The sequence below is a fragment of the Scyliorhinus torazame genome, chromosome 1, assembly GCF_047496885.1.
Source record: "Scyliorhinus torazame isolate Kashiwa2021f chromosome 1, sScyTor2.1, whole genome shotgun sequence".
Taxonomy (NCBI): Eukaryota; Metazoa; Chordata; class Chondrichthyes; order Carcharhiniformes; family Scyliorhinidae; genus Scyliorhinus; species Scyliorhinus torazame.
This window is the reverse complement of record NC_092707.1, coordinates 355,960,294-356,248,651: the sequence shown is the minus strand read 5'-3', so window position 1 is coordinate 356,248,651 and position 288,358 is coordinate 355,960,294. Positions and strand designations below refer to the sequence as shown.

The window sequence follows — 288,358 nt, the reverse complement described above, 5'->3', positions numbered from 1 at the left end:
GTGGAGTCTGAAGAGATAGGCAAGATACTAAATGAATATTTTTCGTCAGTATTCACTCAGGAAAAAGATAATGTTGTGGAGGAGAATGCTGAGCCCCAGGCTAATAGAATAGATGGCATTGAGGTACGTAGGAAGAGGTGTTGGCAATTCTGTACAGGCTTAAAATAGATAAGTCCCCGGGACCTGATGGGATTTATCCTAGGATTCTCTGGGAGGCCAGGGAAGAGATTGCTGGACCTTTGGCTTTGATTTTTATGTCATCATTGGCTACAGGAATAGTGCCAGAGGACTGGAGGACAGCAAATGTGGTCCCTTTGTTCAAAAAGGGGAGCAGAGACAACCCCGGCAACTATAGACCGGTGAGCCTCACGTCTGTAGTGGGTAAAGTCTTGGAGGGGATTATAAGAGACAAGATTTATAATCATCTAGATAGGAATAATATGATCAGGGATAGTCAGCATGGCTTTGTGAAGGGTAGGTCATGCCTCACAAACCTTATTGAGTTCTTTGAGAAGGTGACTGAACAGGTAGGCGAGGGTAGAGCAGTTGATGTGGTGTATATGGATTTCAGCAAAGCGTTTGTTAAGGTTCCCCACGGTAGGCTATTGCAAAAAATACGGAGGCTGGGGATTGAGGGTGATTTAGAGATGTGGATCAGAAATTTGCTAGCTGAAAGAAGACAGAGGGTGGTGGTTGATGGGAAATGTTCAGAATGGAGTACAGTCACAAGTGGAGTACCACAAGGATCTGTTCTGGGCCGTTGCTGTTTGTCATTTTTATCAATGACCTAGAGGAAGGCGCAGAAGGGTGGGTGAGTAAATTTGCAGACGATACTAAAGTCGGTGGTGTTGTCGATAGTGTGGAAGGATGTAGCAGGTTACAGAGGGAAATAGATAAGCTGCAGAGCTGGGCTGAGAGGTGGCAAATGGAGTTTAATGTAGAGAAGTGTGAGGTGATTCACTTTGGAAGGAATAACAGGAATGCGGAATATTTGGCTAATGGTAAAGTTCTTGAAAGTGTGGATGAGCAGAGGGATCTAGGTGTCCATGTACATAGATCCCTGAAAGTTGCCACCCAGGTTGATAGGGTTGTGAAGAAGGCCTATGGAGTGTTGGCCTTTATTGGTAGAGGGATTGAGTTCCGGAGTCGGGAGGTCATGTTGCAGCTGTACAGAACTCTGGTACGGCCGCATTTGGAGTATTGCGTACAGTTCTGGTCACCGCATTATAGGAAGGACGTGGAGGCTTTGGAGCGGGTGCAGAGGAGATTTACCAGGATGTTGCCTGGTATGGAGGGAAAATCTTATGAGGAAAGGCTGATGGACTTGAGGTTGTTTTCGTTGGAGAGAAGAAGGTTAAGAGGAGACTTAATAGAGGCATACAAAATGATCAGGGGGTTGGATAGGGTGGACAGTGAGAGCCTTCTCCCGCGGATGGATATGGCTGGCACGAGGGGACATAACTTTAGACTGAGGGGTAATAGATATAGGACAGAGGTCAGAGGTAGGTTCTTTACGCAAAGAGTAGTGAGGCCGTGGAATGCCCTACCTGCTACAGTAGTGAACTCGCCAACATTGAGGGCATTTAAAAGTTTATTGGATAAACATATGGATGATAATGGCATAGTGTAGGTTAGATGGCTTTTGTTTCGGTGCAACATCGTGGGCCGAAGGGCCTGTACTGCGCTGTATTGTTAAAAAAAAAAAAAAAATGTCTCGGATCGTGTTTTCCGGGTCCTTGGGGGGGAGGGGGAGCAGCCCCAAGTCGTGGTCCACATTGGCACTAACGACATAGGTAGGAAAGGGGACAAGGATGTCAGGCACGCTTTCAGGGAGCTAGGATGGAAGCTCAGAACTAGAACAAACAGAGTTGTTATCTCTGGGTTGTTGCCCGTGCCACGTGATAGTGAGATGAGGAATAGGGAGAGAGAGCATTTAAACACGTGGCTACAGGGATGGTGCAGGCGGGAGGGATTCAGATTTCTGGATAACTGGGGCTCTTTCTGAGGAAGGTGGGACCTCTACAGACAGGATGGTCTACATCTGAACCTGAGGGGCACAAATATCCTGGGGGGGAGATTTGTTAGTGCTCTTTGGGGGGGTTTAAACTAATGCAGCAGGGGCATGGGAACCTGGATTGTAGTTTTAGGGGAAGGGAGAATGAGAGTATAGAGGTCAGGAGCACAGATTTGACGTCGCAGGAGGGGGCAAGTGTTCAGGTAGGTGGTTTGAAGTGTGTCTACTTCAATGCCAGGAGTATACGAAACAAGGTAGGGGAACTGGCAGCATGGGTTGGTACCTGGGACTTCGATGTTGTGGCCATTTCGGAGACATGGATAGAGCAGGGACAGGAATGGATGTTGCAGGTTCCGGGGTTTAGGTGTTTTAGTAAGCTCAGAGAAGGAGGCAAAAGAGGGGGAGGTGTGGCGCTGCTAGTCAAGAGCAGTATTACGGTGGCGGAGAGGATGCTAGATGGGGACTCTTCTTCCGAGGTAGTATGGGCTGAAGTTAGAAACAGGAAAGGAGAGGTCACCCTGTTGGGAGTTTTTTATAGGCCTCCTAATAGTTCTAGGGATGTAGAGGAAAGGATGGCGAAGATGATTCTGGATAAGAGCGAAAGTAACAGGGTAGTTATTATGGGAGACTTTAACTTTCCAAATATTGACTGGAAAAGATATAGTTCGAGTACAATAGATGGGTCGTTTTTTGTACAGTGTGTGCAGGAGGGTTTCCTGAAACAATATGTTGACAGGCCAACAAGAGGCGAGGCCACCTTGGATTTGGTTTTGGGTAATGAACCAGGCCAGGTGTTGGATTTGGTGGTCGGAGAGCACTTTGGGAACAGTGACCACAATTCGGTGACGTTTACGTTAATGATGGAAAGGGATAAGTATACACCGCAGGGCAAGAGTTATAGCTGGGGGAAGGGCAATTATGATGCCATTAGACGTGACTTGGGGGGGATAAGGTGGAGAAGTAGGCTGCAAGTGTTGGGCACACTGGATAAGTGGGGCTTGTTCAAGGATTAGCTACTGCGTGTTCTTGATAAGTATGTACCGGTCAGGCAGGGAGGAAGGCGTCGAGCGAGGGAACCGTGGTTTACCAAGGAAGTGGAATCTCTTGTTAAGAGGAAGAAGGAGGCCTATGTGAAGATGAGGTGTGAAGTTTCAGTTGGGGCGATGGATAGTTACAAGGTAGCGAGGAAGGATCTAAAGAGAGAGCTAAGACGAGCAAGGAGGGGACATGAGAAGTATTTGGCAGGAAGGATCAAGGAAAACCCAAAAGCTTTCTATAGGTATGTCAGGAATAAGCGAATGACTAGGGAAAGAGTAGGACCAGTCAAGGACAGGGATGGGAAATTGTGTGTGGAGTCTGAAGAGATAGGCGAGATACTAAATGAATATTTTTCGTCAGTATTCACTCAGGAAAAAGATAATGTTGTGGAGGAGAATGCTGAGCCCCAGGCTAATAGAATAGATGGCATTGAGGTACGTAGGGAAGAGGTGTTGGCAATTCTGGACAGGCTTAAAATAGATAAGTCCCCGGGACCTGATGGGATTTATCCTAGGATTCTCTGGGAGGCCAGGGAAGAGATTGCTGGAACTTTGGCTTTGATTTTTATGTCATCATTGGCTACAGGAATAGTGCCAGAGGACTGGAGGACAGCAAATGTGGTCCCTTTGTTCAAAAAGGGGAGCAGAGACAACCCCGGCAACTATAGACCGGTGAGCCTCACGTCTGTAGTGGGTAAAGTCTTGGAGGGGATTATAAGAGACAAGATTTATAATCATCTAGATAGGAATAATATGATCAGGGATAGTCAGCATGGCTTTGTGAAGGGTAGGTCATGCCTCACAAACCTTATTGAGTTCTTTGAGAAGGTGACTGAACAGGTAGACGAGGGTAGAGCAGTTGATGTGGTGTATATGGATTTCAGCAAAGTGTTTGATAAGGTTCCCCACGGTAGGCTATTGCAAAAAATACGGAGGCTGGGGATTGAGGGTGATTTAGAGACGTGGATCAGAAATTGGCTAGCTGAAAGAAGACAGAGGGTGGTGGTTGATGGGAAATGTTCAGAATGGAGTACAGTCACAAGTGGAGTACCACAAGGATCTGTTCTGGGGCCGTTGCTGTTTGTCATTTTTATCAATGACCTAGAGGAAGGCGCAGAAGGGTGGGTGAGTAAATTTGCAGACGATACTAAAGTCGGTGGTGTTGTCGATAGTGTGGAAGGATGTAGCAGGTTACAGAGGGAAATAGATAAGCTGCAGAGCTGGGCTGAGAGGTGGCAAATGGAGTTTAATGTAGAGAAGTGTGAGGTGATTCACTTTGGAAGGAATAACAGGAATGCGGAATATTTGGCTAATGGTAAAGTTCTTGAAAGTGTGGATGAGCAGAGGGATCTAGGTGTCCATTTACATAGATCCCTGAAAGTTGCCACCCAGGTTGATAGGGTTGTGAAGAAGGCCTATGGAGTGTTGGCCTTTATTGGTAGAGGGATTGAGTTCCGGAGTCGGGAGGTCATGTTGCAGCTGTACAGAACTCTGGTACGGCCGCATTTGGAGTATTGCGTACAGTTCTGGTCACCGCATTATAGGAAGGACGTGGAGGCTTTGGAGCGGGTGCAGAGGAGACTTACCAGGATGTTGCCTGGTATGGAGGGAAAATCTTATGAGGAAAGGCTGATGGACTTGAGGTTGTTTTCGTTGGAGAGAAGAAGGTTAAGAGGAGACTTAATAGAGGCATACAAAATGATCAGGGGGTTGGATAGGGTGGACAGTGAGAGCCTTCTCCCGCGGATGGAAATGGCTGGCACGAGGGGACATAACTTTAAACTGAGGGGTAATAGATATAGGTCAGAGGTAGGTTCTTTACGCAAAGAGTAGTGAGGCCGTGGAATGCCCTACCTGCGAACTCGCCAACATTAAGGGCATTTAAAAGTTTATTGGATAAACATATGGATGATAATGGCATAGTGTAGGTTAGATGGCTTTTGTTTCGGTGCAACATCGTGGGCCGAAGGGCCTGTACTGCGCTGTATTGTTCTATGTTCTATGTTCTATGACTATAATGAATGTGTCTACTAGGTTTCCAGAGGCCATTCCAGTACATAATATTACAGCTAAAAGGATTGTGGAGGAGTTAGTTAAATTCTTTACTAGATATGGACAACCCACAGAAATACAATCGGATCAAGGATCAAATTTTACCTCAAAGTTATTCAAAGAAATTATGGATAGCTTAGGAATAAAACAATTTAAATCAACTGCGTACCATCCAGAATCGCTGGGAGCATTAGAAAGGTGGCATCAGACATTAAAGACAATGTTGAGGGCTTGTTGTCACGATTATCCAGATGATTGGGATAAAGGAATTCCATTCGTACTGTTTGCAATTAGGGATGCACCTAATGAGTCAACCAAATTCAGTCCTTTTGAACTAATTTCTGGTCATGAGTTAAGAGGACACTTAAATTGATTAAGGAAAAATTGGTGAGTGAGAAATCGGAAATTACTTTATTGGATTACGTGTCACATTTTAGGGACCAATTAAATAGAGCAGGTGACTTGTCTAGACAACATTTAAAGGTTGCACAAAATGTGATGAAACGGGTCGCGGACAAGAAATCCAAAGTTTGTAGTTTTGCCAGTGGAGATAAAGTTTTAGTCTTGTTGCCAGTGGTAGGTGAACCTTTAAAAGCAAGATTTTGTGGACCTTATCAGATTGAAAGGAAATTAAGTAAGGTGAATTATGTGGTAAAAACACCAGATAGAAGGAAGACTCACCGAATGTGTCATGTGAATATGCTTAAAAGGTACTTTGAAAGAGAAGGAGAGAAAAAGGAGGAGGTTTTAATGATTCTAACTCAAAGTGACGAACCAAATCCAGATGACTGTGAATTTGACATACCTCAAATTAAACTGGAAAACGAGGGCGTTCTTAAAAATTGGGATAAATTGTCGAGTTACCTTCCACAGGAAAAACAGACTGACCTGAAAGAGTTATTGATACCACATGGGCATATTTGTGGAGATAAATTGGGAAGTACTAAAATGGCTATACATGATGTAGATGTGGGAAATGCTGTTCCAATCAAATAACATCCATACAGACTTAACCCTTTAAAATTGGCACAGGTTAACAAAAGATTGAGAGTATGCTTAAAAATGGCAGAATTGAAGTGGGTTGCAGCCAATGGAGCTCACCCATAGTGATGGTACCAAAACCAGACTGTACCCAACAGTTGTGTGTGGACTATACAAAGGTGAATGCAGCTAGAAGAACGGACTCTTATCCTATCCCACGTTTGGAGAATTGCATTGAGAAAGTGGGACAATCAGCTTTTATTTCCAAACTGGGTTTACTTAAAGGTTACGGGCAGGTACCTTTATCCGAATGGGCGAAGGGAATTTCAGCTTTCGTGACTCCAGATGGTATATACCAATTCAAAGTTATGGCATTTGGCATGAAAAACGCCCCAGCCACATTTCAACGGTAAACTAACAAAGTCATTTCAGGATTACCCAATTGTGCGTATACATCGACGATCTGGTAATTTTCAGCCAGACATGGACAGAACATTTGCAACATCTGATGGAGTTATTCGATCGACTTCAGGAGGCGTGTTTGGTGATAAACCTAGCCAAAAGCGAATTTGGAAAAGCCCAAGTCACTTTCCTTGGCCATACAATCGGACAGGGTCGAATGGTCACACGGGATGCGAAACCAACAGTTATTGAGGAGTTTCCAATACCCTCAAGACGAAGGGAAATAATGCGATTTCTTGGCATAAGTGGATTTGATCGAACATTTGTGCAAAAGTTTTGTAGCGTGTTTGCTCCACTGATGGACTTGCTGAAGAAACGTCAAAAATTTCAGTTGACAGCGGACATTCAACAGGCATTTGACTGCCTGAAAGCTGTGACAACCAATGCTCTTGTGTTGGAGAATTACAAGGGACTCTGTGATCAGATTGAATTAAAGTATCTGACTTTAAAGAGCAATGCCGAAGCCTAGAAAAACGGACGCATCGTGCAGAGACCTTCTTGTTCAAAGAGACTGTCAATCAGGAAGGATTTCAGTTGGAGGAAGAAGACCAAAAATGGACTATATTATTGTACCTGTTTGCGTGTAGTTTTTTTTGGAACAAAAAAGTATATTTACTGTGTGCATTTCTTAAAGGATAGTGAAAAGGTGAAAAAAGAAACCATCTTGAAGTTGATGGTTTATTTTTTTTCCTTGTAGGGAGGTGTCATGTGAGAGTATCTTTAAGAAATGGGTGTTTATAAATGGGTGTGTATATAAATATCTGTAGTGAGAGTACCTTTAAGAAATGGGTGTTTACTACTGCAGTAATGTCAGAGAGTGGGTGGAGCTGGGCTGTCTGTCAGCTTTTTACTTTTGTTTTAGGCTGTTTGCTGCAGGGTGTGTTTTAGTTTCGTTTTCAGAGCTGGATAGCAGCAGTCACAGCCAGAAGTATGAATCGCTCTCTGTAATCTAAAGACTGTAAATCAATCCTGGTGGTTTAAAACTAATAGCAGTAATGACTTTAACCTGATGTGCTTCTGGTAAAAGGTGTTTTAAGTCATATGGATGTTAAAAGGAAAGCTTAAAGGATTACTTAGTATTGTAGTCTTTGGGAGTTGTATTTGAATTAATGGTTGTTAAGATGTTCACTGTATGTTTTAAAAAGGTTTACTTGAGTTCATAGAATAAACATTGTTTTGCTTTAAAAAAGACTTTTCCATTTCTGCTGTACCACACCTGTAGAGTGGGCCGTGTGCTTCCCATACCACGATTAAAAGTTGTGGGTCAGGTGAACTCCATGATACACTTTGGGGTTCTCTAAACCCTGGCCCAAAACATCTGAGATAACAGCAAAGTCCTCCACATGAGATTTCAAAAAGGTTTTTAAACAACGATCCTGCCTGCAGCTGGCCCTGGACTTGATTTTCTTAGCAGCTCAAACTAACTTTGCAGAGAGAAAGGTCTTTACTCTAGGCCTTCAGAAAGAATCCAGAGTCAGAGCTGTGGCCCTCCAGCTTCTGTTCGAAACAAAACTAAAACCTGAAAAAACCGTCCCCCAGAGGAACGAATAATCCAGAATGGTCCGCACCAATCAGCATAGATTACCTGGTAATCTGAAATAGCTCAATGACCGCCAGCAAAGCCCATCAAGAGGTGTCATTACTGATGTCAAACCAAACAGCACATCCTGCTGGAGTGCCCGATTCTTTTTAAATGAAAGGTGAAGTCCATCCTAAAGATAGAGGTCCCATTAATTGTCCAGGTACAGAAATTATAAAAGTCATAACAAAGCAGAATAAAGGGAATAAACAAGGGACAAGCAAGGATTACAGGAGCATCCTTACAAGAGCAAATCCAAGAAAAGTACAGCACTGGCAGCTGAGCATGACTTCTTCTGACCTCACAAAAGCCTTTGAATCTGTCAATCATGAAGGTTTATGGAGTATCCTCCTCAAATTTGGCTGTCCTCAGAAGTTTGTCACTATACTCCGCTTACTCCATGGTGACGTATAAGCTGTGATCCTCGCCAATGGAACTACCACAGAACTTCTCTCTGTGAAGACTGGATCAAAAGTGATTGCGTCATTGCACCAAACCTCTTCTCCATCTTCCTTGCTGTAACACTGCATTTCATCTCCAGCAAATTACCCACAGGAGTGGAGATCATCTACAGAAGAGATGGGAAACTGTTCAACCTACAGCACCTTTTTTTTAATGAACATTTTATTGAGGAATGTATGGTTTTATAACAACAACAGAAGAAACAATGTACACACAAATATAATTTTCTCCGAAGACGTCGATGAACGGCTGCCACCTCCGGGTGAACCCTAACAGTGAACCTCTCAAGGCGAACTTGATTTTCTCCAAACAGAGAAAGCTAGCCGTGTCAGTTAGCCAGGTCTCCGACTTCAGGGGCTTTGAGTCCCTCCAAGCTAATAGTATCCGTCTCCGGGCTACCAGGGAAGCAAAGGCCAGAATGTCTGCCTTTCTCCTCCTGGATTCCCGGGTCTTCCGACACGCCGAAAATCGCCACCTCTGGACTTGGTGCTACCCTTGTTTCTAACACCGTGGATAAGACGTCCACAAACCCCTGCCAGAATCCCGTCAGCTTCGGGCATGCCCAGAACATATGGACATGGTTCGCTGGTCCCCCCATACACCTTGAGCGCTTATCTTCTACCGCAAAGAACCTGCTCATCCGGGTCACTGTCATGTGGGCCTGGTGAATGACCTTAACCTGTATCAGGCTGAGCCAGGCACATGTTGTGGATGCATTGACTCCACTCAACGCGTCTGCCCAGAGACCATCCTCTACCTCTCCTCCTAACTCCTCTTCCCATTTGCATTTCAGCTCCTCCGTCTGTGTCCCCTCTGACCCCATGAGTGCCTTCTAAATGGCAGAAACCCTCCCTTCTCCCACCAACATTCTGTAAACTACCCTGTCCTGTATCCCCTTTGGTGGTAGGAGCAGGAAGATTGAGACCTGCCTGTGTAGGAAGTCCCGCACCTGTAGGTACCTAAACTCATTCCCTCCCGTCAATTCAAATTTCTCCTCCAGTTCCCTCAGGATAGGAAAGCTCCCCTCTGTAAACATATTGCCCATCCTCTCAATCCCTGCTCTCTGCCATCTCCCGAACCCCCCATCGAGTCTCCCTGGGACAAACCGGTGATATTGCAGATTGGAGACCAGACCGATGCTCCCTCTGCTCCCACATGCCTCCTCCACTGCCCCCAGACTCTCAGGGCCGCTACCACCACGGGGCTGGTGGAGTACCGTGCCGGCAGGAATGGCAGAGGCGCCGTTACCAATGCCCCCCAAACTAGTGCCCTTGCATGATGCCGCTTCCACACACTCCCACACCAACCCCCCCCCTCCCCCCCTCCCACCACCCATTTCCTAATCATGGCTATATTCGCCGCCCAATAATAATTACTAAAGTTCGGCAGCGCCAGCCCGCCCTTCCTCCAGCTCCGCTCAAGCATCCCCTTTTTTACTCGCGGTGTCTTACCCCGCCATACAAAGCCAGTGATTACCTTAGAGACCCGTTTAAAAAAGGACCGCGGAATAAAGATGGGGAGACACTGAAACACAAACAGGAATCTCGGGAGGACCGTCATTTTCACTGTCTGCACCCTCCCAGCTAGTGACAACGGGAGCGCGTCCCACCTTCGGAAATCTTCCTTAATTTGGTCTACTAGTCGGACCAGATTTAACTTGTGCAGACGTTCCCATTCCTGCGCCACCTGGATGCCAAGGTACCAAAATTTTCCCCCTACCACTCGAAATGGCAGCTCCCCCAATCGCCTCTCCTGTCCCCTTGCCTGGATCGTGAACATCTCACTTTTCCACCACTTTTTTTTGTCCTCATTAACAGCAACCCCAGTATCCCAGAGAACTTTTTATAAAACTCCACTGGGTACCCGTCCGGCCCCGGGGCTTTACCCGACTGCATGGCCTTCAGTCCCTCTGCGATTTCCTCCAACCCGATCGGGCCCCCAGCCCTTCGACCAACCCCTCATCCACCTTCGGGAACCTCAACCCCCCTAAGAATTGCCTCATCCCCTCCGGCCCAGCTGGGGGTTCCGACTCATACAACCTGCTGTAAAACCCCTTAAACGCCTTATTAACCCCTGCTGAATCTCCGACCAGGTTCCCATCCCCGTCCCTCACTTTCCCAATCTCCCAGGCTGCCTCCCACTTTCTGAGCTGCTGCGCAAGCATTCTGCTGGCCTTCTCTCCATATTCATAAATCGCCCCCCTCGTCTTCCTCAGCTGCTCCCCCGACTTCCCTGTAGTTAACAAGCCAAACTCCGCCTGTAGCCTCCGTCGTTCCTTTAAAAGCCCTGCCTCTGGGACCTCCGCATAACTCTTGTCGACCTGGAGTATTTTCCTTATCAATCAGTCCGTTTCTGCTCTGTCTGCCTTTTCCCGGTGGGCCCGTATCGAGATCAGCTCCCCTCTAACCACCGCCTTCAGCGCCTCCCAGACCATTGCAGCCGAGACTACCCCTGTGTCATTAACTTCCAAGTAGTTCTGGATACATTTCCTCAGCCGTCCACACACCTCCTCATCCGCTAAAAGTCCAACATCCAACATAAAAGTCTCCAGTGCGGACGTTGGCCACACTCCTTGCTCACCTGTAGGTCAACCCAGTGCGGGGAATGGTCCGAGATCGTGATCGCTGAATACCCAGTGTCCACTGCCCCCGTCAGTAAAGCCCTGTTCAGGATGCAAAAGTCAATCCAGGAGTACACTTTATGCACATATGAGTAGAAGGAGAATTCCTTCACTCTCGGCTGCCCAAATCTCCATGGGTCCACCCCCCGAATTTGCTCCATCAACCCCTTTAGCTCCTTTGCCATTGCTGGCACCCTGCCTGTCCTTGAACTCGACTGGTCCAGCCCTGGGTCAATGACTGTGTTAAAGTTCCCCCCATGACCAACTTGTGCGAATCCAGGTCTGGGATCTTCCCCAACATCCTCCTTATGAACTCCACATCATCCCAATTTGGCGCGTACACATTCACGAGTACCACCGGCAGCCCCTCCAGCTTCCCATTAAGAACGTACAGCACCTTCATTCCAAAACCACAACCACTGCAACCTCAAACACAGGGCTTCTGTATACAGATGTCATTTGTGTGTGCACTCACTCAGAAACTCAGCTCTGGGCCATGGTAAACTCCTTCTCTGGAGTATATGAGAAAATGGACCTTTCACCAAACAGTGGTCTTATGGTCTTAATCAAAGGCACTCAGTGCCTGATCAGGAGACGAGCATTGGAAAGGGGATCCCTCTGAGAACCACCACCCTGCCCCTGTAGCTAACTCCCCCAAGCACCTCTCTCCCCATGACCATCACCCTATGAACCCTACCCTTCCACACTACTTACTGAGGCCAGGGTCACTCAGTGATCCTGAGACTCTGGTCGCTGTTCTTCCTGCAGCATCCATGCCCTCCCCTGAAGCACTGCAGTGCATAAGATCAGATTGACCAGTATCTCTCAACAGGCAACATTTCTGCCCCAGCCTCTGCCACTGGCTTCAGCACTGTCCTATTGACTTGTGCCCCAGCCAGCCTTCTAGGAAAGAGGCATTCTGGGTCTCTCGCCGAGCTCCCCTGCCAGCAGGCAAGACCCCTGACACCTCAGCAAGATACCGCCCTAAACACCTGCTGCTGACCACCTGCTCTATCTCCAGCCACAACATCTTGGTTTCATTGCAGGATTCTTCCTCCAATCAGTAGGAAAAATGTACGTTCCAAGGGGTCTTTAAATCACATCCAGGGAAGTATCACTAAAATGCGACTCAGACTTTGAATGTGTTAACTCCATTTGTCAGTCCATGTTTGACTCCCAATTCCAGAATCCCATCACAACACCTGTTTGAAATCAATTCCTGCAGGTTGTCAACACGCCCGCTCATGTTAATTGGTCTTAAAACCTATGGAAACAGCATGTGACAGTGAATAATGGGAGCATCAAATCAAAAGGATTTCCTTGTGTCAATTTCATTTAGAGCAAAGCTATGTGAAGAGATATCTACAGGTAACTGAGAGCATCATACCCTCTAAGCTGCGGTGCAGGGCCATGCGAAACAGTACGGAATTTTCCACTCAGGGAACAAACAGACTGCAAAAGCTGTGATCCCTGTAAGGTGTGCACACTTGAGACCACACAGCAATCTTAAAGGGGCTGACAAGTGGAGAAAATGGGCCGCACAAGGTAAAGGAAATTATAACGGACATTGACTGAGAGCTCAACTTCAAAAGCATCGCCAGGATTCTCTGGTATCCGGCAGGGCGGGCTGTACCAGCGCCAAAGAGTGGCGTGAACCACTCCGGCGTTGGGCCGCCCGGAAGGTGCGGAATCCTCCGCACCTTCGGGTGCTAGGCCGGCGCTGGAGTGATTGGCGCCGCGCTAACTGGTGCTGAAGGGCCTCCGCCGGCCGGCGCAAGTTGGCGCATGCACAGGAGCGCCAGCGTGTTCCCAGAACCGCTGCCGTGATTCCTGCGCATGCGCAGGCGGTTTCTTCTCCGCGCCGGCCATGGCGGAGCTTTACACAGGCCGGCACGGAGGGAAAGAATCGGTGGGCCCCGATCGCGGGCCAGGCCACCGTGGGCGCCCCCCCCGGGGCCGGATCCCCCTGCGTTCCCCGAGGACTCCGCAGGCCGTCCTCAGAGCCAGGTCCCGCCAGTATAGACCTTGTGTAATTCACGCCGGTGGGACTGGCCAAAAACGGGCGGCCGCTCGGCCCATCGGGGACCAGAGAATCGCGGGGGGGGGGGGGCCACTGCGATCGGCCCCCGACCGGCGTGGCGCGATCTCCGCCCCCGCCAAAAAAAACGGCGCCAGAGAATTCGGCAGCCGGCGGCGGGGCGGCGGAGCGGGATTCACGCTGCCCCCCGGGGATTCTCCGACCCGGCGGGGGATCGGAGAATCCCGCCCGATGTCTTTGCAATTTGCTTGAACAAATTGACTGATTTGGCAGACAGGGGGGCACAGTGGTTAGCACTGCTGCCTCACAGTGCCAGGGACCTGGATTCAATTCTGACTTCGGGTGACTGTGTGGAGTTTGCATGTATTCCCCTTGTCTGCGAGGGTTTCCTCCGGGTGCTCCAGTTTACTCCCACAATCCAAAGATGTGCAGGTCAGGTGGATTGGCCATGCTAAATTGCCCCTTAGCGTCCAAAGATGTGTGGGTTGGGTAGGGTTATGGGGATAGTGTGGGGCAAGTGGGCCCGTGGGTTCTCTTTCAGTGCAGATTCTTTTTTTTTATAAAGTAATTTCTATTCAAATTTTCACAAATTATCAACAACAAAATACAGAAAGAAAAGAACACCCCCCCCCCCCCCCCCCCGTATTTCAGTGCAGATTCAATGGGCCAAATGGCCTCCGTCTGCGCTGTAGGACTTCTATGACTGTTTCCAGCTTCTGAGGTTTTGCTATGCACGTTGAACAACACAATTTATGAGGATTTGTTGATTTGAGGTAACAGATGTCAGAAGAGGAAGCCTTTGTAGTGATGGATAGCTTCTTTTACTCAGAAAACCTAGGCTGGGAAAATGTGTGGTTATGCACAAATGAGTCATCAGCCATTTCAGAGACAAAGGCAGGCTACTGCTGTCTGCATTAACGCTCCAAAGCTGCCTGGCTGCAGTGTGTCATATGAGGAAGCCCGGGGAGCAGAAAAATAGAGAAAACTTTGCAGGTTATTCTTTAATGATAAAATGATCAATGTCATTAAAGCCAAGTCCTTCCAGTCACTGTGGTGATATACATCACTGTAAGTACACAAAGGGTTAATGTACATACACTACACCTAGCTAGACACTAGAGGGAACACTAGAGACATGACACACAGACAGTCAACCAATAGGTCAGTAAGATAGGACACGGCCAATGGGCAGTCACGATACACACAGAGGTGACACTACCACAGGAGAGCATTATACCAACCCATATAAAAGGACACATCACACATGCTCAGTCTCTTTCCAGCGAGTACAGACATAGGGTTGATTGAGCATTGCTCCCACCACGTGGATTGTAGCAGACTGGTTAGCCAGTCTGAGTAGCTATAGAAGGATTAACAGTAGCGTTGAATCCAAGTAGGAGAATTGTTAATAGTTCAATAAATGTGTTAAAGCTATCTCCAAGTCTGAACCTTCAGAGTGCACATCAAGGAAGCAGCTTATGCTATGACAAGAACATAACAAAACAGTCACATTGTTTTTAAAGCTTGTGAGATGTAGAAGCTACAGTGACAGGGTTCCTCTGTGGGCTGTCATCACGATGCAATGCACCGGGCCTCGTGTTCAATGTGGTGCAACCTGCACACATACTTTGTGAAAGCGGAGGAAATTGTGTCAGCCATAGTTCAGTAATCGGACTCCTGGCCCTGTGTCGTAAAGCTGTGGGTTCAAATCCCATTTCAGCATTAGAGTATAAGATCAAGGATGACAGCGCAGTATAGAGGCAGTGCTGCCTTTTGGATGAGGTATTAAACCCTCTCGGCAGATGTAAAAGATCACATGGCACTATTTTGAAGACCAGTGGGGAAGTTATTCCAGGTGCCCTGGCCAATATTTATCTCTCAATCAACATCACAAAAACAGATTATCTGGTCATGTTCACATTGTGGGAGATTTCTATGCACAAATTAGCTGTTGTGTTTCCTACATTGCAACAGTGACTACACTGCAAAAGTACTTAATTGACTGTAAAATGCCTTGGATGTGCTGAGATTGTGAAAGGTGCTCTATAAATGCCAATCTTTCTTTAAGTACAGCTTTTGCAATCAAGCTCTCAGAGCAAATTTCACTGGCCAAAATATCCAGGTGGTGAACATTTGTGAGCACAACATTTTGCCTCATTAATGAAATGGAATGCTTCAGAAACAGTCGTCCGCATGCTTCTGTTGATTGCTTACCAACAGACAATATAAGATCATTACCAAACAATCCCCAAAAGAACCATTGTCCCAATTTCCAGTGAAGGCAATTCACAGTACATACAGAAACATTGAGAATTAAGTCAAAACCTCACACCCCGCTTTCAACGTTGAGAATAAATTCTGTTCAACTTCGTCAAAAGCAGATCAAACACATTTTTCTCACGGAGAACTCTAGATATTTTGTGCTTCTCATTGCAATCAAAATGCTTCAATTGCCAATCATAGAAAGATCCAGTACAGGAGGCCAATCAGCCTGTTTGCAGCTGTATCAACTCTTTGGAGAGCGAGCTAAATAAAAGGGGTCATGTGACCTGATCTGCAGTCTGCCTGACAGCAAGCCTGTGTGCTTTAATTGCTAAGAGATAAAAGGAAGGGTCAGATGTTTCAGTGCAAAGAGGATGCAAGGTACTTACATTTGGAGACAATGGCAGCAGTCCCTATGCGTTTAGCATGAGTTTAGGTGGCCAAAACTCCCGCCTCCCTCACTGAAAACGGCCGGAGAATGGCCAGCTCCCGGGCCATGCAAGCTCACAGCTGATGACCTGCAGAGGTCGCGCAGCACAACATGGCACCGGCCGTGCGTGGACCAGACCCGCCATCCGTGACCACAGTCTACCCCCGGCCACCCCCCACCAGTCCCCCCAGCCCTCGCAGAAGCCCCCCCGGCCAGCGACACGGATCCCGGTCAAGTGTGGTGGCACTGGGCACAGTCCGCAGCCGCCACGCCAGGTTCATGATTTGTGGGAACAGGGCCCATCGGAGGCGGAGCATCACGAGTGGGCTGGCCGATGAGACGCCAACTGCACTGCGACGGCGCGCGGCATGATGACGCCATTTCTGAAGGGGTGGAGAATCGCAAACCAGTGTCAAACCAGCACCATCCCGATTCCGACGTTGGAATCGATTCTCCGCCCGATCGCCGATTACGATATCGGTATCGGGCAACGAAGAACCCTGCCCCCCACTTCCACTGCCTTTTGAGGAAGGGAGTTCCAAAGACTCACAACCCTCTATGAGAAAAAAAAAATCTTCTCATCTCTGTCTTAAATGGGCAATCCCTTATTTTTAAACAGTGACCCCTAGTTCTAGATTTCCCACAAGCGGAAACATCCTCTCCACATCCAGCCTATCAAGACCCTTCAGGATCTTATATGCTTCAATAAAGTCACCTGTTACTCTTCTAAGCTCCAGTGGATACAAACCGAGCCTGTCCAATCTTTCCTCATAAGCCAATCAATCCATCCCTGGTATTTATTTTGTAATCCTTCTCTGAACTGCTTCTAATGCATTTACATTTTCCTTAAATAAGGAGACCAATATTGTACACAATACTTCAGATGTGATCTCACTGGTGTCCTGTACAACTGAAGCATAACCTCCCTACTTTTGTATTTAATTCCCCTCACAATAAACAATAACATTTTATTAGCTTTCCTAATCACTTGCTGTACCTGTATACCAGCCTTTTGTAATTCATGCTCAAGGACACCCAGAGAACGCAATCACCGAGCTCTGCAATCTCTCACCATTTAGATAATATGCTTCCTTTTTATTCATCTTGCTAAACTTGACAATTTCACATTTGCCCACATTATACACCATTTGCCAGTTCTGGGAGTAATTTAAACTAATTCGACAGAGAGAGGGGACACAGAATGTTAGCAGAATAGGGACATAGCATAATACAGAAAAGCAATCAATTCGGAGAGAATACAGCTGTAGTAAGTTTCAAGGGAGTAAGACCAGGCTGGATGGCCTCTATTTTAATGCCAAGAATATTATAGGTAAGGACAGCACAATGATGCAGTGGTTAGCACTGCTGCCTGCAGCGCTGAGGACCCGGGTTCAATCCCGGCCCCGGGATCACTGTCTGTGTGGAGTTTGCACATTCTCCCCGTGTCTGCGTGGGTTTCACCCCCACAACCCAAAGATGTGCAGGTTAGGTGGATTGACCATGCTAAATTGCCCCTTAATTGGAAAAATATAATTAGTTACTCTAAATTTATTTAAAAGTATTACAGGTAAAACGGATGAGTTAAGGGCGACGATTGACATGTGGAATTATGATACAGTAGCCATCACGGGGATGTGATTGAGGGAGGAGCAGGATTGGCAGCTCAATATCCAGGATATAGAATCTTCAAGTGAGACAGAGGAGGGGGTAAAAGTGGAGGAGGCTTTGCAGTATTAGTTAAGGAGTTAGCTGCTGCAGTAAGGAGGGATGATATGTACCTGGATGAGTACTTGGCATATCATAACATTCAAGGCTCTGGGCCAAGTGCTGGCAAATGAAATGAGGTTGGCAGGTCAGGTGGTTTTCATGAGTCAGTGCAGACTCAATGGGCCTAAGAACCTCTTCTGCACTATTATTCTGTGTTCCTGTGATTCTATGATCATTTCCCATCTCTGCCTCTTGTATCCTCCATATGGCCTCGTCACAATTTAAATTCCTATTTATCTTTGTGTCATCAACAAATTGAACAACCTATAAATCGTAAAAAGTGAAGGCCCCAGCACTGATCCCTGTGGCACACTACTCATTACAGCTCACCAACCAGAGAAAGACCCAGTTATGGTCGCCTTCTGTTTCCTGTTAGCTAGCCAACCTTCTATCCATGCCACTATGTTAACCCCTATACCTTGAGCTTTTGTTTTCTGCAGTAACTTTTGATGTGGCACCTTATCAAATGCCTTCTCGGAAATCTAAGTACAATACATCCACCAGTTCTCTTTTATCCACAACACCTGTTCCTTCTTCAAAGATCTCCAATAAAGTGGTGAAACGTGATTTCCCTTTCATAAAACCACATTGACTCTGCCTTAGTACCTCACCTTGAATTTTTCTAGGTGCCTTGCTTTAAAGGCCCTGAACATCCTGGCACTGTGACGTCGCATTTGGTGTCCAGAGATAAGACCTCTTAAAACTGAATAGCTAGGACAACACTAGAATAGTTCTACATAAGTTAGTTTATTAAGGATTGAGATTAATCATAGAAAGTATACCCAGTAATCATTATTAACCATTAAACCTGTATTTTTAGGATATAGCAGTAATAAGCATTCTAAACTCTTGCTACAAACAGTGACCACAATGCATGATGGGATTTAAGAACATAACAACATAAGAACATAAGAACTAGGAGCAGGAGTAGGCCATCTGGCCCCTCGAGCCTGCTCCGCCATTCAAAGAGATCATGGCTGATCATCCATTGGCTCCCCATTATCTACCGCACTGATAATGTCCTCAAAAAATTCCACTAAATTAGTTAGGCACGACCTGCCCTTTATGAACCCATGCTGCGTCTGCCCAATGGGACAATTTCCATCCAGATGCCTCGCTATTTCTTCCTTGATAGATTCAAGCATCTTCCCTACTACCGAAGTTAAGCTTACTGGCCTATAATTACCCGCTTTCTGCCTACCTCCTTTTTTAAACAATGGTGTCATGTTTGCTAATTTCCAATCCGCCGGGACCACCCTAGAGTCTAGTGAATTTTGGTAAATTATTAAGCTAGCTAATTTGCCCATGTTTTTGAGACAAACGGGATTGAGGTCAGCAAATTACACAGTCAACTCAGTAAACAGTTGTTATCGGTGCCCCCAATATCCCGTCTCAAACAATCCATGGAGTAAAGAGGAAACCAGCTTTGGCATCCTGTCCCTGGATGAACAATGAGGTGGACAGGAACTGACTGCGATACGTAGGATGGGAATGTCAGAAAATCAACTTTAGCATGGACACAAGATCCTGGTAAACCACAGGTGACAGGATGGGGTTAAATCATGAGCTGATGGGTAACGATAACCAATAAGTGGTAACAAATGCAATGTCAATCCCCTTATCAACAGCTACGATCACATCCGTACACCAACCCCCAAACAACGGCCCGCATGTCAACATAAACATCAAATTAAAAAAAGGAATCAGGAATTGCCCATAGTCACCATTAATATATATAGTCCACCCTCCCCCCCCAACCGTCCACCCCCCATCGCTAATATTCAAGGCCATCCAATCCCCGAAAGTGTACAATGAATTACACCCATGAATTGCAGAACCTCCCCACCCCCCTCCCAGAATCCTCCCCCCCACTTCCTCTTGAATGTAACTCACCCAGTATCGGCCCCCTCCTCCAGCTTTTCACCCCTCCTAGGCTCATCGATACCTGATCTACCAGGCTCTGATGGCCACAGCCCCTCCCCCCCACCACACTCCCGTTCACTGGCCAGATTAAACTAGCCAGTGTGGGGGTCCCTGCCCAAGGCTCACTCCCCTCCAATCCCCCCCCCCCTGCCCGGTCCCAGGAAAACAAAGAAACCCCCTTTAACGCACAACCCCAGTGTAAACACACAAACCCCAAATAACCATTATTGCAAAATATAATCCCCACTCTTACCTTGTCCAAATAAACAATGCCGACTCATTTAGCACATAAACAACATGCAGTGAAGAATAGAGCTACATACACTCCTCCACACCCCCTACCCTCAGTTCAAAACCAATCCTCAGTCCCATTTCTCACTTCTGCCCCAGTTCTTCTGCCTTCACAAACGCCTCCGCCACTTCCACTGCCTTGAAATAAATGTCTTTGGATTTGTAGGTCACCCTCAATTTAGCTGGGTTCACAACGCCGAACCATACCATGCTGTTATACAGTGCTGTGTTCACTCGACCAAAGGAAGCCCTCCTCCTTGCCAACTCCACAGTAAAGTTCTGGTATATATGTATACCAGTTCCAGCCACTGCACCTCCCGCTTATGCTTTGCCCAACACAGGACCTTCTCCTTCACGTGGTACCTACGGAAAGAAATAGTCACTGCTCTTGGCGGCTCATTCGCCTTTGGTATAGGCCTCCATGCCCTATGAGCCCAATCCAGTTCGTACCGAGAGGGGTCTTCCCTCTCTCCCAACAGCTCCGCCAACATCTTGGCAAAATACTCCGTCAGCCTCGAGCCCTCCATCCCTTCGGGCAAACCCACGATCCTCAGATTTTGCCGCGTAGATCTGTTTTCCAAGTCCTCCACTTTGGTTTGCAAACACTTGTTGGCCTCCACCACCCTCTGCAACTCCTCACCCATCAATGTGAGTTGATCTTATGGACTGACCTCATTAACACTACACCCCTGTATGCTTCACCCGATGCCGATGTTATCTAGTTACATTATGTACCTTGTGTTGCCCTATTATGTATTTTCTTTTATTTCCTATTTTTTTCCATGTTCTTAATGATCTGTTGAGCTGCTCGCAGAATAATACTTTTCACTGTACCGTGGGTCATGTGACGATAAACAAATCCAATCCAATCCAATCATTGTGTTGCGACAAGGCCTCTTCTACTCCGTTCAGTCTCTCACCCTGCTCCCACAACTCGGTAGTTATGATGTTTTTACTTATTTGTTACACTAAACATTTTAAAACAAGAAATCTTGTGGTCATTCTTTCAGCTATCAATTGGAAGTTTGAATCTCTTTTTAAAGTTATAGGTCACCACAGGGGTCGTAACACACTTAATACTTTTCTGTACTAAATTACATCTGTCATGTGGCTGCTCATTTCACCATTCTGCCTGACCCTCTGAAGTCTATTACTCTTGTTAACCACAGTGTTTTGTGTCATCTGAAAACTTTGACATAATCCCCTATATACCCAGGTCCATTTACATTGGGCATCAGAAAAAGTAATGGTCCTAAAGCAACCCCTAGCAAACATTATTGTATACTTCCCTCCAGTCTGATAAAACTGTTCACCGCTACTCTCTGCTTTGTGTCCCTTCGCCAATTTTGTGTGCACACTATCACTGTCCCTTTAATCCAATGGGATTTAATTTTGCCAACAAGTCTATTATCTGGTACTTCAATCGTCTTTTGAAAATTCATGCATGCACCATTACCTACCCTATTCTCATCGATTCCCTCCATTACTTCATAAAAAAATTCGATCAAGTTAGTCAAACACAGGGGGCGGCACAGTGGTGCAGTGGTTCGCACTGCTGCCTACGGCACTGAGGACCCGAGTTTGATCCCAGCCCCGGGTCACTGACTGTGTGTAGTTTGCACATTCTCACCGTGTCTGTGTGGGTTTCACCCCCACAACACATAAATGTGCAGGTTAGGCGGATTGGCCGGACAGTGCACCAAAACAGACGGTGACAAATTGTAAGTAGGCACCAAAAAAAAAATCTTACGTACTTTACAATGACAAATGCGAAATGCAATGTATATAAAACTGAAAATGCCAACAAAAATATTTTTTAAAAAATAAATAAATTGTCCCTTAATTGAAAAAAAAATAATTGGGTATTCTAAATTTTTTTTAAAGTTAGTCAAACGCGATTTGCATTTAACAAATCCATGTTGACTTTCATTTGTGACTCATATTTTTACAAGTACCAATAAATGTTGTCCCAGATTATTGGCCGGGATTCTCCAATGCTGCGGCCAAGTTCTGAAGCCAGCGTGAAAAGCAGCGCAAGCCACTCCGGCACCAACGGGCCTCAAGTGGCAGGTATCCACCCCTTCCCAGGGGGCTAGAATGGTGCCGGAGTGGTGTCCGCAGCTCTGGCGCCCGAAAGCCGGTGCGCCATGGCCGGCGCGAGTCCGTGCATACGCATCACGGCTGTACGGGTTCGCGCATGCTCGCCATGGCCGACGCGTGTTCACGCATGTGCATGGGTTCCCGTCTCCGCGCTGGCCCCCGGGCAATATCGCGGAGCCCTACAGCGGCCCGGAGCGGAGGAACATAGGCCCCCACGGAGCGAGCCCGCCTGCCGATCGGTAGGCCTCAATCGCGGGCCAGGCCACCGTGGAGGCCCTCCCCGGGGTCGGATCCTCCCGACCCCCCCAACAGGACGGCCCCCGCAGACAGAACTTCAAGGTCCTGCCGGGTGGGACCATATGTAACCCACGCTGGCAGGACTCGGCCGAACTCGGCGGGCAATCGGCCCGTTGAGGCCCAGAGAATCGCCGGGGGTGCCGCTTTCAACTGCCCCCGACCGGCGTGGTGGCGATCCCGTGGGCGCCCGAAAATCGGCGGCGAGCCGGCGTCGGGGTGGCGTGGCACGATTCTCACGCCCCCCTGGCGATTCTCCGACCCGGCGCGGGGTCGGAGAATCCCGGTCATTGTCTCTAAATGTTTCCCCATTACCAACCTTAGGCTGTCTGACCACTAATTCTGGATGGAACCCTCTCCAGTTGGGGTATGGCATTTGTAATCTTTAAGTCCTCTGGCACTACATCCATAGCCAAGGAGGATTGGAAAATTGTGACCAGGACATTGAAATTTCCACCTTACTTCCCTCAGTTACCTAGGATAGTTCCTATCTGGATCAGGTGGTTTTTCAACTTTACTTACTGCCGAACTTTTAAGTACGTCCACTTTATTTTTGTTCTGTACAATATCGCTGTTACCTTTCCCTTTACTGCTACATTTGTAGCATCCACTTCTCTAATGCAAAGTACTTACTTGTACCTTTTGTCATGATATGCAGACGCACACATAATGATATACAGACAAGCAGCTAATGGACACAGAGAACAGGACATGACCAGTAAGCAGGCAGGACACTCAGGGGTGGGATATGACTATAAAAGACACAAGCACTCACACTCTGCTTCTTTCCACTGATGAACATCTAGAGAGTCAGTCAAGGGTGTTGTTACAATCTCACACCTCCACCACGTGGCTAAGAACTAGTCTGGTTCAGTCAGACAGAGTAACCACACTTAAGTTAGCAGAGTCGATCTCACAGAGAACTGTGCTAACTGTGCTATTAGTTCAATAAACCTGATTGAACTAACTTCAAGGTCTGGAGGATCTTTCTGATCTAAGCTGCATCCAGTTGCAGCCAGTGTTAGACCAGTGTACCTGACACAACACCTTTTCCATGACAAGACATCTCCTTTTTGATCTTTAATCAGCTCCACCTTTCCTTTGATTACCTTTTTACTAATTACATGTTTAGAAACTACTCTGGCTTCCCTTTTATATTTGCCACTAATCTATTGTCATACATGCTTTCTTTGCCCCTCTTATTCCCTTTTTGGGTCTCAGTCTAAATAAAAAATCGTTTCTATATTTGGATGAAACATTGGGATATATTTGTGTTTTCTGGTTCCTAGGTGTTTGGATTGCCAGGGTACAGCAGATCATTTGGCTGTCAACTTGCACACCAAAAAGGGGCATGTGCAATTTCCCATCCATTTAAATTGTGGCCCAGAAAATAGAGTGGGCTCCCTCGCAATGTCCAATCAGCCCTGCCCGATTTTCCTTTACTGGTTGCATCCAGACATTCCAATCCACTCAGCTGCAGGAAAACCCTGCCCAGTGTTCTTTGACAACCTTTTATCTGTTGAATGCTATAATATTAAAGGTTATGTAAGGACTGCCCCTGCCATGTGCTTCCCAGAAGATCCCTCCAGCATGAACAGCCAGAAAATCCCAGCCATTGTGTGTGTCAGCTGTGAGTCAGTCGATAGCACACTTACCTCTGAGTGATCTGGGTTCAAGTCCCCCTCTTGCTCATGCATTTGCTTTGTTTGGCCCTTGTTCCGCACTGTAACCAATCACTATTTGTCGATGTACTATTTGTCAATGTACTTTGTCTTTTTTTTTTAATTTTTATTCTCCTCCTTTTTCACATTCTCCCACATTTACATCCATCAACAATAAACAATAATCAGCAAGATATGTCAGTCCCCATAATAACAACGATCCCATCTACCCACCAACCCCCAAACCTCAACCCGCATGTTTACATAAACAGATGACAAAAAGGAATCAGGGATTACCCGTAGTCACCCTTAATCTTACACAGCTCCCCCCCACTCACCCCAGGTCTCCAGCTCCTCCCGTCCACTGCCTCTTGTAAAACTCCTCCTCCCAACCTCGGTTCCTTCCCCCTAACTTTCCACCCCGGCTAGACCACTCGGACCCTGTTCTACCAGGCTCCGATGGCCGCAGCCCCTCCCCCCACCTCACTCCCGTTCACTGGCCGGCTTAAACCGGCCAGCGTGGAGGCCCCCGCCCGGGTCCCTTTCCCACTTGCCCGGCCCTAGGAAAGCCCAAAGATCCCCTTTTAGCACACAAACCCCGCATATCCACCTACACCCCAAAGAACCCTCATTTCGAGTGAAAATCCCGTCCCTTCCCTTGTCCAAATATATACCACATTGGCTCCTTTAGTCTCTACACCCGCACACAGTGATACAGAAAAGAAGAAAATACAGTCATGAGGTTACATCGGCACATGTAGAATTTGTCAGTTCTGCCACAGTCCTTCTGCTTTCGCAAACTCCTCCGCTGCTTCCGCCGTTCCAAAATAAAAGTCCCTGAGCTTGTAAGTCATCCTCAGCTTCGCTGGATATACAATGCCGCACCGTACCTTGCTAATGTACAGTGCCCTCTTCACCCGGTTGAAGGCAGCCCGCCTCCTTGCCAGCTCCACCGTAAAGTCCTGGTATACACGTATACCAGCTCCAGCCCACTGCACCACCCGCTTCTGCTTGGCCCAGCTCAGGACCTTCTCCTTCACACTGTACCTACGGAAGCACAGAGTCACTGCCCTTGGCGGCTCACTCGCCTTTGGTACAGGCCTCCACAACCGATGAGCCCAATCCAGTTCATATCGGGAGGGACCCCCCCCCCTCCCCCAATAGTTTTGCCAACATCGCGGCAAAATACTCAGTCGGCTTCGGTCCTTCAACTCCTTTGGGCAGCCCCACAATCCTCAAATTCTGTCGCCTGGATCTGTTTTCCAGGTCTTCCATTTGTCCTCGCAGATCCTTGTTAGTATCCATCACCTTCCGCATCTCTTTCCCCATCGAGGCAAGTTGATCGCCATGCTGCACTAACGTCTCCTCCACTTCCGTCAGCGCCTCCCCTTGCTCTCGCACCTCCGCCACTGCGCTCGCCACCTCCGTCCTCACCGGGGAAACCGCCTCCTCCACCAGCACACTCAAAACCTCCCTCCTCACTGTCTCCATGCATTTCGCAATCTGCGCCAACTGCTTTTCAAATTCCGCAGCCATCACCTTAGTTATTTCTTCAGCTGTAAGCAGTGCGGCCTTCCCTGGTGCTCCAGCCTCCATTTTCCTTAGTGACCCCGCGGTGACCTTTCCACTCCCCGACGGACCTTCAGCTGTTTTTTTTCCGGCCGTTTTCTTGCTCGCCCTCGACATTTTTCTTTGTTCTTTTTTTCCTCCTGTGTCTTCACTGTGCCTCTTCCGTGCCTTCTCCCTGCTTCTGCCGCCTCCGTGGACCCTGGGACCGGTCTTAAAGCCCCGAAAATGCCGTTGCCGAACGGGAGCTCTCCATTGTGCGGCCGCCTCCCGCCCACCGTCACCGGAAGTCTAATGTTCTGTTTTAAAGATGTTATTTGAATTTCAGGAGCAGCTCAAGCTTAAGATCATGTCCAGAAATACAAGCAGCAATGCTTCACAAAATTTACTTTTAAAGATACAACTTCCTACAACAAGCACTTCACAATAAGCTACGCAACAAAACTATGTTTCTGTCTCCACTGTTTATCTCAATGTACTTTGTCGATTATTCTTTTTGTCCACTATGCATGTACTGTGTACGTTCCCTTGGCTGCAGAAAAATACTTTTCACTGCACTTCGGTACATGTGACAATAAATCAATCAATCGATAAAAATCAATCAATCAACCCAGAGCTTGAGTACAAAAATCCAGGCTGATACTCCAGTGCGGTACTGAGGGAACGTGGTAGTGTAGGAATTGCTATCTTTTGGATGAAACGTTAAAAGAATCTGCATACTTGGGTGGATATGAAATATCCAGTAGCACTATTTTGAAGAAGAGTGGTGGAGCTATCGCCACTACCCTGGCCAATATTTATCTTTCAATCATCATCGCAAGAGACAGGTTATCCAGTCATTGTCGCGTTAGTGTTTGTGGGAGTTTGCAGTGTGCAAATTACATTAAAACAGTGACCCTTCTTCAAAAAGTGAAAAGAGTGATATAAATGCAAGTGTTTCATTTCTCTCCAAGATGATGCAGTGGCCTCTGGTGGTGGGGCATCTAAGTACATCCAATGTGTCATGCAGCATGAACTGAGTGTCAGCTTCAGCATATGTTCCAAGATGCTGAAGTCACTGGAAAGGAAAGTTGGCCAATGGGATAATAATAATCTTTATTATTGTTACAAGTAGGCTTACATTAAACTGCAATGGAGTTACTGTGAAAAGCCCCGAGTCGCCACATTCCGTCGCCTGTTCGGGTTCACAGAGGGAGAATTCAGAATGTCCAATTCACCTAACAAGTACGTCTTTCAGGACTTGTATAATGGGAAATGAAAATTTCCCCCCATTCAGTTTGAGAAGACAGAGCCAGATGAAGTACCCATCACAACCAAGGAGTTGATAACTGAGAAACAGAGATCTGTTACCGAATGACACAATCCCGAGTGTTTTGCCACGGATTGGTACATGTTGTAGATCAATGCCTGGACTGTCCCCAGTGGCAGAACCTTGCTGCTAATCAAACTACCCTCAGAAGGCAGATGATTGATGAGCAAAAGGCCTTCAAGACACATTTCAGCCTCCACCGAACATCCTGTAAGAGAATGTGTTTGTGTGGAAATGTAGCGCAGCATGTGTCTATTAGTAGGAAATCCCTGGAGAGCAGAGGATCCAAAATTAGTTTCACCCATGGTGAGGCCTATTAAGACCCTGGGCTCCAACTTAGAGGGATATTTTGTTACCAGATTTGATTAACAGGGGGAGTAGCCCAACAGTGGGCAGCACGGTAGCATAGTGGTTAGTACGATTGCTTCACAGCCTCAGGCTCCCAGGTTTGATTCCCGGCTTGGGTCACTGTCTGTGCGGAGTCTGCAGGTTCTCCCCGTGTGTGCGTGGGTTTCCTCCGGGTGCTCTGGTTTCCTCCCACAGTGCAAAGATGTGCAGGTTAGGTGGATTGGCCATGATAAATTGCCCCTTAATGTCCAAAATTTCCCTTAGTGTTGGGTGGGGTTACTGGGTTATGGGGATAGGGTGGAGGTGTGGGCTTGGGTCGGGTGCTCTTTCCAAGAGCTGGTGCAGACTCCATGGGACGAATGGCCTCCTTCTGCACTGTAAATTCTATGTTCTATGTTCTATGTCCATGAAAGACATCTTCACGCTGCCCGGAGATAACCATTTCCTCTCATGTAGATCATTGGTCAGTTTGCAGGGGCATTCAATATGTCACAACAGGAGAAAGGACAACTGAGACAATTTAATTTCAGAATGATGGTATGTGTTTAATTCAATCTGCCTTCTTAAAGGATTTTAAGGAATGTCAGTTAGCAGGTGGGTGGTAATTATCTTCTCAGATGTAATTCAAACTGTAGAAAGGCCTTTGTGTTCCCAAATGTATAATATCCATTCTTTGATGTGACAAATAAACCTGCCACACTTCTTCCCAACTGGAACATTTACATGGAAAAGCTGTGTCACAGAAGGTGGTTATTCAGCCTGTTGAGTTTTGCCAGGCAAAATAGAGCTATCCAGCCAATCCCCACTAACCAGCTCTTGGTCCACAGCCTTGTAGATTATAAGTATTTTCAGATTTAATGAGGGTTTCTGACTGTTCTGCTCTTTCATGCTGTGAGATCCAAATCCCCAGCATGTTTTGGATGAAAATATTTTTCCTCAAGTCCCCTCTTACTTCCTCTATCAATGATTTTAAATCTATGTGCCTTGGTCACTTACCTATCTGATAACAGGAATAGGTCCTTCTTATCAACTATAACTAGGCCTCTCATAACTTTATACAGCTCCATTTAATTTCCTCTCAGTCTCCTCCATTCTAAAGAAAACAACTCCAGTCTATCCAATTGTTCCTCATAGCTCAAATTCTCAATTCCAGGCATAAATCTCCCCCATTCCCTTTCTAAAGTGAGCACATCCTTCCTGTAATGCAGATATCATAACTGTACACTACACTTGAGCTGTAGTCTAATTAGTGTTTCAAACAGTTTTAGTGTGTAGAGATGTAGCATGAGTTTAGAAAGTAAAAGAAGCACACCATAAATGGTGAGCGGGGGAGGGGGGGTTAAGCTCTTTGGTAAACATCAGAGGATCTCTATTAATAAAAAATGGCATCGTACAATTTGTTTGCTTTATTTCTCTTTCCTGTGCACCATTTTGGTTTGGAAAGATCACCATGTTAAATAATAGGCTGTCGTGCAATGAGTTCTCCCTCAATAGCATGCCTTCACTGGTTTCTGTGGTCAAACACCACTTGAACACAGGGTTACCAATCCTCCCCGATCATCCTGGAGTCTCCAGGAATTGAAGATTTATCTCTTGTTTGAGTCTGTTTCCTGTCCAATTGGCTGAGAAGAGTGTGCTCTTGGAGGATGGGCCAATGCAAGTGGAAGAAACAATCCTGTGATAGAGGTTGTCTTCAGATCAGCCTGGAACAAATGGAGTAGTTCAGTGATAGTCTGCCTTGAGAAGTGAAGACATAATTCCTGGTTGTAATGTCAGTATCGCTAAATAAAGATCCTGGGGTATTGACTGCTATGGACATAAAGAGAAAAATGTTAATTGCCAAGTTGAGGCAGATATGTGAGGTACATCAAATCCCCTAAAGGTGCCATTGGGTTGGGATACTGATGTCTTCCCTCCCACTTCCAAATTTCAACCTGGGCTGGTTTGCAGGCAAATCCCCTTGGAGCTGTCCAGTAAGTAATTGTCATATGCAAATAAATAATTAACTACTGTTTTAACCAACAATTCTGTCTTTAATAGTCCAGTGGAACTATTCCTGAGCTGCCAGTAACTAGTCAGGTTCAACCAGGTGAGTGCACAGACGTATTAGTGTAAGATGACACAAAGATAAGGGTGAGTGTGAATGTTGGCTGTTCAAATGGGAAAGTGAGGCATTAATCTTTTATTGTCACAAGTATGAAGTTACTGTGAAAAGCCCCTAATCGCCACATTCCGGCGCCTATTCAGGTAAGCTGATACGGGAATTGAACCCACGCTGCTGGCCTTGTTCTGCATCACAAACCAGCTGCCTAGCCCACTGAACTAAACCAGCCCTTGGTGCTAGAAGAGAAAGGAATGAGTGCAGCTGCAAGGTGTGCGGTTCTGAGGAGTGCTGTGCAAGAGAATGCTGGGGAAGTTGGAATGTTGGTCTTGGCATCTGAAAGTGTTTTCCTGCATTCCTGAGGTCCTCCATTCTCTTGGTGCACTATCTCCATGTTGATGGGGTACTTTTCGTGGCCACTTCCATCCATGGTTTCAAAGGCTGGCTTCTCACTCCACTTCTTGAGAAAGATCACCCCACTGTGTCCCTCAAATCTTGCAACAGGACCTCCAGATAAGGGGGCGAGACCAGGGGAGCAGCCCTCCCAGGTCTCCTCTCCATTTCTGAGGTTGCAGTAGCCAGAGGAATCTATGTTCAGTTCATGATTTCTGACCCATACCAGGAGGCCTTTAATTAGAAATCTGTTCTTTGACAGATACAGTGAGTCCTGATTGGTCAGGAAACCGAGAAGTGGGATACAATGCTGTGGCTCAGTTAAAGGGCTATGGAAAAGCCTATTGCACATCCCAATGGGTTCCTGACCGGCCACAGGTCCTGTTACTTGGCGAAGGACTGTCACTTTAAGATTCTGCCCAATAATTCAGTTTTCAGTGCATCTGCCTTTGGTGTCCTCTAGGAACATTTTCTTCGTCATTTGAAATTATGTATTGCTAGGCAAAAGCCCATAGGATTCCCATCTTCAGTATTTTATTTGCTGCAATCAATCAATCTGAACTATATTGTTCATCACCTTCATATTTTTCATAAAAATAATTTCCCTCTCTTCCTTAGCAACGGAAAAATCAAAAAGGAAAATGCAAATAACCATCAATGCTTGTTGGAGAAAAACCTAAAGCTTCAAGATCAATTCCTGCCATAGACACCTAACTTTACGGAGCTTCCTTTTGAAAGGGGGAGCAGCTATAATATTACTTTATGACATGAATGATGTAAATGCTCAGTAAAATTTGACACAAGACTTCATGCATAAATTTGCATATTACGAAAGGATGGTAGTGGTCATCAGCAGATACTCTCCTCTTGGCTGCCACTTTTATTTACTGGGAAATGGGACTAACTGTGCACCTGGTGTGCAGTCAAAGTACCGCCATTCCAAACCTGGCCTCTCCCTCCCACTGAAGCTGCATTGACAGCAGAGAGTCTCGCAAAATTGTGGTCATCATTTTTCTAATAAATTAACAATGAGAAGTGATCAAAACTAGAACGTGTGGGAAAATCCCCCTCCTTGATTATGCCTGAGGTCAGACAGGGCTGTGGCGAGAGAATGAGGCTAATTGATGGCTGGCACAGGGTTCAAGCACCTGAAGAAATTCCCTCAGGGCTGTTTCCATTGGAGTTTAGAAGAGTGAGGGGTGACTTGATTGAAGTATATCAGATCCTGAATGGTCCTGGGCGTGGAAAGGATATTTCCTCTTGTGGGTGAGTTCAGAACTAGGGGGTATTGTTTTAAAATTGTGAGTCGCCCTTTCAAGACAGAGATGAGGAGAATTTATTTCTCTCAAAGGTTAATGTGGCTTTGGAACTCTGTCTCAGAAGGCGATGGGGGCAGAGTCATTGGATATGTTTAAGGCGGAGGTAGATTCTTGTTCGACAAGGGAATCAAAGGTTATCGGGGGTAGGTGGGAATGTGGAATTCGAAACATAAACAAATCAGCCAAGATCATATTGAATGGCAGAGCAGGTTTGAGAGCCTAATGGCCTACTTCAGCTCCTATTTCAGATGTTCGTATGTACGTATGTTTGTACTGCCTCTTTTACTACTGCTTGCTGGGGTTATCTTGGAAAAGGCAGGAAGGAGTGGAAAATGGAACTTGGAGTCCTTGTAGAGTAACACTTGCCTTCGGCAGGTCAGCACTTACCTATAAACTGAAGACTCCAGACTCAGCAAAGGCACTCAGTGAGATCCTTGATGCCAGCTTCTGCTCATGATGGCTCCTTGTTGTCTATTCAGGTGTTGCAGTGGTATCCCATCAGAAGCTCACTCTGTATATGGGAGAAACCCCAATGGAGGCTGGGCCAGACAGAACTGAAACACCTGGGAATTGGCCCTCAGCTTGTGCAGAGTTACATGATTTCAGTTTGACCTGTAGTAGCATGCTATGTTTGGTTTTAGCAGTCCTGTATCTATGGAGCTCTACTCCAGGAAGGAGTCACTATTTTATGAGAGGAAGAAGGGAGGGATTGAATTAATTGAAAAAAGAAACCAAAATGTACATTGAAGTAGAATTCCTGGAAATATCCCTCCATCTTCTAGCACAACTTCAGCAAAGGATCAGTGAAAATTCAGCAGAAACTGTTTGCGTAATTTCTACTACTGAATTTATCACAGGGGTTCGGCAAGAACCATTGGGGAAATTACTCGTATTTTATCTTCTCGTCTCCCCAAAAGAAGAAGTGAGACATGGGAACTTCCTTGACAAAACCCAGAATAGACAAAGACAAAACAGCCATGCATTAGTTTTCAACAAGATGATAATCTATAGTGAGATCTGAAGTGAAGAAAGTGGCAAAATGCATATATTCCCACCAAGTCATTAAACTAACTTTGTAAATCAGTAAAACACACCGTAGAAATATAAATATTACAAGGGCTTCCTGTCTACCAGTGTTCTTGAAGTTTGAATTCTCAGAAGTTTTATTTTATTATTTTTAGTAATTCAACACTTTATATCTTATAAACTGATGACATCACCTTACATTTACCGTGGATGCTACATGTTATGGTCTGATATCAATATGTCTTCAATTTCTAATGTTTATTGAAGGTTCAGAAATTCTATGCTATATTATTTTAGGCAAAGTACAATGGTGCTACTGCAGTCCTCAAAGAGGGCAGGATATTGCTGAAAGTGCAGTTTGGCATAATAGACTGCTGCTGCTGATTCCAGGATTTTATTTCTACAACCCACGTAGAAATTACTGCATATGTTAGTTCCTCGTTTTGGTGATTTGTGAATCCTTGAAATTCTGTTTGATTGTTGTATTGCATGGTGGTCAATTATCATTCTTAAGAGGGATACTTAAGATGCTAACACCTCAACCAATCAGAGTTGATTTATCAACCAATCAGCACGCCATTTCTCTTGTGGTATAAGTTGATGTGATCAAATGAAATTTGGCATTCCTGCATTTGTTCTGATGGGTGCAAGATGAAAAGTTTCATAGAACATAGAACATAGAACAATACAGCGCAGTACAGACCCTTCGGCCCACGATGTTGCACCGAAACAAAAGCCATCTAACCTACACTATGCCATTATCATCCATATGTTTATCCAATAAATTTTTTAATGCCCTCATTTTCGGCAACATGTCTCTCTTCAACAATAAATTAAAGATGATTACACTGTCTGTTATCCTTATTAATGAAGTTTATGAGTATTAGGATCGTCAGATCATTATAGCACAGAAGGAGGCCACTGGCCCATTGAGTTTGTGTTGGATTTCTGAAAGTGCAGTTCATTCCCCTACCCCTTAGCCCTGAAAATGTTTTCTCTTCAGGTGCTTATCCAATTCCATTTTGAAAGCCATGATTGAATCTGCCTCTATCATGCTCTCAGATACTGCATTCAAGATCTGAACCACTCACTGTATTGAAATGGATTTCCTCATGTTGTCTTTGGTTCTTTTGCCAATCCACCTTAAATCAGTGTCCTTTGATTCTTGAACTTTCCACTAATAGGAACATAGGAATTAGGAGCAAAAGTAGGCAATTCACCCTTCAACCCTGCTTTGCCATTCAATCAGATTGATACATGCTGAACCTGCATACTGACTTTCTATGATTCATGAACAAATACACCCAGATTCCTCTACCCAGGCATATCTTGAATCTGATTTTTATTTATATAATAATTTGCCTTTCTATTTTTTCGGCCAAAATGGAAAACCCCACATTATCTGCCAAATTTTGGCCCAATCTTTTAGCCTATCTATATCTGTCTGTAAAATTATTCTCTCCTCTTCACTGCCTGCCTTCCCACCAATTTTAGTATCATCTGCAAATTTTGCGATGTTACACGCTGTTCCTGCTTGCAGATCATTCATATAAATTGTAAACAGTTGAAGTCAGGGGACTGACCACTGCGACACCCCGCTAGTTACAGTTCACCAGGGAGAGAAGGACCCATCTATCCCAACCCTCTGTTTTCTGTCAGTCAACCAATCCTCAATCCAATCTAGTATTCTACCCCCAATCCCCTACGATCTCACCTTCTGGATCAGTCTTTTATGCGGCACCTTATCAAACACCTTCTGGAAGTCTAGATATACCACATCCACAGGTTCCCCATTATCCATCTTGCTGGCTACATCCTCAAAGAACTCAAGCAAGTTTGTCCAGCATGACTTACTCTTCATAAACCCATGCTGACAATGGTGGATTGAGCTTTGTCTTTCCAAATGTTCAGTCATCTCTCATCTCCTCCTTAATGACTGATTCCAGCAACTTCCCTGTTGTGTTCCGTGATCTTGTCTCTGCAATGATTCTGAAGAACTGCTGGTGACTTAACTAGAATGATGATTTATTGATGTACACGTGGTAAGGTAACAATCAGAATGCTGTAAAGACCAAGTTATCCTTGAGTTACATTAGACTCTCCTGGAACTACCCTTACGTGTGACTGTCCTGGTTTAGGCCTTATAACCTTCTGCCGATAGGCGGATGTCATATGACTAATGTCTGCCGCCACCAGCTGGTGGGAAGTCGCACTGCTGAGTGCATGTAATATTATTCACAGGCATATCACCACATTCCCCAACACAGAGGTTAAGCTAATTAGTTTATAGTTTCCTACTTTTTGCCTCTCTCAATTTTTGAATTGGAGCGTCACATTAGCGTGTTTCCAATCCACCAGGACCCTTCCAGAATCCAGGGAATTTTGAAATATCATAATCAATGCATTCACTATGTCCACTGCCATCTCCCTCAATGCCCTAGGGTGCAAGCCATCAGATCCCGGAGAGTTATCTGTCCTTAATCCCATCAGTTTATTTAATAATATGCCTAGTGATGGTTATTGCACCAAGTTCCTCTGCATTTGGTAGTTTTTGGAAAGTTTTTATTATCTTCTACCATGAAGACAGAGGCAAAATATTGGTTCAGTGCCTCTGCCATCTCTGTGTTCGCCATTATTACCTCACCAGTATTGTCCTCTAAAGGGCCAAAATTTACTTTAGCTATCTGCTTCCTCTTTATATACTTATAGAAGCTTTTGGTATCAGTGTTCATGTTTTCTGCTCATTCACCTTAGCTCTTTTTATTTTATATTTAGTAGCCTTTTGATGAACCTTAAAGTTCTCCCAATCTTCCAGCTTACCACTAGTTTTTGTAGTATGGTATGCCCCGGCCCTTGCCTTTATGCCTTCCTTGACTTACTTATTTAGCCATGGAACATTTTTCTCCCTTTTACAATTCTGTTTCCTCTCAGGAATATACTTTAATTGAGCGGTATTTATTATCTCCCTCAACATCTGCCATTGTTCCTCAACTGTCCTACTTTCAATTTTCTGTGCCCAGCCTACTTGAGCCAACTCTTTCCTCAAGCCTTTATAATTACATCTTCCCAACGCTGGAACTCTAGAATTGCACTCTGTCTTCTCTCGCTCAATCTGAATTTGAAATTCTAGCTTGCTGTGATCACTACTTCCAAGAGGATCCTTAACAACAAGACTACTTATCAAACCTTCTTCGTTATATAATGCTAAATCTAAATAAGCCTATTCCCTGGTTGGCTCCATTACATATTGCTCTTAAGAAACAATCCCTCATAAACTTGATGAAATCTCCCTCGAGGCTACCCTTGGCAATTTGATTAATTCAGTCAATATGCATATTAAAATCACCCATGGATACCATTGTGCCCTTCTCACAAGCCCTCATTATTTCTTGGTTTATACTATGCTCCACTTCGGAAGTATTGCTCTGGGCCTGTAAATTACGTGCTCGTTACGTGAATTGAACATTCTGAATTCTCCATCTGTGTACCCGAACAGGTGCCTGACTGTGGCGACTCAGGGCTTTTCACAGTAACTTCATTGCAGTGTTAATGTATGCCTCCTTGTGACAATGATAAAGGTTATAATTACTCCTACCAAGGAGTTTTTTTCCCTTGTTTATTTTTTCACCTTGATTATTTCAACATTTTGGCCCTTAGTGCCAATATAATGGGTCCGCCAGGGTCACTCAGCTCCTGACCTCATTACAGCCTTGGTTCAAACATGGACAAAAGTGCTGAATGCCAGAGGTTAGGTGAGAGTGACTGCCCTTGACATTAAGGCAGCATTTGACCGAGTATGGCATCAAGGAGCCCTAACTAAACTGGATTCAATGGAAATCAGAGGGGAAACTCTCTGCTGGTTGGAATCATACCTGGCACAAAGGAAGATGGTTGTGGTGGTTGGAGGTCAATCATCTCAGCTCCAGGACAGCACTGCAGGAGTTCCTCAGGGTCGTGTCCTAGGCTCAACCATCTTCAGCTGCTTCATCAATGACCTGCCTTCCATTATAAGGTTAGAAATGGGGATGTTTGCAGATGACTGAACAATGTTCAGCACCATTCACGACTCCTCAGATAATGAAGCAGTCCATGTCCAAATGCAGTAAGACTTGGATAATCTCCAGGCTTGGGCTGACAAGTGGCAAGTTATATTCACGCCACACAAATGTCAGGCAATGACCATCTACTACAAGAGAAGTTCTAACCACCACCCCTTGACATTCAATGTCATTACCATCGCTGAATCCCCCCCAATCAACATCCTGGGGGTTACCATTGATCAGAAACTGAATTGGACTAGCCACATTAATACTGTTGCTACCAGGACAGGTCAAAGACTAGGAATCCTAAGGTGAGTAACTCACCTACTGACCTCCCAAAACCTGTCAACCATCTACAAGGCACAAGTCAGGGTAACTAGGGATGGGCAATAAATGCTGACTGAACCAGCGATGCCCACATCCCATAAATAAATAAAACAAAATAAAAATTAAATATAAATAAATAGATAAATAAAATAAAATAATTTCTTAATACAGCCTTGATACCATTTTTAATCAATAAAGCAACTCCACCTCCTGTTCCAACATGACTACCCTTTTCGAATACTGAGTACAGTTTCTCCTATCTCTGCTGTCTAAATTCCCCATGATTTTGACCTCAATCAAACCTCCTCTAAGGAGAAAACCCCACCTTCTTCAGACTATCTGCAGAGTTGAAGTCCGACATCCCACAAACCACTCTTGTAAACCTTTACTCTACACCTTTGAAAGCCTTGACATCAGTTTCTCAGTTTACCGTGCTATCTTCAATGATTTGTGCACGTACACCCTCAGGTCTCTTTGTTTTTCCTCCCCGCCACCCCACCACCCCAATCTCCCCCCCCCCCACCCCCCACCCCTCCCGCTACAATTGTTCTCTTTATTTCATATTGCCTCCCCTTGGCATTCCTACCAAATGGGTCTCATTTCATACTTCCTAGCATCAAATTTCATCTACCACCTGCTCACCTATTCCACCAGCCTGTCCATATCCTCTTGAAGTCCCCCCCACAGCGCACAATCCTCCCTCAAATTTTCAATGTTAGCACCATCGAGGAAGACGCAGAGAACTGTTCACTGAATCATAAAAGTATGTTTTGTTTTTTAACAATTGTCGCTTGCCTCATTGCTATGCAATCTGAGGGTGTTATTTCATAGTATTTAACAATCTATTATCTTCCATATTTTGGAAGAATTTAGCACATGCTAGTTCATGTATTCAGAAGAAAATTCTACACTCTCTTAATCTCACCATTTAATTATAAATGATTCCAAGGCCTCTTGTTTATTCTCTTATGTGGAGATGCTGGCTTTGGACTGGGGTGAGCACAGTAAGAAGTCTTACAACACCAGGTTAAAGTCCAACAAGTTTGTTTCGAATCACTAGCTTTCGGATCGCAGCTCCTTCAGGTGAATGAAGAGGTGAGTTCCACAACCACATATATAGACAAATTCAATGATGCAAGATGATACTTTGAATGCGAGTCTTTGCAGGTAATTAAGGCTTTACAGGTCCAGAAGAAGCGACTGGAGAGAGGGATAATCACAGGTTAAGGAGGTGTGAATTGTCTCAAGCCAGAACAGTTGCACGGTAGCATAGTGATTAGTACTGCTGCATCAGTGCCAGGTATCTGGGCTCAATTCTTACCTTAGGTGACTGTCTGTGTGGAGTTTGTAGGTTCTCCCCATTCTGCATGAGTTTCCTCCGAGTGTGCCGGTTTCCTCCCACAGTCCAAAGATGTGCAGGTTAGGTGCATTGGACATGATCAAATGCCCCTTACTGTCCAAGGATGTGTAGGTTAGGTTCTGGGGTTGTTGGGATAGGGTGGAGTGCTCTTTCAGAGAGACGGTACAGACCTGATGGGTCGAATAGCCTCTTTCTGCACTATAGGGATTCTATGGTTCAATGGTAAGTGCACTGGGAAAATATTTCTCTCCCAATGAACATCAGTAAAAACAAAGATCTTGATTAATAAGGGGATTAGGGGTTATGGGGAGAAGGCAGGAGAATGGAGATGATAAAATATCAGCCACGATTGAATGGCGGAGCAGACTCGATGGGCCAAGTGGCCTAATTCTGCTCCTATGTCTTATGATCTTATGGTCTTATTAGTGGGATTCTGCTGTTCACAGCGCCAGGGTCCCAGGTTCGATGCCCGGTTTGGGTCACTATCTGTGCAGGGTCTGCACACTCTCCCCGTGTCTGCGTGGGTTTCCTTCGGGTACTCCGGTTTCCTCCCACAAGTCCCGAAAGACAGGCTATTAGGTAATTTGGACATTCTGAATTCTCTGAATTGGTAGGATTTCGCAATCCCAGACCAGATTTTGGGGGGTGAACGTAATGCGACATGAATCCAAGGTCCCGGTTGAGGCCGTACTCATGCGTGAAGAACTTGGCGATCAGTTTATGCTCGGTGATTCTGTGTTGTCGTACGTCCTGAAGGCCGCCTTGGAGAACGCTTATCGGAAGATCAGAGGCTGAATGCCCTTGACCGCTGAAGTGTTCCCCGACTGGAAGGGAACATTCCTGCCTGGTAATTGTCACGCAATGTCCATTCACCCATTGTCGCAGCGTCTGCATGGTCTCGCCAATGTACCACGCTTCGGGACATCCTTTCCTGCAGCGTATGAGGTAGACAATGTTGGCTGAGTCGCACGAGTATGTACCTCGTACCCGGTGGGTGGTGTTCTCATGTGTAATGGTGGTGCCCATGTCGATGATGTGGCATGTCTTGCAGAGGTTGCTATGGCAGGGTTGTCTGGTGCCGTGGTCGCTGTTCTCCTGAAGGCTGGGTAGTTTGCTAGAAAAATGGTCTGTTTGCGGTTGCGCAGTTGTTTGAAGGCACATAGTGGGGGTGTGGAGATGGCCTTGGCAAGATGTTCATCTTCATCAATGATGTGTTGAAGGCTGCGAAGCAGATGTTGTAGTTTCTCCACTCCGGAAAAGTACTGGACAACGAAGGTTGTGTCCTGTGTTGTCGCTGAGGAGATTGGTGCATTTTATTTGCTGTTGCGCGTTGGAACTGTCAATCGATGAGTCGAGCACCATATCTCGATCTTACGAGGGCATCTTTCAGCGACTATATATGTCTGTTACGTTCCTCTTTGTCTGAACAGATCCTTGTATACGGAGGGCTTGTCCATAGGAGATGGCTTCTTTAATGTGTTTAGGGTGGAAGCTGAAGAATGGAGCATCGTGAGGTTATCCGTGGGCTTGCGGTAAAGCGAAGTGCTGAGGTGACCATCCTTAATGGAGATGAGTGTGTTCAAGAATGCAACCGATTCTGGAGAGTAGTCCATGGTGAGTCTGATGGTGGATGGAACTTATTGATGTCATCATGTAGTCGTTTCAGTGATTCTTCGCTGTGGGTCCAAAGGAAAGAAATGTCATCGATGTATCTGGTGTATCGGTTGATGATCTTGTGCGGTGAGGAGGTCTTGTTCAAATTTGTGCATGAAGATGTTGGCGTATTGAGATGTGAATTTGGTCCCCATGGCTGTTCTGTGTGTCTGGATGAAGAACTTGTTGTTGAAGGTGAAGACGTTGTGATCCAGGATGAAGCGGATGAGTTGTAGAATTGCGTCTGGAGATTGGCAGTTGTCGGTGTTGAGTAATGAGGCTGTTGCAGCAATACCATCGTCATGGGGGATGCGGCTGCAGAGCACCAAGACATCTATTGTGATGAGGAATGTTCCTGGTTCAACTGGTCCATGGGTGCTGAGTTTCTGTAAGAAGTCGGTTGTATCGCGACAGAAGCTGGGGGTTCTTTGTACAATGGCTTTCAAGATGCCCTCCCGGAGATGGATTTTGCTGGGATGGAGGGACTCGGAGCCTCCAAAGTCGGGGGTTTGGGTCAGTGGCATAGCAGGGTTTCTTAGGCTAGAGAAAATTAAGTTTGCCTTAAGGGGTTCGCTCGGAGGTGGCAGCCACTCATCGACTTCTTCAAGGACAATTGATCGTCAGCAGGACAGAGGGCGGGAAAGAAGGGGAGGCATGGAAGTAACGAATAAGAGTAGGGAAGTTAATGTATGAGTAGTTAGGGTCTCGGGCTGGGGGAGTTGGGTATGTTATTGTGGGATTTTTGTGTGTGTTGGATCTCTTTGTTTAAAGTGATAAAATTGTGAGTGCCTCGATAAAATAATTTCAAGATGCCCTCGATGTAGCCAGAGAGGTTCTCACACAGGTCACATTGCTTGATACGATTGGACGGCCTGGTGTGTTGGCCTGTGTATTTTCAGGAGGCAGTAGAGATCTCCAACAGGTTTTGATCAGTCTGTTGAGTTGGCAGGTGCGTTTATTCTAATGAGAGCACGCCTGCTTTTGGATCCCTTTGAGAATTTGACTACCCTCTGGAAGAGAAAGGCTGCCGGAAGCTGGGTCTTTTGGAACAGCCACTACCCAAATGTTCCTGAAGTATCATCCAAGCCATTCACTACCTCATCTCACTCAGGAAACTCCTCATAGAAGGAGCAGATTAAGCGTTTTTGCAGCAAAGCAGTTGGCACAAAAGGCGTTAAGAAGCAAGCTTAGGAAGGATGAGTGAATATTTGGACATCTTTTAGTTAGCCTGCTTCTGTATACACAGCATGAACAGAGTTTTGTGTTCAATTCTGTGAATACTTGGAATTTTTCTGACTGGGATGATAGCAGAGGAAATTGTGAAGGCAATAGTGTTCATTCTTTGAAAGGGAAAGGAGGTAAACAGGCAGATGTTATAAAATTTTATTTGGAATGTCAGCTTGCATTCATTCAGAGTACTGAACTATACATTGAGTTGCACAGTCTTTGATCATTCTGGTCCACATCTTCTCCTCCCTGTGCATCCACATCATGCCTTTCAGAAGGAAATAATTCCACCACCATCATCGTCATCACCTTCATTTTCCAGAAGCAGTGAGCATTTCTTCTGTGATGCAGATAATACATAGAACACAGAAAACTACAATGATACTGGAAACTTTTGCCGTGTAATCGGATGTACACCAGGGTTCCATCAAATTTATCTTACATTCAGAATGCTTGCAGGTTACTTTATGACATTTCTTGTACTAACATGGGTATCATTTTATATATATGGAGAATTCTTTCTGATGTCATAAATCATGGTCATAAATATAGACCTGAGGAACAATCAGCCATCCTATTACATGACTTGGAGTCATAACTGAGCTGATATAATACATTGTTGCACAAACTCATGACCTCTGCCACTGAGAAGGTCAAGGGCAGCAGATGCACCTGAGCACCACCAAGCCACACAGTATCCTGAGTTGGAAATATATCGCCGTTCCTTCGCCATAACTGGGTGACAATCCTGGAATTCCCTTCCTAACAGCACTGTGGATGAACCTCCACAACATGGACTGCAGTGGTTCAAGAAGGCAGCTCAGCACCACCTTCTCAAGGACAATTATGGATGGGCAATAAATGCTGGCCTAGCCAGCGACAGCCACATCAAGTAAACAAATAAATAAAAATGTTGTATGAGAGAATGCATTCTGGCAGTTTCTTGATTACTGTGGGAAGAGCTTTCTGTTCCGGAGACTAATCGTGATGACATGCAGGATAACGGCACATTTCACGTTGGGTGCTGGGGCAGATTATCATTAATTATGTACCGGCGAGCAGATCTCTGAATCACATGGCGAGGTGGGCACTGATTCGTTCGCTCCCGTCACCTAGTGAGGTCAAGGTCCTGGTGCCATATTTAAATGCCACCCGAACACACACATTCAAGAGCTCCAGCCCAACTGTGTTCTCGAGCAACCCGAGATCCCCCCCCCACCTCCCCGCAACCAGAGCAAAGAAGAGTGTAGCCCTAAGGTTCAGCCAGGACTCCCTTGTGACTCAAATCTGGCGTATCTCCCAACACTGGGATGTCCTTTTCCCAAGGGATTGATCTAGACTCACCTCGGCAACCTGGGAAGTGGTGCCAAAAGAGGTCTGTGCTTTGGTCACCAGCCAGTGAAATTCCTTGCAGTGCAGGAAGAGAATGGATGATCTCATCTGTTCCACCAGGGTAAGTCAATGTTCTGCTTACTCTCATTTCACACTCTCAAAGCCACCATGCACTCAAAGGGTAACGCTCCTCAGGGAATCTGATACACTATTAGCAGGGGAGGCAGCAGCATGGATTGTCTCACGGACAATTCTCATGGACACTTACACATCACTCAAATTCCATCTATCATCCTGCAGAAACAGCATCCTCAGTAGTTACTGGGGAGGGCTCAGCACACATCGCTGGCATGCCTGCTTTCAAACCTCTGCTCCATTCCATCCATTTGTCTTCATGCAGCTCAAGTTTGCTCACAACAGGAGGTGAAGATCCCAGACTGCAGGAGATACGGCCAATATCCAGGAGCGCTCCAAGTTTGAGGAGAATGCTGCTGTGTTGGCGGGGGAGGATAGAGATTGCTCTTGTGGCACTGGCGAGATTGGCCTCTCGCAGCAAGGCAATATGGCTGAGCCCTCCATGAGGTTCACATACTGACATTTTCAGTGAATGGCATTAAATGTTGTATTCTGGCTGCTCATGAACTTTTCTCTCTTACAGGTATCAGCAGGCCAGGTCAGACGTCCACCCAGACCATTGGCCCCAGGCCACTCAGAGGAGGATGCTGAAGATGATTCTGAAGAAGACCCACCATTGCGTTCACTTGCATCTTCCACCAGCATGAGACACACCCCCCAGTGGGTCATCGATCTAGATTAGGCTTGGGGTCACAGTCTGCAGACACCTCACAGACACATCTCCACAGAAGTCAGAGGCAGTAATGGCCCAGGGGTCTGGAACATGGAGGGCTGCTGAAGAACAATCATCCACTGAGTTCGAGTCAGATTATGCCCTTCTGAAAACGGCAGTCTCTTACAAGCTGGAGGTGCAAAAACAGACAACAGAACACGAGGCAGAGTTGCGAGAGGCAACAGACTAGAGGGAAGGATGGAAGAGTCCATCTGCCACCACAGTTCATGAGCAGCATAGACATTGCCATGACAACTGATCATTGCCCTGAATTAAATACGGATATTTTGAACCTTTAAATCAGACATGTGTTTTGAAAAAAAGGACAGACAAACAAAATCAGCTGAGACTGTAAAGTAACCACTTGCTGGAATTCCAATGTGAATTATTCCCAGTGCCAAGAGAGACAATGGAATGTCACACCCTTTTTCAGACAGACATTTCAAAGGAAGAGATGCAATGCAAAAAAGAAAGAACAAAGAAAATTACAGCACAGGAACAGGTCCTTCGGCCCTCCAAGCCTGCACTAACCATGCTGTCCATCTGAACTAAAAAACCCTAAACTTCCTGGGACCATACCCCTCTTTCCTATCCTATTCATGTATTTGTCAAGATGCCCCTTAGAAGTTGTGGTGAATGTATTATATCAATAATCCACTATTGTATCTGTGCTACGCTGTTGCCCTTGTATTTGTATCTGCGCTATGCTGTTGCCCTTGTGGGCTCCACCTACGGGCCATTGCATGGCATTCTCCATAAGGGAACATGTTGGGGCATGTATGGGCTCCGCCCATGGCTCCTCCCCTTGAAGGGAGGTGTAAAGAGCAGTCAAACTGTAGGCTGTTCTCGGTGTTAGATTAGTCGCAGCAGGCACTGTTCCAGTTGATTAAAGCCACAGTTTATTTCCTCTCTTGTCTCGAGTGAATTGATGGTCGCATCAGAAGTCACTATCGTATCTGCTCCCAATACCGCCCCCAGCAACAGGTTCCAGGCTCCCACCACCCTCTGTAAAAACACTTGCCTCGTACATCTCCTTTAAACCTTGCCCCTCGCACCAAACTGAACTGTAATCTCCTGTGGAGATAATGAAAGCTGTTTACCATCTCCAAAGAACCTCTATAATGCATGAGGCCATTCAGCACATCGTGTCTGCACTGACCCTCTGAAAGAGCACGCTACCTAGGCCCCCGCCCTATCCTCGCAACCCTGTAATCTCCCCTAACCTATACATCTTTGGACTGTCAGAGTAAACCAGAGCACCAGGAGGAAACCCACACAGACACAGGGAGAATGTGGAAATTCCACACAGACAGTTACCCAAGGCTGGAATTGAACCTGGGTTCCTGGCACTGTGAGGCAGTAGTGCTAACCACTGTGTCAGCTCAGCTGAAAATATCTCCTGGGAGTTACATCCCAGACATATTTGTGTATTTCCTCTTCCAGGAATACTCAAGAAAAAGGGTTAAACACCAACTGCAACTCTGGTATCTGTGCATTAGTCAGGTATTCTAGGTCTATTGCGCTTGTGTGTGCTTGGAGGTTATCAGCTGAAGAACATCTAGGCACCCCTGCTCTTGCAGGTAAAAAGTTTTGCTCTCTTTCTGATTGCTGGAAGCAGTGGAAAAGGAAACAGTAGCAGCAAGCGTTACTGGAAAGAAATAATATATTTTATTATATTACTCCTTCAGCTAAACTGCAGAACCAAGAATCTCCAAACAAATTGCTCAACTGTCGAAGTCAGTTCTACTGGAATCACCCAATTTAACTTCCACAACATTTCACCATCTACTTCTCAAGGGCATATCAAAGACGGATTTGTAATCTTTTCAACTTTTATTTTTGAACTCATTTCTAATCTGTGTGTTTGTGTGTTACAATTTATTATTCTCGTCTCACATTTCAGTAACTAATAAACTCTTTAACTCAAGAAAACCTGATTAAATTAGATGCTTTTTAAGCATGAATGCATTTGAACTGGGAAAAGGTATCCACAAGGAAAGGATCCTTTACCCTTTTTTAAATTAACTTTGTTGTGATATAAGTAGTTGAATAGTTTCTACCTCTGCACCCAGGGGCATAACAATGCAGGGTTATCCCATCTGGAATCATAACAAATTGTGGGAGCATGCCCAGGTCCAGTCATAACAACATGTGCAGCACTGTCTCTCACTCGTGTCCAAATAGGAGAGGTGGCTTTGTAACACCCTTGGCTGCGTCAATGATCTGTTTGGGATGAGTCTGTCCTTCTCAACCTCTGGTTCTTCATGGGGCTCTCCTGGACCATGCACCTAGGCTGGGGCTCCTCTCTAGGCAGTGCTGGATGGCACAGGGCCTGCTTGTCCTCAATCTGAATACTGTCATCAAGAAGGAAGCATTAATATAGCCTCCATTCTGAAATCCTCCTCTGCCTGTGGACAGATAAATACAAGAGATGAATATAGCTTGATCAACTACTACAGACCCTCCCACTCCCAGCCAGGATGCTACTGGCATGCCCGAGTGCTGCACCTATGTTACCACCTTTCCCTGTTCTAGTCAGGTAGCTGAGATCATAGATGCCCTAAGAAGCTTAACAACTTCGCCATCACCTTCACAAGGTCATCATCACCAACAGCCTGTCCTGGTCCACTCACGTTGATGCAACAGTCAAGAAGGCCCAACAACGCCTCTACTTCCTACGGAAGCTGAACAAATTTGGCATGTCTGCATCGACTCGCACAAACTTCTACAGATGTGTGTTACAGAGCATCCTATCCGGCTGCATCACAGCCTGGTATGGCAACTGCTCGGTCCAACTGCAGAATGTGGTGAACTCAGCCCAACGCATCGCACAAGCTTGCCACCCCCACATTAATTCTGTGTACACCTCCCGCTGCCTCAGGAAGGCAGACAGCATTATCAGAGACCCCTCCCACCCAGGCATTGCCTTCTTCCAGACCCTTCCATCAGGCAGAAGGTACAGAAGTCTGAAGATCCGCACATCCATACATAGGAACAGCTTCTTCCCCACAGCTACAAGACTCCTCAACGACTCCCCCTCGGACTGATCTGTTCCCTGTAAGAACACTATTCATGATGCCCTATGCTTCTCTTGCTCAAGTATTTGCTTTGTTTGGCCCCTTGTTCTGCACTGTAACCAATCACTGTTTGTCGATGCACCATTTGTCAATGTTCTCTGTTGATTATTCTTTTGTCTACTATGTACGTACTGTGTACTTTCCCTCGGCTGCAGAAAAATACTTTTCACTGTACTTCGGTACATGTGACAATAAATAAAATCAAATTAACTTGACATATCAATCCCACAGAGGATGGAAGAGACTTCGGCAGAGACAGGCAAAGCTGACCCTCAGTAAAGGCATGCATTTTTCTGTGAACAGCCCTACCCGAGACCCACAGCACCCACTGTGAAGACCCCTGCCTGAGACCCACAGCATCCACTGTGAAGGGTCCTGCCTGAGACCCGCAGCACCCACTGTGAAGAGTCCTGCCTGAGACCCACAGCATCCACTGTGAACATCCCTGCCCGAGATCCACAGCACCCACTGTGAACGGCCCTGCCTGCCACCACAGCACCTACTATGAATGTCCCTGCACGAGACCCACAGCACCCATTGTGAAGGGACCTGCCTGAGACCCACAGCACCCACTGTGAAGGGACCTGCCTGAGACCCACAGCATCCACTGTGAATGACCCTGCCTGAGCCCACAGCAGCCACAGTGAATGACCCTGTCTGACACCCACAGCATCCACTGTGAATGTCCCTGCCTGCCATCCACTCCACCCACTGTGAACGTCCCTGCCTGGCACCCACAGCACCCACTATAAATGGCCCTGCCTGATCCCCACAGCACGCACTATGAAATTCCCTGCCTGAGATCCCCCAGTCTCCCTTACACAGTTACTTTGGTGTCAGTGACCACTCGGAGCAGCTGTCCCAGGTACAGAGTTTGAAAATTGCTCTCACCTCATAGTGACGAGTGAAGTGAGGGTTGGCAGATGCACACCTCTTAAATCCGGCCATGATCCAGACAATTTCCTATTGGCCTGGCACGTCATTATGGGCAAGAACGTGTTCCGCTGGCTTGGGATTTTTATGAGTATTCATTCTATGCTAATTCATGCACATCAAGTTCCCGACGTGGATCAAGGGAAAGGTCCTCTCGCCATTGGGCTGCCAGCAAGTCCCGAGAGGAAAATTCTGACTTGATTGTGCGTCGGTGGAAATCCGGCTTTTGGCCTCACTCCGGATTTTCCACTCCCATCCAGCACGATTCCTCCAAAGAACAAAATAACAAAGAAAAGTACAGCACAGGAACAGGCCCTTCGGCCCTCCAAGCCTGCACCGACCAAGCTGCCCGTCTAAACTAAAATCATCTACACTTCCTGGGTCCATATCCCTCTATTCCCATCCTATTCATGTATTTGTCAAGATGCCCCTTAAACATCACTATCATCCCTGATTCCACCACCTCCTCCAGTAGCGAGTTCCAGGCACCCACTACCCACTGCGTAAAAAACCTGCCTTGTACATCTCCTCTAAACCTTGCCCCTCGCACCTTAAACCTATGTCCCCTAGTAATTGACCCCTCTACCCTAGGAAAAAGTCTCTGATATCCACTCTGTCTATGCCCCTCATAATTTTGTAGACCTCTATCAGGTCGCCCCTCAACCTCCTTCGTTCCAGTGAGAACAAACCAAGTTTATTCAACCTCTCCTCATAGCTAATGTCCTCCATACCAGGCAACATCCTGGTAAATCTCTTCTTCAACCTCTCTAAAGCTTCCATATCCTTCTGGTAGTGTGGCAACAAGAATTGAACACTATACTCCAAGTGTGGCCTAACTAAGGTTCTATACAGCTGCAACATGACTTGCCAATTTTTATACTCAATGCCCCGGCCAATGAAGGCAAGCATGCCATATGCCTTCTTGACTACCTTTCGGTGACTTGTGGACCTGTACACCTAGATCTCTCTGACTGTCAATACTCTTGAGGGTTCTACCATTCACTGTATATTCCCTACCTGTATTAGACCTTCCAAAATGCATTACCTCACATTTGTCCAGATTAAACTCCATCTGCTATCTCTCTGCCCAAGTCTCCAAACAATCTAAATCCTGCTGTATACTCTGACAGTCCTCATCACTATCTGCAATTCCACCAACCTTTGTGTCGTCCGCAAGCTTACTAATCAGACCGGTTACATTTTCCTCCAAATCATTTATATATACTACGAACAGCAAAGGTCCCAGCACTGGACCCTGCGGAACACCACTAGTCACAGCCCTCCAATCGGGAAAGCACCCTTCCATTGCTGCTCTCTACCTTCTATGACCTAGCCAGTTCTGTATCCATTTTGCCAGCTCACCTCTGATCCGTGTGACTTCACCTTTTGTACCAGTCTGCCATGAGGGACCTTGTCAAAGGCCTTACTGAAGTCCATATAAACAACATCCACTGCCCAACCTGCATCAATCATCTTTGTGACCTCCTCGAAAAACTCAGGTCAATATTTATATAATGTCAGTCATAATTTGGGGGCAGAGTCCAGGGAAAATGAGATTGGGGGATAAATATGACACTTTTAGTCAGCCCCAAAGTGAGAGGTAAACCGAAGGAAAATCCAGACCTTTTGTGTTGCGACAGGGTGAGATTCAGCTTTTGTCACTGAGTGAGTGGCCTGTATTCAAAACCCATAGTCTAGGCTCAAGTGTGAAGAATGTAACTTAGTGGCACCTGTCTAATTCAGCCTGACACGGTGCCTTCAGAACGAAGGCAGAATTATTGACCAGGAAAGGGCATCATTCAGAAAAATAAAAAGTAATTGGTTTCCCCCAGAGTGACCTTGTCCTTTAGCTTCTCACTTGGAAAAACTTGCCACTGTCTTCTTCCCTTCCATTTTAGGAATCCTATTTCAATAAAAACATACATTGTAATCCTGCAGGGTTTTCTGACAAGGCCTGTGTTTAAACCACAGGTATAATCTGTGAAGTCACATTGATAGCGGTATTAATAAAGACAGGAAGACAATTTGCGATAAAGAGCAGTTTTACTTGACTGGATAGAATAGCATATTTTTATTGAGTTAGGATTCATAAAATCATTGTCGATGTCATTTCACAAGTATGTACAACCTACACGGTAATTTTATAGAAATATAAAGACACTTTGCACTCACACCTGTTGTGCTACATTGATGGCAGCTGCTTTCTGTTAAAGCTTTCACTCTCCAAATCATAGTTGCTTTCCAGTCAAAGGTCAACACAGTAAGCTTGAAGTGAGGCCGAGATCACCAGTGAACAGAGAAAGAATGCAGCAGACTAAGGTGCTGGCCAACTCCAAATAATACATTTGAGTATACTGCACCCCAGATGCTCCACATATTCCATTCTTCGCTGGGGAGATAGCTGTGGGAAAGACAGTGGCCAGTAGGATACACAATATAATAATAATCTTTATTGTCACAAGTAGGCTTACATTAACACTGCAATGAAGTTACTGTGAAAAGCCCCTAGTCGCCACATTTGGGTGCCTGTTCGGGTACACAGAGGGAGAATTCAGAATGTCCAAATTACCTAACAGCACGTCTTTTGGGACTTGTGGAAGCCGGAGCACCCGGAGGAAACCCACACAGACACGGGGAGGACGTGCAGACTCCGCACAGACAGTGCCCCAAGCCGTTACTGCACATTTTCTAATCACAATCTCATATTCAATCGTTCTGAAAGACAATCTATGAAAGCACTGAAAGCATAAATTTCCAGGTCTGCTGGACCTTCCTACTGGAGGGTCAGCCCGTTTCTTGCTCCTTAATACAACTACCAAGGAGAAGCTGTGTCTCTCTGGTTTGGCAAAACACAATCATTCCCCCAACAAACATGTTGGTAAAACATCTGTGGGACATACGCCAATAGGGGTGGATAATGCATGAACTCTGGTCTGGAACTTGGTGTCCCAGGCAGTCTGGAGACCTTCCCTTTGTAGCCCACATGACTCAGACCACATCCCGAGATCCCACTGGGACCGCAAATAAACAATTCCTTATTCCCGGTTATATAAAAAAAAACACAGGATCCGTGCTGGATAAACCCGGCCAGCCTGGCAGCATCTATGAAGAGAGAAAGTCAACATTTACTCCTCATTGATGCTACCAGACCAAGCTGCGTTTTCCCAGCACTTTTTGTTCTTAATTCAGATCGCCGGCATCCGCGATTTTTTTTTCATCCCTTCTCAGCGCTCAATATCTGTGGACAAAACCATTGAAGGGCCCAGTGAATCAAATCTTAGCCAAACCCAGGGATATGTGAAACCAGCCCACCTGTCCACACCGGCAGCCTGCCTACCCATGCGACGGTTACAAACATGCACCAACAACGGAATGTTGCGCCCCCAGGATGTGACAAACTGTATTCTGATTTCATAAAACACACGGACGCATTTGTTTTATTCTTAAATTCAAGAAGTAAGCAAACGGAAAGTGCTGGTGTGATGGCGCCCTTTGAGTTTTGGAGGAACTCACATTTCTCACTCGGTGCATGGGATTTGTTCCTCCGGTCTCACCTTCAAGATTGTTACTAATGCGGGTCCCGCATCCCGGGGTCAGGCGTCGTTTTAACTATATCCATGTTGCTTTAATTTCCTCTATTAAACTGGAGCCAGCAAACTATGAATGCGCATCCAGGGGAGGGTTAATTGGAAACAACAGAGATGCCTGATGCCACCAATTTAAAGCTGGATTTTATGCTAATTCTGATGTAAGCGCAGCGTTAAGATTGGTGTTACATTGTTAGCATGCAACAATTTCCACAATTCTACTCAGTTCTGTCGATAAAACTGGAGCGCACAATAAAATATCCTTGATAATTTACTTCTCAATTAAATCCCTTTCACCACCAACCCCATTTATGTGTTGTTCCTGCCGAGGTTTTAATGGCGGGAATAGTGAAACACTGAGGAATTCTCATAATATTGTAGGTTTTGTTGCGATGCAGTTAGTTGAGCTGTATTTGTTTCAGTTGGAGTGGGTTATGAATCTTTTGTGTTGATCAAAATAAATCGAACATTGTGTCCTCTACCAATGCGAGATCTCCAATGCATCGTAATAGTGTATTTGCTGGTCGATGTACAAAATGAACTTGTTTGTGTAAATTTGGCGATCTTAAAAAACAATCCTCTTTCGACTTTCTGTGTACATTTTAACTTTCATCACATTAATTTGGTCTAGACAGGAAGCAGTTAACCCGAGTTCGCAGTAAAAACAAGTATCTCTGACTTGGAAGGTCCCTAGTGAAATGTTGCAGACTTTATTAAATTCGGTATGACACTGTCTTCTGCTTCCCAGTCCTCGGGGAAGGTGGAGAAAATCTTTGATTTTTTTAGAAAAAGCAAGGTCTGAATTGAATCGTTTTGCTAGTGAAGCAAGGAAAAACATGAAAATTGAGTGCTGGAAAAGTTGGAGTGCAAAGACGAGCAAAGGAATAAAGCAATCCTGCAGTAATTTAAGGATGGAACAACCTGCTCACCTGTGGATCTGCAGACTATGGGAACAATCCATCTGGATTTGCCCATTATGGTTATGATAAAGCTCCTTAAGATTAGTGCATTTGTGTTCCTTAAGATTACAGAATTGATCAAAATGGTAAATTATAAAAGCCGTTGTCAGTTCAGTAGCTTAAAAACAGACTCCAGAGGCTTGGAAGCCAGAAACTTGAGGATAAGCCATTTTTCATTGACCAATCTACGGAAATCAGAGGGGAGCTGGTGTACTTCCTGCTGGGAATTACTTGCTGTGCATCTTCTTGAAATTGTATCAACTTCAAATGGGTGTGAGGGGTGTGGGCGGGGGCCAGCGAATCACATACACATGTTTTGAGGTTGCGAAAAATTTGGAAGATACTGGGCGGGAGTGTTCGTGTTCTTAGCCAGAATGGGACAGGAGGAGGTGGACCCAGACCCTTTGGTGGTGTTTCTGCATCCGCAGACATGACTCCAGGATGGTGTGTTGCCTCCCTGCTGCCATGGTCAAGAATGTCACAGAACAGCTGCGGAGTATTCTGAAGAGGGAAGGTCAGAGATCGTTGTTCATATTGGCACCATAGTAGAAAGAGGGATGAAGCCCTGCAACAACAATTTAGGGAGCTAGGTAGCAGATTGAAAAGTGGGACCTCAAAGGTTGTAATCTCTGGATTACTACCAGTGTCATGTGCTAGTGAGTATAGGAACAGGAGGATAGAGCAAATGACGTGTGGCTGAAGAGATGGTACAGGAGGGAGGGCTTCAGTTTCCTGGATCACTGGGTCTGTTTCTGGGGATGGTGGCACCTGGAAAAGCCAGACGGATTGTACCCGAACCAGAACCTTGCAGGGAGGTTTGCTGGTGCTGTTGGGGGGAGGGGTTAAAATAATTTAGCAGGGGTGTGGGTTATGGAGTGGAGGTACAATAAGTGTTGATGGACAGCTAAATATAAAAGAAAAACAAAATCAGTCTGGAATGCAGAGCGAAGGTCGACATGTTGAGACACAAAGGAATATGGCAAGGCTGGATGGCATTTATTTTAATGCAAGGAGTCATATGGGTAAGGCAGATGAATTGAGGGTGTTGATTAACCCATGGGAGTATAATAAAGTTGCTATCACAGAGACACGGCTGAGGGAGGGGCAGGTTTGGAAGATCAAAATTCCAGGCTGTAGAATCTTTAGGTGAAATGGAGGGAGGGGAGATGGTGTTGTAATATTGATCAAGGAGTCAATTACTGGAGTGAGGCCATATGTGTGGAACTTAAAAACAAAAAGGGGGCAATCACATTGCTGGGAGTGTACTACAGGCCCCCAAATAGTCAGGGAGAGATAGAGGAGCATATATGTAGGCAAATCTCACAGAAGTGTAAAATAAATAGGGTTATAATAGTATTCAACTTCCCCAATATTCATTGGAATAGGCAAAGTGTGAAAAGCTCAGAGGGGACGGAATTCTTGCAGTGCATTCAGGAGAGCATTTTGAATCAGCATGTAGAAAGTCTTACAAGAGAGGGAATGAAGCCAGGCATGTGGTAGAAGTGTCAGTGGGGGAGCATTTCAGTGATAGTGACCATAATACGTTAAGATTTAAGGTAGCTCTGGGACAGGACAAGGATGACTGGAAATAAAGCTTCTGAATTGGGGAAAGGATGATTTTAATTTTATAAGATAGAATCTGGCTAAACTGGACTGGATTGGATTGAATTGGATTTCTTTATTCTCACGTGTACCGAAATGCAGTGAAAAGTATTTTTCTGCATGCAGCTCAAACAGATCATTTAGTGAAAAGAAAATACGTAAAAGGGTGACACAAGGTACACAATGTAAATACATAGACACAGGCATTGGTTGAAGCATACGGGAGTGCAGTATTAATCAGATTAGTCCATTAGAGGGTCATTTAGGAGTCTGGTAACAATGAGGAAGAAGCTGTTTTTGAATTTGTTTGTGTGTTCTCAGACTTTTGTATTTCCTGCCCGATGGAAGAAGTTGGAAGAGTGAGTAAGCTGGGTGGGAGGGGTCCTTGATTATGCTGCCCGCTTTCCCCAGGCAGCGGGAGGTGTAGACAGAGTCAATGGATGGGAGGCGGGTTCGTGTGACTGGGCGGTGTTCACAACTCTCTGATGTTTCCTGCAGTCTTCGGCTGAGCAATTGCCATACCAGGCTGTAATGCAGCCAGATAAGATGCTTTCTATGGTGCACCTGTAAACATTGGTAAGAATCAATGTGGACATGCTGAATTTCCTTAGTTTCCTGAGAAAGTATAGGTGCAGTTGTGCTTTCTTTGCGGTAGCTTCAACGTGGGTGGACCAGGACAGATTTATGATGATCTGCACACCTAGGAATTTGAAGCTGTCAACCATCTCCACCAAGGCCCCTTTGATGTAGACAGGGGTGTGCACAATACTTTGCATCTTGAAGGATGTGGACGCTTTAGAGAGGGTGCAAAAGAGATTTACCAAGATGTTACCTGGTATGGAGGGCATTAGCTATGAGGAGCAGTTGAATAAACTCGGTTTGTTCTCACTGGAACGACGGAGGAAGAATAGTGACCTGATAGAGGTCTACAAAATTATGAGGGGCATAGACAGAGTGCATAGTCAGAGGCTTTTCCCCAGGGTAGAGGGGTCAATTACTAGGGGGCATAGGTTTGAGGTGCGAGGGGCAAGGTTTAGAGGAGATGTACGAGGCAAGCTTTTTACACAGAGGGTAGTGGGTGCCTGGAACTCGCTGCCGGAGGAGGTGGTGGAAGCAGGGATGATAGTGACATTTAAGGGGCATCTTGACAAATACATGAATAGGATGTGAATAGAGGAATATGGACCCAGGAAGTGTAGAAGATTTTAGTTTAGACGGGCAGCATGGTCGGCACAGGCTTGGAGGGCCGAAGGGCCTGGTCCTGTGCTCTACTTTTCTCTGTTCTTTGTTCTTTGAAGTCAATAACCGTTATTTGTAGGAAAATCCACATCGCAGCAGTGAGTCATTCAATAAGGAAATAGAGAGCGTACAGGGCCAACATGTTTCTGTAAAGGTAAAGGGTGGGACCAAAACGTCAAGAGAACACTGGATGTCAAGGGATATACAGGATTAGATAAGGAAAAATAGGGAGGCATATGGCAGATACAGGGGGCTCAAAACAATGGATGCCCTAGAGGAGTATAGAAAGTGCAGGGGGATACTTTTTTAAAAATTAGGAGAGTAAAGAGGGAGCATGAAAAATACTGGCAGGCAAAATGAAGGAAAATCCCAAAGTGCTTTATAAGTATATTAAGGGCAAGAGGGTAACCAGAGCAAGAGTAAAGCCCATTAAGGACCAAAGTGCCAATCTGTGTGTGGAGCCGAAAGATGGAGGTCAGGAATTAAATTAGCATTTTGCAAATGTGTTCATTGTTGAGAAGGATGATGTAGGTATAGAAAGCAGGGAGGGGGACTGTGATATAATTGTACATATCACTATTGAGAGGGAAGAGGTGTTAGCAATTTTAGCAGGCTTAAGAGTGGATAAGTACCCAGGCCCAGATGAGATGTATTTTAGGCTGCTGTGGGACGCAAGGGAGGAGATTGCCAGGACTGTGACGCTAATTTTCAAGTCCTCCAAGTCCATAGGAGAGATGCCATTATTCATAAAAACAGGCAATTACAGACCAGTGAATCTAACATCAGTGGCAGGAAAATCATTGGGAAACATTCTGCTCAACAGAATTAATCTCCACTTGGAAAGGTAAGGATTAATCAATGCTATCAGCGTGGCTTTGTCAGCGGACGATCATGTCTAGCAAATTTGATTGAATTTTCAGTGGTAATTAGATGTGTAGATGAGGGTAGTGCAGTTGATGTAATCTACATGGACTTCAGTAAGGCTTTTGAGAAGGTCCCTCATGGGAGACTGATCAAGAAGTTAAGAGCTCCTGGGATCCAGGGCAATTTGGCAAATTGGATATAAAACTGGCTTAGTTGCATGAGCCAGAGGGTAATAGTTGCTAGTTGTTTTTGTGACTGGAAGGCTGTGTCCAGTGGTGTATTACAGGGATTGGTTCTGGGTTCCTTGCTGTTTGTAGTGTACATTAATGATGTAGACATGAATATGGGAGGCATGATCAGTAAATTCGCAGATGACAAAAAAATTGGTGGTATGGTAAGTAGCGGGGAAGAAAACCTTAGATTACAGAGTGATATAGACAGGCTGACCAGATGGAGAGAACAGTGGCAAATGGAATTTAACCTTGAAAAGTGTGAGGTGATGCATTTTGGGAGGGCTAACAAGGCAAGGGAATACACAGTGAACCCAAGGAATAGAATATGAGAGCAGGGAGGTTATAATGAAGCTGTATAAAATGCTCTGAGTTGGCATGGCCCCTTTAGGGGCAGGGCATTTGACCATGTGACCGGCTCGGAGTCAATCACGCAGGATCGCGCGGACCCCAGGAATATAAGGAGTTTGCGTGGGGCCCTGGGAGCAGGATCCTGGACAATGTGGACCCTGGAGCCGAAGTGACCAGACATGTTATATTGAGTTCTGTGCATGTTACCTATCTGCGTTTGCCTTTCATCAAAAAATCCTTTGTTAACTCCTGGAAGCCTCCACTATATATCTCGAGTTATCACATGCTTGTTGGGCCACAGCTGGAGTACAGTGTGCAGTTCTGGTCACCACACTATGGGAAGGATGTGATTGAACTAGAGAAGCTGTAGAGACGATTCACCAGGATGTTACCTGGGCTGGAGAGAGGCTGACTAGGCTCGGGTTGTTCTCCTTAGAGCGGAGAAGGGTCACGATCGTGGTGCAGAAAATTGTGAGGGACATAGATAGGGTAGATAGGAAGGAACCTTTCCTCTTAATAGAGGGGTCAATAATCAAGGGGGAGGGGTGAGATGTTTAAGGCAAGAGGCAGGAGATTTAAAGGGGATTTGAGGAAAAACATTTTCTCTCAGAAGGTGGTGGGAATCTGGACCTCACTGCCTGAATGGGGGGATGAGGCGGGAATCCTAACAACATTTAAGAAGCATTTAGATGGGCACTTGAAACACCATAATACACAAGGCTACGGACCAAGTGGTGGAAAATAGGATTAGAATAGATAGGTGCTAGATTGCACAATGGATCAAAGGGCCTTTTAGTGTGCTGTAGAACTCCATTGGCCAGGACAACCTTTGCTGTCTCTTCATTGAAATAGTGCCATGGGATCTTTTACATCCACCAAAGCAGACAGGTGGAGCCTCAGATTACTGCATCATCTGAAGGACTGCACCATGCTGCCTCACTGGGTACTAGCCTTGATATTTGTGCTCAAGTCTTTGAGTGGGATTTTAACTCAGAACCTTAGTGATTCAGAGTCAAATGCTCTACTAAATAAGCCACAGCTGACAACTTCAATGTCAAAGTCGTCATTGTGGTGAGCAGTTTTATATTCTAACCATTCTCCAGGTAAAGACGTTTCTCCTGAATTCCTGATTGGATCTATTAATGACTGTCGTATGTTTATGGTGTGGACCAGCCTTTAATTATTTGCTCATCGATCAGGAAACATTTACATTTGGTGGCTATAGTAAATTGACATTGCTTAAGATATGTTCTAGTTTTTGTCCATATCAGCATGCTGATCTCTCAACAGAAATTCTGCGTAGCAATGCACTCCCATAAAAAATGACAGCGATTGACAAAAACCTGTTGTTCCTCCAGGTCTTAGAAAGACATATTTCTATCTTTAAAATCACCTTGGAAGTGTTCATCCATAATTGCAATATTGTGCCGATGAGCAGAGATTCTTTTTTTAAAAAACTTTTTATTAAGGCATTTATAAATTTTTTACAACAATTTCAAGAGAAAAAGCAACAGAGTAAGTAACACCCACCCAATCAACAACCACACCCAGCCAACATGGCTTACATACACAGTTCCCCAGTACCCCTCTCCCACTTACTCATCCCGCCTCAACCCCCTCCCCCCCACCCCCCTCCCTTCCCAACCCCCCCTTTGTTTTGTATCTGCTGACAGCTTAATTTTCCCCAAAGAAGTCGATAAACGGCTGCCACCTCCGGGCAAACTCTCACGTCGATCCTCCCAGGGCGAACTTGATCTTCTCAAGCCTGCGAAACCCGGCCATGTCACTAACCTATACTCCCGATTTTGGGGGCTCCGAGTCCCTTAACACCAATAAGATCCGTGTCCGGGCTACCAGGGAGGCAAAGGCCAAAACATCAGCCTCTCTCGCCCTCTGGACTCCCGGGTCTTCCGATATGCCAAAAATCGGCACCTCTGGATTCGGAACCACCCGATCCTTCAGTACCTTGAACGTGACATCGGCAAATCCTTGCCAGAATCCCCTAAGCTTCGGACATGCCCGAAACATGTGGACATGATTCGTGGGCCCTCCCGCACACCGCCCACACCTATCCTCCACCCCTTCAAAGAACCTGCTCATACGGGCCACAGTCATATGCGCCCTGTGGACCACCTTGAATTGTATCATGCTGAGCCTGGCACACGACGAGGTCGCGTTAACCCTACTCAAGGCATCCTCCCACAATCCCACCTCTAACTCCTTGTCCAATTCTTCCTCCCGTTTTCACTTTACCTCCTCTGTAGAGGTACCCTCCCATTCCATGAGCTCTCTATAGGTTTCTGAGACCTTCCCCTCCCCCACTCCCTTGACACTACCTTGTCCTGTATCCCCTGGGGCGGTAGGAGAGGAAAGGTCAAAACCTGCCTCCGTTGGAAGTCCCTCACCTGCAGATAGTGGAATCCATTCCCACCTGTCAGCTCAAACTCCTCCTCCAAGTCTTCCAAGCATGGAAAGCTACCATCAATAAACAGGTACACTATCCGCTCAGTCCCAGCTTGCTGCCACCTCTGAAACCATCTAGCTCCCCCAGCACAAACCGGAGATTTCCACAAATTGGAGCCCATACCGATACACCCTCCACTCCCATGTGCTTATGCCACTGTCCCCACACCCTCAAAGCTGCCACCACACCGGGCTTGTGGAGTACCGAGCCGGTGAGAATGGCAGAGGTGCCGTTACCAGTGCCCTTAAACTTGTGCCCCTACACGATGCTGCCTCCACCCGCTCCCACATCCACCCCTCCCCACTACCCACTTCCTGATCATTGCTATGTTCGCCACCCAATAGGAGTTCCTAAAATTCGGTCGGGCCAGCACCCCCCCACTCCCAATCTCCTCTCCTGCCCCCTTGACTGAATCGCAGAGACATCGCTTTTGCCCATATTTAATTTGTAGCCCGAAAACCGGCCAAGGATCTTGGCCAGCAGCTAGACGTCTACATTTAGAAGGGAGATTGGCTTGTATAACCCGTTTTGTTCCGGGTCCTTATCAAGCTTCAGGATAAGAGACTCCCACTGGGTCCAAGATCGTGTTCCCACCTCTATCCTTCACTTTCCCTATCTCCCTAGCCGCTCCCGTTTCCTCAGCTGGTGTGCTAACATCCTACTAGCCTTCTCCCCATATCCATACACTGCCCCTCTCGCCTTTCTCAACTGCCCCACCGCCTTCCATATAGATAACAACCCAAACTCCATCTGCAGCTTCTGCCGCTCCTTCAACAACCCGGCCTCCGGGGCCTCCGAGTACCTCCTGTCTACCTGGACAATGTCCTTAAGAGTCTATCCATCTCCGCCCGCTCAACCTTCTCCCTGTGTGCCCGTATCGAGATAAACTCCCCTCTCACCACTGCCTTCAGTGCCTCCCATACTGTAGCTGCCGAAACCTCCCCGTATTGTTTATCTCCACATATCTGCAAATGGCCTCCCTCACCCGCACACACACCTCCTCCTCCATTAATAGTCCTACATCTAATCTCCAGTGCGGGCGCTGGCCCCCCTCCTTGCTCACCCGTAAAACCACCCAGCGCGGGGCATGATCCAACCATACTATCGCTGAGTGCTCAACATCAACCACCCCCGCCAGCAAAGTCCTATCCATGACGAAAAAGTCAATCTGGGAGTACACTTTGTGTACAAGAGAAAAAAAAGAAAACCCCTTCGTTCTCGGCTGCCCAAACCTCCATGGATCCGCCCCTCCCATCTGTTCCATAAACCCATTTAGTTCCTTCGCAGCCGCTGACACTCTCCCTGTCCTCAAACTCAACCGATCCAGCCTTGGATCCATAACCGTATTTCAGTGGGCTACTCCGCCTAACTAGCCTGGTAGCCCCCGCCCATGGCACCAAGCATCCTACCTCCATTGATTCCCCTCCCCACCGCTCGACCATCCTCTCTGTGCAAACTTCACAATCCCCAACAAACACAAAGAAGAAAAAGCAACCCACCATCCCCCATCAAGATCGAAACAAACCCCAAACGAACAGAGCAATGGCCCCAAACATATTGCAAAAGTGGTTCATACAAACCAAAAGAAAACCAAAATACAAAATATAAACACTCCCTCCAGAGTTCAATGTCCTCATTCTCCTGCCAGTCCATTGTCTCTGATAAATTCCATTGCCTCCTCTGGCGATCCAAAGTTGAGTTCCTGGCCCTCGTATGTTACCCACAGACATGTTGGGTACAACATGCCGAACTTCACTCCCTTCTTCAAGAGGGCCGACTTAACCTGTTGAAGCCTGCCCGACTTTTGACCAGCTCCGCACCCCGGTCCTGGTAGACACGCAGCTCGCTGCGTTCCCATGTATAGTCTGCCTGGCCCACCTCATAATTTGTTCCTTATCCAGGAACCGATGCATTTGCACCACAATCGCCCTCGGCGGCTCGTTTCTCTGCGGCTTCCTCATAAGCGCCCTGTGCACCCCGTCCACCTCCAAGGGTCAAGCAAATGCTCCTTCACCCAGCAGCTTCTCGAACATTCATGCCACATATGCACCGGCGTCCGCTCCCTCACTATCGTCCGGCAGGCCCACAGTCCTCAAATTCTTCCAGTGCGACCTATTCTCCAGATCCTCCATTTTATCCTGCAGCCTCATCAGCCCCATCTTTGCAGCCATCGTAGTGAGCTGCTCCTCATGCTCTCCCACCACCTCCTCCACCTTCCGAATTGCCTGGCCCTGGGCCTCCAACCTCATTTCCACTTTTTCTTGCATTTCGACACCCGCTTTTATAGGATCCACCACCCTGGCCAGATCCTCCAAGTTCTCCTTTCTCTGATGTGCAAACCTCTTGCGTGGAAAGGTCACCAACTGTTCTGTCGACCACTGGGCCAGCAGGTTCGGACCCTGATCCTCCACCATCTTCCCCTGAGTCGCAGGCTCCACACCAGCTTTTGACAATTGTTCCTCCTTTTTCTGGTCCACAAATCCATAAACCGGAGGGATACTCTCTTCTTCCACCTCTCCTGCACCTCATACCATCACTCAGCTCCGCCGTTGGCCAGGGAAAAGGTCCAAAAGATCCACCACGAGCGGGAGCCACCAAATGTGTGACCGCGCACTCCATGGTCATCACCAGAAGTAGATGGGCAGAGAGTCTTGACACATAGGGTCCACATTGCAGCCCATACAAAATGAAAGAGGGAGAGAGGCAAAAGAAGAACAAAATGCAAGGAAAAATTGAATGTTGGAAGAAGCCACAAAATCAACGCAAATGTGAACCAGTGCATATTTCTCAATACTTTATGAGCAAAACTGAAAGAGAGAAGTGGAATAAACAAAAGGGAGAAATACATGTCAAATGTGGAGATAAGCTCAATAAGACTACGCGGAAAAATAATTGAAGTTGAGTTTCAACGAGAGAAATTTATAAACTGGGTCCCAAGACAGTGAAATTTGTATGGCCAGCTAGATTCAGGGAAGGTTCGGCCAATAGTTTATCTTGGGTGGCTGCATTATAAATACCGCAAACTAAACAACCTCGCAGCATTTCTTGCAGGGAGTGCCGTATTCGCAGAATTCGGCAATCCTCCGCAATCTTGACAAATACTCAGTGATGGCCTCGCCCGGATGAATGGAGCAGGGTTAAAGTGCTGCCCCACTAGATCTACTGGTTGGTCGAAGGCTTGTATATCGGGTACCGTTGGGCAAGTAAGGCTTTGCATCACTCTGAACGTATGTGCGCCACAAGCAGTCAGCAAGATGACTGTCTGGCAATCATTCTCCGTTAGATTATTTGCCCTGACAAAGTAGTGCATTTGCTCCGCATACTGTTTCCAGTTTTTCAAGCTGGCGTCAAAGAAATTCTAACCGTCTGAACAGAGGCATAATGAAGAGGAAATTCCAACCTTTATCCAACAGGGTCTGGGAAGTGGCTTACCCAATGGTGTAGCAGCATCAATAACTATCCAGTTTAACCCTTGTCACCAGTTTTATAAGGCCACAAAGGAGCCCACATCAAGTAGTTGAAAGAAACTTACTTCATTTACAATAACTATGCTCACAATGTAGATCCCTACTAGTCTGCCTTGTCAGTGCCAAACTGGCCGGCTTTATATACCATACAACTATACATTGTTTAGTGGTCCCCTGCCGCGTAAAGGGGGAGCTCGTATTCTGGAAGGTTCACGTAGAATATAATTGTTCCCACCCTGTAAGATCCTTGCGGGTTATGACAAAAACTTTGAACGCATTTAATACTTTAACTTTATTTCCTTGCTCTTTGTTTATTTTGAGCTTATCGAGGTGAAGGATATAGTGCTGAGATGAATCACATTAATTATCTTAATTGTACGTTAACTTCACCCTGACAAACAATCAACAAAGGCGTGAAAAACGCGGTGGACAAAATAAATGCCCAGATGATAGAAAAGAGAATTCCCTGGAAGGAAAAAGCGTAAGTCGACCTCTGGCAAACGCTGTTCATCTGTGCCAGTTGTGGAAGGACTACCCCTCACAAATCTGTCTCCACAGCCACAACTGCCAATGTGACATCCAGAAGTGACATACACCCTGGATGCAGTCCATCACCTCCCAAGATAAACAAATACAACATGTGCATATTGAGCTTTATCTCCACTACACCAAAATAAAATTTTTATATTTCCCACAGTGATCAGTCTGTAATTAAGGTTCTTTGATCAGGTGTTGTAATACCTTGACTTTCATCCAAATTGACCAAGCTAGATTCAGACTCAGATTTGAGAGGTATTACATTAGAATCAAATTCAATGTACCATTCATCTAACCTTCCCATATTTGGCTTTTTTTTACAAACAGAAAAACTATTCTGCTTGGGCGAAGGATTTTATCGAGGAAACACATTTATTTTGTGAATTGAGAAAACTTTATCACACCTTTTTAAATTTAAAGACGGATTTTTTTTTTTATTAAAAAATAAAATAAATTTAGAGTACCCAATTGTTTTTTTCCAATTGAGGGGCAATTTAGCGTGGCCAATTCACCTGTAGTGCACATCTTTTTCCATTGTGGGGGTGAAACCCACGCAGACACAGGGAGAATGTGCAAACTCCACACGGACAGTGACCCGAGGCTGGGATTGAACCTGGGTCCTCAGCGCCGTCAGGCAGCAGTGCTAACCGTGTCGCCATTAAAGACGGAAGCAATTAATCCCTGCCTGTTTGTCCCAATCTGTACAGCTGGAATCCCACCTAAACACATCTCAGTAAATCTTTTAAACCACTTCACATCAGTACCTGTCTCTCGTCCACTAAATATAAAAATAGCATTGTGATTTGATAGTGCTATGTGTTGAATTTCGAGCACACTGAGCAATGGAATAGTATGGCACAAGCCTATGATCTTCCAAATACTTAGTTGTTGTTCTTGGCTATGCCACAAGGAGGCAAGGGTATTGCTACCTTTTGTTCAATACAAAATATGGGGGGACCTTTTTTCGGTGGCAGACTTTAGACCTATAGCTAAGTTTTGATTGTTTCTTTTCAGTTATCTCGCTCTGTAGTATTCTTTTCTACTTAGCAATCTGCTTACAAATCTGGATGACGTCCAGCCTGGGGCTCACCCTTCTCATAAGTACCTTCTTCAACAAGAAAAAAATAATTAATATCGAACTTTTCATGACCTCAGAATATAACAAAACACTTTATAGTCAATTAAGTACTTTTGAAGTCTATTCATTTTTTTAATGTACAAAATGCTGCAGCCAATAAACACACAGTAAACTCTCACATACATCAATAAAATTAATGACCCGCTTTAGATGGCAGGACACAGGGTCAACTCCCTTGTTCTTCTTAGAATGATGTTGTGGGATCCTTTATGTAGGCCTACGTTTATGATCATTTGAAAGACAGCACTCCCTCAGGACTTCGTTAAGATATCAGAAATGACTATGTGCTATGTGGGTGAGGGTATGAACCCACTAACGTTCTGAGCAAGAAGTGATAATGCTACCACTGAACTACAACTGACAAAACCACTTCCCCTGACCTTCAACAAACCATTGTTGCCAAGTCCTCCCAAATCAAATCTGCAACAATCAAAGGTTCAGCTGTGCCAGCCATATCAACACAGCAGCTACCGGAATGGGGCAAAAATTGGATAGTCTGCAAAGAGCCATCTAAGTCCTCAAAATCTATCCACATCAGGAATGCCATGCAATATTCACCACTCTTCTGAAAGGTGCTGCTGCGCAACACCCAAGACGCCTGACACAGTACATGATAAAAGAAGTTCACTTGATCAATGCCCTGCCACTGAACTTAATTTCTAACCCTATCACTATTAGCTGTTGAAAGCCCTATCTATAGAATGCACTCCAGCCCTGTAAACTCTGCTGCTGAAAAGGATAAAGACCTCATGAGAACACCACCAGCTATAGTTTTCCTGCAAGTCAGATAGCTCTCTGACTTTGCAATTTACTAGTGTTCCTTAATTATCATTGCATCAGAATCCTAGAATTTTCTAGCTAACATTATTGTCTGAGCACCATTACTTGAAGAATTATAGCAATTTGAGGAGAAGACACACAATCACCATCGCAGGGATGGATAGCAAAATATCTATTTGCTAGCATTGTTCACATCCTAACAACAAAACAACTAATAAAATATTTTTTATAAAGCTCAGATATTTTATTTTTATGGTTCGATTTAACTTCTTCTTTCTTGGCATTGCCTTGCTATTTATGATTCTGCCTCCATTTCCTTTCCCCTAGCTACAGCAATTGCTTGTATGCCACAGAGCAACCAGTTCCTGATATACATCGCAAAGATATTTGTGTTTCATCGTTAAAACATAGTCCTAATTTTTTCCAATGGGTTTATAATTCAAGTGGTGATGCACGATCAATTGCACAAAGACGAGAGTTGAATACAACTGAGGCTCTATTGCTCTAAGATGTGTGGCCTCCCACAGCAGCTGGCGAAATGGCTGCTGCACGGAGGACACACATATTTATACTCCGCCTACTGGGCAGAGCCAGCAGGCAGGGACTACCGTTGTACCTGTAGTACAGGTTCTACCATACATCACCTAATATAGGTGCCACAGTGGTTTACCACAAGTGGTGACTTTCAAAATGTTACGTGTTGAGGTATCCGATTTTCAACTTTCTATTTGTGACCTCCCTTCCCCCTGTGCAGTGTAATGACTTATATAAATAGTAAGACTCACTGACAATGGCCACTGATTTGAAGATTTCTGATGACAGAAAGCCTGAGTACAGCCCCAGTCCTCAGCCCCAATTCCTGGGTCCTTAATGTTTGCTGAAACCCTATAATAATAATATAATAATTATCTTTATTGTCACAAGCAGGCTTACTGCAATGAAGTTACTGTGAAAAGCCCCTAGTTGTCACATTCTGGCGCCTGTTCGGGTATACGGGTGGAGAATTCAGAATGTCCAATTCTCCTAACAGAACGCCATTCGGGACTTGTGGGAGGAAACCGGAGCACCCGGAGGAAATTCACGCATTCACGGGGAGAACGTGCAGACTCCGCACAGACAGTGACCCAAGCCGGGAATCGAACCTGAGACCCTGGAGCTGTGAAGCAACAGTGCTACCCACCGTGCTACTGTGCTGCCCACTAGAATCAACGAGTTCAAACAGTTGTGTTCTCTGCATGTGAACTAGTCCACAGAATGCTGTTATTAGACAACCCATTAGAAAGCAGACATTTCTGGCAAGTTTTGCAAAGATGGGTGTAACTTCAACTTTTGTACAACAATTTCAGTCTTTATATCACTCACTAAAGTTGATTCTCTGGGAGATTGGAAGCTGCTGGTGTGTGGGAAGAACATATGTGATAAAGATATGAACCTGACCACAGTTGTGGCTCAGCCTGTAGTTTATAGATAGTGAAGAGAGTGGTTAGAATGTGGAATTTGCTACATGAAGTAGTTGAGGCGAATAACTTAGATGCTTTTAAGGGAGGCCTGATAAGTTATTGAGTGAGAAAGGAATAGGAAGATATGCAGATAGGGTAAGATAAAGTCAAGTGGGAGGAGGCTCATGTAGAGCAAACATACCATTTGGACTGAATATCCTGTTCTTGTGCTGTACCTTCTATGCAATTCTATAGGAATAGTAGGGTTGGCAAGGAACACACTGGAGAATTCCAGCTGCAATGTACAAAGACTGGGGAAGGTAGGGGCAGAGACAGACAATGAGGTAGTGGTGAAAATAAGCAGGGTTCAGGATAGATCAGGTTTGGGAAAGATAACTTGTTTGGTCATCAAACATTGTGCAAGACCTCCAATCTTAACATGAATTGACAGATAGAAAGTCAGATGGATTTGAGGTGAAAGTTCATATTTGTGTGAGCGGAAGACAAATATTTTGGCTTTTATTGACATTAAGCTGGAGGACATTTTGCACAATGGCACAGTGGTTTGCATTGCTGCCTCACAGCGCCAGGGACCGGTGTTCGATTCCAGCCTTGGATGACTGTGGGGATTCTGCACATTCTCCCCATTTCTGTGTGGGTTTCCTCCGGGTTCTCCGGTTTTGTCTCAGTCCAAAGATATGCAGGTTTAGGTGGATTGGCCATGCTAAATTGCCCTCTCGGGTAGAAATGTTTAGGCGGGGTTACGGACATAGGGTGGGGCCTGAGCCTGGGTGGGGTGCTCTTTCGGAGGGTTGGTGGGGACTCGATGGGCCGAATGGCCTCCTTCTGCCCTGTAGGGATTCTATAACACAAGTAAGGTAGCGCACATTCAAACTGCTGAATGGAAATTCTAGTGGTGCCAGGAGGTTCCTCATTCAAACGATGACCCACAAATGGATTCAAGTTGCCTCTGAATTCATTGAAGGAATATCGGTAGATGGTGGGCTATCTCCCGCTGGCCAAGGGCAAGCTGATGATAGTTTCCTGGTCTTTGATCTTGTGAGTTAAGCTGGGAGGCAAGAGTGAGCGCCAAAATCAGACGACGTGCTTCAACCGGGCGGAACGATGACAAAGCGGAGGCCCGAATGGGAAAATTGGAAGTAGGGTGGTTCCCCCAGACTGCTCTCATGTCTTCACGTGACTTCCAAATTGGGGGAGACACTAAGGTGGCAAAGGTTTCCCAGCTGAATGACGAGTAATGCACGCTGTACTACACACACAAAAAAAAAACCCACTGGAAAATAGCTTTTTTTTAAAACGCTGGCATCTCCCTCCGAAAAAGAATTTGTGATCAGTTAGTTTGCAACAATCGAGCAGGCAATGATGGTGAAAGCAGTTATATCTCTGACTGGCTTTTTTAATTTAAAAAAAAGGAAGGTTATGCTTGCAAATTGTATTCTGGCTTTTTACCAGTGTCGCTGTTACTCTGTTTTAAATCTCAGCGCTGCTCGGAATAGATGAGGTCACTTTATTGTCACATGATATCTGCAGCAGTGATACAATGATGCTCTGGATTTGTGCTATGGGAAGCACTCGCCCTAGCGCTCTCCACATTGGTTCGGGGCAGCCGACTCTCGCTGGCGAGTGGCGGAGTGCGCTGTACATCAGCCGGCGTCCCCACCCACCTCCTTGCCCAGGCGAAGTTCGGCTGCTTGTACAATGCAGCTGGAGTGTGGCCAGTGGACGGCAAAGCAGGGGCAGAGAAAACAACACAGAGAGGAATCAGGGGCACAGAAGGGGGGTGGGAAAAAAAAGTAACCGGGCCATGGAGTTTTAAATACTGACATTCAGATCGGTTGCTGCATTGTGGAAGGAAATCCAGATGTGTCAAACTCAGCAGAACTGAGCGCGGGCAGCAAATAAGCTCCCTATTTGTGCATGTTGTCAGAGAGCTTGTCCTCTTGGCACATCCAGATTAGTCGGAGGGGAAAGTCGCTGCCAGTTTTCTTGTTTTTTAAAATTTGTTTTTAAAGCCGCATCTTTTTTTTTTGGTTTGCTGGTTGGGGGGGTGGAATGCAGTTGTTTGAGAAGCACAGGGCGGGTTGAACATGTGGAAAATGGCACCTTTGGCACATCCTGGCAGAAAGGTGATTCTGAGGCAATGAAGCTGTCCGCACCATGGCCAATGGAACGGGTCCGAGGAGTATGTTAAAGTGTGTGGTAATCGGAGACGGAGCGGTAGGCAAAACTTGTTTGCTGATGAGCTACGCGAACGATGCTTTTCCAGAGGAATATGTGCCAACTGTGTTCGACCATTATGCGGGTAATTAAAAAAAAAAACATATTATTTGTATATAGTTTTTAATTTGGAGAAGTTTTATTTTTGTTGTTTTCAAATTCATCCCAGCTCATAAAGCTGAACGCGAACTCTTGGGAAAGTTTCCGTGAAGTTTCACTGTCTGGCTCGAGTCTTTTTCAATTAGACGTCTGCCTTTTGGCTGCATGTCCCATCCGCTATTAATTAAAACCATTTGCTATATTATTCTGCCAGTTACTGTAGCGTTTCCATGTGACTAGTAAAATATATATTTATTTTCTTGTTTGGACAGTTACTGTCACCGTGGGAGGTAAACAGTATCTCCTTGGACTTTATGATACTGCAGGACAGGTGAGTTGACTTTGTATTTTTTCTGGTAAATATCTTTCAAGTAAAGGGAACATGTTTAAAGTTTTTTTTAATGCATGCAGTGGGGGGAGGGCATGTTTTCAGTTTTTTTATGCATGCTGGGGGGGGGGGGGGTATGTGTTTTAGTATGGAGACGTTTAGCAGTCTCTGTAATATCTGTCTCATCACAGAATGTGAGGCATGATTTGTGGGTTTTATGTAAGCTGTGATGTTATGGTCAGTGACCCAAAGGTTGCTGGGAAAATAATGGCAAGTCCATGGTGCTTGCTGTTTCCAGTGACTTTTAATCTCCATTCCCCTATCCCCCAGCAATTTGTGGGGAGGAAGAGATAGGCCGTGAGTTGAGAGTCGCAGTTTGCCAAGCAAAACTGGAAGTCATCATTACCCTCCCCAACAGTCTCAAGAAACTGATGGATTTGTGGCATTAATATAAATTGAATTCAGCACAGAAAGTTATGGCTGGTCTTTTACATTATAAGAACACTTATGAACAAGATGGATGTTTCTGCAATTCCATTCACATTTAAAGGCCTAGAAAGGAAATAGTTGAAACTGTGGAGTCTCACCCCTGCAGCTAGCAAATTGTTTGTAGATTTTTTTTTTAGTTGTTTAATTTCTTTCTTTCCCTTTTCCTTTGTCTTTTTTTTTATCACTCCTAATCTAATCCAGCTCTCCCTTTTTCTCTTTCTAATTCAAATTTAATTTACCCTGTTATCCATCCTTTGCTTGGTTCCTTTCTCTATCCTTAAATTTCATTGGTTAAGAAGATAGACTATGGATTCCATTCATGCACCAATGCCCCATGAATGATTTGCACTTTCAGCAATTTGCAGCTCAAGTACTTTTTCGGCTGTAAGGTGAGGGGAAAAGACCCTTCAACAATCACAGTAACTATCTTTTTAAATGGAGCAGCATAAGCTGGTTTGTCAAAGATGGGCTAAGAAAGTTGGATAGTGGTGAAAACAGTACATTACAGTACATTCTACATCAGAAAACTATTGGGGTTTGATAAATATAGGTTTTAAGGTTTGTATGCATCTTGTTTATATGAGCAAAGAAACCTTGATTTATTTTATTTTGTGTGAGCCACATTGTGTTCAGGATAGGTATTGTTAAACTTGTCCTCTATTGAATTTATATTAATGGATTGGGTAGAAAAGTACAGTTTATGTGAAAACATTTAAACTGTTGTGTTTGAGAATTTATGCAAAATTGCATACTTGGGTTAAAAGTGAGTAAAGCTACACTGATAGATTGCTGGGAATGTAAATACTCAGTCAAATGTTGACCACGTGAACATTTATATAATTAAACAATACATATTTTTAAACCAAATGTGTGATATATTCCCTAGTTTTGTTCAATTTCAGCTGACAAACAGGCACATTTTGGCTGTACTGTTAATTTTTCCCATTTTGTTTGCATATAGATAATTCTGCCATTTTTTGCACTTCATTTTCAAATCACCCAATGACTAACGTAATTTTGTGCTTTTAAAAATGTACTCAAAAACGAAAATTTAGCCACCTTGAATCCAGAGAAGTCTGCATAAACGTTACCTTATAAAAGGTCTTATGGGAAAAAATGGCTATCTGGTAATCAGCTATCGTAACATTCCAATCAGACAGATATGGAATTAAATTCTCAGAGAGCGATGCTAAGTTCAGTTGTTAAACTGCTCAAGAATTCAGCTGTAGCTTTTAAACTTCTGATTATATCCATTGTTAATGGGCACAACTCTAGATAATTCGAATAAACATGGCTGTTTCAAATTAAAATGTTGCATTTTACTTAGATGGAAAGGTTAACATTGAAGTTATGCTTAGTTAAGAACTTACTTGAGTGATCAGCAGTACCTGATTAATGAAGAACCATTTTTTAGAAAAAAGTTACAAACTAAATTTGAGGGTGCATTACTTAAATTTGTGAGGTGAACTTTACTAATGCTACTCTGTGGTTTTCATTTGTGATGTGTGGACGAATGTTAGTTCTGATAGCTAGTTGCTGTGTACTGCTCAGAAGCTAAAGGCTGTTTGTGAGAGTTCTGTTTATTACTTTCTTTTCCCTCAACATCATTACAGAAGAAATTATTGGGTCTACCTTTAATCTAATTGATTTACATTGCTGAATTTTTAACTGTTTTTAATTTGCTGGCTAGGGAAGATATTTCAAATTGGGCTTCCATTCTTAGGCAAATAGGCATGTTTTATATTTAACTCATTTACATAAATGAAACAACCTGCATTTTAAAATAATACATTTTTAAGGGACGGGGGCAAAACATCAGAACAATCTAATCTTTTGGATCAGCCAAGCCAGAAATGTGACTGTAATAGGGTGACCAGATGCCCTGATTTTGGCAGGGCAGTCCCAGATTTTCATTCAGCTCCCAGTGTCCCGACAATTTCCTCAAAATGGTTTCAACCTTTCCATTTACTCTCCAGGAGCAGAACATGTTCAAATTGAATAGCTCTACTTAGGTTTGGATAGGCTCCTTAATCTACTGCTTTGCCCTGTAGTCAGCACAATTTGTCACTTTGCCCCGCAGTGTGACATTACGCTTCTGGAGAATGTGTAGAAAGCACCGCTGGGCGAGTTGGGCAGAAAGTGGGTGACAGGAAGGCGGGAGGTGCTCGTTCAAGTTGCTTACATCCGCGGGACCGTGATTTCCCCAGGGGAATCGACTTTGAAAATAAGTAAACTGAGAAGTTGCTGCACCTGAGGAGCTGGAAAGGGAAATTTGTTTGTGTTGTGAGGGAGCTCCAGTTTTGACTTTTGAAAATCTGGTCACCCGAGATTGTGGGAACCAAGGTGACAGCTGAAAATGGGCTTATTATTAAAAAATGAACATTTTTAATAAGAGTGTCCAGTCCTCCAATTGTCAAAAAGCTGATTTCAAAAAGAATTGTCAGTGAATTTTTTAAAACAAAAACTATCTGGGATCAACTAATGTTTTTATGTATATAAGTGAGTTTTTAAGTAAACTAATATTGTTGTTTTCAGAAAACTTATAAAACGTGTCTATTTGCTTAAGAATGGGAGCCCAATTTGAAGTGCCTTCCCTAAGCAACAAATTTGGTGAGCTGAATCTTGAATGAGCATAAAACTTGGGACTGGGGCCAGGGCGGGTGCGTTGGGGGGGGGGGGGGGGGGGGAAGCACACACAAACCTAAGTGTTTTGAAAGTGAATCGTGTTTAAAACTCTCTGATCTTTTGCACTGCTCTGGTTGAATCCATCCAACTAGTGGAACCATTGTGATTTCAAGTAAACCAGTGGAAATTCTACCCAGGATGTTTTGTTAAAAAACTTTCTAAGTTCTAATAGAGAAAATTGGAAATGTTGCAGCAGGAATTCATTCAAAAGAACATTTCCTGCTGAAACTGGATTCTGACCTATTAACATCTGCAGAAAGCGTGGTCTCAGATAGTATAGGTCTGGCTAATATAGTTGTGTGTGGGGTGGGGGGAGCTGTCACAATGCTTTATAATTTTATATATTAATAGCCATACCCTGGTGTTACCATCTCAACAAATGAGATGACTGGGTGCCTTCCTGTTTCTATTCCCAAAGAAGCTGTAATTGAATATTCTACTCTATCGAGAATACTTTCTATTCCTATTCACTTCAAAAATAAGATTATTGATCTCAAACCCAAGAAGTAAAATGTTTAAGTAAAGACCTCCCTGTTCACCCTTGTTTTCTTCCGTAAAATACTTTTAAAACACTGCATCACTTAAGTCTTTCCCTAGCTATCAATGTATTGACATTTTGATATTTGTTGGAATGCAACCACATACTCCCCATCTATTTTTGTGTCAGGCAGATGGTTTTGATTGACTCACCCTGCCGTGATTAAGAGTACGAGCATGAAAGCAACAGATGGTCAATGACTTTACAATTGGTAACCTAACAATTTTAAATTCATAGATTCTGCCGTAGTTTTCCCCCCCATAAAGCTAATAAAAGATTATTAAACTGATAATCACTACATTAGACAATGTTTGTATATGCCTTAATGTTTCTGTATTATGTTTCAGAGCAGCCTTATCCCAATAAATATAAGGTTTTATTTCTCAGCACTTTCCCAAGTTAAGTCTTTGAGGGAGGTTTTAAATATCTTTCTTTGAATTGTACAGCTTGTACTCAGAAAGCTTTTATTCTTGAATGTTGCCTTCATGCTAATTAACCTTTTTTACTTTTCCTAACTTTGTATGAAACCTTTATAGCAATTGCATGCAAATACCCAACATTAACTGCAGTTCTGGATGTTTTGAATTACATGACATCTATGTTACATATTTAAATATGTTTTAGTGCATTCCAGTTGTAATGGTTTCAATTGCTTGTCAAAACTTTGAAGTTATGAGTTGGGCTTCACTTTGCTCGAGCAGCTTCCGCTCTTGGATACCATTGTGTAGTGTAAATGCATTGAACAGATGCCCTTTAAGGAAAACTTATACATGATATGTCCTTCTCCCCCTCCTCCCTTTTCCCTTCACCCCTTCAGCACTAGTTAGATGCAAGAACAGAAACTGTCACGTCACATCCATGGTTTTTCCCTTGACATAAACCATTCCTCAGCCCAATCATTTCTCCAGTCCAAATAATTGATATTAAGCTAACTCTTGATTGGCTGGAACAAAGCTTGATTAAGTGGTAGTTTTGACAATATCAGTTTGTGGAAGAACTTGAGTAATCGTAAAATGAAAATGGCAAATTATACAAGTGAATTACTGCAGTTTTATATCTAAGGCTGTCAAGGGGAATAGACCATGTACAAAGTATTTTAAAGAGCATTAGTGCAGTGTTTTGACAGTGAAACAGAATTGTAGATAGTTAAGGTGTATTTATTGTACATATTTTTAATATCACTTAATATATATCTAAACAGTTGTGTTTGGGCAGACTGAGAAAACACCTTTAAGGTCTGTAGAAAATATTGCAATGATCTTTGGTTTTGTCCAGCCAAATTAATTTTTAAAAACTAATTACATAATATTTTTACTGTCTTCAGTGATCTATATTATGCAGCACAAGGGCAGTTTGATTTTTTTTTTAATAAATATTTTATTGAAAATTTTTGGTCAACCAACACAGTACATTGTGCATCCTTTACACAACATTATAACAATACAGATATTAATGACCTTTTTTATATAAACAAAAAACAACAAATAAATAAATATTAAATAACAAAAATGAAAACTAGCCCTATTTGGCAACATACCCCCCCCCCACCCCCCCCCCCCCCCCCATCCCTCCCCCCCCCCCCCCCCCCCCCCAAGTCCTGGGCTGCTGCTGCTGCCTTCTTTTTCCCCCCATCTATCTTTCCGCAAGATATTCGACGAATGGTTGCCACCGCCTGGTGAACCCTTGAGCCGATCCCCTTAGGACGAACTTAATCCGCTCTAGCTTTATAAACCCCGCCATGTCATTTATCCAGGTCTCCACCCCCGGGGGCTTGGCTTCTTTCCACATTAGCAATATCCTGCGCCGGGCTACTAGGGACGCAAAGGCCAAAACATCGGCCTCTCTCGCCTCCTGCACTCCCGGCTCTTGTGCAACCCCAAATATAGCCAACCCCCAGCTTGGTTCGACCCGGACTCCTACTACTTTTGAAAGCGCCTTTGTCACCCCCACCCAAAACCCCTGTAGTACCGGGCATGACCAAAACATATGGGTATGATTCGCTGGGCTTCTCGAGCACCTCGCACACCTATCCTCCACCCCAAAAAATTTACTGAGCCGTGTTCCAGTCATATGTGCCCTGTGTAATACCTTAAACTGAATCAGGCTTAGCCTGGCGCACGAGGACGACGAGTTTACCCTGTTTAGGGCATCTGCCCACAGCCCCTCCTCGATCTCCTCCCCTAGCTCTTCTTCCCATTTCCCTTTTAGTTTGTCCATCATAGTCTCCCCTTCGTCCCTCATTTCCCTATATATATCCGACACCTTACCTTCCCCCACCCATTTCTTTGAGATGACTCTGTCCTGCACCTCTTGTGGCGGGAGCTGCGGGAATTCCCTCACCTGTTGCCTCGCAAAAGCCCTCAATTGCATGTACCTGAATGCATTCCCTTGGGGCAACCCATATTTCTCGGTCAGCGCTCCCAGACTTGCGAACTTCCCATCCACAAATAGATCTTTCAGTTGCGTAATTCCTGCTCTTTGCCACATTCCATATCCCCCATCCATTCCCCCCGGGGCAAACCTATGGTTGTTTCTTATCGGGGACCCCCCCAATGCTCCGGTCTTTCCCCTATGTCGTCTCCACTGTCCCCAAATCTTCAGTGTAGCTACCACCACTGGGCTCGTGGTGTAGTTCCTCGGTGAGAACGGTAATGGGGCTGTCACCATAGCCTGCAGGCTGGTCCCCCTACAGGACGCCCTCTCTAATCTCTTCCACGCCGCTCCCTCCTCCTCTCCTATCCACTTACTCACCATTGAAATATTAGCGGCCCAATAATACTCACTTAGGCTCGGTAGTGCCAGCCCCCCCCTATCCCTACTACGCTGTAAGAATCCCTTCCTCACTCTCGGAGTCTTCCCGGCCCAAACAAAACCCATGATGCTCTTTTCTATCCTTTTAAAAAAAGCCTTCGTGATCACCACCGGGAGGCACTGAAACACAAAGAGGAATCTCGGGAGGACCACCATCTTAACCGCCTGCACCCTCCCTGCCATTGACAGTGCTACCATATCCCATCTCTTGAAATCTTCCTCCATCTGTTCCACCAACCGCGTTAAATTTAGCCTGTGCAATGTGCCCCAATTCTTAGCTATCTGGATCCCCAGGTAATGAAAGTCTCTTGTTACCTTCCTCAACGGTAGGTCTTCTATTTCTCTACTCTGCTCCCCTGGATGCACCACAAACAGCTCACTCTTCCCCATGTTCAATTTATACCCTGAAAAATCCCCAAACTCCCCAAGTATCCGCATTATTTCTGGCATCCCCTCCGCCGGATCCGCCACATATAGTAGCAGATCATCCGCATATGAAGATACCCGGTGTTCTTCTCCTCCCCTAAGTATTCCCCTCCATCTCTTGGAACCTCTCAGCGCTATCGCCAGGGGCTCAATCGCCAGTGCAAACAGTAATGGGGACAGAGGACATCCCTGCCTTGTCCCTCTATGGAGCCGAAAATATGCCGATCCCCGTCCATTCGTGACCACACTCGCCACTGGGGCCCTATACAACAGCTGCACCCATCTAACATACCCCTCTCCAAAACCAAATCTCCTCAACACCTCCCACAGATAATCCCATTCCACTCTATCAAATGCTTTCTCGGCATCCATCGCCACTACTATCTCCGTTTCACCCTCTGGTGGGGCCATCATCATTACCCCTAACAGCCTCCGTATATTCGTGTTCAGCTGTCTCCCCTTCACAAACCCAGTTTGGTCCTCGTGAACCACCCCCGGGACACATTCCTCTATTCTCATTGCCATTACCTTGGCCAGGACCTTGGCATCCACATTTAGGAGGGAAATTGGTCTGTAGGACCCGCATTGTAGCGGATCCTTTTCCTTCTTTAAGAGAAGCGATATCGTTGCTTCAGACATAGTCGGGGGCAGCTGTCCCCTTTCCTTTGCCTCGTTAAAGGGCCTCGTCAGTACCGGGGCGAGCAAGTCCAAATATTTTCTGTAAAATTCAACTGGGAATCCGTCCGGTCCCGGGGCCTTTCCCGTCTGCATGTTCCTAATTCCTTTCACCACTTCTTCTACCGTGATCTGTGCTCCCAGTCCCACCCTTTCCTGCTCTTCCACCTTGGGAATTTCCAGCCGATCCAAAAAATCCATTATTCTCTCCCTCCCATCTGGGGGTTGAGCTTCATACAATTTTTTATAAAATGTCTTGAACACTTCATTCACTCTCTCCGCTCCCCGCTCCATCTCTCCTTCCTCATCCCTCACTCCCCCTATTTCCCTCGCTGCTCCCCTTTTCCTCAATTGGTGTGCCAGCAATCTGCTCGCCTTCTCCCCATATTCATACTGTACACCCTGCGCCTTCCTCCATTGTGCCTCTGCAGTGCCTGTAGTCAGCAAGTCAAATTCCACATGCAGTCTTTGCCTTTCCCTGTACAGTCCCTCCTCCGGTGCTTCCGCGTATTGTCTGTCCACCCTCAAAAGTTCTTGCAGCAACTGCTCCCGTTCCTTACTCTCCTGCTTCCCTTTATATCCCCTTATTGATATCAGGGGCAGTTTGATTTTGTTATAATTCAGTAACCACCATGTGAAAAGTGGTTTAGTGAACTTAAATTGTAGCAGCCTCAATCCCATACGAAAAAGGCATAATAATGCTAAAAATGAGGTTTTGAAGTCAGCACACACAAACCGCCAGCAATTTTCAGTGGGGGAAGAGGGGCTGTTTTGTACACCTCCAAAAAATTCTATTCTTGGCTCCAGAAAATGAAACTAGCGAAAGATAGTTCGCTGGCTTACCTGATGGCACAGGCTGTGCCTCTGTATTGGCTTTGTATCTGCTCTTGGTTTTTTCCCCCTCTCTTCTTTGAGTTATGTAACTCCATTCAGCAGAGCATGCTGGATTCTCCGAATATTGTCAATACATGAAATGATTTTTTTGTAAGGGTCTTCTTGCCTTTGGATTTTTCTTCCAGTGATGGAACTCAACTCAAAGTCCCAGCTAAAAACAGCAATCCAGTATTGTGTGGGTCTGTCAGAGCGCAGAAACAAACTCCAGTGCCATGACTACTAAAACCTTTGTTCAGTCAAAATATGTAGTTTGTGCCTGCTCACCTGTGTAAGAAACAACTAATATATTGTAAGGCCTAAAAGATAGCTTTTGAAACAGAAGTGAGTCTGTACTAGTGCAATTTCCATTCTTTTATGTATTTGACTACTATCTTACTCACATATTTCATACCAGTTTCTCCGTGTATGTATCTGCATTTCTCACTCTGAAAAATGGATCTGACTAAAATGATCTGATCAGAAGAATGAATGCACAATGTTTGTAATTGTCTTACTTATCCTGCAAGATGTCCCAAATCCCTTATTTTCAGACAAGATAGAATATAATGAGAGTGGAAAGTGTTTAAAACACTTAGCACACAGGTCAGTGCATATCATAAAGGGGAAAAGTGGGCTATGGAATGTTGACCCTTCTTAGGAAGGAGCAGTACCTGAAACATTAACACAACTTTTTGTTTTAGAGGTATATGTAAATGCTCTATATTTCCAGCACTCCCTGTTTATATTTCAGATGTTCTTTAACGTTTACAATTACTTGGCTTCTTTAGGAAGATTATGACCGTCTGAGACCTTTGTCTTATCCGATGACTGATGTCTTCCTGATCTGCTTCTCGGTTGTGAATCCAGCCTCATTTCAGAACGTAAGGGAAGAGTGGGTGCCTGAACTTAAAGAATATGCACCAAATGTTCCATTCCTATTAGTTGGAACACAGGTACATCTATTTTGCAACTTAAATGAATTGTCCTGCCAATGTGTCTGCAGTTTAAAAATAGTAAATAATAGAAAACATTGCTATACTCAGATCAGTGGTTGTTTTCTATTTTTACAACCTAGACCCTGAGTTTATTACTCCAATATTGTATTGCCTTTTCTTAACAGCTCTGACTTCCCAAACAGATGTTTCTGGTTTGCTGACTGGGATAACTTGAAATCACTTGGCACAAGAGGGGATAAGGTTTGTTAAGATGTAGTGGGAAGGGCGGTTACTTTAGCCTGTGTTTCCCACATTACTAACTTACCTTGCTGAGTTGCCCTGCTGCAACTTTGCATTAATTAAACACGAAACAGCATTTGTTACAGTTGGCCTACAGCCTGGAAAATAAAATTCAACTTTGTCAGATCAAAGAGATTTTGGGGGAGAGGATGGAAGAGTAGAAATAAGTAAAGTTCAGCTCGTACACTGGGACTCTTGAGCATTATTACTGCAGGTAAAAAAAAGACCTAAACTTGATGTGATCTTCATATTATCGTTATTTTCCCCAAAACAAGAGTTTGGTGAAGAATTGAGTGCTGCAAAATACTATTAATTCACTTAATAAATGCTCCAGATTATCTTTAAATTAAGGGACTAAGACCCAATGTTGATTAATATAACAAATCTGTAAACTAATAGATGGACAATGAATCTTGCACAGTGCCGCTATCTTAGGTGTAGATATTTATTTGCTGGAGTTAACTCAAGGGAGTCTGTAACCACATCCTTAAGGGGTACCCTTCACCCCGGAAGCCAACCATGGTCCTATGGTGTGTGCTGGAGCAGCTGAGGCAGCTGTGAATGCCTCAAGATGAAGGAATCACAGCAGCTGCCTTGAAAACATGAACATATGTGCAGGAAGGCCTTGTTGTGGTCACACCACCTGGATGTTGATTAAGTGGAAACATTTCCTGTTCACAAAGATTTTTTGCTGCTAAATTAGTCACCTTATAGCTGCATACGTGCAGTCCACCACTCTCTGAACTTGTGGGAAGTCAGTTATGTCAGCAAAAACCCTCTCCATTTGCAAAGCCACGTTTGTTGCGAAGTTGATAAGATCCTCTAACCAAGCAATCTGTGATGGGGGAGATGTACCAATGGGTAGCTGATTGGTAAGTGCCATGTAGGTCTGCAGCAGATCCCTGGAAAGAACTAGCTATGTAGAAATTGAGGGCCACAGTAACCTTCAGAGTAACTAGCAGGATTTGGGGATCGGTTAAGTGTGACACCAGATCTTGTTCCACCATGGCACATATTTTCAATAATTTCTCTTGAGACTCATGACCTTCGACTGTACTGGGTCTTGGTCATGTCGAGATAGGATTTCCTGAGACAGTAGACCCTGAGCCCAAGATAGTATCTCGTCCTCCTCTTTTGCTTTGCGTTGGCTGTTTAATTCCTGGCTCAGGCGGCACGTTGTTGCTGGTGCCCCGCCTCCATGATCCATATATAGAATGGGACCATGTCCATTTGTTCCACTAATTTTTTCACTGCACACTCTTCCCCTAGCAAGCTTGGCAGTCTATCTTGCCTTGCACCTGGATGCCCGAGGAAAAGGATTACCCTCATGGGCTACGCAGATATGCCTTTCCACTTGCACAAGCCCCATTCCTTGGGGTCAGCCACAAACGCGTATCTGTGATGGAAAATTGTGGTTAAACTTTAAATCCTCTGTGTGTTGCACAAGGAGAAGACACCTTCCTGGAGGCCTTCCCAAACTTTTACAACTTGTCAATAATGTTGTGAATCACATAATGCTAAAATAAACGAGACTTTCAAGTGCCAGAGAGGAGTGCATTTTTATTCAGAAATTATGGGCTGAATTTTATGAGTCACCTGCTGGGGGAAAACAGTTGGGTAGACCTGTAAATTAGTGGGCCATGCCCACGTGACGGTTGGGAATTTAGTCCCTTAAATGGGCAATTACGTCCAATTAAGGGCCTCACCCACAGCTGATCTGATTTAATGGGTGGTGGGTGAGGCCTGTGCCCAGTGTGTAGCCTGGCGGGTGTAACTCTGCCGGCCTCTGTTGAATGGAAGGGAGTAGTGCATCATTTGTGGTTGCCTGTGCTAATCGGAGGCTCACTCTCTCTTTTCACCCCCTCACGGTTTCGCCTCCTTTGTCTATCCATTTTTGACCTGCACTACATGCTCCCACAACCGCCCCCCTCCCTCCCTTCCCCAAACGTCGGGGCCTGCCAAACCAATTCTGGCAAGATCGCAGACTTCCCAGGGTTTGGGGAGCATCCATGCTTCCTCATCCTCCCAGGTCTCTGGCATTGGGCACCCATCCTGTGTGACGCAGGGCTATTGATCTCTGCTGTGTGCTTACTTACAAAATTTGTGTGGGGTGCAGCTAGCATATAATCCAGCCCAACACTTCTACCTGCAGTACTTGATGGTGACAATTATTCACAGGAATGTGAAGTGTTTGTGTTGAGTCAGAAAATATCAGATTCAATCCACAAGTTGAGAAACACAGATGTCTATTTATCACGGTGAATCTTTTTCACATAGAAGGTGCTAGTGAATATTTTCATGTCAAAATATTGTCTCTAATTTGGCCAAATCAAAAATAAACATTAACACATCTTAGTAATGAAGGCCTGTGGGAGTTTCATTGATACATATTCTGCTTGGGTAATTTCTGTGTTAAATTACTAATGACAATTAAAATTCAATCCATCACATGTTCATAGAAGGGCCTAAGATTTTTTTTTGTAGAAATACAATCCTGTTTCATTTTTCCTCACAAGTTTTATCATTCCAATTCTCCTACCTCCACTTTATAATTCTCTGATTCATTTACTTTTGGGATTTTTCCCTTGTTTGGGGATGTGTGAGAAATTATGGAATGGGGGTGGAAGAGTTGAATACATTAATTAATTAAACTTTCTATAAAGTAGTGTTTTGATGTTTAAACTGATTCTCTTTTTAAATGTATTTTATTACAAACATGTATCAAAGCAGGTTACAGCAAATAAACACCCGGGAAACATATTTCCCAACAATCAACTTTACAATCTGTACAGATTTTTCCCCTTTTTCACCCTCCACACCCCCCCGCGACGAACAACTCCTCAAACACGGTCACAAACATCCCCCACCTTTTCTCAAACTCCCCTGCTGATCCCCTTAACTCATACTTTATCTTCTCTAACCGCAGGAAGTCGTACAGGTCACCCAACCATGCCGCTACCCCTGGTGGTGATGCCAACGGCCACTCCAGCAAATTCCGCTGCTGTGCAATCAGAGAGGCGAAGGCCACGACATCAGCCTTCCTCCTCTCCATGAGTGCTGGCTTCTCTGAAACCCCAAATATCACCACCAAAGAGTCCGGGTCCACCTCCTCCTCCAGAAACTTGGCTAGGTCCGCAAACACTCCCGCCCAGAATCTTTCCAAATTTTCGCAACTCCAAAACATGTGCGCATGATTCGCTGGTCCCCACCCACACCTCTCACTCATCTGCTACCCCCTGAAAGAGCCCACTCATTCTCGCCCAAGTCATATGCACCCTGTGCACCACCTTAAACTGTATCAGGCTCATCCTTCCACAAGAGGAGGTCCCGTTTACCCTTCGCAGTGCCTCACTCCATACTACCCAATTGATCTTCACTTCCCATTTTGTTTGATCTTCACCACCCGCTCACCTCCCTGCTCCCCCAGCCACTTGTAAATATCCCCAATTCTTCCCTCCCCTTCCACATCTGGAAGCAGCAGTCCCTCCAGCAGGGTGTATCCTGGCCACCAAGGAAACCCCCTCCAGACCTTTCGCGCAAAGTCCCTAACCTGCAGATACCTGAACTCACTCCCCCTCAGCAGCTCTACCCTCTCCCTTAGCTCCTCCAGACTGGCGAACCTTTCCTCCAAATACAAATCCCTCACCTTGACCAGCCCTACTTCTCTTCACCTCCTGTATACACTATCCATCCCCCCTGGCTCAAACCCATGATTGTTTAAACTGATTCTAAGAGTACAATACCGTTGCCTAGTCAATTAGACCAATGCATCATAATTAACTTCCTCTTAATACAGTTTGTGCATACACATTTGAGATTTTGACTAATTGGACTTTGGACACTCAAAGGCAACACATTTTTAAAAAAAAATGTCTCTTCAAATTTTCCAACAACATTTTTAACAAACCCCCCCCCCATTACAAAAAGAAAGAAACACAAACACAAGTCAAGAATTATACAAAACTTTTACATTGGGTTTCCCCATATTCAGTAACCCCCCCATATGGCATTCAAAGGTACCCGTAGGGAAGCCCCCCCCCACCCACCCGAATTCCCCCCCCCCCCCCGAAAGAAACCCCCCCCCCCCACCCTTGGGTTGCTGCTGCTGCTGACCTCCTCCTAACGCTCCGTGAGATAGTCTAGGAACGGTTGCCACCGCCTGAAGAACCCCTGCACAGACCCTCGTAAGGCAAACTTTATCCTCTCCAGCTTAATGAACCCTGCCATGTCATTTATCCAGCTTCCACACAGGGGGGCTTCGCGTCCTTCCATAATAGCAAGATCCTCCGCCGGACTACCAGGGAGGCAAAGGCCAGGATACCGGCCTCTTTCGCCTCCTGCACTCCCGGCTCGTCCGTTACCCCAAATAGTGCCAACCCCCAACTCGGCTTGACCTGGACTTTCACCACCTTGGACATAGTCCTCGCGAAGCCCCTCCAAATCCCATCCAGTGCCGGGCACGACCTGAACATGTGGACGTGATTCGCCGGGCTTCCCGAGAACCTCCCACATCTATCCTCCACCCCAAAGAACCTACTCAACCTCACCCCTGTCATATGCGCTCTGTGAATAACTTTGAATTGTATTAGGCTGAGCCTGGCGCAAGAGGAGGACGAATTAATCCTACTCAGGGCATCAGCCCACAGACCCTCATCTATCTCCTCCCCAAGCTCCTCCTCCCACTTGCCCTTTAACTCCTCTACCGAGGCCTCCTCCTCTTCTTCGAGCTCCTGGTAGATCGCCAAAACCCTGCCTTCTCCAACCTGTCCTGAGTCCCCTGTGCCGGGAGCAGCGGGAATTCCCTCACCTGCCGCCTCACAAACGCTCTCACTTGCATATACCTGAAAGCATTTCCCGGGGATAACCCAAACTTCTCCTCCAGTGCCCCCAGGTTCGCAAACGTCCCATCTATAAACAGGTCCCCTATTCTTCTAACCCCTGCCCGATGCCAGCTCCGAAATCCCCCATCCATCCTTCCCGGGACGAACCGATGGTTCTCCCGAATCGGGGACCAAACCGAGGCTCCCACCTCGCCCCTGTGTCGTCTCCACTGCCCCCAGATCTTCAACGTCGCCGCCACCACCGGACCCGTGGTGTACCTTGTCGGCGAGAGTGGCAGCGGTGCCGTCGCCAGCGCCCTCAGGCTCTTGCCCACACAGGATGCCATCTCCAACCTCTTCCACGCCGCCCTCTCCCTCCATTACCCACTTACGAATCATCGCCACATTGGCAGCCCAATAATAGTCGCACAAATTCTGCAGAGCCAGCCCTCCCCGTCCCTACTACGCTCCAGAAACACCCTCTTTACCCTCGGGGTCTTATTTGCCCACACGAAACCCGTGATACTCCTACCTACCCGTTTGAAAAAGGCCTTGGGAATCATAATGGGAAGGCACTGGAACACAAAGAGAAACCTCGGGAGGACCATCATTTTAACCGACTGCACCCTGCCCGCTAGCGAGAGTGGCAGCACATCCCATCTTTTGAAATCCTCCTCCATCTGCTCCACCAACCGCGTCAAATTGAGTTTGTGCAGGGTCCCCCAACTCCCAGCCACCTGGATCCCTAAGTACCGAAAGCTCCTTTCCGCCCTCTTCAACGGCAGGTCGTTTATCCCCTTTCCCTGGTCCCATGGATGCACCACAAAGAGCTCACTTTTCCCTACATTGAGCTTATACCCCGAGAAGTCCCCAAACTCCCTTAGGATCCGCATGACCTCCGCCATCCCCTCCACTGGATCTGCCACATACAGCAACAGGTCGTCCGCATACAGCGACACCCGATGTTCCTCTCCCCCTCGGACCAGTCCCCTCCATTTCCTGGACTCCCTTAGTGCCATGGCCAGAGGCTCAATTTCCAATGCAAACAGCAAGGGGGACAGGGGGCACCCCTGCCTCGTCCCTCGGTACAGCCGAAAGTACTCCGACCTCCGCCGATTCGTAGCCACACTCGCCACCGGGGCTCTATATAGCAATCTGACCCAGCTGATGAATCCCTCCCCGAACCCAAACCTCCGCAATACTTCCCAAAGATACTCCCACTCCACCCGGTCGAAGGCCTTCTCCGCGTCCATAGCTGCCACTACCTCTGCTTCTCCCTCCACCGAGGGCATCATAATCACATTGAGGAGCCTCCGCACATTAGTGTTTAGCTGCCTGCCCTTTACAAATCCCGTCTGGTCCTCATGAATCACGCCCGGGACACAGTCCTCAATTCTCGTGGCCAGCACTTTTGCCAGCAACTTAGCATCCACATTGAGGAGCGAGATCGGTCTATACGACCCACACTGCAGTGGGTCCTTGTCCCGCTTCAGGATCAGAGTGATCAGCGCCCCGGAATTGTCACGGGCAAGGTCCCCCCCTCCCTTGCCTTATTGAAAGTCCTCACTAGCAACGGGCCTAGCAGTTCCACATATTTCCTGTAAAACCCCTGGTCCAATCCATATAATGTCGGGGGGACCTTGCTGTCACCTTCCCACACTGGAAGCTGTCGAACAATTGCCATTGGGGCTCCTCTAGAGAGCCCAAAAGTCCGTTCCCGGCGGGAGCTGCCGAACGTGCGACCTACCTAGGCATAGCCGCAACCAGAAATGAGGCAACGCATTTTGCCTATACATCCACAGGAATTCACTTTTCAAAGAGCATTGCTGTGCCCCCAAGTACAAATTAATGATTGTTTCTTGTTTATCGCTTGTTCTCATCATTTTCCAAAAGAATAAGATACATGCTCTTATGGGAAAACTGACTTAAAATGTTTAATTCCAAAGGATGCTTAAGAGTTAAGGCAATTTTCAATGTTAAGCACCCCAATATATACTTTAAAAATTCTTCCTAGCCTTCTGAGTGAGTTGCAGCCTCCTCCATTCTAAAGAAAATTGTCACCTTATGTTTCCAACATGTTGTAGCACTGGTTGGTTGTTATCTATGACAGCCGCATCAGTTCTGTGGCCTCATAAGGTGAGTGAAGAATGTGGAATTTTAGATATATTGAATTATAAACATTTGGAAATTTAAGGGTGAAAAGCATGGGCTGGAGTGAGTCTGACTGCAGTAGTCATGTTTTTAGAATAATCTTGTTTTGCAACACCAGAAAGCTTTTAGGAGCCAGAGGTGAAATTGACCATCGTAAAAGCCTGGGCTAATGTACGATTGTTTGACTAGGGGGAGTTGATGTGTTTTGGAGCTAATTTGTTTTCAGCTTGAGGAGCTGGGTGGAGCGAAGGTATTCAGACATTTTGAGAAAGTTTTTGAGTTTTGATCTGGCTAAGATTTTAGGCTACAAGTAAAGTCTTTTGCTCTCAGTGTTGGATAGTAAACAAATAAGATCAATTGTATTTAAAGCCATGCAGACTTATATAAGGACAAGGAAGAAGCTAAAACAAGCCAGTTGAAACAGCCTTTTTATAGATATTCAGCAGAGTCTGCAGAGGTTCTAACAGGAGCGAAATATGTTCTGGAAAGCATGTAATTTGTAGGATAGATTGGGAGCTGTATGTTTTTCCTTTCTTGTTTAATTGGGAATAGAGAAAGTAATTAAGGGTATTATATTTACTGTATTGCATAGTATTGTTTAAGGGGTAATTACTTTTTAAAATAAATTTGAGTATCCAATTCTTTTTTTTTTCCCAATTAAGGGGCAATTTAGCGTGGCCAATCGATCTACCCTGCACATTTTTGGGGTAATTGTTTTTTAAAATAAATTTGAGTACCCAATTCTTTTTTTTTCCAATTAAGGGGCAATTTAACGTGGCCAATCCACCTACCCTGCACATCTTTGGGTTGTGGGGGTGAGACCCACGCAAACACGGGGAGAATGTGCAAACTCCACACGGACAGTGACCCAGGGCCGGGATCGAACCTGGGTCCTCAGAGCTATGAAGCAGCAGTGCTGCTCCATTTAATGGGTAATTGTAAACTATTTTCGAGTATGATGTTAACAATATTGCGTTAATATAAAGTTTTAGTGTTAAAAATACCAAATCCCCATTTTCTTGGTGCAATCACTCCTGAGTGAAGTGTTCTTTCTGCACGTCTTACAAGATAAACTAAAATATTAGGGTTTTAGTCCAGTATCCTAGTCACTGTTGGGTCTGGGTCTGATCTGGGATCGTAATAGGTGCGACACGAATGGGTGTTCTGTTACAATCTGTGCACTATGATCTTACTGGGAGAAATACTTGTTCACTGTATTTTAATATTCAAAACCGCACTATGACATTTACATGATTAAGGGGTAAGTATAAAGGAAATATGTGTGTGGATTTATGCACACAGTATATTTTAAAATCTAAAAATTCTGATAGCAGTTCATGTTAAATTCTATTATCCTGCCGTTGAAAATTTTACACTTCTGTCAGGATCAAAATAACACCAGCTCCTCCGTCCTGCCATGTGGATTGAACCCCAAGAAATATCTGGGAACCAGTAACATGACCCGATCAATAATGTGATGAAACATAAAGTATGGTGACAGGAGAGCAAGATGGTGAACCTTGATCATGGTAATGGAATAAAATTGCTTAGCTGGCATCGCCTGACTGTGGGAGCTGTCAGTCAATACTTCAAAAATTCAAATATCAACAAATTAGAGAACATCCTGCTATTTAAAAGACTGGTATATATTTAAGGATGTAATAAAATGTAACCAGTTTCAGATTGGATTGTAATTGAGTATTGTACGTGTTCATGCATAAAGAGGTTGATTTCCTGTTGCTGGTACACAACTTTAAAATTCAAATGAGCTCTAATTTTTCTTTACTGATGCAAATTTGTTGCACGCTTCAGTAGCGTCCATTCACTATGATCTGCTTTGCTGATTAATGTACTCTGATTTGAGTCGCTGAATGTCTCTTCTGAAAACGCAACTGAGAAATTACCATACAGTCAATGAGAGGTCATTAATATTCCATGTCACTAAATGTTTGGGCATTACCTATTGCCTTGTTTTAATGTTTCCATTTGGTTTTTGGGGGAAAAAAAACAAGAACCTTTATGTCAGTTCCAAACTCTGACATGAACTTTTCGTATCAGCAACTTAAATTTTTTACGATCAGCTTTCCACAGATGGGCATTCTGCAACCATGTGTGCTTTGCTTATATCTGCAAACCAACCTCCTCTACATATAGAAAAGTCCTCAACATTTTAATCCAGTTTCATAAATGCCTTCCTTTCATCAGATGTGGGCTGTAGACTTTCTGGGTATTGTTCACGTGTCCGGTTTCCAAAAATATGAGGACTTTAAAAATACTTAGGAGTTTAAAAACGATTCCCTTGATTTTTCGGATTATGTTGAATAGCTCACTTGAGCCTCTTAAAAATGATCTTAATCTCTATTAGAATGTAGAGTAATGGATAGTTGGAAGTGATCACAAGGCAGACATCTGACCGAAGGGTTCATGTCATTTGCATGCTTGGCTTAGAATGCTGCTGAAACATGAGATTAGATTATAACCTTGAAATCACTTGTTAGCATCTTCAGAGCGTCTAGCACTCATGTTTTTATCTTCAGTCTGATGTGTTTTTTTTCCAATGAAGTCTGTCTGTACATGGAGAACCAGATGTCTACGTGCCCTCTGTCCTTGACCATTTTCACATGACAATAAATGATTGTGACATTATTACTGAGGTTTGGAGGGAAATACCAAGCAATTTTTCCAAGTTCATATTGTGAATTTTAATTTTGCTATGCTTCATGCTGATTGTGTTTTGGCAAATACTGCATTAATAGATTACTTGTGGCATTTCATTTGTTTCCTCTTCCGCATAACTCAGGGGAGTTTCATCTATTCTAAGTGGAGGCATGTTTGGTTGTGAGTCAAAAGATTGCGAGTACAGCATGCACTTTAGAAATTGGGAACCAGATTTCATACTCTGGTCCCTACAGCCACGTCACTATCTCCACAAGAATTAGATTTTTTATTTCAATCAGCTAATTTGTATCTTCAATAGGGAACATGCTTGTGTCATTTTGGAAAGCAGGTTGCAGAGGTTCCCTCAAATTTGCATTTATTGTTTCATTCAAAACGATTTTGGACCTATTTCAATGAGCTATTGTTTCTCAAACAGGGGAGGCAGTGGTGTAGTGTTAGTGTCACTGGACTAGTAACCCAGAGACTCCAAGCAAGATCTGGGAACCTGGGTTCAAATCCCACCCACCATGGCAGATGGTGAAATTTGAATTCAATTTTAAAAAAATGGAATTAAAAGTAATTTCTCAATTGTCGTATAAAAACCCACCTGGTTCATTAATAATAATCGATTGTTGTCACAAGTAGGCTTCAATGAAGTTACTGTGAAAAGCCCGTAGGCGCCTGTTCGGGGAGGCCGGTACGGGAATTGAACCCGCGTTGCTGGTCTTGTTCTGCATCACAAGCCAGCTGTTTAGCCCACTGTGCTAAACCAGCGATAGTGACGTGGTTGTAGGGACCAGAGTATGAAATCTGGTTCCCAATTTCTAAAGTGCATGCTGTACTCGCAATCATTGACTCACAAACAAACATGCCTCCACTTAGAATAGATGAAACTCCCCTGAGTTATGCTGAAGGGGAAACAAATTAAATGTCCTTCATTAATGTCCTTCAGGAAAGGAAATCTGCCATCCTTTCCTGGTCTGGCCCGCACAACAATGCGGTTGATTCTCAAATGCCCTTTGAAATGGAGGGCGGTTAGGGAAGGGCAATGAATACAGGCCCAGCCAGCGATGCATGCCTACATCCCATAATTGTAGGGCGAGTCTACAGAATCCCAGTAATGTGATTGTAGAACCAAACCATAAAATTCCTACAGTGCAAAAGGAGGCCATTCAGCCCATCGAGTCTGCCCCGACCCTCTGAAAGAAGGTCCACTACCTCAGTCCACTGCCCCGCCCAGTTCCCATAACCCCACCTAACCTGCACATCTTTGGTCTGTGGGAGGAAACCAGAGAACCCACGTGGTCACAGGGAGAGAGTACAAACTCCATACAGTCATCCAAGGCCGGAATTGAACCCGGGACCCTGGCACTGTGAGGCAGCAGTGCTAACCCGTGCTACCATCTTCCATTTGTGTGAATGAAACCAACATGATGCAACTGCGTTATCAGAAATTGTTTTTGTCCTTTTTCTGCTCATAATTATGATTAACAGATGTCACTCAATTGACTCTTAATTGTTGGATTGTCTAATGCAACACTTCAACCATGATGCTTGAAATGCAGAATAGACATTTACAGAATCTCATGGAACACCTACAGTGCAGAAGGAGGCCATTCGGCCCATCGAGTCTGCACCGACTCTTCAAAAGACCACCCTACCTAGACCCACTTTCTCCCCCCCTCTATCATTCCTGCAACCCCACCCCCATCCTAAGGGGCAATTTAGCATGTCCAATCCACTCAACCTGCTCATCGTTGGACGGTGGGGGGAAACTGGAGCACCCGGAGGACACTCCACATAGTCACCGGATGTCGGAATTGAACCGGGGTCCCTAACCAGTGAGGCAAAAAAGTGTCTGGATTATCTTGTGCGATGCTTATAACACCCACTCTCAGGCAGAGACCAGAAAGCAGCACTACCATGATCCAGAGTTCTATTCATAGAAAAGTTCAAAGGTGAATTGAAAGAACAAATAAAAGCGAAGAAAGTGTCTGAGCAGTGACTGGCAATTAACATAAAAATGGATCCAAAGGTCTTCTATCAGCATACAAATAGTAAAACGGTGGCAAGAGGAGGAATGGGGCTAATGAGGGAGCAATAAAGGGATTTAAGCAGGAGACTGAGGTATTAAAAGACTCTAAGGAGGATGCTGCTACCCTGGCCATGGTGAAAGAGGAGGTAGTTCAGTCACTGGAAGGGTTTGAAATTGACATGGAAGTGATATTGGATAGACTGTCTGTATTTGATAAGGCACCAGAACTTGATGAGATACACCAAGGATACTGAAAGAAGTAAGAAGGGATATTGCTAGGAGTTTTCAGTCTACCTTAAACTCAGGGTGGAGCCAAAGGACTGGAGAATTTCAAATGTTACACCCTTGTTACTAAAAGGGTGCAAAGATAGGCTGAACAATTACAGGGCAATAAGTTTAATCGCGATGGTGGGAACCTTTTAGAAGTGATTATTTAGGGCGAAATTAATAGCCACTTGGCAAATGCCGGTTAATTAAGGAAAGTTTGTGAGCAAAGTTAGAGCTCATGGAATAAAAGGACAGCAGCAACTTGGAGACAAACTGACTGAGTGACAGGAAACACAGAGCAGTGTTTAATGGTTCTTTCTTGGATTGGAGAAGGTTTATCGTGATGTTCCCCATGCCCTCCTGATATATACTTATGACCTAGACCTTGGTGTACAGGGCACAATTTAAAAATTTGCGGATGATGCAAAATTGTATTGTGGACCATGAGGAGGAAAATGTATAACTTCAATAGGCCATAGAAAGGTTCATGCAATGCGTGGATAACTGACAAATGAAACTGAATGCAGAGTAGTGTGAAGTAATTTATTTTGGTAGGAAGAACGGAGAAAGACAATGTAAAGGGTACAATTCAAATGGGAATGCAGGATCAGAGGGTATATATGTGCATAAATTATTGAAGGTGGCAGGGTATGTTGAGAAGTTGTTTAATAAAACATCTGGTTTTTATCAATAACAGCATAAGTAAAAAGAAAGTTAAACCTATATGAAACACTGGTTTGACCTCAACTGTAGTAATCTGTCCAGTTCTAGGCAGTACACTTTAAGAAGGGTGTAAATGCATGAGAGAGGGTGCAGAAAAGTTTGACGAGAATGGTCACAGGGACGAGAAACTTCAGTTTTGTAGAAAGATTGGAGAAGTTAGGACTGTTGTCCTCAGAGGAGGTTGAGAGGCGATTTAATAGAGGTATTGAAAAACCGTTCCCATCAGTGGAAGGATCGAGAACTAGAGGGCACACAATTAGGGTAATTGCTCAAAGAAACAACAGTGACACGAGGAAAAACATTCGTGCAACGATTGGTTAGGATCTGAAGTGCACTGCGCTAGAGTGTGGTGGGAGCAGGGTCAATTGAGACTTTCAAAAGGTAACTGGATCAGTATGTGAAAGGAAAGATTTGAAGGGCTGTGGGGAAAAGGAAGGGGTCAGCACAGACATGATCGGCCAAACGGCCTGCTACTGTGCTGCATCCATTCTATGGTCAGTATTTTCCATCCCCACCTGCAACAGGCAATGGAAAATTTGGAGAGGCAAGTCCGTTGACTGGAGGCGAGACTGGAAAATTTAGCCTTGAATCTAAACGTGTCTTAATAGGCTGTAGAGAAATGCATTTTGGGATAATGTACCATAATGGAATATACTGGATTATAGTATTTTTGTACAAATGCCTTCCATTAGTTTTGTTGCACACGGGGCAATATTTGTGTCCAGGAACTGAATGTTTTCCTCTGATAGATTAAAATAACTTTCATCATGCTGCATACCAATAATTGTAATACTACAAAGCTAAAATTCAATATAATTTTCTTTTTTTCAACCCATCGCAATAGTGATATGGGGAAAGAGAAGAATTCAGGAAGATAGGTACTCTGGTCTACATGGTAGCACAGTGATTAGCACAGTTGCTTCATAACTCTAGGGTTCCAGGTTTGATTCCCAGCTTGGGTCACTGTCTGTGCGGAGTCTGCACGTTCTCACCGTGTCTGCGTGGGTTTCCTCCGGGTGGTCCGGTTCCTCCCACAATCCAAATATGTGCAGGTTAGGTGGATTGGCAATGCTAAATTGCCCTTTGTGTCCAGAAAGGTTGGCTGGGGTTTCTGGATGTCGGGGATAGGGTAGAGGTGTGGACTTGGGTGGGGTGTTCTTTCCAGGAGCTGGTGCAGACTCGATGGGCCGAATGGCCTCCTTTTGCACTGTAAATTCTATAAAATCTATGAACTCTTGTTAAGCCAAAATGCCAGTTCCACCTAACTGGGCTGCTCCCATTAAGATTTGGTGCCAAATTATCCTGTACTTCTAATTCTGTGTTCTGGCTACTAAAATTGATTTTAATGCAACTCGGGTAATGTTGGATTCACATCCAAGGGCCATGAATGAAGCGGAGCATTAGAAACCATTGCACCAATCACACTTCAGAGAGAGCTTCAAAATATTGTTTCTCGAAAAAAGCTGTTGTTTGAAATATCTGGTGCGGGAAGGGGGGGGGGGGGGGAGCAAAGCTTTCATATTTGTCCGAAATTCATATTCTGTGTGGATTGTTTTTCAGATTGACCTTCGTGATGACCCAAGAACTTTAACTAGATTAAATACCTTGAAGGAAAAGCCTGTGACTACAGAGCAAGGGGAGAAGTTGGCAAAGGGGGTACAGTGTTTCACTTATCTGGTATTAAACAGCGCGTTTCTTTCTGGACTGTAAAAGCTTATCAGTGGAGCACATTTAAACTTGCTCAGTTCTGAAAGATCAAACTGTTATCTGGTCTAGAGCCCTGGCTTTTCCCTCCATACAGAGCAGTTTTACCTCTTGATGTTGGACGAGCCTTTACCATAATTGTATCTCTGTGTAATATTTGAATTTTATTTGATTAAAATAAACCCTCCAATTTTCATCTAACCACACGAAGGTTCAAAGCCTGGTGGATGGCTTATTAATGAGGGTGTGGGGGCTGAGAAAAAAGCTCTCCTCATTACTTATTTATCATTACAGTGGCTATTTATACTACCATGTCTGCCTCACAAACGTAAAACTGCTGTTTATTAACGCAAATAAGTCATCCAGACCACTGAGCAACAGGTGCCCAAGTAACTGAAGGAGCAAGTACAATTGCAACAGAACCAAATGGACCAAGTTTATGAGAAAATTCAAGGTTTGGCCTTGGTTACAGAGTGAAGCAAGAATCCTTTCCAGTTTAAATCTTCATTATGTACTCATTTGACCCAATAGCTATGGGCTTAAGTCACGGGGGAACGGTTGACACATGCTTTTCCTCATCTTCTCCCACTTTCCTAGGCTCAGTTTGCTTTCCTCTTGGGGTTTTCTTACCAATATAGGCTCTAACTCAACTGAAGGAGGGCATGACTGCATTGGCCTTTTACTGAATGGCTTATCGACTGGCACAATCAGCCCAAGGAAGAAAAAGCATCGGCTATAGCCAGGATTAGCTGTTGGGGTATTTGCCACAAAAACAAAATAACTGGTTTGCGAATTCTCTGTGGAGTTCGGTTTTTGGCTGCTCGCTTTGCCCATCTAGCCAAACTTCATACCCCACAGTTCGACAATTAATGTTCTACGTTCACAGAGAATAGCCTCTTGGGGAAAGTTACTGGAGAATAAATCAGTGCCTTTCGAAAATGCAGAAAGAAGGCAAGAATGATAGGGAAAATGCAGTGGTTTTGATTAAATTATACAGAACCAGGTTTTACATTTAGGTATTTTCTTTTCTAATTTGACAAATGAAGTAACTTTACACTTTATTACTGCACATTTTGTTTTGCGATTGCAACAGATTTTACAAAACATAACTCTGCCCCTTTTGTCCCTCTTGACAGATTGGAGCATATTGCTACGTGGAGTGCTCAGCTTTAACACAGAAAGGACTGAAGACTGTTTTTGATGAAGCCATAATAGCTATTCTAACTCCAAAGAAAAATGTTTTGAAAAAAAGACTTGGATCAAGATGTATAAACTGCTGTATGATCACATGAGAGTGAGGATACAGGAAAAAAAGCGGATCCAGCCCACTGTGAAAAAAACCCTCCAGCAACTATAAAATAGAGCTTGTATTACATATAATGAGTGTGCATTGCAGCTAAAGATGAAAGCAATCTAGATTCATCATCAACCACACAAGTTTTGTACTGGAAAAAAAATAGTAAATTGATGTCATATGGAGGAATTTATTTCCCTGGAAAGTACAATGTTAAGATTCTCAGGGGTTGTTTCACTTGCAAAAGCTACAATTTTTTTCCTTGTTTTTATTTAGGAAGCAAATCATTTGAGGCATGCAGCAAAAAAACCTCTATTCTGTTCTGGAACACAAGTGTTCGCGAAAAGTAAACATTTTTATTCTGCAAAATATAGCCTTGGAGAAATGCCAAATACCCACATGTGGTTCTGCACAGTTCAGAATGGAGTTGGTTTAACCAAACATATGACAGCATTCCCAACAACTGCTGAAATCATCTGCATTTGTACGTGAGATGTTTCTTGTGCCAGTATATCCATAATGGTCCGATGACAAGGCTGATAGTGAATCCAAGCGTTGCTCCAAGTGTACAGGAAATTGGCCACACCTGTGAAAAGTAACAACTATAATGATGGGTTGCACATGAAGAACCTCTTAAGCACAGATTTTAAAGCAACCAAAACTTGTTTTTTTGTTTGGTCTAACGTGGCTCTAATCAAAAGCTTAAAAGTCAAATCTGTACAGCATAGCGTCAGATTTGTTCCTTATTACTGTACTTTTGTGCAGATGGGGAACAGTTAAAATAACCTTTTGTAGTTTCATTGTCACCATTACAGCCATTTATACATGCACTGTTTCTGAAACATGACAGTTTTCTGTAGGTTTCACCTACTTTAGCAAGTGTTATTTAAAGAATGTTAAACACTAACTTATATACCACACTTGTATTAATCAAGGTCTTTCTTGAAGTTAAAATAAATATATAGGAAACATCCTCTTGTACAGAAATGTGAAACACGGCGAAATTCCTCAAGCTATATCTAAAATAAAGTTTGATTCCTTCCCCCACAGCCTCCCCTTTGAGTGCCCAGAAGCTGAATACCGAGGGTTCAACTTTGTAATGTTGTTTGATACCAAAATAAATTTTATTATTTCAGTGTATAGTGGCGTAGAGTCTTTTACCCTGCTCAGGCCTTGAAGGAACGTCTGTGGTATTTTGCCAGTGTTGCAGGGAGCAAAGTACAGAATTTAACAACATTATCAGCTGCAGTAAAACAGGTGTCATATGCATCAGCAAGCTTGTGTAAAATCCAGCGGGTTACAGTTAGTTTGTACCGTTCCAACTGACTGGTCTTTATCACAAACATAATTTTTTAAAAATACACAACAAGTGTTTGGTTTCAGGATGATGTATACAGTTCTTACTTTGAAAGACTGATTTATTTTAGTCAAAAGTTGCTGAAATTTTGGCTCAGTTGGCGGGATTTAGCTGGCTCATTAGCTGTGAGCGCAAATCCAGTCATGGCCGCTAAATATTGGGAGAGGCCCCCCAAAAAAATCAGGATTTGCGCTGGTGAGAGTTTGGAATACAACCTTCCCGGGTCCTCCCCGACGACATGATCAGGTTCATGCCCAGGAAAGGCGCGAACCCGATTAGCAAGAATTTGAATTCATTATCATCTACTTAGCTGACTTAATGTTGCATTTTCAGTCCTCATCGAATCTTCTCACCCACGAGGTGTGGTGTCACACCGGTGTGAATTACTATTGCTCTTTAAAAATGGGAATAAGGCACCACAGCCTCCGAAAGGGAGGAATGAGTTGGGCACCACTGTCTCCACACACATCGGGGGAAGCACTGTGGAAAGGTGGGGGAAGAGAGAAAGAGGAGGGCAGCTGTTGGGGGCATAAGGCTCTATCCACTCGTGGGGCGGGATGGGGGGTCGCGGCTGGTGTCGGTGGTCCTGGAGCCTGTTTTCAGTGCTGTGTTATTATGCTTTCAATGTGCGAGTATGAATTTTGTGTTGGGCGAGTCAGCAGTCTGTGGCATGGGAGTCTGGGGCCGGGTGGCTGGAGGGCACATAGGGTGGGATGTGATGAAAGGCATGGAACCAGGCCTAAGGGGCTGGGTGGATGAGACCGCAAAAGCAACATGGTACCTACTGGGCAGGGTGGGGGCTTTGCATTATGGATTGGCTGTCCAGGAGGATGAAGGGTTTAACTGTCGAGGCATGGCAGCAATGAGCACTCTGAATTATGCTGCCTGACTAAGAAGGGTGCCTATTAGCTCTGCCTCTCCCTGAAGGAGAAAGCAATTGAACCCTCTAACATTCCTGAGACTCATGCTCGTGATAATAATTGGCCATTAAGAGTTAGCTCTTAGTTATGTCAACTCCCCAAAATACATCAAAGCCCAGGAATGGGATGAATCCTCAGGGTTCAGGGCTCAAAGCTTGATGACGTAGGATCAAGGGGCAATGGGGTCGCTTTTCTGCCAGGACCCAAAGTCTGCCAGTCAGGATCCATCAGCACCCCCAAGCCGGACTTAACTGTCCAGTTGACCTTGGCGAGTCGGGATGAGGAAGCACATATCCCTCCTGTAAGAAACCCAAACGTAGTGAGCTTCAGAGAGAGGAAATCCAGATGGAAGGCTATAGGCATGTCTAAGTGGGCGAGAGCATAGACCAGAGCCAGTCATGGTTTGGAGATGGGAGGGCACCTGAACTGTGAGTGTGCGATTACTGCTGGAGAAGCTCTGGGACTGGAAGGCCAACGGGCCAGGGGAGATAATGATGGTCAGCTTGACTCGATCTGTCATCCATTGCAGGATTCCGAGCGATATTGGGATGGAGCCTGTGGAGCTGGTATCTTACTAACCACTGCATTAGAGGAGCACAGACAACAATGTGCGATGGTTCCAAGGGAAGGTCCTGCAGAACATGACCTAGGGGCCTCAGAGCAGGATCAGGGGCCGGAGGCTGCACTCAAGGTGCAGGGAGCCAAAGACCATTGTGGGTCTACAGAACAGGTGTCCTTCCTCGAGCTGTCCGACAACGTGCCGTCAAAGACTCTGCCTTACGAAGGAGACGGTGAGGCACCTGTGCCTTGTCCTTGCGGACTTGGCACCAAGTGAAGGCGGACGACACCCGCAACCCGTGGCTGTCAAATTCATGGCAGCCCTCATCGTCTTTGCCACGGGGTCCTTCCAGGGCTCAACGGGGACCTGTATGGATTTCACAAGCATCTGCCCATAAGTGCAACTGTGAGGTGACGGATGCACTGTATTCACGGGCTCTGGACTACATCCACTTTGACCTGGAGCAGGCCTGGCTGGATGAGAGGGTTACGGGGTTTGGGCACATAGCTGGTCTGCTATAGGTGCAGGGGCAATAGACTGCACCGACGTCACTCTCCATGCCCAGTGACATCAACCGTCCAGCTGTTGTGCGATCATCAGATGTCTTTCAAGCAAGTGTGTGCCCGTTTTCCAGGAAGCGTCTATGACAGCTACATTCTCAGTCAGTCACAGATCCCTGGAAACTTTGAAGGACACCTAAGTTACAGGAATGGCTCCTTGGGGACAAGGGACATCCCCTCAGGTAGTGGCTGATGATGCCAGGGCGGAGGCCACAGGCGCTGAGGAGACCACGTACACTGAGGCGCACAACACTACCCGAGCTATCATTGAGCAGTGCATCAGACTGTTGAAGATGCTGTTCCGCTGTCTTGACAGGTCCAGTGGGGCCCTACAATACAGCCTCCAGAGGGTCTCCTGCATTGTCTTGGTCTGCTGGGCCCTCCAAAACCTGGCTTTGCAGCCCAGTTAGGAGCTTCCTGCGGATGAACCAGAGGAGCAGCTTGTGTCCTCGGGCGAGGAGGGCGTACAAGAGGGTTTTGACAAAGAACCTGCTGAGGATGGAGGCCAGGTAGGGGCGAGGGTGCGCATGGCCGGGGGGAGGGGCGATGATGCCCTCATTCCCTCCCACTTCAAGGAGGAAGACTAATTCACTGTCTGACAGCGTGACCTCCCGCCCCAAGACGTCGTGATCCCTCTGCGACCAAGAGATGAAGTTGGCCAAGATATGGATTATCAGGGTGCTGGGGTTGGGGAGTTCTTGTGTGCCTTTTGCCGGGTCAATGCAAGAGGGTGATGACGACTTGCAGTGAGGAATTATCTGTGATGTCCTCTGCTATTGCTTATATCTGAGTATTGTCTGTCCCCTGCCAGCACATGGACTGGCCGGTTCAGGTCTGAGTGAGGTTCTGCACTAAATTCCTTTGTCAATTTGCTCTAGAGAGGGATTAAGTGCAAGGGTCTAGAGTTCACTGAAGCCATGCCCGAGTCCTATCATTGCAAAAGACGCATTCGTTCTGAGAGGGCTGAACTGAGAGGCTCACTGAGATCAGCTGTATCCCAATGGAGAAACGCTGTGGCAGTGGAAGGTGGGTTAAAGCTTCGGAGGTGTTAAAGTGGTGATCACAATAATATTTAATTTACACCATACGCCTTCTTAACAACCCTATCTTCCTGGGTGGCAACTTTGAGGGATCTATGTACGTGGACCCCAAGATCCCTCTGCTCATCCACACTTCCAAGAATCCTGGGCGGGATTCTCTCAGCCTGGGGCCGGGCCGGAGAATCCCCGCGACCGGCGCGAATCACGCCACGCCGCCGGCACACCATTCTCCGCAGAGCGTGGTTGGCGCGGCGGCGGTCAGGGGCCGCTCTACGCAGCTGGCCCGCCGATTCTCAACCCGGGATGGGCCGAGCAGCCGCCATGAATACGCCGAGTCCTGCCGGCGCCGTCCACACGTGCTCTCAGCCAGCGGGAACTCGGTGTGGAAGGGTTGGGGGGGGCGGCCTATGGGGGGGTGAGGGGGGTCCGACCCCGGGGGGGCCTCCGTTGTGGCCTGGCCCGCGATCGGAACCCACCGATCGGCAGGCCGGCCTCTCTGGCTGGGGGCCTCCTTTACTCCGCCCCGGTTCCTGTAGTCCTACTCCATGTTGCATCGGCGCCGGCGCGTTGAAGGAAGCCACTGTGCATGCGCGTGTTGGCACCGGTGCCACTGCGCATGCACGGATCCCGCGCGCCCTGTTCACGTCAGGATCAGCAGCTGGAGCGGCGTGAACCGCTCCACTGCCGTGCTGGCCCCCTGTAGGGACCGGAATTGCTGTTCCTGAGGCCGTGTTGATGCCGTCGAGAAACGCGACGGCGTTTCCGACAGCGTCAACGCTTAGTCTCAGGATCAGAGAATCCCGCCCCCTGCCTTTAACTCTGTATTCAGCATTCAAATTCGATCTTTCAAAATGAATCACTTCGCATTTATCTAAGTTGAACGCCATCTGCCACTTCTCAGCCCAGCTCTGCATTCTGTCAATGTCTTGTTGTAACCTGCAACAGCCCTCGACACTATCTACAACTCCACCAACCTTCGTGTCATCGGCAAACTTACTAACTCACCCTTCCACTTACTCATCCAAGTCATTTATAAAAACCATGGTCCAAGCTCTCCGGTTGATATTCCGACAAGGCAAGGGACATGGTTTTAGTACTTGGCCTAGTCAAGAGTTTAGACTACACAGAACACACTTGGGACTGATCATCTGGATGAAGGTGCAGGGGCACTTCATTTTTCTCTCGCAGGTCCACCTTGCTCTCAGCACAGGCTTGCTCCTTCTCTGCATGCACCATGGTTCTCTCCTCGTACAGAGTCAGGATCCTTAGGGGCTGGTTTAGCACAGTGGGCTAAATAGCTGGCTTGCAATGCAGAACAATGCCAGCAGGGCGGGTTCAATTCCCGTACCGGCATCCCCAAACAGGCGCCGGAATGTGGTGACTAGGGGCTTTTCACAGTAACTTAATTGAAGCCTATTTGTGACACTAAGCGATTATTATTATTATCTTGGGCATCCCACTGCCCGTTTTCTCTCGCTCACGGTGGTTGTTGGCAAACCTCTCTTGCAGAAACACAAATGGGGATGATGTGAGTTGGATACCTGGCAGGTCAAAGGACGATGGCATCTGGCATGTGTGGGCACTGCACCTAAGCAGGGATGGGTTCTGATGAGGTGGGGGGCGATTTGAGGATACTGATGTGAGGTCAGGTTCTGAGGTCCTGCGTGACGGCGGCATGTGTGATGGAGTTGACATTTCAGAGACGTGATGGAAGGGTGGAGTGCAGAGAGGAGACAGGGAGAACTTACCCTGACTGATCGGAGTAGGCCGTTCATCTTTATTCTGCATTGCACTCCCGTCCTGTTGGTCAGGCTGCTGGCATTGACCAGTGCTGCCACCTTCTCCCAGGCAGCATTTGTCACCTTGCTGGAGGGCCTCTTGCCAATCCGAGGGCATTTTGTAGCCTGCCTCTCCAGCATGAGTGAGGGCCTCCTCCGTAAATCGAGGTGCTGGTTTCCCAGCTGCCATCCACCTGGCTTGAATCAGAACAAGTGCTGTGGAGCCGTTTAAATGCAGCTCCCCCTTCATTGAAGTGCTCAGATAACCCGGGGGGGTACAAATTAGATGCTTTGTGTCTCAAATACGTGGAGATCATGTGGGGAACAATTTAGTGCCTGAAAATTGTGTTCCGGATCGCGCCTCCGGATGCTTGCCTTGTTTTTCTTGCTGAAAACGCAACTCATTTTTTGGAAAATTCCATCCATAGTGTCTACTTTAATGGTCTTTAACTTCACAAGTTTGAATTAAAAAATGTCCTTATCCCAACTTCTAATTTTTAAAGCTTGTTAACGCGCGGGTATTTGAACAATTCGGTTAATTTTCATCAATTCCCACCCAATTCTCCCAAATATTGGAGGCTGACATTTCACTGCCAAAACCCTTTTCCGTGCATGTTATACTTTATAAATATTGACCAGCCATATAACTCGCTAACATTTTAATTCAGAGAGTGAAAAGTTAAAAAGAAATTCTTCCTGAATGGGCGAGTGACAAGGGCACATTTGTGCCGCATTCTAGATGCCCAAGGTGGTGTGGTGATGATGGGCATTCTCCTCGAGGAGAGTATTGGGTAGGCCACTGAGGGTGCGGGGAGGGGGGGGGGGGGGGGGGGGGGAGAATGATCTGGTTTCTGGCACATTGCCACTTTCACATTCAAGATGCTCAAACCTAGCTGTTATGTAGACCCTATTGTAACTTTCTATTTTGAAAAGTATTCTATTGGAGGTATTTTCAAACATATACAGAACAGAAACGAGCAAACAACAACAGTAGCTGTAAAGCATGCACCATTAACCTATTCCCCCTACCGTGATGTGTTAATGTCCCGGAAAGAAGCCGATGAACAGACTCCCACCTTGTGGAGAACATCTCCTCCGCCCCTCTTTTGGCAAACTTAATTTTTCCTAGTTGAAGGAACTCTGCCAAGTCGCTCACCCATGACTCACTTACAGTTGCACCGAGTCCCACCAGCATAGCAAGGTCCGTCTCCGGGCTATCAGGGAGACAAAGGCTGCCACATCAGCCTCTCTCCTCACCTGCACTCCCGGATCCTCTGACACCCCAAATATCGCCACACACTGGCTCGGCGCCACTTCCACTCCCAAAATCTTCGACATTATATTTACAAACTCTTTCCAAATTCCCTCCAACTTCGGAAATGCCCAAAACATATGGACATGGTTCGCCGTACTCCCTGCACACCGCCCACACCTATCTTCCACCTCTGGAAAAAACGGTTAATCCGAGACCCCGTCATATGAGCCCTATGCACCACCTTAAACTGGATGAGACTCAGTCTTGCAGACGATGAGGATGAGTTTATCCTCTGTAGCACCTCAATCCACCCCCCAGCTTGCATCGCTCCTCCCACCTCCTGCTCCCACTTGTGCCGGACCTCCTCCACCAGGGCGCCCTCCCACTTCATCAGCTCCCCGTATATATATATATATATATATATCTATATATATCTATCTGATACCTTGCCCTCACCCATCTCCTCCTCGGACAGCAGCTTGTCCGGTTGCACTGGAGGTAGCAGCTGTGGGAATAATCCCAGCTCCTTTCTCAGGCCCTCACCTGCAGTTACAGGAACCCATTCCCCTTGGGCAATTAGTTCACCTCCCCAAGCTCCTCTGAACTTACCATCCACAAATGGGTCCTGAAAATAGTCTATCCCCAACTGCCCCCACACCCGAAACCCCGCATCCAGTACCATCGGAATAAACCTGTAGTTGCCACAAATCGGCACCCACAGGGACGTGCCTTCCATTCTACAGTGATGGCGACATTGATTCCACACCCTCAACGCTGATACCACCATCCGGCTCGTGGAGTACTTGGCCGGCTAGAACGGAAGAAGTGCCAACAATAGTGCCATTAGACTGGTCTCTTTACACAAAGCCTTCTCCATCCATCCCCAAACCGACCCCTCCTCCATTGCCCATGTCCAAACTATAGCTATGTATGCCACCCAAAAATAATTCCAATCCTCACCCCACTCCCTTTCCAGAAACACCCTCTTGGCCCGGGGAACCTTACCTGCCTACACAAACCCCAGTTATCATCTTATTCACCCTACTAAAAAGAGACTTGGACACGAAAATTGGGAGATTCTGAAACCCGAACAAAAACTTTGGGAGCACCGTCATCTTTACCATCTCGTCCCTTCCAGCCAACGACAAATGCAACACATCCCGTCTCCTATCGTCCTCCTTCATTCCCCCCACCAGCTTTGCCAGATTGAACTTGTGCAGCAGGGCCCAGCTCTGTGCCACTTGTATCCCAAGATAACGAAAGCTTACCTTTACCAACCGAAGCGGCAACCTCCTTAAACTGCCTCCCTGACCCCGGGCGTTGATCAACTATGATTTCCCCATATTGAGCTTATACCCCAAAAAGAGACTGAACTCCCCAAGACACCCATAATCCATTTGAAACTTTCAACCAGATTCGCAACATATGACAAGAGGTCATCAGCCTGTAGAGACTTGATGCTCCACCATCCCCTGAATGCCCAGCCACCCCCTCAAAGCCCTAAGTGCCATTGCCAATGGTTCAATCACTTGGGCAAAGAGCAAAGGGGAGAGAGGGCACCCCTGCTTCGTCCCCTGGTGCAACCCAAAATACTCCAAATTGACACTAATGGTCCGCATACTTGCCTTAGGAGCTCTATACAATAATCTCACCCAGTCGATAAACCCCTGCCCAAACCTGAACCATCCCAGCACCTTGAATACATACGGCCACTCCACAAGGTCAAGTGCTTTCTCCGTGTCCATAGACACAACCACCTCTACCTCCCAGCTGTTGAGGGCATCCCTGTCACATTCAATAGCCTCCGAACATTGGCTGAAAACCACTCCCCTTTACGAATCCTGTCAGGCCCTTCCCCTTCACCCCTATCTATCCACACCACCAGCACCTGCGCCAATACCTTCCTATCCACATTTAACAGGCGGTACGACTCACACTGCTCCAGGTCGTTGCCTTTTTAAAATGAGCGAGATAGATGCCTGACACAGCATGGGAGGAAGCTGTTATGGGCCAGGGTTTAGAGAATCCCAAAGTGTATCATGGAGTTCACCTGACCCACAACATTTAATAGATTGTGGTATGGGGAGCACACTGCCCACTCTACAGGTGTAGTGCAGCAGAAATGGAAAAGTATTTTTTAAAACAAAACAATGTTTATTCTATGAACTCAAGTTAACCTTTTTAAAACAAACAGTGAACATATTAGCAACCATTAATTCAAATACAACCCCCAAAGAGTACAACACGAAGTAATGCTTACGCTGTCCTTTTAACATCCAGAAGACTTACAAACAACATAACCTTTAACAGAAGCACATCAGGTTAAAGTCACTACTGAAAACATTTATAATTCTGAATTCACCAAATGATCAAGAGATAGTCTTTTCATGGCAGAGAGATCAACAGTACACCTGCTCTGTCTGGCTTCAACTCCAACACTGAAAACAAAACTAAAACACACCCTGCAGCCTGCTCAACCCACACTCTGACATCACTGATAAACACCCATTTCTTAAAGGTACTCTCACATGACACCTCCCCCCAAGATATAAAACAAACCCATCAACTTCAAGATGGTTTCATTTTTCACCATTCTTTAAGAAATGCACACAGTAAATATACTTTTTTGTTTCAAAAAAACAACACATGCAAACAAATATAATAATATAGTCCATTTTTGTTCCTCTTCCTCCAACTGAAATCCTTCTCGATTGACAGTCTCTTTGAACAAGAAGGTCGCTGCACGATCCATCCATTTCTCTACGCCTTGGCATTTCTCTTTAAAGTCAGATACTTTAGTTCAATCTGATCACAGAGTCCCTTGTAATTCTCCAACACATGAGCATTGGTTATCACAGCTTTCAGGCAGTCAAATGCCTGTTGAAAGTCCGCTGTCCATTGAAATCTTCGACGTTTCTTCAGCAAGTCCAACAGTGGAGCAATCACGCTACAAAACATTTGCACAAATGTTCGATTAAATCCACTCATGCCAAGAAATTGCATTATTTCCCTTCGTCTTGAGGGTATCGGAAACTCATCAATAACTGTTGGTTTCGCATCCCGTGTGACCATTCGACCCTGTCTGATTGTATGGCCAAGGAAAGTGACTTGGGCTTTTCCAAATTCACTTTCGGCTAGGTTTATCACCAAACCCGCCTCCTGAAGTCGGTTGAATAACTCCATCAGATGTTTTAAATGTTCTTTACATGTCTGGCTGAAAATTACCAGATCGTCGATGTATACCGCACAATTGGGTAATCCTGAAACAAATTTGTTAGTTAACTGTTGAAATGTGGCTGGGGCGTTTTTCATGCCAAATGGCAGAACTTTGAATTGGTATATACCGTCTGGAGTCACAAAAGCTGAAATTACCTTCGCCCATTCGGATAAAGGTACCTGCCAGTAACCTTTAAGTAAATCCAATTTGGAAATAAAAGCTGATTGTCCCACTTTCTCAATGCAATCCTCCAAATGTGGAATAGGATAAGAGTCCGTTCTTGTAACTGCATTAACCTTTCTATCGTCCACACACAACCGTTAGGTACCGTCTGGTTTAGGTACCATCACTATGGGTGAGCTCCATTGGCTGCAACCCACTTCAATTATGCCATTTTTAAGCATACTTTCAATTTCTTTTTGAACCTGTGCCAATTTTAAAGGGTTAAGTCTGTATGGATGTTGTTTGATTTCCCACATCTACATCATGTATAGTCATTTTAGTATTTCCCAATTCATCTCTACAAACTTGCCCACGTGATATCAATAACTCTTTCAGGTCAGTCCGTTTTTCCTCTGGAAGGTAACTCGCCAATTTATCCCAATTTTTAAGAACATCCTCATTTTCCAGTTTAATTTGAGGTATGTGAAACTCCAAGTCATCTGGATTTGGTTTGTCACTTTGAGCTAGAATCATTTTTTCTCTCCTTCCCTTTCAAAGTACCTTTTCAGCATATTCACATGACACACTCGGTGAGTTTTCCTTCTATCCAGCGTTTTTAACCACATAATTCACCTCACTTAATTTCTTTTCAATCTGATAAGGTCCACAAAATCTTGCTTTTAAAGGTTCACCTACAACTGGTAACAAGACTAAAACTTTATCTCCACTGGCAAAACTACGAACTTTGGATTTCTTGTCCGCTACCCGTTTCATCACATTTTGTGAACTTTTAAATGTTGTCTAGTCAATTCACCTGCTCTATTTAATCGTTCCCTAAAATTTGACATGTAATCCAATAATGTAATTTCCAATTTCTCACTCACCAATTTTTCCATAATCAATTTAAGTGTCCTCTTACCTCATGACCAGAAATTAGTTCAAAAGGACTAAATTAGGTTGACTCATTAGGAGCATCCCTAATTGCAAACAGTACGAATGGAATTCCTTTATCCCAATCCTCTGGATAATGGTGACAATAAGCCCTCTACATTGTCTTTGATGTCTGATGCCACCTTTCTAACCCTCCCTGCGATTCTGGATTGTATACAGTTGATTTAAATTGTTTTATTCCTAAGCTTTCCATAACTTCTTTGAATAACCTAGAGGTAAATTTTGATCCTTGATCAGATTGTATTTCTGCGGGTAGTCCATATCTAGTAATGAATTTAAGTAACTCCTCCAGAGTCTTTTTAGCTGTAATATTACGTACTGGAATGGCCTCTGGACCCTAGTAGACACATCCATTATAGTCAAAAGATATTGATTCCCACTTTCCGTTTTAGGAAGCAGTTCTACGCAATCAATTAGGACCCTTGGAAAAGGTTCTTCAAATGCTGGAATGGGTATTAAGGCGCTGGTTTTATCACCGCTTGAGGTTTCCCTATCACTTGACATGTGTGGCATGATTGACAAAATTCAACTACATCTTTATGTAGTCCAGGCCAATAAAAATGTTTTGGGATTTTAGCTTGAGTTTTCCTTATTCCCAAATGACCTCCCACTGGTACCTCATGTGCAACTCGCAACATCTCCTTTCTATACCCTACCGGCAATACAACTTGATAAAGTTCTGCCCACTTTTCATCCGCCTGCATATGTAAAGGTCTCCATTTCCTCATCAAGTCATTACATTTACGGTAATAACACTCTGGTATACACTCAGATTCCTCTTCCTGCTTTCTGATACATCCGTTTTATTTCTATATCCTTTTGTTGTAACTCTGCCAATTTTCCTGAACTAAAAATATCCACCTCATCCTCCACCTGTTCTTGTTCTTTTTCAACCATCTGATCAAAAATTGTTTCTAATAATTACACTTCAACTTCATCTTCACTCTTTGATTTCTCTTGTCTTAACCTGTGACTTTGCAACCTTATTACTACACAATCCGGAAAAATCCCAGTCGATTTCGGCGGGAGAACAGCTGGTGAGTCAGTTTCAGCGGGAGCAGTGCGGAAGTGGCTGCTGGGAGGTAAGTCTGTCCTTTAAAAGCACTTGTCTTTGCAGGGGCAGGCCAGTCGATTTCGGCGGGAGTGGAGCTGGCAGGTTAGTCAATTTCAGCAGGAGCTGAGAATTTGTCTTTTTTTTTTAATTAGTGTTTTAGGCGGGAACAGGAAGTCGACCCGCGGACGTCTGGGAAGACCCTCACCAATAAATTCTGGTGGAGAGGAAACCCGAGACACTACACGTGTAGTGTCTCCCACCCACCCTCCTCCTCTAACCTAATAATAAAACCCATTGGTCTGAGGTAAGTACCATATTTTATTATATTATTATTATTTTTTATAAAAAATTTAATTTAGTTGTTAGCCAGATCTTGGTAGAAAGTTAGAGGAATGGCAGGGAAGGGAGTGCAATGTTCCTCCTGCAGGATGTTTGAGGTGAGGGATGCAGTTAGTGTCCCTGCTGATTTTACCTGCAGGAAGTGCTGCCATCTCCAGCTCCTCCAAGACCGAGTTAGGGAACTGGAGCTGGAGTTGGAAGAACTTCGGATCATTCGGGAGGCAGAAGGGGTCATAGTTAGCAGCTTCAGGGAATTAGTTACACCAAAGATTGGAGATAGGTGGGTAACTGTAAGAGGGACTGGGAAAAAGCAGTCAGTGCAGGGATCCCCTGCGGTCGTTCCCCTGAGAAACAAGTATACCGCTTTGGATACTTGTGGGGGGGGGGACTTACCAGGGGTAAGCCATGGGGTACGGGCCTCTGGCACGGAGTCTGTCCCTGTTGCTCAGAAGGGAAGGGGGGAGAGGAGCAGAGCATTAGTAATTGGGGACTCTATAGTCAGGGGCACAGATAGGAGATTTTGTGGGAGCGTGAGAGACTCACGTTTGGTATGTTGCCTCCCAGGTGCAAGGGTACGTGATGTCTCGGATCGTGTTTTCCGGGTCCTTAGGGGGGAGGGGGAGCAGCCCCAAGTCGTGGTCCACATTGGCACTAACGACATAGGTAGGAAAGGGGACAAGGATGTCAGGCAGGCTTTCAGGGAGCTAGGATGGAAGCTCAGAACTAGAACAAACAGAGTTGTTATCTCTGGGTTGTTGCCCGTGCCACGTGATAGTGAGATGAGGAATAGGGAGAGAGAGCATTTAAACACGTGGCTACAGGGATGGTGCAGGCGGGAGCGATTCAGATTTCTGGATAACTGGGGCTCTTTCTGGGGAAGGTGGGACCTCTACAGACAGGATGGTCTACATCTGAACCTGAGGGGCACAAATATCCTGGGGGGGAGATTTGTTAATGCTCTTTGGGGGGGTTTAAACTAATGCAGCAGGGGCATGGGAACCTGGATTGTAGTTTTAGGGTAAGGGAGAATGAGAGTAGAGAGGTCAGGAGCACAGATTTGACGTCGCAGGAGGGGGCCAGTGTTCAGGTAGGTGGTTTGAAGTGTGTCTACTTCAATGCCAGGAGTATACGAAACAAGGTAGGGGAACTGGCAGCATGGGTTGGTACCTGGGACTTCGATGTTGTGGCCATTTCGGAGACATGGATAGAGCAGGGACAGGAATGGATGTTGCAGGTTCCGGGGTTTAGGTGTTTTAGTAAGCTCAGAGAAGGAGGCAAAAGAGGGGGAGGTGTGGCGCTGCTAGTCAAGAGCAGTATTACGGTGGCGGAGAGGATGCTAGATGGGCCTCTTCTTCAGAGGTAGTATGGGCTGAAGTTAGAAACAGGAAAGGAGAGGTCACCCTGTTGGGAGTTTTTTATAGGCCTCCTAATAGTTCTAGGGATGTAGAGGAAAGGATGGCGAGGATGATCCTGGATATGAGCGAAAGTAACAGGGTAGTTATTATGGGAGACTTTAACTTTCCAAATATTGACTGGAAAAGATATAGTTTGAGTACAATAGATGGGTCGTTTTTTGTACAGTGTGTGCAGGAGGGTTTCCTGAAACAATATGTTGACAGGCCAACAAGAGGCGAGGCCACGTTGGATTTGGTTTTGAGTAATGAACCAGGCCAGGTGTTGGATTTGGAGGTAGGAGAGCACTTTGGGGACAGTGACCACAATTCGGTGACGTTCACGTTAATGATGGAAAGGGATAAGTATACACCGCAGGGCAAGAGTTATAGCTGGGGGAAGGGCAATTATGATGCCATTAGATGTGACTTGGGGGGGGATAAGGTGGAGAAGTAGGCTGCAAGTGTTGGGCACACTGGACAAGTGGGGCTTGTTCAAGGATCAGCTACTGCGTGTTCTTGATAAGTATGTACCGGTCAGGCAGGGAGGAAGGCGTCGAGCGAGGGAACCGTGGTTTACCAAAGAAGTGGAATCTCTTGTTAAGAGGAAGAAGGAGGCCTATGTGAAGATGAGGTGTGAAGTTTCGGTTGGGGCGATGGAGAGTTACAAGGTAGCGAGGAAGGATCTAAAGAGAGAGCTAAGACGAGCAAGGAGGGGACATGAGAAGTATTTGGCAGGATCTAGGAAAACCCAAAAGCTTTCTATAGGTATGTCAGGAATAAGCGAATGACTAGGGAAAGAGTAGGACCAGTCAAGGACAGGGATGGGAAATTGTGTGTGGAGTCTGAAGAGATAGGCGAGATACTAAATGAATATTTTTCGTCAGTATTCACTCAGGAAAAAGATAATGTTGTGGAGGAGAATGCTGAGCCCCAGGCTAATAGAATAGATGGCATTGAGGTACGTAGGGAAGAGGTGTTGGCAATTCTGGACAGGCTGAAAATAGATAAGTCCCCGGGACCTGATGGGATTTATCTTAGGATTCTCTGGGAGGCCAGGGAAGAGATTGCTGGACCTTTGGCTTTGATTTTTATGTCATCATTGGCTACAGGAATAGTGCCAGAGGACTGGAGGACAGCAAATGTGGTCCCTTTGTTCAAAAAGGGGAGCAGAGACAACCCCGGCAACTATAGACCGGTGAGCCTCACGTCTGTAGTGGGTAAAGTCTTGGAGGGGATTATAAGAGACAAGATTTATAATCATCTAGATAGGAATAATATGATCAGGGATAGTCAGCATGGCTTTGTGAAGGGTAGGTCATGCCTCACAAACCTTATTGAGTTCTTTGAGAAGGTGACTGAACAGATAGATGAGGGTAGAGCAGTTGATGTGGTGTATATGGATTTCAGCAAAGCGTTTGATAAGGTTCCCCACGGTAGGCTATTGCAGAAAATACGGAGGCTGGGGATTGAGGGTGATTTAGAGATGTGGATCAGAAATTGGCTAGCTGAAAGAAGACAGAGGGTGGTGGTTGATGGGAAATGTTCAGAATGGAGTACAGTCACAAGTGGAGTACCACAAGGATCTGTTCTGGGGCCGTTGCTGTTTGTCATTTTTATTAATGACTTAGAGGAAGGCGCAGAAGGGTGGGTGAGTAAATTTGCAGACGATACTAAAGTCGGTGGTGTTGTCGATAGTGTGGAAGGATGTAGCAGGTTACAGAGGGATATAGATAAGCTGCAGAGCTGGGCTGAGAGGTGGCAAATGGAGTTTAATGTAGAGAAGTGTGAGGTGATTCACTTTGGAAGGAATAACAGGAATGCGGAATATTTGGCTAATGGTAAAGTTCTTGAAAGTGTGGATGAGCAGAGGGATCTAGGTGTCCATGTACATAGATCCCTGAAAGTTGCCACCCAGGTTGATAGGGTTGTGAAGAAGGCCTATGGAGTGTTGGCCTTTATTGGTAGAGGGATTGAGTTCCGGAGTCGGGAGGTCATGTTGCAGCTGTACAGAACTCTGGTACGGCCGCATTTGGAGTATTGCGTACAGTTCTGGTCACCGCATTACAGGAAGGATATGGAGGCTTTGGAGCGGGTGCAGAGGAGATTTACCAGGATGTTGCCTGGTATGGAGGGAAAATCTCATGAGGAAAGGCTGATGGACTTGAGGTTGTTTTCGTTGGAGAGAAGAAGGTTAAGAGGAGACTTAATAGAGGCATACAAAATGATCAGGGGGTTGGATAGGGTGGACAGTAAGAGCCTTCTCCCGCGGATGGAAATGGCTGGCACGAGGGGACATAACTTTAAACTGAGGGGTAATAGATATAGGACAGAGGTCAGAGGTAGGTTCTTTACGCAAAGAGTAGTGAGGCCGTGGAATGCCCTACCTGCTACAGTAGTGGACTCACCAACATTGAGGGCATTTAAAAGTTTATTGGATAAACATATGGATGATAATGGCATAGTGTAAGTTAGATGGCTTTTGTTTCGGTGCAACATCGTGGGCCGAACGGCCTGTACTGCGCTGTATTGTTCTATGTTCTATGTTCTATTCATCCTTCAACACTTCAGTTGACTGATTTTCCACTGGCTTATCAACCACAGTAGGCATCACTTCCACCTGCAATCCAGCTATGTCATTACCCAAGATAAACTGTATTCTTGGACAAGATAGTTTATCTATTACTCCTACTACCACTTCACCACTCTTCACTGGACTTTCCAACCTTGCCTTATATAATGGAACGCTGCTCCTTTCACCCTGAATTCCACATATTACCACCTTTTCTGGCAACATTCTTTCCAAACTACATAACTCCTCATCTCTTACCATCAAAGATTGACTAGCTCCTGTATCTCTTAAAATTCTGACTTCTTGGGCGGCACAGTGGATAGCACTGCTCCCTCACGATGCTGAGGTTCCAGATTCGATCCCGGCTCTGGGTCACTGTCCGTGTGGAGTTTGCACATTCTCCCCGTGTTTGCATGGGTTTCGCCCCCACAACCCAAAGATGTGCATGGTAGGTGGATTGGCCATGCTAAATTGCCCTTTAATTGGAAAAAATGAATTGAGTGCTCTGAATCAAAAAAAAACATTTTTTTAAAATTAAAAACTTCTGGCTTCTTTACCTACTTCTCCTGATACACTTGAGTAAACTTTAACCACACGAGTAAATTCTTTAAAGAGATCTGGCAGCTTATCAATCACCTCTTCATCAGGCCGTACAATCTGTTGCACCTCCTTCGCTTCACTTGCGCGTTCCTTTACCACTTTAACAAACCCCACTGTCTTATCCTGTTTTACCATATCAGCCTGCCCAGTGCTTTTCTTCAACCACCAACACTGTGACTTTACATGGCCTCGTTTATTACAGTGAAAACATTTGAAACTTTTCATGTCTCTTCCACCTTCTTGGATTTTTTTTTTTAGTCTGAGGTACACTCATTATCTCCCATCAGATCACCTTTACCTTTACCACTTGAGTATTCCTCATGTCCCCAGTTTCTATCCCTCACAGGCTGAAACTGATGTTGGAAACCAAGCTTTGATTTATTAACTAATTCATAATCATCTGCCATTTCTGCTGCTAACCTCGCAGTTTTAACCCTCTGCTCTTCCACATGAATCTTCACTACATCAGAAATTGAATTTTTAAACTCCTCCAAAAGTATACTTTCTCTGAGAACGTCATACGTTTAGTCTATTTTCAAAGCCCTTATCCACCTATCAAAATTACTCTGTTTGATCCTTTCAAACTCCACGTATGTTTGACTAAATTCTTTCCTTAAATTTCTAAATCTTTGTCTGTAGGCTTCAGGAACTAGTTCATATGCAGCTAAGATGGATTTTTTCACCTCCTCATACGTCCCAGATACTTCCTCCGTTAGTGATGCAAACACTTCGCTAGCCCTACCTACCAGCTTTGTTTGAATCAGTAATACCCACATGTCCTGTGGCCATTTCATTTGTTTAGCCACCTTCTCAAATGAAATGAAAAAGGCTTCAACCTCCTTTTCATCAAACCCTGGCAATGCTTGGAAATATTGAAATAGATCCCCACCAAGCCTTCGACAATGACGCTCTTTCTCACTATCCTCATCACTATCATCCAACTGTATGTTTCTCTTTACGTCTGCCAATTTTAACTGACTGTCATGTTTCATGGCCATTTTCTTAAGTTCAAACTCTCTCTCTCTTTATCTTTTTCCCTGATCTGTTTCTCCCTCTCTTTCTTTTTGTTCTGCTAGGGCTATTCTTTCTTTTCTTCTTCTCTCTCTTTTTCCTCTCTATCTCTTTCATATTCAAGCTGCTTTAATTCTTTCTCATGTTCCATTTGTTTAAGTTGTAACTGAATTTTTGCCATTTCCAACGAATCAAACTGTATCTCAAGCAACTTAAATGCTTAGCCACCGCCATAATTACCTCATCTTTTCGCATTTTGTCAAGTAATGTTAGCTGCAATGTTTTTGCCAAATCTAGCAGTCTGCTTTTAGTCTCTGTCCATAAGGTAGTGCGTGTGACCGTCTCTACCCCCAAAAACTTCAGAGACTCTGAAAGACCCATTGTCCACAACACACTCCCCACTTAAACTAGAATACTACACCTGAAAAGCAACCACAATATGCTCACCCGTCACTGTCTTTAAGTTCACTAAGCCAATCCAATAGATAGACTTTTATCCCCCTCGAGCCCCCAATTTGTTATGGGCCAGGGTTTAGAGAACCCTAAAGTGTATCATGGAGTTCACCTGACCCACAACGTTTAATAGATTGTGGTATGGGGAGCACACGGCCCACTCTACAGGTGTGGTACAGCAGAAATAGAAAAATATTTTTTAAAGCAAAACAATGTTTATTCTATAAACTCAAGTTAACCTTTTTAAAACAAACAATGAACATCTTAGCAACCATTAATTCAAATAAAACCCCCAAAGAGTACAACACTAAGTAATGCTACGCTGTCCTTTTAACATCCAGAAGACTTACAAAAAACATAATCTTTACAGAAGCACATCAGGTTAAAGTCACTACTGAAAACATTTATAATTCTGAATTCACCAAATGATCAAGAGATAGTCTTTTCATGGCAGAGAGATCAACAGAACACCTGCTTTGTCTGGCTTCAACTCCAACACTGAAATCGAAACTATAAAACACCCTGCTCAAAAATGAAAGTAAAAAGCTGACAGACAGCCCAGCTCCATCAACACTCTGACATCACTGATAAACACCCATTTCTTAAAGGTACATTTCTTAAACACCCATTTCTTAAAGGTACTCTCACATGACAAAGCTCACCCCTCCCCACTGACTCATTGTACATCTCCATTAACAGGGGCCTCAGGTCCAACCCAAATCTCTTATAAAACTCCGCTGGGAACCCGTTCTGGCCCGGGGCCTTCCCAGACTGCATCGCCCCCACACAATGCATTACCTCCCCCAAACCAATTGGGACACCCAGTCCATGTATCTTCGTCTCATCCACCCTTGGGAATTCCAGCCCATTCAGAAATTGCCTCATACCCCCATCCCCCGCCAGAGTCTCTGAATGGTACACTTTCCGATAAAAAGCCTCAAACACCCCATTTACCTCCTCAGGCTCCGTCCTTATCCTCGTCCCTTATCCGCCCAATCTTCCTCACCACCGCCTGCCTCCTCAGCTGATGCGCGGGCATCCTGCTCGCCTCCTCCCCATATTCACACACTGCCTCACTGGCTCTATGTAGTTGTCCCACCGCCTTCCCCATCAACACTAGCTAAATCTCCATTTGGGGCTTCTGCATCTCCTTCAGCAGTGCTCAGGCTCCGCCGAATATCTCTGGTCCACCAACAGAATGGCTTCCGCCAGCTTCAGCCTCCCTGCCCGCTCCACTCTCACCCTGTGTACCCTAATCAAAATACACTCCCCTCTCACCACTGCCTTCAACGCCTCACACAACGTAACCGCTGAGACCTCCCCTGTCTTATGCTCCACATAGTTCCGGATAGCTACCCCTATCTTTTCACAGACCTCCTTATCGGCCAATAACCCCACATAACTTCCACTGCGGCCTCTGGGAGCCTGCCCCCTCCACCCGCAAATGCACCCAGTGTGGTGCATGGTCAGACCATCCATCCCCGCCAACAGTGCCTTGTCCAGGACAAATAAATCAATCCGCGAGTACCCCCTGTGGACATGCAAAAAGAACAAAAATTCCTTTGCCCTCGGTCTCACAAACCACCACAGTCTGCCGCCCCCATTCGCTCCATAAATTCCAACTACTCCTTCACCATTTCCAACACCTTATAGATCTGGGGCACGACCAATCCAGCCTCAAATCCAACACCATCTTAAACCACCACCCCCAATGATCAGCAGGTGCGCGTCCAGGTCCGGGATCTTTGCCAGGACCTGCCTCATAAAATCCACATCATCTTAATTTTGTGCATAAATGTTCACCAGCACCATGGGCCCCCTCCAACCTCCCACTCATCATCACAAATCTACTCCCAGGGTCTGCCACTGTGCTCTCCACCACAAAGGACACCTTCTTATTAACCAGCATTGCCACCCCCCTCGTCTTCATATCCAGCTCCGAATGAAACACCATGTCCCCCCCCCGGCTATCTCTTCCCCGTCTGATCCAATGAGTCACTTGCAAAAACACAACGTCTGCCTTCAAAATCCTCGAATGCGTGAAGAAGCATAACCTCTTAACCGGCCTGCTCAATCCCCGAACATTCCATGAAATCACCCGGGTTGGGGACGGGGGGTCCCTGCACCCCCTTCCCCTCTGGTCAGCCATATCTCTCCTTTAACCAGCTCCTCCAGGTCCACATCCCGCAGCCCCCCAGGGCCTCCCGACATGTCCTCTGCCGTCACCCCTTAAGCAGATGCGCCACACCAACTCCGTCCATGTCAGCAATGCCCCCTCCCCCACATCTGTAACAGAGAAAAAGAGAAAGAAAACCATCCCCCACAACACTACTCCCCCCCCCCCCCCCCAAACAGGTCTATCCCCCACTTAACTCTCTTTAACTATCCGCTAGCATGGTGGCCTCCACTTGAGGCAACTGCCTTTCCCCAAAATCCCTCATACCTACTCCTCCCCTCTCCCATTTATGCTCACAACCCCAATAACCCACAAAATACAGAACATGATACAACATTCAACCCTGCCAGAAAGTGCGGAGCTGTGCACTTGATCCACCTTAGGGGGTCGGTCGAAGACTCTCCCTTCCCAAGCATGTTCGCTACATACTTCGTGGTTAGTGCTCAAAGCTTTCGGGCAACCCCTAATCTGGAGATTCTGCCACCTCGACTGATTCTCCAAAATGTCCAATTTCTCCCTCCGCTTCCTTTGGCCCTCTTCCACCAGCATAATCTCTGCCTCCAACGAGGTCAGCCGGCCCTCATGGTCCATCGACTCTTCCACTTTTTGGAGCGAAGCACTATGTACCTCCAACCTCTGTTCCAATCTCAATGACTGCCAGAATCAGGTCTGCTTCCTTAGTCTTAGCCAGATCTTCTGAGGCCTCCTGCCTCCACCAACTGTTACGTGGACCACAGAGTGGACAAGGACGCCACAGAGCTCTCCGCCATCTTTCCTTCTGTTGCACCTCGCGAAAGCTCCTGGTTTCACTGCCGCCCTTTTACAGTTACACTCCTTGTTTGATAGCGCATCCGAAGGAGCATCCTTAGCTCTGTCAGTTCCTGTACTTTGTACCAGCAAATACCCCCGTGGTCAGGTACCAAGGATCAATTCCACCTCAAGCAGGAGCCACGAAATGTGCGACCACTCACTCCATGCTGGCCATCGGAAGTCGGCCTTGTTGTAACTTACCCTGGGCTTGTTCATTACCAGAGGAGAAAGGAGACACAGTCAAATTGCTAGATCATATATTTTTTTTTTAAATCGAGCCAAAGCCTTAGACTACCCACAGCTGCAGGGAATCCTGTGGTTCTTGGGTTGCAGAAAATGACTAAATTCAAAGCAACCCTGTAAAATCCCCTATTGCAGTAATACTACTTACATAGCAGAAGTTTTACTGCAAATGATACTTTGAAATAGGCACTGCAAATTCCAAAACTGAAAAGTTATAGAAAACATTCCTGGTCACTTTGCCATTCCCCACCTTTTCAAAAGTTACTAAATAAGTTTCTAACTTAAATAAAATCAGAATACAGAATCTTGGCTACTTTTCTTTATCCTTCTGTTTTCCTTTTAGCTGTTTAACCTAGTTAGGCCTTCCAGCAATACAACTTAGGCAGTGGCTAGAAAGTCAGTGTGAAGGACTGGACCAGAAGGTTAATCAGAAGGATGTGATTGTGTCACTAAGCTACTGGGCCAAACTAATCCCTTCCTAGCCTAGCCGACTTTCAATGATTCAAAAGAACAAAATTAGCAACTATGCTCAAAGGGTTAAATTTACTTACTATTTCGGCACCTGTTGTGAACAGGATGATTTAAAGTTTAGAAATTATGGTTACAGCAGGATGGAGGCCAGTCAGTCAATCATGCCTGTGTCAGTTCTCCGCTAGAGCAAACTCAGCTAGTCACGCTCTCATAGAATCCCTACATGAAGAAGGAGGCCATTCAGTCCATCAAGTCTCCCCCCACCCTCTGAAAGACCAATCTAACTGGGCCCATTCCCCCACCCGATCCCTGCAACCCCATAACCCCACCTCACCTTTGGACACTAAGGGCAATTTAGCATGGCCAATCCACCTAACCCGCACATTTTTGGACTGTGGGAGGAAACCGGAGCACCCGGAGGAAACCCACGCAGACACAGGGAGAAAGTGCAAACTCCACACAGTTATCCGACGGTGGTTATTGAACCTGGCGCTGTGAGGCAGCAATGCTGACTACTGTGCCATCGTGCCACCCTTATAATGTTCTTTCCTCATAAGCCCTGGATTTTTTTCTCTCTTCAGGTGCTTATCCAAAACCCCTTTGCATGCCACACTCCTAAGGCAGTGCATTCCAGATCCTAACCACTCACTGTGTAAAAAATGTTTCCCCTCAGGTCACTGTCATAATATACACACAAGTATATGATGGTGCACAGACAGACAGTGAGTGACACAAAGGATGACCAGTGAACACACAGAACACAGCAGCTAATCACCAGACAGGACACTATATTACCAGGGGGCACTAGTTTTCCTGCTCTCTTGGGATGCAGCCTCTGCTCTCTTGGGATGCAGCCTCTGAGACAGTCAGAGACCGTGAGCAACAACTAGAACATCCACCATCTGGTAGTAAGATAGTCTGGTCAGGTTAGCCTCAGGTCTCCAGTCAACTCAGCATAGTGTCAACCCACAGTTCAAGCATGTTTAATAGTTAAGAGTTTAATAAAATAGAGTTGCATTTCTTCAAGTGTTGGAAGTCTGTCTCTCTCTCTCTGCTACAGTAAACGCAGTCCTCGCAGACCCAGCTTACCCAACACATCAGTCACCACTGTCACCGGCTTCGTGACAGTATGTCCAATTTCTATCTTCAGCTGCCTTGCTTGCCTAGTGGCTAAAACAGCTCATGCAGTCCCGAGTCAAAGGTGCGATAACTGGTCTCAGTCACAAGATCAGTAGGAGAGAGAGAGACGGTTCCTGTTCCTGATCACTATCCTGTCGCCCTGCTGGAAAGTAAAGGCATAAAAGGGTGAAGATCAGACAAGGCTAGGTTATGGTAGACGTCATGCTTGAATAGCTGGTCATTTAGGACCAATATGGATACAGTACAGGAAGGCAGCATTTCCTGGACCCAAACTAAACAGCAAGACAGCACCTGGAGGGGGAGGAGAAAAATCAGCATGCTAGAAAAAGCACTGGTTAGATTGAATACAGCTGCCACTGAACTAGGAAGATCCCAAGTGAAATTTATTTGAACCGTCGCAACTCAGCCCCTGATAGGTGCATGGCCATGAAGACAGTTAGTTTAGGAAATGGGAAAATCCATACCCGTTTAAGAGAGGTGTTAGGGAAATTGATGCACATTTGTGGGTAGCTGTAACCTGCATCTGTATCTATTGTTCTGCTCATAAAAGTTGCAGGTTATGTTTGTATTTCTTCACTTTCAAAACAAAATAAGCCCCCCAGTTGATTTTTGTGGCCTCGGTTCCATCTTGTCCAAGTGTTGCCTTAAAACAAAAACGCTTCAAAAATCGAAAATATTTGCCTAATCTGCTCTTAATTCAACACAGGACTTAACCAAAATAGTTTCTTCTCTTCAGGAATATACCCGTATGCACTCCAAACTTTGTGTGACATTTTGTTGAGTAACAAGAACTTTGAAAATTGTTTTAACCCCACAAGTGTTATATTTAATCTATTTCATTTTGACAAATATCCACTTATTTCCTTTCTGGTGATGGCAGTGGTGTGGTGGGTGAGAGAGAAAAAAGATGGGGAAAAGTTCAATTATTTAACTTCTTTATTTATTTTTTTGAATTTTAAATTTAGAGTACCCAATTCTTATTTTTTTCCAATCAAGGGGCAATTTAGCATGGCCAATTCACCAACTCTGCACATAGATTATCATAGAATTTACAGTGCAGAAGGAGGCCATTCGGCCCATCAAGTCTGCACCGGCTCTTGGAAAGAGCATTCTACCCAAGGTCAACACCTCCACCCTATCCCCATAACCCAGTAACCCTACCCAACACTAAGGGCAATTTATCATGGCCAATCCACCTAACCTGCACATCTTTGGACTGTGGGAGGAAACCGGAGCACCCGGAGGAAACCCACGCACACACGATGAGGATGTGCAGACTCTGCACAGACAGTGATCCAAGCCGGAATCGAACCTGGGACCCTGGAGCTGTGAAGCAATTGTGCTATCCACAATGCTACCGTGCTGCATCTTTTTGGGTTGTGGAGGTGAGACCCATCCACATATGGGGAGAATGTGCAAACTCCACACGGACAGTGACCCGGGGCCGGGATTGAACCTGGGTCATCGATGCCGTGAGGCAGCCTTGTGAACTTACTTAACTTTATTCATGTAGTTTTGCAGGCTTTGTGTACGCCACCCAGTTTTTGGTCAATATCGAATAGCTTTGTTTTATTTGAATTGTTTGTATATCATTTCAAAGATCAGGATCACACTCCTTTCTAATTTTTCTCTGCCAAATTCCCATGAAGTGAGGCGTGAACTGTAAACTCCAAAATTTCTCCAAAACATTAATTAATATTTATTTTTGATAATACAGTATCCAACACTACATATACTATTCGAGTGAGGTTATACCAATGAAAAACATGGCTAGAACAGTTTGTGATCCCCTAAATTGCCCTCATGCGCATACATGATTTATCTTGTTGACGACTGCATCTTGACGACTGGATGCTTTGTGAAAGAGGTTAATCACACCCAAATGTCTCTTCTTTCATTGCCCACCCACCATGTATTGTGCACAGTCTTACATTCATTTACATAATGTTCCCATTGCTAATTAGCTGGGAACGCAACTCAGCAGCAGTGACATTTATCACTGGAAATATCCCCCACAATATGTGATTATTGACTTCACAGGCCATCAATCATGAAGACTCTTTCACACATAGTCACAGAGCTAGCAAGAAAAGGGAAACTGGGGAGAAAATTTGGATTTAATTTGACAACAGCTCTGGTTTTTTTCACTGTAGTGTACAGAGTATGAGTGAATTTACCGTGTAATTGTTGTACATAATAGATCATAATCTTTATGGGGACCCACTTCAACTTGCTGGATTTTATCATCTTTTAGAGGGCAGAGTAATGTGTCAATTTTATTCAGATTTTTCTTTAGAACCTTAACTGGCAACACATAGGGATGGATATCTTCTCACGATAAGAATTAACTAGCTTTATACACACATAACAATGGTATCTTGGTCTTGGGGCCTTTATGCCTTTAGGTTTCAGGTGTCCAAATACGCTCAGTAGGAGATATGTCAGAAAGGCAACTATACTACACTGATCGATCAAGAAAACCTATATTCTTCCAAACAAACAAAAACTGAAGTTGCAAGAGTTTAGAAAAGCAATTTTTAAAGCACCATTTAACTAAACCTAAAGGTACTTTAAAAATTGATGCTTGGTTGACTTGCTTGCAATGAGGAAGTGTGACAGTACCATGCAGTCAGTTTAACTGAAACTGGGGCCAAGATAAAATTAGCATCTGCTTTCCTCCAAAATAACCGTGCTGGTATAATGCTATTCTTCACTGGATATGCTGTGCTTCTAATAGATGCCCAATAACTCTCCCAACTAGGCAGCATGGTGGCGCAGTGGGTAGCACTGCAAGCCTTATGGCACTGAGGTCCCAGGTTCGATCCCGGCCCCGGCTCACTGTTTGCACATTCTCCCCATGTTTGCGTGGGTTTCGCCCCCACAACCCAAAGATGTGCAGGGTAGCTGGATTGGCCACGCTAAATTGCCCCTTAATTGGAAAAATGAATTGGGTACTCCAAATTTATTTTTAAAAATAACTCTCCCAACATCCCAAAGCTCGCCTGAAATCCAGGTGCTAGCATCCTGATCGATTTTGATGCATTCAGATATTCTACAACCACCTTGCAAACGATACAAACAAGATCAGGTTAGCAGGAGATCATTTTTGGATCAAAATTCAATACCAGAACCACAACTAAAACCCATACGAGCCAGTTTCTTGTAGGAAGTTTACTCCTTCTGTTAGTTTAGAAAATGCGATCTTTCACACTGGGATGAGAAAGTTGTCCTATGCGGCGAGGCAGAGTAAATTGGGCCTTTACTTTCTGGAGTTGAGAGAGTCTTTGAAAGGGCATGACAGGGTAGATACCAAGAGGCTTGTAACGCCCAGCTCATAAATCTAGAACACAGGGGCACAGTCTCAGGATATGGGGTTGATGATTTAGGACTGAGATGGACAGGAATTTTCTCACCCAATAGTCTGTTGAATCTTTGGAATTATCTATGTTGAAGGGTTGTGGATACTCAATCTTGAATATATTTAAGGATTGTTGGACAGATTTTTGGTGTCTCGGGAAATCCAGGGATATGGCGCGCAGGCGGAAAAGTGGAATTAAGGCTGCTGATCAGCCATGATTTAATTGAATGGTGGAGCAGGCTCGAAGGGCCATATGGTTTACTCCTGTACTTGTTTCTTTTGTTCAATAGAATGGGTCACTTTAAAAAAAAAATCAATCTAATGTATTGCTAATGCAGGACAAGATAACACAAGGAGCAAATGAACAAAGTGGTTTTAACATTGATCAGTTTATGGAAACTTTTCACCCATATCCATTGTCCCATGGGTAATATCTGGTGCAGCATATTTAAAGAGTGTTACCCACTTGACAAAAATATACACCAAAGATGGATAGCTGCTCAGTTCCTCTCTGGTATAATGTGCATATTTAAGCAATACTTAATACTCAAATTGGTCAGATTTAAACTTCCTGCTTCTCTGCGAGCAGCTTTCGGCCCCAGAAGTTAGACTTCTGCATTTTTGCAAATTATTTCATGAGAAAAGGTTTGCTAATGCATAAACTACAATCTTTTTCTTTCCATTCTCCCCCTCACGTTAATGCCACAATATAGGTTTCCACACCTCTCTTTGAAACCATCCAGCTGCTACATCATTTAATTTCAGACAAATCCACAGTGTTTCGCTGTTCTTCTCACTTTTCACTGCAGCTTTGAAAATATGCCACATCACATTTTTGGGAGGGGGAAGGAAAACACTGAAAGCATTCACTAAAAAAATGTTAAACCATAATTGCAGATGTCTACAGTGGAGTTACTTAATCTAAAATTCCCCATTAAGACGTTTTGTACCCTGCCACTTAAATCAGACACTGTATGTGTAGAAAATGGAAACGCCATTGTACACTAACCCACTCTTTCTTTCCATCCAATAAACTAAAAGCGTGGTTTTGGTTTGGCAGACAATTGCAGTACTATGTATTACTATCAAGGAGCACAATCTGTCATATGGTTCAATTATGGCTTCTAAACTGCTTCCTTTTAAAAATTGTGCTACTATTAAATGAAACAATAGCAATGTTTACCAAGCCTGGTTATAAGAAAATAGCTGACCGGACGGCACGGGCAGAGTATTGTTGATGCAAAGGACAGCAGTTGGGGGGTCTCAGTTGACTGAACCTTTCAGCTCACATCCGAAACAAGTTTAAGGTGGAGTTTTGAATTCAGAGCTCCCTATTATAGAAGGCTATTCAGGTTCACAGTACAATATGGAGTGATGCCGGGACTCACTGTTTACTAGAAGAATGCTGGAAAGCTCAGCATCAACAGATGAAATGGAATACACAAAATGACCAGTAATTTACAGGATTCCGAAAAACACATTGGCCAAAAAGTGTTTGCATTATCAAGGATCTCTTGTAATTTAACAGCATTGTCGTGTCGGCTTTGACTGCATCAGAAAGTTACAGTTAGGAAGTTGTGGATTCAAGCTCCACTCTAGACACTTGAGCATATGTTGTAGGTGGACAGTGAAAGAGCACAGCGCTATCAGCGGTGCTGTCCTTTAGTTGAGACATTAAAGCTAAGCCCCTTCTGCCTTTTCAGATGGATCAAACAAATTCTACAGTCCTATTTGAAGGAAGAACAAGGGAGTATTATTTTCCCCCAAGTATCCTTGCCAACATTTATCCTTCAACCACCATAATTAAAACAATTATTTGGTTATTTATTTAATTGCTGTGTGTGGGAGCCTGCTGCCACAGTGGCCTTCATTACAGCAGCGTCTCCGTTTCATAACATCTTCATTCACTGTGTCCTCCTTTTGGGATGTCCCAAAGGCACTAGATAAATGCAAGTTCTTTCCTTTGATAATGCAAATCGAAAGACGTTTCATTTAGGATCTAACCTAAGGAGGTCTTGTGACAAGGGTTCTATCACAAGAAGATGCCATTAACAGAACCATGCAAAGCTAAAAGCCAAAATGTACAAGATGAGACAAAGAATCTGGTTCCACAAATAAAAATCTATTTTGGTCTCTTCTTTGCAATCAACTTTTACAGTGGCCAGCAGCAACGGGCAGCTTTAACGCTAAGGGGCCAAACAGTAAAAGTGCACGTACACAGGGAAGGTGATCTAAAAAGGACAAAACAGCACTACAATCAAATCTTCATCTGCATCATAAGAACGTAAACATTAGTTTAAAATATAAAAAAACACTAAAAGACTGGAATTGTTACAGCTGCGAAAGTCACTGGAGGTTAGTAACAAAAACATGCCCAATTCAAGTTCATGAAGAAAGGAATTCAGAGCCATCAAGACACTTGAGGTTTTCCTGAAACAGGATTAAAGATCATGTGACACAGTGGCACAGTTAGCAGCCTGAAGCAACAGGTTCTCAGACAAGATTATTTTTGAAGTAACTCATCCACAGTGTCAGGAGAGCGAGCATGATGCCAGGTACATTTTAAATTCATCCTGCTGACCAGGCGATGACAAAAAAAGGACTGCACTTCCTCACCTCTAAAATTAAGAAAAAAAAGCATTCCCTTCCCCCCTTGCTCGCTAATGTGATGAATGTAGGAAATTGTCATGTTTTATATTTTTTTTTTGCAGTAATGTTATTAAAGCTTACGTTAGAATGCATACAGACAGTCTGATTGCTAGAGCCATGATTAAAAGTGAGGTAATCCGTGATTTTTGCAGGGGAAGTGTTTTGCTAATAGATACTAAAGGCATTTTACCTGTTTTCAGATAGCTAGTTAATGTACTTTTGTAACAGTTTGACCCTGGCTAAGCAAATCAAGACACATCTTGTAACAAGTGACAAAAGAATGCTGTGTGCTTTAGAGTGTAGCTGGTGTAGCTAATGGGAGGGGCCAGATCTTCCTGGAAAAGGCAGTTGCTTCCAGGACTCTAAGCTGAGCAGAAGGGTTTCAGTTTGGTCCTAAATAGGGTTCTCGCTCCAAAGACTCTCCACCAAGATAAGCAAGTAAAAACCCAGGTTTGTTAACTTTATTCAGGAGGGGGATTCAATATATATGTGATTTGCTTAATTGGAATATATAGAGGAGTATTTAGGTTTGGGAAGCAAGATAGTATGTTGTAACTATTAACTGTGAAGCTACTTCTTTGTTTCTTATGTGGTTAATTCTGTGTTTAAAATAAAGTTTGTTTTAACATGGTCCGTGTTATCACTCCTGTGGTGCAGTAGCTTTTCCTCAACAGTTTTACAAAATAAAAATATTTGGCTTCCCATCCGGGATTCTAACATTAGACATGCCACCTCCAACAATCACATGGGTCGCCTGCACCAGCTCACTGCCCCAGTTCCGTTAGGCAGAAGGCGATATTTACCCCACTGGCAATTTAACACTGCTGTCAGTAAGGATTGTGCCAGTGGACAACCTGCAGTCCTCCAGCAGCCCCCTGCCCCAACTTGCCATAAACTGATTAAATGCTGTGTCCTTGTTTAATAACTTAAAAACTGTTTAAAATGCTGCTGGAAGAGGCAGCGAGATTACACGTGGCAAGCCCAAAGCCAGCCAACTTATTCTACAACGGGAAAATTAGAGGAATTGTGGTGCCCATTCTTAGACCTACTTTTCTTTTAAGGTCAAGCTCTGAAAATTTTAGCATTTTGACTAACTCCCTTCTTCTAAAAATAATCACCAGTTTTGTAATTCCTCCAATACAGGGAAGAATCTTCAGCAAGATTCAGTCCTGTTTGATCACTTACTATAAAACTGTTCATTGTTCCTTGCTGCCCTGCTTATATTACCTACTCTCTGTAAGCTGGACACGTGGACTTGCCATCATTAAATGGTCAGGCTTTCTGCTCCCATATAACAATCAGTGTGCAACAGAAAAGACAAATATCCTCCAAAAGGAAGGACACATGACCATCAAAATTAAAAACACAAGAGAAATGCCCTCATACAGGGGGGGGGGGGGGGGGGGGGGGGAGGGGGGGGAGGATACTCGGACCCCACGTCGGGTTGGAGAATCGTGCGGGGTGGGGTGAATCACGCTCCGCCAATTCTCCGGCCGCAGAATCGGCGCCGCCTCTCAACACGGCCCCTCCGGCGATTCTCCCCGCGCGATGGGCCAAATGCCCGCTGAGTTAGGCCGAGTCCCGCCGGTGTCGTTCTCGTGTGGTCCTACCCGGCGGGACCTCAGCGTTCATGCTGTGGGGGGCAGCCTGGTTTGGGGGGGGGGGATCCGACCCGGGGGGAACCTCCACAGTGGCCTGGCCTGCGATTGGGGCCTACCGATCAGCAGGCGGACTTATCCTGGAGGGGGCCTATGTTCCTCCGCACCAGGCCCCTGTAGCTCTCCAGCATGTTGCGTCGGAGGCCGGCGGCGGAGAAGGCAACTTGCGCGCATGCGAACTCGCGCCGGCCGTGGCGCCCATGCCGACGCCCTAATCGGCAGCTGGAGCAGCGTGAGGCTCTCCAGTGTCGTGCTGGCCCCCTGTGCGGCGCAGGATCGCTGATACTAGGGGCCAGATGACGCAGTCGTAAAATGCTCCGGCGTTTATGACAGCGTCAACACTTAGCCTCAGGATCAGAGAATCCCGCCCATGGTTAGCAGGAATCACAACACTGAATGGTGAGATTCAGAATCCTTATGTACAGAGGAAGTATACACAAACATTCCAAATGTGCACTTGATCCTCACAGACATTAGATGCTAGGAACAGACCAGACTCTAAGCAGAGAACAAGCTCAAATAACTGAAACCTACTCATGAAATCTCAAAAGCTCAATAAGAATTTTACAACCACAGCTCAGAAACTGCAAACACCTGCAGGGAACACTACGTAAATGAGATCGAGATCCACATCCACAAGAATAAAACAGCAACGACAAATCTAAATTATCAGAGAACCAATCCACAAAAGATTCACCAAATGGAATGACTTTGATATGGCAACACATCAGTTGTTCTAAAAGCCTTGAAATGACAGATCAATTTGCTTTATTCAGAGCACCCTCAGGATTTTAAGATGGATCCAACACTGAGCATGAATGATTGAACCTTTGGTCTTTATATAAAGGAACAGGAGTAATCCATTTGCTGCCTCAGACCTGCTTTGACATTCTAATAGATCATGGCTAATCTGCATCTTAATTCCATCTACCTGCCTTGGTTGCATAAGTCGCAATATCCTTAGCTTTAAAAAAAACATTTATTACAAAGTTCTGATATGTTCAACTGATCGAGTCTCTAACAGATATTCTTTGCTGGGGTGAAAACAGAAAACAAAAAGGTTCCAGATGTGCACTATCTTTTTTCTCAAGAGGTGGTTCCCGACATCACCCCCGAACAGCTGAGCTTCCATTTTTTGAGTTATGCCTTTTTCTGAACTTTCACACCAGAGGGAATAGCTCCTCTCCATCTGCCCCTATCAATTCCCTTAATTATTTTAAATGTCTCAATTCAATCACCTCTTAAATCTTCTGTATTCAAGTGAATACAAACAGAAACCTTGACCTGTAGTTATAATTTAACCCTATTAGCTCAAATATAATGGTGGTGAATTTCTGCTGCACCTCTCCAAGGGCAATATAGCCTTCCCAAGGAGCAGAACAAAGCCCTCAAAACTAGGTCATCCATCCTTTTGTATTCTAGCACCTCTAGAGTTAAAGGTCAATATTCCAATAGTCTCTTAACATTCTTCTAGTATTCGCCCAGAAGCAAATTCTGTCTGAGGAGAGATTGGGCCATTTACTGCCTTCAAAAGAACAAAGGTGAAGTGGAAGGGCTTTGGGGAGTCAAGAGGTGAGCCACTTTCCATAGCATCCCCACCCTGGTCTTCCTCTAGGCAGACATATGATTTTTCCAGTTCACTTTCTGGTCACTGGTGATCCCGAAGCTTTTGGCGGTGGGACATTTGGTGCCAGCGACATAATGGAATGTCAGAGGAGATGGTTAGGCTTTTTATTGCTGGGGATGGTCACTGCATGGCCACTTGTGAGGCATCAATGTTTTTGACATATCGCAGCCCAAGTCTGGAGGCTGTTGCAGTCTTGCCGCACATGGACAAGTAATGGTTCCATCTCCCTCTGAGGTAAGGGGAAAGGGCAAAATGTTTGGACTCCTTTTGCTCTGTGAGGAAAGCTGCAGTGCTGGGAGAGATCAATTGTAATCAGTCACCATGGGGGAAGAATCCAACTCCACTTGGATCCTGTTAAAGAGTTTAATGCTCAGCGGAGGGGGTGCGAAGGAGAGGGATGGCTCTATCATCTTTGACAAAGGGTCACCTGGACTCGAAACATTAGCTCCTTTCTCTCCCTACAGATGCTGCCAGACCTGCTGAGGTTTTCCAGCATTTTCTCTTTGGGCTCCGTCATCTTCCTTTGGTGGAGTTTTGGCTCAGTGAGTGTTGCATTTAGGTTCTTAGTATTTGATGAGTTGGGGAAGAGGTGAATGCAAGTGCAGGTTGAATTATGAAGAAGGAAGATCTCGAAGATGAAATGTAACTCTGGGTGGGATTTTCAAGCCCCTCCCACAAGGTGGGATCTTCCAGTCTTGCCGAAGTTAAGAGAGATTTGAATGGCTCATTGCAGAAGGACCGGAAAACCCTGTCCTCTATTTCTGTCTCTACAGACGCTGCCAGGCCTGCTGAGTACTTCCAGTATCTCTTGGTTTTATTGCAGAGTGGGTTATATTTGCTATGCAAATGACATGTGTTTTAAATTATCACATTAAGGACTTTATTGTTCTTCCTCTATTTTGTTCGTTAAGAGGATTGTGCTGGGGGTGGGGCTGTTGTTTAATTATTCATTACAGATGCATTCTTTGAATCTGGTCCGTTGCGGGTCAAGACTGCTTGACAGCAATTTTTTGTCTGGATTTATTGCCCAAGTACTTCTGTCAGCTAGTACACTGTGGCATTTCTTGTGGTTTTAAACTGTTAACTCTTGGCCCCCTTGAAGTTCGGTTACCATCTGCTCAGCTTTTTGTGCTGACATTTTACCACTTCTCCTTCCCAGCCAGTTTCTTTAATTTTCAGTCGCGATTTTAAGTGACTCCTGGAATCCCTCCTCCAGATTGCTAACCAGTAACGCATGCTGCAAAGTGTAACCGTAGCATTCAAAGACAGGATCAGACTCAGTTGTGTAAAGCCCATGATCAAGTAGCCTTTCTCAGTGTTAACATGAAGACTAGCTACTCGAGTAAGGCAGATGGCTGCCAGTACTTGTGTGCCCAAACACAAGTCACTGCCTTTCCGAAGAGTATAAAATTGGAGACAAGAATTCTTTAAGGCAGTAAAAAACAAATGCCAAATTTTATGTGCTCCACAGCATATACTGCAAATCATCTGTCACGCTCAGCTGCAAACCAAGCAACTCTGTACACAAATTTAACTGACTTTTCATTGGAACTGCTTCACTACCCAGTGTATTTTACAGAACAACAATCTGGTTATTCTTGGAAAACAAATATTAACATTTAATAAACATGAACAAAAATATTTGCATGTACACAGCACTTTAAGACCACGCGGCATCTCAAAGTGTTCTACAGACTGAAGAGTAGTCATTGTCGCAACGTAGGAAATGCAGCAGTCAATTTGCGCACTGATAGCGACCACGAAACAGCAATGTGATAATGCCAAGATCATCAGAGAGAACAGCGTGGCATGAAATCTGCACACAGCCTTTTTGATCAGCTATTGCACCCAAAATGGTCAACACTCGCACCACCTTATTGTTGCTAATTATGGGGGAATGGCAGACATGTTGCAGAATTACTTTGCCTCAGTATTTACAGTTGAAAAGGAGGATAACTCGGAAGTCTCAGAAAAATAATAGTCGCTAGAAGACGGTAAAATAATTTAGAGTACCCAATTATTTTTTTTCCAATTAACAGGCAATTTAGTGTGGCCAATCCACCCTACCTGGGTTGTGGGGTGAAACCCACGCAGACACAGGAAGAACGTGCAAACTCCACGCAGACAGTGACCCAAAGCCGGGATCGATCCCAGGTGCTCAGCACCGTAGGCAGCAGTGCTGTCCATTGTGCCACCCAGAAGACAGGGACTTAATATTGTTATGGGCCAGGATTTAAAATCTCCAAAGTCTTTTATGGAGTTCACCTGACCTAGAACTATTTGTTGAATTTGGCTAAGATGAGCACCACAGCCTTCAATTGAGATGTGATTCAACAGTCTTCCTAGACACTTTAATCAAAATAAGCTTTATTCCAAGAACTTAGTTAACATTCAATAATAATAATAATCATCATTATTGGTGTCACAAGTAGGCTTACATTAACACAACAATGAAGTTACTGTGAAAATCCCCTAGTTGCCACATTCCGGCGCCCGTTCGGGTACACTGACGGGGAATTCAGAATGTCCAATTCACCCAACAGCACGTCTTTGGGGACATGTGGGAGGAAACCGGAGCACCCAGAGGAAACCCACGACGACAGGGGGAGAACGTGCAGACTCCGTACAGACAGTGACCCAAGCCAGGAATCGAATCAGGGACCCTGGCGCTGTGAAGCAACAGTGCTAACCACTGTGCTACCATGCCGCACATGGCAGCAATTATTATTATATATAAACACACAGCAAGAATTTATCAATTACAAACATAAAGACCCACCACAGCTACAGTAATCTAGGTATAAGACTGAATGAATTCCCCCTTAACTGTTCCAATTCAAAATCAAAATCCCAGAAACCAAAATACCTTTTCAAGGGCATGGCCAGCACTCTGCATTCTCATTTGAATAGACTGGCTTTCCCTGAGATTCTGACCCCGTCTCACCAGCAGGTTTAAACCCTTCTGGAAAGCAATCTATATCATAAAAGCCACCACCAACGTGATTTTTACTGGATCAGATATTTAAAATGAAACTAGAGAGAGAGAGGCCAGAACACTTCTTTCTCCTATCTGAGTCCACAGCAGTCAGATGTGAAAGCGAACGTAAAACTCTCACACAGCCACAGCCCAACTCCACCCACTCAATGACAACACTGAAGCCATACAAGACAAAAACCTTTCTTCAATGGACACTCACATGACACCTCCCCCCAAGAAAAAAACAAAAAACTTCAAAGATGGTTTCATTTTTCACTTGCCCATTCTTAACACTTGCCAATAAACATACATAAATTTTAAAACACCAAAACAGGCAAACATTTATAATAATAGTCGATTTTAGTTTTTCGTCTTCCACCATTGAACCTGCTTCTCTTCATTACATTCATGACAAAGCATCGACTATCGCATTTTCTCGTCCTGCCACATGTATAAGTTTTAAATTAAATGGCTGTAATAATAAACTCCATTGAAACAGTCTGGCATTTTTATTCTTGAATTTCTCCCAAAACAAAGAATTATGATCGGATGAATTGCTGCGAACATAAAATGTTAAAATGTTGCGAAGCCAGCACCAAGCTCAAAGCCTCCTTTTCAATTGTTGAATACTTTCTCTGGTGATCATTTAATATTTTTGAAAAATATCCAACAGGCCACTCTATTCCTTTGTCGTCTTCTTGCAAGAGCACAGCACCTACACCCACATCACTTACATCGATAGCCACCTTGAATGGTTTTGTGTACTTTGGGGTGGCCAACACAGGAGCAGTGGTTCACACAGCCTTCAGGCCGTCAGATGCCTGTTGACACTCCGCCGTCCACTGAAATTTGCTACACTTCTTCAACACGTCCGTTCGTGGAGCAACCACACTGCTAAACTTCGGCACAAATTTACGTTAAAAACCACTCATACCAAGAAATCTCATTATTTCCCTTCGTGTTGAGGGTATTGGAAACTCCCAATAACTTTTGTTTTCACATCCCGTGGGATAATTTGTCCATGTCCAATTGTATGGCCAAGGAACATGACTTGGGCTTTTCCAAACTCGCTTTTGGCTAGGTTTACCACCAAACCCGCCTCCTGAAGTAGATCTAATAACTCCATTGGATGCTTCAAATGTTCTTTCCATGTCTGACTAAAAATCACCGGATCGTCTATGTACACCGCACAATTGGGTAATCCTGAAATGACTTTGTTAGTTAATCGTTGAAATGTGGCTGGGGTGTTTTTCATGCCAAATTGCATAACTTTGAATTGGTATATACCATTTGGAGTTACAAAATCTGAAATCTCCTTCAGATTATGGATAAAAATACCTCCAGTAACATTTAAGTAAATCCAGTTTAGAGATAAAAGCGGATTGTTCCACCTTCTCAATGTAGTCCTCCAACCAATAGGATAAGAGTCTGTTCTTGTAACTGAATTAACCTTTCAACAGTCCACACACAATCGTTGGATACCGTCACCAGTTTGGTACCGTCACTATGGATGAACTCCATTGGCTGCAACCCACTTCAATTATGCCATTTTTAAGCATACTTTCAATTTATTTTTGAACCTGTGCCAATTTTACTGGGTTAAGTCTATATGGATGTTGTTTAATTGGAACAGCATATCCCACATCTACATCATGTATAGCCATTTTAGTACTTTACAACTTATTTCCACAAACTTGCCCATGTGATATTAATAGCTCTTTCTGGTCAGTTCATTTTCTGTCTGGAAGGTAACTCAATAATTTATCCCAATTTTTAAGAACATCCTCGTCATCCAAATTAATTTGAGGAATGTCAAATTCAGAGTCATCTGGATTCGGTTCTTCGCTTTGAGTTAGAATCACTAAAACCTCCTCCTTTTGCTCTCCTTCCCTTTCAAAATACCTTTTAAGCATATTCACATGACACAGTCGGTGAGTTTTCCTTCTATCTGGCCTTCTTACCAAATATTTCACCTAACTCAATTTCCTTTCAATCTGATAAGGTCCACAAAACCTTGCTTTTAAATGTTCACCTACCATTGGTAACAATACTAAAACTTTATCTCCATTGGCAAAACTACAAACATTTGCTTTCTTGTCCGCTACCTGTTTCGTCACATGCTGTGCAACTTTTAAATGTTGTCCAGCCAATTCACCTGCTCTATTTAATCGTTCCCTAAAATTTGCATGCAATCCAATAATGTAGTTTCAGAGTGTTCTCTCACCAATTTCTCCTTAATCAATTTAAGTGGTCCTCTTTCCTCATGATCAAATATTAATTCAAAAGGACTGAATTTGATTGACTCATTATGTGCATCCCTAATTGCAAACAGTACGAATGGAATTCCTTTATCCCAATCCTCTGGATAATCTTTTTTTTTTAAATCAAGGGAGAGCGCGAACGCAGTCCTCCACTACCACAAATTTTGCAGTCGAGTATCCCGCATTTGGGGACATCGCAGGCGTCAGCACACCTGAAGTGCAATGGACTAGCCCTCCTCCTGGGCGAACCACCTTCCTGATCATGGTTTCACCCCTGCCAGGTAAGTGTCCTCTAGATAATCTTGACAATAAGCCTTCAACATTGTCTTTAACGTCTGATGACACCGTTCTAATGCTCCCTGCGATTCTGGATGGCACGCAGTTGATTTACATTGTTTTACTCCTGAGCTATCTATAACCTCCTTGAATAACTCCTGAGCTATCTATAACCTCCTTGAATAACTTTGAGGTAAAATTTTATCCTTGATCCGATTGTGTTTCTGTGGTATGTCCATATATAATAAAAAATTTAAGTAACAATATTTTTAGCTGTAATATTACATACTGAAATGGCTTCTGGAAACCTAGTAGACATATCCATTAAAGTCAAAAGTTCATAGAATTTACAGTGTAGAAGGAGGCCATTGGCACATCAAGTCTGCACTGGCCCTTGGAAAGAGCATCTCACTTAAGCCCACACTTCCACCCCATTCGCATAACCCAGTAACCCCACCTATCCTTTTTGGACACAAAGGGCAATTTGTCATGGCCAATCCATCTAACCTGCACATCTTTGGACTGTGGGAGGAAACCAGAGTACCCGGAAGAAACCCACGCAGATACGGGGAGAACGTACAGACTCCGCACAGACAGTGACCCCAGCTGGAATCAAACCTGGGGCCCTGGAGCTGTGAAGCAACTGTGCTACCGTGATATTGATTGCCACTTTTCGTTTTAGGAAGCGGTCCTACGCAATCAATTAAAATCCTTGTAAAAGTTTCCTCAAATGCTGGAATGGGTATTAAGGGCGCTGGTTTTATTATCGCTGGAGGTTCCCCTATCATTTGACATGTGTGACATGATTGATAAAATTTAACTGCATCTTTATATAGTCCAGGCCAATAAAAATGTTTTTGTGTTTTAGCTTGAGTTTTCCTTACTCTCAAATGACCTCCTACTGGTACCTCATGTGCTACTCGCAACACGTCTTTTCTATACCCTACTGGCAATACCACTTGATGAACTTCTTCCCACTTTTCATTCGCCTTCAGATATAAAGGTCTCCATTTTCTCATTAAGACATCATTTTTAAGGTAATAACATTCTGGTATACACTCAGATTCCTCTTCCGTGTATGCTTTCTGATACACCGGTTTTATTTCTATATCTTTTTGTTGTTACTCTGCCAACTTTCCTGAACTAAAAATATCCGCCTCATCCTCCACATGTTCTTTTCCAACCATCTGATCAAAAATCGTTTCTGATAATTGCACTTCAACTTTATCTTCATTTTTTGATTTCTCCTCGTCTTAACCTGTGACTTTGCGACATTGTTACTACACAATCAGGAAAAATCCCAGGATTTTCATCATTCAACAATTCAGTTGTTTGATTTTCCACTGGCTTATCAACCACGGTAGGTATCACTCCCACCTGCTATCCAGCTGTATTATTACCCAAAATAAACTGTATTCTTGGACAAGTTAGTTTCTCTATTACTCCTACTACCACTTCACCACTCTTCACTGGACTCTCCAACCTCACCTTATATAATGGAACAGTACTCTTCTCGTCCTGAATTCCACATATTGCCATCTTTTCTGGCAATATTCCTCCCAAACAACATAACACCTCATCTCTTACCATCAAAGATTGATTAGCTCCCGTATCTCTTAAAATTCTGACTTCTTGGGCGGCACAGTGGCGCAGTGGATAGCACTGCTCCCTCACGATGCTGAGGTCCCAGGTTCGATCCCGGCTCTGGGTCACTGTTCATGTGGAGTTTGCACATCCTCCCCGTGTTTGCGTGGGTTTCACCCCCACAACCCAAAGATGTGCAGGGTAGGTGGATTGGTCACGCTAAATTGCCCCTTAATTGGAAAATTAAAAAATTCTGACTTCTTTCCCTACTACTCCTGATAAACTTTAACCACACAAATAAATTCTTTAAAGAGATCTGGCAGCTTCTTAGCAATCATCTGTTGATCAGGCTGCACATTCTTTTGCACCTCCTTCGCTTCAATTGGGCTTTCTTTTACCACTTTAACAAACCCCACTGGCTTATCCTGTTTCCATAGAATTTACAGTGCAGAAGGAAGCCATTCGGCCCATCGAGTCTGCACCGGCTCTTGGAAAGAGCACCCCACCCAAGGTCAACACCTCCACCCTATCCCCATAACCCAACACTAAGGGCAATTTTGGACACTAAGGGCAATTTATCATGGCCAATCCACCTAACCTGCACATCTTTGGACTGTGGGAGGAAACCGGAGCACCCGGAGGAAACCCACGCACACACGGTGAGGATGTGCAGACTCCGCACAGACAGTGACCCAAGCCGGGATCGAACCTGGGACCCAGGAGCTGTGAAGCAATTGTGTTTTACCACATCCGCCTTCCCAGTGCTTTTCTTCAACCACCAACACGGACTTTATATGGCCTAGTTTCTTACAGTAAAGACTTCTGAAACTTTTCATTTCTCTTCCACCCTCCTGGATTTCTTTTCTAATCTGAGGTACACTCGCCTTATTATCTCCCATCAGATCCCCTGTACTTTACGACTTGAGTATTTCTCACGTCCCCAGTTTCACTCTCTCACAGGCTGAAACTGATGTCGGAACCAATTCATAATCATCCGCCATTTCTGCTGCTAATCTCACAGTTTTTTTTCTCCAATTATGGGGCAATTTAGCGTGGCCAATCCACCTACCCTGCACATCTTTTTGGGTTGTGGGGGTGAAACCCACGCAAACACGGGGAGAATGTGCAAACTCCACACGGACAGTGACCCAGAGCCGGGATCAAACCTGGGACCTCAGCACCGTGAGGCAGCAATGCTAACCACTGTGCCACCGTGCTGCCCTCTAATCTCGCAGTTTTAACCCTCTGGTTTTCCACACGAGTTGTCACTACATCAGGAATTGAATTTTTGACTCCTCCAAAATGATAATTTCTCTAAGAGCTTCATACATTTGGCCTATTTTCAAAGCCTTTATCCACCTATTAAAATTACTCTGATCCTTTCAAACTCTATGTATGTTTGACCAGGTTCTTTCCTTAAATTTCTAAACCTGTCTGTAGGATTCAGGCACTAGTTCATATGCACCTAAGATGGATTTTTTCACCTCCTCATACATCCAGATACCTCCTCTGATAGTGATACCAACATTGAGCCAGTAATACCCACATGCCCTGTGGCCATTTCATTTGTTTAGCCACCTTCCCAAATGAAATGAAAAAGGCTTCAACATCCTTCTCATCAAACCTTGGCAATGCTTGGACATATTTAAATAGAACCCCACCAAGCCTTCGACTATGACGCTCTTGCTCTTTCTCACTATCCTCAGACTGTACGTTTCTCTTCACCTCCGACTATTTTAATTGATATTCCCATCTCATGGCCAGTTTCTGAAGTTTAAAGTCTCTCTCTTTTTCCTCTCTCTCTTTTTCTTTTTGCCTGATCTGTACCTACCTTTCTCTCGCATTTTGTTCTGCTGGAGCAATTTGTTCATTTTCCCTTTCCTCTCTCTCCTTTTCTTTTTCCCTGATCTGTACCTCCCTTTCTCTCACTTTTTGTTCTGCTGGTGCTAATCTTTCTTTTGCCCTCATTTTGAATTCAAGCTGCTTTAATTCGTTTTCGTTCAAGCTGCTTTAACTTTTATTCATGTTCAAGCTGTTTGATCTGTAATTGAATTCTTGCCATTTCCAATGATTCAGACTGTGTCTCAGGCAATTGTAAGTGCTCAGCTACCACCACAATTACCTCTTCTTTTCATATGTTGTTAGGCAATGTCAACTGCAAATGTTTTTTGCCAAACCTAAAAGCCTTTTTTAGTACTGCTCGTGACCTTCTACACCCCAAAAATCTTCTGAGCCTCTGAAATAGCCATTGTCCACAACACACTCCCTATTTAAACTTGAATACAACAGCTGAAATGCAAACACAAATAAGTTCACCTCTCACTGTCTAAGTTTACTAAGCCAACCCAATCATGTAAGATGGACTTTTATCCCGGACGAGCACCCAATTTTGTTACGGGCCAGGGTTTAAAATCTCCAAAGTGTGTTATGGAGTTCACCTGACCTATAATTTTATATTGAATTTGTCTAGGATGAGCACAAGAGCCTTCACTGGAGATGTGATTCAACAGTCTTCCAAGATACTTTAATCAAAATATGCTTTATTCTAAGAACACACAGCAAGAATTTTTTTATTAATTACAAACATAAAGACCCCAACAGCTACAGTAATCTATGTATAATACTTAATGAATCCCCCCTTAACTGTTCTAATTCAAAAACAGAATCCCATAAACCAAAACCCCTTTTTAAGGGCGTGGCCCAGCACTCTGCATTCTCACTTGAATAAGACTGGCTTTTCCTGAGATTTTGACCCTGTCTCACCAGCAGGTTTAAACCCTTCCGGAAAGCAAACTATATCTTAAAAGCCACCACCAAGGTGATTTTTACTGGATCAGATATTTAAAATGAAACTAGAAAGAGAGAGAGGCCAAAACACATCTTTCTCATGTCTGAGTGCACATCAGTCAAATGTGAAAGTGAAAGTAAAACTCACACAGCCACAGCCCAGCTCCACCCACACAATGACATCACTGAAGCTATGTGATAAGGCAAAAACTTTCTTAAAGGGACACTCACATGACAATATAATAAACGCAAGTACAGCATCAGTAACTTGGAAATTAATGTGACAGGACCGGACAGTGTTAAAGGAAGTAGGGGAGCACATTGTAGATTCCCCCACAATAATCTTTCCAAGTTCCCTAGATTCAGGTTTCGTCCCTCTGGATTGGAAAATAGTACGTCATTCCACTTCTTACGAAGGGTGAAAGGGGTAAACCAGGGAAATACAGACTGGTTAGCCCAATGCCTGTAGTAGGGAAATTGCTGGAGTCTATAATCAGATATAAGGTAACTGAACACCTCAAAAAAAATTTGGTTGATCAGGGAGAGCCAGCGTGGATTCGTGGAGGGAAGATCAAGCCTGACAAATCTCATTGAATTTTTTGAAGAGGTAGTGGGATCAGGGGAATGTTTATGGATATTATTTATATGGACTTCCAAAAGGCATCTGATAAAGTCCCACATAAGAGACTGTTAACGAAGGTGGAAGCCCATGGAGTTGAGGGTAAATTATTGACATGGTTAGGAAATTGGTTGAGTGCCAGGCAACAGAGAATGGCGATAATGGGTAAGTACTCTAATTGGCAGGATGTGACTCGTGATGTACCACAGGTTTCTGTGTTGAGGCTCAATTATTCACATTATTCATCACAGAATAATACAGCACAGAAGAGGCCGTTCAGCCCATCAAGTTTGCACCGACGCATGGAAAACACCTGACCTGCCAGCAATTGGCCCATAACCTTGAATGTTATGACGTGCCAAGTGCACATCCTGGTACTTTTTAAAGGATGTGAGGCATCTCGCCTCTGCCATCCTCCCAGGCAGTGCATTCCAGACCGTCACCACCCTCTGGGTAAAATATTTGTTCCTCAAATCCTTCCTAAACCTCCTGCCCCTGACCTTGAACTTGTGTACCCACGTAACTGACCCTTCAACTAAGGGGAACAGCTGTTGCCTATCTACCCTGCCATTGCCCCTCATAATCTTGTGCACCTCGATCAGGTTGCTTCCTCAATCTCCTCTGCTCCAGCGAAAACAACCCAAGGCCATCCAATCTCTCTAACTTAAATGTTCCATCCCAGGCAACATCCTGGTGAATCGCCTCTGCGTCCCCATCATTATAGATTTGGATGATGGCATATTATATTCAAATTTGCTGATGATACAAAGTTAGGCGACATTGTATCAGTCTAGATGACAGCATAAAATTGAAAGGAGATAATGACAGACTAGGTGAATGGGCAAAATGTAATGTAAGCAAGTGTAAGGTTATCCATTTTGGACCAAAAAAGGATAGAGCAGCGTACTTTCTACATGGGAAGAGGTTAAGAACAGTGGATGTACAAAGAGTCTTGGGGGTTCAAGTGCATCGATCTTTAAAATGTCAGGAACAAGTGCGGAGAATAATCAAAGGGTCTAATGGAATGCTAGCCTTTATATCTAGAGGATTGGACTATAAAGTCACCGAAGTTATGCTGCAGCTTTACAAAACCCTGGTTAGACTCCACTTACAGTGAGCTGTTCTGGGCCACAACTTAGGAAGGATATATTGGCCTTGGAGGGAGTGCAACTGGACTACAGGGGTCAAGTTATGAGGAGAGACTGCACAAATTGGGCCTGTTTCGCTAGAATTTAGATGGTAGCGGGGTGATCTGATTGAAATCATCAAGATATTAATAGGAAAAGAAAGGGGGTGGGATTCTCCATCCCCACCACTTGCCAAAGGGATTTCCCATTTAAACAACCCCACACTGCATGAGACCTGCTGGCAGGAGTGCGCTGCCAGCGGGAAAATTGAATCCCAATGACTGGAGAATTCCGACCAGGGTGGATGAAGATAAAGGGCGCGATTCTCTCAAAAAAATTTGAAGTTAATTTGTGGCGGGGTTTTCAGGGAGTTTCCCGCCAGTTCTGCCGGCGAGTTCCCCACCGCTATTCAATGACACTTCGTCACTTTTTTGGGGCTTGTGGAGTTTCTCACCGGTTTAGCCCACACTTAGAATTTCTTTTCGCCCTGGGGAGCTGAATCAAGAGATCGGGCCGGCATTTTGAAAAGGTGCCCTGATCTCTAAGTGAGCTTGTGAGTCCCCCATGCCCCCTACCCATGGGCAATGTCACCCCCACACACATGGGCACTACCCCACCTCAAGTGAACTCCCCCATTTGGGGTCCCAGGGGGTTTCCCCTTCTTCAGACCCCCCCTCCCCCCGCAAGTCCCCTTACAGCACCCATCATGTGAATGAATAGGTGGGTTCCACAAACACATTTGTGGACAAATTCAATGATGCAAGATGATACTTTGAATACGAATAATACTCGCATTCTAAGTATCATCTTGCATCATTGAATTTGCCTTTGTATGTGTTTGTGGAACCCATCACTTCATTCACATGATGACGGTGTTGCGCTCCGAAAGCTAGTGATTCGAAACAAACCTGTTGGAATTTAACCTGGTGTTAAAAAACTTCTCACTGTATCAAGCTAGGGTCAGAGGTTAATGCTGATACTGAGATAGCACAGAACCATTCACACATGGGTGAAGAGCGCAGGTGGATGCAGAAGGGAAGCGGTCTGGTTGAAGGACTGTAGATCCCGAAATGACGAAGGAGGTAAAGAGACAACGGAGACAGGAAGCTTGTGCCAGGTAACGTTTTTGGTAGCATTCATAGCTGGAATGGGCAGGCTTTCTCATATTTTTTATGAAAAAAAATAATTCAACTTTTCATGCATTATTTTAAAAAAACTTGAGGGGAATAGAACAAGATGAGTGTGAAAACAAGTTCAATTACTTTTTTATTCTTTTCACGGGATTATGGAGATCGCTGGCAAGGATTTGGCAAGGACAGCATTTGTTGCCTGCGGTAACTTGATCACAAAAAAGTAGTCAAAACGCATTGTTAATAAATAAAGTTAATCTTCTTTAACATATAACAATAATGAAGTTTTAAATACCCATGGACTCAAAAAAGCTAAACATTGAAATAGCATTAACAGAATAGAATTGGAACTAACGACCATTAAAAACGAATATACACAGGTAACAACAGCAACTAATGATATCACAGCACTTACTGACATCGCAATGGATTTAAATAAGATACATAATAATAACACACCTCCTCCCCTTAAATCTGAGAACCCTGGGAGGAGAAGTGTTATTGAGTGTCCATATTAGGTCACCTGACATACAACGTGGCTAGACTCTTCAGTCGAGAGGCGCCTGGATGAACCTCATGAATCTTCCCCATTACTTGAGAACAACCAAGGGGTCTTAAATGACGACGCCCATGCCCTTTTGCTCACAGGAGCCGTGCTCTTGTGCCTTGGCTGTTATATGCAATGTCTACCTCTAACACTCCAAGAAATGGTATAGTCCCGCCGGTGTACATCCGAAGATTGATTCCTGGTCATGAGTGCTGTGTGCTGGGCCACACCTTTGAAAAGAGTTTTCTGGTTTATGGGATCTTGTTATTAAATTGGAACAGCGAGAGGGGGACATTTATTAAGGGTCATACATAGAGTATTGTAGCTGTGTGGAGTATTTATGTTGGTAGCTGATAAAAATGCTTACTGTGTGTGTTTATAAAAATGTTAACTAAATTCGTAGAATAAACTTTGTTTTTGATTAAAAGTGCTGAAGGCCTCTGTTGAATAACACCCGAGAGGCAGGCCCTTGTGCTCATCGTAACCAAAATAAATAAACAGTTGTAGGTCAGGTGAACTCCACGATATACTTTGGAGTTCTCTAAACCCTGGCCCATAATACCTGGAATCACAACACAATTGAATTAAGCAATAACTCTTAGAAAAATGCCCAAAGTCTTTGGCCCATTATTATGAGGTGCTTCGAGAGGTTCGGAATGAGACGCATCAACTCCATACTCCCAGAATGCCTAGATCCACTGCAATTCGCATTCGCCACAACCAGACCACAGCTGTCACCATCTCCCTGGCCCTACACTCATCCCTGGAGCATCTCGATAACAATGAAAATGAAATGAAATGAAAATCGCTTATTGTCACAAGTAGGCTTCACATGAAGTTACTGTGAAAAGCCCCTAGTTGCCACATTCTGGCGCCTGTTCGGGGAGGCTGGTACGGGAATTGAACCCGGGCTGCTGGCCTGCCATGGTCTGCTTTAAAAGCCAGCTATTTAGCCCTGTGCAAAACCAGCAAGCACCCCTACATCAGACTCCTATTCATTGACTATAGTTCTGCCTTTAATACCATTATCCCAGTCTAGCTCAAACCAAAACTCCAAAACCTAAGACTTGGCCCCTCCCTCTGCAACTGGATCCTCAACTTCTGACCCATAGACCACAATCAGTAAGGATAAACAACAACACCTCCTCCACGATAGTTCTCAACACCGGGGTCCCGCAAGGCTGTGTATTTAGCCTCCTGCTATGCTCTCTATACACACACGACTGGCAAAATTTGGCTCCAACTCCATCTACAACTTCGCTGATGTCACGACTGCAGTGGGTCAGATCTTGAACAACGATGAGTCAGAGGGAGGGAGGATGGAGATAGAGAACCTAGTGGAGTGGTGTAAGGACAACAATCCCTCCCGCAATGTCAGCAAAATTAAAGAGCTGGTCGTTGACTTCAGGAAGCAAAGTATCATACACACCCCTGTCTGCATCAATGGTGCGGAGGTGAAGATGGTTGACAGCTTCAAATTCCTAGGTGTTCACATCACTAATAATCTGTCCTGTCCACCTATGTCGACGCTATGACCAAGAAAGCATAACAGCGCCTACACTTTCTCAGAAAACTAAGGAAATTCGGAGATCCACATTGACTCTTACCAGCTTTTACAGATGAACCATATATAACATCCTATCTGGCTGCATCATAGCCTGGTCTGACAATTGCTTGGCCCAAGACCATAAGAAACTACAGAGAGCCATGAACAAGCGAACCCACCTCCCAGGGGCTGGTTTAGCACAGGGCTAAATCGCTGGCTTTGAAAGCAGACCGAGGCAGGCCAGCAGCATGGTTCAATTCCCGAACCAGCCTCCCCGAACAGACGCCGTAATGTGGCGACTAGGGGCTTTTCACAGTAACTTCATTTGAAGCCTACTCGTGACAATAAGCGATTTTCATTTCATTTCATTTCATCCATTAACTCTGTCGACACCTCCCGCTATATTGGAAAAGCGGGCAGCATAATTAAAGACCTCTTCCACCCGGCTTATTTACTCTTCCAACTTCTTCCATCGGGCAGGAGATACAAAAGTCTGAGAACACGCACTAACAAATTCAAAAATAGCTTCTTCCCCGCTGTTACCAGACTCCTAAGTGATCCTCTTATGGACTGATCTGATCTCTTCACACATCTTCTCTACTGAGTGGTACTACATACCATATGCTTCACCCGATGGCTTGTCTATGAATTTACAATGTGTATTTATGTATGCCTGATGTATTTTTTTCCATGTATTATGATCTGTCTGGACTGTACGTAGAAAAATACTTTTCACTGTACCTCTGTACATGTAACAATGAACAAATTCAATGAAATCCAATCCCTTAGCTGCCCAATTGGATTGGATTGGATTGGATTTGTTTATTGTCAAGTGTACCGAGGTACAGTGAAAAGTATTTTTCTGCGAGCAGCTCAACAGATCATTAAGTACATGAGAAGAAAAGGGAATAAAAGAAAATACATAATAGGGCAACACAACATATACAATGTAACTACAAAAGCACTGGCATCGGATGAGAACGAGTACAGGTTAAGTAAAAAGTGGATCTGTTTGGGAGAGCTCGCAGAGAGTCGCCTCGCTCCGGCGCCATCTTGGAACAGTTGGAACATCTTGGAATAATTACAGTCACCGGAGGCGAGATTCTCCGACCCCCCGCTGGGTCGGAGAATCGCCGAGTGCTGGCGTGAATCCCGCCTCCGCCGATTGCCGAATTCTCCGGCACCGGAGATTCGGCGGGGGCGGGAATCGCGCCGCGCAGGTTGGCGGGCACCCCCCCCCGCGATTCTCCGGCCCAGATGGGCCGAAGACCCGCTGCTAGAATGCCTGTCCCGCCGGCGTGGATTAAACCACCTCTCTTACCGGCGGGACAAGGCAGCGCGGGCGGGCTCCAGGGTCCTGGGGGGGGGGCGCGGTGTGATCTGGCCCCGGGGGGTGCCCCCACGGTGGCCTGGCCCGTGATCGGGGCCCACCGATCCGCGGGCGGGCCTGTGCTGTGGGGGCACTCTTTTCCTTCCGCCTTAGCCACGGTCTCCACCATGGCGGAGGCGGAAGAGACTCCCTCCACAGCACATGCGCGGGGATGCCGTGAGCGGCCGCTAACGCTCCTGCGCATGCGCCGCCCGGAGATGTCATTTCCGCGCCAGCTGGCGGGGCACCAAAGGCCTTTTCCGCCAGCTGGCGGGGCGGAAATCAGTCCGGCGCGGGCCTAGCCCCTCAAGGTTAGGGCTCGGCCCCCCAAGATGCGGAGGATTCCGCCCCTTTGGGGCGGTGCGATGTCGGACTGATTAGCGCCATTTTTGGCGCCGGTCGGCGGACATCGCGCCGATACTGGAGAATTTCGCCCCAGGTTTCTAAATTTAAACAATTACTTTTTATTTATACCAAGAATTAGAATGAAATATGCAGAAAATACAATTGAATGAAAAGAAATGAAATGAAAATTGCTTATTGTCACAAGTAGGCTTCAAACGAAGTTACTTTGAAAAGCCCCTAGTCACCCCATTCCGGCGCCTGCCTTGGTCTGCTTTCAAAGCCAGCGATTTAGCCCAGTGTGCTAAACCAGCCCCAGTTGGTTAACTATCATCTAATTTTTAATCCCTCACTTTAACTTACACACACCCTCTGCACACACACAAGAATGACAAACACAGAGGGAGTAAAACAAATGATAAGTAAAAGTAAAAGATAAGAGTTGTTTCAGATGGTTGTTTCGAGCACACTGCCCTTCAAATCAGGCTTTCAGGTCGGGATTTCTACTTTACAGTCTGTAATGGTTTTCACTGAAGGTTCATTCAGGTCTCTGCAGTTTCAGAACTACAGCAACTCACAATCTTTATGGAGAGAAAAAGGGAAGGAGAGAGAGAGAGAAAGTCCTTCCCCCTGAGTGCCAAATTCAAACTTGGCTTTCCTTAGATCTCTGAAAATCATCCCACTCAGACAGGATCCAATCACCACCTGTTACCGGGCAGAATGTGACTTTCTGGCCAGCCAATCAATTGAACTGATTCCCACCCCATCTCTCAGGTGCCAAAAAATCTGGGCCTTGCTGATCAAAGCTTGGCAGCACCATATACAATGTTGCAATTTCTGTAATTCTTCCTTCTCTCTGCTGCTTGACTTAAAGGTACATGTCCATTGAGCATCCATGGATCAAAGGCAAAAATAAAGAAAGGGGGAAAAAAGGGAACCAAGAGGAAGGACCCTTACGTAATAAAAATGACCAGAGGGTAAGAGGATCAGTGTATGCGGTGGGAAAGTGTGAGTTGCGTGTGTGTATGTGTTGGTTTGAAGTGGCGAGAATGAGTGAGAAACCAGAGATTGGGTGTAAGGCAGATTCACACTCACTCCGACATACTCACCATGGCACTGTCCTCTCCCTGGGCCCGACATGACCTCGCCCTCAATCAATATGATCATGGCTGATTTGGGGTTCAACTGCATTTCCCCATTCATTCCCCATATCCCTTAATTCCCTGAGACACAAAACGCTGGCTATCTAAGCCTTTACAGTATTCAACGATGGAGCATCCACAACACTCCTGACATAAAGAATTCCAAAGATCCCTTTGAATGAAGTAATTTCTCCTCATCCAAGTCCTAAACAGCCAGCTCCTTTATCCGAGACTTGAGGTGCGATCGACCCAAATGGGATCTATGCCCCATAGCAAGCGCGTTTAGCCACGGGTTACCCCGTGCTTGCAGCGCCGAGAAACACAATGCTATCTAATGCGACTCAAGTTAGGTATGGGGCCTCAGTGAGGAACAGGCGGCCAAGGTTGCACTTAGTCCAGTTTCCTCCACTGAGGAGCCCTGCTCGGTAAAACTCCTCAGTGCAGGGAGAGAATGGGACTCCATTTTTAAATGGCGACCCGATCTCTCGACCCTCGGACCTGACCCCAGAACACCCCCTCCCCCAAAAGTCCAACTCACCTGTAAGGGGTTCCTGTGCCCCTCCCTTGCACCCCACCTTATGCGCATAGGAGACCCTAGGGCCTGATCACCGCCGTGCAGAAAATGCCAGTTTGGCAACTTGGCACTGCCAGCCTGGCACCCTGCCAGTGCCCCCACCAGCAGCCACCCTGCCCAGGTGGCAAGCAGCTAGGGGCCTCTGATCCCCTGGGAAACCCCCACAAGTGCAGTTCCATCTGATTTCATTTCTGGGGACCAGTACTGAATGACACTCGCCCGAGGTCTCCAAGGCAAAGGAGATAGATCCCAACACACTGGTTACCTCAGGGAACTGCATATTAGAGACAGGCTAGCTGTCTCACTCTAATATGTAGATGTGTCTAAAGGTGATCCCATTCACAATGGGCGGGCTTCACATCATGAAGTCTAGCGAGATTGTGTTAGTTCTTAAAAGGCATGGCGGGGTCTCTCGGCATTTACTGACCATGTTGCACCGCAGCGCATTGCTTTCAGGGTGCAGTGTGGCTGTTGGATCGCACCCCATGCTCTTGTGGTTTCAATGTCCTGACTAGTGGAAACAATCTTTCAGGGTCTACCCCAACAAGCTCCTTCAGAGATCTGAGGGTTTCATTGAGAACGCCTCTCATTTTTTTAAACTCCAGAGAATAAATGGGCAATGTATTTAGCCTCTTACATAGGATAACTCCGTCACCCCAGCGGCCACAGCGACAAGAAGTTGCCTTCTTTTGTCAAATCTTCAGTGATCTGCAATAAGGTACGTTGACACTTCATTTCTGTGAGGAGGAGGAGCAAAAAGGAGTACTGATAATTGTAATAACCCAATCACTGGTTGACGTCTCAACGCAATTCTATCAGTGCAATTAATTAATGGATCGCTTGGCAAAATACCTTACTTTGTTGCATTGTCTGGAATTAACTATATTTAAATATACCAAGTGGGGTGGAGGGGGTGATGTGGGGGAAGTACAATAGTAGATAACTTAGCTAAAAGAAAAATTTAGCATATGGGCTCGTACTCAAGTCAGACGCAACTGTTTTTCTCTCTTGGATCCTTACACCTTCAGCAAAATGAGCTTGGGAGTGACAAGTACATGAAGTTAAGAAAAGTTGTGGGATGATAAAAGGAGTTTTAACCAGCTTTACCCAATATTGAACTGCAGTGAACACCAACACTGGGGTTCTGATAGTTACATTCCTCACCTGAAGCAAAATACTCACTTTCTGACAAAACTAATGGAAAAATCAAATCAAACCCAATCCATTCTAAATTCTCACCGATCTACATAAAACACTAGTTTGGTTTCAAATGGGAGTACTGCACCCAGTTCTAGCCACCGCACTTTAGCAAGGATGTGAAGGTATTAGAGAAAGTGCAGATCAGTTGAATGAAAATAGTTCCAAGAATGAGTACATCAGTTACGTAGCTAGATCGGAGAAGCTGGAGCTGTTCTCCTTGAAGAAAAGGTCGAGAGGAGATTCAATGAGATTATTTAAAATCATAAGGGTTCTGGACAGCGTAGATATGGAGAAATGTTTCCCGTTGATGGAAGGATTGAGAACCGCAGGACAGATTTAAGGTAAATGGCAAAAAACAATGGTAATATGAGGAAACACTTTTTAAAAAGACACATCAAGTATTTAGGATTTGGGATGCATTGCCTGAGAACAAGGTAGAGGCAAATTCAACTGTGGCTTTCAGAACAGTATTGGATCATTATCTGAAGAGGAAGGATTTGCAGGGCTATGAGGAAAAGGCCTGGGAGTGGCACGAGGTGACCTGCTCTTCGAGAGAGCAGGCACAGACAGGGCATCCTAAATGACTTCCTCCTGCAGCAATCCTATGATGCTTCTTTCCCTTTTTCCAAGTGTGGATCCCTATAATCAAATTTCTGCCCCTTCCACAGGGCTGATAGATGTAGCCAAAGCCACAAGCACAACATCGGTGAATCTGGCCAGAGTAAACTATCCCTCCTTATTCTGTCTGTAGCTTTTTACAATGATTGACCGGACCATCCTTCCCCCAACTCCTCTCCTCTGCTAGACAGCTGCAAGGGACAGTCACCATTGTAACAATGTCCATCTCTACCGCTGCCTCAGTTGTCGGAATCTTCATCTATGCCTTTGTTAACTCGTGGCTCAGCTATTCCAATGCATTTCTGGCCAGCCTCCCACATGTTGCTCTCTGTAAACTTGCAGTCATGTAAACCTCCGACACCCATGCTCTAACTTGCACTAGGTCTCATTCATTCATCACCCCCGCTCTCACCGACCTACATTGGCTCTTCGTTAAGTAATTCCTCAAATTTAACATATTCATCCTGGTTTTCAAATTGCTCCACTGCCTCACCCCTTCTATCTCTGTACTCTCCTCCAGTCCCACAACCCTTGGAGCTATCTGTACTTCTCAAACTCTGACCTCTTGAGAATCCCCAATTTTAATGGTTACGCCATTAGTGGCCATATCTTCAGCTGCCAAGACCCCAAACTCTGGAATTCCTTTTCCTAAACCTCTATTTCCTCCTTTGAGATGGTCCTGATAATCTACCTTTTTGAACCAGCTTCCGATTATCTATCCTAGTATCTCCTAATGTGGTTCAGTATCAAATTTGTTTTGTAATAATCTTGCAAAGTGCTTTGGATATTTTATTAAATACAAGTTGATGTTGCCATAGCCAGAGACTCTCCTGCAATGCTTTCGCTTCCTGTTCCACACTATTACCTCTGGAGTTCTCTAAACATCTAAACTTGGTCTTCTCAGCTATAAGTCGTCATCACTGACATTACTTGAAAGCACTTCAGGTCCCAATATATGCTGACGAACCCCAGCTTTAACCTCACCACCAGCTCTCTCGGTCCCTCCAATGCCTTTGGTTTATCACGCTGCTTGTCAGACATTTCAACACTGAGTGAATAGAGATTTACTACAATTAAATATTAGGTAGTCCCAAGTGATTGTCTGCCATCCCAGTCATCAATTCTGTTCCCTAACCATTGGCTCTATTCCTCTGCCTAGCACCGTCTGAGGCTCAGCCAGACAATTTGCACCCTTGGTGGTCCATTTGACCCTAAACGGAGCCACTGACCTCATATCCACTTCATCACCAAGCCTGTCTACTTCCACCTCTGTAAACATCGCCCATCTCTACTCCAGCCTCAGCTCGTCTGCTGCTGAAACCCTCTTCCAAGCCATTGCCACCTCCGGGCTCAACTATTCAAGTGCTCTCCAGGCAGGCCCCCCATCTTGCACATTCCACTGACAATAGATAGGACTAGAAAAGAGGTTCTGCTTTGGGATTATGAGCAGCTGGGGCTAAACTAAAAAGCAGAATCACAAAGGTAGGTTGCTACCTGAGACATGAGCAAAAAGATTAACAAAATTAGAGCGATGAATGTGTGGCTCATAAATTGGCATGGGAAAAATGGGCTTTGATTAATGGGGCATTGGTACCACTGGGGAAAATGTCACCTGTACCATTGGGACGGTCTTCACCAGAACCGTGCTGGGAGAAGTGTTCAGGCTAGTGATATAACTAAGGCAGTAGAGTGCTTTAAGCTAAATAGAGAGGGCAAGGAGTCACGTGAGGGGAGATGTGGTACAATGAAGAGAAAGGACAAGGTAACAGAGCAGGATAGTGATATGGGTAATGTGAGCCAGAATGTGACAGAAAGGGACAGAATCTACAAACTTAAGAGTGTACGAGCGGGAAAGGTCAGCGTTTTCAAGGATGGTAAAAAGACAGGATTAAAGGCTCTGTATCTGAATGCGCGCAATATTCCTAATAAAACAAATTAATTGAAAGCAAAAATAGAAACAAATATGCAAGATATTATAGCATTTCAGTCATGGTTGTAAGGTGACCAAGGGTGGAACTGATGTATTCAAATTTGACATTTCAGAAAGATGGGAAGATAGGGAACGGGTATCTTTGTTAATTGAGGATGACACAAGTACAGTAGTAAAATATGACATTAGTTCAGATGATATACAATCAATTTCTGGAAAAAAAGAAATATCAAAGGTAAGAAGGCTCCCTACTAGGAGCTATGCTGTGGGACAGAGTATACAGGAAAAAATAATCCAAGAAAGGTGCCGCAATAATCATGGGCGATTACAATCTTCATATTGATTGGGCAATGCCCCAAGTATGGTTGGTCCATTCACATGGTCCAGAGTAGAAAATGTAGAGGTACTGATGCCTGAACAACTATAGTGCATTTCAGGCACACAGAGCCTGTGGCAGAAAGCATGCAGGAAAATTGGTCCCATTTTTCCAGTGTAAATATCGATGATAAACAGATTTATTGTTCACCCCAAACACACCACATTCATTTTTCTGTTTATAGGAGGCAGGACCCTGGCTGGATGGAAATGCTGAGAAAAACAATTGTGTCAAGCACCTGCATCATAAACATGTCAAAATGAAAACCATTTGATTTCTATTAGGTTTTAATAGTAGAACATTTTTAATTTATTATCCTGTGAGAAGCTATCGTTTTCAACCAGAACGCAATGTGCTTCTTTTCCACGTTATCAATCAATCAATCAAGGGATAACGATTAGTACTGGTTCAAGAAAATTAAAGAAATTGTGACTCTTCTCTTTGGAAAAGAGAAGACGGAGAGGAGATTTGATCGTGGTGTTCAAAATCATGAGGGGTCTGGACAGAAACCATCCCCATTGTTGAGATTGAGAATGAGGAGACACAGATTTAAAATAATTGATTAAGCAACAAAACATGAGGAAAAACATGAGCAAGTGGTTAAGATCTGGAATTTGCTGCCTGAGGGTTTGCTGCAGGCTAGTTCAATCGAGTCATTTAAAAGAGAATTGGACTGCCTTCTGACAAGGAATAATTTATAGGGTTACGAGGAGAAGGTGTAGGAATGGTACCAGGTGACTTGCTCACGTGTACAGCTGGTACAGGCAACGGGCCAAATGGCCTCCTTCTGTGCAGTAACAATTCTGTGAAATCAGATTGCCCAAGGTAACCTGGAAAAGGAATTCATAGAGTGCATTCGGGACAATTTGTGAGAGCAGTATATTCTAGTGCCATCCAGACAGCAGGCTATTCCAGAGCCGGCAGTGTGCAGTGAGATAGGATTAATTAATGGCCTCAGAGTAACGGAGCCTTCAGGCAACAACAACATGATAGAATTTCACATTCAGTTTGATGCTGAGAAGCGTGGATCGAAGACGAATGACTTAAAATTTAAAAAAAGGCAATTATAAAGGTACGAGGACAGTGTTGGCTAAAGTGAACTGAAAAATAGGCTAATAGTAGCGAAAGTGTCAGACATTTAAGGAAACAATCTATAATTCTCTACCGGCCTCCCCAAACAGGCGCCGGAATGTGGCGACTAGGGGCTTTTCACAGTAACTTAATTGAAGCCTACTTGTGACAATAAGTGATTATTATTATTATTTTACTTGTCCACTTTGTCAGGAAAAATAACAAAGCATATTGTTTGATTGGACAGACTGGGTAACTCTGTGGTACAGAGGGATCGGGGTATCCTGGTACTTGAATCACAAAAGGTTGGTATGCAGATGCAGCAAGTGATTAAGAAAGCAAATGGAATGTTGAATTTATTGCAAGGGGAATTGAGTCTAAAAGTAGCAAGTGTTTCTGCAGCTGCAGAGGGCCTTAGATGAGGCACAACTGAAGTACTGAGTGCAGAAATGGACTAGTTCATAAGAAAGGATATAATTACAGTAGCAGTTCTGAGAAAGCTCACTTGACTTATTCCTCAGGTTATCCTCGGGTTATCTTATGAGGAAAAGTTGGACAGGTTGGGCCTATCTTTAGAAGAATGAGAGGTGATCTTATTGCAATATTAAAAATCCTGATGGGACATGGCAGTGTGGATAACGAGAAGAGGTTTCCCCATGTTGGGCAGCAACACACCCCCCCCCCCCCACCCACCTCCGTCGGCGGATGCAGTTCGCCATTGGCCACCAGGATACGCCAAAGTCAATCGCCATGCCGCTGAGGGTCACGACTGGAAGATGCTGCAGGCAGGGTGGGCCTCAGGAACACAGTTACAAATTAGGGGGGGGGGGGGCTTCTACTTAAAACTGAGACAAGGAGATTTGTTTTCCCTCTCAACAGATCTTTGGAATTTTCTTATCCAGAAAGCAATGGAGATGGATCATTTGGTATATTCAAGGCTGAGTTGGATAGATTTTTAATTGACAAGGGAGTGAAGGGTTATGGAGGGCTAACAGGAAAGTGGAGTTAAAGCCACAAACAGATCAGCCGTGATCTTATCGAATGGCGGATCAGGCTCTAGGGGCTGAATGGTTTATTCCTGCATCTAATTCATCTGCTCTTGTAGACCTTGTCAAAACCTCTGCTGTCCGTATCTTAACTCGCTGTAAGTACTGTTGACCTATCACCCCTGTGGGCTTGCAGGCCTACACTGGTTCCCTTTCTGACAATGCTTCGATTTGAGAATGCTCATTCTTACTTACTGTGACAACCTGCCTGATTACTATTGGCTGGGGATTATTGCCAATCCAACAATTCTTAGTGAGTATGAGCTCCCCCAATGAGGGGGATGGAGAAATCATTAGCAGAGTCACCTGCATAAATAGAGCTGGCCAGTGTGCTAGAGAGGAGAGAGCAGTGGTGGAGTACTGCTGCTGGTGTATATATGTAGTTTTGTCCCTACAAACACATGCTGGATTCTTCATGGCCCTCACAAAAATTACAAAACCCTCCGTGCCTCTCCCTATCTCGCCGTCCTCCTCGAGCCCTGCATTCCTTAAACCTCTGCAGGAGTTCCTCAGGGTGGTGTACTAAATCCAACCATCTTCAGCTGCTTCATCAATGACCTTCCCTCCATCACAAGGCCAGAAGTGGGGATGCTGATGATATGAACACTACTGTGCACCTGTGGAACTCCTCAGATACGGAAACAATTTGTGACCGCATGCTGGACAACATTCAAGTTTGGACGGCTAAATGATGCTAGGAAATGATCATAACCAACATGAGAGAATCTAACCATTTTCCTTTGATGGCATTAACATCACTGAATCTCCTATATTAAACATTCTTGGAGTATTCGCTGACTAGAATCTCAACTGGAGAAGGCAGTTGAGTTTAATGGAATGCTCTCCAGTTGCCTGGATGAGTGCAGCTCCTACAACACTCAAGACGCTCAACATCATCCAGGATAACCCAGCCCAATTGGCACCCCACCCACCACCTTAAAACATTCAGTACCTGCATCATCGACACACAGTGACACCAGTGTGTACCACATGCCAGATGCACTGCAACAACTCATCCAAGCTCCTTCGACAGCACCTTCCAAACCTGCTATCTCTTCCCACCTAGGAGAAAGGCAGCAGATACGTGGGAGCACCAACACCTCCAAGCCACACATCACCCAGACTTGGAATTCTATCACCATTCCTTCACTGCCGCTGGATCAAAATTCTGGAACTCTCTCCCTAACAGCACTGAGTACCTTTACCAGATGGTTTACAGCATTTCAGGAATGGGGCTCAATCACCATCTTCTCAAAGGCAATTAGGGTTGGGGTGACACTCACATTCCACAATCAAATACAATAAATATCACTCCACCATCGGCACCCATGTTTTTAGTTGCCCTAGCCCAAAAATTACCTCCTTACACATCCCCACCTCACTTTCCTCCTTTAAGAAACTCTTTAAAACCTACATCTTTAAAAAACATTTTAAAGTACCCAATTCTTTTTTTCCCAATTAAGGGGCAATTTAGCATGGCCAATTCACCTACCCTGCACATCTTTGGGTTGTGGGGGGTGAGACCCACGCAAACACAGAGAGAATGTGCAAACTCCACACGGACAGTGACCCGGGACTGGGATAGAACCCGGGTCCTCAGTGCTGTGAGGCAGCAGTGCTAACCACTGCGCCACCGTGCTGCCCAAAACCTACCACTTTGACCAAGCTGGCACCTGTTCTGATATCTCCTTACGTGGCTCAATGTCAAAATATGTTCAATATTGCTGCTGTGAAGTGTCTTTGGGCATCCTATTTCAAAATGCACTAAACAGATACAATTTGGTGCTGTTATAAATAGCTCAAAGAACTGTACAAATGTTCATCCAGTTACTAAGGGGTTAAGTGTCAGGCCATCTGCCACTCATCCATGTGGTCGATCAAATACAGAAATATGATGACTCCATGGAAATCTTGGGAGTCAAGGACCCCAATTTGAAAACCTGTGTATCAGCGATCTGAGGGCTTTGCATCTTGTTTGTTACCTAGTCCAGTGTAATTTATCCATGTATTAAACATGCTAGAACATTCATCATCCTTATAGATGAATACTTCTACTTTCAAATATGATTCTCAAAAGGTCCTTACATCATAATGCAATACACTGGCTCCAAGCATGTGGAATTTTAACGTTACCTACCTTTACTTTAAGAATTGGAAACATACGTACAGTTAATGGCATTCTTCCTTCCATTTCTGATACAGATGCTTGTGAATTCCTGATTCTTTTCAAATTCGTTCCCCTTCCCATTATGACACATTGATAAAAGAATACATCACATGGAACAGTAGATCTTTCAGGACAACATACATTTTTCAGGATTCATATGAACAACTGCATACCTGCCAAGGCCTGTCCCAGTCCAACGGAATAGGAATTGCACCAAGCCAAGCTCCAAATAAGCTGCACATTGTGGTGATCTGAAGACTGGTATCCCAGATAGACATAGCCCTGTATAATGGAATGGGTAGATTAGTTACAAGGTCAATTCCGACTGTAATGCTGTTGAAAGTTTGGGCTGCAGAAATGTGGTGTTGAGCATGCAAGGCAAAACTAGTTTGGGGAGAAAGCAAGAGAGGGACGGAGAGAGAGAGAAAGAAATAAAAGCAGCATGTGAAAGGGAGTGACAGTAGGATAGAGTTATGCTGCTGTTTCACCCTGTCTGTGACAGTTTTGTGTCAGCTCCCTTTCTAAGGGAAACTCTGATAGCCATTGGCCTTTTTCCAGTCAGCAGCATCCCAAGCTATCTTTAGTTCTTGCCCTTGGGGAAGAGTTGTTCCTGAGCAACTGTACTGCAATGTGGGCAAGTTTGGGTTATGACATTATGTAGAATACATGGTTGTTCCTTGCCAGATACTGACAGATATACTGCCGTACCAGCCTCCCCGAACAGGCGCCGGAATGTGGCGACTAGGGGCTTTTCACAGTAACTTCATTGAAGCCTACTCGTGGCAATAAGCGATTTTCATTTCAGAATGCCCCCATACCTGGCATCGCAATGCAACTCGGATAGCTATATTTATTGTCCAACACTGATTGTCCCGGTGATGGACTTTCTTTTGACAGAGGGACTTGCTAAGTGACTTCCAAGTTAATCACGTACGTATGATTGGAATCACATGTATAATGGGTTGGAGTGGTTAGTTCCCTTTATTGAATTTACTTTCACAACTTGCCACGGGGAGTCTGAACTCATGACCACTCGGTTGTTAGCCTAGTCGCAAAAACACAGCAATGCTGCACTGATTAGTGTACTGCAGCAGAATTTTGAAAGAGCTGGAGAACCGTTAGACAGCACTGTGCATAGGTCTGCCTGTGATTCAACATGAATTTCACACAAGGCGCTTTTGCTTACTGGCCTACATTAGCTCCTGGTTATGCCTCAATTTTAAAATTCTCATCCTCGTTTTCAAAAACCTCTCTGGCGACGACTTCCGGGTGCGGCTATGCAGAGCTAGGTCGCATATTCGGTAGCTCCCGCTTGGAACGGACTTTTGGGCTCTTTTACAGGGCCCCCACGGCATTTGTTTGACATTTCCCGGTGTGGCAGGAAGACTGCAACATTCCCCTGACAGTGTCCCCCAGGAATGTTATGTCTTTTGGCTACCAGACCCGGCAGAAACAGTAAAAGATTTGGCTGTAACTGCAGGATAAACAGAGTCTCTTCCAGCATGCAGGCGGGGGAAGGGCAAGCTTAAAGCTGCAAACTGACCTGAGGGCCTTTATCAAAGTTGAATTCTAACAGCAGAGGGAACAACTGTGAAAAGATCTCACCAAGGCCACCGAAGAAGCGGGGACGAGGCTTCCGGTGGCGGCCATGGAGGAGTAGGTCGCGCATTCGGCAGCTCCCGTCTGGAACGGACACTTAGACCTTTTTCAGGAGTTTCCACAGACATTTTGGGGCAGATTGGTGAAGCGAACACTGCCAAAAGGATTCCCTCTCGAGAATTCCGGTTGCGGCTATGCGGAGCTAAGCCGCACATTCGGCGGCTCCCGCAAAAACGGACTTTTGGGCTCTTTTCTGGCCCCCGAGGTCACTTTTTCGACGTTTCCCGGTGTGGGAAGGAGTTAATAATAGCTTCCCGTCAGTATATGGCTTTAACTAGGAGCGGGGTGACAAAAAAGGTGGTGGTGGACCAGAAGAAGGGAGGGAAAAAGGACAAAATGGCGGCAGGCGGAGACCAGGCAGCGTGGAGGCAGTGGGCGGAGGAGCAACAGGAGGGTATCCAGCGCTGCCTCAGAGAGATTAAAACGGACCTGCTAGAGCCGATGAAGTCTTCTATTGATAAGCTGCTGGAGACACAGACGGCCCAGGGGGTGGTGATCCGAGAGGCACAACAAAAGATCTCTGACAATGAGGACGAGATCTTAGGCCTGGCGGTAAAGGTGGAAGCGCACGAGGCGCTCCACAAGAAATGGCAGGAGCGGTTCAAGGAGATGGAGAATCGGTCGAGGCGGAAGAATCTGCGGATTCTGGGCCTCCCGGAGGGGCTGGAGGGGCCGGACGTGGGGGCCTATGTGGTCACCATGTTAAACTCGCTGATGGGAGCGGGGTCCTTCCAGGGGCCCCTGGAGCTGGAAGGGGCCCATAGAGTGTTGGCGAGGAGGCCCAAGGCTAACGAGCCTCCGCGGACGGTGCTGGTGCGGTTCCATCGGTTCGTCGATCGGGAGTGTGTGCTCAGGTGGGCCAAGAAGGAGAGGAGCAGCAGGTGGGAGAACGCGGAGGTTCGAATATACCAGGACTGGAGTGCGGAGGTGGCGAAGAGGAGGGCCGGGTACAATCGAGCGAAGGCGGTGCTGCACAGGATGGGGGTGAAGTTTGGCATGTTGCAGCCGGCGCGACTGTGGGTTACCTACAAGGACCGGCACCATTATTTTGAGTCTCTCTGGAGGAGGCGTGGGCCTTTGTTCAGGCCGAGAAGCTGGACACAGACTGAGGGTCGGGATGGGCGATTGGGGACTGTGGTGGATATGTTATGCCTATTTTTGGTTCGGGGGGGGGGCCTTTGCATTGTTTTGGGTTTCTTTTTCTCTGTGTTTTTCTCTTTCGGGTTGGGGAGGGTGGATGGGGCGGGTTGGGCACTGTTTTGGTTGGTGGCGGGGCCTGGTAGGTGGAGAGCGCGGGATTTTCTTCCCCCGCCGAAGACTGGGGGGGTGGGACCGTGGCGGGGAAGCGAGGATTGTTTCCCGTGCTTAGAACGGAGGGGGAGAGCCTGTGAATGGGGAGCGGGAGAGGAGGGTGTGCCACACAATGTGAGGAGTCGAAGGGGAGGCGGGAGTGGCCGGGGTCAGCAGGAGTCAGCTGACTTGCGGAAGTGCAATGAGGGGAGTAAACCAGCTAGGATGGGTCCTAGCCGGGGGGGGGGATCGAGTTGCTGCTGCTAAGATCAAGGAGGAGCTGGAGCGAGTGGGGTGGGTCGAGACGGGGGTATGCCGCTGTGGGGAACGGGCCGGGTGTGGGGTGCGGGCGCGTGGCTGGCCGAGGAGGGGGTCATGGCTAGTCGGCGGGGGAGGGGGACGGGTAGCCCCCTGATCCGGCTGATAACCTGGAATGTAATGGGACTGAATGGGCCGGTTAAGCGGGCCCGCGTGTTCGCGCACCTGAAGGGGCTCAAGGCGGATGTGGTTATGCTGCAGGAGACACACCTGAAGGTGGCAGACCAGGTAAGACTGAGGAAAGGGTGGGTAGGTCAGGTGTTTCACTCGGGGCTAGATGCCAAAAGTCGAGGGGTGGCGATCTTGGTGGGAAAGAAGGTGTTATTCGAGGCGTCGAGCATTGTGGCAGATAATGGCGGTAGGTACATAATGGTAAGTGGTAAGTTGCAGGGAGAGAGGGTGGTACTGGTCAATGTGTATGCTCCGAACTGGGACGATGCGGGTTTTATGCGGCGTATGTTGGGTCAGATCCCAGACTTGGAAGTGGGGGGCCTGATAATGGGGGGAGACTTTAACACGGTGTTGGATCCTGCACTGGATCGCTCCAGGTCTAGGACGGGTAGGAAGCCGGCGGCGGCTAGAGTGTTGAGGGGATTTATGGACCAAATGGGAGGGGTGGACCCTTGCAGATTTGCAAGGCTGGGGGCTAGGGAATTTTCATTCTTCTCACATATCCATAAGGCTTATTCTCGAATCGACTTTTTCATTTTGAGTAGGGCGCTGATAGCGAGAGTAGAGGATACCGAGTATTCGGCAAGAGCCATTTCGGCAATAGCCATTTTGGCAATAGCCATTTCGGACCACGCCCCGCATTGGGTGGACTTGGAGATGGGGAGGAGAGGGACCAGCGCACGCTGTGGCGCTTGGAGGTGGGGCTGTTGGTGGACGAGGAGGTGAGCGAGCGGGTCCGAGGAAGTATAAACAGGTACTTGGAGACCAACGACAACGGGGAGGTCCAAGTGGGGATGGTATGGGAGGCACTGAAGGCGGTGGTGAGGGGAGAGCTGATCTCCATCAGGGCCCACAAGGAGCGGAGGGAGAGGGAGAGGCTGGTGGGGGAGATGGTGAGGGTAGACAGGAGGTATGCGGAAGAACCTGAGGAAGGATTGTTGAGGAAGAGGCGCAGCCTCCAGGCAGAATTCGACCTGGTGACCACCAGGAAGGCGGAGGTGCAGTGGAGGAAGGCCCAGGGGGCGATCTACGAGTATGGGGAAAAGGCAAGCCGGATGCTGGCGCACCAGCTTCGGAAGCGGGATGCAGCTAGGGAGATCGGGGGAGTTAAGGACAGGGGAGGGAGCGTGGTGCGGAGTGGGGTTGGCATCAATGGGGTCTTCAGGGACTTCTACGAGGAATTGTACCGATCCGAGCCCCCACGGGAGGAGGGAGGGATGGGCCATTTCCTGGACCAATTGAGGTTTCCAAAGGTGGAAGAGGGACTGGTGATGGGTCTGCGGGCCCCGATTGGGCTGGAGGAGCTGATCAAAGGGATAGGAAGCATGCAGGCGGGGAAGGCACCGGGGCCAGACGGTTTCCCGATCGAGTTCTATAAAAAATATATGGACCTGTTGGGCCCGCTGTTAGTTAGGACCTTCAATGAGGCAAGGGAGGGGGGGGGCTTTACCCCCAACGATGTCCCAAGCACTGATCTCCTTGATCCTGAAGCGGGACAAGGATCCCCTGCAATGTGGGTCTTACAGACCAATTTCCTTGCTAAATGTAGATGCCAAGGTGCTGGCGAAGGTCTTAGCCACGAGGATTGAGGATTGTGTGCCGCAGATCATCCATGAAGACCAGACGGGGTTTGTGAAGGGGAGATAGTTGAACGCGAATGTGCGGAGGCTTTTGAACGTTATCATGATGCCGGCGAGGGAGGGGGAGGCGGAGATAGTGGTGGCGATGGACGCTGAGAAAGCCTTCGATAGGGTAGAGTGGGGGTACCTGTGGGAGGTGCTGAAGAGGTTCAGGTTTGGGGAGGGGTTTGTCAGGTGGGTTAGGCTGTTGTATGAGGTCCCGATGGCGAGTGTGGCCACAAATAGGAGGAGGTCCGAGTACTTTCAGTTGCACCGAGAGACGAGACTGGGGTGTCCCCTGTCCCCCCCTGCTCTTCGCACTGGCGATTGAACCCCTGGCTATGGCACTGAGAGAGTCGAGGAACTGGAGGGGGTTGGTGCGGGGTGGGGAGGAGCATAGGGTGTCACTTTATGCGGACGACCTGCTGCTGTATGTGGCGGACCCGGTGGGAGGAATGCCAGAGGTAATGAGGATCCTTAGGGAATTCGGGGACTTTTCGGGGTACAAGCTCAATATGGGGAACAGCGAGCTGTTCGTAGTTCAGCTAGGGGACCAGGAGAGGGGGATTGGCGAGCTCCCACTAAAAAGGGCGGAGAGGAGTTTCAGATATTTGGGGGTCCAGGTGGCCAGGAGCTGGGGGGCCCTGCATAGGCTTAACTTTACAAGGCTGGTGGAGCAAATGGAGGAGGAGTTCAAGAGGTGGGACGCGTTGCCGCTGTCCCTGGCGGGTAGGGTGCAGTCAATCAAAATGACGGTGCTCCCAAGGTTTTTGTTCCTGTTCCAGTGCCTCCCCGTGTTTATCCCGAAGGCTTTTTTTCAGGCGGGTTAACAGCAGTATAATGGGGTTTGTGTGGGCGCGAGGGACTCCGAGGGTGAGAAGGGTGTTCCTGGAGCGGAGTAGAGATAGGGGGGGCTGGCACTGCCCAACCTCTGTGGGTACTACTGGGCCGCCAATGCGACAATGGTGCGCAAGTGGGTGATGGAGGGGGAGGGGGCTGCATGGAAGAGGCTGGAGACGGCGTCCTGTGTGGGTACGAGTCTGGGGGCGTTGGCAACGGCGCCGCTGCCGCTCCCTCCAAGGAGGTATACCACGAGCCCGGTGGTGGTGGCGGCCCTCAAAATCTGGGGGCAGTGGAGGCGGCATCGGGGGGAAGTTGGGGCCTCGGCGTGGACCCCATTACGGGGGAACCACCGGTTCGCCCCAGGGAGAACAGCTGGAGGGTTTTCGGAGTGGCACAGGGCAGGGATACGAAAGTTGGGGGACCTGTTTGTGGACGGGAAGTTCGCGAGCTTGGGTGAGCTGGAGAAGTATGGGCTTCCCCCCGGGGAACACCTTCAGGTACTTACAGGTAAGGGCGTTTGCCAGACGGCAGGTGGTGGAATTCCCACGGCTACTGCCACACACATTACAGGACAGGGGGCTCTCGGGGGGGGTGGGTGGGAGTGGGGAAGATCTCGGAAACTTACCAGGTGGTGGAGGAGGAGGAGGAGGCCTCGGAGGTGGAGTTGAAAGGTAAGTGGGAGGAGTTGGGAGAGGAGTTCGAAGAGGTGATGTGGGCAGATGCCCTAGGGAGGGTGAACTCTTCCTCTTCGTGCGCGAGGCTCAGCCTCATACAGTTTAAGGTGCTGCACAGGGTACACATGACCGGGACAAGGATGAGCAGGTTCTTTGGGGGTGAGGACAGGTGTGTTAGGTGCTCAGGGAGCCCAGCAAATCACACCCATATGTTCTGGGCATGCCCAGCGCTGGAGGAATTTTGGAAGGGCGTAGCGTGGACGGTGTCGAGGGTGGTAGGATCCAGGGTCAAACCGGGCTGGGGGCTCGCAATATTTGGGGTGGCAGAGGAGCCGGGAGTGCAGGAGGCGAAAGAGGCTGGAATTCTGGCCTTTGCGTCCCTGGTAGCCCGGCGAAGGATTCTCCTTCAGTGGAAAGATACGAGGGCCCCAAGCGTGGAATCCTGGATCAGCGATATGGCAGGGTTCATTAAATTGGAGAGGGTGAAATTCGCCTTGAGAGGGTCGGTACAAGGGTTCTTTAGGTGGTAGCAACCGTTCTTAGACTTCCTGGCAGAACGATAGACATTGGTCAATGGCAGCAGCAGCTCGGGAGAGGGGGGGGTTTACTTTATTTTTGTTTATGTTATTTACACTGGAAGGGTCTGAGGGGGTGTATACACCTGTTGTCTTATGTTGGGGTGTTAATGTTAAGTTATTATTTAGGTCCGGGGGGGGGGGGGGGGGGGGGGGGGGGAGGGGTTTGGGGGGTTGCTTTTTTAGATTGTGTTTTGTACTTATCCCTGTTGGGTTCTTTTCTCTTTCTCATTTTGTTTTTGATATTTTATGAAAACCTTTAATAAAAATTATTTTTTTTTAAAAACCTCTCTGGCCTTGCCCCTGCACTCATTTATGTTCCTTCCTCGAGACCTACAACCCTCCCAGATCACTGCTCCTCTCTAATTCTGGTTACTTGTGCACTTCTATTTTACTCATTCCATCATTGGAGGCCATGCTTTCAGCTCAATGGAATTCCCTCCCTAAACCTCTCTGACTCTCTACCCTCTTTTAAGACATTCTTTAAAATCTACCTCTGACTAAACTTTTACTAATTGTCCAAATACATCCTTATGTGGCTCAATGCCAAAGTACCTAATTTTGTTTGACCACACTTGGTAAGTTTTATTATGTTGTGAGAGGACAAAGACTTTCCACGCTATATATTTTTATAAAATAGATATCCTCAAAACTATTACTAAAATATTTTAAAATGGACAAAGACTTTTTAGAATGGTTTAATCTATGACTGTCTATGACCCCCTACAATACAGAGAAACTTGTGCCTCGGTATCCCGAAAGAGGCACTAAGACCCCTAACCTTGGAGACTGGTACAGGCCAAATTCAAACAGAGCTATACAAAGGCCATCTGCATTTCATAACCAAGCCTGCCCAACTGGTGTCTACTCGTCTACTAGGACAAATAGCCACGCAACCTTCCTTTCAATGGTTGAGACATTTAACTATCTTAGGGATCCAGATGAGGGATACACATCCTTTGTCAATATCACTGAAGGGGTGGGAATCATGTGTCATGGACCTCCAGTTTGTGGAACCAGTAATATTGCCTTTCAAACGGCAAAGTCAATCTGCTGTTTGCCATCCTACAAGCAGCCACACAGAAAAGGGGTTCTGCTGAGGTTAAGCCCCTGGCCCCATCTACACTTTCTGCTGGAACTTCTGTAACATCACCTACAAGACTGATTCATCTCTGCTGGTCTATCGCATCATGTAAAAAGTCAACCCCACCAGAAAAGTGAAGTATACGGTATCGGATTTGAGCCTGTTAACCTCTGTGAAGAAATACTTCATTGCACTTTGATTCTGCACTCTGAACCCTTGTGAAATCATATTTATTTTATCTGTGGTTTCAGAGCTGTGAATCTTTCTTTTCTCTATTCCTCTTACTATACAAATGCAAAGGAGGCAATGTTGCGACACTCCTCCCGCATTTTGAATATGTTCTAACAAACTAACCCTTTCAGTTCATCCGACTTTGGGTTTGCTGTGGGATTATTAATAGAAAATGGATCACTCAAAAACTGAGGGGTTGAGAAATACCGTTTATAAATGAGGAAGCAAATCAAAAACACCGGTTTATGGCGGGTGGCGAGGGAGAAATTAGTACTGTTTAAATTAACCCTCTCCTGTCCATAACAATGTTAACTGTCCAGTATAAAAGCAGGCTGTTCTATATGTTGACCAAGCGTTGGGCTGTGACTCCTGACGGAGTGGCAATTGAGTCAGATTGCCACTAGGCAAGATCTGTGCAGTGCAGCACAACCTGGGGCCTCCCATTGAGAGCAGCTCAGTTGCAGATAAGTAAGCGATTTCCCCTGAGGTGGGGGTTTGGGAGATGTCAGAAGTCGGGCCCGGTCAACTTTGGGGGGGGGAAATGAGTTGGCAGTCGGGTCTTGTAGGGTCCACCCCCAGATACACCGACCTGGAGCTCAAATGTTACAGCCAGTTATCATAAACCAACAAAGAAAGGCAGTCTGGGAACTCTGAAATGCCCAAGACTACATCAGAGTTGAAGCATTCCTTTTGATAGTTCTTTTAATGTGGACACCAAAATCAAATTAATTTCACTCACTGGATTCTCCCAACAAGTTGTGAATTTTAACGACTACTGTCTTCATTTTAAACTTCCAGTAACAAGATAATTTTTGGAAACATACTAAGTAGTACTGTGAAAGCATAGTTGTAGTGGTTCCATCCCAGTGTTATGAAACACAATGAGCAAATGGAGACAGCCCATATCATGTCATGTGACGAGGTGTGAAAGCAGGTCATCTCTCAGTCAGCTGCAACCTGAAGCCAAACGGTGGTGATTTTATTTCGGGAGCAGGATTACCCTGAATGTATCATAGTCAAATACGCACAGCAGTGTGAAAAATCAATACATTAACACCACATGAGCCTATTGCCACAAACTAATTGGTTATAAGGTTGCACCATATCTTAAGGTTCATGAAACCTTATGATACCATACATCTTCACTTTCTGTGTCATGATGACCTTTATTTCTCTCTCACTTATACACTTGCGTCTACGACATGGCTCAGTCAAAAAAAACATTAAAAAATACATTAAAACAATGCCCCACATTAAATAAGCATCTTGCAGGTCACTATGTGACTCACAATTGTGCAATTAATTATGGTTACGTAATGCCTTTAATGTGCCAAAATATCCCAAGGCACTTTTACAAGCGCTGTCACAAATATTTGTCACATGAGGAGATATTAACACAAGTGACCAAAAACCTAATGAAAGAGGCAGATTTCAAAGAAGGTAAGTGAGGTCAGCAGGCACAGAGGTTGGCCCTTTCTTTCATTCTACAGTCTTCAATTTAAAAAAAAGCTTAGCACCATCATGTCATTACTGTCAGCATATGTCTTTGTGCTTTCAAGCTATGGGCCTCGACTTTCCAACTAAATTTACCTATTTGTTCTTGATTGGCAATATATAAAAATAATTACTTGTCAGTTTTGTTAATGATACTTGATGCTCGTCCTGTAATTCATCAAACACAAAGGTCAGCACTGGAAAATCTGCTCAGATTTAATTTGTCCCCCTTCCTCGATAAAAGTCTGCGTAAGTACAAAGAGAAATAGGGAGTGAAACTGATCTGCACCAGCAGACTTCTCACCAGCGCAGTTTATATTTGCTAAGATTTTGCTGATATTTCGAAATTAAAACTAAATAGAAGTGACAGTCAGACTAGGAAACGGATCCCCAAAAAAGAGTTTGAACTATCGTTCTGTGAACCACAGTGGAAAGGTGTGGTGAAAATGCAGCCGCCAATTTGGGCTACCAGCAAAGACTAATTTCACTCCATTTACTTGTATGCAATTTAGAAAGGATCTTAAAGTGCCGGAGCGAAATTTAGCAAATTCAAATTTCACTTCACTGTAACTCTCACCAAAATTCACATTTCAAATGCTGCCAGCTACATAATTATTTTTTTTTGCTCGAAAGATTTATATTTTGTTAACAAATGGTACTGGTCTCCCCTTTGCACCGATAATTTCTACCCGTCAGGAAGTTGGGGAGTTTTTCCTCTGTACATATGCATGTCATTATCATGGCAGCTGTCCTGCAGTGTGGCTGCAGTGTAAATGGGGCAGCTCAATTTCACATCTTGGCTGCACTCCCAAGTAAAGATTCAGTTACTTTGGAGTACTAGACAGTTGTTGCCTTGAGCAAAGGAAGCAAGAAAAACAAAACCAGGATGAAGGATCACACATGCAGCCAGAATTCCAATTCCTTTATACTCCAGCCAAGCACTTTGTTTGCTTAGTAGATCCTGAAGTGCAAGGAAAGCTTTAACTTACTGGATTCGTGCAGGAATTTCTTCAATAAGACAAAGGGCAAGAGGTACAACTACAAGAGAAATTTCAAGGCTGGCCTTCCTATTTAAAAAGTGGCCGATAGCTGATCCTACAATGGGGCGGTTTATGGAAAAAGAATTCCAGCACATCGTGTCCCTTTCCATTCACTCCTATTCAACTGCCCAGGGGTTTGCCAAACTGACACGCAAGTGCACAGTAATTCTAATCTAAGGAGCAAGTGTTTCCAATATATCTACTCCCACTGAGTGTCAGCGATGTAACTTTTGAAGTAAAAGTATATTCCTTTGCATGCTAGCACAACACATGTTTGTTAGCACTTGACTTGAATTGGAAGCCACTTTGTGTAATTTGCAGGAGCCCAAATCAAGCATTATAGTTGAATATATAAACCTCTCGAATTATTGTTTGTGTGTCTGTACACCCCCTGGTGGTTCAAATGCTATTAACTATTGAACAACAGTAAACCTGTAAAAAGATTCCTGCACTTGTATTCAGGTAATGTCAGTAAAATGACCTTGAAGAGAAATCTAACTCAGCCATTCATAGGAATTCCCATCCTTAAGATTATAAACTAAGATTGTTATGGCATAATCCTCTAAGACAAAGCTCTGCAAACTTTGCTTATGCATAACCCTTTCTAAATTTAGCCATCTGCCTGCATGCCCTGACCAAACAGGGTTTAATATTTTAACCCCTTTCAGGCTCAAACCTTCTACACAAAGGGCACAATTCTGCTAGAAGGGAACAAAGTCCCCGAGCGAGCGCATTTGGCCGCATGTTTCCCGGCGCTCGCAGAGCCGAGAAACACATGGCTATTCAACGCGAGTCATGTTGAATAAGGGGACTGAACGAGGAATGTGTAGCCCTGTTTTGTAAACTCAAGAGCTCAGCTCGCCGGAACTCACCACTGAAGCGAGAGCTGCGGACACCAGCCCCAGTCCACCCCACCAAACACCCACGCCAGCAACCCCAGCCCGATCACACATGGATGCAAAGAATGCCAGCTTGGCACTGCTGCCTGGGCATCTTGGCAGTGTCAGGCTGGCACCCAGGTGGCACTGCCATGGTGCTAGCCTGGCACTGCCAAGGTGCCTAGGTGGCACCAGCAGCACCAGGGCACTGCCCCTGCCCAAAGGACATGCAGCTGGGGCCCTCCGATCCCATGGGGGATCCCCATGAGTGCCGTTCTGTATGGTCCCCATTTGTGGGGACGAGTGCTGAACAGCGCTCGCCCAAGGTCTCTGAGGTGGAGGGGTTGAATCCCAAAGCCTCAGGTACCTCGGCAATTTGCACATTAGAGTGAGGGCTAGCTGTATCCCTCTAATGTGAAGTTTTGCCAAAAAGTGATCCCATCCACAATGGGCAGGATTCACATCGCAATGTCTCGCAAGATCACGTTGGATCTTGCGAGGCATGGCGAGCCAGGTAGATCCCGGGAGTGTTGTCTCCAGACTTTCATCGGTCACGCTGCGCTTCGGCAAGCTGCTTTAAGGTGCAGTGTGGCCTTTGGATCAAGCCCAAAGTGTGCAAATACATATAAAGCAAATGATTCCTTAGGAGTATTACCTGACATTAATAGTGTTTTGTTCAAGCAGCGGCATGTAATGTTTGCAGTGATAGCATGAGTCATAAGTTGTTTTCTACACAAGAGAGCTGACAATACTTTTATTTCATTCCAGTGCATGATGAAAATCTACTTGTAAATTGTAGTAAATTTAATTGCTTCACTTCTCATCATTGATATGATGGGTGGTATTTTGCAGTCCGCTCGGGCAGGTTTGAAGGTCAGGGCGGGCGTGTCTTAAAATGCACCATGTGGCTGGTGTCAGACAAGTGGGGGAGGAGGTGGGCAGCAAGGACAAACCTCTTTTGGGGTCCCCTGTTTTCTTTTGGAGGCAATCCCCGTCCCCCTAAATCATACCTCCCATGCCACCTTTAGCCATTGTCCATTGTTACTGTTACATCCTGGCAGGTATAGTATTATGCGACACGTGACCAAAACGATCAGTTAGACTGGACAATTACCGGGTAACTGAAGCCATTGTATAGTGTATGGTGATTGGTGCCTAGGGCTCAGTACACCATCATCACTGTCATATTTACTTCAAGATGTTGCAAATTCCCCAAGAATCTCAAAGCTCTTCTTGAGGTGCTTATTATGAAAATGCAATTAATAAAATAAACTCTACCATTCGTCAATTCCTTCTGCATAATCCCGTGGCCCCAGGAATAACTTGTCTACTCCGCGTGGTATGAACACTTGTTGGGGAATCCCTCTCTGAAACAGTACTCCGGTGAGGTCTCACCAATACCCTGTCTCGCTGTAGCAAGACTTTGCTACTTTTATACTCTATTCCCCTTACAATAAAGGCCAACATTGCATTTTCCTTTCTGATTACTTGTTGTAATGGCATGCTAACTTATGGTACAATGACACCCAGGTCCCTCTGTATTGCAGTATTCTGAAGTTTCTCTCCATGTAAGTAATATTCTGTTTTTCGATTCTTCGTGCCACAGTGGACAACCTCACATTTTCCCACATTATACTTTATATGCCAATTTTGCCCACTCACCTAACGTTTCTGTGGGCGCGATCCAGCAGATAAAAGTTTATGTCTGCTTTTGGGAGCATTTCTTGGCAGCTGCAGTGCCGGGAGTCACCCTGCTATTCAACAGTACTTTGCCTTTTTTTGACACATATTGCTACCCTGTGCACCAGGGTGCCTTGTCCATTATCTTTCCAAATCTCCCCTCGTGTGAACCTCCTTCACCTGCCCCACCGCCGCCACCCCCCGCCGCCCCCCTCCTGTCACACCTTCCAGTCTCTGACCACAGACTAAATCCGAAGTACCTCGCCTGATACTGTGTCCATGTATGTTTCTCCCTCCCTAACCCATTGTAATGTTTGAAGCTCAGACTCCAGCTCAACAACTCACAGCCAAAGTTCCTTGAGCTGCAGACATTTGCAGCAGATGTGGATCATATTAATATTCATCAATACCCACATGCTACAGCTGCAACACCTCATCTGCCCTGCCATTCTTATTGTGTTCACCTGAACTGATGATGTTTCACATTTAGAAATATCACTCAACTGTTGTTTGTAGTTATACCAAGTAGTTTAGCTGTTTAAGCTATAAATTTTAATATACTACTTCTATCATTCAGTCCTGATTTAATTACTGCCTGTATTTAGAGGAATAAATCGTAAAACCTCACCAAACAAGCACCTACTTGGTCATCTGATTAAATCGTTGAAAATCCAGCAGCTTCTAATGGCTGAAAAAAAAACCAGAACTCTTTTCCTGCTTTAGACTGAATTCCTGTACCTCATTGCATTCAGGCCATGTCATACACTGCTTGAAACGTGTTCAAATACTTGAAATCTGATTTAACCTTGGCTCCCCTCTATTGCACCTTAAGGTGACCAACAGTGTGAAGTCCAAACAAGTCCTACCCAGCACTTTTCACAGTATCACAACAAAAATTGTGGAGAGAGTGGTCTGCAGAAGTGTGATACTCAGCACTCTGGCAGTGGTGCTAATCAATCATGGTAAAACTGTCAGTGTTTGTCATTGTTACCCATGAAACCTCTCTCGCGGCACGTGTGCAGCTGAAAGCCGATATCTCGAAGCTGAGGTCAGTGATTTCCACTCGCTCAATTCTTCACTGGGCGTGTTGTAATCCTCATAGATCAAAGTCCATTATAAATCATTGAACTGACATAAGCTTAATCTTCTGTACTAATATTATTGCTGTGAAAACCCTTAACGGGGCACTTTGTTGATAGAGATGTTATTGGATTTTAAACATTTATATCGCACTGATCATGACCACTAGATATGTCAAAGTGTTTTACAGTCAACAAAGTGTTTTGTTTGAAGAGCAGTCATTTAGTAATCATACTAAATGCTGTACTGTAAACACATGCTGTAGGAAATGCACTAAGACATAATTACTGTTGAGCAACCTCTCTGGTCCTGAAAACAAGTTTTACATTTGCGGAATGTCAAATCTCTCCATTCCATAATAAAAATTCAATTTTGTTAAGGTTTGTTTGACATTTCAGTTTCTGCCTTAATCCCTTGTGTGTGTCCCAATCTTGATTTAATTGTCTGAAATGGGAATGTTAGTAATTGGTTTGCTGTCTGTGCGAATTCCTTAATGTGACTGGCTGCTTCACCTGTTGATACCCTGTATTTGGTGCCAGAGCTAAACTTTCCTCAAAATTGGCATCGAATGCCATCACTGCGCCGCTGGCTGCAAAGTCCGCGACAACGTGGCCCTTTTTTTTTTAAATAAAGAAAATGCAACGTAACATTTTGTCTAAACATCCCTGTGCACAGCTTTAGTGAGTTGCAGTTTCTTTAACTCAGGCTTTCTAACATTTCTACAGGGAATATTCTTCCTGCTTTCAGAAGGTGGAAGCAGACTGCTCAACCCTACCTTAACTGCTGTGATGCTTTTACCAAGGCCCTTTGGGACCTGGGGCTCATGAAGGTCATCAAAGACTGCTCCAACTATTGAAGATACCTCCACCATCTCAGCCCGTGGAAGATGTCAGGGAGGCTGAGTGGCTGCCTGTAAACTGTGGTGTGGGTAGTACATCCTCCAATCTCCACCCCATTCCCATGCACTTCCCCATACATGTGCTGATCGCACCACAGCACATTACTGTTGCTGTGGATGGTTACTATTTGTCTCTTCTGATGTGCTGTCAAATGCATTCAATGAGCTTTCCACCATGACCGTGTCAGTTTGAAATTTGAGAAAAAGTTGTATCGGCACAAAAAAACCTCTTGCCAAACATTTACCAGGGGGAATACAGGCATCCAGGTGAGCTTTTATTCAGTGGGGATAATCGCAATATTAAATATTCGCTGAAATGCTGCTCAAAAGCACCCCAGTTTCAATGCTCAGTTTCCCCAAGCACCAAGAAACCTGTGCTGGGCAGGTTACATATAACACCAATAAAATTAAATGTAAAAGAGACTCCATTAGCAACTCGGAAGGACGTAAAATGCAGCAAAATAAGTACTTACTTGCCTGCACTAATTAAAGCCCCAATTCAAACACAGCTCTGTTAAACCCGGAATGGATGCAGTGCAGCTGGGTTGCAGTCGCAATGTCAAGTTCCGTTATTTTAACTACCGATCCACTCTCCCTCAAATTCTTAAGAGGTCAAAGTCCTCAAAATTTTAACTCCTCGTTCGCCATGGAACGATTTTAATATATTGCACCTTTGGTTATGAGCAGCTGACAGCAATGCCTTCAAAGCCAATTAACTAGCATATAGAAGGGAATTTATCCGGGATCTTTTGTCCCAGTGAAGACACCCCGGCTCCATGACTCATCTATTCTATTTGTAACATCTGATCAAATGACTGTGAACAAGGAACGAAATGCAAGACTGTTTTATCTAAAGTGTTCATTAGACGCCAGCAGAACATGAGGCAGTTTTCTAAAAGGAGATAAACTGCGTGGCAAAACTTGGTTCCAAATCCATCTACAAGTTTGCTGACGATACGACCATAGTGGGCCGGATCTCGAATAACGACGAGTCAGAATACAGGAGGGAGATAGAGAACCTAGTGGAGTGGTGTAGCGACAACAATCCCTCCCTCAATGCCAGCAAAACTAAAGAGCTGGTCATTGACTTCAGGAAGCAAAGTACTGTACACACCCCTGTCAGCATCAATGGGGCAGAGGTGGAGATGGTTAGCAGTTTCAAATTCCTAGGGGTGCACATCTCCAAAAATCTGCCCTGGTCCACCCACGTCGACGCTACCACTAAGAAAGCACAACAGCACCTATACTTCCTCAGGAAACTAAGGAAATTCGGCATGTCCACATTAACCCTTACCAACTTTTACAGATGTACCATAGAAAGCATCCTATCGGGCTGCATCACAGCATGGTATGGCAATTGCTCGGCCCAGGATTGTAAGAAACTTCAGAGAATCGTGAACACCGCCCAGTCCATCACACGAACCTGTCTCCCATCCATTGACTCCATCTACACCTCCCGCTGCCTGGGGAAAGCAGGCAGCATAATCAAAGATCCCTCCCACCCGTCACAAACAGACTCAAAAACAGCTTCTTCCCCACTGTCACCAGACTCCTAAATGACCCTCTTATGGACTGACCTCATTAACACTACACCCTGTATGCTTCACCCGATGCCGGTGTTTATGTAGTTACATTGTATACATTGTGTTGCCCTATTATGTATTTTCTTTTATTCCCTTTTCTTCCCATGTACTTAATGATCTGTTGAGCTGCTCGCAGAAAAACCTTTCACTGTACCTCGGTACACGTGACAATAAACAAATCCAATCCAATAAACTCTTTTGAATGGCCCCCAATTCCAATCAGATACTCTGCCTTTCTGGAGTTTTACTCAAGCCTTCGTGCTTTAGCACAGCATTTTATTTGTATACAAATCTAGAACCATAATTCAAGCTAAGTAAAACATGTTCAATATTTTAGGAGATACATTTGTTTTTTGACTTATTTTTTGGCATGGTGTTTACTGGGATTGGTGTTCACTGGATTAGCATGGCTTGGACCTACCAAGCATAGCTACAAATAAAATGTCGGTCTTAGTGCTCAAGAAACTAAATCTGCTTATGAAAACTAATTTCAACCTATTTACCCAAAAGAAAGTGAGAAACTGTCTGATGTGTGAACAAAAGAATGTACCAGGAATTTCAAGAACAGCTACAGTCATACTGGCTGGTCTATAATTCTGGCTGTTGTAAGTGGGGAAATAATTGTTTAACAACCATTATTTCCTCTCCCAAGTTTCAGTCCCCTGCTAAGTGTGCTCCTGAAGTGTTTTTGCCTTTTATTGTGTCACATTAGTTATCAAACCTTTTCTGTCAAATTTTTGTACATTTTCTGTGAATTATCATTTTTTATTTGTTTCTTAAACCCGCTTTAGAAAATCTGTGATCTTTTTTTCATCGAGACATTTTACATTTTCTTGTAGTGTTTCTTTAGTTTCCAACGTGAACATTTTACTGAGAAAATTGAAGTATTTTTCACATTTTTGGATATCCCAGTTAACTTTAACACATTTCTTTTTTTCCTCAATTTCTTCTAAGTTCCAATCTTATTAATTTTCTATTAAGCATTTTAATTCAAATTTTAACATTTAAAACACATGACATTACAAAACAACATAAACCCAACACCAACACCGAAACCGCCTCCCCCCCCCCCCCCCCCCCTCCCCACCAACACCTCAACCAACATCCCCACCTCACCCGCTCGCCACCCCCTAGCAGTTGACGGTAACCAGCTCCTTGAAATATAATATAAACAAACCCCATTTAGTTTACGGAATCCCTCACTCACCCCTCTTAGAGAGTGAATTTCACCTTTTCTGAGTGCAAGATCGCCATTAAATCCCCTAACAACACCAAGGCACAGGGGCACAGAAGCTGACCTCCATCCCACAGAACCTGCCTGCGAGCGATCAATGAGGCGAAGACTAAAACATCTGCCCCTGTTCCCATCTGCATCTCCGGAAAGTCTGACGCCCTGAATATGGTCCCAAGGGGCCAGGGCTCTAAATCCACATGCAAGATCGCCGACATCGTGTGGAAGACCCACCTCCAAAGTTTCTCCAACTTTTGGGCAGGGCCAGAACATGTGTAAGTGTTTGACTGGGCCCCTCCCACACAACTCACAAATATCATCCACCTCCTCAAACAGCCGGCACATCCTCGACTTCGTCAGGTGCACTCTGTGCACCACCTTGAGTTGTATCAGCCCCAGCCTTGCACACTAGGTTGAGGCATTTACCCTCTGCAGCACCTCACACCACAACCTCTCCTCCGGCACCATACCCAGCCTCTCCTCCCACTTAGCCTCCACCCCCTCCAAAGCCGATTTATCCTACTCCAAAATCCTCCCAGAGATGGCCGAGATGACGTCCCCCTCCAACCCCATCACTGACCACAACCTCCCCAGCAGCGAGGGCACGATTGGGAGGGTGCTTCTCGATGGTCACGTTGGCGAGATCGCAGCCCGTATTTCATGGCACTCAAGTGCCAGTAATGAGCCCCCATGAGCTTCTCGTTATTACTGGCTGTCTTGCTGTCTTAGTCACCAGACTCACACCTCAGCGTCTCGATGCTAACAAGGAGGAGCTGGTTTTAAACACTCCCTCACCACTCACTCCCAGTCAACACATAAGCAGCGCAGACCTGCTCCTAGTTTTGGGGATGCCGACCTGGCCAGGCTTCTCAACACCATTGATGGGGGACGGGACCTCCTATTCCCCCGCGGAGATTGGAGGACCAACAGCAGGACCACCAATGCCACCTGAGAGGCAGTGGCAGAGCCTGTCAGTTTGGGCAGTATGACCAGGAGGCCCGGAGTTCAATGTAGGAAGATGAAAAACGATCTTCAATGAGTTGCAAGGGTAAGTTATCACCTCTCTCCTGGCATCAGTTCTGCCTGCTATCTCACAAATTCCCAAACACCCCCACAAATCACTGGCTGACTCCTTGCACCCTCCCCACATATGATCTTCATGCTTGTTCCTCAGAGCCCCCTGGCACCCACCAGCACAACTTCTTCATGCCGAGGTGTGGTGCCCACACGTCACCTGCTTTGGACCGCCCTGACCCATCAAGCGTTCCCATCAAACGTGTGGGTGACAGTGCCTTCTCTTTGTTCCCGCAGGAGAAAATAGTCCATAATAAGCACCGGGCCTCTGGACAAGGTTATCCCAGATCTGATTCAGATGCTATGGCACAGCGTGAGATTCAGGAAATGAAAAATGAAATGAAAATCACTTGTCACAAGTAGGCTTCAAATGAAGTTACTGTGAAAAGCCCCTAGTCGCCACATTCCGGCGCCTGTTCAGGGAGGCTGGTATAGGAATTGAACGGTGCTGCTGACCTGCCTTGGCCTGCTTTAAAAGCCAGCTATTTAGCCCTGTGCTAAACCAGCCCCTGTCAACAACATTCCAGTGAGTGCATAGCCAGTTGGATAAGTCCCAAAGGCCATAGGCGCAGGAAATGATGCCGACAATGCATGGCACCGAGGCCAACACTGCTCGGGTGGCGACTGCAGTGGTAAGCCTTGCGCAAGAGGTCAGTATCTTGCGTGGTGGTGCACGAGGCATAGCCCATTCATGACGACCATGGCTGAGGGCATTGACGTCCTCTCCCAGTTGCTGAGTGACACGTCCCAGGCACAGGTGGACATTGCCGAGGCATTGCAGGGCATGGCCCAGTCACTGAAGGGCATCACTTGAGAGTGTCGACACCATGGAATGGGGAGCTGTCAGGACTGGCAGAGCCAGATGATCCAGAGCCTCTGGAGCTCACTCCAGCTGATCCTCTGTCCCATGGAGACCCCCAGAGCCCTACGGGCACCATCAGTGAGGATGAAGCACTGGAGGCCAATCAAGGCCTGCCACCAAGACTGCAGTCTCCAGTTCTTTTGAATTCTCCCCTCCTGACACCGGCGCAACTGAAGGGCAGCGGGCACAACAGGGTGGCATGGCGATGCCTGTGACACCGGTAAGTCAGCCAGGGCCCTCCAGTTCCAGGCCCCCCAGAGGATGTCTGTCAAGGACACCCTCGCCCCCTATTGCCCTCCACTCCCCTCACCCCTCCAGACCCTTTTCAAAGGATGACAAGCACACTGCCAGCAGAAAGACAGGACTCAGACTTTGGTATAAACTGAAGAACACCAGAGTTAATTGCAAAGTGAGTCATCATTACTCTCCTGCCTTGTGTATTGACCTGCTGCTGACAGTGGCAACACAGGCCCATCACCCTGGGGTGATGGTACGCAGACCCTGGCAGGGTGGAACAGTGTAGGCGGGGCGGGGGGGGGGGGGGCGGTCAGGGAATGCCAGTGGAGGAGAGAAATCTATGAAAATCAGGCGAGGATGAGGGCCTCCCTGGTCCTCTGGCCGTGCCGAACCCTTGCCGCCGCCTATCCTCCGTCTTCCGGCACCACCTGCAGCTCCTCCCAGGTTTGTCCTCCGTCCGCTCCTGGTCCTCCTCCTTCTCAGACAAGCTGCCTCCTCCTCCTCCAACATGTCACCCCGCTGCTGTGCCAGGTTGTGGAGGGCACAGCTGACCACCACAAAGTGGGAGACCCTCTGGGGGGTTGTACTGCAGTGTGTACCACCCAGAGCAGTCCAGGCATCGGAACCACATTTTGAGCAGTCTGATGCATCGCTCAATGACAACATGGGCCTCGTCATATTGGGTCTCCAACCTCAACACTGGCGTAATCAGCCAGGATCTCAGTGGGTACCCCTTATCCCCAAGAGCCTATCCGTCAACCTGACGGTGGTCCTCTAAGGCACCAGGATGTAGCTGTCATGCACCCTCCCTGGGAAGCATGCACACACATACATGATCCGGAGATGATGGTCGCACACGAGTTCAACATTCAGGAAGTGGAACCCCTTCCTGTTAACGAAGGGCACTCCCTGATGCACGCAGGGCGATATGTGTGCCATCCATTATCCCCTGGACTTGGGGCATCCCGGCGATGGCAGAGAATCCTGCTGCCCGGGCATCTTGGGGGCATGGTCCACCTCAAAGTTGATACAGTCTGCTCTCCGAACATTTTTTTTTTTTTGCACTGAGTGCTGAATTTGGGTGCATTTGTGTGCTATCGTGAGAGTTTGGTGACTGAGGGATAATAAGGGTTCATTTTTATCTAAAGTCTAGTCTTTCTTTTATTTAGTTAATTAACTTAAAAGTTGCTGTTTGGTTTAGACCGTTTATATGGTCTTTTTAACAAATAGGGAAATATTTTTGTGGATGTGTTTTGGCCTTTTTTTATTTTGGGGGTTTTGTTTCTGTGTTTTTTGTGAGTTTATGACCCGCACGTTTATCTACACGTGCAGGATTAGGCCAGCATCCACCACTGACACTGGCGTGATGCTGGGTGTGAAAACCAAACAAAAGAACATAAGGAACTGATGGATAAAACAAAAGAGGGGAGTGCCCCAAAACAACGAGTGGAGCACAGCCCAAAAAGAACGAGAAAGGAAACATAAACTTATCAAAACCCGTCAAATTAAAGTGTGTAAATGGGGTCGATAAGGCAATCCAACCCCTGCAGTGCCCACCGAGCACGGAAGGCCTCGAGAGTGTCCGTGGACACCGCATGCTCCCTCTCCAGGGACACTCGGCCGCGAACGAGGCCGTGGAAGATGGGCAGACAGTTAGGCTGGACGACCCCCTCGGTCGCCCGCTGCCTGAACCTATAAATGTATAAATGGCAAGTTTGGCCAGGCCCAGGAGCAGGTACACGAGGAGGTCTTCCGCCTTCCCCGCCCCCCTCCGCATCAGATCAGATGTCCATAGATCAGGAGCGTGGGGCTGAAGTGCAAAGAAAACCCCAACAACAACGTTGTCAAGAAACCAAAAAGGGAGTGCAGCCTAGGACAGACAACATAAACGAGCTCCACGGTCTCCACCAGGCCGCAAAGGTGGCAGGTCTCTGGCAGAGCCGTGAAGTGATGCGCAGCACCCTCCACCCCAGGTCCCCTAGTTTTATGGGGATGACACCTCCATAGAGGGACCTCCAGTGGGGACATCCGCCGCCGGACGGCGCCAAGGCGTGTCCAGGCGGCGGGTGAGGACAAGGAGGTGGAAGGTGTGCAACGGGAGGCCGTACAGGAAATCCCTCCGTACAGTGCGAAAGGGCACAAAGGGTATTTCCGCGAGGCGGCTGGGGCTGTGGGGCACCAGCACCCGCGGATGGTTCCTGGGTTTGGGACCAATGTGGAATTCCGCCCGAGCAGGGGTCCACTCAGACGGGATGCCACCGCACAACCGCACCGTCTCAAGTCCAAGTGTGCCCACGGGGCCGAGCACGACCGTTTTGAGGCCTTGGATAGTATTGTCCGCGCACCGGACAGACATCGCTCCGCGCCTGGCTAGCTCGTAGGGTGTCATCCAGCCCGCCCCTCCGCCACCCAGCAAGTCCCTGATCTGGTCACCCCTGCATCCACAGCCCTCCGCTCCGCCAGCCATCTGAATGGATATTGGCGGAGGTGCGGATTCTTGAGCAGCGGCTCCCTTACGACAGCCACTACTCCTGACGGGGGAGAGCAGCGGCGCGTGGCGACCGTGTTCCAGACTTTGAAAAGGTCCTGGTACAAGACGTGCAGTGCCAACAAAGAGTTCCGAAGACCATTCCGGTCAACGAACAGGAGCTGCATGTCGTAGTTCAGGCCGTGCACCTGGCGGAAGAAATATGTCGCCAGGGCACACCATCGTGGAGGAGGTTCAACGTACAGGTATCGCTGCAGAGTCTGAAGGCGGAAAGTCGCAATCTGGGTGCGACCAGCGCCAAACCTCCCTCCGCAATCGGGAGACTCTAGACCTCCGCAGCGACCCAGTGCAATCCTTTGTCCCAGAAGAACCGAAGCAGGGTTCTCTGGATACGTGTGACAAAGTCAGGGGGAGGGGTCAAAGTGACCAGCCGATACCACAGCATAGAGGCGATCAGCTGGTTTATGACGAGAACTCGACCCCTATGGGACAGCACTCGGAGCAGTCCTGTCCAGCGTCCCAGGCGAGTGGCGACCTTGGTCTCCAGCTCCTGCCAGTTCGCCGGCCAGGATTCCTCTGCCGGGCAAAGATGGACTCCCAAGTAGAGGATGTTGGTCCGACTCCAGCTAAAGGGCCTGAGCTCCTCCGGGAGGGGGTACATCTGCCACGGACCGACCAGGAGTCCGGAACATTTAGCCCAGTTGATCCTAGCAGAGGACGCGGCGGAGTACACAGCCTGGCACTCTCGCATCCTCTGCAGGTCACCGGGGTCAGTGAACACGAGGAGCGCGTCATCAGCATAAGCCGAGAGGACCACCGCCATGTCCGGCTCGCGCAGAACCAGCCCCGACAACCTCCTCCGCAGGAGGCACAGGAAAGGCTCCACGCACACAGAATAAAGTTGGCTGGACAAGGGGCAGCCCTGACGCACCCCTCTCCCAAAGCGAAGGGGCGCCGTCAGGGACCTGTTAACCTTAATCAGACATTTTGAGGCGGCATACAATAATCGGATCCGGGCAACGAAGTGCGTCCCGAACCCGAAAGCTCGCAGAGTCCCGAGTAAATACTCATGCCCCACCCTGTCGAACGCCTTCTCCTGGTCAAGAGACAGGAAGGCGCTCGACATACCAGTCCTCTGGGATATATGAATAATGTTCCGGACCAAACGGATGTTATCATAAATGGTTTGGTCCGGGACTGTGTAGGACTGGTCAGGGTGAATCATGTGGTCCAGTACGGGGCCGAGGCATAAAGACATCACCTTGGCAAAGAGTTTACAGTCCGTGCTGAGGAGGGAGACCTGTCACCAGTTTTTAAGCAGGCGGAGATCCCTCTTCTTGGGCAGCAGGGCAATGACGGCCCTGCGCCACGAAAGGGGCATCTCCCCGGTCACAATACATTCCCCCAGGACCCCAGCATAGTCACTCCCCAGGACGTCCAAGTACTCCCTGAAGAACTCCACGGTCAGCCCATCGAGCCCTGGGGTTTTGCCCCATGACAGGCTGTCCCGGGCGAGCCTCCGGGCTGACCTGCGGCAGGTCCTCCCACAGAACTCTGCAAGCACCCTTGTTGGACGGATCCGGAGAGAAGAGTCTGAATAAAAGTCCCTAATCAGGGACCTGACCCCCTCCGGATCCAAGACGAGGGACACGTCCTCGGCCAGCAGCGTTGAAATCTGCCGACAGGCCCACGTCCTCTTTCCAGTGAGTAGAAGGGTGAGCCGCGGTCCATGTCCGTCAGGAGACGGATCCATGACCGCACGTACACGCCGCGGGACCCGGCAAGTTGCAGGTCCCGCAGCGAGCCCTTCTTCTCTCTGTACACCAGCCCCAGGGCTAGGTCCTCATCGGGCTGAGCAAGACGTGACTCCAGATCGAAGAGTTCCTCAGCCAATTTGGCGATCGTGGAGTTCCGCTCTGCCATAGACCCCTTTGTGTACCCCTGACAGAAGGCGCGGACGTGAGTCTTGCCCACGTCCCACCATAGCCTCAAGGAGGGGAAGCCACTCCGCTTCCTTCTCCAGCCGGCCCAGAAACGGCAGAACGAGTCCAGGAACCCTCGTCCTCCAGCAGCAGGTTGTTAAAGTGCCAGTACGCGGACCGTGTCTGAGCGCGGGATGGGGCGAGCCCCGCCCACACCAGGTGGTGATCCGTGCAAGGCACCTGCTCCACAGAGGCCGTCGGAACGCTGGGCAAGTACGTTTTGGAAATATAAAGACGGTCAATTCTGGACGCTCTGAACGGAGGGCGCACAAAGGTGTACACCCGCAATTCAGGATGGAGAGTCCGCCAGACGTCCACCAAGTCGAAGGACCTAACCAGGTCCCTCAACTTCACCACCGCCGGCGAGCTGCGCTGGACTCCACGACGGTCCTTGTCCTGGAGGGTGCAATTAAAATCCCCTCCCAGGACGATGCACTCGCCACCGGGATGGTGCCCAGAAGAGTGGACACTTTTTCGTAGAAAGTCGCCTGCTGCGGCCCGACCAGTGGAGCGTAGACATTCACAAAGTGAAGCATCACATCCCCGTCGAGGACCATTAAGTGCAACAAACGGCCTGGCACTGGTTCCTTGATCCCCAAAATCTCCGGCTGCAAATGTGGAGCCAACAAGATGGCCACCCCTCCCGAACATGGGGCCAGGTGACTCATGAAGACTCTGTCATGATATTCAAACACACACATCATGATGGACACACTAACAGGCAAATCAGAGTACACAACACCACAACCAATCACAGACAAGAACACCAACCACATAAAAAGCACGAGCACGACACCTGGAGGTCAGTAGGTCTGGGGAGAAGGAAACAAGAAAGAGCTGTTGAAACACCACAAGCAGGGAGCCCCCCACGTGCAGAGTGCAAAGACCAAGTTGTAAATAGTGAGTTTAAATAAAGAAGCGTTGTACCATATGCAACTGTGTTGGCTCTTCTGTGTGTCAGAACACCCAACACCACATGGTACAGGAGTGGATCGATACCTGCCTACCAACCTGCCATTCTGGACATGGACCACACCGGCAAACCGCAGCCGATGCAAGTCACGGGGAACCTAGGCACCAACTGGAAGCTCTACAGGCAGCGATTTGACCTGTACATCCGTGCCACCGAAAAACAGAATGTCTCGGATGATTCGAAGATTGCAATGCTCCTCTTCTACGCAGGCCCCCACCCAAACGATGTCTTTAATTCACTGGTGTTCGAGGAAGGCGAAAACCAGGCCAAATATGACACGGTCATCCTCAAAATGGACCAGCACTTTCAAACTGAAGTAAACGAAACTTTCGAAAGATACATCTTTCAGCAACGCCTGCAAGGTAAGGAGTAGCTTTTTCAAACCTTTTTGACGCACCTCCGGATTCTAGCGCAGTCCTGCGGTTACGGCACCACCACAGAGTCCATGATCAGGGACCAGATTGTTTTTGGCGTTGCCTCTAGTGGCCTACGCCAGCAGCTTCTTAAAATAAAGAGCCTCACCTTAGCGTCTGCTGTGGAAGCCTGTGTCCTCCATGAAAATGCTGCCTGCCGTTTTGCCCGATTTCAGGCGTCCGAGTTGGCACGGAGGGGGTCCCCAGCCGTCGAATCGGCAAGCCAGGCCGCCCACGACGTTGAACGCATCCAGGCCGTCGATTTCTTCCCGCCCCACGGCCCGGACGACAGCGGCCGCTTCCCGCGCTTTTCGCGGTCTCCCGCGCAGGTGCGCGCCAAGAATAACGGCCACAACGAGGGACGCACTGCGCAGGCGCGCCCACCGCAAGATCGCACTGCGCATGCGCAGTGGCGCAACGAACGTCGTGACGTCATGACGTGCAGCAAGTGTGGAGGTCTACACTTAAAAGGGCAATGTCCTGCAAAATACCGACAGTGCAACAGATGTGCCATGATAGGCCACTACGCAGCCCGCTGTCGTGCGGCTCAACCCATGGATCCGGCGCATCCTCGACAACCTCGCACACGAGTCAGGACCGTCCAGCCCACGCATCACGACTTCCAGTTAAGTGATGCAGATGACCAGGATGACTTCCGAGTTGCCGTCATTGATGTCAACAAGGTCAATGCCATCAATCCAGACGATGAGTGGTGTGCCACCCTGACGGTCAACCGATCGCGCGTCGCCTTCCGTCTGGACACCGGCGCATCCGCCAACCTGATTGCTTACTCTGCAGTCCAGGCCATGAAGGTCAAACCACCCATCACACCATCCCGGCTTAAGATGGTTGACTATAACGGGAACGTTATCCCGTCCGTAGGATCTTGCCAGCTACAGGTGACTCACAAGAGGTACACGGCCACACTCCCCTTCGAAGTTGTGGGCTCATCAAAGGACTCGTTACTGGGCGCACAAGCGTGTAAGGTCCTTCACCTGGTACAGCGCATCATGTCTCTCTCTCCAGATGAGATATCCGACTTCCCGGATGCTGAGTTCCACGCGAATCTCCATTCCCTCCTCGCTCACAACCAGGAGGTTTTTGAAGGCATGGGGACATTGCCACACACGTACAAGATTCGGCTCAGACCGGACGCCATCCCTGTCGTTCACGCACCTCGCAGGGTTCCTGCGCCTCTCAAAGACCGCCTCAAGGCACAACTGCAGATTCTTCAGGACCAAGGGGTCCTATCCAAGGTCACGGAGCCCACGCCATGGGTCAGCTCCATGGTCTGTGTAAAGAAGCCCTCTGGCGAGCTCCGTATATGTATAGATCCAAAAGATCTGAACAACAACATCATGCGGGAACACTATCCCATCCCGAAACGAGAAGACCTCACCAGCGAGATGGCGCGAGCCAACATATTCACTAAATTGGATGCGTCCAAAGGATTCTGGCAGATCAAACTGGACCCGGCCAGCCGAAGACTATGCACATTCAACACCCCTTTTGGCAGATTCTGCTACAACCGGATGCCATTCGGCATCATTTCGGCATCTGAAGTATTCCACCGCATTATGGAGCAGATGATGGAAGGCATCGAAGGGGTACGTGTATATGTGGACGATATCATCATTTGGTCCACCACTCCGCAGGAACACATGCATCGTCTTCGACGTGTCTTCACCCGCATACGGCAAAATGGCCTGCGTCTCAACCGTGCGAAGTGTGCTTTCGGCCAGACGGAGCTGAAATTCCTCGGGGACCACATCTCAAGGTCCGGGGTCCGTCCCGATGCAGACAAGGTTAGCGCCATCACAGCCATGCCACGACCGGCTGACAAGAAGGCTGTCTTAAGATTCCTGGGCATGGTCAACTTCCTTGGGAAGTTCATTCCCAACCTGGCTTCTCATACAACAAACATGCGCCATCTCGTAAAAAAATCGACGGAATTCAACTGGCACCAGTCGCATCAGCGGGAATGGGAGGAGCTCAAGCACAAACTGGTCACGGCACCAGTGCTGGCCTTCTTTGACACGACTCGCCCTACAAAGATCTCAACAGACGCCAGCCAATCTGGTATTGGAGCGGTACTCCTGCAAAAAGACAGCACGTCATCATGGGCCCCGGTTGCGTATGCCTCACGAGCCATGACCCCTACCGAACAGCGCTACGCGCAAATCGAAAAAGAATGCCTGGGCTTGTTAACTGGACTGGACAAGTTCCACGACTATGTGTATGGCCTGCCACGATTCACGGTCGAAACTGACCACCGCCCCCTGGTCAACATCATTAACAAAGACCTGAACGACATGACTCCTCGCCTCCAGCGCATCTTACTTAAACTCAGGAGGTACGATTTTGAACTGATCTACACTCCGGGGAAGGAACTCATAGTGGCGGACACTCTTTCCCGAGCAGTGAGCACACCACCAGATGCGGAGGGGTTCGTGCGTCAAATTGAGGCACACGTGACTCTGACAGCAGCAAATATGCCAGCTGATGATCCTTGTCTGGCCCACATACGCGCAGAGACGGCGACTGACCCTCTGCTGCAGCGAGTGATGCGCCACATGACGGAAGGGTGGCTAAAAGGGCAGTGCCCCCAGTTTTATAATGTGCGAGATGATCTCACCAATATAGACGGGGTCCTTATGAAATCGCATAGGATCGTCATTCCACACAGTGTGCGCCAGATGATTCTTCGTCAACTACACGAAGGCCACTTGGGCGTCGAAAAATGCAGACGAAGGGCCCGGGAGGCGGTATATTGGCCGGGTATTAATGAAGACATGGCCAACATGGTGCTCAACTGCACAACCTGTCAGAGGTTTCAGCCAGCGCAACCTCCGGAAACACTTCTACCACACGAGATGGTGACGTCCCCCTGGGCGAAGGTGGGTGTTGACCTATTTCACGCGCTCGGCAGAGATTACATTGTTATTATAGACTACTTCTCAAACTACCCGGAAGTCATGCCTCTCCATGATCTGACGTCGTCCGCAGTCATTGGGGCCTGCAAGGAAACGTTTGCTCGCCACGGCATTCCAAGGACTGTCATGTCAGACAATGGACCTTGTTTTGCCAGCCGTGAATGGTCGTCCTTTGCCGCAGCATATGGTTTCACTCATGTGACATCCAGCCCTCTGCATCCACAATCGAACGGGAAGGCTGAAAAGGGTGTCCACATCGCAAAGCGGCTCCTGTGCAAGGCGGCTGATGACGGATCGGACTTTAACCTTGCCTTGCTGGCCTATCGATCGGCCCCGTTATCCACGGGCCTCTCGCCAGCGCAGCTACTAATGGGTCGCTCCCTCAGGACGACGGTACCTTCCGTCCTGGCACCGACAACAGACCATGAGGCGGTTCTTCGGAACATGCAACTGCAGCGTGATCGCCAGAAAGGTCGGTACGACACACGAGCGACGGACCTGCCCCCCCTGTCCTCCGGAGACAAAGTACGCGTCCATCAACCGTATGGTGGCTGGTCAGCACCGGCCGAAGTCCTCCGACAAGTGGCTCCCCGCTCGTTCCTGGTTCGCATGCCGGATGGTTCCGTGCGTCGCCGCAATCGGCGCGCCCTTCGCCGACTTCCACGCTCACAGCCACACAACACGCCAGATCCTCAACAGGCTTCCGAGGATGACTTTGTGGAGCTGCCGCACATCACGCCCTTTCCATCGCCACCCATGGCCATGCCTGCACAGCAGCCGGTGGTTCTTGATCCACCCTTAAGGCGGTCAACCCGAATTCGTCGCAAACCCATTAGAATGGACTTATAATACAGTTCATATGTTTAATAAGTTGGACAATTTTACATGATAACCTGTTGTTGTTTATCGTTCCAGATGTCGTCTGACTGGACAACTGTTCAAATTTTTTTTCTTCTTCTCTCGTTCGCATTTCTGTTATGTTATGGTACAACTGGATTCATGTGACGCACTCGACATCGCCCCATGTACATAGTTCCGTCATAGACACATGCTGCACACGACACACACACACTCTTAGATGCACTCACGTCACGATCATATTTATTACCACGTAGGCACATATCTTTGTAAAAAGGGGGGATGTCATGATATTCAAACACACACATCATGATGGACACACTAACAGGCAAATCAGAGTACACAACACCACAACCAATCACAGACAAGAACACCAACCACATAAAAAGCACGAGCACGACACCTGGAGGTCAGTAGGTCTGGGGAGAAGGAAACAAGAAAGAGCTGTTGAAACACCACAAGCAGGGAGCCCCCCACGTGCAGAGTGCAAAGACCAAGTTGTAAATAGTGAGTTTAAATAAAGAAGCGTTGTACCATATGCAACTGTGTTGGCTCTTCTGTGTGTCAGAACACCCAACACCACAGACTCCTCCTTGCCACTCCAGGGTCCACTGAGCTTCGTCACCCGGAATGGCGTGGGTTTCCTGCAGGAAGCACACCCCGTACTTTCCGTCCCGAAGGATAGAGAAGAACTGGAAACGGCGATGTGCGTCCTTGCTGCCGTTGATGTTGAGGCTGGCTATGGTTACCTCCATGTCAGTAGTAGTGTTTATCCATCACCAATAACCTCAGTGCACAGAGGGAGTGGAGGTTCAATGTCCCCTCCACTCCCTCAGGAGCCCCGCAAGGAACAGAACAGCTCGGCACTGCTCCCCTGGTCCTGATCGAAATCCCGCGCCTCTCTGGCATTGACGGGGGTGGACTCGAGGAGCAGCCCCAGATTTCCCCAGCTGTCCAGGGCCAGCCGCACACAGCCCTGGTGACCATGATGTTTATTCAAAAATGCTCGGAGTACTCCCGAGGGGATGAGGGGAGACTCGGTGCCGGGTGTGAGGGTGCCCTCTGCCTCGCTGCAGAGAGCGTCTAAATCCTCCTCCTCACCCGGCACCGAGCAGCCTTCCTCCTCCGAGCGGTCACCACCCGAGCCCGAGTCCCCCGCCACATGGAGTGTGGCAGGCAACACGGGCCCACCGGCTAGCCCTAGGCCCGAGTCGATCCCACCCCCAGGATCGTCCTCAGGCGGGTCCTTTGCAGGCTCCCCCCGCAATTCAGGGTCCGTGGGCGGCGGCGGCTCCGACCCCGCCTCCACCGTCGATGCTGGGCCCTTGGAGAGACCCAGGAAAACCCCTGGTACAGCTCCGGGATGGAACCTGGGACCCCTGGCACCATCTGCACGGTTGTGGTGAGCGGGAGCCTTCCACGCCGTCGCCCGCCCACGACCCGAATATATATGGGCTCTGGTGGCTGCCGCCGGCACCCGGCGACGAACAACAGGAGGCGACCGGGGAGTAAAACTCCACCGGGCGGAACGAGCCCTTGGGGGTCTCGTCTCCGCCCAACCACAGGCCTCCCTGCTCGGGGGACAACAGTATCTCAAATGGTTCGGGGGCCTCGAAGGCCTCCCTGGCCTTGCTTCTCTTACATCTCTGCATGGGACCGGGTGATAGGGGGGTGGGGATGAACACTGGAGACACCTACCCCTCCTCACCCGGGGAGGGGGCAGCAAAATCTGCCCCCTGCTCCTGCCCGGACAGACGGCGCTTGTGGGGAGGGGGTGGCTCGGGATCGCCCTGCTGCACGGCCTCCATTTCTGGAGAGCCCTCGGCAGCGTCTCCCTCCCCCACATCGCCCGGCCCCTGGAATTGCGAGGAGGTCGGGACCATACACAATGTCACTGCCGCCCCCTGGAGCTCGGTCGGTGGTCTCTCCGGGCACCTCAGGTTGTTGCGGGGCAGCGGAGACTGGAGGTGACAATAAAATGCCGACCAGCTCAGGGCTGGGCGCAGGATCCCCCCTCCCTCTGGAGCCCATTTAGTGGTCTCCCCGGGCCCCTCAGGTTGTCCCAGGGAGGCGGCGTCCCGAGACGAGGCTGCGGCCGCTGAGCTGGTCTGGACAGGTGCGGGGACAGTGGCCGGGACCGGGCCTAGATCTTGGATGGCCCGGTCTAACCGCCGTGCCGCCGCGCGCCTTGCCTTCCTGTTTGGTTTCTGCTGTTTCAGTGGAGACACCCTCTCTCTCTAACCCCCCCCCCCCCGCCAGCAGCCGTGGTGTTATCGGGGGCCGGCTGCTGAGTAGACGAGGAGGAGGAGAGGGGGGCAGTGCCAGCCACGGCCGCCGTGGAGGTGGTATTGGCGGCCGTCAGGATGGGGCGGAGATGCCCCAGCCCTCTGCACACATGGTACCGCATGCCATCCGCTGACCAGAACACTCTGTGGTCCTCCCCTTGGTGGGATACCACGAAACCTCCCTCCGTGACCTCCTCCTGGGTCATGCGGATGAAAACCTGACGCCGGAAGGAGTATACATGGCGGAGGGAGTGGTCTCGAAGGCCGAGCGTCAGCGACACCACCCCGGACCTGACCTCCCCCAGTAGGTTGAGATGGGGGAGGAGGAGCTCGGTGGGGAGGTAGGGGGGGGACGTTAGAAAGGACGACACGCTCAGCAGCGGCCTCCAGGGGGTCCAGCGCCACGGAGGCCCACCGTGAGCCTCCTTTCCAAGGCCCGGTGGAACGCCTGCTCAGCCCGCAGGAAAAACACGGCCTTGCCGTACATCCGGTGAGCGGCTACGATGGCCGAGGGGCTGACCACCCCGGCCATCGCACGGGTGCACGCCTCGATGGTCATGGTGGGGTGGGCATAGCACTTCACCCCCAGTTGCCGCGTTAGTAGGCGGAAGGGCGAGGGGGCCGTGGAGGCATCGGAAGGTCGAGAGGCTGCCACCCCCGCATAAGTGCTTGGCCGCCCTGCCCCTGGCAGAGTGGAGGATGCCCCAGAGGTGCTGGCCATGCCCACCCCTGGTACGGCCTGGCAGTGCGTAAAACAATGAAAGGGGAAAGGGGGTAGGGACGTGACACCTTAAGCACAGGTGCCACAAGGGAAGGCGCTGCAGAACAGTGGGGCAGCGTTCTTCAGGCCTGGAGGGGCCCAAGGTAATGTCCAAAGCTGCCCCACTCTCGCCACAGGTGGTAGGAAGGCAGGCTCTTCAGCCCTGCAGGGGCCCGAAATAAAGTATTTTGCCGCAGCCCCAGGTGGTCCCACTCCCACCTCAGACAGCGGGGTGGGAGGACAGAAGGCTGGGCATGCAGCCCTGGATGGTCCCACTCCCACCTCAAGCAGAGGGGCGGGAGGACAGAGGCAGGCAGCAGGGCCTTCACCCCGGGAGGGGGCCTGCAGAAAAAGGCCCCTGGATGTTCCCACTCCTACCTCAGGCAGAGGGGTGGGAGGACAGAAGGCAGGACCTGCAGCCCTGGATAGTCCCAGTCCCACCTCAGGCAGAGGGATGGGAGGACAGAGGCAGGCAGCAGGGCCTTCACCACAGGAGGGGACCTACAGCACCAGGCCCTCAGGTAGTCCCACTCCCACCACGTGCACAGGGCTGGGAGGTCAGAAGGTAGGGCAGGTAAAGGTTGGGGATTAGGCAGAAAAAGTGGAGCATTCAGCTTCAAGCTGTTGTTGGTTTAGAAGAAGGTGAATTTTCTATCAGCTTTAAACAAAGGTTCTACTTGTAGGTACTTGCAGCTGGAGCTTGTTAATTAGTTAATTGGATTAGGCCAGTTTTCAGAGGTCAAATTCACAGTATAAAGGTGAGGCAGCTACAGTGCAGACTTTGTTTGCACTGAGTGCTGAATTTGGGTGCATTTGAGTGCTATAGTGAGAGTTTGGTGACTGAGGGAGTGCTGAATTTGGGTGCATTTGATTGCTATAGTGAGAGTTTGGTGACTGAGGGAGTTAGGTGAGGAGGGAGTAAGGTGCTCCTTTCATTTCATTTCCTACATTTCCTCAAAGAGGGTGAAGGGAGCCAGGAGTTTACAGAGAGTGCAGCTGACTGGGAGCAGAGTCGGAGGGCGGAGTTCAAGTTGGTCCACAGGGCAGCTATATTTTGTAAGATCAGAGGGGATGGAGGCTAGGGCAGTTGCATGCTCCTCCTGTAGGATGTGGGTGGTGAGGGATACCACCAGTGTCCCCTCTGACTATACCTGCGGGAAGTGCACCCAACTCCAGCTCCTCAGAGACCGTGTTAGGGAACTGGAGCTGGATGAACTTCGGATCATCCGGGAGGCAGAGGGGGTAATGGACAAGAGTTACAGAGTGTTAATCACACCCAAGGTACAGGACCAGCGTAGCTGGGTTACAGTCAGGGGAAAGAAAACGAACGGGCAGACAGTGCAGGGATCCCTCGTGGTCGTTCCCCTTCAAAACTAGTATACCGTTTTGGATGCTGTTGGGGGGGAATTACCTACCGGGGGAAGGCCCTAGCGGCCAGGTCTCTCGCACTGAGTCTGGCTCTGGGGCTCAGAAGGGAAGGGGGAGAATAGAAAAGCAATAGTGATAGGAGACTCAATGGTTAGGGGAGTAGATAGGAGATTCTGTGGTCGCGAGCGAGGCTCCCGGAAGGTATGTTGCCTCCCTGGTGCCAGGGCCAGGGATGTCCCGGATTGTGTCTTCAGGATCCTTAAGGGAGAGGGTGAGCAGCCAGAAGTCGTGGTGCACATTGGTACCAATGACGTAGGTAGGAAAAGGGGTGTGGATGTAATAAACGAGTTTAGGGAGTTAGGCTGGAAGTTAAAAGCCAGGACAGACAGAGTTGTCATCTCTGGTTTGTTGCCGGTGCCACGTGAAAGCGAGGCTAGGAAGAGGGAGAGAGTGCAGTTGAACAAGTGGCTGCAGGAATGGTGTAGGAGGGAGGGCTTCAGGTATTTGGATAATTGGAGCGCATTCTGGGGAAGGTGGGACCTGTACAAGCAGGGCAGGTTGCATCCGAACCAGAGGGGCACCAATATCTTGGGAGGGAGGTTTTCTAGTACTCTTCGGGAGGGTTTAAACTAATTTGGCAGGGGAATGGGAACCGGATTTGTAGTCCAGCAACTAAGGTAGCCGATGTTCAGGACGTCAAAGCGTGTAGTGAGGCAGTGGGGAAGGTAACACTGACAAAGGAGAGTACTTACAGGCACGGAGATGGGTTGAAGTGTGTATACTTCACTGCAAGAAGCATCAAGAATAAGGTGGGTGAACTTAAGGCATGGATCGGTACTTGGGACTACGATGTGGTGGCCATCACGGAAACTTGGATAGAAGAGGGGCAGAAATGGTTGTTGGTGGTTCCTGGTTATAGATGTTTTAATAAGATTAGGGAGGGTGGTAAAAGAGGTGGGGGGGGGGGTGTCGCATTGTTAATTCGAGATAGTATAACAGCTGCAGAAAGGCAGTACGAGGAGGATCTGCCTACTGAGGTAGTATGGGTTGAAGTCAGAAATAGCAAAGGAGCAGTCACCTTGTTGGGAGTTTTCTATAGGCCCCCCAATAGCAGCAGAGATGTGGAGGAACAGATTGGGAAACAGATTTTGGAAAGGTGCAGAAGTCACAGGGTAGTAGTCATGGGTGACTTCAACTTCCCAAATATCGAGTGGAAACTCTTTAGATCAAATAGTTTGGATGGGGTGGTGTTTGTGCAGTGTGTCCAGGAAGCTTTTCTAACACAGTATGTAGATTGTCCGACCAGAGGGGAGGCCATATTGGATTTGGTACTTGGTAATGAACCAGGGCAAGTGATAGATTTGTTAGTGGGGGAGCATTTTGGAGATAGTGACCACAATTCTGTGACTTTCACTTTAGTAATGGAGAGAGATAGGTGCGTGCAACAGGGCAAGGTTTACAATTGGGGGAAGGTAAATACGATGCTGTTTAGCACAGGGCTAAATCGCTGGCTTTGAAAGCAGACCAAGGCAATCCAGCAGCACGGTTCAATTCCCGTGCCAGCCTCCCCGAACAGGCGCTGGAATGTGGCGACTAGGGGCTTTTCACAGTAACTTCAAATGAAGTAACTTCATTTGAAGACTACTTGTGACAATAAGCGATTTTCATTTCATTTCATTTCAAGTGCATAAGTTGGGAACACAGGTTGTCAGGGAAGGACACAATTGAAATGTGGAACTTGTTCAATGAACAGATATTACATGTCCTTGCAATGCATGTCCCTGTTAGGCAGGGAAGAGATGGTCGAGTGAGGGAACCATGGTTGACAAGAGAGGTTGAATGTCTGGTTAAGAGGAAGAAGGATACTTACGTAAGGCTGAGGAAACAAGGCTCAGACAGGGCGCTGGAGGGATACAAGGTAGCCAGGAGGGAACTGAAGAAACGGCTTAGGAGAGCTAAGAGAGGGCATGTAAAATCTTTGGCGGGTAGGATCAAGGAAAACCCCAAGGCCATTTACACATATGCGAGAAATATGAGAATGACTATCATAGAATTTACAGATTATCATAGAATTTACAGTGCAGAAGGAGGCCATTCGGCCCATCGAGTCTGCACCGGCTCTTGGAAAGAGCACCCTACCCAAGGTCAACACCGCCACCCTATCCCCATAACCCCACCCAACACTCAGGGCAATTTTGGACACTAAGGGCAATTTATCATGGCCAATCCACCTACCCTGCACATCTTTGGACTGTGGGAGGAAACCGGAGCACCCGGAGGAAACCCACGCACACACGGGGAGGATGTGCAGACTCCGCACAGACAGTGACCCAAGCCAGAATCGAACCTGGGACCCTGGAGCTGTGAAGCAATTGCGCTATCCACAAGGCTACCGTGCTGCCCCTAAAGCGACTAGAGCGAGGGTAAGTCCGATCAAGGACAGTAGCGGGAGATTGTGTATTGAGTCTGAAGAGATAGGAGAGGTCTTGAACGAGTACTTTTCTTCAGTATTTACGAATGAGAGGGGCCATATTGTTGGAGGGGACAGTGTGAAACAGACTAGTAAGCTCGAGGAGATACTTGTTAGGAAGGAAAATGTGTTAGGCATTTTGAAAAACCTGAGGATAGACAAGTCCCCTGGGCCTAACGGGATATATCCAAGGATTCTATGGGAAGTAAGAGATGAAATTGCAGAGCCATTGGCAATGATCTTTTCATCCTCACTGTCAACAGGGGTGGTACCAGGGGATTGGAGAGTGGCGAATGTCGTGTCCCAGTTCAAAAAAGGGAATAGGGATAATCCTAGGAATTACAGGCCAGTTGGCCTTACTTCGGTGGTAGGCAAAGTAATGGAAAGGGTACTGAGGGATAGGATTTCTGAGCATCTGGAAAGACACTGCTTGATTTGGGATAGTCAGCACGGATTTGTGAGGGGTAGGTCTTGCCTCACAAGTCTTATTGAATTCTTTGAGGAGGTGGCCAAGCACGTGGATGTAGTGTACATGGATTTTAGTAAGGGATTTCATAATGTTCCCCATGGTAGGCTTATGCAGAAAGTAAAGAGGCATGGGATAGTGGGAAATTTGGCCAGTTGGATAACGAACTGGCTAACTGATAGAAGTCGAGAGTCGTGGTGGATGGCAAATATTCAGCCTGGAGCCTAGTTACCAGTGGCGTACCGCAGGGATCAGTTCTGGGTCCTCTGCTGTTTGTGATTTTAATTAATGACTTGGATGAGGGAGTTGAAGGGTGGGTCAGTAAATTTGCAGACGATACGAAGATTGGTGGAGTTGTGGATAGTGAGGAGGGCTGTTGTCGGCTGCAAAGAGACATAGATAGGATGCAGAGCTGGGCTGCGAAGTGGCAGATGGAGTTTAACCCAGAAAAGTGTGATGTTGTCCATTTTGGAAGGACAAATATGAATGTGGAATACAGGGTTAACGGTAGGGTTCTTGGCAATGTGGAGGAGCAAAGAGATCTTGGGATCTATGTTCATACAGCTTTGAAAGTTGCCACTCAAGTGGATAGAGCTGTGAACAAGGCCTATGGATGCTAGCGTTCATTAGCAGAGGGATTGAATTTAAGAGCCGTGAGGTGATGATGCAGCTGTACAAAACCTTGGTAAGGCCACATTTGACGTACTGTGTGCAGTTCTGGTCGCCTCATTTTAGGAAGGATGTGGAAGCTTTGGAAAAGGAGCAAAGGAGATTTACCAGGATGTTGCCTGGAATGGAGAATAAATCTTACGAGGAAAGGTTGAGGGTGTTAGGCTTTTTCTCATTAGAACGGAGAAGGATGAAGGGTGACTTGATAGAGGTTTATAAGATGATCAGGGTAATAGATAGAGTAGACAGTCAGAGACTTTTTCCCCAGGTGGAACAAACCATTACAAGGGGACATAAATTTAAGGTGAATGGTGGAAGATATAGGGGGGATGTCAAAGGTAGGTTCTTTACCCAGAGAGTAATGGGGGCATGGAATGCACTGCCTGTGGAAGTAGTTGAGTCGGAAACATTAGGGACCATCAAGCGGCTATTGGATAGGTACATGGATTACGGTAGAATGATGGGGTGTAGATTAATTTGTTCTTAATCTAGGACAAAAGTTCGGCACAACATCGTGGGCCGAAGGGCCTGTTGTGTGCTGTATTTTTCTACACAGGGCATCTGGTGACCTCATGGATGCACTTGTGGCTGTAGCTTGGGAAATACTGCACAAGTCACCGCTCGAGCCCTGGAATGAACTGGTTTCATAAAGGTTCAATCTCATTAATGAGATGGAAGTTAAAGCAAATGAGGATTCATGATATGCTCGCCATATTTGGGTGTGCTCCAGAGCCCGCCATTGGGTGCAGGCTGGTTAGATGGCAAACGGATTCGCACCAATTTTGGCCTTTCCCACTATTTAACCGGAACACCCAGGAAGGGGGGGGGGCAACGTGGTGGTTAAATTGCACCCTAAATATTGCTTGATATAATCCAGGAGGAACAAGGGACAATTTAGGGATTATGACATTGAAACTCCATTTAACTTTATTCTAGCGCCTTATGGTACCATCGGCACCTGAAGACTCTGTTTCAATCATGTACCTCGCGATGAGCCAATATCAATGCTTCTGTGTTTTGACTTAGAATCATAGAATTTACGGTGCAGAAGGAGGCCATTTGGCCAATCGAGACTGCACCGGCCCTTGGAAGGAGCACCCTCTTTAAGACCACAGCTCCACCCTATCCCCACCCAATCCTTTTGGACACTAAAGGCAATTTAACATGGTCAATCCAGCTAACCTGCACATGTTTGGACTGTGGGAGGAAACCCACAGACTCAAGAATAACGTGCAGACTTCGCACAGACAGCGACCCAAGCCGGGAATCGACCCCAGATCCCTGGCGCAGTGAAGTAACAGTGCTAACCACTGTGCTACCGTGCCGCCCCGAAAACATTAAAATTTTCAGTTCAGGGCTCTGTAAACAGTAAAGTTTTTTCAAATGTTGTAAGAGACAAATTTATGGTTAAGAACTACACAGGTAGGAAGGCTTCCGGTGGCGGCCCTGGGGTGAGTGGTCTCAGATTTGGCAGCTCCCGCTCGAGGCGTTTTTTTTTGGTCCTTTTCCTCGGTTGCCGGGCGGATGTTTTGGAGGAAAAGGGTGGAGAGGTGGTGGAGGAAAGTTATACTCCACTGGTGAGGTCGGTGGATGGATTTGTGAACCAGAAGTTGGTTTCGAAGAAAGAAGCTGCAAGGGCAAGAAACCTTTGTGCGATACAGGGAAAGATGGCGGAGAGCATGGGGTCGGCCCTATCAGCCCAATGGTCCATGGAGCAGTTGGTGGACTTTCTGAAAGAAAAGTTCAGTCAGCAGAGGAGAGAGGCTCAGGAGGACCTGCCGAAGGTGGTAGACCCCCTGAAAGCAGGGATCAACTGGGTGGAGCTGAGGCTGGAGACCCAGAGCCAAGCGCTCCAGAAGGTGGAGGAGGCAGTGGGGGAGCACAAAGAGCAGTTTACCTTGTTGGCGGCCGAAATTGGGATGTTGAGGGAAACCCAGAAGCGGCTCAAGAAGAAAGTGGAGGATTTGGAGAACCACTCACAAAGGCAAAATTTGAGAATTGTTGGGATGCCAGAGGGCATCGAGGGCTCTTATGTAGCTAAAATGCTGGAGCAGCTAATGGAGGAGGTCGACCGGGCGCATAGGACGCTGATGAAGAAGCCGCAGGTGAATGAGCCGGTGAGGGCGACGGTGCTGAGGCTACACCGGTTTCTGGATAAAGAGAAGATCTTGAGGTGGGCCAGGCAGACGAGGAGATGTACCTGGGAGGGTAATGAGCTCTGGGTATACCAGGACCTGGGTGTGGAACTGGCCAAGAGGAGAGCTGAATTCAATCGTGTCAAGGATGCCCTCTTTAAGAAGGGGGTGAAGTTCAGGATGCTGTACCCAGCCCGCCTCGGGGTGACCCACAACGGCCGCGAGTATTATTTTGGAACACCAGAGGAGGCAATGGCGTTTTTTTTATAAAATAAATATTTTATTGAAAATTTTTGGTCAACCAACACAGTACATTGTGCATCCTTTACACAATATTATAACAACACAAATAACAATGACCTATTTTATAAACAAAAAATGACTAAATAATAAATAACAAAAATGAAAACTAACCCTAATTGGCAACTGCCTTATCACAAGTAACACTCTCCAAAAATATAATTTAACAGTCTAATATATAATTATCTGTCGCAACGACCTATACATATTATACAGTATATATTAACAACCCTGAGAGTCCTTCTGGTTCCTCCTCTCCCCCCCCCCCCCCCCCCCCCGATCCTGGGCTGCTGCTGCTGCCTTCTTTTTTCCATTCCATCTATCTTTCTGCGAGGTATTCGACGAACGGTTGCCACCGCCTGGTGAACCCTTGAGCCGACCCCCTTAGAACGAACTTAATCCGCTCTAGCTTTATAAACCCTGCCATGTCATTTATCCAGGTCTCCACCCCCGGGGGCTTGGCTTCTTTCCACATTAACAATATCCTGCGCCGGGCTACTAGGGACGCAAAGGCCAAAACATCGGCCTCTCTCGCCTCCTGCACTCCCGGCTCTTGTGCAACCCCAAATATAGCCAACCCCCAGCTTGGTTCGACCCGGACCCCCACTACTTTTGAAAGCACCTTTGTCACCCCCATCCAAAACCCCTGTAGTGCCGGGCATGACCAAAACATATGGGTATGATTCGCTGGGCTTCTCGAGCACCTCGCACACCTATCCTCCACCCCAAAAAATTTACTGAGCCGTGCTCCAGTCATATGCGCCCTGTGTAATACCTTAAACTGAATCAGGCTTAGCCTGGCACACGAGGACGACGAGTTTACCCTGCTTAGGGCATCTGCCCACAGCCCCTCCTCGATCTCCTCCCCCAGCTCTTCTTCCCATTTCCCTTTTAGTTCATCTACCATAGTCTCCCCTTCGTCCCTCATTTCCCTATATATATCTGACACCTTACCATCCCCCACCCATGTCTTTGAGATCACTCTGTCCTGCACCTCTTGTGTCGGGAGCTGCGGGAACTCCCTCACCTGTTGCCTCGCAAAAGCCCTCAGTTGCATATACCTGAATGCATTCCCTTGGGGCAACCCATATTTCTCGGTCAGCGCTCCCAGACTCACGAACTTCCCATCCACAAACAGATCTTTCAGTTGCGTTATTCCTGCTCTTTGCCACATTCCATATCCCCCATCCATTCCCCCCGGGGCAAACCTATGGTTGTTTCTTATAGGGGACCCCCCCCCCCAAGGCTCCAGTCTTTCCCCTATGCCGTCTCCACTGTCCCCAAATCTTCAGTGTAGCCACCACCACCGGGCTTGTGGTGTAGTTCCTCGGTGAGAACGGCAATGGGGCTGTCACCATAGCCTGTAGGCTAGTCCCCCTACAGGACGCCCTCTCTAATCTCTTCCACGCCGCTCCCTCCTCCTCTCCCATCCACTTACTCACCATTGAAATATTAGCGGCCCAATAATACTCACTTAGGCTCGGTAGTGCCAGCCCCCCCCTATCCCTGCTACGCTGTAAGAATCCCTTCCTCACTCTCGGGGTCTACCCGGCCCACACAAAACCCATGATGCTCTTTTCAATCCTTTTAAAAAAAGCCTTCGTAATCACCACCGGGAGGCACTGAAACACAAAGAGAAATCTCGGGAGGACCACCATCTTAACCGCCTGCACCCTCCCTGCCAGTGACAGGGATACCATATCCCATCTCTTGAAATCCTCCTCCATTTGTTCCACCAACCGCGTTAAATTTAACCTATGCAATGTGCCCCAATTCTTGGCTATCTGGATCCCCAGGTAACGAAAGTCCCTTGTTACCTTCCTCAACGGTAGGTCCTCTATTTCTCTACTCTGCTCCCCTGGATGCACCACAAACAACTCACTTTTCCCCATGTTCAATTTATACCCTGAAAAATCCCCAAACTCCCCAAGTATCCGCATTATTTCTGGCATCCCCTCCGCCGGGTCTGCCACGTATAGTAGCAAATCGTCCGCATACAAAGATACCCGGTGTTCTTCTCTTCCTCTAAGTACTCCCCTCCACTTCTTGGAACCCCTCAACACTGTAGCGGGTCCTTTTCCTTCTTTAAGAGAAGCGATATCGTTGCTTCAGACATAGTCGGGGGCAGTTGTCCCCTTTTCTTTGCCTCATTAAAGGTCCTCGTCAATACCGGGGCGAGCAAGTCCACATATTTTCTATAGAATTCGACTGGGAATCCATCCGGTCCCGGGGCCTTTCCCGCCTGCATGCTCCTAATTCCTTTCACCACTTCTTCTACCTCGATCTGTGCTCCCAGTCCCACCCTTTCCTGCTCTTCCACCTTGGGAAATTCCAGCCGATCCAAGAAGCCCATCATTCTCTCCCTCCCATCCGGGGGTTGAGCTTCATATAATTTTTTATAAAATGTCTTGAACACTCCATTCACTCTCTCCGCTCCCCGCTCCATCTCTCCTTCCTCATCCCTCACTCCCCCTATTTCCCTCGCTGCTCCCCTTTTCCTCAATTGGTGTGCCAGCAACCTGCTCGCCTTCTCCCCATATTCGTACTGAACACCCTGTGCCTTCCTCCATTGTGCCTCTGCAGTGCCCGTAGTCAGCAAGTCAAATTCTACATGTAGCCTTTGCCTTTCCCTGTACAGTCCCTCCTCCGGTGCTTCCGCATATTGTCTGTCCACCCTCAAAAGTTCTTGCAGCAACCTCTCCCGTTCCTTACTCTCCTGCTTCCCTTTATGTGCCCTTATTGATATCAGCTCCCCTCTAACCACCGCCTTCAGCGCCTCCCAGACCACTCCCACCTGGACCTCCCCATTATCATTGAGTTCCAAGTACTTTTCAATGCACCCCCTCACCCTTAGACACCCCCCCTCATCTGCCATTAGTCCCATGTCCATTCTCCAGGGTGGGCGCCCTCCTGTTTCCTCCCCTATCTCCAAGTCTACCCAGTGTGGAGCGTGATCCGAAATGGCTATAGCCGTATACTCCGTTCCCCTCACCTTCGGGATCAACGCCCTTCCCAGCACAAAAAAGTCTATTCGCGAGTAGACTTTATGGACATAGGAGAAAAACGAGAACTCCTTACTCCTAGGTCTGCTAAATCTCCACGGGTCTACACCTCCCAGCTGCTCCATAAAATCTTTAAGTACCTTGGCTGCTGCCGGCCTCCTTCCAGTCCTGGACTTCGACCTATCCAGCCCTGGTTCCAACACCGTATTAAAATCTCCCCCCATTATCAGCTTTCCCATCTCTAGGTCCGGAATTCGTCCTAGCATCCGCCTCATAAAATTGGCATCATCCCAGTTCGGGGCATATACGTTTACCAAAACCACCGTCTCCCCCTGTAGTTTGCCACTCACCATCACGTATCTGCCCCCGTTATCCGCCACTATAGTCTTTGCCTCGAACATTACCCGCTTCCCCACTAATATAGCCATCCCCCTGTTTCTCGCATCTAGCCCCGAATGGAACACCTGCCCCACCCATCCTTTGCGTAGCCTAACCTGGTCTATCAGTTTCAGGTGCGTTTCCTGTAACATAACCACATCTGCCTTAAGTTTCTTAAGGTGTGCGAGTACCCGTGCCCTCTTTATCGGCCCGTTCAGCCCTCTCACGTTCCACGTGATCAGCCGGGTTGGGGGGCTTCCTACCCTCCCCCCCCCTTGTCGATTAGCCATCCCCTTTTTCCAGCTCCTCACCCGGTTCCCACGCAGCTGTATCTCCCCCAGGCGGTGCCCCCCCGCCCATCCCCTCCCATACCAGCTCCCCCCTCTCCCCAGCAGCAGCAACCCAGTAATTCCCCCCTCCCACCCCCACCCCGCTAGATCCCCCGCTAGCGTAATTACTCCCCCCATGTTGCTCCCAGAAGTCAGCAAACTCTGGCCGACCTCGGCTTCCCCCCGTGACCTCGGCTCGCACCGTGCGACGCCCCCTCCTTCCTGCTTCTCTATTCCCGCCATGATTATCATAGCGCGGGAACCAAGCCCGCGCTGCTCCCTTGGTCCCGCCCCCAATGGCCAACTCCCCATCTCCTCCACCTCCCCTCCTCCCCCCATCACCTCCTGTGGAAGAGAGAAAAGTTACCACATCGCAGGATTAGTACATAAAACTCCTCTTTCCCCCCTTTTTAACCCCCCTCTTCGCCCCCCACATTCGCCCAACCACTTTGTTCAAACGTTCTTTTTAATAACCCGCTCATTCCAGTTTTTCTTCCACAATAAAAGTCCACGCTTCATCCGCCGTCTCAAAGTAGTGGTGCCTCCCTCGATATGTGACCCACAGTCTTGCCGGTTGCAGCATTCCAAATTTTATCTTCTTTTTATGAAGCACCGCCTTGGCCCGATTAAAGCTCGCCCTCCTTCTCGCCACCTCCGCACTCCAGTCTTGATAAACGCGGATCACCGCGTTCTCCCATTTACTGCTCCGAGTTTTCTTTGCCCATCGAAGGACCATTTCTCTATCCTTAAAACGGAGGAATCTCACCACTATGGCTCTGGGAATTTCTCCTGCTCTCGGTCCTCGCGCCATCACTCCGTATGCTCCCTCCACCTCCAACGGACCCGCCGGGGCCTCCGCTCCCATTAACGAGTGCAGCATCGTGCTCACATATGCCCCGACGTCCGCTCCCTCCGCACCTTCAGGAAGACCAAGAATCCTCAGGTTGTTCCTCCTTGCGTTGTTCTCCAGTGCCTCCAACCTTTCCACACATCGTTTCTGATGTGCCTCATGCGTCTCCGTCTTCACCACCAGGCCCTGTATGTCGTCCTCATTCTCGGCTGCCTTTGCCTTCACGACTCGAAGCTCCCGCTCCTGGGTCTTTTGTTCCTCCTTTAGCCCTTCGATCGCCTGTAGTATCGGGGCCAACAGCTCTTTCTTCATTTCCTTTTTGAGCTCTTCCACACAGCATTTCAAGAACTCTTGTTGTTCAGGGCCCCATGTTAAACTGCCACCTTCCGACGCCATCTTGGTTTTTGCTTGCCTTCCTTGCCGCTGTTCTAAAGGATCCACTGCAATCCGGCCACTTTCTCCTCCTTTTTTCATCCGTATCCAGGGGGGATTCCCTTCTGGTTTACCGCACAGTGTTTTTAGCCGTCAAAATTGCCGTTGGGGCTCCTATCAAGAGCCCAAAAGTCCGTTTCACCGGGAGCTGCCGAAACGTGCGACTCAGCTGGTCATCGCCGCACCCGGAAGTCTCGGCAATGGCGTTTTTGAGGGACAATGAATTGGCAGGAGAGGGAGGCCATTGAACTTTGGAAGTGGTGTGAGTAAACATTGGTTTTCTCTGCCTTTTTTGCTTTATTGTCTTGTTTCGTTTTGGGTGATGGTTTTCTCTCAGGAGTCGTATTTCTTTCTTGTGGGGTTCATTGGTGGGACGCTGGAGCAGCGTGGAGAGTGAGTGAACCTTTTTCTTATTGTTATTGTCGTTTGCCCAATGGAAGTGTGCGAGTATGGGGGGGTGTAGGATGTTTGTCGCCATGGGTGGGGGCTGCCAGGCTAGCTGGGCGAGCTACTTGACAAGAGCGCAGTGGGGGGGGGGGGGGGGGGGGGGGGGGGGGTGAGCAGGTGGATAGAATGTTAGAGGCGGATGGAATTGTTGTTCTGTCTTTGGGGGGGGGGGGATAAATACCGACGGGGCTGGGGCGAGACACTTTAATACGGTAATCGAGCCGAGATTGGTCCGGTCGAGTCCGCGGTCGGAGAGGGTGTTGGCGGTGGTGATGGAGCTGACGGGATTAATGGAGTGCATAGGGGTGGGGTGGTGTAGACCTGTGGAGGTTTGCCGAGGCTGAAGGAATTTTCGTACTTCTCCCATGTGTGTAGGGTGTACTCAAGGATCGATTAGTTTTTGGTGGATAAGACCCTGCTGGCGGGGGTGGTTGACTCAGGGTACTCGGCGATTGGATTGTGGTCTCGGATTGGATTGTGGTCTTGGACCACGTGCCACTTTTGATAGACTTGTAAGTGGACTGAGGGATGCCCAGCACCCGCAGTGGAGATTAGACGTGGGGTTGCTAGCAGATAAGGTGTGCGAGCGGGTGAGGGCCGCTATTCGGGGGTACATGGAGCTGAATGGCACAGGTGAGGTTTAGGCCGCCACGCTATGGGAGGCACTGAAGGGGGGAGTTTGTATCGAACCGGGTACAGAGTGATACGACGGAGTGGACAGGGATGGCTAGGTTGGCAGATGAGATTCTGCGGGTGAATAGGAGGTACTCGGAGGCCCCGGAGGCAGGGTTGTTGAAGGAGCGGCAGAAACTCCAGGTGGGCGATTCAGAAGTTGGAGAAAGCGCTGGCGGACCAGGAGGAGCACCAAACGGTGGTTGGACTAGAGGTGGGGATGCTGAAGGATGAGCAAAAGAGGCTGCTGGAGAAGGTGGAAGATCTGGAGAACAGAGCTCGCCGGCAGAACTTAAGAATTGTCGGTCTCCCTGAAGGGGCTGAGGGGGCTGATGCTGGCGCGTTTTTGGCGGGTATGTTCCAGAAGCTTCTGGGGGAGGGGGCATTTCCCCGACCGTTGGAGGTGGACAGCGTGTACAGGGCGATGGTGAGGAAGCCACGGTCGGGGGACCCCCCCAACGGCGATGGTGTTCCTGTTCCACAGATTTTTGAATAAGGAGTGTGTTCTCCAGTGGGCTAAGCGTACTAGGAGCTGCAAATGGGACAATAGCATATTGCGTGTCTATCAGGACCTGAGTGTGGAGGTGGCCAGAAGGAGGTCAGGCTTCAAGCAAGTGAAGGAGATCCTGTTTAAGAAGAAGGTGAAATTTGGGCTGCTTTACCCGGCGTGTCTGTGGATTACGCATGAGGACCAGCACCATTATTTTGAGTCGCCCGAAGACGCGATGGACTTTGCCAAGAAAAACGGGCTGGTGCTGAACTGAGAACTTTTTGTTTTAAGTTGTAACTTTTCCGAGTGATGTTTATACATTTTGATTGTCGTTTATCTTCTGTTTTTAAGTTTGGGTGACGATGGAGAAGTAAAAGTTATTCGGTTTCTATGGGTCTGTGGTGGGGATGGCTGGTGGGGGCTTTTTACTTTTTTATTACTTTGATTTGCATTATTGGGGGGGTTCTTTGTGGGTTTTACATTTTGGGTTGTCTCCTATGGTAATTGGGTGATTGTTTGGTCTCAGTCTGAGAAGGGAATTGGTTTCAATGGGCGGGGGGGGGGGGGGGGGGGGAGTAGGGAACAATAGGTGGGAGACTTCTTGGCGCCAGAGGTAAGGGTCACCAGGCTAGCTGGGTGAGCTAATCTATGGAAGCACAGTGGGGGGGGGGGGGGGGGTGTATATGTTCAATATATGGCAGGGGTTAGGTTACAAAGTGGTGTTGCTGTGGGGGGGGGGGGGTTACTCTGCTGACGAGGGTGGGACGTAGGTTTTGGGACTGAGAGGAGGATCAAGTCAGACTAAGGAAGGGTTGGGTCAGTCAGGTCTTTCATTTGGGGCTGGACACCAAGACTAGAGGGGTGCCGATTTTAATCAATAAGCGGGTGCAATTCCAGGTGGGCAGTATAGTCTCAGACGGGGGGGGGGCCTTATATCATGGTGAGCGGTAAGCTGGAGGGGAGGAAGGTAGTCTTGGTTAACGTGTATGCACCAAACTGGGACGATGTAGAATTCATAAAGAGGGTACTGGGGAAGATACCTGACCTGGACTCGCACAAGTTGGTGATGGAGGGGGATTTTAATATAGTCATCGACACCAGCCTGGACCGGTCGTGTTCGAAAACGGGGAGGGTGGCAAAAGAACTGATCGGGTTCATGGAGCAGATGGGGGTCGACCCATGGAGGTTTGACAGCCGACGGGGAGGGAGTTTTCTTTATATTCGCATGTGCATACGGTTTACTCCCGGATTGATTTTTTCATTCTGAGCAGGGATTTTCTGGCGGGGGTGGTGGACACGGGGTACTCGGCTATCACTATTTCGGATCATGCCCCACATTGGTGGAACTGCAGGTTCGTGAGGAGAGCTTCCAGCGCCCGCAATGGAGATTGGACGTGGGCTTGTTGGCGGACGAGGCGGTGTGTGATTGGCTGAGGAAGTGCATGCAGAACTACCTGCAGGTAAATGACACGGGGGAAGTCTCAGCAGCGGTGGTCTGGGAGGCGCTGAAGGCAGTGGTGAGAGGGGAGCTGATTTTGATCCGGGCTCATAGGGACAGGATGGATTGGGCAGACACGGACCGACTGGTTGAGGAGATCCTACAGATAGATAGGAGGAATGCGGCGACCCCAGGGGTGGAGCTGTTAAGGGAACGTCGGAGGCTGCAGGCTGAGTTTGGGGTGTTGTCCACAGATAAGTCAGTGGAGCAGCTTAGAAAGGCGAGGGGGGCATTCTATGAACATGGGGAGAAGGCCAGCAGAATGCTGGCACAGCAGCTTAGGAAGAGGGAGGCGGCCAGGGAAATAGAAAAGGTGGTCGATGGGAATGGGAATCTGGTAGGGGACTCGGCTGGGCTAAACAGGGCGTTCAGGGACTTTCACAGCAGACTCTATCGCTCGGAACCCCTCGGGGCCCGAGGCGCTTTTTGGACGGTCTGACCTTCCCAAGGGTGGGCAGGGAGCTGGTGGATGAGCTGTGGGCCCCGATTAGGACCGAAGGAATAGCTGAGGGCTTGAAGGCAATGCAGTCGGGTAAGGCCCCGGGGCCGGATGGGTATCCGGTGGAATTCTACAAGAAATTCTCGGGGATGTTAGGGCCGTTGTTGGTCAAGGTTTTCAATGAGGTGAGGGATAGAGGGGTGCTGCCCCCGACGATGTCACAGGCCACTATTTCGTTAATATTGAAGCGGGACCAGAACCCGGAGATATGCGGGTCATATAGGCCAATCTCACTGCTTAATGTAGACGCCAAGTTGCTCGCCAAAGTTTTGGCCTCCAGGATTGTGTGCCGGATGAAATTATGGAGGATCAAGCCGGGTTTGTCAAGGGCAGGCAGTTGGTGGCCAATATAAGGCTCCTCAACGTGATTATGATGCCCCCGGAGAGTAGGGAGGTTGAGGTAGTTGTGGCAATGGATGCGGAAAAGGCGTTCGACCGGGTGGAGTGGGACTATTTATGGGAGGTGTTGGGAAGATTTGGGGTTGGTAGGGGCTTTATCGACTGGGTCAGGTTGTTGTACCAGGCCCCGGGGGCTAGTGTAAGGACGAATAGGACGACCTCGGGCTATTTTAGACTGCACCAGCGGACAAGACAGTGATGCACCCTCTCCCCACTGCTGTTTGCGTTAGCTATAGAGCTGCTGGCAATTGCTCTGAGAGCTTTAAGGGGCTGGTTCAGGTGGGGGGGGGGGGGGGGGGGGGGGGGGAGACCACAGGGTTTCGCTGTACGTGGACGACCTGCTCTTGTATGTAGCAGATCCAGGGGCAGGGATGGGTCAGATCATGGCGACTTTGGGGGAATTTGGCCGGTTTTCAGGATATATATTGAACATGACAAAGAGCGAGATGTTTGTAGTCCAGGCAAGAGGTCAGGAGGGTTGGCTGGGGGAGCAACCTTTAGGTTAGTGGGGGACAGTTTTAGGTACCTAGGGATACAAGTGGCGCGTGACTGGGGCCGGTTATACAAGTTGAACTTACCCCGGTTGGTCGAGCAGGTGAGGGGCGAGTTTCGGAGATGGGATGCGCTACCGATGTCGCTGCCTGCAGACGGTTAAGATGATAGTCCTACCAAGATTTTTATTGGTATTCCAATGCCTCCCAATTTTCATCCTGCGGTCCTTTTTTAAGAGGATTAAGAAAATCATTTTGGGTTTTGTCTGGGCGGGTACGTCCCCACGGGTGAAGAAGGCGATGCTCGAGAGGAATCGGGGGGAGGGGGGCTTGCCCTGCCAAACTTCAGTAATTACTACTGGGCGGCCAATATTGCAATGATAAGGAAGTGGGTGGTGGGGGCGGGGTCGGTTTGGGAGTGGATGGGCACCAGCTTGGGGGCGTTGATAATGGCACCTCTGCCGTTCCCGCCGGTGAGATATTCCACCAGTCCTGTGGTGGTGGCGGCCTTGAGGATCTGGGGTCAGTGGAGGAGGTACGTTGGAGCAGTGGGAGCATCAGTTTGGTCCCCAATATGTGACAATCACCGGTTTGCCCCAGGGAGCCTGGAAGGGAGGTTTTGAGTATGGCGAAGGGCAGGAGTTGAGAGGATGGGGGACCTGTTCCTGGTAGGTAGCTTCCCTAGCTTGAGGAGAAGTTTGGGTTGGCAAGAGAGAACGACTTCAGATATTTACAGGTGCGGGTCTTTCTGCGCAGGCAGGTATCATCCATCCCACTACTGCCACTGAGGGGGATCCAGGATAGGGTAGTGTCTAGGGGATGGGTGGGAGAGGGGAGTGTCTCGGACATCTACAAAGAACTAATGGGGGCGGAGGAGACGCAGACCGAGGAGCTGAAGCGTAAGTGGGAGGAGGAGCTTGGGGGAGAGATGGAGGACGCTTATGGGCGGACGCGTTGAGCATGGTCAACGCGACCACTACATGCGCAAGGCTCAGCTTGATCCAATTCAAGGTGGTACACCGGGCCCATATGACAGTGGCCCGGATGAATAGATTCTTTGGGGTGGAGGACAGATGTGTAAAGTGAAATTAAATGAAAATCGTTTATAGCACAGGGCTAAGTCGCTGGCTTTGAAAGCAGACCAAGGTAGGCCAGCAAAACGGTTCAATTCCCGTGCCAGCCTCCCCAAACAGGCGCCGGAATGTGGTGACTAGGGACTTTTCACAGTAACTTCATTTGAAGCCTACTTGCAGGAGGACCAGCGAACCATGTCCACATGTTCTGGGCGTGTCCAAAACCTCGGGGATATTGGCAGGGGTCATGTCATGTCCAGAGTATTGAAAGCAAGGATGGCAATGAGTCCAGAGGTGGCGATTTTTGGGGTGTCAGAAGATCTGGGTCCAGGAGGAGAAAGAGGCAGATGTTCTGGCCTTTGCCTCCCTGGTAGCCCAGAGACGGATATTATTAGCTTGGAGGGACACAAACCCCCCGAAGTCGGAGGCCTGATTAACCGACATGGCGAGCTTTCTCGGCCTGGAGAAGATTAAGTTCGCCTTGAGAGGGTCAGTGTTAGGGATCGCCCGGAGATGGCAGCCATTCATCGACTTCTTTGCAAGGAATTAATCGTCCTGGGGGGGGGGGGGGGGGGGGGGGGGGGGGGGGGGGGAGAGAGCTAGGGTAGCATAGAATAAGGGGTTAAATAGGCGGGTCTTGGAGGGACGGGTGTCGGTGTGTGCACTATGTTTATTTTTCTTTGTACACTGTTTTTATACTGTTGTTGTTTGTAATGCCAAAAAATACCTCATTAAAATTGTTTGTTAAAAAAAAAGAAACTCCAGATGGAGTTCGGGTTGGTGTCAACGGGGAAGGCAGTAGGGCAGTCATGCATGGCCAGGGGGGCAAGTGTATGAAAATGGGGAAAAGGCGAGTAGGATGGGGGGGGGGGGGGGGTTTGGACCCGGGTTTTTGAGGAATTCTGTAAGAGGTTATATGAATCGGAGACCCCAGCCGGGGAAGAGGGAATGCAGAGATATCTGGACGGGTTGGGGTTCCCCAAGGTGGAGGAGGATCTGGTATAAGTGCCAAGGGCACCCATTGGACTGACGGAGGCGATGCAGGCAGGGAAGGCCCTGGGCCCAAATGGGTTCCCAGTAGAATTGTATTAAAGCTTTTAGGGGTTCTGAGGCCCCTGCTGGTAAGTGTATACAATGAGGTGAGGGAGAAGGGCGAGCTTCCCCCTACGCTATCGCAGGCTTTGTTTTCCTTAGTTTTGAAGGACAAGGACGCGGAGCAGTGTGGATCCTACAGGCCGATATTGGTGTTAAATGTGGATGCCAAGCTGTTGGCAAAGGTCTTGGCCTCGCGGATTGAGGACTGTGTGCCGGGGGTGATAGGGGAAGACCAGACGGGGTTTGTAAAGGCAAGGCATCTGTCGGCGAACGTTAAGCACTTATTGAATGTGATAATGATGCCCTCAGAGGGACAAAATGTGGAGGTGGCGGTCACTATGGATGCAGAAGTCTTTGATTGGGTAGAATGGGGTTTGTGGATTGGGTCCTGTTGTTATATAGGGCACCGGTAGCAAATGCAAGGACGAAACGGGTGAGTTTGGGATATTTCACATTGCATCGTGAGACAAGGCAGGGACGCCCACTCTCCCTGTTGCTGTTTGCCTTGGCGATGGAGCCACTGGCAATGGCGCTTAAAGGGTCAAGGAGTTGGAGAGGGATAGGGAGGGGGGAGGGGGGGGGGGGCGGGGGCACAGGTTCCCCGCTATATGCGGACGATCTGCTGCTCTACATATCGGACCCAGTGGGAGGTATCAGGGAGATCATGAGCATTTTAGAGGAGTTCAGACGATTTTTCAGATACAAGTTAACCATGGGGAAGAGTTTTTCCGATCCAGGAAAGGGGGCAGGAGAAGCGGTTGGGCGAGCTGCTGATTAAAGTGGTGGGGACGAACCTTAGGTATCTGGGATCCAGGTGGCGTGGGGATGGGAACAAATTGAATCTGGCGCGGTTGGTTGAGCAGATGAAGGGGTATTTTAAGAGATGGGACGTGTTCCCGTTGCTGCTGGCGGGGCGTGTGCACACCGTGAAAATTACGGTACTCCAGAGGTTTTTATTTGTTTACCAGAACCTTCCGATCTTTATTCCAAAGACCTTTTTCAGGAATATTAACGCTTTGATCTCGTGGTTTGTCTGGGCGGAGAAATCCCCCCAGGTAAAGAAGGTGCTTTTGGAATGGGGACGCAGGGGGGAGGGGTTGGACTGGCTTTGCCAACTATCATGACCTACTACAGGGCAGCGAATATAGCCATGGTTAGGAATTGGCAGTGGGGGAGGAGTCGGTGTGGGAGCGGATGGAGGCAGCCTCTTGTAAGGGCACAAGCTGAGGGGCACTGGTGGCGGCACCTCTGCCATTCTTGCCAGCCTGGCACTCCACGAGCCCGGTGGTGATGGCGGCCCTGGGGGTGTGGGGACAGTGGAGGCAGCACCTGAGGTTGGAGGGTGCCTTGGTCTGGGCACCAATTTGTGGGAACCACAGATTTGCTCCAGCAGGTCAGATGCGGGGTTCCAGGGGTGACGGTGGGTGCGTATCTAACGGTTTGGCGACCTATTCGTGAGCGGCAACTTTTCCAGTCCAGAGGAATTGAAAGAGGAGTATGAGCTGCCCAGCAGAAATGGCTTCCGGTACTTACAAGTGCGGGATTATGTAAGGAAGCAGGTGCTGTCTCTTCCTGACCTGCCGTCCCCCGGGCTGCAGGACAAGGTGGTGTAGAAAACAGGGGTTGGCGAGGGTCGGGTGTCGGAGATTTATAAGGAGTTAATAGATTTGGAGGGAGCCCCGGTAGATGTTAAACGGAACTGGGAGGAGGAGCTGGGGAGGGAAATGGAGGCTGGGCTGTGGGAGGAGACTTTGAGGAGAATGCATTCTCTTTCTGTGCTAGGCTTAGCCTTGTTCAATTCAAAGTAGTCCAGAGGGCGCATATGATGGTGGCCAGAATGAGCAGGTTTTTTGAAGGGGTGGAGATAGATGTGGACGGTGTGCAGGGAGGCCCGCGAACCATGTTCACATGTTTTGGGCTTGTCCGAAGCTGAAGGGATTCTGGCGGGGTTCGCAGAGGTAATGTCCGAGGTGCTGAAGGTGAAGGTTGCCCAGAGTCCAGAAGTGGCGATTTTCGGATTGTCGGATGACCTGGGAGTCCAGGGGGCGAGAGAGGCCGACGTTTTGTTGGAGTGGTGGGACCCAGGGGCGTCAAAACCGGGGTGTGGGGGAGCGACTTCGCGGAATTCCTTAGGCTGGAAAAATCAAGTTTGCCTTGAGAGGGTCAGTGGGAGGGGGGGGGGATACAGGGTCTAAAAATGGGAAAGGCTGGGTGGGTGGTGGGGAACGACAAGGAGGGCAGTGGGGTGTTATTTATCTATTAGAAGGTTTCCTGTTTGTTCTCTTTTTGGTTTTGGTTGTGTTTAATCTATATATAATAAATGCCCCAATAAAAATATATTTTTTAAATCTACGCAGGTAACCTTACTCTACACCCCGAGCAGAATGGTGTATTGCTCTGGAAAGAGATTTAAATGGCTGAGAGAATTGCACATTCAGTACATAAATGAAATACAGTATACCTTTCTGTTGTAGGCTCCACAAAATTGTGGTTACACTGATTTGAAACAATGAATTCATTGAAAGAGATAATTTCAACATCACGAGAAAAGTTATTTGCTGGATACTTGAACAACTTATTAAATCGATTAGCTGGGCCACGCTGACCAGCAGCTTTTCAGATACCGTTTGCTTTGCTGACCTCAGCCAGGATGGCAGGAGGCGCAGAAAATTGACCTTGGCTCCCCCAACTTAAAGGGAAGGGTGAGGACAAAGATGCTCAAGGCCTCATCTTAAGGACGCTATCTGCAACCATGGCTGAGTGAGCAGCGCACTCTGGAAATGGACACCAGTTGAGTGCAGGGTATAAATCTACTGCAATAATCCCGGTGTTTGGAGTGCCTGTTAACACTCATTACCAAGGTGTGGTGGTATGTATTAGGGGTCATGTGGGACTGTGAAGCCGAGATGCTATTGGCTGACAGATCCCGGGTCCTGGTTGGCTGCCGACTCCTGGCTCCGCCCTGAAGCGGAGTATAAGAACCCGAGCTTCTCCCCGCAGCTTCATTCTGTTGCTGAGCTGCTGGGGACAAGCATCGCTTAATAAAGCCTGGATCGACTTCATCACTTCTCGTCTCTCGTAAGTCATTGTGCGCTACAATTTATTAAGCGAGCTGAAAAGACTATGGAGCTCCGGATCGCCCCGGAATGCCTGCGGATCAGCCCCCACGCAGCGAACTCGGCAGCAGTATTCAAACACTGGCAAGCATGCTCTGAAGGCTACCTCCGAACGGCCCCCGGCCGGATCACAGAAGACCAGAAAATGCAGGTCCTGCATTCGAGGGTAAGCCCGGAAATTTACCCTCTCATAGAAGACGCAGAGGATTTCCCAACGGCGCTCGCATTGCTGAAGAGCATCTACGTTCGGCCCGTTAACCAGGTCTACGTGCGCCACCAACTCGCGACGCGACGGCAAAGTCCCGGAGAATCGCGAGAGGAATTCTACGCCGCGCTGCTAATTTTGGGACGGGGCTGCAGCTGCCCGCCGGTGAACGCGATCGAACACACGGACCTGCTAATTCGCGATGCATTTGTGGCAGGTATGAACTCTCCCCAAATCCGCCAAAGACTTTTAGAAAGAGAGTCGCTAGGACTCTCAGAGGCACGGGCCCTTGCAGCTTCCCTAGATGTGGCCTCGCAAAACGCCCGCGCCTATGGCCCCGACCGCGCGGCAGCCCCTTGGGCTCCGTGGACCCCCGTCGCGACAAACTCCCCCCCCCCCCCCCTTGCAAGCTTGCGCGGTTAAAGCGCCAGACCATCCCGGAGGGGCCCGCTGCTATTTCTGCGGACAAGCGAAACACCCCCGGAGGCGCTGCCCGGCCCGCGCAGCTATTTGTAAAAGCTGCGGCAAGAAGGGCCATTACGCGGCAGTATGCCGGTCCCGGGGATCACCGCAATCCCCGGAGAAGAACGAGCCCAGCACATCCCAAACGCTCCCCAACCCCCCCAGCGCCCCATGTGCGACCCGCGGGCGCCGCCATTTTGGGTCCCGGGCACCACAAGGGGAGGATGGGCGCCGCCATCTTGTGACCCCCCAGCCACGTGCGATTCATGGGGTGGCCATTTTGTCCACCCCCGACCACGTGCGATCCATGGGGGCTGCCATTTTGTCCACCCCCGGCCGCGTGCGATTCATGGACGCCACCATCTTGGTTGACAACAAAGGACCCCAGCATCGACTGCTCCACGGGGTCCGAAGAAGACGCCGCGACACTACTACCACGACTGGCTTTGGTGACACTGGATCAATCGCAGCCCCGGACGCTCCAGACGACGACAACAACGGTGCTGGTGAACGGATACGAGACGCCATGCCTGATCGACTCTGGGAGCACTGAAAGTTTTATTCACCCAGACACGGTAAGACGCTGTTTTCTGACCATCCATCCAAGCACGCAAAAGATTTCCCTAGCTGCAGGATCCCACTCCGTAGAGATCAAAGGGTTCTGCATCGCGAACCTAACGGTGCAAGGGAGGGAGTTTAAGAACTACAGGCTCTACGTCCTTCCCCAACTCTGCGCGCCCACATTACTGGGATTAGATTTCCAGTGTAACCTGCAGAGCCTAACATTCCAATTCGGCGGCCCAATACCCCCACTCACTATCTGCGGTCTCGCAACTCTCAAGGTTGAACCGCCGTCCTTGTTTGCAAACCTCACCCCGGATTGCAAACCCGTCGCCACTAGGAGCAGACGGTACAGCGCCCAGGACCGGATATTTATTCGGTCTGAAGTCCAGCGGTTGCTGAAGGAAGGCATAATCCAGGCCAGCAATAGTCCCTGGAGAGCCCAGGTGGTAGTAGTAAAGACCGGGGAGAAGCAAAGGATGGTCGTAGACTATAGTCAGACCATCAACAGGTACACGCAGCTAGATGCGTATCCTCTCCCCCGCATATCCGACATGGTCAATCGGATTGCCCAGTATAAGGTCTTCTCCACCGTGGACCTCAAGTCCGCCTACCACCAGTTCCCCATCCGCTCAGGTGACCGCAAGTACACCGCCTTCGAGGCAGACGGGCGTCTATACCACTTCCTAAGGGTCCCATTTGGTGTCACAAACGGGGTCTCGGTCTTCCAACGGGAGATGGACCCAATGGTTGACCAGCACGGGTTGCAGGTCACGTTCCCGTATCTCGGATACGTAACCATCTGCGGCCACGATCAGCAGGACCACGACGCCAACCTCCAAAAGTTCCTCCAGACCGCTAACGCCCTGAACTTCACATATAACGAGGAAAAGTGCGTTTTTAGCACAAACCGGTTGGCCATCCTGTGATACGTAGTGCGCAATGGGATAATAGGCCCCGACCCCGAATGCATGCACCCCTTTATGGAATTCCCCCTCCCCCACTGCTCCAAAGCCCTGAAACGTTGCCTGGGTTTCTTTTCATATTACGCCCAGTGGGTCCCCCAGTATGCAGACAAGGCCCGCCCGCTAATACAGTCCACTACCTTCCCCCTGTCGACAGAGGCTCGCCAGGCCTTCAGCCGCATCAAAGCGGATATCGCAAAGGCCACGATGCGCGCCATCGACGAGTCCCTCCCCTTCCAGGTCGAGAGCGACGCATCCGACGTAGCTCTGGCGGCCACCCTTAACCAAGCGGGCAGACCCGTGGCCTTTTTCTCCTGGACCCTCCACGCCTCAGAAATCCGCCACTCCGCAGTGGAAAAGGAAGCCCAAGCCATAGTGGAAGCTGTGCGACATTGGAGGCATTACCTGGCCGGCAGGAGATTCACTCTCCTCACCGACCAACGATCGGTAGCCTTCATGTTCGATAATGCACAGCGGGGCAAAATTAAAAATGACAAGATCTTAAGGTGGAGGATCGACCTCTCCACCTTCAACTATGAGATCTTGTATCATCCCGGAAAGCTGAACGAGCCGTCGGATGCCCTATCCCGCAGCACATGTGCCAACGCACAAATAGACCGCCTCCAAGCCCTACACGAGGACCTCTGCCACCCGGGGGTCACTCGATTCTACCATTTCGTAAAGTCCCGCAACCTCCCCTACTCTGTGGAGGAGGTCCGTACAGTCACCAGGAACTGCCACATCTGTGCAGAGTGCAAACCGCACTTTTTGAGGCCGGATAGAGCGTACCTGATCAAGGCTTCCCGCCCCTTTGAACGCCTCAGTTTGGGACCCTCCACCGACCGCAAAGCATACTTCCTGAACGTGGTGGACGAGTACTCTCGTTTCCCCTTCGCCATCCCCTGCCCCGACATGACAGCGGCCACAGTCATTAAAGCCCTTGGCACCATATTCACACTGTTCGGTTGCCCCGCGTATATCCATTGCGACAGGGGGTCCTCCTTCATGAGTGACGAGCTGCGCCAGTTCCTGCTCAGCAAGGGCATAGCCTCGAGCAGAACGACCAGCTACAACCCCCGGGGCAATGGGCAAGTCGAGAGGGAGAACGGCACGGTCTGGAAGACCGTCCTACTGGCCCTACGGTCTAGGGATCTCCCAGTTTCCCGGTGGCAGGAGGTCCTCCCGGATGCTCTCCACTCCATCCGGTCGCTGCTGTGTACCACCACTAACCAAACGCCTCATGAGCGCCTCCTTGTCTTCCCCAGGAAGTCCTCCTCCGGAACGTCGCTGCCGACCTGGCTGGCGGCCCCAGGAACCATCTTGCTCCGGAAACATGTGCGGGCGCACAAATCGGACCCGTTGGTCGAGAGGGTTCACCTTCTCCACGCGAACCTGCAGTACGCCTACGTGGCGTACCCCAACGGCCGACAGGACACGGTCTCCCTGCGGGACCTGACGCCCGCCGGCAACACACACACACCCCCGACATCGATCATCCCCTCCCTGCCACCGGCGTGCCCCGCGACCGCCCCCTTCCCGGGGGGATCGGTCCTCCTCCCGTGCCCGCCCAGGAGTAAAACAGGAACAAACACCAAAGCGCTCACGGAGATGACAACGCCTGAGCAAGCACCTGCACCACCACCGGGGTGGAGGCGATCGACGAGGAAGACCAGACCGCCCGCTCGACTCGTGGAATCCGCGTGACACCAAGAATGTTGTTGTAACAAAAATTTTTTTTTGCTAATATTGTAAATAGTTCTCACAAACTTGTACATAGCCCAGTGTACGGCTAAAACTGTAGTAACACTGTCCGAAATTTTCCTTCCAGGACTAGCCTTGTAAACCCCTACCACCATGCGAACCACCACCCCGCCGGGTTCCTTTTAACAAGGGGTGAATGTGGTGGTATGTATTAGGGGTCATGTGGGACTGTGAAGCCGAGATGCTATTGGCTGACAGATCCCGGGTCCTGGTTGGCTGCCGACTCCTGGCTCCGCCCTGAAGGCGGAGTATAAGAACCCAAGCTTCTCCCCGCAGCTTCATTCTGTTGCTGAGCTGCTGGGAACAAGCATCGCTTAATAAAGCCTGGATCGACTTCATCACTTCTCGTCTCTCGTAAGTCATTGTGCGCTACACAAGGTCCAAACATAAATAAAACCTGTCTTCAATCTGTAAGGAAGATTTCAGAAATGCTGTAATAGTAATACTGAGCTGAAACATAAAATTGTCCACTATTACTGTGTAAATCACAGTAGTGTGCAAAAACCAAGACAAGGCACAAGCACAAGACAGATTTTACATTAATCACACCAGATTGCAAAGCAAAGAATAATCAGATTAGTTCACCATCAGAAATAGCATTTTCAGTTTGGCTTGGCTCTCCAGCACAAAGTCCGCACTCTCTTCGTTGCTTACCCATTCTTACTGAAGACACGTATCCAAGCCTGTACATTAGGTCCCAGCATGCATAGACAACGGAGTGTTGTGAAGGTAGATAATAGAACTGCAAACAAAAACGTCTCCCTGAAGGACCTGTAAAGCACAGAACTAGTTTACAATCGGTAGCTTCATAAAATAGTTAAGCCGGAATCGAACTCGGGTCCCTGGTGCTGGGAGCAGCAGTGCTACCCACTGTGCTGCCGTGCCGTGTTTGAACATAACATTTCAGCAAAACCTTTGACACAGCACGACACTATCTTTTGTCAATAGAAAAGCACCAAATAGGACAGAAGTAAGTGACCAATTCCTTGAGTCAGATGCGGCAAAAGGTAGTTTTTGAGGGAACATTAACATAAAAGAACTGGAGTGGTCTCATATGGTTCTGGGACCTTGATACCTTTAAATGCATAAAAATAATTTTGTGGAAAGGATGGCCATAAAGATCTGCAAGTCTGCTAATAGACAGTCAATTGGAAAAGGGTTGAATATAAGAAGAAACAATTGGACCATTTGCAGAAGGATAAGGATTGATTGGGACCCAAGGTCTAAATATTGTTAAGTGAATAGAAATTCAAGTTATGAAGATGTGGAAGGGAAATAACTTGGCAGTACGAAGATAATGGGAACTACCCGCAAGAATTACAGGTGGGGACCTGGGAGATTTATACCCAGTCCTTGGAGCACCAGAAATGAAGGCAATTAAACTTTTGTTAAATAGGACGCTTTGAGAAGTGGTTATCAGCACTGATGATGTTTCTGTCAGAAAAAGGAAGTATATGGGTGGCCTTTTTGATGTATTTAAGATATTAAACTGAATAGATAAACTGGATGAAGGAGTGATGTTCAATATTAGCACAGTGCTGGAACAAGGGGATATACACTTAAAAGCTTAGACCAGAGGTGAATAACCAGTTAGATGTAATCTCTTCACACGGCAGTTGGTGATTATTTGGAATAAATAAATAACATCCTGACTGGATGTTCGAAATTTCAAAATGTTGACGGATACATTTTGGTGCACAAATCTACAAAAAGGTATTACAGGTAAAATGTGGTGTGATGTCAGAGACCGTTGAGACCAGATGGAATCTAATGGTTTTTTGTCAATGTACAGTCCAATTTCCTCAACACATTGGAACACGATAAGGTTAAATAATGATACATCATGAATAACTTGATCACCTTAGAGGAATGACCCAAACTTAATTAAAATTATCTGCAGATTTGTTTCGAGGGGCAAGATTCTCCGTTTGGGAGACCACAGGCACGATCTACTGAGCGGGAACAAAGTCCCATAGCACACAATGAGCCGGCTGTTTCCCGGTTCTCAGAGAGCAGAGAAACACCACGCTATTGAACAGCCATTCGGGGGCCTCAGCGGGGAATGCGCAGCCGAGGCTGCACTTCGGAGCTCTGCTTGCCGGAATTCCTCAGTGCTGGGAAAGATCGGGACGCCATCTTACATAGAACATACAGTGCAGAAGGAGGCCATTCGGCCCATCGAGTCTGCACCGACCCACTTAAGCCCTCACTTCCACCCTATCCCCACAACCCAATAAACCCTCCTAACCTTTTTGGCCACTAAGGGAAATTTATCATGGCCAATCCACCTAACCTGCACGTCTTTGGACTGTGGGAGGAAACCGGAGCACCCAGAGGAAACCCATGCAGTCACAGGGAGAACGTGCAGACTCTGCACAGACAGTGACCCAGCGGGGAATCGAACCTGGGACCCTGGCACTGTGAAGCCACAGTGCTAGTCACTTGTGCTACCAGTGCTAGCCACTTGACCACCCGACGTGATCCCCAAACTCACTGATAAGGGGGTCCTTGGCACTCCCCGCACTCACGGCGGGTACCCCTGGGCCCAATCCCCATTGCACAAAAAATGCCAGCTTGGCATCTTGGCAGTGCCAGCCTGGATCCATGGCAGTGCCCCTGCCAGCTGGCAGGGCCACATGGGCTCCTTTGCAGTGCCAGACTGGTAGTGCCAGGGTGCTAATGTGGCACCAGCAGTGACAGGGTGCCACTCAGCACAGAGGGCAAGCACCTGGGGACCTCTAATCCCCTGGGAGACCCCACGAGTGCTGTTCCGCCTGGTCTTCGTTTGTGGGGACCAGCACTGAACGGTACTCGCCCAACGTCTCCAAGGAGCGGGAGTTAGATCACATGCCTTAGGTTGATCTTGGGAATGCATATTAGAGTAATACTAGCGGGTCTCACTCTAATATGCCAATTTGGCAGAAAGTGATGCTGCCAGGATCTCCTGGCATCTATTGACCGCATCGCACTTCTTTCTGGGCGCAACACTACCGGTAGATCTTGTCCTAAGTGTTGACGCTGGGACTGAATTGCGTGCGGTTCACATTCCTGTTGGGGGTGCTATTTCTGGAGCAATTCAGGACATGCGAATGGGACAACAGTCTGCACATGTGAATCTGCAGCAATGCCTATTCCTGTTGGCCTCTGATTCGCTGAGGCTGGAATTGGTGTTGGAGAGCTTGACAAGCTGGAGATGCTTATAAGCACTCCACTCCCCACACACTCTCATTCTAACAAAGGAGATGGCAGGATGAAGACGGGCCCCCCAGTTCCTGGACCTAGACTGTGAGACGATGCTTGATGTAGTAGAGGAGAAGTGAGACACCCTCTTCCCCAGGGCGTGGGAGGAGGTGGCTGAGGCGGTGAGAGCTGCCAGCCTCACCAGGTGGACCGGCCGCAGTGTAGGAAGAAGATGAATGACCTCCTTAGGTTAGCTCGGGTGAGTCGCCACCTCAATTTCCCTGGCATCACTCCTGTCCCTCATCACCATCCTCACTCCCCGAGAGGCCAATCAAAGCCCATCTGTTTGCATCTTCCTTACCTCTCACCATGCACCAAGCCCAAACATCTGCATTGTCCTCTTTGGCCAGGTGCCTTGCACATACATGCCACCAGCTACAGAACACTGGGTAACCCATCTCCATGCATCTCACCATGTCCTTCATGTGTCTCCTAGGAAAAGGTAGCCAACAATCACCGGGATTGGGAGAAGACCGGAGATGGCACCCCGGCCTCAGGGCTCTCACTCCACAGAACGTGGCATGTGTCAACCAAGTGAATTCCTAATGCAAAATGATGTCCCTCTCGCAAGTGAGTCACCGCTCTCCCATAAACCACTCCATCCCAAGATCTCACCATGTCTCTTAGTCTTTTGTTTTGCAGAATCACAATCACACAAGGCTGGCCCATCTGGGGTTCCTCACCCCCAGCCAGATCCCCAGCACACCCCGGATCACCAGTCCGGGGAAGACACCAACTTTTGGTCATTGATGTCACCTATCGCCTCAGTGGGGCATTTTAGTGATGAGGCTCCTGGGTCACCATATGGTGCACACGTCACACATGCTCCAGCACATCTGTTGGAGGTAGGGACACCCGAGGGAGCGGACAGTCAAAGGGCTGCCCAATCCCAGGAAGCAGCTGCAGTCCCCACGGTATCGCTTTTCTGGAAAGTATGATCCCATCACTGGTGGAGATGCAGACGCAGAGCCAGGATTTACAAGAGGGGGTGTCAACGACTTTCCAGTGCCTGCAGGTACAACTGGAAGAGTCAAACTGCCTTGGACAAGACGTCAGAGCCATGGGTCAAGACGCCCAAGGCTTGGGGCACACTGTGTGGCCGATGGCTGAGGCTCAGGACAGGGGAACCCAGTCACAGGCAAACGTGTACCGGGCCCACATGGATATTGCTATGGCACTACAGAGCTTGGCCCATTCACAAAGGGTCATGGCTGAGGGCATCGAGGACATTAGCCAGGCGCTGACTGACTTGGGCCAGTCACAGTGGGACCTGGAACAGACCCAGAGGGACATGACCAGGACAGTGAGGGACATGACTGATAGAATTCCTCTTCGGGCATGATCTTCCCAAAAGAGAACAAAATTCCCCAGCGAGCGCGATTAGCCGCGTGTTTCCTGGCAGTCGTAGTGCCGAAAATCACATGGCTATTCACTGCGACTCGCTTCGAATAAGAGTCCTAAACCGGGCCATTTGCGGCCTTGCCGTTTTTTTTACAATGGGGAGGTCCGCTCGCCGGAAGGCCCCGTTGTAACGAGAGATCTCCAATGCACCAAAAAAATCCCCAACCTGAACGCAACATGGGAGGGTCCCCAATACCCACAGCAGGCAATCTCAGCCTATCACGCATGCAAAAAATGCCAGCTTGGCACCACCATCCTGGCACCCTGGCAGTGCCACCTGGGCACCTTGGCAGTGCTAGACTGGCACCCAAGTGTCACTGCCAGGGTGCCAGACGTAGTGCCTGCCTGGCACTGCCAGGGTACTCAGGTGGCACCAGCAGTGCCAGGGCACCACCCTGCCCAAAGGGCATGCAGCCGGGGGCCCCTGATCCACCTGGAAAATCCCATGAGTGCCATTCCGTCTAGTTCCCACTTGTGGGGACCAGTACCAAACAAGGTCTCCGAGGCAGAGGGATTGAATCCCAAAGCCTCAACTTGGGAATCTGCATATTAGAGTAAGGCTTACTGCCTCGCTCTAATATGCAGATTTGCCAAACACTGATCCTGCCCATTGTGGGCGGGATTCTCCTTGCAACATCTTGCAAGATTGCATTGAATCTTGCGAGGTATTGCGAGCCAGGTGGATCACAGGAGCGGGGTCCCCCAGCTTTCACTGGCCATGCACACTTTTCTGGTGCAGTGTGGCTGGAAGATCGCACCCTTAGAACTATTTTTCTGCAGTGGGGAACTAAACTCACCGACAAGACTCCTCAGAGTTCGGGGTGCCCTTTTGAAAGGGTGCCGCAATCTCAAAGTGAGGTTGAAGAACCCCACCCACAAACAATGCGACCCCACTGCAGACATGGGCAACACCCCCAGCCCTCTATCCCCAAGGGGCACCTCTCCCCATCACTACAAGTCTGTGTGACAGACTGGCACTGCCAGGATGCCTGATTGCCAACAGCAGTGACAGGTCACTGCCCTGCCCCGGCCACCTCCAATGGCCTTGAAGCCTCCCAGCATGGCCATCACGCCTGGTCTCTACTCAAACAAAGAACAAAGAAAAGTACAGCACAGGAACAGGCCTTCGGTCCTCCAAGCCTGCGCTGACCATGCTGCCCGACTACACTAAAATCTTCCACACTTCCAGGGTCCGTATCCCTCTATTCCCATCCTATTCAGGTATTTGGCAAGATGCCCCTTAAACATCACTATCATCCCTGCTTCCACCGCCTCCTCCGGCAGCGAGTTCCTGGCACCTACTACCCTGTGTAAAAAACCTGCCTCGTACATCTCCTCTAAACCTTCCCCTCGCACCTTAAACCTATGCCCCCTAGTAATTGACCCCTCTACCCAGGGAAAAAGTCTCTGACTATGTTCTCATAATTTTATAGACCTCAATCAGGTCGCCCCTCAAGCTCCTTCGTTCCAGTGGGAACAAACTAAGTTTATTCAACCTCTCCTCATAGCTAATGCCCTCCATACCAGGCAACATCCTGATAAATCTCTTCTGCACCCTCTCTAAAGCCTCCACATCCTTCTGGTAGTGTGGCGACCAGAATTGAACACTATACTCGAAGTGTGGCCTAACTAAGGTTCTATACAGCTGCAACATGACTTGCCAATTCTTATACTCAATGCCCCGGCCAATGAAGGCAAGCATGCCGTAAGACTTCTTGACTACCTTCTCCACCTGTGTTGCCCCTTTCAGTGACCTGTGGACCTGTACACCAAGATCTCTCTGACTGTCAATACTCTTGAGGGTTCTACCATTCACTGCATATTCCCTACCTGTATTAGACCTTCCAAAATGAATTACCTCACATTTGTCCGGATTAAACTCCATCTGCCATCTCGCCGCCCAAGTCTCCAAACGATCTAAATCCTGCTGTATCCTCTGACAGTCCTCATCGCTATCCGTAATTCCACCAACCTTTGTAACATCCGTAAACTTACTAATCAGACCGGTTACATTTTCCTCCAAATCATTGATATATACTACGAACACCAAAGGTCCCAGCACTAATCCCTGCGGAACACCACTAGTCACAGCCCGCCAATCAGAAAAGCACCCTTCCATTGCTACTCCCTGCCTACTATGACCTAGCCAGTTCTGTATCCATCTTGCCAGCTCACCGCTGATCCCGTGTGACTTCACCTTTTGTACCAGTCTGCCATGAGGGACCTTGTCAAAGGCCTTACTGAAGTCCATATAGACAACATCCACTGCCCTACCTGCATCAATCATCTTTGTGACCTCCTCGAAAAACTCTTATCAAGTTAGTGAGACACGACCTCCCCTTCACAAAACCGTGCTGCCTCTTTCTAATATGACCACTTGCTTCCAAATGGGAGCAGATCCTGTCTCAAAGAATTCTCTCCAGTAATTTCCCTACCACTGACGTAAGGCTCACCAGCCTGTAGTTCCCTGGATTTTCCTTGCTAACCTTCTTAAAAAAGGAACAACACTGGCTATTCTCCAGTCCTCCGGGGCGTCACCTGAAGACAGTGAGGATCCAAAGATTTCTGTCAAGGCCTCAGCAATTTCCTCTCTTGCCTCCTTCAGTATTCTGGGGTAGATCCCATCAGGTCCTGGGGACTTATCCACCTTAATATTTTTCAAGACGCCCAACACCTCGTCTTTTTGAATCTCAATGTGACCCAGGCTATCTACAGACTCAATATCCACCAATTCCTTCTCTTTGGTGAATACTGATGCAAAGTATTCATTTAGTACCTCGCCCATTTCCTCTGGCTCCACACATAGATTCCTTCCCCTGTCCTTCAGTGGGCCAACCCTTTCCCTGGCTACCCTCTTGCTTTTTATGTACGTGTAAAAAGCCTTGGGATTTTCCTTAACCCTATTTGCCATATGACTTTTCGTGACCCCTTTTAGCCCTCCTGACTTCTTGCTTAAATTCCTTCCTACTTTCCTTATAGTCCACACAGGCTTTGTCTGTTCCCAGCCTTTTAGCCCTGACAAATGCCTCCTTTTTCTTTTTGACGAGGCCTACAATATCTCTCGTTATCCAAGGTTCCCAAAATTTGCCATATTTATCCTTCTTCCTCACAGGAACATGCCGGTCCTGAATTCCTTTCAACTGACACTTGAAAGCCTCCTACATGTCAGATGTTGATTTACCCTCAAACATCCGCCCCCAATCTATGTTCTTCAGTTCCCGCCTAATACTGTTATAATTAGCCTTCCCCCAATTTAGCACATTCTCTTTAGGACCACTCTTATCCTTGTCCACCAGCACTTTAAAACTTAGCGAATTGTGGTCACTGTTCCCGAATTGCTCCCCTATTGAAACTTTTACCACCTGGCCTAGCTCATTTCCAAATACCAGGTCCAGTACAGCCCCTTCCCTAGTTGGACTATCTACATATTGTTTTAAGAAGCCCTCCTGGATGCTCCTTACAAATTCTGCCCCGTCCAAGCCCCTAGCACTAAGTGAGACCCAGTCAATATTGTTGGAAGTTAAAGTCTCCCATCAAAACAACCCTGTTGCTTTTACTCCTTTCCATAATCTGCCTACCTATCTGCTCCTCTATCTCCCGCTGGCTGTTGGGAGGCCTGTAGTAAACCCCCAACATTGTGACTGTACCCTTCTTAATCCTGATCTCTACCCATATAGTCTCGCTGCCCTCCGAGGTGTCCTCCCGCAGTACAGCTGCGATATTCTCCCTAGCCAGTAGTGCAACTCCTCCACCCCTTTTACATCCCCCTCTATCCCGCCTGAATCATCTAAATGCTGGAATGTTTAGCTGCTAATCCTGTCCTTCCCTCAACCAGGTCTCTGTAATGGCAACAACATCATAGTTCCAAGTACTAATCCAAGCTCTCTAAGTTCATCTGCCTTAACTGTTATACTTCTTGCATGAAAACATATGCACTTCAGGCCACCAGTCCCGCTGTTTTCAGCAACATCTCCCTGTCTGCTCTTCCTCAGAGCCATAGTGGCCCTATTTCCTAGTTCTCCCTCAATTTTTTCACCTTCTGAGCTATTGCTCCGGTACCCACCCCCTTGCCATACTAGTTTAAAACCTCCCGTGTGACACTAACAAATCTCGCGACTAAGATATCTATACCTCTCCAGTTTAGATGCAACCTGTCCTTCTTATACAGGTCACACCTGCCCCGGAAGAGCTCCCAGTGGTTCAGATAACTGAAACCCTCCCTCCTACACCAGCTGTTTATGGAGCCGCTCATGGAGACCTATACTAATCCGCGCTCAAATGAGGCCTCGTCGATGCAGCCGGTGACTCCCGGGAGCCGGGAGTATGAAGCCTCATAGCTTATTTAAATATTATCTGGATCACGACCAGCAAGAGCGTGATCCAGATCACGGCAGGTGTAGCGAGTCTTGTGACTTGCGTTTGGCTCAGCCCCCGGCACGAGGCCCATTTTGGGGCTCTCCCGCGAAGCACCCAGCACAATGGAATCGGCGCCGGGCGCAACGCGGTGCGAAAATCACCCCCGTGGTTTCTCCTGCATCTACAGTTATTAAGTATATAACTAAGAGATACATATTCTTCCTTTTACATAGGATTTACAACACAGAAACAGGTCTTTCAGCCCACTGGTCTATGTCATTGCTTTACACGTCACACAAGCCTTTGCCCGCCCTACTTTAGCTAACCCTATCAGCAAACCCTTCTATTCTGTTCTCCTGCATACCCTTATCTAGCTTTCCCTTAAAAGCAACCAAGCTATCCATTTCAACTAATCCATATGGTAGCAAGTTCCATATTCTAACACGAAGATAAAAGCAAATTACTGCGGATGCAGGAATTTGAAACAAAAACAGAGAATACTGGACCATCTCATCAGATCTGACAGCATCTGTGGAGAGAGAAGGGAGCTAATATTTCAAGTCTTGATGACTCTTTGTCAAAGTTAGAGAGAATTGGAAATGGAGTCAGATTTATACTGTTGTGGGAGGGGACGTGGAGCGGTGGGGCTGGATAGAGGGCCAGCGATTGGTGGAGATTGACAAAGATGTCGAGGACAGAAGACAAAAGGAATGTAAATGGGGGTGATTAAGGCTAAGAAGGGTGCTGATAGTGGCACAAAAAGAGATTAGAATGTGTGACTGGCAGAACAAAGTTGAACAATGTGTCAAAAGGCAACGAGGAATAGGGGGAACAATGGTGAGGGAAAAACAGATCAATGGAAGAAATTAAAATAAATTGATCGAAATAAAGAGAGGTCACAGTCTGAAGTTGTTGAACTCAATGTTAAGTCCGGAAGGCTGTAACATGCCTAATCGGAAGATGAGGTGCTGATTCTCCAGTTTGTGCTGGGCTTCACTGGAACATTGCAGCAGGCCAAGGACGGACATGTAGACAGGAGAGCAGGATGGTGAGTTGAAATGGCAGGCGACAGAAAGGTCTGGGTCCTGCTTACAGACGGACCAGAGGTGACACCCAGTCTGCATTTATTCTCTTCAATGTAGAGTAGACCGCATTGGGAGACTTCTCTTTTCTCGTGAAAAGAGTCCCAGCCTAATTCAGTTTCTTTCCCGATTGATATAATCTCTCATTTCTGGTATTATTTGTAGAAGTAATCATTTCCACCTTCTCCTGTGCTTCAATATTATTTTTGTAATGTGGCATCTAGAACTACACACAATTTTCTAAGCATGGCCTTATCAAGCCTCTGTGTAGGTTTAACATACCCTCTTGGTATATTCCTTTGGCCATGAACTCGGGTTTGTTTTCCTTTTTAAAAAAAAAATGCCCTTGCTAACAATATTGAGTAGGTTACTTTTAGCTGTCCAAGGTGCCTGCTTATAAACTCCTTGTGTATACAACATGGGGTCCTACACCAGTTCCCATTCCTCATCTTGAACAAAAGAAGCTACCTGTTTCCTCCATGACTTCCACAGTAATTTCATGATGTGTTAATGTAGGCCTGCTTGTGACACTAATAAAGATTATTATTAAAGCTAGAATAAAAGTCTTGAGCGAACTGCACTTAATTATATACTTACACTAATAGTGGTGCTCCATATAAAACGATAATGCCATGAAATATTAGGCAGGAAGTAAAGAACAACAAACAGGATCTGAAGATCTTAGTGACCTAAAAAAAAGATATGCAGCAAATGCAGATTATATAACACCAGCTCAAAATGCATAGAGTCCAAAATATGTGAAACGTCCATCAGGATCTTACCTTGGTACTGGAGGAGTTCATTTTGCCAGAGGTAGTGTTCGTTGGCAGCAATGAATACAAAACGATTGTAATAGCAGCAACAGTGCCACAACAAACACACAACCACAGCAGGTGGGTTCCCATTACAGAAAAGTCCTCCAAAAATAAAGGGGGAACCAAGGTAGAAGCTACGATAGACAGGATGAGAATAGTATGCGCAGAGAACATGCCTCTTAACTCAACATCCTTCATATTTGCCCCTGGACTTGTTACCAATTCGTCTGCGAAAAATGTTACAGCAGGAAAGGTTGCTGATAACGATTATTAATACTATTTTTTTGAAAAGCGGTCTCTGAAGCTGTCAGCTTTAATCAAATGTTGAGTTGACAGTGTTGATCTATCTGGATTCTCCCATCCTCCCGGGTTCCAGGCCAGCCTCACTCCACACTCGCCTTCACGACACAAGAAGCAGATCGACCGGCAGAGCGGCGGAAACACTCACCCCATCATCGGCTGATTGGCAACACCATCCAGCCAATCAGAGCAAGGCTGCTGCCTGACCAGGAGAGGGGGGAAAGCCGAGGGGAATTTCTGCTCTGCTTCGTGCAAAGAGGGACAGGCTGTAAACTGGGAATCTCTGCTCTGCTTCATGCAAAGAGGGAAAGGTTGTAAACTGGGACATTTCAGCAAATCGTCAGGACAGCTTGACTGTCCCGGCTAAACTGGGAATCTGCTCACCATGGGGCAGGTGTATCTGGGAGCAGTTGTGTTGGGGGCGGGGGAAAATACTGTCAGGTGTACCTTAGGGGGATACGTCTAGGTGTACCTGGGGGAGTTAACATATTTGTGCCAAAGAATATTTCCCTTCTTTCAAAAAACCTGCTACTGGTCTTTACAGAATGTCCAGACATGCACTGTTACGTTGCGTTCCCAGTTGATATTATACCGAGACGGGAAGATCCCAGAATGGATCTCTGGCTCAAAAGACTGTAACTTTTACTTATTTTTATAAAATGTGGCGGAAAAGAGTCACAGGACCACTAATTAACTTTAACAACAAGAAAATAAAACATTTATTAAACAAGAAAAAATTGGGTTATATGGCACAATACTTCTTTACTCCTCCATAGCTTAACAATTACACCCAGATTTTAGATGTTAACATGGATTACAAAGTACGTCTTAAACTACAATTAACACAAAAAGTCTCTTTAAGCACACAATATGATTGTGGTAAGACACACTCTCTCTGAACCCAAGTGAATGTCTGTGGATTTCTTCTCAAAATCCCCCCAGACGATTCTAATACCTTGAGTCACCTTGTCTTACTGAGCGCCAGGTTCCACGTGAGTAATTTCAAATTCTGCTTTCAAAAGTCAAACTTTCAAATCTTTTAAATTATGCTTTCCTCCGCTGCTTCCATCAAGGTTTCACTGTCTGGTTTTATACCTTTCCCTCCTTATCTTAATGGCATTTACACAATTATTTCAAATAATGTCTCCCAAACTGTAGTAATTCCTGACAAACCTTAACACTACTGCAGACATCTTTTTGGCATTTCACGCTGCAATGCCTTTTCAACTCTCTGTGACTTTACTGAACAGTAATCTGTTCTGGTTCCCAGTATCCTCTGTTCCGTTAACGCCAGACTTCTTAGAAACTTCTCTTCATTTCTCGAGTTTCCTTAACTAGCTGGACTTTAGGTTTCCAGCATCTGTTTTCTTTACCATTACTCTATAGTATGGTTTTCCTTTTAACAAGGCTGAGAGAGGCGTTCCCTTTTATAGCCTCCTAAAAATAACTACTTACAGCAGAGCTGCTTTCTCTCTCACCACCTATCTCCAGCTGTAATCAAATTCAGCTAAAGTAAAACTTAAAAGCTTCTCTCCCTTACAAGCTCCAGTTGCTAAGCAACCACTGCTGGTTTATTTACTTTTCACACCGTAGCCCTCTCTACTTGCAATAGAATCACAGTTGGAATTGAAATCAACCCCCACACATACAAACACCTTTGTCCAGCATGAATCTAACTATAGGTTTTACCCTTCCAGGCACAGAAACATTAAAGGCACTTAAAGCTATCCCTTATTTCACCCTCTCCTCATCAGCCAGCAGGTGGCGGTGGCTTTGGCTCTGATTAGGTGGATGGCGTTGCCAGTCAGCCAGTGTCAGGGTGAGTGTTTCTGCTGCTTTGGGGGCAGGTTTTTCTTGTTCTTGTGCAATGAAAGTGAATGTGGAGTGAGTCTGTCCTGTAGCCCGGGATAAGGGAGAATCAAGATGGATCAATACTGTTAGCTAAACATTTGATTAAAGCAACCAGCATCAGGACGACTTTAAAACATATATTATTAATAATCGTCAGCAGTAGCCTTTCCTGCTGTAACATTTTTCGCAGACGAGTTGGTAACAATTCCAGGGACAAATATAAAGGATGTTGGTTGAAAGGCACCAATAGAAAAATAAATCCCTTAAAACTACCTTTGTGTTCCTAACATAACAGAAAGATCCCTTCAAGAACTTTTGAAAGTTTGCAATGATGTTTCTCCGCAGTGACAGGCCTATAAAATGTGTCGGACTAAGAGTTTTTCATGATCCTGTGGGCATTTATGCCAGGCTGCTTGAAGCAGCAACAGTGATAAGTAGCTCTACGGCTCTAAGACCCGGGGGACAACTTCCTCTGGATGCTTGTGTTCTCAGCCAATGAGGGGCCAGCTTCCGGAGCGGAAATGAGAGAGTTTGTTGCCGGATGTGAGGGACAGGGGAGGTGGTGACAATGGTGTGTGAGAAATGTGAGTCCTTGGGCCGGGAGACGGAGCGTTTGGGGTGGGGGTGGCTATAGGGCGGCGCTGTCCTCCCATCGACTGTATCCTCACCAATTGCTGACCACCCAGGGTTCCTTCCCTGGTTCCCTCACCGTTAACGTTGCCCCTTTCCTGAGGTACTCCTTTTCCAAATCTGCTGTCACCCCACCACCACCACAGAAACCCCACCCTCGGTCCCTCTGAACACCCCCCCCCCTCCCGTGAAAAGTTGATGTCCGTGCCCCATCTTGCCAAAGCAGTGGCTATAAATTTTGTATTCAAAGAAGTGCAGGGTGCTAGTGGGTCTCTGGTAGTTGCCCTGTGTTTCCCAGTCAATAAATATAAATCAAATTCTGAATGTTTCCCCATTATTGATGGCATTGTATGCATATGTTCATGCAGGTGAAAAGAAGCTGGGAAGAGTTATTACTCCAGATACTTGGAAAGATGGATCAAGGAATACAATGGGTACTAACCATATTCAGTTGCTGCATGGATTGAAATACTTTTTAATATTCACATGCCGTTTTAATTTAATTTGCCATGTTATTCATACAGAAAGTGGTGGCCGCAAGATCAATGAAAACAAAGCGTTGACTTCCAAAAAAGCAAGGTTCGCATAAAGCTAAATTTTTTTAAAGATAATGTTGCCTCTGAATGTTGAAGATGAACACTGGTTTCTTGCAGGTGTTTGTGACACTTCAGTGATACTGCTTAAGTTGTCACTTTTAATGCATAGAATTTACAGTGCAGAAGGAGGCCATTCGGCCCATCGAGTATGCACCGGCCCTTGGAAAGGGCACCCCACTTAAGCACACAGCTCCACCCTATCCCCGTAACCCAGTGACCCCACCCAACCGTTTTGGACACTAAGGGCAATTTATCATGGCCAATCCACCCAACCCACACATCTTTGGACTGTGGGAGGAAACCGGAGCACCCGGAGGAAACCCACGCAAACACGGGGAGAAAGTGCAAACTCCACACAGGCAGTGACCCAAGCCGGGAATCTAACCTGGTACCCTGGAGCTGTGAAGCAACTGTGCTAACGTGCTGCCCCAGTTGGGCATTGTGAGTTTCTGACTACTGTTGTGCATAGCAACCTAGTAACTCCATTCTTATTGTGTAGAAATTCTTTATTTTCAGTAGAAAGGATAAAAATTTGGAGGCTGAACTGTGAATTAACAGCAGTGATCCAGTTGCTGATTTAATCGGTCCTTGCGAACAACCTGAACTAAGAATTGAACCTGAGACCCTTGTTTTATAGATTGGTACTATGTTTAAATAAGATTCACTGGTTTTTAATTATGTTTTAAAGAAGCATATTTTCATAATATCATAATTATATAATTGCCTTGCTAAAAGGGTTTTAAATTTGTCAGTTTGTAAATTATTTAGTGATGAATTACGTCTCTAAGAAAAACGACCTGAAGAATTTGTCTACGATACTAAATCATTTAGTTTACCTCCTGTGATTAATAAAGTCATGTAAACATATTTTTACATCTACAACCATAGATACGACATTGTATTCAAAGTGTACACCAATGGTGCCCATTTCTATATCCCCACAACCTGTCTTGACTACCTCTTGCCGATGTGCATCCATTGCTAACCTGCTTATTCAATGTCCTAGATAAACTGCATTTTTTTCTCTTTTATGTTCACCATTAACAGGAAAAAAAAGCTATTTTCTTTGTTGCAAATTTATGCACCTGCCAGCAATTTCATCTCCTCCTTCCCGGGCTACTCGATCATACTTTGCCTCTTTATACTTCGAGCAGTGTCTGTCTCTGCCCCAACCATTTACTGCAGTATTCTTAATCCAGCTCTGCAATATACTATACTAGCTGGCATACAATAATAACTTGATTTACATTGTTCTTTTCAAATCCATCCAGCCTCGCAGCCCTGTGAGATATCTGGGCTCCTATTAATTCTGATCTCCTGCACATCTCCTCAAATTTTAATTGCACCACCATTGGTGACTGTGCTTTCAGTTGCCAAGGCCCCAAGCTCTGGAATTCCTTCCCTAATGGCACAGTAGCACAGTGGTTAGCACTGTTGCTTCACAGCACCAGGGACCCGGGTTTGATTCCCGGCTTGGGTCACTGTCCGTGCGGAGTCTGCATGTTCTCCCCGTGTCTGCGTCGGTTTCCTCCCACATGTCCCGAAATACATGCTTGTTAGGTGAATTGGACCTAATTCTCCCTCCGTGTTCCCGAACAGGCACCATAGTGTAGTAACTAGGGGATTTTCACAGTAATTTCATTGCAGTGTTAATATAAGCCTACTTGTGACACTATTATTAACCCTCTCCACATCTCTACTCCTTTAAGACATTCTTGAAAACCTACTTCTCTGATCATCTGTCAACTACCCTGAAGTCTCCTTATGTGGCTCAATGTTAAATTTAGATGGATTATGCTTCTCTGAAACATCTTGGGAAGTGCTACTTAAATGCAAGATGATGATTTGGGGAAATTGACTGTGTAGCACACTTGTATAAAAATATGACTGGCTTACGTTAGTAGCACACTTGTATGTTTTGTTGAAGTTTGAGACAACAACTTGCACTTGTATAGTGCCTCTTAAGGAAACGCTTCAAAGTGGATCACTGTAACTTGATCAGATAAAATACCGAAACCTGCCTTTTCTGAAGTCTTGAGTTCAGAAATAGTTCAATGACAATTTAACAAGAATTACTTTTTCCCCATAGGTTTGATCCTTATGGAAAGAGCAGATTTTCAGTTTGTCGTATCTGTAAAAGTTCGGTTCACCAAGCTGGTTCAAACTATTGTCAAGGATGTGCATACAAAAAAGGTATGTGTTGGTTGTTTTGTTTTATTCATTTCACCTGAAAGGAAAACTCAAAATTAACCTCAGAATGAATGTGAATCTGAATGGGCCTTTCAATCAATCTGGGAAGTTCTAAATGGGAATCGGGTCCGAATTAATCTGAAAATGAATCAAGAGTCATTCTAAATGGAAATTGGAATCCATCTGAATGGGACTTTCAATTAATCTCTGCACCCTCTCCAGTGCAATCCCATCCTTCCTATAGTGAGGCAACCAGAACTGCACGCAGTACTCCAGCTGTGGCCTAACCAAAGTTTTGTACAACTCCAACAGAACCTCCCTGCTCTTAACTATGCCATGACTGATAACAGCTAGTGCCCCATATTCCTTAGCCAGCCTATTAACCTGTCCTGCTGCCTTCAGGGATCTGTGGACAAGCACCCTGAGATCTCTCTGTTGCTCTGAGCTTCCTGGTCTGCAATTCCCTAGTTTATCTCTACCACCCTTCTTGAAAAGTGGAACCGTATTAGCTGTCCTCCAAACCTCAGGCATTTCCCCTGTGGCCAGGGAGGAATTAAACATTTGGGTCAGAGCTCCTGTAATTTCCTCCCTTGCCTCCCACAGTAACTTGCAACACAACTCACCCAGACCTGGGGACATGTCCACTTTTAAGCCTAACAACACCTGCAATACCTCTCGCGAGATCTCAACATCCATGTCACTGTGAGATTATCCAGCCACTCGCTGATTGGACAAGATCATGAGGTTTCTGATTGGATGAAAACACAGAATTTAACCGGCAGTTAACCGGCATTTTTGATTAACCGATTAATTCAAGGGGAATGGAATTTAGGGAAGTCTTGCTAAATCTATGCAAGGCACCAGTTAGACCACACTTGGAATACGGTGAATTTGGGCCCCTGTCTAGGGAAAGATATATTAAGGATAGGCAGTGGCATAAAAAGATTATTTTTATTGTCACAAGTAGGCTACACTGCAATGAAGTTACTGTGAAAAGCCCCTAGTCGCCACATTCCGGACCTGTTCAGGTACACAGAGGGAGAATTCAGAATTCTCAGCTGGTACGGAAATTGAACCCGCACTGCTGGCCTTGTTCTGCATAACAAACCAGCTGTCTAGCCCACTGAGCTAAACCAGCCCCAGTGGCATAGTGGTATTATCACTCGACTAGTAATCCAGAGACCCAGACTCTTGCTCTGGGGACCCGGGTTCAAATCCAGCCATGGCAGATGGTGAAATTTGAACTTAATAAAAAGGTGACCATGAAACCATTGTCGATTGTTGTAAAAACCATCTGTTTCACTAATGCCCTTTCGGGAAGGAAATCTGTCGTCCTTACCTGGTGTGTCCTACATGTGACTCCAGAGCCACAGCAATGTGGTTGACTCTTAAATGCCCTCAGGGATGAGCAATAAATGCTGGCCTAGCCAGCAATGCCCACATCCCATGAACGAATGATAAAAAAATACATTGGCATTGCAGTCAGTCAGAGAAGGTCCACTAGATTGATCCTGCGTATGGAAGGTAGGTTGGGCCAATACACATTAATAGTTTAGAAGAATGAGAAGTGGCCATATTGAGACATATAGGATTCTTTGGTGGTGGTGGGGGGGGGGGCTTGACAGGATAAATCCTGAGGGTTTGTTTCCCCTTGTGGGAGAGTCTAAGACTAGAGGGCATAATCTCATAGCAAGAGTTGGACCATTTAAGACAGATGGAATTTCTTCTGAGGGTAATGGGTCTGTGGAATTCTTTACTGCAGAGGATGGGTCATTAAATATGTCTGAGACAGAGTTTTAATCAGAAGGGAGTCCGGTAATGGGGATAAGGTGGGAAAGTGGAGTTGAGGATTATCGTATCAAATCATCCATCTCCTACGTCTTGTGGTCTGTTGGTCCAACCAGCACCTCCTTTTCCCATGTTGGATAACAGAAATTTTAGTGTATTTTTTTGCATTCCTACTTAAAGGAAAATTCAGAAATCATGTTTTTTTTCCATTTACACCAGTCTGTTCAATTGCTATATAAAGTACAACGGTTGCAGATTTGAAACACAAACAGAAAATACTGAAAGCCCAATAGGTAATTGGTACCAGGCAGGACCATAAGACATAGAAGCAGAATTAGGCCGCTCGGCCTATCGAGTCTGCTCCACAATTCAATCATAACTGATATTTTTCTCATCCCCATTCTCCTGTCTTCTCCCCAGAACCCCTGATCCCCTTATTAATCAAGAACCTATCTAACTCTGCCTTAAAGACACTCAGTGATTTGGCCTCCAGAACCTTCTGCAGCAAAGAGTTCCACAGATTCATCACCCTCTGGCTGAAGAAATTCCTCCTCATCTCTGTTTTAAAGGATCGTCCCTTTAGTCTGAGATTGTGTCCTCTGGTTCTAGTTTTTCCTACATGTGGAAACATCCTCTCCATGTCCACTCTATCCAGGCCTCGCAGTATCCTGTAAGTTTCAATAAGATCCCTCTTCATCCTTCTGAACTCCAACGAGTACAGACCCAGAGTCCTCAACCGTTCCTCATACGACAAGCTCTTCATTCCAGGGATCATTCTTGTGAACCTCCTCTGGACCCTTTCCAAGCCAGCACAGCCTTCCTTAGATACCGGGCCAAAACTGCTCACAATACTCCAAATAGGGTCTGACCAGAGCCTTATACAGCCTCAGACATCCCTGGTCTTGGATTCTAGCCGTCTTGACACGAGTGCTAACATTGCATTTGTGTTCCTAACTGCCGACTGAACCTGCACGATAACCTTAAGAGAACCGTGAGCAAGGACTCCCAAGTCCCTTTGCGCTTCTGATTTCCTAAGCATTTCCCCAGATAGTCTATGCCTAAATTCTCAACATGTTGATAGCAGCGGCTTTGAAAAAAAATCAACTTGAGATTACTATATTTTTGTTGGTTAACGCCATTGAGTGTTATGGCGAAAGGTAGGTAAATGGAGTGGAAGTGCAGATCAGCTATGATCTAATTGTCTAATTAACCCCTTGGCTAAAGAGCTAAACGGCCCAATCCTGTTCCTATGTTATCATTTTAGTATGTGTGATTTTTGTTTCTACCCTCCACTGTTCACTTAAATCCTGTTTATCTGTACGATTTTCTAGTACTCGAGGGTCTATCCCAAAATGTCTCTGTTCTTCCCACAGGCTCTGCTTAATCGATTTTTGATATCTGCAGAATTTAACTTTTTGATTCTTTTTTTAAAATCTTGGTCAACTGAATTCTAAATGTTTGAACATTAAACAGATTTTTTTTTTGTTACAGGCATCTGTGCAATGTGTGGCAAAAAAATCTTGGATACTAAAAACTACAAGCAGACATCTGTTTGACTTCATTTCAAAGATATGCTTATGGGCTCATTGCTTGTCATTGAAGCATCTGAGCGATATGTGCATGAGCACATTAATGACTTCATCTTGCAAACCTGTAATAGATAATGTACCTGCGTATTTCTAAAGCAGAAAACTGTCAAGGAGACGAGCAAATAAATTTATTTCCGAAGTTAACATCTGTTAACATGTATATTTTAAAACCTGTTTTAAAAGTGCTGTGCTGTCACCTAATGTGTGGCTTGACAGGTGACAAATAACCCAAGCCAGAAACTGGCAAAATGTAATCAGCAGTGAAGTCTGGAGTACACAATGACACATTAGTTCTTTCCATTGCCTACATGCAGTAAATGGAAATATTCGCGTGGCAGCAAACGCTCTGAAAAATTGAGGTAGACCGCTTTTATTGTCACTGTTATATCTATCTGGTTTTACAAACTAAACTTTGGGAAACATCTTTACCGAACTGTCCCTTGCTGATTTACAATCTTAGCTTCACTTTGCTCTGGATTGGAAAGTGAGAATATTTATCAAGATTTATGTAATTCATGCTTTTATTTTCTTTTATTGAAGTTAACATTTACTCAATTACTGAATTTGGAAGTAATTTTGTAATCTGTTCAACTTTTTTTGTGTGAGATAAAAGTTATTCTTTCATTTGAAGAAGCTCTCCTCTATTAACAATTGTTAATTCAATTATTGCCTTTAAAGTCCTGGTACCAGCATGGTTTAAAAATTTGGTGGTTGTTCTGATGACCATGTTCCCTGTTGTTCTGATGACCATGTGTCCTATGTTCTGTACCTCTTCATCCCTGCTCGGAAACACTAACCATCTGCCATTATTTTGAACATCTTTAAAACATAGTGTCTTGCACTATCCACTTTTAAATAAGTTGCCATCACCTGGCTTCTGACAATTACGCTCATTCCTATTTTCTCTCCCCCACCCCCTGCCCCATTCCTTTTATCTTGCCTCATTCTATTAACTCTTTTTATTTTTGAACTCAGGAATTCCCCAAGTTTCTGTCCTTTCTGCCTCTCGGCACGTTCTCAACCACAGTTCTGTGCTGCTAAATTGCCGTTTTCTTTCAGATCACACTTTGTGCTGACAACTTTAAGACCTCTTATGGATCTCCTCCTTCATGGCCTCCAGTAAGAAGGGATGTTTTTTTGTTTCAATTGTTCAAGGATCAAAAAGTAAAATTTTGAATTTGTGGGAAATATTCTGCTTTTTTCAAAGAAAAAGGGCAGGTTTGGACAGAGATTGGTAACAGGTATCATCATGTCTTCAGATTTGTTGTTGCACAGAATACATAAGGGCTTAATTGAGGATGTGTAATTCATATTAATAAAGGCTTTGCAATCCAGAACTTGATATTCTCTGCTTCAGGTAGAAGCCCTGCCCAATGTTAAGTCAGCTTATTGAAAGTGGGTGTCAAGACTTCCGGTGGTGGCTATGAAGGAGTAGGTTGCACATTTGGTGGCTCCCGCTCTGGTCGGACCTTTGGACCTTTTCCCACAATTTTTTTGTCGGACTTGATTCGATAAATTGATAGTGGAGGCAATTGTGGAGTGGATTCCTACATCAATGCAGGAAGAGGCGGACTAGAAGTGCTCGCAAAGGAAGAAATAGGTGAACAGTGACAGCGTGGGTTGAAGCTGCAGCAGGAGAAAGCATGGCGGACGACTGGGGTCCTGGCTTGTCGACCCAGCGGTCGACGGAGCAGCTGATGCAGTTTATTCAGGAGGGCTTCGCCAAGCAGAAACAGGAATGCTTGGACCTGATTAAAGAATCGATTGCGCGGCTGGAACTTCGACTGGATGGCCAAGACCAGGCGATCCAGAAAGTAGAGAAGGCACTGGCTGAGCAGGAGGAACATCAAACAGCGGTGGAGGTGGAGGTGGGGATACTGAGAGACCAGCAGAAAAAGCTCCTGGAGAAGGTGGAGGACCTAGAGAATAGGTCCTGCCGGCAGAACTTGAGAATCGTCGGTCTCCAGGAGTCCGAAGGAGCGGACGCTGTGGCATACATAGCGGGCATGTTTGAGAAGTTACTGGGGGATGGGACGTTCTCCCGACCTTTGGAGGTGGACAGGGCTCACAGAGCGCTCTCGAGGAAGACGCGAGTGGGGGAACCCCCGAGGGCAATGGTGGTGAGATTCCACAGGTACTTGGATAAGGAGTGTATTTTACGGTGGGCCAGGCAGACACGGAGTTGTAAATGGGAGAACAGTATCCTGCGGATCTATCAGGATCTTAGTGCGGATGTAGCCAGGGGAAGAGCGGAGATCAATCGGATAAAGTCGACCCTTTTTAAGAAAAAGGTTAAGTTTGGACTGCTGTATCCGGCCCGTCTTTGGGTCACGTATGAGGAGCAACATTTTTATTTTGAGTCACCCGAGGAAGTGATGTGCTTCGCTCGAAGGAAAGGACTGGTGGCAGACTGAGGTCTTTGAACTTTGCTGCAGCGCTCATGTTAAAAGAGTTTCTTGTTTTCGGATGTTATTTGTAATGCCTTCTGTATTGATTTGGGGCCTGTTGCAGAGCTGAGTAAGTTAAAGTTTACATTTGCACTGATGGGTGATGGAGGTGTGTTTTTTAGATGTTGGATCGTCTGTTTGATCTTTTCTTTGTTTTTCGTGTTTTATTTTTGGGCAATTGTGAGGGGATTGCTTTTCTTTTGCATATGTGTGTCCGAGCTGGGGGGAGGGGAGGGGGGGAACAATAGGTGGGAGAATGTCTGAGGCCATGGGCATGGCGGGGTTCACCAAGCTAGCTGGGTGGGGTAGCTCACGGAAGCGCAGTGGGGAGGGAGCAGATCATATGCTTGTTGAAGGGGTTGGTTTACATCGTGCTGTCACTGGAGGGGGGAATGTTCTGCTGACTGGGGAGGGTGCTGTTACAGGGGGGGGTGGGGATGATTTTCTGCTGACGGGGGAGGGATGATTGCTGTGGGACAGAAGGGAGGCCGAGGGCAGAGACTGCCTGAGGGTGGGCCGGCGGATGCGTGGCTGGAGACTGGCCCAAGAAAAATAATGGCTGTTCGGCGAAGAGGGGCGGGGGGGGGGGGCGGCGATGAGCCCCCTGACCAGGCAGATCACATGCAATGTGAGAGGGCCAAATGGGCCAGTTAAGAGGGCGCGTGTGTTCGCGTATCTGAGGGGACTGAAGGCGGACGTGGAAATGTTACAGGAGACGCACCTTAGAGTAACTGATCAGATTAGATTAAGGAAGGGATGGGTCCGACAGGTTTTTCACTCAGGCTGGACTTGAAGATTAGAGGGGTCGTCATCCTGATTAACAAGCGAGTGTTATTTGAGGCGGGAAGAATAGTTGCGGATGTGGGAGGCTGGTACATTGTGGTCAGTGGGAAGCTGGAGGGGTTGCCGGTGGTACTAGTGAACGTGTACATGCCAAATTGGGATGATGTGGAGTTTGTAAAGAGGATGTTGGGGAAGATCCCAGACCTGGATTCTCATAAATTGGTCATGGGAGGGGACTTTAACACAGTTATCGACCCTGGGTTAGACCGGTCAAGCTCAAGGACGGGTAGGGTGCCAGCAATGGCTAAGGAACTAAAGGGGTTCATGGAGCAAATGGGGGGGGTGGACCCATGGAGAATAGGGCAGCCGACCCATGGAGAATAGGGCAGCCGAGAGTGAAGGAATTCTCCTTCTACTCACGTGCATAAAGTGTACTCCCGCATTGACTTTTTTATTTTGAACAGGGCTCTACTGACGGGGGTAGTGGACACCGGGTATTCGCGATCACAATCTCAGATCATGCCCCGCACTGGGTTGACCTACAGGTTAGCAAGGAGAGTAGCCAGCGCCTGCACTGGAGGCTGGACGTGGGACTTTCAGCTGATGAAGAGGTGTGTGGGGGGCTGAGGAAATGTATTCAGAACTACCTGGAAGTCAACGCATAGGTGAAGTTTTGGCGGCGGTGGTCTGGGAGCCATTGAAGGCGGTGGTTAGAGGGGAGCCAATCTCAGTACAGGCCCACAGGGAGAATGCAGACAGAGCAGAGATGGACTGACTGATAAAGGAGATATTGCAGGTCGACAGGAGGTATGCGGAGACCCCAGAGGCAGGGCTTCTAAGGGAGTGACGGAGGCTACAGATGGAGTTCGGCTTGTTAACTACAGGGAGGGCGGTGGAGCAGCTGAAAAAGGCGGGGCAATTTATGAACATGGTGAGAAGGCCAGCAGAATGCTTGCGCAGCAGCTTAGAAAGAGGGAGACAGCCAGGGAGATAGGGAAAGTAAAGGATGGGGGCGGAGACTCAGCAGGGGTTAATAAGGCGTTCCAGGAGTTTTACAGTAGGTAGTATGAGTCGGAACCCCCAGCTGGGCCTGAGGGGATGCACTTTTTAGGGCGGCTGAAGTTCCCGAAGGTGGAAGGGCTGGGGGCCCCAATCGGGTTGGAGGAAATAGAGGGTCTGAAGGCCATGCAGTCGGGTAAAGCCCCGGGGCCGGACGGGTACCCATGAAGTTCTATATAAAGTTCTCTGGGATATTGGGATCGCTGTTGATGAGGACATTCAATGAGGCAAGGGAACGTGGGGTGCTTCCCACGACGATGTCACAGGCCACTATCTGACCCTGAAGCGGGATAAGGACCCAGAGCTATGCGGGTCCTATCGGCCGATGTCCCTACTAAATGTGGACGCCAAACTCCTGGCCAAAATCTTGTCCTCTAGGATTGAAGACTGTTCCAGAAGTGATTGGGGAGGACCAGACGGGATTTGTTAACGGTAGGCAGTTGGCGGGCAACGTAAGAAGGTTGTTAAATGTGATTATGATGCCCCCAGAAAGTAGGGACGCGGAGGTTGTGGTCGCACTGGACGCAGAGAAGTAATTTGATCGGGTGGAATGGGAATATCTGTGGGAGATACTGGGGCGGTTTGGATTTGGGCGGGGCTTCATTGACAGGGTCAGGCTGTTGTATCAGGCTCCTGTTGCGAGCGTATGGCCGAACAGGACAACATCGGACTATTTCGGGCTGCATCGGGGGACGAGACAGGGATGCCCCCTCTCCTCACTGCTGTAGAGCTACTGGCAATTGCGCTGAGAGCCTCAAGGGGCTGATCCGGGGGGGGAATGGAACACAGAGTCTCGCTATACGCAGACGACCTGCTCCTATATGTTTAGGACCCACTAGAAGGGATAGAAGAAATTATGAGGATTCTGGGGGAATTTGGCTGGTTTTCGGGTTATAAACTAAATATGGGGAAAAGTGAGATGTTTGCGATCTAGGCAAGGGGGCAGGGGAGGTGATTGGGGGAGCTGCTGTTCAGGGTGGTAGGGGGAAGCTTTCGATACCTAGGCATTCAGGTGGCGCGGGAATGGGAACGGCTACACAAGTTAAATTTGGCCCGATTAGTAGACCAAATGAAGGACGATTTTCGAAGGTGGGATGCACTTCCGTTGTCACTAGCCGGGAGGGTGCAGACAGTTAAAATGACGGTCCTCCCGAGATTCCTGTTTGTGTTTCAGTGTCTCCCCATCTTTATTCCACGGTCCTTCTTTAAACGGGTAAATAAGGTGATCACTGGCTTTGTATGGACGGGTAAGACCCCACGAGTAAAAAAGGGGATGCTTGAGCGGAGCCGGCAAGGGGGGGGGGGCGGGGGGTGTCGGGCTGGCGCTGCTGAACTTTAGTAATTATTATGTGGCGAATATAGCCATGATCCGGAAGTGGGTGGTGGGGGGCGGGTCGGTATGGGAGCGCGTGGAAGCGGCATCATGCAAGAGCACCAGTTTGGGGGCGCTGGTAACAGTGCCTTTGCTGTGCCCACCGGCATGGTACTCCACCAGCCCCGCGGTGGTGGGGGCCCTGAAGGTCTGGGGGCAATGGAGGAGGCATGTGGGAATGGAGGGAGCATCAATGTGGTCCCCAATCTGTAATAATCACTGGTTTGCCCCGAGAAGGCTGCTTACAGGGTTCCGGAGATGGCAGAGAGCAGGGATCGAGAGAATGGAAGTTTTGTTTATGGAGGGGAGCTTTTCTAGCCTGAGGGAGGTGGAGGAGAAATTTGGATTGGCGAGGGGAAATGAGTTTAGGTACCTGCAGCGGGGTACTTCCTACGCAGGCAGGTCTCAATCTTCCCGCTCCTACCACCAAGGGGGATACAGGACAGGGTAGTTTCCAGAGTGTGGGTGGGAGAAGGGAGGATTTCTGACATTTACAAGGAACTCATGGGGTCAGGGGAGATGCAGACCGAGGAGTTGAAACGCAAGTGGGAAGAGTTGAGTTAGGAGGAGAGATAGAGGATGGTCTCTGGGCGGGCGAGTTGAGTAGAGTCAACGCGTCAGTTGGGGAATTGGGGAACATTAACCGTCAGCAGAAGGGGTGGAGGGGGGGGGGTGTGGTTGGGGGTTAGCTTAGTTTAGAGTAGGGGGTTAGTAAAGGTGGGTCCTGTAAGGGAGGAAGATGACTTTTGCACTATGTTTATATTTTCATGTACATTGTTTATTTTGTTGTTGTTGTTGTAAAGCCATAAATACCTCCATAAAATGTTTATTTAAAAAAAAAGAAAGTGGGCGTCAAACAGTAGCTATTATTTGGAGCAACCTAAGCTGTTTTAACAAGAAATTGACATTTCTACAAGTGTTCACCACTTATGCCTGAAGCTGATCAAAAAGACATGTTATGAGATCAGCTGGCACTAGAACCAAACCGTTTGTACCTGCTATTCTACCAAGTCTAGCTGCACATACTGGAGTATACACCAGTCAGCTACGTCCACTGGCTTTTCAGCAGCATGAAAGTAGTTGCAGAGCAGTGCAGTTCGCTTAAAGGACATCAGCATCTGACCTCCGTTATAGGGATAGCACTACCACTGGCATGATTCCTCTATATTTCAACTATTAGGCTTCAGGTTAGCTTTGGAATCATTCAAGATTTATTGAACTAAACCACAGGAATAGCATTTCCATTCACATTAAGTCTTCTCAAAATAATTGCACTGTTGTACTTCCTAGAATATCCGTTATGTCCTTATGTGTCAATAACTGAACCGGCATTGCGCAGCTAGAGTCCAACATCAGGATCTGTGTGAAGCACTGGTAGGATTTCAATCCAAGTGTTTCAAATGTAACTTTCATTTTTATATTTGTGAATGCACACTGTTCAGTCATGGAACACAAGCCATGGATTTGGACAACATTTTTTTGAGTTATGCATAGTTGGGGCAGCTACTTTCCAGAAATCTGCTGGGGAGCAATTACCATAGCATCTGCCATCTACTTCCACAATTATGGTCAAGTTTTTGTTTTGGGTTGCAGAGAACAACCACCCTTTTGGACATCTCCAGCTAGCAGTTTCAAATGACATTTCACGGTAGCACAGTGGTTAGCATTGTTGCTTCACAGCACCAGAGACCCGGGTTCGATTCCCGGCTTGGGTCATTATCTGTGCAGAGTCTGCATGTTCTCTGCGTGTGTTTCCTCCGGGCGCTTCGGTTTCTTCCCACAAGTCCCGAAAGATGTGCTTTTTGGGTAAATTGGACATTCTAAATTCTCCCTCAGTGTACCTGAACAGGCGCCGGAGTGTGGTGACTCAGGGATTTTCACAGTAACTTCATTGCAGTGTTAATGTAAGCTTACTTGTGACACTAATAACGATTATTATTGTTATTTTGTGACCGATACCTTTGAATGCCAACCACGGAAACCTTGTCTTCGCACTGAAAGCAGTAACCCCTCGAGCACTGCTGCGAAGTAGAGCCGTGTGTTTTTAGGAATCTTTGTGTAAATAAACCTGCAATCTTGTTTTATTGGATAATCTTCATTTTAATTTGTTCTTTCCCAGTACCTTCCGATGGGAGCTCCTTACCTCACACGGTCTGCCTCAAACAAATTGCAGGCTTTTAAAACTTGGTATTCACTTAATTACTGTACCCTGATAGATTGCACTTTCTCTCTTTAATTTTGGTGCTACCTTAGTGTTGCCATTCACCTTTGTTTCTCATATTGAAGATAAAATTGAATGTTGCATGGGCACTGTTCATCAATCATTACAGTAATATTTCATTAGAAGCTCTTGCAATTTTACCAGATGAAATGGTGAAACTTTGGTGGGTAATCCTTATGTTGATCATTCAATGAATTGCATTTGAGTCTGGCTAAGTAGCAAAGCAAAAATAGTTTTTGGTTGGTGTGCTATTTTAATTTTCAATATTACACAATTAATATTTTATACAATAAACCTCTGTTAAGGGATTTATTACTTTGTTTATTACAATTTGCTGTTAAGTAGCAATTCTGCCCCCTTACCTAAAGTCACAAGCATGTTTCCTTGGGACTGATGTACCTGGTCCAATTATTCACTTAATGAGTGAAGCCTATACTGAGTGTTGTCAGGTTATTCACCTTAAGCCGGATCCTGCCCTCCACCAATACCTGTAAATGTATGTACAACAGAAAATTACTGGATAGTGATCGTCGGGCACACTTTTTCCCATTTCCTATGTAGGGTACGAGACCAGCTCCAGGAGGATATGGTAATGTATGGTTCTGTTGCCGGGCTGAGAAAATCCAGATAGGCCTAGTATAATGAGCCAGAGGCAGGAGTTTAAATCCCACCATGACAGGTGAAAATTTTAATTCAATTAATTAAATGAATAATCCTATGATTAAAAAGTTTGCATTTGTAAAGGTGACCATAAACTGCAAACCTAAAACAAAGCAGTTGACTTTTAACTGCCTTCAAAATAGTTTAGCAAGCCATTCAGTTGTTAGAGTGGGGCAATAAATGCTGATTTTTGCATGTGATGCCTACATTCTGTGAATTAATTTTTTTTTTTAAACTATTTTAACTGAGATCATCTAACGCAACTAACTGGGCAACATAAAAACTCCTTGCCAACATTATTTTTTGTCTGAGCTTCCCAAAGTTATTGTAGAAAATAGTGTTCAAATTGCCACAAGATGGCAGTCTGTCCATTTGCTGTATTCATCTTGGCACAGTTCTTGCTACAACCCGTTTGTGCTTTATTCATTCACACTTGCTCTGCCTGAAGGGGAGGGGAGGCCGGATCCGCTGTGGCCTGGCCTGCGATCGGGGCCTACCGATCGGCGGGTCAGCCTCTCGGGCTAGGGGCCTCTTTTGTTCCGTGCCGGCCCCTGTAGCCCTACGCTATGTTGCGTCGGGGCCAGCGCGGAGAAGGAAGCTACCGCGCATGTGCGCAATCGCGCCGGTCCCACTACGCATGTGTGCATTGACGTCGGTCCCACTGCACATGCGCAGACCCACGGCCCCCATCCGACGCCGGGATCGGCAGCTGGAGCGGCGTGAGTCGCTCCAGGGCCGTGCTGGTCCCCTGTAAGGGTCAGAATCGCTGCTCCTGAGGGCACGTTGACGCCGTCGCGAAACGCAACGACGTTTACGACGGCGTCAACACTTAGCCTCAAGATCAGAGAATCCCGCTTCCTATGTCTACCTCAGTCAAAATGGGAATGGAAACTGCGTTATTGACATTACTCTGAGCCACACATTAGCTATTTAGCCAACTAAGCTTTTCAGCCCCCTCCTGCTTCATGATTACATGGTATTGTGGAATATGATATATCAGGAAGAGGTATTCAATGCAGACACCAGCAGAGATGTTGGACCTCAGCAGAATTTGGGAAACACCTTCAGGATAGTGAGACTTCTGCCCATCACAAAAAACATTCTTTGGCGATATCTGCAGGGATGCTCAACTGGAATGGGATGGAGACTGCTTCCGGGAGACCTATAAGGCTTCCCGTAAGATAGGGTTATGAGCGGCCTCAGTGTTGCTGGAGATTCTGAATGTTTATCTGGGGAGCTTGGCATGTAAGCCAATACAATCGATTGTTCAACACAGGACCAATAGCAATGAAACTGCCAGGAACCAGAAGGCATTCCTTGTGTGCAATATTACTGCACTAAACATGACCTAAACTACTCATCAAATGATATGATTCAGTCATTTGAATCTAATTTCCACATATATGAGTGGATGGAATGAAAGTTGACACCAGATGGACCTAAGATGGGGCAGGGTCATTGTGGAGCTAAAGCAAACACAGCACAGTTGACCCTGCAACGTCTTCTTCACTGATGGCTGTCTATTCAACAGTCTGACTTACACAGAATTTACAGTGCAGAAGGAGGCCATTCGGCCCATCGAGTCTGCACAGGCCCCTGGAAAGAACACCCTATTTAAGCCCATGCCTCCACCCTATCCCCGTAAACCCAGTAACCTGACCTAATCTTTTGGACACTAAGGGGCAATTTAGCATAATCAATCCACCTAACCAGCACATCTTTGGACTGTGGGAGGAAACTGGAGCACCCGGAGGAAACCCACGCAGACACGGGGAGAAAGTGCAAACTCCACACAGACAGTCACCCGAGGCAGGAATTGAACCGAGGACCCTGGAACTGTGAGGCAGCAGTGACAACCACTGTGCCACCGTGCCGCCCCTTGGTCTCATTTATCAACGAATGTCCAGAGACCTCCGTTACCAACCCTTGACTTTGCTGCAGTTATAGAACAGACTCAATGGAGGTGTGAGTACAGTTAAATGGTACTGCCCCCTGCGCTCAGCAACATTGACCGCTGAGCTCATTAATTCTCATGGCTTCAGGTCAAACTGTCTCCTGTTCACTGCCTACCATTGTCTCCACAGCTAGTGAATTCAACTACACTTGGAGGAAACACTGATAAAAGAATGGCCCCAGGATGTATTCTGGATGGGATTTCAATGTCCACCATCCAGAGTGGCCTATTAATATCATCACCGATCAAGTGGCCAGATTAAACCTGCTTCATATTAGGCCACCACATTCACAGAAAGTTTTGATCAATGTGCGCCATTAACAACAACAACCTTTGCCTCTATAGTGCCTTTAATATTGTAACATTCCCAGAGTGCTTCACAGGAGCATTAAAAAGCAAAGTTTGACACCAAGCCACTGAAGATGATAGAGAATTTGGTCAACGAGGCAGTTTTTAAGCAGTGTATTAACGTTGGAAAGAGAGATAGCGAGGTGTAGAGATTTGACAGAGAATTCCAACTGTCTTAGTGGCCAGAAAGTGTAAGCCACGGTCACCAATTGTTGGGCAATTAAAATCAGGAATGCTGAAGAATTAGTGGCCAGAAATAGATAAGCACAGATATCTCAGGAGATTGTGGAGCTCAAAGTGAATACAGAGGTAGGGAGCAGCAAGGCCATGGAGAAACCTGAAAGCAAGGATCAGAATTTTATATTTGAGGTGTTGCTTGACCAGGAGTCAGTGTAGGCCAGTGACCACAAGGGTGGATGGGTGAATTGGACTTAGCATGTGTAAGAACACGGGCAGCAGTTTTAGATGACTTAAAGTTTACAGGTTGTGTTCCACCATAATACGTGGAGTAGTTAGTGACAGGCATGCCCCCGCAAAAATGAAGGATAGAAATGGCATGATTCAGGATCGATGGATGAGGGAAATTGTAAATTTAATCAAAAGGAAAAAGGAAGCATAAGATAGGCCTAAGCATCTAAAAACTGACGAAGTCCTTGAGGAGTACAGTGAAAGTCGGAAGGAACTCAAACGTGGAATTGGGAGGGCTAAAATGGGTCATGAAATGTCTTTAGCAAACACGGTCAAGGAGAATTCCAAGGCTTTTTATGCATATATTAGGAGCAAAAGCTTGCAAGAGAAAGAGTAGGCCCACTCAAGGGCAATGGAGGGATGTTATGCTTGGAACAACAGGAAGTGGGTGAAATTTGTTATGAGTATTTTGTATTGCTTTCACCAGGGAGAAGGTCATGATGGATGTTGAGGTCAGGGATAGGTGTGTGAACACTCTTGAGAACCTCAATTTGTCAAAGAATGAAGTGTTGAGTATCCTAAATTACATTAAGGTCGACAAGTTTGATTTGATTTATTGTCACATGTACCGAAGTACAGTGAAAAGTATTTTTCTGCTGCCGAGGAACGTACACAGTACGTACATAGTAGACACAAGAATAATCAACAAGGAACAGTGACAAATGGTACACCGACAAAACAATGATTGGTTACAGTGCGGAACAAGGGGCCAAACAAAGCAAATACGTGAGCAAGAGCAGCATAGGGCATCGTGAATAGTGTTCTTACAGGGAACAGATCAGTCTGAGGAGGAGTCTTGTAGCTGTGGGGAAGAAGCTGTTCCCATGTCTGGATGTGTGAGTCTTCAGACTTCTGATCTTCTGCCTGATGGAAGGGTCTGGAAAAAGGCAATGCCTGGGAGGCAGGGGTCTCTGATAATGCTGTCTGCCTTCCTGAGGCAGTGAGACGTGTATACAGAATCAATGTGGGGGTGGCAAGTTTGTGTTTTGCGTTGGGCTGAGTTCACCAGAGTCTGCAGCTTCTTGCGATCTTGGGCCGAGCAGTTGCCATACCAAGCTGCGATGCAGCCGGATAGGATGCTCTCTATGGCACATCTGTAGAAGTTTATGAGAGTCGATGCAGACATGCCAAATTTCTTTAGTTTCTGTAGTCCCCGGAGCCGGATGGGATCTATCCCAGGTTACTGTGGGAGGCAAGGGGAGAAATAGCTGGGGCCTTAACAGATATCTTCACATCCTCCTTGACCACAGGTGAGGTTCCAGAGGACTGGAAAATAGCCAATGTTGTTCCCTTGTTTAAGAAAGGAAGTAGGGATAATCCAGCAAATTATAGGCCAGTGAGACTGATATCAGTGGTGGGGAAGCTTTTGGAAAATATACTGAGGGACAGGATATATGCATATTTAGAGGAAAATAGACTAGTTAGTGACAGGCAGCATGGTTTGTACGGGGAAAGTCATGTCTCACCAACTTGAGTTTTTTGAAGAAGTGACAAAGAAAATTGGGCTGTGGATGTAGTTTATATGGACTTTAGTAAGACGTTTGACAAGGTCCCACATGACAGACTGGTACAAAAACTAAAATCAAATGGGCTTCGGGGTGGGCTGGCTAGATGGATACAGAACTGGCTTGGTTATAGAAGACAGAGAGTAGCAGTTGCAACGTGTTTTTCAGAGTGGAGATCTGTTGTTAGTGGTGTTCCGCAGGGATCAGTGCTGGGATCTCCATTGTTTGTAGTATATATAAATGATCTGGAGGAAAATACATGTGGTCTGATTAGTACGTTTGCGGATGACACGACGATTGGCGGAGTTGCTGATAGTGTCAGGGATTGTCAGAGGATCCAACAGGATATAGATAGATTGGAGACTTGGGCACAGAAATGGCAGATGGAGTTTAATCCGGACAAATGCGAGGTGATGCATTTTGGTGGATCAAATCTAGGTATGAATTATACTGCAAATGGCAAAATACTTAGGACCATTAACAAACAAAGGGATCTGGGTGTGCAGGCCCACAGTTCCCTAAAATTGGCAACACAGGTGGCTAAGGTCATTAGGAAGGTATATGGCTTGCTTGCTTTCATCAGCCAGGGCACTGAGCACAGGAGTTGGGAAATCATGTTGCAGCTGTATAAAACCTCGGTTAGGCCGCATTTGGAGTATTGCGTGCAGTTCTGGTCACCACATTATCAGATGGATGTGGAAGCTTTGGAGAAAGTACAAAGAAGGTTCACCAGGATGTTGCCTGGTCTTGAGGGCGTTGGTCATGAGGAGAGGTTGAATAAACTGGAGTTGTTTTCACTGGAAAGATGGAGGCTGAGGGGAGACCTGATAGTGGTCTACACAATTATGAGATATAGGCAGTGTGGATAGTCAGAGGTGTTTTCCAAGGGTGTTAGTGTCCACTACAAGGTGGCACAGGTTTAAGGTGAGAGGGGGAAAGTTTAAGGGAAATGTGCAGAGTAGATTTTTCACACATAGAGTGGTGGGTGTCTGGAACGAGCTGCCAGAGGGTGTGGCGGAAGCAGGCACATTAGGAACATTTAAGAGGCATCTGGATGGATACATGAACAGGGAGGAAATAGAGGGATACGGACTGAATAAGGGCATCATGATCAGCACAGGCTTGGAGGGCCGAAGGGCCTGTTCCTGTGCTGTACTTTTCTTTGTTCTTTGTTCTTTATAACCTTGTGGCTCAGCATATCCTAACTCCTTTATCGCAATCAAACCAAAGGGCTAACATTGGTCTCTTGTAGATTGTGGAAGGGCAGCAACAGGCATAACTTTGAATGAAGTGAAGCCGCGACCTTTGTGCAAAACGCTAACAGCACCAAGCTATAATCATAACCAAGTCCAAAAACGATGCACAAAAGAAAATTCTGTAGTTCTGTCACATCCAATCAAGAACGTTGGCAGATAACCAGGTAACTAACAGGAAGAGGAAAATTGATTAATGTCCTCATCTTTAACCATTCTGAAACCAACAAGAGACAAGTTGACAACCAAGTGCCAAGTTGATGATCCTACTTTTCCTCTTCATGAGGTCCCCATCATCACATTTGTCAATGTCCAGCTAATTTGGTTCACTCCATGGCACACTAGGAAACACCTGACACCATTATGGTTGTAGTGCTGAAGACCTATGAATCAGAGATTCAGCTTTCTCTTAGCTAAGCTATTCCTTTCCAGCCACGTTTGTCCATGTACGCCCTTGCCACACATAAACAAGACAAACTAACTTGGTTAATTATCACCTTATTTTTTTTTTAAATTTTAATTTAAAAAATTTTTTTTTATTCTCCTCCATTTTCACATTTTCTCCCACATTTACATCCATCAACAATAAACAATAATCAGCAAGATATGTCAGTCCCCATAATAACAACAACGATCCCATCTACCCACCAACCCCCAAACCTCAACCCGCATGTTTACATAAACAAATGACAAAAATAAATCAGGGATTACCCGTAGTCACCCTTAATCTTACACAGCTCCCACCCCCCCACCCCCCTCACCCCAGGTCTCCAGCTCCTCCCGTCCACTGCCTCTTGTAAAACTCCTCCCCCTACCCTCGGTTCCTTCCCCCCAACTTTCCACCCTGGCTAGACCACTCGGACCCTGTTCTGCCAGGCTCCGATGGCCGCAGCCCCTCCCCCCACCTTACTCCCGTTCACTGGCCGGCTTAAACCGGCCAGCGTGGAGGCCCCCGCCCGGGTCCCTTTCCCACTTGCCCGGCCCTAGGAAAGCCCAAAGATCCCCTTTTAGCACACAAACCCCGCCTATCCACCTACACCCCAAAGAACTCTCATTTTGAGTGAAAGTCCCGTCCCTTCCCTCGTCCAAATATATACCACATTGGCTCCTTTAGCCTCTACACCCGCGCGCAGTGATACAAAAAAGAAGAAAATACAGTCATGAGGTTACATCGGCACATGGCCATTCCTCAGTTTGTCAGTTCTGCCACAGTCCTGCTTTCGCGAACTCCTCCGCTGCTTCTGCCGTTCCAAAATAAAAGTCCCTAATTATCACCTTATTAACCTCCACCCAATCCTTCATAAATTGATAGAGACATCAATAGTGCCATTGAGCAATTCGAGGTTATTCATGAAGGCTTGTCTTCTCAACCTTGCCCCTCCCTGAATTGTGGTGATCCTCAGATTAAATCACCACCAGTCAGACCCCCCCACCCCCCCACCCCCCTCCCCCCCCCCCCCCCCCCCCTCAAAGGGGAAAGCAGCCTATGATCATCTGGGACTTTGTTGACTTTACCTTTACCTATTAACCAGTTACCTGTTAATTGATGTTCAGATCAAATTCTGGCAGAACCATTCATTTCCAAATCTAATCACAGCCTTAATCCACATATGAAGTGCAAAAGCTGAGGAGAGCTGAGGTATCTGCCTCTGACATCAGGTAGCTTTCAAACAATAATACTGATTACAGAACCAAACCGAGATTAATGGGTGAAAAGGAAAACCCTTCAGTGACTTGAGTCATATCTGTTACATAGCAGGATGTTTGTTGTTGTTGGATGTTATTCATTGCAGATATCGCCATAGGGAAGTGCCCGCAACCATCTTTAGTTGCTTCATCAGTGACCTTGCCTTATATCCTACAGCCCTAATATACCCCCTTTTTTAAAAAAAACATTTTATTGAGGTATTTTTTTGGCATTGTAACAGCAGCAATATAAACAATGTACATAAAAATATAAACATAGTGCAAATACCACCTCCCTCCCCCACAGGTCCCACCATTAATTAACCCCCTAATCTACGCTAACCTAACCCCCCCCCCCTTCTGCTGACGATTAATTCTCTGCGAAGAAGTCGATGAATGGTTGCCACCTCAGGGTGAACCCTAACAGCGACCCTCTCAAGGCGAACTTAATTTTCTCCAGGCAGAGAAAGCCAGCCATATCCGGTAGCCAGGTCTCCAACTTCGGGGGCCTTGAGACCCTCCATGCTAGTAACATCCGCCTCCGGGCTACCAGGGAAGCAAAGGCCAGAACGTCTGCCTCTTTCTCCTGCTGGATCCTGCGACACCCTGAAAATTGCCACCTCTGGACTCAATGGCACCTTTTATTTAATACCTTGGACAGGACGTCCTTAAACCTCTGCCAAAATCCCCTCAGCTTTGGACATGCCCAGAGCATGTGGACATGGTTCGCTGGTCATCCCGCACATTTTTGCGCACCTATCCTCCACCCCAAAGAATCTGCTCATCCGGGCCACTGTCAGATGAGCCCGGTGAGCGACCTTGAATTGAATCAGGCTGAGACATGCGCAAGTTGTGGTCGTGTTGACTCTACTCAACGTGTCTGCCGAAAGGCCCTCCTCTATCTCTCCCCCCAGCTCCTCCTCCCACTTTCGCGTCAGCTCCTCGGCCTGTGTCTCCTCTGATCCCATAAACGCCTTATAAATGTCAGAAACGCTCCCCTCACCTATCCATCCTCTAGAAACTATCCTGTCCTGAATCCCCCTTAGCGGCAGGAGTGGGAAGGTTGATACCTGTCTACGCAGAAAGTCCCGCACCTGCAGATATCGACATTCGTTTCCCCCTGCCAACCCAAACTTCTCCTCCAGCGCCCTCATACTCGGAAAGCTCCCCTCTATAAACAAGTCCCCCATCCTCTCAATCCTCGCTCTCCTCCATATTCTGAACCCCCCGTCCATTCTCCCCGGGGCAAACTGGTGATTATCGCAAATTGGGGACCATACCGATGCTCCCTCTGCTCCCACATGTCTCCTCCATTGCCCCCAGACTCTCAAGGCCGTCACCACCACGGGGCTGGTGGAGTACCCCCCCCCCCCCCCCCCACCCACTTCCTAATGATGGCTATGTTAGCCGCCCAGTAATAATTGTTAAAGTTCGGTAGCGCCATTAATATACCCCTTTATGCTAGGCGTGGATCTTAGTGCCAGGAGTGGAGCTGTTCATCTTTGCTCATGTGAGCTCCAATAATGAAGCAACTGTTACCAAGCTGTAGCAGGATGTGGATAACAGCCATGCTGAGGCGAACAAGTTGCATTCAAGCCACCTAAATGCCAGCTACTGACCATCTCCAACAAGATACAGGTCAGTCACCTGTTGCAGTTCAATGGCACAGCCATTGCTGTACCATCAACATTTTGTGGGTGAACTTAACTGGGAAAGTAATAGCAATATAGCTACAATAACAAACCAGAGGTGTGGTGCAATGGATGGCTCACCTAAACCTTCCAAGTCTCTCTATCAACCACAACCGCCATGCCAGGTGTGTGATGGAATATTTACCACTTGTCTAGATGGATACACTCATTTAGGTCACTTATTTCGCATGCCTGCCATCAAGATTCATCCCATCATTATTGCAGTATCTGCAACGTACAGGATGCACTGCAAAAACTCTCCACTTCTGTTTCTAGAGCACCTCCTTTCCCTGCAATCTTCCTGTCTAGGAAGGGTAAGAGAAGCTACTTTGTAGAAACACTGTCACTTCTAAGTTGCCCTTTAGTTCACTTTGACTTGGACATATATCGCTCTTCCCATTATCATCGACGGGTTAAAAGCCTGGAATTCCTTACCTAACATCACTGTGAGAGCGCCATCATCACTAGACGGTACACCACGTGCCGACAGGCTATTGGTGGAGGGATGCTGGGTCCTGATAGGATCTGCCGCCTACTGGACTCCACCCAGAAATGCCGGTATAAGAACCAGGCATTTCCCTCCATTTCCCTCAGCAGCTGCATTCTGTAACCAAGCTGCTGGGGATCAAGTTCTGCTTAATAAAGCCTTCAATTGACGTTACCTCAACCTGCCTTGCGTCATATTGACGGTACAACAATTTAAGCAGACTTAATAGAAGATAAACGGCGTAGGAATATGGAGCTCCGCATCACCCCGGAGTGCCTGCGCATCGCACCCCAAGAAGCTAACTCGGGCTCTATCTTCAAACACTGGATGGCATGCTTTGAGGGCTACCTCCGAACGGCCCCCGGCAATCCGACAGACGAACAAAAAATACAGGTCCTCTATTCCAGGGTGAGTCCCGATGTCTACTCCCTTATCGAGGACGAGGACGGTTTCACTGATGCCATCGCCGCGCTGAAGGATATCTACATCCGGCCCGCCAACCAGGTTTTTGCTCGCTACCAGCTCGCCACATGACGGCAATTTCCAGGGGAATCGCTGGACGAGTTTTATAACGCCCTGCAGATCCTGGGTCGAAATTGCAACTGCCCGGCGGTAACCGCGAATGAACACACAGAGCTCCTGGTCCGTGATGCGTATGTGGCAGGTTTGGCCCCTTCCCAGATCCGCCAGAGGCTTCTGGAGAAAGAATCTCTGGGTCTCTCAAAAGCTCGGGCCCCGGCAGCATCCCTCGATGTGGCCTCACGTAACGCCCGCGCCTACGCCCCCGATCGCACTGCAGCCCCTTGGGCTCCGTGGACCCCCGCTGCGGTCGACGCTCCGGCACTCCCCACCCCACCCCCGCAAACCTGCACGGCCAAAACATCAGACCAACCGGGGGGGCCCCGCTGCTATTTTTGCGGCCAGCCGAAACACCCTCGGCAGCGCTGCCCAGCCCACACGGCTACCTGCAAAAGCTGCGGAAAGAAGGGCCACTACGCCACGGTATGCAAGTCCCGCGGCATCGCCGCTATCTCCGGGGAAGAAACGGGACCACAGACCCAGCCCCCAAGCCCACGTGCGACCAACGGACGCCGCCATTTTGGACCCCAGACGCCACGAGGGAGCGATGGACGCCGCCATTTTGTCCACCCCCCACCGCGTGCGATCCGTGGACACCGCCATCTTGGCTGTCAGGAAAGGACCCTGACACAGACGGCCCCATACTGCCTGACTACGATGGCCAACTTCGTCAACCACGTTTGGCTTCGATGACCCTCGACCAGTCGCGACCTCGGACGCTCCAGACTGCAACCACTACGGTCCTGGTGAATGGCTACGAGACGCCGTGTCTTATCGACTCTGGGAGCACGGAAAGTTTCATCCATCCGGACACGGTAAGGCACAGTTCCCTCGTAATTCGGCCAAGCACCCAGAAAATTTTCCTGGCGGCGGGATCCCACTCCGTTCAGATCAAAGGGTTCTGCTTCGCTAACCTAACGGTGCATGGGAGGGAGTTCCGAAATTACCGGCTGTATGTCCTCCCCCATCTCTGTGCGCCCACACTCCTAATGTTGGACTTCCAATGCAACCTCCAGAGTTTAACTTTTAAATTTGGCGGCCCTATACCCTCACTGACTGTCTGCGGCCTCGCGACCCTCAAGGTTGAACCGCCTTCCTTGTTTGCGAACCTCACCCCGGATTGCAAACCCGTCGCCACTAGGAGCAGACGGTACAGCGCCCAGGACCGAGCATTTATCCGGTCCGCAGTCCAGAGGCTGCTGAAGGAAGGCATCATCCAGGCTAGCAACAGTCCCTGGAGAGCCCAAGTGGTAGTCGTTAAGACCGGGGAGAAATAGAGGATGGTCATCGACTATAGTCAGACCATCAATAGGTACACTCAGCTAGATGCGTACCCTCTCCCCCGCATGTCCGACATGGTCAATCGGATTGCACAGTACAAGGTTTTTTCCACCGTGGACCTCAAGTCCGCCTACCACCAGCTCCCCATCCACCCCGGTGACCGCAACTATACTGCCTTCGAAGCAGACGGGCGGCTATACCTCTTTTTAAGGGTTCCATTCGGCGTCACGAACGGAGTCTCAGTCTTCCAACGAGAGATGGACCGAATGGTTGACCAGCAGGGTTTGCGGGCCACATTCCCGTATCTCGACAACGTCACCATCTGCGGCCACGACCAGCAGGACCCCGACGCCAACCTCCAAAAATTCCTCCAGACCGCTAACGCCCTGAACCTCACTTACAACAAAGAAAAATGCGTGTTCCGCACCGACCGTCTAGCCATCCTGGGCTACGTAGTGCGTAATGGAGTGATAGCCCCGACCCTGAATGCATGCGCCCCTTCATGGAGTTCCCTCTTCCCCACTGTACCAAAGCCCTGAAACGCTGCCTGGGCTTCTTTTCTTATTACGCCCAGTGGTTTCCACAATACGCCGACAAGGCCCGTGCACTAATCCAGTCCACTACTCTTCCCCTGTCGACAGAGGCATGCCAGGCCTTTAGCTGCATCAAAGCGGATATCGCAAAGGCCACGATGCGCGCCATCGACGAGTCCCTCCCCTTCCAGGTCGAGAACGATGCATCGGATGTAGCTCTGGTGGCCACCCTCAACCAAGCAGGCAGACCCGTGGCATTCTTCTCCCGAACCCTCCACGCTTCAGAAATCCGCCACTCCTCAGTGGAAAAGGAGGCGCAAGCAATAGTGGAAGCTGTGCGACACTGGAGGCATTACCTGGCCGGTAGGAGATTCACTCTCCTCACTGACCAACGGTCGGTTGCCTTCATGTTCGATAATGCACAGCGGGGCAAGATCAAGAGCGACAAGATCTTGCGGTGGAGGATCGAACTCTCCACCTTCAATTATGAGATCTTGTACCGTCCGGGAAAGCTGAACGAGCCATCCGATGCCCTATCTCGCGGCACATGTGCCAACGTACAAGTGGACCGTCTACAATCCCTCCACGAGGACCTCTGCCACCCGGGGGTCACTCGTTTCTACCACTTCCTCAAGGCCCGCAACCTCCCTTACTCCGTCGAGGACGTCCGAACAGTCACCCAAACTGCCAGATCTGCGCTGAGTGCAAACCGCACCTTTTCAGGCCAGATAGAGCGCACCTGATTTTGGCCTCTCGCCCCTTTGAACGTCTCAGTTTGGATTTCAAAGGCCCCCTCCCCTCCACCGATCGCAACGCGTACTTCCTGAACGTCGTTGACGAATACTCCCGTTTCCCTTTCGCCATCCCCTGCCCCGACATGACAGCGTCCACGTTCATTAAAGCCCTCGGTACCATTTTTACACTGTTCGGTTTCCCCAACTATATCCATAGCGGCAGGGGGTCCTTCTTTATGAGTGACGAACTGCGTCACTTCCTGCTCAGCAGGGGCATAGCCTCAAGCAGGACGACCAGTTACAACCCCCGGGGGAACGGGCAGGTAGAAAGGGAGAATGGAACGGTCTGGAAGGCCGTCCTGCTGGCCCTCCGGTCTAGGAGTCTCCCAATTTCCCGCTGGCAGGATGTCCTCCCGGATGCCCTTCACTCTATCCGGTCCCTGCTGTGCACCACCACGAACCAAACGCCTCACGAGCGCCTCCTTCTCTTTCCTAGGAAGTCCTCCTCTGGAACGCCACTTCCGACCTGGCTAGCAGCTCCGGGACCCATTCTGCTCCGGAAACATGTGCGGGCGCACAAGTCAGATCCGTTGGTGGAACGGGTGCATCTCCTTCACGCCAACCCGCAATACGCCTATGTGGAGTACCCCGATGGCCGACAGGACACGGTCTCCCTGCGAGACTTGGCGCCCGCCGGAGCTGCCCACACCCCCCCAATGCCAATCACCACCTTCTCACTCCTGCCGGCTCATCCCGCAGCCACCCCCTTCTCGGGGGGTTCGGTTCTCCTCCCAGACCCGCCCAGGAGTAAGGACACAGGGGACAGCGCTACGCTCCCAGAGTCGACGGGACTCGAGCCAGCGCCATCACCACCACGCCCGAGACGATCGGAAAGGACGACCAGGGCACCCATCCGGCTCACTGAATCACTTTAATTCTCAACGTTTTCAGTTATTGTGTCTTGTTATAGTTATGGCATCATGCCGACCCTGTTTGGCCCGTTGGCCCAGTTAAAGCGACAATTTTGTTTCTTGTTCAAAGTTACGGCACAGTACCGACTCTGTAAACCCCTACCACCATCCCGCCGGGTTCTTTTTCAACAAGGGGTGAATGTGGTGGTATGTATTAGGGGTAATATGGTACACCACATGCCGACAGGCTATTGGTGGAGGGATGCCAGGTCCTGATAGGATCTGCCGCCTACTGGATTCCACCCAGAAATGTCGGTATAAGAACCAGGCACTTCCCTCCATTTCCCTCAGCAGCTGCATTCTGTAACCAAGCTGCTGGGGATAAAGTTCTGCTTAATAAAGCCTTTAATTGACGTTACCTCAACCTGCCTTGCGTCATATTGACGGTACAGCAAACCACCACCACGTTTCCATGGTAACAGGAGATGGACAATAAACACAGCCTTGCCTGCAACACGCGCGTTCTGAAAACAAAGTGTTACTTTCAAAACAATGATCCAGTGGTGAAGCAAGCATGGATAAATAGGTTCAAAGTCATGTATGAACTGATTAATCACTATTGAATGAATAGTATTTCTCGTCCTGTGTCACAAAGTAAATGGTCTTTTCCTGTTCCAAAGAAAATGGATGCTCATATGACATTACATTTTTCACTCATGTTTAAATTGATAATACCATGTGTGGTATTATGTCTGTGTAGGGGTATTACGGTACCTGATAATGCTGGAACACAATTGGTAGACATTGTATGCTTCCTATTGGTCAAGCTGTATGGTAGCCCCGGCCTGCTAGGCAGGGTATAAGAGCCCGTGCCGCCCCAGCAGCCTTCATTCTGTGTTTGAGCTGCTGGGGGAAACATCTAGCTTATTAAAGCCTTCAGTTGGATTACAACCTCGCTTTAGTGGTCATTGATCGTGCATCAATTTAATAAGCTAGATTTAAAAGGATGGAGCTCCGAATCATGCCGGAGTGTCTGCAACTCAGCCCCCACGCGGCGAACTCAGCGGCAATCTTCAAGCACTGGCTGACGTGTTTTAAAGGATATCTCGGAACAGCCGAAAACACACCCACAGGAGAACAGAAAATGCAAGTCCTGCACTCGAGGGTGAGCACGGAGATTTACACCCTCATCGAGGATGCGGACGACTTTGATGCAGCAATAGAGCTGCTAAAAGGACATTATATTCACCCGGTAAACCAGATCTACGTCCGACATCTGCTAGCAACGAGGCGACAAATCCCTGGGGATTCACTTGAAGAATTCTACCGTGCACCCCTGGTGTTGGGGAGAAACTGCAGCTGCCCGCAAGTTTCGGCGAGCGAACACACAGAACTCTTGGTCCGGGATGCTTTCGTGGCAGGTATGCTGTCCTCCCAAATCCGCCAGCGATTGCTGGAAAAAGACACTCTAGGTCTCAAGGAGGCACGGGCCCTTGCAGGCTCCCTGGATGTGGACTCCAGAAACGCCCGCGCTTACGTTCCCGACCGTACGGCAGCCTCCTGGGTTGCGTGGAACGCCTCCACAGCTGACCCCGAGACATCCCCCATCCCCCCACAAGGTTGTGCTGCAAGGCGGCCTGGCAGCCCCGGGGGGCCCCGCTGCTACTTTTGCGGGCAGGCCAAGCACCCCCGCCAGCGCTGCCCGACCTTCAAGGGATGCGGTAAAAAGGGCCATTTCGTGGTGGTATGCCAGGCCCGTGCGATTGCCGCGGTCTCCGGCGGCGAATGCGGACCGCCACCACAAACCTCTCCATGGTTCCTGTGCGGCCAGCGGGCACCGCCATCTTCCTACTCCAGGGCCACATGCGGCCCCCGGGCACCGTCATCTTGTCCCGTGGACGCCACGTTAGATGGATGGGCGCCGCCATTTTGTGCACCCCCAGCCATGTGCGACCAATGGGAACCGTCATCTTGGATGAACCCCCAGGACCCCAGCTTGGCTGACCATACACTGCCCGAAGAGAACACTCAACTGCTGCGATTAGCCTCGGTGACCCTGGACCAGTCCCGGCTTCGAACACTCTCAACTGCTACAACAACAGTACTAATCAACGGGTACGAGACATCCGACTTAATCGACTCTGGGAGGACGGAGAGCTTCATACACCCCGACACTGTAAGGCGCTGTTCTCTCCTCGCCCACCCCATTAATCAAAAAATCTCCCTGGCCTCCGGTTCCCACTCAGTGGAGATAAAGGGGTTTTGTGTAGCAAACCTCACAGTCCAGGGAAGGGAGTTTAAAAATTACCGGCTCTACGTCCTTCCCCACCTCTGCGTGGCCACACTCCTAGGTTTAGACTTCTAGTGTAATCTCCAAAGTCTAACTTTCAAATTTGGCGGCCCTATACCCCCCTCACTGTCTGCGGTCTCGTGACCCTCAAGGTCGACCCGCCTTCCCTGTTTGCGAACCTCACCCCGGATTGCAAACCCGTCGCCACCAGGAGCAGACGGTACAGTGCCCAGGACCGGATCTTTATTAGGTCAGAGGTCCAAAGGCTACTGAGGGAAGGAGTCATTGAAGCTAGCAACAGTCCCTGGAGAGCTCAAGTAGTGGTGGTAAAGACCAGGGAGAAGCATAGGATGGTCATCGACTACAGTCAGACCACCAACAGGTTTACGCAGCTGGACGCGTACCCTCTCCCCTGCATATCCGACCTGGTAAACAGGAGCGCGCATTACAAGGTCTTCTCCACGGTGGATCTTAAGTCCGCCTACCACCAGTTCCCCATCCGCACTAGTGACCGCAAATACACTGCTTTCGAGGCAGATGGGCGGCTCTATCACTTCTTAAGGGTTCCCTTCGGTGTCACTAACGGGGTCTCGGTCTTCCAGCGCGCGATGGACCGAATGGTTGACCGGTACGGTTTACGGGCAACATTCCCGTATCTCGATAATGTCACCATCTGCGGCCACGACCAGAAGGACAACGACACCAACCTCCGAACGTTCCTCCAGATCGCAAAGATCCTTAACCTAACATACAACAAGGATAAATGCGTGTTTAGCACCGACCGCCTAGCCATCCTCGGCTTCGTAGTGCGAAATGGAGTTATAGGCCCCGACCCTGAACGCATGCGCCCCCTCATGGAGTTCCCCCTCCCTCACTGCTCCAAGGCCCTGAAGCGCTGCCTAGGGTTTCTCAGTTACTACGCCCAGTGGGTCTCCAACTATGCGGACCAGGCCCGTCCCTTGATCCAATCCAGAGCTTTTCCCCTGTCGATAGAGGCCCGCAAGGCCTTCGGCCACATCTAAACGGACATTGTAAAGGCCACGATGCACGCCGTCGATGAGTCCTTCCCCTTCCAGGTCGAGGGCGACGCGTCTGACGTAGCTCTGGCGGCCACCCTCAACCAAGCGGGCTGGCCCGTGGCCTTCTTCTCACGTACCCTACATGCCTCCGAAATCCGCTACTCCTCAGTCGAAAAGGAAGCCCAGGCCATAGTAGAAGCTGTGCGACATTGGAGGCATTACCTGGCCGGCAGGAGATTCACTCTTCTCACTGACCTACGGTCGGTTGCTTTCATGTTCGATAATGCACAGCGGGGCAAGATAAAAAACGATAAGATCTTGCGGTGGAGGATCGAACTCTCCACCTACAACTACAAGATCTTGTATCGTCCCAGGAAGCTAAACGAGCCTCCTGATGCCCTGTCCCACGGCACATGTGCCACCACACAAGTGGACCGCCTCCGAGCCCTCCACGAGGACCTCTGCCACCCGGGGGTCACTCGCTTTTTCCACTTTATCAAGACCCGAAAATCTGCCCTACTCCATCGGGGAGGTCAGGACAGCCACCAGGGACTGCCAAATCTGTGCGGAGTGCAAACCGCACTTCTACCGGGCAGGGAAAGCATGCCTAATAAAGGCTTCCTGTCCCTTTGAACGCCTCAGCATGTACTTCAAAGGCCCCCTCCCCTCCACCGACCGCAACACGTACTTCCAGAACGTGATTGACGTGTATTCCCGGTTCCCATTCGCCATCCCCTGCCCCAACATGACCGCAACCACCGTCATCAAGGCCCTCCATAGCACCTTTGCACTGTTCGGGTTCCCCGCTTACATACATAGTGTTAGGGGGTCCTCCTTTATGAGCGACGAACTGCGTCAATTCCTGCTCAGCAAGGGCATCGCCTCGATCAGGACGACCAGTTACAACCCCCGAGGTAACGGAGAGGTAGAGAGGGAGAATGGAACAGTCTGGAAGACCGTCCTACTGGCCCTATGGTCCAGGAATCTCCCAGTCTCCCGCTGGCAGGAAGTCCTCCCCGATGCCCTCCACTCCATCCGGTCACTGCTTTGTACCACAACCAACCAGACACCTCACGAACGTCTCCTTGTCTTCCCCAGGAAGTCCTCCTCTTGGACCCCGCTCCCGGCCTGGCTGGCAGCTCCCGAACCCAACCTGCCCCGAAAACACATGCGGGCACACAAGTCGGACCTGTTGGACTTCTCCACGCTAACCCCCAGAACACCTACATGGCGTACCCCGACGGCCGACAAGATACGGTCTCCCTACGAGACCTGGCGCCTGCGGGAGCCCCACGCACACCCCAGACACCAGTCCCACCCTCCCCTCCACCAGGGCACCTTACAGGAGGATCGCTCCTTCCGCCGGCCCCGTCTAGGCCCCAGCACCCACCGACGCACCCCGCAGGCGCTCCCTTCCCAGGTGAACCATTTTCCCCACCAGCGCCATCTAGGGGTGTCGAAGCTGCCACAGAGATCAAGGCCACACTCCCGGAGTCACAGACGTCCGAGCCTCCACCGGAGTCACCACCGAAGCTCCGACGATCACAGAGGACGATCGACTGATTGCTTCATTTTAAATTGTAAATTTAAATCATAAATTGTAAATAGTTGATAGAATTGTAAATAGTTACAAAACACTGTACGGAGGTATTACGGTACCTCCATAACTAATTCTACCACGTTGCTATGTTTGTAGTATCAGGCCACCACCCCCGCCGGACTCTTTTTCAACAGGGGTGAATGTGGTAGTCTGTGTGGAGGTATTACGATACCTGGTAATGCTGGAACACCATTGGTAGATATTGTATGCTTCCTATTGGTCAAGCTGTATGGTAGCTCGCCCGTGCAGCCCCAGCAGCCTTCATTCTGTACCTGAGCTGCTGGGGGAAACATGTATCTTATTAAAGCATTCAGTTGGTCTACTACCTCGCTTTAGTAGTCATTGATCGTGCATCACCATGTGAGGTAAGAACTGACTGATATTGGATTTGTAACATTGGGTCTTACAAGTACTTGTGTTAGTCTAAATGAATATTCAATTAAGAATAAAACTGCAGCTTTTATTTTCCAAATGATGCCCCAATTTTCTTGATTGTGTGGTTTGGGTTTCCTCTTCTCCACCTGCCCAATCAGAAGAAACAGTTGAAACCAGTACTCTTAATTCCCAGTTTTTACTGGTGTTCCATTTTAAGGAATACAAAACAGTTAGGACCAGTATTCTTATTTCCCTATTTTTCCTTCTGTGTGGCCCTTTTTCCTGCCTTCTTTGTTATGTCCATAGCTTGAACAATGATTCATAGTGGGCAAATATAGTGCAAACACGGTCCAGCAATGTTGTCACGGCTTATAAATAAACATATCTTCAATCGTGACGCGAAGACATTTATTTCCTTTGGAATGACAGATTGATCCAGCTGTTGTGTAATTGCGTTACTGGCGAGAAAATTACATGTTGTCATGGAGGATAGTAATTGTCAATTTTAGTTTGAAATGCATTAAGCTGTCACCAATTTTTCATCATTGCTAATGAACTGACTGGATTGAATTAGCAGGCATCGTTCATCTAGTCACAAACGCACAACAATGACAGAAAGTCCAGGACGCCATTCTGCAGTTAAACTGCACAGTGCAAAAGGATTTCAACTTCAAGCAGCAATAACAGTATTAGGGAGGATGGATATGACCATTATTATACTTTAAAAAACATTTACAGTACCCAATTCATTTTTTCCAATTAAGGGGCAATTTAGTGTGGCCAATCCACCTACCTTGCACATCTTTGGATTGTGGGGGTGAAACCCATGCAAACATGGGGAGAATGTGCAAACTCCTCATGGACAGTGAGCCGGGATCGAACCTGAGGCTTCGGCGCCGTGAGGCAGCAGGGCTAACCACTTGGGCCTCCTTTTCGACGGATGAGTGTCGGATATCAGAGGCATGAAGGATGTGGGAAAAGAATGCCACGTGTCTGCCTGCCTGGTTTAGAGTGGCGGCAAGGGCGACGTCTGAAGCGTCGCTTTCTACTTGGAAAGGCAGTGACTCGTCCACTGCGCGCATCCCGGCCTTGGCGATGTCTGCTCTGATGCGGGCGAAAGCATGTTGTGCCTCGGCCGCGAGGGGGAATTAGGTGGACTGAATGAGTGGGCGGGCCTTGTCCGCATAGTTTGGGACCCACTAAGCGTAATAGGAAAAGAACCCCAGGCAGCGTTTGAGGGCGTTTGGGGCAGTGGGGGAGGGGAAGTTCCATGAGGGGGCGCATGCGATCGGGGTTGGGCCCGAGAAGTCCGTTTTGGACTATATAGCCGAGAATGGCTACCCGGGTCATGCTGAACACACACTTCTCTTTGTTGCAGGTCAGGTTGAGAAGAGTGGCAGTGCAGAGGAATTTATCGAGATTGGCATCGTGGTCCTGCTGGTCATGGCCGCAGATGGTGACATTATCTAAGTACAGAAAGGTGGCCCGCAAACCGTACTGGTCGACCATTCGGTCCATTTCTTTGGAAGACCGAGACCCCATTTGTGACACCGAAAGGGACCCTAAGGAAGTGGTAGAGGCGACCGTCCGCCTCGAAGGCAGTTTATGGCCGGTCCGACTTCCGGATGGGGAGCTGGTGGTAGGCGGATTTCAGGTCAATTGTTGAGAAGACTCGGTACTGCGCAATCTGATTGACCATATCAGATATGCGTGGGAGGGGGTACGCGAGGATCACAACATTTCAAGAGAGGGGCAAGGTTGCGAAGGCGGGGACTTGATGAATAACACAAATGTACCGCAAATTCCATTCCACATGTTGTTAATTCCATTCCACATGTTGTTCTCTTAGTACGTAGGAAAACATTCTGATATCAACCTTAAATCTGACTTTTGACAGTTGGAGGCTATGACCGATTTCCTACTGTCACCGATAAATTTGGCAAGGGGCAGAATTCCAGGTTTGGTGTCCTGGAGGAAGTCCATCTTCCAGCCTCAAACGTTCCTGCAGGTTCATCTCCATTTTCAGGAGGTCTATCTTCTTTCTTCAATAGTGGGGCAATGATGTTGGGCGCCTTTTCAATATGGTGCCCGGATATAATGACAGACTGCATGACAGCGGGCACACACTTCCATGGAATACAGCTCAAAATCCCCGGATGCATAATTAATTAGGTTGAGACTGGAAGATATGGCGTGTTTTCCCTCTGGTATCTGCAGCGGGAAACACTCCACGTTTCAGACCCCACCACGGGACTTAGCCCCCAGATGGGAGAATCGCACCAATTCCGTTCTAAATATAACTCATTTAACATATTGCACATCTTTAGGTAGTCTGGTCTCAGGCTTTTAAGGCTGAAAATTGCAACTGAAAATTTCTAACTCTTCTTCATCAGTCAGATCTCAGACAATAAAGGCCAGGCAGAAACATGCTATTTTGGTAATAGTTTGATAAGAGCATGAAGTACGGGCATATATATTTTTTTAATTGGAGGGGTGGAGAAACAAGAACATGTAAAAAGGCAACCTGGTGAGGTTTGCCATTACTATAATGTAAAGAGGACAGTTTGATAATACATATTAAAACATCATTCTTCAGCTAATTGCATACATTAGTTGCCGCATTTTATTTAAGAGTACAGTGGAGGTTTTTAAGCTTGTACCTCGTAACCTCAGCTGAAGAGCCTCAGAGAACCTGAAAAATAATGCGAACCTTGTTTATCAGAGGTATCCAGGGCTCCTTCATTCATTGGGAGAAGCTGGTAATCCCTTAGGAAATTCACCCCCAGTAAGTTTTTAACAAAATTGTTTCACCCTTTCAAAATTCAGGACTTTTACAAACGTAAACTGGCAAATTCCAGAAGTTATAAAATGTTTGCTTTGACAACAGGCAAATGTAAAGACATATTTGTGAAAATTAAGAATATGTGTGAAGTTGAGGTAACTGCATCAGTTTGTTTGGTTCATGTTACGTAATACCTTGTGGACTTTACCATTCCAACCGCACAAAGGATGGGACTGAACAAACTCCAATCCAGGATAAGTGAGCATTTTGCACTCCAGTGTATTGTGCAGATTGGTATGAGAAAGCTTTGGACCTTCAGTTTTTTGCCTTCTGTTCCCTGATCTTAGAGGTGATATCAGCGGAAGAGCTGCCTGTACAAACCAAATCTCTGAATGAGCGATCCAAGGTTCTTTCCCAAAGCTCCCAGCTAGATAATAATAATAATATTTGTTGTCACAAGTAGGCTTACATTAACACTGCAATAAAGTTATTGTGAAAATCCCGTCGTCGCCACACTCCGGCGCCTGTTCGGGTACACTGAGGGAGAATTCAGAATGTCCAGTTCACCCAACAAGCACGTCTTTCGGGACTTGTGGGAGGAAACCGGACCACCCGGAGGAAACCCACGCCGACACGGGGAGAACGTGCAGACTCCGCACAGACAGTGACCCAAACCGGGAATCGAACCTGGGACCCTGGAGCAATGAAGCAACAGTGCTAACCACTGTGCTACCATGTTGCATCTTGCTATCGATTTAACTTCATTCCTCACTAACAATGCAACCCCACCCCCTTTGCCCATCAGCCTTTCGATAGGACACATACCGTTAGATGTTTAGATCCCAGCCCTGTCCCCTTGCAACCATGTCTCTGTGATACTCACAACATCGTACCGGCCAATTTCAATATACGCAACAAGCTCATTTAACTTGTTCCGTATACTGCACGCATTTAGGTACAACACCCTCAGTCCTCCACTGACCACTTTCCTTCTCATACTTGTCACCTTTTGTGTTGTGCCTGAGGTTAGATACCTGCCACCTTCTATACTCTCTGTTCTACTAAGTAGTCTGGAAACTTTACTAACCTCTCCTAGCCCCGGCCCCTTTAACTAGCTTAAAGTCTCCCCCCCCCCCACTACTTAGTTTAAAGCCCGACACAGGACTTAATGAAAATTGCTTGGGAAGTACTTATTTACTTGGATAGTTACCCAGGAAACGTTAGTCTGAAAAGAAAATGTGTCACTCCTGGAAAGTTTCATGGATAACTCACTTTAGGTACCTGGGGGTGCAGGTTGCTCGGGATTGGGGCAGGCTCCGTAAGTACAACATTTCTAGTTTGGTGGGGAGGGTGAAAGCTGATCTGGCAAGGTGGGATGGTCTCTCTCAGTCACTGGCAGGTCGGGTACAGGCGGTTAAAATGAATGTGTTGCTGCGATTCCTGTTTATTTTCCAGTGTCTGCCGATTTTCCTGCCAAAGGCATTTTTTAGAGAAATTGAAGGGATGATTACCTCGTTCATATGGAGAGGGAAGGTGGCCAGAGTTAGAAATGTGCTACTACAGCAAGGAAGGCAGGCAGGGGGTTTGGGTCTTCCGAACCTGATGTATTATTACTGGGCGGCAAATGTGGAGAAGGTACGGAGCTGGGTCACAGGGGTTGACTCCCAATAGGTCAGAATGGACGAGAGTTTGTTTAGGGGTTGGGATTGCAGGCACTAGCGACAGCGCCGCTCCCGAAGGCCCCGGGGAGATACTCAGGGAGTCCAGTAGTAATAGCATTTGGAGGCAGTTTCGCCACAATTTCGGGTTGGAGGCAGGGTCAAGGGAAATGCCGGTTTGGGGGAACCATATATTTGAGCCAGGGAATTGGGATGGAAATTTTCAGAGATGAAATGAAATGAAAATCGCTTATTGTCACAAGTAGGCTTCAAATGAAGTTACTGTGAAAAGCCCCTAGTCACCACATTCCAGCGCCTGTTCGGGGAGGCTGTTACAGGAATTGAACCGTGCTGCTGGCCTGCCTTGGTCTGCTTTCAAAGCCAGCGATTTAGCCCTGTGCTAAAGGGACACTACATTAAGTCGGTGAATCAAGTGTATGCCAGGCACCTCCGGGCCACGAGACGGCACCCCCCGGGGGAGACCCGGGACGATTTCTTGCGGGCTCTACAGATTCTCGGTAGGAACTGTGACTGCCAGGCAGTTTCGGCAATCCAACACACTGAACTACTAATCAGAGACGCTTATGTCACGGGCATTAAGTCTACGTACGTTCGCCAGCGACTATTGGAAGGGGGTACGCTCGATCTTGCAGGGACTGTGCAGCTTGCTAATTCCCTAGAAGTGGCCTCCCGTAATCTGGAGGCCTACACCTACGACCGTGCGGCACCCTCGTGGGCATCGTGGGCCCCACCAACTGCCGACTCGAGTAGACTGCAAACCTCGCTGCGCGGCAGCCAGCCAACTGCGGGGGGCCCAAATGTTATTTCTGTGGCCAGAGCAAACATCCCAGGCAGCGCTACCCGGCGCGGAGGGCGACCTGCAACGGGTGCGGGAAGAAGGGCCACTTTGTTTCCGTTTGCCAGGCCCGGTCGTTCGCCTCTGTTTCCAGGCCCGGCATTGCTACACCCTCACGTGCGATCCAGGGGCGCCGCCATCTTCTCCACCACAGGCCACGTGCGGCCAGTGGGCGCCGCCATCTTTAATGCCGCCCACCGGACTTCCGGTTGCGGTGATGTCGAGCTAGCCGCACGTTTCGGCGGCTCCAGCTCCGACGGACCTTCGGGCTCTTTTAAGAGCCCCAACGGGGAATTTTTTGTCGACCCAACCCGGTGTGGGGTGTGTGAGAAGGGAGTCCCCCCCAAACGAAGGAGGAAAAAACCGGCGGCGGCGGCTGCAGCCTGAGGAATCGTCGACCAAAAGGTCAGAGGGAGAGAAGTACAAGATGGCGGCGGAGAAAGCGCAGGCGACATGGGGGCCTGAGCAGGATGAAATCGTGAGACGGTGCGTGGAGCTGCTGAAGAGGGAGGTGCTGACCCCGATGCTACAGGCAATTGAGGGGCTCAAGGAGACATTAAAGACCCAGGAGACAGAGCTTCGCGTGGTGGAGCAGAAGGTGACAGATATTGAGGACGAGATCCTGGGCCTGGCGGTTAAGACTCAGACGCACGAGGCACTTCGTAAAAAGTGTACTGAAAGGACCGAGGCCCGAGAAAACGGAGCGCGAAGGAAGAACCTTCGGATACTTGGTCTCCCTGAGGGTGTGGAAGGAGTGGACTGTGGAGCGTACGCAAGTACGATGCTGAGCTCACTGATGGGTGCTGAGGCCCCTACGGCCCCATGGAGATGGAGTGGGCAAATCGGATTCCGTCGAGAAGACCAAAAGCGGGAGAACCACCGAGGGCAATAATCGTGCGATTTTACCGCCTTAAGGACAGAGAAAAGGTCCTGAGATGGGCTAAAAAGGTGCGGAGTAGTAGATGGGAGAATGCTGTGGTACGGATATACCAGGATTGGAGTGCGGAGGTGGTGAGAAGGAGGGCGAGCTTCAACCGAGCCAAAGAGGTGTTGCATAAAAGGAAGGTGAAGTTTGGGATGCTGCAGCCGGCAAGACTATGGGTCACGTATCAGGAGAGACACCATTATTTCGAGATGGCGGAGGAAGCATGGTCCTTCATCAAAGAAGAGAAATTGGATCGGAACTGAGGGACTGATGCTGCAGGAAATGTTATTGTTATTGATTTTGTTAATGTTATGGGTGAAGTTAATTGAGAAGCAAACTGGGAAGGGGGGAGACATTGGGGAAATGTGGGCGCCGGTGAGGGGGGAAAGACGGGACATAGTCGGAGAATGGGGAAGGGGAGGGGGAGGGGAAAGGGAGCTGCGCCATAAGAGGCGGGTCAGGTAAAGGGATGTTCCCGCGCCAGAAATAATAAGGCGGGAAGACAGGCGCAAGGCGGATGGGAGTTCCCCCGCACGGGGGGGGTCAAGGAGTGAGCAGGAGTAGCCGGGGTCAGTTGAAGTCAGCTGACTTACGGAAGTGATATGGGGGAGCGAGCGGGAGCGCGGAGGCGGGATATGGGACTGGCCTAGAGAAGGTAATGGCTAGTCGACACGGGAGGGGGGCAAGTAGCCCCCTAGTGAGGCTGATCACGTGGAACGCGAGAGGCCTGAACGGACCGATAAAAAGGGCCCGAGTGCTCGCGCATTTGAAAGGACTAAGGGCAGACGTGGTTATGCTCCAAGAGACGCACCTAAAGGTGGCGGACCAAGTTAGGCTAAGGAAAGGATGGGTGGGACAGTTGTTCCACTCAGGACTGGACGCAAAAAACAGAGGGGTGGCCATTTTGGTGGGGAAATGGGTAGCATTTGAAGCAAAGAACATCGTAGCAGATAGCGGAGGTAGATATGTAATGGTGAGTGGTAGGCTGGAGGGAATGGAGGTAGTGTTGGTTAATGTGTATGCCCCAAATTGGGACGATGCGGGATTTATGAGACGGATGCTGGGGCGTATACCGGACCTGGAGGTAGGAAACTTGATTTTAGGAGGGGACTTTAATACGGTGCTGGACCCAGGGCTAGATAGATCCAGCTCAAGGACCGGAAGAAGGCCGGCAGCGGCCAAGGTACTTAAGGGGTTTATGGACCAAATGGGGGGAGTGGATCCATGGCGATTTCTTAGACCTAGGGCTAGGGAGTTTTCCTTCTTCTCCCATGTCCATAAAGTGCACTCCCGGATAGATTTTTTTTGTTTTGGGAAGGTCGTTGATCTCTAGGGTGGAAGAAGCTGAGTACTCAGCCATAGCGGTTTCGGATCATGCCCCACATTGGGTGGACCTGGAATTAGGAGAGGGCAGGGAGCAGAGAACACTCTGGCGATTAGATGTGGGACTGATGGCGGATGAGGGAGTGTGTGCAAGAGTGCGGGGGTGTATTGAGAGATACCTGGAGGTCAATGACGACGGCGAGGTCCCTGTGGGAGTGGTTTGGGAAGCACTAAAAGCGGTGGTCAGAGGAGAGCTGATCTCTATTGGGGCCCACAAAAGGAAAACAGAGGCCAAGGAAAGGGAAAGATTACTGGGGGAGATTTTAAGGGTGGACAGGGAATTTGCAGAGACCCCGGAGGAGGAATTGTACAGGGAGAGGAGACGACTCCAGACGGAGTTTGACCTTCTGACCACCAGAAAGGCGGAGGTACTGTGGAGGAAGGCACAGGGGAGGAGGTATGAATATGGGGAAAAGGCTAGTCGCCTGTTGGCTCATCAATTGTGAAAGAGGGCAGCAGCGAGGGAGATAGGAGGAATTAGAGACGAAAGGGGAGACACGGTGCGAAGGGCAGGAAAGATAAATGAGGTGTTCAAGACCTTTTATGAGGAACTGTATAGGTCTCAACCCCCAGAGGGAGAGGAGGGGATGCTGCAGTTCCTGGGCCAATTGAGGTTCCCGAAAGTGGAGGAGCAGGAGGTGGTAGGCCTGGGGGCACCGATTGAGGTGGACGAGGTCATTAAGGGACTGGGAAGAATGCAAGCAGGGAAGGCCCCGGGGCCAGACGGGTTCCCGGTGGAATATTACAGAAAATATGTGGACTTGTTGGCCCCGTTGATGGCGAGGACGTTCAATGAGGCCATGGAAGGGGGGACTCTACCCCCGACGATGTCGGAGGCGACGATATCGCTAATTTTGAAGAGGGACAAAGATCCGTTGCAGTGCGGGTCCTATAGACCTATTTCACTATTGAACGTGGACGCCAAATTGCTGGCAAAGGTACTGGCATCGAGGATAGAGGACTGTGTCCCGGGGGTGGTGCACGAAGACCAGACAGGGTTCGTAAAAGGGAGACAACTGAATGTTAACGTGTGACGACTATTAGGGGTGATAATGATGCCCCCAGTGGAGGGGGAGGCAGAGATAGTGGCGGCAATGGACGCAGAGAAGGCATTTGATAGGGTGGAGTGGGAGTATTTATTGGAAGTGTTAAGGAGGTTTGGGTTTGGGAACGGGTTTATTAGCTGGGTTAGACTTCTTTATGGGGCTCCAACGGCAAGCGTAGTTACAGGTCGACATAGATCGGAGTATTTCCGACTATATAGGGGAACAAGACAGGGATGCCCGCTGTCTCCATTGTTGTTCGCGTTGGCAATTGAACCTCTGGCCATGGCATTGAGAGACTCCAGGAAATGGAGAGGGGTGATTAGAGGGGGAGAAGAACACCGAGTCTCGTTATACGCGGATGACCTATTGTTATACGTGTCGGACCCAGCGGGGGGGATGATAGAGGTTATGTGAATTTTGAGGGGGTTCGGGGAATTCTCGGGGTATAGGCTAAACATGGGGAAGAGTGAATTATTTGTGATACATCCAGGGGACCAGAGTAGAGAGATAGAAGGCTTGCCGCTAAGGAAAGTGGAAAGAAACTTCCGATACCTGGGGATTCAGATCGCTAGGAGCTGGGGAACCTTGCACAGACTTAGTCTGACACGGCTAGTAGAACAAATGGAGGAGGACTTCAAGAGGTGGGAGATGCAGCCTCTATCGCTGGCGGGCAGGGTTCAAGCAATTAAGATGATGGTCCTCCCGAGGTTCTTATTTGTATTTCAATGTCTCCCTATATTAATCACCAAGACCTTTTTTAATAAAATAGACAGGAGCATCACGAGCTTCGTGTGGGCAGGGAAAGTCCCGAGAGTAAGGAAGGGGTTCCTCCAGCATAGTAGGGACAGAGGAGGATTGGCACTACCGAACTTGGGCGATTACTATTGGGTCGCCAATGTGGCAATGATACGTAAATGGATGATGGAGGGTGAGGGAGCGGCGTGGAAAAGACTGGAGAGAAAGTCCTGTAAAGGGACGAGTTTAGAGGCGCTGGTGACGGCGCCGCTACCGTTCTCACCTAAAAGGTTTACCACGAACCCGGTGGTGGCGGCAACACTGAATATCTGGGGACAGTGGAGGCGACAGAGAGGGGTGCGGGGAGCCCTGGTGGGGTCCCCTATTAGGAACAACCATAGGTTCGCCCCAGGAAGAATGGATGGAGGATTTCAGAGCTGGTACCAGTTGGGAATTAGGAGGGTGGGAGATTTATTTATAGATGGGACTTTTGCGAGCTTGGGAGCATTGGAGGAAAAGTATAAGTTGCCCCGGGGAAATTTCTTGAGATATATGCAGGTGAGGGCGTTTACCAGACAACAGGTGAGGGAATTTCCGTTGCTGCCGACACAGGGGATACAGGACAGGGTGCTTTCAGGGGTGTGGGTCGGAGAGGGCAAGGTGTCAGAGATTTATCGAGAGATGAGGGAAGAGGGGGAGGAGTCGGTGGGCGAACTAAAAGGAAAGTGGGAAGAAGAATTAGGGGAGGAGATAGAGGAGGGGATGTGGGCTGATGCCCTAAGCAGGGTAAATTCCTCTTCCTCATGTGCCAGGCTTAGCCTGATTCAATTTAAGGTGCTACATAGAGCACACATAACGGGAGCAAGATTGAGCAGGTTCTTTGGAGTGGAGGACAAATGTGGGAGGTGTGGTGGGAGCCCGGCAAACCACGCACATATGTTTTGGGCGTGCCCGGCACTGGAAGGGTATTGGAAGGGAGTGACGGGGGTGATTTCGCAGGTGGTGAAGGCCCGGGTCAAACCAGGCTGGGGGTTAGCTCTATTTGGAGTTGCGGAAGAGCCGGGAGTGCAGGAGGCGAAAGAGGCCGACGTTGTGGCCTTTGCGCCCCTAGTAGCCCGGCGCAGGATCCTACTCATGTGGAAGGAGGCGAAACCCCCCGGACTGGAGGCCTGGGTAAATGATATGGCGGGGTTCATTAAACTGGAGCAGATAAAGTTTGCCCTGAGAGGATCGGCTCAAGGGTTCACCAGGCGGTGGCAGCCATTTCTCGACTACCTAGGGGAATGTTAGAGGGAAGACAGATGACCAGCAGCAGCAACCCAGGGGGAGGGGGGGGGGGGGTTAGTTTAGTTTAGGTCAATAGATAAGGGGGTTTTGTTACTTGTGTATTGTTAAACATTTCTGCATTGTTACTGTTGCGTTTGTTTTGTAAGAGGAAAAATTGTTGTTTGGGAAAAAAAATTTCAATAAAATATATTTTAATGCCGCCCACCAATTGCGCCGCATGGGCGCTGCCATCCTATCCGCCATTTTGGACCGCGCCTCAGGACCCCTGCTCGTCTGGCCATTCGCTGCCCGCTGATACCTCCACCACCACTCATCAGTGGTGGGGATCATTGAGGCCAGCAACAGACCCTGGAGAGCTCAAGTGGTGGTAGTGAAGATTGGGGAGAAGCACAGGATGGTCATTGACTACAGTCAGACCATCAACCGGTACACGCAGCTCGACGCGTGCTCGCTCCCACGCATATCTGACATGGTCAATCAGATTGCGCAGTATTCAGTCTTCTGCACAGTAGACTTGAAGTCCGCCTACCACCAGCTCCCCATTCGCCCGGAGGACCGCCAATACACTGCGTTCGAAGCAGATGGCTGCCTCTATCATTTCCTTAAAGTTCCCTTCGGCGTCACCAATGGGGTCTCGGTCTTCCAGCGAGAGATGGACTGAATGGTTGACCAGTACGGGCTGCAGGCCACCTTCCCATACCTAGATAATGACACCATCTGCGTCCACGATCAGCAGGGACACGACGCAAACCTCCAAAAATTCCTCCATACCGCCAAACTTCTTAACCTCACCTACAATAAGGAGAAATGCGTGTTCCGCACCAACCGCTTAGCCATCCTTGGCTACGCAGTGGAAAATGGAGTCCTCGGGCCCGGCCCCGACTGCATGCACCCCCCCTGGAACTCACTATCCCCCACTGCCACAAGGCCCTGAAACGATGCCTGGGGTTTTTCTCATATTACGCCCAGTGGGCCCCTAATTATGCGGACAAGGCCCGCCCATTCATCAAGTCCACAGTTTTTCCCCTGACGGCTGAGGCCCGCCAGGCATTCAACCGCATCAAGGCGGACATCGCCAAGGCCACGATGCACGCAGTCAACGAGACCCTCCCCTTTCAGGTGAAGAGCGATGCAGCAGATGTAGCTCTGGTCGTCACTCTCAACCAGGCGGGCAGGCCCGTGGCTTTCTTTTCCCGCACCCTCCATTTCTCCGAAATTCGTCACTCCTCTGTCGAAAAGGAGACCCAAGCCATTGTGGAAGCTGTGCGACACTGGAGGCATTACCTGGCCGGCAGGAGATTCACTCTCCTCACTGACCAATGGTCGGTTGCCTTCATGTTTAATAATACAGTGGGGCAAGATCAAAAATGACAAGATCTTGAGGTGGAGGATCGAGCTCTCCACCTATGATTATGAGATTTTGTATCGCCCGGGGAAGCCCAACGAACCCCCTGATGCCCTATCCCGCGGTACATGTGCCAGCGCACAAGTGGACCGACTCCGGGCTCTCCACAATGACCTCTGTCACCCGGTTCTTCCATTTTGTCAAGGCCCGCAACCCGCCCTACTCCATTGAGGAGGTCAGGACCGTAACCAGAGACTGCCAAGTCTGCGCAGAGTGCAAGCCGCAGTTCTACCGGCCAGATATCTGTCTAGAAATCTCCCGGTCTCCCGCTGGCAGGAGGTTCACCCTGACGCGCTCCATTCCATCCGGTCGCTCCTGTGCACCGCTACTAATGAGACCACTCATGAACATGTGTTTGCCTTCCCCAGGAAGTCCACCTCCGGGGTCTTGCTCCCAACATGGACACCCAGGACACTGACACACAGAGGGCGGACAGACCGGACACTGACACACTGCTCTTGCACCTGCTGCACCGGGACGGCTGTGTGATGCGCACCAGTCAGTGTCCCAGAAGCCTCATCACTAAATTGCCCAACCGAGGTGAGAGTCTCTGCGATGGTGGAGGGTGTGGGAGACAGCAGTGACAAAAAGTCCATGTCGCCATCACAGCCAAAGTCCGGGGCCTCCTGCGTAGACCCTTGGCTCGATGGTGCCTGTGTCGCCCCCGTCTGTGTGTCAGTGTCCGGTCTGTCCATCCTCTGTGTGTCCATCCTCTGTTTGTCAGTGTCGGTCTGTCCGTCCTCTGTGTCATGATATTCGGGTGAACATCACAGCACATACATACACACATAATGATGGACAGATCAACGGACCAATCAACACACACAACACGACAGCCAATCACAGACAAGAGCATACACAGTACAAAGCAGGGAACACGACACTTCCTGGGCACTCGAGCAGGAGAGAGCTCAGGGCACAGACCTCATTGCCAGCCACTCAGAGGTTCACCATGTGCTCAATACCAGAGTTTACTATGTTTATAGTTCAATGAAATAAAACTGCGTTGTACCATACGCAACCGTGTTGGTTCGTCTGTGTGTCAGAGTACCCAACACTTCACTCTGTGTGTCCGTCCTCTGTGTATCAGTGTCGGTCTGTCCATCCTCCGTGTGTCAGTGTCCTGGGTGTCCGTCCTCTGTGTGTCCGTCCTCTGTGTGTCAGTGTTCAGTCTGTTCATCCTCTGTGTGTCAGTGTCGGTCTGTCCATCCTCTGTGTGTCAGTGTTCAGTCTGTCCGTCCTCTGTGTGTCAGTGATCAGCCTGTCCGTCCTCTGTGTGTCAGTGTTCAGTCTGTCCGTCCTCTGTGTGTCAGTGATCAGCCTGTCCGTCCTCTGTGTGTCAGTGTTCAGTCTGTCCGTCCTCTGTGTGTCAGTGTTCAGTCTGTCCATCCTCTGTGTGTCAGTGTTCAGTCTGTCCATCCTCTGTGTGTCAGTGTCGGTCTGTCTGTCGTCTGTGTGTCAGTGTTCAGTCTGTCCGTCCTCTGTGTGTCAGTGTTCAGTCTGTCCGTCCTCTGTGTGTCAGTATCCTGGGTGTCCGTCCTCTGTGTGTCAGTATCCTGGGTGTGGTGGTATGTATTAGGGGTAATATGGTACACCACGTGTCGACAGGCTATTGGTGGAGGGATGCCAGGTCCTGATAGGATCTGCCACCTACTGGACTCCACCCAGAAATGCCGGTATAAGAACCCAGCTTTTCCCTCCATTTCCCTCAGCAGCTGCATTTTGTAACCACACTGCTGGGGATAAAGTTCTGCTTAATAAAGCCTTCAATTGACATTACCTCAACCTGCCTCGCGTCATATTGACGGTGCTACAATTTATTAAGCAGAATTTAAATTGAAGAATACAACGTGGGAACATGGAGCTCCGAATCACCCCGGAGTGCCTGCGCATCGCACCCCAAGCAGCTAACTCGGCCTCTATCTTCAAACACTGGATGGCATGCTTTGAGGGCTACCTACGAACGGCCCCCGGCACACCGACAGACGAACAAAAGATGCAGGTCCTCTATTCCAGGGTGAATCCTGACGTCTACTCCCTTATCGAGGACGAGGACGGTTTCACCGGTGCCATCGCCGCGCTGAAGGATATCTACATCCGGCCCGCCAACCAGGTTTTTGCTCACTACCAGCTCGCCACACGACAGCAATTTCCGGGGGAATCGCTGGACGAGTTTTATAACGCCCTGCAGATCCTGGGTCGAAACTGCAACTGCCCGGCGGTAACAGCGAATGAATACACAGAGCTCCTGGTCCGCAATGCGTATGTGGCAGCTTTGGCCTCTTCCCAGATCTGCCAGAGGCTTCTGGAGAAAGAATCTCTGGGACTTACAGAAGCTCGGGCCCTGGCGGCATCCCTCGATGTGGCCTCGCGCAACGCCCGCGCCTACGCCCCCGACCGCACTACAGCCACTTGGGCTCCGTGGACCCCCGCTGCGGTCGACTCTCCGACACCCCCCTCCCACCCCCGCAAACCTGCGCGGCCAAAACACCAGACCAACCGGGGGGGCCCCGCTGCTATTTTTGCGGCTAGCCGAAACACCCTTGGCAGCGCTGCCCGGCCCGCGCGGCTACCTGCAAAAGCTGCGGGAAGAAGGGCCACTACGCGACGGTGTGCAAGTCCCGCGGGGTCGCCGCTATCTCCGGGGAAGAAACGGGACCACAGACCCAGCCCCCCCAGCGATCCACGTGCGACCAACGGACGCCGCCATTTTGGACCCCGGACGCCACGAGGGAGAGATGGGCGCCACCATTTTGACCACCCCCGACCGCGCTCGATCCGTGGACGCCGCCATCTTGGCTGAAGGACCCCGACACAGACGGCCACATACTGCCTGATTACGATGCTCAACTTCAACAACCAGGTATGGCTTCGACGACCCTCGACCAGTCGCGACCCCGGACACCCCAGACTGCAACCACTACAGTCCTACTGAATGGCTACGAGACACTGTGTCTTATCGATTCTGGGAGCACGGAGAGCTTCATTCATCCGGACACGGTAAGGCGCTGTTCCCTCGTAATTCGGCCAAGCACCCAGAAAATTTTCCTGGCGGCGGGATCCCACTCCGTTCAGATCACGGGGTTCTGCATCGCTAACCTAACGGTGCAGGCGAGGGAGTTCCGAAATTACCGGCTGTATGTCCTCCCCCATCTCTGTGCGCCCACACTCCTAGGGTTGGACTTCCAATGCAACCTCCAGAGTTTGACATTTAAATTTGGCGGCCCTATACCCCCACTGACTGTCTGCGGCCTCGCGACCCTCAAGGTTGAACCGCCTTCCTTGTTTGCAAACCTCACCCCGGATTGCAAACCCGTCGCCACAAGGAGCAGACGGTACAGCGCCCAGGACCGAGCATTTATCCGGTCCGAAGTCCAGGGGCTGCTGAAGGAAGGCATCATCCAGGCTAGCAACAGTCCCTGGAGAGCCCAGGTGGTCGTCGTTAAGACCGGGGAGAAACAGAGGATGGTCATCGACTATAGTCAGACCATCAACAGGTATACTCAGCTAGATGCGTACCCTCTCCCCCGCATATCCGACATGGTCAATCGGATTGCACAGTACAAGGTCTTTTCCACCGTGGACCTCAAGTCCGCCTACCACCAGCTCCCCATCCATCCCGGTGACCGCAACTATACTGCCTTCGAAGCAGACGGGCGGTTATACCACTTTTTAAGGGTTCCATTCAGCGTCACGAACGGAGTCTTGGTCTTCCAACGAGAGATGGACCGAATGGTTGACCAGCACGGTTTACGGGCCACGTTCCCGTATCTCGACAATGTCACCATCTGCGGCCACAACCAGCAGGACCACGACGCCAACCTCCAAAAATTCCTCCAGACCGCTAACGCCATGAACCTCACTTACAACAAAGAAAAATGCGTGTTCCGCACCGATCGTCGAACCATCCTGGGCTATGTAGTGCGCAATGGAATGATAGGCCCCAACCCTGAACGCATGCGCCCCCTCATGGAGTTCCCTCTCCCTCACTGTGCCAAAGCCCTGAAACGTTGCCTGGGCTTCTTTTCTTATTACGCCCAGTGGGTTCCACAATACGCCGACAAGGCTCATGCGCTAATCCAGTCCACTACTTTTCCCCTGTCGATAGAGGCATGCCAGGTCTTTAGCCGCATCAAAGCGGATATCGCAAAGGCCACGATGCACGCCATCGGCGAGTCCCTCCCCTTCCAGGTCGAGAGCGACGCATCGGATGTAGCTCTGGCGGCCACCCTCAACCAAGCAGGCAGACCCGTGGCCTTCTTCTCCGAACCCTCCACGCTTCAGAAATCCACCACTCCCCAGTGGAAAAGGAGGCCCAAGCAATAGGCTGTGCGACACTGGAGGCATTACCTGGCCGGTCGGAGATTCACTCTCCTCACTGACCAATGGTCGGTTGCCTTCATGTTCGATAATGCACAGCGGGGCAAGATCAAGAACGACAAGATCTTGCGGTGGAGGATCGAACTCTCCACCTTCAATTATGAGATCTTGTATCGTCCCGGAAAGCTGAACGAGCCATCCGATGCCCTATCTCGCAGCATATGTGCCAATGTACAAGTGGACTGTCTACAAGCCCTCTACGAGGACCTCTGCCACCCGGGGGTCACTCGTTTCTACCACTTCCTTAAGGCCCGCAACCTCCCTTACTCCGTCGAGGATGTCCGAACAGTCACCAGAAACTGCCAGATCTGCGCTGAGTGCAAACCGCACTTTTTCAGGCCAGATAGAGCGCACCCGGTTAAGGCCTCTCGCCCCTTTGATCGCCTCAGTTTGGATTTCAAAGGCCCCCTCCCCTCCACCGATCGCAACGCGTAATTCCTGAATGTCGTTGACGAATACTCCCGTTTCCCTTTCGCCATCCCCTGCCCCGACATGACAGCGTCCACGGTCATTAAAGCCCTCGGTACCATTTTTACACTGTTCGGTTTCCCCGACTATATCCATAGCGACAGGGGGTCCTCCTTTATGAGTGACGAACTGCGTCAATTCCTGCTCAGCAGGGGCATAACCTCGAGCAGGACGACCAGTTACAACCCCTGGGGGAACGGGCAGGTAGAAAGGGAGAATGGAACGGTCTGGAAGGCCGTCCTCCTGGCCCTCCGGTCTAGGAGTCTCCCAATTTCCCTCTGGCAGGATGTCCTCCCGGATGCCCTTCACTCTATCCGGTCCCTGCTGTGCACCACCACGAACCAAACACCTCACGAGCGCCTCCTTCTCTTTCCTAGGAAGTCCTCCTCTGGAACGCCACTTCCGACCTGGCTAGCAGCTCCGAGACCCATTCTGCTCCGGAAACATGTGCGGGCGCACAAGTCAGATCTGTTGGTGGAACGGGTGCATCTCCTTCACGCCAACCCGCAATACGCCTATGTGGAGTACCCCGATGGCCGACAGGACACGGTCTCCCTGCGAGACCTGGCGCCCGCTGGAGCTACCCACACCCCCTCAACGCCAATCACCACCTCCTCACTCCCGCCGGTTCATCCCGCAGCCACCCCCTTCCCGGGGGGTTTGGTTCTCCTCCCAGACCCGCCCAGGAGTAAGGACACAGTGGACAGCTCTACGCTACCAGAGTCGACGGGACTCGAGCCAGCGCCATCACCACCACGCCCGAGACGATCGGAAAGGACGACCAGGGCACCCATCCGGCTCATCGAATCACTTTAACTCTCAACGTTTTCAGTTATTGTGTCTTGTTATAGTTATGGCATCCTGGGTATCCTGTATCCAGTATCCTGGGTGTCCGTCCTCTGTGTGTCAGTGTTCAGTCTGTCTGTCCTCTGTGTGTCAGTGTTCAGTCTGTCCGTCCTCTGTGTGTCAGTGTTCAGTCTGTCTGTCCTCTGTGTGTCAGTATCCTGGGTGTCTGTCCTCTGTGTGTGTCAGTATCCTGGGTGTCCGTCCTCTGTGTGTCAGTGTTCAGTCTGTCTGTCCTCTGTGTGTCAGTGTTCAGTCTGTCCGTCCTCTGTGTGTCAGTGTTCAGTCTGTCCGTCCTCTGTTTGTCAGCGTCGGTCTGTCCGTCCTCTGTGTGTCAGTATTCAGTCTGTCCGTCCTCTGTGTGTCAGTGTTCAGTCTGTCCGTCCTCTGTGTGTCAGTGTTCAGTCTGTCCGTCCTCTGTTTGTCAGCGTCGGTCTGTCCGTCCTCAGTGTGTCAGTGTTCAGTCTGTCTGTCCTCTGTGTGTCAGTACCCTGGGTGTCTGTCCTCTGTGTGTCAGTATCCTGGGTGTCCGTCCTCTGTGTGTCAGTGTTCAGTCTGTCCGTCCTCTGTGTGTCAGTATCCTGGGTGTCCGTCCTCTGTGTGTCAGTGTTCAGTCTGTCCGTCCTCTGTGTGTCAGTGTTCAGTCTGTCTGTCCTCTGTTTGTCAGCGTCGGTCTGTCCGTCCTCTGTGTGTCAGTGTTCAGTCTGTCTGTCCTCTGTGTGTCAGTATCCTGGGTGTCTGTCCTCTGTGTGTCAGTATCCTGGGTGTCCGTCCTCTGTGTGTCAGTATCCTGGGTGTCCGTCCTCTGTGTGTCAGTGTTCAGTCTGTCTGTCCTCTGTGTGTCAATGTTCAGTCTGTCTGTCTTCTGTGTGTCAGTGTTCAGTCTGTCTGTCCTCTGTGTGTCAGTGTTCAGTCTGTCTGTCCTCTGTGTGTCAGTGTTCAGTCTCTCTGTCCTCTGTGTGTCAGTATCCTGGGTGTCCGTCCTCTGTGTATGTGGTAGTATGTATTGGGGGTCATGTGGGACTGGAAGCCCTAATGTCATTGGCTGACAGATCCCGGGTCCTGGTTGGCCGTTGACATCAAGCTCCGCCCTGAAGGCGAAGTATAAGAAGCCGGTGCCTTCCCCCGCAGGCCAGTTTACTATCGGGCTGCTGGGGAACAGACATGCTTAATAAAGTCTCGTCGACTTCACTCTATTCGTCTCACGGAGTCTTTGTGCGCTACAGTGTGTCAGTGTTCAGTCTGTCCGTCCTCTGTGTGTCAGTGTCGGTCTGTCCGTCCTCTGTGTGTCAGTGTTCAGTCTGTCCGTCCTCTGTGTGTCAGTGTCGGTCTGTCCGTCCTCTGTGTGTCAGTGTTCAGTCTGTCCGTCCTCTGTGTGTCAGTGTCGGTCTGTCCGTCCTCTGTGTGTCAGTGTCGGTCTGTCTGTCCTCTGTGTGTCAGTGTTCAGTCTGTCCGTCCTCTGTGTGTCAGTGGTCAGTCTGTCTGTCCTCTGTGTGTCAGTGTTCAGTCTGTCCGTCCTCTGTGTGTCAGTGTTCAGTCTGTCTGTCCTCTGTGTGTCAGTATCCTGGGTGTCCGTCCTCTGTGTGTCAGTGGTCAGTCTGTCTGTCCTCTGTGTGTCAGTGTCGGTCTGTCCGTCCTCTGTGTGTCAGTGTTCAGTCTGTCTGTCCTCTGTGTGTCAGTGGTCAGTTTGTCTGTCCTCTGTGTGTCAGTGTTCAGAATGTCCGTCCTCTGTGTGTCCGTCCTCTGTGTGTCAGTGTTCAGTCTGTCCGTCCTCTGTGTGCCAGTGTCGGTCTGTCCGTCCTCTGTGTGTCAGTGTTCAGTCTGTCCGTCCTCTGTGTGTCAGTGTTCAGTCTGTCCGTCCTCTGTGTGTCAGTGTTCAGTCTGTCCATCCTCTGTGTGTCAGTGTTCAGTCTGTCCGTCCTCTGTGTGTCCGTCCTCTGTGTGTCAGTGTTCAGTCTGTCCGTCCTCTGTGTGTCCGTCCTCTGTGTGTCAGTGTTCAGTCTGTCCGTCCTCTGTGTGTCAGTGTCGGTCTGTCCGTCCTCTGTGTGTCAGTGTCGGTCTGTCCGTCCTCTGTGTGTCAGTGTTCAGTCTGTCCATCCTCTGTGTGTCCGTCCTCTGTGTGTCAGTGTTCAGTCTGTCCGTCCTCTGTGTGTCCGTCCTCTGTGTGTCAGTGTTCAGTCTGTCCATCCTCTGTGTGTCAGTGTTCAGTCTGTCCGTCCTCTGTGTGTCCGTCCTCTGTGTGTCAGTGTTCAGTCTGTCCGTCCTCTGTGTGTCAGTGTTCAGTCTGTCCATCCTCTGTGTGTCAGTGTTCAGTCTGTCCGTCCTCTGTGTGTCCGTCCTCTGTGTGTCAGTGTTCAGTCTGTCCGTCCTCTGTGTGTCCGTCCTCTGTGTGTCAGTGTTCAGTCTGTCCGTCCTCTGTGTGTCAGTGTTCAGTCTGTCCGTCCTCTGTGTGTCAGTGTCGGTCTGTCCGTCCTCTGTGTGTCAGTGTTCAGTCTGTCCGTCCTCTGTGTGTCCGTCCTCTGTGTGTCAGTGTTCAGTCTGTCCGTCCTCTGTGTGTCAGTGTCGGTCTGTCCGTCCTCTGTGTGTCAGTGTCGGTCTGTCCGTCCTCTGTGTGTCAGTGTTCAGTCTGTCCATCCTCTGTGTGTCAGTGATCAGCCTGTCCGTCCTCTGTGTGTCAGTGTCGGTCTGTCCGTCCTCTGTGTGTCAGTGTTCAGTCTGTCCATCCTCTGTGTGTCAGTGTTCAGTCTGTCCGTCCTCTGTGTGTCCGTCCTCTGTGTGTCAGTGTTCAGTCTGTCCATCCTCTGTGTGTCAGTGTTCAGTCTGTCCGTCCTCTGTGTGTCCGTCCTCTGTGTGTCAGTGTTCAGTCTGTCCATCCTCTGTGTGTCAGTGTTCAGTCTGTCCGTCCTCTGTGTGTCCGTCCTCTGTGTGTCAGTGTTCAGTCTGTCCGTCCTCTGTGTGTCAGTGTTCAGTCTGTCCGTCCTCTGTGTGTCCGTCCTCTGTGTGTCAGTGTTCAGTCTGTCCATCCTCTGTGTGTCAGTGTCGGTCTGTCCGTCCTCTGTGTGTCAGTATCCTGGGTGTCTGTCCTCTGTGTGTGTCAGTATCCTGGGTGTCCGTCCTCTGTGTGTCAGTGTTCAGTCTGTCTGTCCTCTGTGTGTCAGTGTCGGTCTGTCCGTCCTCTGTGTGTCAGTGTCGGTCTGTCCGTCCTCTGTGTGTCAGTGTCGGTCTGTCCGTCCTCTGTGTGTCAGTGTCGGTCTGTCCGTCCTCTGTGTGTCAGTGTTCAGTCTGTCCGTCCTCTGTGTGTCAGTATCCTGGGTGTCCGTCCTCTGTGTGTCAGTATCCTGGGTGTCCGTCCTCTGTGTGTCAGTGTTCAGTCTGTCTGTCCTCTGTGTGTCAGTGTCGGTCTGTCCGTCCTCTGTGTGTCAGTGTTCAGTCTGTCCGTCCTCTGTGTGTCAGTGTTCAGTCTGTCTGTCCTCTGTGTGTCAGTGTTCAGTCTGTCTGTCCTCTGTGTGTCAGTGTCGGTCTGTCCGTCCTCTGTGTGTCAGTGTCGGTCTGTCCGTCCTCTGTGTGTCAGTGTCGGTCTGTCCGTCCTCTGTGTGTCAGTGTCGGTCTGTCCGTCCTCTGTGTGTCAGTGTTCAGTCTGTCCGTCCTCTGTGTGTCAGTATCCTGGGTGTCCGTCCTCTGTGTGTCAGTGTTCAGTCTGTCCGTCCTCTGTGTGTCAGTGTTCAGTCTGTCCGTCCTCTGTGTGTCAGTGTTCAGTCTGTCCGTCCTCTGTTTGTCAGCGTCGGTCTGTCCGTCCTCTGTGTGTCAGTGTCGGTCTGTCCGTCCTCTGTGTGTCAGTGTTCAGTCTGTCCGTCCTCTGTGTGTCCGTCCTCTGTGTGTCAGTGTTCAGTCTGTCCGTCCTCTGTTTGTCAGCGTCGGTCTGTCCGTCCTCTGTGTGTCAGTGTCGGTCTGTCCGTCCTCTGTGTGTCAGTGTCGGTCTGTCCGTCCTCTGTGTGTCAGTATCCTGGGTGTCCGTCCTCTGTTTGTTCATCCTCAGAGTAGATTTGGGAGAGATGCTCAAAATCATGAGGTGATTGGACAGAGTAGATCAGGAGAAACTGCTCCTGCTTGTAAAAGGATCAAGAACAAGAGGGCACAGATTTAAAATGATTTGCAAAAAACACAAATGTGATGTGAGAAATGCTTTTTCACACAATGAGTGGTTTGGGTCTGGAATGCTCTGCCTGGAAGAGTGGTGGAGGCAGGTTCAATCGAGGCATTAGATGATTACTTGAATAGAAATGATTTGCAGATGTACGGGGAAAAGGCAGGGGAATGAGATTTTAAAAATATATATTTTTATTAAAGTTTGCGTTTTTACACTGTACAAAGAATGGATGAAACGGTGACAATTTCCATGTTCCTTTTCGGCACCCCCTCGCCCATCCTCCTTTGCCTCCCCCTCCCTTTTTTGCTGTGTCTGGGTCCCATCCTCGGCCCTTTCTTTCATTGTAGGTGATTTGTCTTATTCTTTGATACGACCATCAATTCACACGAAACCAGGAGTAGAAGTAATCTGTGGCTTTAATCAACTAGAACAGTGCCTGCCTGCGACTGATCTGTTAGTGGGAGCCGCCTACAGGGCGACTGCTCTTATACCTCCCCTCAAGGGGAGGAGCCAGGGGCGGAGCCCACACAGGCCCCAACATGCTATGTCATAGGTAATGCCTTACAATGGTCCATAGGTGGAGCCCACATGGGCAACAGCGTAATACAGATATGTACATGGTGAATTGTTACAGCAATACATTCACCACATTCATCCCCTGTTAAAAAAATGAAGTCCGGCGGGGGTGAAGGGTTCATACGTTCAGCCTGTCCGACGCACGGATTGTGCGCTGTGATCGCCGAAGCTCTGGTATCGCAGCTGGCCCGGGCGTCGAACTCAGCCGTACTGGCATCGGTAGTGAAGTCGTCGGTGCGGGCACAGACGTGGACTCCGGGAGCGTGTCTTCTGGGGCTTCATTCCTGTGGGTCGGTGAAGGGGGAATGGCGGGCGGGAGGGGGTGCGGGTGCCATGTAGGGGCGGGGGCACTGGTCAGCGTAGGGTGGGCGGGGTAACATGGGGTGGCGGTGGTAGTGGAACTGCGGGTGCCAGGCCCCGGAGGGAGACTGTATCATGTCGGCCGTCGGGGTATTCGATGTATGCGTACTGGGAGTTGGAGTGTAGGAGCCGGACCCTCTCGGCCAGGGGGTCGGACGTATGGCTCCTGATGTGTTTGCGGAGCTGAACGGGCCCCGGTGTCTTCAGCCAGGATGGAAGCGAGGCCCCTGAGGTGGATTTCCTGGGGAAAACAAATAGGCGGTCATGAGGGGTCTCGTTTGTGGCTGTGCAAAGTAGGGACCTAATAGAGTGGAGTGAGTCGGGGGGGACCTCCTGCCAGTGGGGAACTGGGAGATTCCTAGACCGTAGGGCCAGGACGGTCTTCCAGACCGTCGCGTTCTCCCTCTCCACCTGCCCGTTTCCCCTGGGGTTATCACTGGTAGTCCTGCTCGAGGCGATGCCCTTACTGAGCAGGTACTGATGCAATTCGTCGCTCATGAACGATGAGGCCCGGTCACTATGAACGTACGTGGTGAAACCGAACAGGGTGAAGATACTATGTAGGGCTTTAATGACGGTGGCCGCGGTCATGTCGGGGCAAGGGATTGCAAAGGGAAAGCGGGAGAACCCGTCGATGATGTTGAGGAAATATGTGTTGCGGTTGTTGGAGGGGAGGGGCCCTTTGAAATCGATACTGAGGCGCTCAAAGGGCCGGGATGCCTTCACCAGGTGGGCCTTATCCGGTCGATAGAAGTGCGGCTTACACTCCGCCCAGATTTGGCAGTCCCTGGTCATGACCGTGACTTCCTCGGTGGAGTAGGGCAGGTTGCGGGCCTTGATGTAGTGGAGAAGCCGGGTGGCCCCGGGTGGCAGAGGTCATCGTGGATGGCCCGGAGTCGGTCACCTTGCGCGCTGGCGCATGTGCCGCGGGACAGGGCATCTGGGGGCTCGTTGAGCTTCCCAGGACGATACATTATATCGTAATTATAGGTGGAGAGTTCGATCCTCCACCTCAAGATCTTATCGTTCTTGATCTTGCCCCGCTGTGTACTGTCGAACATGAAGGCTACCAATCGTTGGTCGGTGACGAGGGTAAACCTCCTACCAGCGAGGTAGTGCCTCCAGTGCCGCACGGTTTCAACGATGGTTTGGGCTTCCTTTTCGACTGAGGAGAGTCGAATTTAAGAGGTGGTGAGGGTTCGTGAAAAAAACGCTACTGGCCTGCCTGCCTGATTGAGTGTAGTGGCAAGGGCGATCTCTGATGCGTCGCTCTCCACCTGGAAGGAGCGTCCACCGCGCGCATCACGGCTTTGGCGATATCCGCCTTGATGCAGCTGAAGGCCAGGCGGCCTCAGCCGCCAGTGGGAAGATGGTGGCCTTGATTAGTGGGTGGGCTTTGTCCGCATAGTTGGGGACCCACTGGGCGTAATATGAAAAGAACCCAAGGTACCTTTTCATGGCCTTGGGGCAGTGGGGAAGGGGGGAGTTGTAGGAGGGGGCGCATGCGGTCGGGGTCGTGGTCGGGTCCTAGAACCCCGTTTTCCACCACATAGCCGAGGATGGCTAGTCTGGTTGTGCGGAAAACGCATCTCTCCTTATTGTAGGTGAGGTTAAGGGTTCGGGCGGTTTGGAGAAATCTCTGGAGGTTGGCATCGTGCTCCTGCTGATCATGGCCGCAGATGGTGACTTTGTCCAAGTACGGAAATGTGGCCCGCAGCCCGTACTGGTCCATCATTCGGTCCATCGTTCTTTGGAAGCCCGAGACCCCGTTTGTGATGCCAAAGGGGACCCGGAGGAAATGGAAAAGGCGGCCGTCTGCCTCAAAAGCCGTGTAGTGGCGGTCCCCCGGGCGGATTGGGAGCTGGTGTTACGCAGACTTCAGATCCACTGTGGAGAAACCCGGTAGTGCACAATCTGATTAACCATGTCTGCGATCCGGGGAAGGGGGTACGCATCGAGTTGCGTGTACCAGCTTATGGTTTGGCTGTAATCTACAACCATCCAGTTCTTTTTCCCGGTCCTGACGACCAGCATCTGAGATCTCCAGGGGCTATTGCTGGCCTCGATGATTCCCTCCTGCAAGAGTCGCTGGACCTCGGACCTGATAAACGTCCTATCCTGTATGCTATACTGCCTGCTTCTGGTGGCGACTGGTTTGCAGTCGGCGGTGAGATTTGCAAAGAGCGGGGAGGGTCGACCTTTAGGGTCACGAGGCTACATACGGTGAGTGGGGGTAGGGGCCTGCCGAACCTCAGCGTTAGGCTCTTGAGGTTACATTGGAAATCCAGTCCCAATAGGAGAGGAGCGCAGAGGTCGGGGAGTATAATTTAAAGTTGGCGCACTCGGCGCCCTGTATTGCGAGGGTTGAGGTAGTGCACCCCCGGACCTGCACCGAGTGCGACCCGGAGGCGAGGGAGATGGCTTGATGCGCTGAGAAGATTGGGAGTGAGCAGCGTCTACCATGTCTGGATGAATGAAGCTCCCCGTGCTCCCGGAGTCGAAGAGGCAGGGCGTTTCGAGCCCGTTTACCCGGACGGTCATCATAGAGCTCTGGAGGTGTTTGGGTCGCGACTGGTCAAGGGTAACCGCGCTGAGTTGTGGGTAGCCGGCGTGGTCGGAGGTGCTGTGGCGGTCCAAAGATGGCTGACCCTGTTGGTCGCACGTGTCAGTCGGCGTTGCAGATGGCGGCCAAGATGGCGGCCCCTGTCGGTCGCATGTGTCGGGCGGTGAGGAAGATGGCGTCCAAGATGGCGGCCCCCATGAATCGCACGTGGCGGGCCGTGTGAGCGAGGATGGCCAAGATGGCGGCCCCCATGAGTCGCATGCACTGTGCAGGCTGGAAGATGGCTGCCCCCACGGACAACACAAGGCCGATGACGCGTCCGGGGGGGGGGCGGAGCCGGCAGACACGCTGCCACACTGCGGGATCTGCGGGCCTGTGAGTCTGAGGGTCGGGCCTGTGATTTAGAGTTTTTGGACCTGGTCAGGCAAACTTTAGCGAAATGTCCTTTCCTCCTGCAGTCGCTGCAGTTCGCGTTCCGGGCCGGCCAGCGCTGCCGGTGGTGTTGAGGCTGGCCGTAGAACGAACAGGGTAGCCCCCATGGTGAGTGGGCAGCCGTGCGGCACAGGCCTGGGGTATTCTTTTGTCTGGGGTCCATGAGGGGGTTGCGTGATCAGACGGGAACGCGGTAAGGCTTTGGAACGCTACGTCCAGAGAGGAGGCTAATTTTACTGTCTCTTCCAGGTCTAGGGCACCTTTTTCGAGTAGGTGCTGTCTTACGTAGTTGGACCCGATTCCAGCCACGTAGGCGTCCCGGATGGTGAGGTCCATATGTTGAGTGGCCGTAACGGCCTGGTAATTGCAGCTTCGTGCAAGGACTTTGAGGTCATGTAGGTACTCTTCCACCAATTCCCCAGGACGCTGGCGGCGAGTGGTGAGGAGATGCCACACGTATACTTCGTTCACGGGCCTTACATAGAAGCGCTCTAGCATCGCGAGGGAGTCTGCGTAGGTGGAGGCTTCCTCGAGTTGAACAGAGATTTGATGGCTCACCCGTGCATGGAGGAGACTCAGCTTTTGTTTGTCGGTGATGGAAGGCGAGGAGGAGGCGGTGAGGTAGGCCTTGAAACAGTGGAGCCAGTGCGAAAAAATCTCTTTTGCCTCCGCGGCCTGCAGATCGAGTTCCAGTCGGTCAGGTTTGAGGGCCGATTCCATAGTGGCGTTGTAGTTGATTAAATTGATGCGACCATCAATTCACATGAAACCAGGAGTAGAAGTAAACTGTGGCTTTAATCAACTAGAACAGTGCCTGCCTGCGACTGATCTGTTAGTGGGAGCGGCCTACAGGGCGACTGCTCTTATACCTCCCCTCAAGGGGAGGAGCCAGGTGCGGCGCCCACACAGGCCCCAACATGCTACATCATAGGTAATACCTTACAATGGTCCATAGGTGGAGCTCACATGGGCCCTTCTCCCTATGGGGAGCATGTCCATTCTAAAAGTCGTCCGTATATGTCCCCACAGTTCCCCTTTTCCAGACTGTCCTCATCCAGTAATGCCTCCAACATTGTGTCTTTCGGGGCCCTCGGGTACCTCATTGTCTCCTTGTGGAGAATGTTTTTGATTTGCAAATGTTGAAGTTCCTGTCCGTTCGGCATTTCCAGTCTCTCCGTCAGCTCTACGAGAGTCGCAGGTTCCCTTGTGTAGACATCCCTAGCCTCTAGTGTCCCCCTATCCTGTCTCCACCTCTTAAAGGTGGTGTCTAGCATAGCTGGTGGAAACCTGCTGCAGGTGGGAGCCATTGTGGACACCTCGGTTAGACCAAGGTGCTGCCTCGTCTGGTTCCCGGTTTAGTGTTGCTGCTACCACTGGGCTGGTTGAGTGTTTTGATTGAGTGAGGGGAGGGGGGGCGAGAGCTTGGAGGGTTGTTCCTGTGCAGGAGTACATCTCCACCCTCCCCCACTCCGTGTTTGGTTCCTTCACCCCTCCCCTCACTCTCTCGGCCTTGGCAGCCCAGTGGTAGTATTGAAAGTTCGGGAGGGCCAGGCCGCCCATGCTCCTTCTCCTCTGCAGTGTTGTTTTAGGGATTCTTGGATTTTTTCCCCCCCCTCAAGCAATCACCACAATCATTTTGTCTACTGTTTGGAAAAGGCCTTGGGGATGAAGATCGGTATGGATCTAAATAGGAAGAGGAACCTGGACAGTAGGTTCACTTTGATCATCTGCACCCTTTCCGCCAAGGAAAACGGGAGAGCATCCCATCTCTGTAGGTCCTTTTTAACTTCTTCCGACAGACTGGTCAGATTCCACTTGTGGATCCGTGTTGTGTCGTGGGATGTCTGGATTCCCAGATAGCGGAATTTTTGGGGGGCTATTTTAAATGGGAGACCCTCCAGCTCTGCCCCTCCTCCACTTGGGTTCACCGGGAAACTTCACTTTTGGCCAGGTTGGGAACATGGCTATAAGTGGTACATTGGCGAGACCATGCAGACGCTGCGACAACGAATGAACGGACATCGCGCAACAATCACCAGGCAGGAATGTTCCCTTCCAGTCGGGGAACACTTCAGCAGTCAAGGGCATTCAGCCTCTGATCTCCGGGTAAGCGTTCTCCAAGGCGACCTTCAGGACCCGCGACAACGCAGAATCGCCGAGCAGAAACTTATAGCCAAGTTCCGCACACATGAGTGCGGCCTCAACCGGGACCTGGGATTCATGTCACATTACATTCATCCCCCACCATCTGGCCTGCGAAATCCTACCAACTGTCCTGGCTTGAGACAATTCATACCTCTTTAACCTGGGGTTACCCCATCTCTGGATCTGTAAAGATTTAATCACCTGCTAATGCTCGCATTCCAAGCATTGTTTGGCATCTTTTAATTTGTCTATATATGTGTTTCTGGAACAGACCTCTTCATTCACCTGAGGAAGGAGCAGCACTAACTTATTGGTAGAGGAGAATTTTAATTGCTGGTTTTCCCTCTTCT

General features: G+C 47.9%; 3 protein-coding genes and 1 non-coding gene across 7 annotated transcripts; 2 read left to right on the top strand and 2 right to left on the bottom strand.

The window, feature by feature from the left end:
* The first annotated feature begins 67,129 nt into the window (after positions 1 to 67,129).
* rhoq (ras homolog family member Q) lies at positions 67,130 to 94,677 on the top strand. Of its 2 annotated transcripts, none has more exons than XM_072510651.1 (5): positions 67,130 to 67,811; positions 68,098 to 68,156; positions 77,439 to 77,603; positions 92,100 to 92,216; positions 93,380 to 94,677. In XM_072510651.1, the coding sequence occupies exons 1-5, from the start codon at positions 67,667 to 67,669 to the stop codon at positions 93,533 to 93,535; spliced, it is 642 nt and encodes a 213-aa protein (XP_072366752.1). In that variant the 5' UTR covers positions 67,130 to 67,666; the 3' UTR covers positions 93,536 to 94,677. The 2 variants fall into 2 exon arrangements, with proteins under 2 accessions (XP_072366752.1, XP_072366758.1); XM_072510657.1 differs by having other exon boundaries at positions 67,137 to 67,811; positions 92,100 to 92,195.
* Positions 93,708 to 224,255, bottom strand: pigf (phosphatidylinositol glycan anchor biosynthesis, class F). Of its 2 annotated transcripts, XM_072510625.1 has the most exons (5): positions 223,785 to 224,252; positions 223,600 to 223,691; positions 213,578 to 213,694; positions 153,751 to 153,859; positions 93,708 to 94,123 (listed from the first exon to the last, which is right to left on the bottom strand). In XM_072510625.1, exons 1-5 carry the CDS (start codon positions 224,013 to 224,015, stop codon positions 94,010 to 94,012), a joined length of 663 nt encoding a protein of 220 aa, XP_072366726.1. In that variant the 5' UTR covers positions 224,016 to 224,252; the 3' UTR covers positions 93,708 to 94,009. The 2 variants fall into 2 exon arrangements, with proteins under 2 accessions (XP_072366726.1, XP_072366737.1); XM_072510636.1 differs by lacking the exon at positions 153,751 to 153,859 and having other exon boundaries at positions 223,785 to 224,255.
* Positions 132,251 to 132,415, bottom strand: LOC140430246 (U1 spliceosomal RNA). Its single transcript, XR_011949368.1, has one exon. It is a non-coding gene; the product is annotated as a U1 spliceosomal RNA (small nuclear RNA).
* Positions 224,256 to 224,838: 583 nt separating the features above from the next.
* Positions 224,839 to 232,905, top strand: cript (cysteine-rich PDZ-binding protein). 2 transcript variants are annotated; one of them, XM_072510671.1, is made up of 6 exons: positions 224,839 to 225,109; positions 225,815 to 225,936; positions 226,967 to 227,032; positions 227,123 to 227,177; positions 229,284 to 229,387; positions 232,664 to 232,905. In XM_072510671.1, exons 2-6 carry the CDS (start codon positions 225,909 to 225,911, stop codon positions 232,726 to 232,728), a joined length of 318 nt encoding a protein of 105 aa, XP_072366772.1. In that variant the 5' UTR covers positions 224,839 to 225,109; positions 225,815 to 225,908; the 3' UTR covers positions 232,729 to 232,905. The 2 variants fall into 2 exon arrangements, with proteins under 2 accessions (XP_072366772.1, XP_072366781.1); XM_072510680.1 differs by lacking the exons at positions 224,839 to 225,109; positions 225,815 to 225,936 and adding an exon at positions 226,460 to 226,552.
* The last annotated feature ends 55,453 nt before the right edge of the window (positions 232,906 to 288,358 follow it).

Excerpts from the sequence above, each read along its gene's own strand:
- cript (XM_072510671.1), top strand. The coding sequence starts at position 225,909 with ATGGCGTTGCCAGTCAGCCAGTGTCAGG. Across the intron at positions 225,937-226,966 it reads GCCAGTCAGCCAGTGTCAGG|GTGAAAAGAAGCTGGGAAGA; the intron begins GTGAGTGTTTCT and ends ATGTTCATGCAG. Across the intron at positions 227,033-227,122 it reads TGGATCAAGGAATACAATGG|AAAGTGGTGGCCGCAAGATC; the intron begins GTACTAACCATA and ends TTATTCATACAG.
- rhoq (XM_072510651.1), top strand. The coding sequence starts at position 67,667 with ATGGCCAATGGAACGGGTCCGAGGAGTATGTTAAAGTGTGTGGTAATC. Across the intron at positions 68,157-77,438 it reads TTTATGATACTGCAGGACAG|GAAGATTATGACCGTCTGAG; the intron begins GTGAGTTGACTT and ends TGGCTTCTTTAG. Across the intron at positions 77,604-92,099 it reads TCCTATTAGTTGGAACACAG|ATTGACCTTCGTGATGACCC; the intron begins GTACATCTATTT and ends ATTGTTTTTCAG.
- pigf (XM_072510625.1), bottom strand. The coding sequence starts at position 224,015 with ATGAAGGATGTTGAGTTAAGAGGCATGTTCTCTGCGCATACTATTCTC. Across the intron at positions 223,692-223,784 it reads TGAACTCCTCCAGTACCAAG|GTCACTAAGATCTTCAGATC; the intron begins GTAAGATCCTGA and ends TCTTTTTTTTAG. Across the intron at positions 94,124-153,750 it reads ACTGGGACAGGCCTTGGCAG|GTGTGGCCAATTTCCTGTAC; the intron begins GTATGCAGTTGT and ends TACTTTTCACAG.